Source organism: Carassius gibelio, chromosome A17, assembly GCF_023724105.1.
Source record: "Carassius gibelio isolate Cgi1373 ecotype wild population from Czech Republic chromosome A17, carGib1.2-hapl.c, whole genome shotgun sequence".
Lineage (NCBI taxonomy): Eukaryota > Metazoa > Chordata > Actinopteri > Cypriniformes > Cyprinidae > Carassius > Carassius gibelio.
The window spans coordinates 2873780-3139015 of NC_068387.1; the positions used below are offsets into that span (position 1 = coordinate 2873780).

The window sequence follows — 265236 nt, forward strand, 5'->3', positions numbered from 1 at the left end:
GCTTTTGATGAACTCTAAAAGCAAACATGACGATCCATCATAGATTAATAAGTGACGGTAAACAACACGCATATTTGTATAGAATTGAAATATCATCTGCTATACCAAGAGAACTTTTTCATGGGCAAGCATGAAAATCAAGTATTTGGTTATTATAGGAAACAAATTGAGATTATTTAGGGCTGCTAAATCTCAGACATTTGACAAGAGACACATTCATAGTCTCTGTTTTGGCTGCCTAAACAAATGTCATGCCAGATTATTTGCAAAGTTATGATCAGCTTTTTCCTGCATATAGGCCTAATTGTTATCCGTTGCATGTCGGCATGATTTTCTGTTGAACACAAACATTTCTCAGATGAATAATGATTGTAAAACATTAGAATCTTTTTCATAATGATCTCATGTTGTAGCTGATTCTACTTAACAACTGAAAATGTAAACAATTTAAATTAAACACTGTTGTCATAATGTTAATGACCATAAATAGATTAAAAAAGATTTATGACTGCTAATACATAAATTAAATGTAATGTTAGTAAGTATATTAGGTTACACAGTATCCTGTATGGTATTGGATTGTAAATATATTAGATTTAAGTATATTAGATTATATATATCCATGTATATATCTCAGTGATTGGTGTGTTGATGTAAACTGTGCCAAGGCTAAAAAAAGTTTGGTAAACACTGCTTTATTCAGTAGTGCAGTGTCATGTTTCCATATAACAGAAAGATTTTCAACATCACTAAGCATAAAACAAGTTAAAGCTTTGCTTATTGATGTGTATTAATGATATGGAGTCTAAGTGCTGGAAACAGTATGTCAAAAGAGCTTGAAATGTTGTTCAGTGTGACAGCAGTGTCCCGAGGCATTGCATGCTATTGGAAGCTCCATCAAAAAACTACTTTAAACAGCACTTTAACAGTTGTATTATAATTGTAATGCATGTCGTTTTTGTCAACATTTATTAATCTAGACTCGGACAGAATGGATTATTTGTACTTTTAATATTGATTTCCTCATTTAATTAATGAAATTATTGAAACTATGAGATGATGACCAATCACAGCATCTAAAATATGAACATTCTCCACAAATATTAACCCAAAATGTTAACTGCAATTTTGTACACAATGCAATGCATCCCTCCCCAAACTTACTTTTGGCTCTTGTGATGAATATCCAGGTAAAAGTTAATTCACAAACACCAAGCCTTTGATTTTCATGGGATGGAGAAGTCTTCTTCAGTTGTACATTGGTAGAGAACTCTTCATTTATTCAACCTAACCAAACACTATGACGTCATGATGCTCGTGATTGCAGTGGGAAATGCCACACTGGATGCATGAATTTGGATAAAAAGGATAAAGAACCTCATTATAAGCATCTGACAAAAGACTACAAAATGTTCCCTCATTTTTTCACGCAGCAGGGAGCCATGAGAAAACAGATGAGTCATTCATTCACTCAAATGTATTCTGATCAAAAACATCCAAATGCAAAGTAGCCACATGATAATAGCTTAAAATAATACTTTTAAAGTGTTATTATTTTAGATTAATTTAGAGTAAAATGATACAAATATATAAAACAATTATTCTGTATTATTTGTAATTTATTGATATGAGCTGACTGTCATGGGAGAGATGTGTAATAGTCATATGATATGTACTTTTTTTTTTAGGAGGTCACAGTCCCATGGTCAGTATTGTGGTTACTGAGATGCTCGTTTGGGGCAGATGATATCTTGATAGTTGGATTAACATGACATAATCTGAATGGACTGTTGTTCTAGATCAGGGTTGTCAAACTCAATTCCTGGATTATCAAAGGAAGTTGACTTCATGGAATTTATCTTGCCCTTGTGGAAACAAAGAATAGGATGATAGGAAAACAGTATTTACCCCACTTTGAGACTTCTCCTGTTGACCAGGAAAGAACAGGATTGTACTTGATGACCCAGGTTTACTCATTATAATGCAAGCAGTTGACTTTTCCAGAGCTGACGACGACAGCCTGTTTGTAACTGGATGGGTCCCGCACAAAAATGGATGGCTCCTTGGCCCAGTGGCTTACCAGTTATGGATTGCACTCGGTAGAAGGCTTTGTTGGACCTTTTTAAGATCCCATGCTGGCAGCAAAGCTCCATGGAGATATAATTGCTGGCTAACCCAGAGTCAATAAGGGATATGACTGCAACAGTTACAGTAAGAGCCACAGTGGTGGTAAGTGGAGGAGGGCAGGTAACATCACACCAATGGCTGTAGAGGTCAAACTGGAAACACAGCAATCATCTGGCAACACAATACAGTCGCTTGGTCAGCCAGCAATGCTGCTTGACCAGAGTGAAATGCATATTCCAGAGTCAAGTCAAAGAGAGCCAAAGCAGGACTTTATTCACAGAAAGACAACTCAAATTTCTCTTTAACAGATGAGGATGACACACAGGGGACAGTGGCCTGGTGAGTAGACAGGTAATGTAATCCACAGGACAGGGACAACAGAATTAGACAATGGAGTTGCTTGAGGAATGAAGGAGATTATAGGAATACAATGAAGAATAATCGCTGACGACTTATGAGCCAAACCACCAAGGTGAGCAGAGAGGGTAAGGAGTCTGGATCCAGATTCAAGGCCAGACAATGACTGTGTTTACACTTGCCATTAACATGAGACCTGTATCCGGATGTTGTCCATATACACATTGAAAAGACAAGTGTAAACACTTCTGATGGAAATGTTATCCGATCAGCGTGTCCTGGTCCAGAGTTAGTCAAGGACACATTGTGATGGAGTCTCAGTGTAATGTAAACACAATCCAGCCACTGTGTCTGCATTGGCAGGTCAACATCACACAAAATGCCGCCCCCTCTGTCATGAAACTGTCAGAAAAAAAATATGGAGAACACCCGTGTGGAGATTAGTGAGACTCCTGCACTTATATTTGATGTGTCAAATGTCCTGCAACTGAAAATACTTTTAAAAGAAAACCGACCACTTCAGGTTGACTTTGCTCCAGGCCATTCTCTGCAGACTTATTTAAATATTGCGTGGGAAAGACAGATCCAATCTGTAACGAGGAGTCAGAGGCGTTTGGATCCATGTGCAGAACTTTATTCAAAGAATGGTCAGACAGGCAGAGATCAGGAATGGCGTCAGGTATATTAGGGGTAACCAGAATCGAAAATAGAACCAAGCAGAGATCGGGGCAGGCAGCAGAGAATCAGAGTCGAAATACACAATCCAAGATCAGATATGGGAAAAACAAACACAAGGGAAAACACTCAGAAATGCTAGACAGGCTAAACATGACTTTGCAGTGAGTGAGAGTGATTGTGCTGCTTTTATGTGTGTGTAAATGAGGTACAGGTGTGGCAAGGAAATTGGCTGATGAATGAGGTGCAGGTGTGGCAAGGTGATTGTAATGCAGTGACTCATGGGGAATGTAGTTCGGGTGTGGTGCAACAGTATGAGAGGTGCTAGTGTCCAAGTGACATCTGGTGGTTGATGGGTGAAATGGTCCTGAGTGGAGTGCCCTCTACTGAAGTTCATGGTCACTCCATCTAATTATCGTGACCATAGCTGAGCAGATGAGACAGAAGCTCACCAGGGCGGAGCAGAAGACCACCACAGCCGAGCAGACGGGACAGAAGCCCACCAGGGCAAACTAGACGACCACCATAGCTGAGCAGATGAGACAGAAGCCCACCAGGGACGGAGCAGAGGACCAACACATCCGAGCAGAAGCCCACCAGGGCGGAGCAGAGGACCACCAAAGCGGAGTCGATGGCACAGGAAAGCAAGTCTGCTCAGGTGGGACTGAAACAAAGAACATAAACAGGTTAATAGCGGCCTCCGTGTCCATGATGAGATGGTAGCTGGCCTCTGTGGCTGTGACAGGGATGGCCTCCATGGCCATGACAGGACAGACAGTGACTTTGTGGATGTCTTGGTGGATGGCCTTCATGGCCATGACAGGATAGGATGAGAGTTCTGGAAGTTCGGCTGAGACGTGGCGAGGGTCTGGTAGACCTGTGGTGACTAGACTGGGTTCCTGAAGATCAACTGTGACTTGACTGGGTTCCTGAAGATCAGCTGTGACTTGACTGGGTTGCTGAAGATCAACTATGGTTTGATTTGTTTCATGAAGATCATTGGTGACTTGACTTGGCTCATGTAGATAAACTGTGACTTGACTTGGCTCATGAAGACTGAGTGTGACTTGACTTAACTCACGGAGGTTAATGGTGACTTGACTTGGCTCATGAAGATAGTTGGTGACTTGACTGTGCTCATGAAGATCGTTGGTGACTTGACTGTGCTCATGAGGATCAACTGTGACTTGACTTGGTTCCTGAAGATCAACTGTGGTTTGATTTGGTTCCTGAAGATCAACTGTGGTTTGATTTGGTTCATGAAGATAGTTGGTGACTTGACTTGGCTCATGAAGATCAACTTTGGTTTTACTTGACTTAGTTCAAGGAGGTTAATGGTGACTTGACCTGACTCTGGATGGTCAACAGTGACCTGACTAGACTCCGGGAAATCAACAGGGACCTGATCAACGGTGACCTGACTAGACTCATGAAGTTTAACTGTTGTTTCACTTGACTCTTGGGTGTTAGTAGTGACCTGACTTGACTCTGGAAAGTCGACGGGGACCTGACTTGACTCTGGAAAATCAACCGCTGGCTGGCGGCCATCGTGTGCAGCGGCGCTGGGCTTGCGGCCATCGTGTGCAGCGGCGCTGGGCTGGCGGCCATCGTGTGCAGCGGCGCTGGGCTGGCGGTCATTTTGTGTAGAGACTTTGGGGCTTCAATGCTGTCCTCCGCCTCTCCCACAGTGAAGGGAGAGTCACATAAAATCAGTGTATAGTCCATGATGTCCATTAATCTGCCATTAAAATCCCCTCCAGGTAACAATGATTTAGTTGGTTCATTGAGTTCAAAACGGAACATGTCCTTAAACAAAACTTCATCATAGTACTGTACTTGATATGATAGCTCACAGAACTGTTGAACATACTCTTCAGTATATAGGGCTCCTTGATGAAGGTGCAATAGCTGATCTACTGGGTCAACGATAGAGCGGGAGAGTTGGTATGCTGACCTTGAAGTGGGAACAGACATCTCAGTAATGAGAGTATACCGGCCTGCTGGATCCTGGTATGGTGAAGTCTTCTGTAACGAGGAGTCAGAGAATGGTCAGACAGGCAGAGATCAGGAATGGCATCAGGTATGTTAGGGGTAACCAGAATCGAAAACATAACCAAGCAGAGATCGGGGCAGGCAGCAGAGAACCAGAGTCAAAATACACAATCCAAGATCAGACGTGGGAAAAACAAACACAAGGAAAAACACTCAGAAATGCTAGACAGGCTAAACAAGACTGCGCAGTGAGTGAGAGTGATTGTGCTGCTTTCATGTGTGTGTAAATGAGGTTCAGGTGTGGCAAGGAAATTGGCTGATGAATGAGGTGCAGGTGTGGCAAGGTGATTGTGATGCAGTGACTCATGGGGAATGTAGTTCGGGTGTGGTGCAACAGTATGAGAGGTGCTAGTGTCCAAGTGACATCTGGTGGCTGATGGGTGGAATGGTCCTGAGTGGAGTGCCCTCTACTGAAGTTCACGGGCATTCCATCTAATGATCGTGACACAATCAGTTATCCATATAGAAAGGTCAGTTGATGTTGCCAAGTGTAAACGTGCTGTGTTCTGATGGACTGATCTAGCAGATCGGAGCACGATGATTGCATGTTAATGCCAAGTGTAAACCCAGCCCATGACACTGTACTGTTCATTTGTTCGCGTGCTTTTTATGTATCTTCATCCTCAGTGTGATCCACATTTCAAATTTAAATTAAAAGTAGACAGATAAAATATGAGGCAGCAGAAAGAAAATATCTGACTATGCAAATGAATCAACAGAATTTAGTCATTTTTCAGTTTCACAAAGTGCTCAAAAGAAAACAAGTTTAGTCATTAAATTATGTTGTGGGATAATTAAATATATTCTAAATAAACTACGAACATAAAATTATATAGATTTATTTTGTCCTCTCATTCTTTCTTGTAACTCTTCCCTCTCAGTCACAAACCTGACTGAATGGCTCATTATGCAGCTCATTATGCCAGCCTTTGTCTTCTCAGGTGTAAATCACAATAATATTCATGATAGTTGATGTCTACTCGCATATGACTTTCACAAACAAAAAGTGTCTTAGAAAATTTAAATCAATATATTGTTTTCTTTAAGTGAGTAAATAATATGATTTTCATATAATTTAGAAAGAAAAATTCTAGGCTACAAGCTCCAGTTCTCAAAAGTCCCAGGAACCAGTGTTCTTTACCAGTGAACCCTCCAGGGTCGAGTCAGGTGCCCATGGACCGTCCAGAGTCGAGTCAGGTGCTCTGTGACCCTCCAGAGTCAGGGCTAGTCACCGTTGACCTTCCAGAGTCTTGGGTTCAGATGGAGCATCTGGTAGCTGCTCCGTGGAGGAGGGGGTAATGTCACGCTCTCTGGTCTCTGTTTCCCTGGGTGTCCACTAGTGGTCTCACTTCCCCTTAGGCAACTCACCGTAGGCACTACAATTCCCACAAGACTTGTCCCTTCATCACAGTAATTGCACTCCTGTTAATTGCACCAGGTTTCTTCACTTATTATTCATTATCCTCCCTATATTTACCAGTCTTTTCGTGTTTGTCTTGATGGAGTCCTTTCCTTCCGTTTCCTTCCGTACCCAGCCTTCTCGTATTCCAAGTTCCTCGCATTCCTCTTTCCAGTTCCTCTTTCCATTCCTGTTCCCTTCCTGTCCCTTCCTGGTTTGTTTATTTGGACTGTTTCTGGCTTGTTGGATTTCGATTTGGATTACCCTAAATAAAAACATACTGCAATTGCATCTCTCTTTCCCTGTGTTTCACTGGGTCCCGATCGTCACAACTGTGAACTGTTTCAAAACAATTTAACATGAATATGCTAGAAACTTTTTACTTTTATTATGCCTCTGTGCATTTTTTGGCACATGTTGCAGCCATCAAAATCTAATTTTGTTTATATTTAGAAAATATATTTAAGTGGAATAAAACTTGACTGTGCAACATGTCTAAAAATATATAAAAGTTATTCTTACGTTTACAATATGAAAATCAGTAAAGCTTTCACAGCCCAAGCTGAAGGTCGATGTTTGTATAATTATATGAAAAGAATTTTCAATCAGACAACAGAAGTCATGTAGTAGATTGTGTTTAACAGGTTTTTCAGAAACATTTTGATTAACATTTGGAGGCCTTATCATTTATGTATCAAATGTGATACTGCAGAGTTTATAGCATTATAGAGCAAAGCATGGGAATGAATCTAATGCAAGTGAGTCAACAGCTGCAAGCATCTAAGGTACAGACAAGCCAACAGTGACTCACACAGTGTGTTTGTCTTTCGTACTTGTTGGTCTGAATTTTAATTTCCTCATAGTATCTTAAAGACAATGGAACAAGCATGAACATGTTTGACTCTAATATTAGGGGTGTAACAATTCACTCGTTTTCTCGATGCATCAATTACAAACCCTGTCGATTCATATGCATCGATCTTGAAACATGATTTTTGAATCGTGAATAGCCGATCTCGGACAGTAATCGATTCAGAATGCTACGAATTTAATGAATCGCGATTTCTATAGTGATTCAATGCTTTTAAAATGTATACACATCAAATTACTACACGCACAAATTCATGGAGACCTTGAAGAGTGTTCGTGAATCGTGCCTCTTATCTGCCCTTCATGCGCTCCACTGTTGTTTACACTGTCACAGGATTGCGCTTACGCTCCGTTCGTCTCTGACGCAGCTGACGTGTGATCTATAGGACTCGTGGCCAGTAATACTAACGTGAAGTAGTTTTACTTTTCTGTAGTTTGTCAATGGCTCTCTGCATCTTACCGACGGAGTTACCGGAGCCGTCGACAGCTGTATCTAGCTGTATCTGCATGGACGGAGCAAAAATGTAAGTGTCTAAATCATACGCACAGATCCATTGAATGATAAATGTTTTTAAACAATGCGGATGAACCGTATATACGAAGGAAACTGTTAAAATTAACCACAGAATTAACAACGACCCTGAAATAAGAGCGCGATATTTATCTGATAATCAGATGCATGAAGTAGCGTTTGTTTCATTAGCAAACAGAAATCTGGCGCGTTTTCTCTCAGAATCATTCGCTGATGGAGAGGAAAAGTTAAATTGAGATGAAGACGTTTTCACACTGAAAGAGAAGCGATCTCACTCTCATAGACGTGCCAGGCTACATCTGCAGCTAAACTGAATAAAAGCCCAAAATAAACCAAAAAACAATTTATGAATGATGCAGTGCTAATTGACATTTATTACAGTACAGAAACTATAAAGTATATTTTCTACCTTATTATGTGCAGAAAATTTAAATAATTGCTAATTAAATGTAGCCTAGTATATAAAACAATCATAAAATTGCCATTAGGAAAAAAAATATAAATTACAAATGATTGATTATTGTCCAGCAGTGTATTTGATTCATTACAGCTAATTAAAAGTAATTAAAAAAGAAGATAATTCCTTGTAAAAAATAAAAATAAAAATAATAATAATAATAATAATAATTATTATTATATAGGCTACATACATAAAATGATTGTATTTGACATTTCTGTCACTTCTGAAATTATGGCTACGCCCCTGGTATGACAAAATGTTAGCTTATACATAATCTTTAAGCTCTTTTTTAAAAATTGGCTTACATACATTTTTACATAAGCCATGACACATCATTAAACTTAGCATTTAACAATGGACAAAAGTTTTTTTTTTTTTTTTTAAACCTATGGTTCTCTAACAATAAATGCTACTTTAATTTGCCCCCTGACTTAGCATTTAAAGAATTTAGTAGAAGCATTTAAATAATCCCGTGAATGCACTTAAAGAATGCAGAATCGAATCATTATAATCGAATCGAATCGAATTTAATTGTGAATCGAATCGAATTGAAACGTTCTAAATTTGCAAAAATCGTTCTTGAATCGAATCGAAAACCTATGAATCTTAATCGAATCGAATCGCTGCCTTGCCAAAGATTCACAGCCCTATCTAATATGCATTAATGAATTTGGAGCTTCATATGTGATCAGAAAACATATGATTGCTGATTAAGTAACACAATTGCTAATGATTACCATCCATTTAAAATTGCTGATAATGCTGGATCCAGGTTGGATCCAACCTTTATTCCTCCATCCAAGCAATCATTAAACGCTTATCTTAACCCTAATGAGAAAAAGGAGACCAAAGATAGTTCAAGGCCAACCTCCAAGTCTCACTTCTGACATATGGACATCAGTGCATATGGATGCTTATGCATTTGGCATATACTTTTACCTGAAGCAACTTACATTGCATTCAATTTCAAAGTAGGCCTACACTTTTGATCAGTTCATGCATTCCCTGGGAACTGAACCCATGACCGGCCTTGCAACTCACTAATTGTTCTTGTGTGTGTACGTGTGTGTTTGGACTTTATTATATTCTAATGCTTGCATTGCAGGGCACATCCAATTCACTTTCTTGCATTTCTCTTTATTATGCATTGTTGAATAAATGTCCATTGGTACCTCAGTGCAAAGCTCAAATGTAAACTTGAATGCAAGTTGCTTTGGATAAATATCTCCCATATGTGCAAATTTAAAAGAATACAGCTGTGTGTTGTTCACAGAAGGTTAATTATAATGACAAATAAAGTGCTCTTTGCTATTCATTCATCCATCAAGTCCTCACCTGGCAGGATACCTGGTCATGTTTTTATTTATGTAATGTTTATAACAGGAAAATGATTTTTATTTATTTGTATTTTTTTGCTCTAGACCCAATTAACCCAAGGCTGGTGGCATGCATGAGATGCTTTTCAACCCTCTGAACACCAGATGGGACTGAAGTGCACCATTTTTGATAAGCTTTGAAGCTCAGATTCAAACAAATGTTATTCATTGCAAAATAGGTATGAATATTTCTGAGATTATGGAAGATACAGTTCTTAGATGAAGTTTGTTTGACAAATAAGTACATTAGTAAGATAAGATCACTAGCGTGGAGGTCTTCATGACTGGTACATTTCAAATTTGCACACATCATATCTGTACATCATAATTGTCTATATATAAATATTTGTAAAGTTATTCACAGTTTTTCAACCTATTTAACACTTGTTTACATTTCAAATTTGCACACATCACACCAAATTTTTTTTAATTTTTTTTACATTGCCTATTTTTTTTAATATATATTCTTCTCCTTCTTCTTATCTGTGATGAAGCCTTGGCTCATTACAGGAGTCATTTTTCCCCAGCAGAGAGAGAGAGAGAGAGAGAGAGAGAGAGAGAGAGACTGTGCTCCATCCTACTCTTGCAATCACAAATGTAATGTAATTTATCCCTCATCATTTTAAAAATGAGCAGATGACGAGCTGAGGCAGTGGTGGCTCTATGAAACTCAAGAGAGGGACAAAACAACAACAAAACACTTTCAAATAAAGTTACGTTTGTTAATAGTCAACAAGACATTCTATTAACTAGAAGTTACTTTGCAACTATGTGTCAGGCAGAACTCATTAATTTGAGAATTAATTCAGAAAAATATTGTTGTGTTTTTAATGTACATTAACAAAGATTACTGCAAACCCCTAATCATTTATACCTGAGAAGTATGTTTGTTTCTAATCTGCAAACTGCCTAGATTTATTTTTATGTTTTGACAGGAATCATCAAGGTCCAAGCACCAATGCTGATCCCCAAACATCAGAAATTCATATATGCTTAATCAGAATCAAAAACACAACCTAGTTTTAGACGATGTGTGTTTCAGTACCTATTGGACCATCCTGACAAATTTGGGGTCTTCACCTCTAGACTACCTCCATCTCCTAATAATAGGGAAATGTATTTATTTATTTTTAACAGACAAACTGGTTGTCAGTGTTGTGGAATTTTGGAATTTCCTTGGAATATTGCACTGGATATCTCAGCGGATTTGTAAATTAGTCAGAATGGTTGATGCCAGAATATTTAATTGGCTTACATCTTCCCAACACTTTTAAGAAATGTTCAAAATTATTTTTATAATTTCTTTATTTTGGTGTTGAATAATACAAGTATACACTTCTTACACTTCCTCATTAATTCGGTGTGACTTGGCAGGCCAATAGCATCACAAAGTCATTTGGACTGGAGTGAGTGTTATGGTACAATTGCTAACAGGGCCATATTTGACTTCTAAAGGATTCAAACTTGTATTTGATTTTCTCAGGAGACAAACTCTATCTTTGAGAACTCACACTCTCTCCAGTCAAAAATTACAATTATATAACTAAATGTTAACTAAAACATATTTTGGAAATAAAGCAGCTAATGTTTCATGGGGCGTTTTTTTTTTTTTTTTTGTTGAAAGGCATACGTTGCAGTGCAAACAGTCTTCGGTACAAAATACAATACAAAACATAAGAATCATTTTGACCACTTAAACATGTTCAGACTTGCAGAGCAGTGCATGGCAGGTGGTTTGGGGGAAGATCTTCGAGAGGTTGTTAGATCATTTAGGAAGGAAGGAAGGATGGTCACTTGGGAGTAAAAAAAAAAAAAGAACGCTGATATGGAGTAACATAACAGAGACAAAACAGTTGAATGCAGTCACACATGGTAAAACAAGTAAAATAACAGTCAGCTGCTCTCAAGCAGACAGTGATTGTGACTGATGACGTTTCTTCAGGAAACAGTGGGATGTTTGGAGAGGAGCAGCTCTCCAGCTCTGGATACTGCTTCCATTACAGAGAGACAAGATGAGTCAGACTCCAAAAAGACAAGACAACCAATCAAAACACGCTACAACTAAACGAACAAACCAAGAGAGTGACAGAGTTAGAAAAACTTCCCATCCAGCAAAACAAGTGTTGAAGAATTGAGGACCAGCTCCTGTTTAAATAATAATAATAATCCACTACTGGTCAAAAGTTTGGAAGAAGTACTTCATGTATTTGAGTGAAGTCTCCTCCACTCACCAAGGCTGCATTTATTTGGTCAAAATTAAAGTAAAAACAGTAATATTGTGGCATATTATTGCAATATTTTCTATTTTAATATTTAAAAAAAATATATTAAATTCTGTGATCAAAGCTGAATTTTCAGCATCATTACTCCAGTCTTCAGAGTCAATTGCATCGTCTGTAAATTTGTAACGCTAGGTAAGTGAGACAGGAGGCAAAAGCAAGTAACCAGAGTTTATTGTAAATGATGTGATGATGGAAGGTTGGAGAGTGACGCAGGGACCTTGATGGCAGCACAGACTGGTGAGTAGGTGAGTTGAGTGCGCAGGTAAAGACGACGGTGGTGAGGTGACGATAATCCGTGTGCAAAGGGAACAATCCAGAGCGAACCGAAACAGGAGACAAAGCAAGGCAGGAACATGAGAATAAGACATCTAACACGGAGGACCTCGAACAACGATCTGACAAACAAGAGACGAAAGACAGGGTGTTAAATAGGCAGTTGGAATGAGATGAACCTACCACTGACACCCACATTAAACAATCAACATGACGTAACATGAATACAGCTGGAGACGGTGCATTCATTACAAAATTTGCAACAAACAAATGTGCAGTTGTCCTGTTTTTGATTCATTGCCTACAAAACATTAACACTCGGAGAACAGTAAAAAATAAAATAAAAGAATAGTCAGAATATACAGTAGTTCTTCCAAATGGTATTCCCATAATCCACATATTACTATGCTGAAAATACTGAGTACAATAACTTAATTTAGTGCATACATTTCTGTCATGCATTTGGCATGACATTTTCTTTTTTCTTTTTTTTTGATGATGTAATTTACCTTTTAAATCTGAGATAAGTGGTGTATCTTTCACACTTCTGTTTGTGTAATGGCAATTTAAATTCAAATCTTTCCTTTCAGATTTTTTTTCTAAACAAACCAAACAAATGGGTGTCTTCTTGAACTCTGTAAAAAGATCATCTTATCTGGAAAACATGATTGTAATAGTCAACTTTTCATTTCTTTTTGCTAATTTTGGTGAAAGTTCACCACATGTAGTTAATAAGAGATCAGCTAGAGACTAGCGATTTCTCCTGGTTGGAGTTAGTATTATATCCTAATCTAAAAGAAATCATTCCATTCATTTTAAAACAGGGCAGTATTCAGCCCGTGGGCTGCTAGTTGGCTATCCCTGGTCCAGTGGATGTATATGTCACCAAGGACAGCAGCACGTCTAGCATCTTCTCTTCTTCCATTGTTGAACTCCAGATCCTTCAACCTGCACAGTTTTTTTTTTTTTTTTTTTTAAAGGGTGGGTTACTGTGTTAATTAAATGTTGTCAAACGACCCTTTCTGCATTATGGAGCACATGTAGATAAAGAAAGTCAATCATGGAAAGAAACATTGAAGACCAGCGTGAGACACTTGCCGTGTTAATATACTGTTGTCACATTTATGCACTGCACAATAGATGTAGAGAGCCATGCACAACAGTATTAGTAACCAGTATTAGAGGGATATTTTAGAAATACACGTTTTATTTATTTCAATAAAAGTGGATCATTTGGGAAAATTCTTGTTCATCCTAGCAGCATGCAACATCAAAAACACACACAGTGTCAATCAAATACTCTCAACTGCACTGTTTATATGTGATTATGACTCTGGAGCATGGAGTCAGATTTTGTATTATTTAAATTTCTGTGATAATGTATAGGTTTTCACTGATCTTTCTTAACAGCAGCATGTGAGATAGGAAGAGTCATGCACAACAGGGAACAGAGAATATGAAATATGTTTTTATAATATTAATTCCAACAATAGTTCACTATTATTGCATATATTTTTATAGAGATTACCTTCATGGGAAGACAGATACTGCACCTTGCTCATCCTTGCACACTGACTAAAGTTTCCATCAACTGCTGTTTTACAGCATGCCCTAATAACAGCAGTGGATTGCTCAGGTACAGGCAAATGAACACAGCAGCCTTGAGTTCATACAAACTGCAACTAAATATATATTTTTTACACTTCAGCTTTTCACTTTATATAAAGGCTGAAAGTTTGGATCAAAACGCAAGAGGGCAGCAGAGCATCACTTACTGCACTCATCTATGAAAAAGAAGTCATCTGAACTGCAACAGCTCCACAACTCAATTTAGTTTGAAATTAATTTTTAAATACTGTTAATAGCAGTACAAGTTCAACAACAAACACATATAAATCAATTAATCCATAAAGTCGCATGCTGCAATCATCACAAATTCATATTCAATATAATTAGGATGTGATAACTGAAGTAATAATTAATGAACAATAAGCGTTTTTGAGGTCACAGATTTCAATGCAAACTATTTATGTGGAACTCATGAGATCTTTTGTTCTACGATAAATTTATAAGATTGATTGACTTGAACTATTTAAGTGTGGGCCATTATAAACTCTGTGTAAACAGAATCTTGTGTTATCTGGCTTAATGTTTTATACTGTCATAAATTACCACAATGTATTTCATTCAGTTCATTAACCCGATGGTCTCTAGATTCAACTGATCTGTACTCATATGCTTATTCTCTGATGCCTTAAAGGGATAATTCACCCCAAAATGTACTTACCCTCATGCCATTCCTTAAGACTTGTTTTTAAATCTTCAGATTAACTTTTTTTTTTTTTTTTTTTTTTTAATGAAATTTGAGAGATTTCTGTCCCTTCATTGACAATCTATGCAACAATCTAAAAGTTCAGAAAAAGATTGTAAAATTAATCCATATGCATGGAATGCATATTTTCTAAAGAGACTTCATCAATATATATAATGAGCAGATTTAATAATAATCAAATGTAATTTAATAAAATGTCAAGAACGAAATAATCACTCCTGGAGGTAGTGGATCAATGAGAATTAATACTGTCCTATTTGTCAGACAACAAAATGGAACGGTTTACAAATGATTTCAGACAGCAGACTGAATACCTGCAGAAACAGAAGAGATATCAAAGGAACTTCAGCAAACTAAAGCAGAGCTGAGAAAAGTTCAATCAACTTTATGAAGACAACAAAACAATTAGTGGGCATGTGTTTGTGTCATATCAGGACACAACTCTGTATAATGACATGGGTATGACACAGATATTACAAGGAGAGGGTGACTTATGTGGACATAACCCATGTCCCCATTTTTCAAAACGCTTATAAATCATACAGAATTAGTTTTTTTGAGAAAGTAAAAATGCACAAAGTTTCCTGTGAGGGTTAGGGTTAGGTGTAGGGCCATAGAATATACAGTTTGTACAGTATAATAACCATACGCCTATGGGATGAACACACTTTTCACAAAAACAAACGTGTGTGTGTGTGTGTGTGTGTGTGTGTGTGTGTGTGTGTGTGAGAGAGAGAGAGAGAGAGAGAAACCTATACTTCTGTTGTCTGACTCATCATGCGGTCACCTACTGTTGTAATTTTTTTTCTTATTATTATTATTAAGGCACAGTGATCTTCTGATGGATTCAAAGGAAAGTCATTCTGACGATAGTGTAATGTTAGGTTACTGCACTTACAGGTTCATTACAGGTCCAAGCAGCCAAGGTGCTGGAGTTATAGGCTAGTATACACGGACTAGGATTCATTTAAAAAAAAAAAAAAAAAAAGAAAAGAAATATATATATATACACACAAAAAAGTATATTTTTTTCTTTTTTTTCTTTTTTTGAAAATGTATCCTAGTCCGTTTGTCTGATTTGTCTGATTTGCACAACAGATAATCCTGAAAAATGTGTTGCCCAGTATATTTTGTGGTATAGCCCATTAAACGAACTAGCCTATATGTCTTGCAAAGACATGGTACAAATCCCACTAGATGTGGTACAGATGAAAAACAGGAAAATCTGAGTAAACATGTCGAGTGAGGTGTTCGTGGACCCTCCTTAGTCAGGGTTAGTCACCATCGACCTTCCAGAGTCAGGGTTAGTTACCGTTGACCTTCCAGAGTCAGGGCTATTTCCTGTTGACCTTACAGAGTCGAGGCAAATTCCAGTTGACTGTCCAGAGTTGAGTCAGGCTCCTGTTGACCATCCAGAGTCGAGTCATGTTCCAGTTGATCCTCCTGAATCAAGTCAGATTCCTGTTGACCCTCCAAAGTCGAGTCAGGTGCCCATTGAATTTCCAGAGTTGAGTCAGGTTCCGGTTGACCCTCCAGAGTCGAGTCAGGTGCTCGTGGACCCTCCAAAGTCGAGTCAGGTGCTCATAGACCCTCCAGAGTCAGGGTTAGTCACCGTCAACCTTCCAGAATCAGGGTTAGTCACCGTCAACCTTCCAGAATCAGGGTTAGTCACCGTCGACCTTCCAGACTCAGGGTTAGTCACCGTCGACCTTCCAGAGTCAGGGTTAGTCACCGTTGACCTCCCAGAGTCAGGGTTAGTTCCTGTTGACCTTCCAGAGTCGAGTCAGGTGACCGTTGAATTTTCAGAGTTGAGTCAGGTTCTGGTTGACCCTCCAGACTCTAGTCAGGTGCTTGTGGACCCTCCAGACTCAGGGTTAGTAACCGTTGACTTTCTGGAGTCATGGTTAGTCACCATTGACCTTCCAGAATCAGGGATAGTCACCGTTGACCTTCCAGAGTCAGTACTAGTCACCATGGACTTTCCGGAGACAAGGCTAGTCACCGTTGACCTTTCAGAGTCAAGTCAAGTCACTGGTGATCTTCAAGGACAGAGTCAAGTCACTGGTGATCTTCAAGGACTGAGTCAAGTCACCGGGGATCTTCAAGGACTGAGTCAAGTCACCGGGGATCTTCAAGGACTGAGTCAAGTCACCAATGATCTTCAAGGACTGAGTCAAGTCACCGGGGATCTTCATGAACAAAGGCAAGTCACCATTGATCTTCATGAACAAAGGCAAGTCACCATTGATCTTCATGAACAAATGCAAGTCACCAATAATCTTCATGAGCAGAGTCAAGTCAGCACCGATCTTCTGGAATCCAGTATAAACACCTTGGGATTACCAGAGTTTCGTCCTCCCGTTGGTCCGGCCGCATGGATGTGGTGGTCTTCTGCTCCGCTCTGGGGGCTTTCTGCATCGACCACAAGAATGTGGTGGTCTTCTGCTCCGCCCTGGGGGGATTCTGCCCTGACCACCTGGTTGTGCTGGTCTTCTGCTCTGCCCTGGGGGGATTCCGCCCTGACCACCTGGTTGTGCTGGTCTTCTGCTCCGCCCTGGGGGGCATCCGTCCTGACCACACGGTTGTGGTGGTCTTCTGCTCCGCCCTGGGGGACTCCGGCCTCGACCACAAGGATGTGGTGGTATTCTGTTCCGCCCTGGGGGGCATCCGTCCCGACCACAAGGAGGTGGTGGTCTTCTGCTCCGCCCTGGGGGGCTTCCGCCCTGACCACACGGTTGTGGTGGTCTTCTGCTCCGCCCTGGTGGGCGTCACGTGATGTCCTTCGTGGACTTATGTTTTTGTGTTTTGTTTTTTCTGTCTGTTTCCTCCCATGGACCTGGCCCTCCGTCCCTCCCCCTGATCCTCCGACGGTCCACCACCCTCCTGTACTCCTTGTTTTGTGTTGCACTTCTCTTGTCTCTGTTTCCCCATTTTACCTGGTTGTCTTGTCTCTGTTTCCCCATTCTACCTGGTCCACTTGTCTCTGTTTTACCATGCTATCTGGCCCTCCGTCCCTCCCCCTAGTCCTCCGCCGCTCCACCTCCCTCCTAGTCTCTTTGTCTGTTTGGTTTTCCCTTGGTTTCGGGTGGAGCATCTGGCAGCTGCTCCGTGGAGGAGGGGGTAATGTCACGCTGTCTAGCCTCTGTTTCCCTGGGTGTCCACTAGTGGGCTCACTTCCCCTTAGGCACTTCACCACAGGCACTAGAATTCCTCTAGTCTTGTCCTGTCATCACAGTAATTGCACTCCAGTTAATTGCACCAGGTGCAGGCAATCTATTGTCATTAGCCACCTTATAAATACCAGTCTTACCCTGTTGTTTGGATGGAGTCCTTACCCTTCGTGTTACCAGTGTTCTCATCTCCCGAGATTTACCCTTGCCTTCTCATCCTCCGAGTTCTCGTTCCTTTCCTTCCTGTTCCATCTTTTGTTTTGTTTGTTCCTTGGACTGTTTATTTGGATACCATGATTTGTTTAATAAATCTTACCTGCTATTGGATCTCTCCCTCTCCCTGTGTCTCTCTGGTGCACGATCGTTACAGTAAGAACACTGCTAAAATAGTCCATGTGACCTCAGTGGTTCAACCGAAATTTTACAAACCTAACAAAATACTTTTTGTGCAGAAAGAACACATAAGCACTGCACCTTGTTTATGACCAGAGGAAATCAGGTGCATACGTTACATTACGCATTACTCTTGATAATGGCAGTAGATGGTAACTTTGGGGAGAAGAATTGTTGAATAAAGATGTTTTTTTTATTTTCTTTTATTTTTTATTTAGTTTGTTATTTTTAGTTATTTTTTTTAGTTTTGCATATACAAGTTACTTTCTTGATGCTAACAAGATGGCGCCAGTGCACTCGGTATGCCGTCTCTCTTGTGTGTTTCAGTCTGTAGTAACGTTACCTGAACTGTTTGTTCTCTGTGTGTTGTTGCACTGGTATCATGTAGACTCAGTGCTGACCTACGATCGCCAAGCCCTATTTAACATCAAATGTTGTATGGAAGCTGGTTACCTGAGAAACTGCCCAGTTCTCTACTGTCGCTCTCAATCCTCTTCCAATCATCCTGCGCCAGAGTGCGTTTACCAACTACTGTGCTGTGTTCCTCTTGTACGGAAACGCAGCAAAAAGAGAGGTTGTCAAGGCATGTGAGAATTAGACGGGCGATTGCTTCCACCTTACAATTCTCAACCTAGTTTTCCCTGGATACAACATATTTGGAGGGGCATAACCTTGCTCGACGCTCCTGGGATTATATATATGCTTTTCATCTTCCCGTTTTCGGTGATTCTTCTACCTCCACTTTGCGCGTTTACGACTTCGCCGGAGAGGAGTGGAACATTTAAATCTTCGCCAACTGGATTTTGTTCGACTGGACTGGAACCCAGAACTACAGTCTCATCTCAGCATGGCCCTAGTCAATGCTAGGTCCGTGTGCAACAAGACTTTTATTTTATTTTAAGTTGGATATACATTTCCTAAGACATGGGCTTCTGCTGGTGAGTCATCAGTTTTTGAAGAACAGTGTCTGCCGGACTGTTGTTTTATTAGTACACCACGATGTATTGGCAAGGGCGTTGCCATGGTTTTTACACAAACCCTTAACATACGTCCCGTTTCTGTCAGGACTTATGCATCATTTGAGTTACAATGTCTTGTGCTAGAGATTGATTCCACTGCAGTGTTCTGTGCGCTTATTTATAGGCCACCTAATTTTGACAGTACTTTTATACAAGATTTTTGTGAATTTGTAACTCATATCTTGCCATCATATGATCAGCTGTTATTATTGGGAGATTTTAATATACATGTGTGCTGCCCAGGTCGACCCTTGGTCAGTGAATTTGGTAATATTTTGGAATCTTTTGGTTTTATGCAACATATAATTGGAGCAACTCATGTTCATGGTCAAACTCTGGACCTTATTTTGACAAATGGTGTTGCTGTAGAAGATGTAAACATAGAAGATGTCTCCTTCTCTGATCACAGCCCTATTGATTTTAATGTCCATACTGAGAATTCTGCAGTTATGGAAAAACATCTGGGCTATTATGCTCACTGTATAAACTCATCTATTCCTCCTCAGTTTAGTGAACTCTATCATGCTAACGCTGCTGAAGGATCTATTTTGAATGCTGTTGAGTCTTCCATTGGGCCTGATGAACTGACTTCTCTTCTCTATACCAATTGTTCTAATATTTTAGATGTTATTGCACCTTTTAAGTTAAAGTCACCCAGGCAGAAATCTTATTACTGGCTGGACGACAATGCTCGATCTCTTAGGCGGGCATGTCGTCAAGCGGAGAGGAAATGGAAACAGGATTCGATAACTGTGTCTTGTGAGTTTTTCAAAGAATGTTTGTTAAACTTTCAGAAAGCTGCAAAATCAGCTAGGTCTAAGTATTTTTTTAGATTTGATTAATACACACTCTCATAGACCTAGAATTCTGTTTTCCACGATTAATTCAATAATTAATCCAGGTTGTCAGTTTCATGTGGAACCCTCAACTGAACATTATGAAATTTACAGTTTTTTTTTTCAGAAAAAGTGTTAGCTATTCACTCCTCTTTTACCTTGCAATCATCAGATCTGTCACTGTTTTCGCTGGCAGGTCCGGCTTCCTTTTCTTGTTTTCAAAATGTTTCTTTGAGGGAACTCTGTGATTTGGTCAATAAGATGAAGAAAACTCCCTCTTCACTTGATGTCATTCCTTCCGAGATTATTAAGGCCTCTTTTTCTGAAATTGGGACTTCCATTCAGTCATTGATTAACTAGTCTCTAAGTGCTGGGGTAGTCCCGAAATGTTTTAAGCATGCTGTAGTTCAACCTTTGCTTAAGAAACAGGGTTTGGAGGAAAATTGCCTTGATAATTATCGGCCTGTTTCTAAGCTTTCATTTTTATCAAAACTTTTAGAAAAAAGTTATATATTCACAATTGATTTCCTTTTTAAATGCAGCTAAATTAACAGAACCTCTCCAATCTGGTTTATCTGCCCATCACAGCACTGAGTCTGCTTTGCTTAAAGTATTCAATGACATTTTGCTTGCAGTGGATAGTGGTAAAAATTCAGTTCTGCGGCTTCTTGATCTTACAGCTGCTTTTGATACAGTTGACCATGATATTCTTCTCTGCCGGTTAGAAATTTTTTTTGGTATTAGGGGTATTGCTTTGCAGTGGTTTAATTCATATCTTAGAAACAGGTCCTTTTCTGTTGAGTTAGGTAAGTTTTCTTCATCTGTTGCTCCTATTATCTGTGGAGTGCCTCAAGGGTCCATTTTAGGGCCACTCCTTTTTAATTTATGTATGCGACCTCTGGGAGACATTATTAGGAGACACAATGTTTAATTTCATTTATATGCTGATGATTGAATGCATTTATATGCTGATGACCATTGAAAGCTGGTGATAACATTCAACCCTTATTGGCCTGCCTAGGAGATATCAAGAAATGGCTTTCCAATAGTTTTCTTAGACTTAATGAAAATAAAACGGAAGAAATTGTCTTTGGCCCCCCTAAGTTGAGAAGTGGTCTCATAAATGAGCTTGACAAGCATTTCCCCTCAGTCACCTCCCAGGTCAGAAATCTTGGTGTCATTCTGGACTCTGAACTTTGTTTAACTAAACAAATTAATACAGTTGTCAAGAACAGTTTTTATCAGTTACGGATCATCTCGAGATTTTGAACTTTTAATGACCTGGAGAAAGTCATTCATGCTTTTATTACCTCCCGCCTTGACTACTGTAAATCATTATATTTGGGTCTTCCTCAGTCTTCCATTGCACGCTTGAAGATGGTACACAATGCTGCTGCAAGGCTGTTGACCGGGGCAAAGAAAACAGATCACATTACAACAGTTTTAGCCTCTCTTCATCTGCTTCCTGTCTATTTTAGAATTCAGTTTAAAATTTTGTTGTTTGTTTTTAAAGCTCTTAATGGTCAAGCCCCATCTTATCTCTCTGATCATCTTATTCCTGTTTCATCCTCCAGATCTCTAAGATCTTCTGATAGAGCTCTTTTAGTTGTCCCTCATTCACGCTTAAAAACAAAGGGTGATAGGGCTTTTTCTATTGCGGCCCCTCGTCTCTGGAACCAACGTCCACTGGACATTCGCCTTGCACCATCTATCACAACTTTTAAAATGAAGTTGAAAACATATCTTTATTCCCAGGCATTTAAATTGGATTTTATCTATGTTCCATTGTTTTACTGTATAATCTGTTTTGTTCTGTTTATTTTATCTTTATCTTTGACTATGTTCAGCGCTTTGGTCAGCTTTGTTGTGATAAATGTACTATATAAATAAACTTTACTTACTCACTTGTATTATTATATTGATTTATGGCTGTCAGCTTAGCTGAAATGAATAGTTAACATTTACATACGACATTAAAGGTCCCCTTCTTCGTGATCCCATGTTTTAAACTTTAGTTAATGTTTAATGTTGTTGTTAGAGTATAAATAATATCTGTAAAATCCTAAAGCTCAAAGTTCAATACCAAGCGAGATATTTTATTTAACAGAATTCGCCTACATCGAACGACCAGTTTGGACTACATCCCTCTACTTCCTGCAGTAATGACGTCAATAAAACAGTTTTTTGACTAACCTACACCTACATGAATACACAAAAAGGGGGCGTGGCATTGTTGTGCTCCGACGGAGAATAGGAAGAGTTGCGTTTGTGTTTGTCACCATGTCGTTGAAACGTTGTTATTTTCATTTTGGAGTCCAATCATCTTTGTTTGGCTTTCCCAGGGACGCTGTACTTGGAGATTAATGGTTACAATTTACAATTTAACTCTGTTCCTGAAAATTATAATCCACATGTAAAACTATGTGCAGTACATTTTGCTGAGGACAGCTTCCTCAATCTCAATCAGTTTAATTCCGGATTCGCACAAAGATTATTCCTGAAAGATGGAGCAGTTCCCTCTTTTTCTGGAGAAGGCGTTGTTTATGGACCACAACTGGTAAGTGTATTTTATTATTTAATTTGGTGCGTTTAACAGTTTCTGTAACTTATTACACAAAGGTCAATGCTGTTTAGCTTTGTTAACTAGATGTTAGGGCTGTGTAAAAAAACAAATGCTATTTTCATGTGCATCTCGTCAGTAAAAACGCTCCTGTGATTAGTACATCTCCTGCACATGCTCCTGCCCACTTGCTTCTCAAAACAAGCCAATCACGCGTTTCCAGGAGGGCAGCGTACGCTCAGCTGCTGTCGAATCACAACACAGGAACCGCTGGCCCAATCAGAACTCGTTACATATTTCTGAAAGAGGGAGTTTATAGAACAAGAAAGACGTCAGCCCGTTTTTATGACAGTGAAAACAGCGGTATACAGATAAGTGAATTGTGTGAAAAATACAGTTTTTTTTACACGCGAAACATGAACATGTTATATTGCACACTGTTAACACAATCAAAGCTTCAAAAAAGCACGAAAAATGGGACCTTTAATTGGTAAAGCTTGTAATTTCTTAAGCATTTCTTCTTCTCTAACAGATTTCATTCATTCATAGAAGATGTCTAGTCAAGTCTGTGGCAACACCATTTTCTTTATTCAGAGTACGATGTATCAACATCCAGCATGACAAATATTGTACAAATTTCACGATTTAAAAATGAAAAATCACCGTAACTTGTGATCTCACACATTTATAGTAAAATGAAAACAAATTCATGCTGTATTGTACAAAAATAAATCAAACTCCAGTTCCACAGAGAGCACAATAGTTTATACAAAATCCTGTCTTCATTAATGATTAAACAAATCAACCTTGAAATGAAACATGTCAGATAAGTAAACTCATGAATTCACAATAATTCATATGAAAACTCGGCATTCGAATATGTGACTTCTTTCATTTTACTTTGAGTAATCAGTCACATACAGTATAAAAAAATAAATAAAAAAAGGTAATATGCACCGACAGTAAATGAGCAGCATGTTTGTGCTTTAATTCCCATTTCCATTGTACTGATGATGATAATCGATTCAAAAACTGATACTAGCATTTTCTCTATCGAAAGCATTACTATATTTGCAAAAAGCTGCAGATGTGATGCTGTGCATGATTTATGGAGCCCTTAAAAGGACTGATTAGTACAATGGACAAGATCCAGTGAAGTACAAGCACCTTTGCATTAGCTTCGTGTAAGGTATTAACAAGGCTGCTACAGCTAAAAGTACAATGGAAATGAGGGGTGCACGTGATGCCGCAACACCCCCGAACTCTACCGCTGACTTGAACAACCGATCCCATTGCATTGGGAGATTTTTTTTTTTTTTCTTAAAATGCTTTATTTCGATTGAGTACTCTTTAATGATTTTGTACAGTGATTAGACATAAAGTGCTGCTGGGGATTATTTTGTATGTTGTTGAACATACTCAGTGTACTAGCATTATTATTTAAATATTCACAATATTTCTCGTAAAGATATTGTCCACATTAATATTTCAAATCCCTGTAATCTCTCATCTCCTCACACCACTGAACGTCTGTCATCATGTCTTCCTCGTGCCAAAGAGACACTTGGAGATTGCACATCGACCCAAGGTGGGATAAGTGCAAATAGTCTTCTGGCACAAAGGTGGGGGTCAAAAACCCTGTAGGTCCCGTTTTCATTGTCTATATTCTTTACAGATGCCTTCTGCTTTAGTTTCCGTACTGTACAAACATCCAGCAGCACTGTATACAGGAACAAAATGAAACTCATAGAGCATTGGTCTCTAAACCTAATTTTCACCTTTCCGTCCCTTTAAAACATTTGTATTAAAAGATTTATATAAAAATCAATCATTTACATATAGTAAAAAGATTTTGTAGCTTCCACTGTTTATAAACATGAAATTGCATATACCCACCACATAGATTGCATCTCTTTTTTTTATACACATGGTTAAGTCATATATTGCTGTGACTGTTCCATTCTGGTTACTGCTATTTCAAGAAGAGACCAAATCATTCACGATGTGATGTTTAGAGCCGCTATTGTTGTTACAATGATGCAAATTAAACAACGAAGCTACAAATAATCAAAGCATTTCCTTTTGCAGTTTGAAGCAGTAAAAAAAGTCTCCACCATAAGCTTATTGACGTTTAAAATAAAACATTCACATACCACCCCCTCCACCTGCCCCAACCTTACACATACACTGAGTGCACAATTATTAGGCAAGTGATTATTTTGACCATATCATCATTTTATCCATGATTTCCAAGTCCAAGCGATATAAACTTGAATGTATATTTGTGTAACGAGGGAGGGTGTGGCCTAAGGAGATCAACACCCTATATCAAGGTGTGCATAATTATTAGGCAGATTCTTCTCCTCAGGAAAAATGGGCCAAAAAAGAGATTTAACTAAAACAGAAATGTTCAGTGGCCACCTTTTTCCAGTTCTTGACACTCTTTCAGCAAACGTCAACTTATGTTCAGTAGTGGGTGCATTACGGTTTCAAAATATACACTTAAAGGTGCATCACTGAGCAGCCAGAAGAATGAATCACATTACATCAGCCAATGTGAAGACGTACAAAATCTGAATACTTTCAAAATCTATTTTGCAGATCATTATTTTTTTTAAAGCAAGGCCAGAAAAATAAACCCAAAGAAAAACCATGTTTAGCCAGCATAACACTTAAAAAACAAAAAACTAAAAAAAAACATGATTTTAACACTGTTTGATAAACTACAACAGCAAAGCATGAGGCATCCCACTTGATTATTAGGATTATTTTTTTTCTGGAAGCTTCTTCTTTCCCCAGTATTCTTTCCATTTAGGAACGTTCTGAGGTGCTAGACTTGAATGCCTTGCACCGCTTGTTTGATATTTTCTAGCAGGGCCTTGTTCTCTGGACTCTGATAGTGATCTTGATTTGTGTAAATGTCCGTTAGTGTGGTCACATATGCGTCAAAGTTCTGTTCACTCATCGGCTCCTGTCAGATGAAATACAGTCGGGGTTATACACCTCTGAGAATTAAGTCATACATTATAATTCAGTTCCTGAATTACTGTTATTCCTGTATACAGTTCACATGATGCATAAGTGTAATCAGAATTTTAGAAGAGAGAATTAAAATGGACTGAAAAAAATAATAATAAATGGAACTGCTATACATGTAAATGCAGTTTACTATCTGTGTATTTGGCCAAAAACATATGGGCTATTTGCAGAAACGTTTGGTGATAATAATCAAGTCTGTTTTCATAGTTCACACTATTTTAAAGCATCATTATTGAATTTTTTTGCTGTAAATATTACAAGTAACATTAAAAGAATTAAAAGAAAATTTGGCCTTTTTTCAGTTCCCAGATTTATTTATTGATTTATTTATTATAAGGGGATGTAAGAACAATGTGGTGGACATTACTTTTGCTGCGAAATAAAAATTTGTTTTAAGATTTGATATCATAAAACAGCATATAACAGTATCAGGGACACCATAATAATAGCATCATTTGTGAAGTCTATGATGTAAATGTTTTTGTCACAAAACCTTTTTGTAACTGTGATTTGTGCAAATGCAAAATTGTAATTAAAAAAAAAAAAAAAAATTGAAATTCAACATCTGGTGTGTGAATTTAATTCAGTTTAAACTAACAGTTGTGAACTGAAAGGAAGCCAATTTTTTAATTATGAATTTTGCAAACCCTGATATGAATACTTCAAACAACTTGTTGCAGCCACAACAAAACTTTAATTAAAGCTGCAGTAGGTAACTTTTGTAAACATATTTTTTACATATTTGTTAAATCTGTCATTATGTCCTGACAGTAGAATATGAGACAGATAATCTGTGAAAAAAAATCAAGCTCCTCTGGCTCCTCCCAGTGTCCTATTGCCATTTGCAGAAACTCCATCGCTCCCGGTAAGAAACAACCAATCAGAGCTGCGGTCCGTTACTTTGTGTGTGTTTAGCCTGTCCTGAATCACTAGGGTGCACCTATAATAAGTGTTTATATTCGGACTATTTTAGATTGCTTCGGGGGTACCGCGGCGGAGTAACCCAGTACCTTTGTGATTCTTCATAGACATAAACAGAGAGAAGTAGTTCCGGCTACATTGTTCTTCCGCAAGACGCAAGCAGTTCTGTTTATTAACCGCTAGAGCGTCAAAAGTTACCAACTGCAGCTTTAAAATAAATACAATGTAGAAACATAAAACATCTGTGGCAAACATCATTTTTTTATTCAATTCAGTCTCAATGGAAATGGCTGGATTTGGTAGCATTCACTAATGGGGGAAAACAATGTGTGAAGAACTGAAGCTGAATGAATGGTTAATAAAAATTGGTTTAGTGAAAGTCAGTATTAAGCATGAACAACAAATATATTTAGGTGGATATAAATGAATGACAGAATAAATCAATAATGACTTCAAGCATGACTGACACCAACTGCGCTCAGCCACTTGAAGTGTTGACTGACATAAACGATATAGTATTCACAGCACACAAATATTCATATGTATGGAAAGGGTAAGGGTTAAACTGTGGTCTTACTCTCTGATGTAAACAGCTGTTATGTCTAACTGGAGTCTCTTTGTGAAGTGATTTCTAGAGGTAAAAACAAAAGTGTATTAGCTTACAGCAAATAACATTCTCAATTCATTCAAGACCTGGCCACTTCTGTCTGAACACCCAATCTAAGAACACATCTAGAAAAACTTTTACTAAGATAACTCGATGCGGGGTAAACCATCTTAAACCAGCTCAAGATAAAACCAGCCTGACCGGGAGATCAGCTAAAACTAGAAAACTTTTTTTTTAAAGCAGAGCTGGTAACATTTAAGAACCAAGAATTAAACTGACTCCTACAATTTTCCACCTATGGACTAGTTTGAAGCACAGACTTTTATGCAAAATGAGTTGAAAGTACCAAGAACTGCAGCCTAAATCCCAATAAAGTTACTTTCAACATCTCTTATTGAACAGAATAAAGTAATGCGCTCTTTGTCCACCACTTGTCCTCTGTTGTTGGGGTGGTGGCCCTTACCATATGAGGTAGCTGGATATTAGCTAAACTGTTTATCAGTGAATGGCTGAGGCTGGCCAGCTCATGCAGGAGAGATTCATTTTGAGGTTCAATCACCTTGTTTTCTTCCTCTAAAGACTTCAGATTAGACTCCATTGTGGTAATCTGTGGGACATGAATCAGCAGATGTGTTAAATCTGTTGCGTACATCTTCAGAGCAGAACACCATCAATTATTATCATGTTTGTTTTAACTGAGACTACGGTAAGTACCGTAGTTGTAGGGTTGATGTTTGAAATTGAATGATTTATTAATTGCAACACAGACATGAACGGACACCTGAGAACTGAAAAGACTGCAACTTAAATACAAAGCAAATGAGGGTAATAATAGTAAATACCTGTGCAGGTCGAATGAATCACCATGTCAACTGAATAATGACGGGAAAAATCAAACAAAGGAGCACAGGAACTAAATAATACAAATTAAAAGTCCATAAAACTGAATATATACAGTACAGACCAAAAGTCTGGAAACATTACTATTTTTAATGTTTTTGAAAGAAGTTTCTTCTGCTCATCAAGCCTGCATTTATTTGATCAAAAATACAGAATTTTTGTAATATTGTGATATATTATTACAATTTAAAATAATTGTTTTTAAATTTATTATACTTTAAATTATCATTTATTTCTGTGATGCCAAGCTGAATTTTTAGGATCATTATCACATGATCCTTTAGAAATCATTCTAATATGATGATTCATTATCAAAGCTGGAAACAGTTCTGCTGCTTAATATTTTTTTCAGAACATGTGACACTTTTGTAGGATACTTTGATGAATAATAAAAAAAAAAAAAAATTGGGGTCAGTATTTTTTCTTTCTTTCTTCTTTTTTAATAAAATCAATACTTTTATTCAGCAAGGATGTGTTAAATTGCTAAAAAGTGATAGTAAATAAAATATATTATTAGAATATATATTATTAGAATTTTTATTTTTATTTTTAATAAATGCAGTTCTTTTTAACCTTTTATTGATCAAATATATTAGACAGCAGAACTGTTTCCAACACTCATAATAAATCAGAATATTAGAATGATTTCTAAATGATCATGTGATTGACTGGATGTTACATGTGACACTGAAGGCTGGAGTAATGATGCTGAAAATTCAGCTTTGCATCACAGGAATATATATATATATATATATATTCAAATAGAAAACTATTATTTTAAGTTGTAATAATATTTCACAATATTACAGTTTTTTCTGTATTTTTGATTAAATAAATGCAGGCTTGATGAGCAGAAGAAACTTCTTTCAAAAACATTAAAAATAGTAATGTTTCCAAACCTTTGGTCTGTACTGTATATTACGTGACAAATATGCTGGTCTGCTGCTCATTTAATACTGGTGTACAATTACTGATTGATTGATGTCAATGTACGAAACCATTTGAAAACCATGCAAGTTTTTCTCTATTATTTGATTAACCCCAAACTTCTAAATAATAGTGTATGAACGACGCTATTGCAACCCTAGTGTGAAACAGCTGAAATGTTTTCAACATAATAATCAGAAATTTAGCAAATCATCATATTATTCTGATTTTTGAAGATCATGTGACACTGAAGACTGGAGGAATGATGCTGAAAATACAGCTGTGCATCACATAAATAAATTACATTAAGACATTTAAAAATAGAAAACAGTTATTTAGAATTTTAATCAAATGTACAATATTACAGTTTTAATTTTTTTATACACTGTACATGCAGCCTTGGTGAACATAAGAGACTTTTCAAAAACATGAAAAAACAAATTGTAATAATTCCAAACATTGATTTGATATAATGTGAAGTTAATACTCACATATGGAGTACAAAGCTCCTTCTATAAATCCTCTCACCTGTGTTCTAAGTTTGATCATATCCGCCTCCACCTGTGAATTTGATTCATTTAAATCTTTAATATCTTCATCCAGCTGTTTAACATCTGTGTCACAGTCTAATCCTAGAGTGAGGACAGACAAACACAATTTGTAGCACATAATAAGCAATCTCTTGTTTTTAGCATCATTACAGAGATGCAGAGACTGTCATCAGCTGCATTTTTGATTGCAAATTGTTGAATGTGTTGAACTGGTTTTGTTTTGAGCTCTACAGTGTAACGTGGGATTATTTTCTTTCTTTTACCATTGCTTGATTGCTGTTTTATTGTGAGCATCTCCACTCCTGATAGTCTGGCTTTCTTCATTGCTGCTGTGGCACGTGGACAACCGGAGAGACTGTAACAATAAGAGAGCATAAAATCTGGATTATTAACACTAAAAATAAAGTCTCATATAGTGTACCTTACCGTTTAAAGGTTTGGGATCAGTAATTATTATTATTATTATTTTAAATAAATTAATAATTGTTTTTCAGCAATAACACATTTAATTTTGACAGTAAAGACATTTATAATGTCAAAAAAAAAAAAAAAAAATTCATTTTCAAATACATGCTGTTCTATTGAACTATTCATTCATCAAATAATCCGGAACGAAAATGCATTACAAAAATATTAAGCTGCAAAAACAGTTTAATTTAATTTAAAACTGTGATAATATTTCACAATTTTACTGCTTTAACTGTATTAGTGATCTAATAAATGCAGCCTTGATGAGCATAAGAGACGTCTTTCAAAAACACTAAAATTAATAAAAAAATAAATTAAATGTATGCATTTAGCAGACGCTTTTATTCAAAGCGACTTACAGTGCATTCAGGCTAAAAATTGTGTTCCAAGGGAATCGAACCCCCAACCTTGCGCTTGATAGTACACTGCGATACCAATTGAGCTACAGGAACACTACTGCAAACACATACAAGCTTCATCACTGTGTCTGTGACGCAACCCTTTCATTCCTGAACTGATGGTAAAACTAAGGACATTATTAACCCTCTTTACATTTATTTGGAAAGATGAAGCTTGTGATTATGGAAAGGGGCGGTACATTTCTAACGAGTGCTTGCAGTGTTTGCCCAATCACAATGCACTGTGTCAGATGGCCAATCAGAGCAGACTGTGCTTGTCGGAAGGATGGACTTTGTAGAAAATTACGCGGGGCATAGAGGACCTACAATAATGTACAGTATTTGAAAAATAATGTTTTTTTTTTTTTAACATTAAAGCATGTCAACATATTCTGTTACACCAAATACACAAAATAATGATCTTTTAAATAGCATCATATGACCCCTTTAAAAAAAATATATTTTGTTTTGTTAAAGCGATGGAAATGTGTGTAGGAAGACTGATGAAAGTGTTTTGAAGAATGTTGGTATCCAAACGGTTTTAGATCCCTTTGACTTCAGTTATATAGTTTGTCTATACAATTGAATTCAATGGGAACCAATTTTTTTTTTTTAACCATTAGATGTTTCTTTTATTTTGGTCTGAAAAGATAAAGTGAGATCCTTGAGGCTAAATGTATGCCTGAGAATTCGGTCACAGTCAGACACCAGACACCCAAATGACATGACATTGATGCTTTTATTATTTAGCCTAATTTAATATTTTTTACTTAATATTTTTGAAGATTCCCAAGGGCTAACTGAGAAAAATCATTCAGTCTATAGCTATTATGACATCAAATAAATTAAAGAATAAGCCTTCTTAATAAAAGTTTGAGAGAGTCATTTTTACCTTCTGTGGGTCAGGAAACTGCCGCTGACGTGTCCAGAGCCGTCACAGCCTGGAGTGGGACACGTCATGCCATCCGTCTTCCCAGCCTTCCACGTGAACTGGGGGCCGTTGATAAAGCCATCCTTCTGTCGTTTGGCCGCTAGAGGGCAGCCAGACGCGCTGCGGTGCGACGCATATTTGCCCGTTATGTGACCCTGACCGTCACAACCAGGAACCGGACACCTGAAAATACAAATAAACTACTGTTTCACTGTACTGCGATCTCTTTCAGACAAATAACACTGCCTAGTGCCACCTAGTAGAAGCTGGCTTATAACTATAACGTTTTGCCTCCTTATATTTGTCTAGTAACTGGAAAACATCACTTTAGTGTCCTAAAAGAGCATTTTACATCTAACTAGTGCATTTTACTAGCACCCTGTGTATTTTATTACTTCCTGTTTTTATATTAATAGTTGTATGTTTATTAACTAACCTTAAGAAAGATTAGTAAATACTGTAAAAGAAAAAACAAAAAAGGATTATTCGGTGTTAGTTAATGGTAGTTAATGCATTAACTATTAAAACGTTATTGTAAAGTGTTACCTTATTCAATAATATTAATTTTAAACACTATATCTGCAATATTCACATCGAGGAAAGTAAATCATTATTGTTTGGAAGTGACTTCATAGAAGAGGTGGATGCAGATGAAGTTATCGGTGTTTAAAGGCAGTGAGATGGCACCTGATCGGCTCCTGGTCTTCCTTGTCCTCTTTATTGTGTATTATCTTTATTCCAGTCTTCCGAGCCCGTGGACATCCTGACAAACTGAGAAAAAAAAAACTGTTGTAACCTAAGTGTTAAAATGTAAAAATAAAGTACACTTCAAAATATTTCAAAAGAGTATTTATTATGAAAGTAAGATGCTTTAAAAGTGCATGTTATTTAAAACTGAATGCAAATTTATTATAGTTTAAATATATATTAAAAGCATTTAGCAAACTTTAGCATTTAGCAGTGCTTTTTGTCTTTTGAGATATGGACCAATGTATTGACAAATATTTATGTTTAACTAAAATATAATTTAATATAATTTCTATTAGAACTTGTATTTAAATATATTTGCAATTACACATGTTGTTAATGTCAAAGTTGTAATTTTGTACATTTAAAACATATTGACTATAAATGTAATCTTGACTAACACACTACAGTTAAAATTACAAACTCGATTCCAAAAAAATTGGGACACTGTACAAATTGTGAATAAAAACACAAAGCAATGATGTGGAAGTTTCAAATTTCTATATTGTATTCAGAACACAACATAAATGACATATCAAATGTTTAAACTGAGAAAATGTATATTTTTAATAAGTTGATTTTAAATTTCATGACATCAACACATCAAAAAAAAAAAAGTTGGGACATGGCCATGTTTACCACTGTGTGGCATCCTCTTGTCTTTTTATAACAGTCTGCAGTATGTGGTTTGGCATTGTCAATTTGGAAAATGCAAGGTCTTCCCTGAAAGAGACGACATCTGGATGAGAGCATATGTTGTTCTAGAACTTGGATATACCTTTCAGCATTGATGGTGCCTTTCCAGATGTGTAAGCTGCCCATGCCACACACACTCATGCAACCCCAAACCATCAGAGATGCAGGCTTCTGAACTGAGCGCTGATAACAACTTGGGTTGTCCTTGTCTTCTTTAGTCCGGATGACATGGCGTCCCAGTTTTCCAAAAAGAACTTCAAATTTTGATTCGTCTGACCACAGAACAGTTTTCCACTTTGCCACAGTCCATTTTAAATGAGTGTTGGCCCAGAGAAAACGCCTGCGCTTCTGGATCATGTTTAGATATGGATTCTTTTTTTACCAATAAGAGTTTTAGATTTTTGTTTTCTGGAAGTATTCCTGAGCCCATGTTGTGATTTCCATTACAGTAGCATTCCTGTATGTGATGCAGTGCAGTCTAAGGGCATGAAGATCACGGGCATCCAGTATGTTTTCCAGCCTCGACCCTTACGCAAAGAGATTGTTCCAGATTCTCTGAATCTTTGGATGATATTATGCACTGTAGATGATGATAACTTCAAACTCTTTGCAAATTTTCCCTGAAAAACTCCTTTTTGATATTGCTCCACAATTTTTCACCACAGCATTGGAGGAATTGGTGATCCTCTGCCCATCTTGACTTCTGAGAGACACTGCCACTCTGAGAGGCTCTTTTTATACCCAATAATGTTGTCAATTGACCTAATAAGTTGCAAATTGGTCCTCCAGCTGTTCTTTATATGTACATTTAACTTTTCCGGCCTCTTATTGCTACCTGTCCCAACTTTTATGGAATGTAGCCCGTAATACCAGTTTCGGCCATGGGAGGCGGTATGCGGGCAACATAACCACCAGCCAACCTGCAATACACTAATAACTCGCACGGCTTGTCGGCGTGCCTGAACCTGATGTCAATCATGTGGAAAGTACAGCCCACTACATCATTTCAGTTCAGGGAAGAGAGAGAAAGGATGACTGAAGCCCTTGGCAAGAGACCACCACCGCGCTCAGAATCACAAATCAAATCCGATAAGAAAAGGAGCTGAACCAGAGTAAACATCGGCACTGCTTTTAATCGCTGGAGACAACTGATGGACCTGAAAGAAATGAGGTTCGACCCCGAACTTGCAACATTTCTTTTGCATTGGTAAGTTAGATGCTGTTAGTATTTTGTTAGAAGTTTGTTTTATATGTTTGTGTATTTGTTTTCGGGAAGTTATAACATAGAAATGTATCGAAGGCTGTTCGATAAATGTGCTAATGTTAGCGATGGCTAACCGTAGCTGCGTTTGATAATTAGCTAGCTATAACTTAACGTTAACCATTTTATTATATTATAACTAACCTGCTCTGTCTAGTCTGTTGGTCTCCATGTCCTCTTTGCTTCGTGCTTTTTCTGTGCGTGAAAAAATTGATGTGTGGCGTGAAAGCGTGTGAAAAGAGTCAATTACGTGTGTCTCACGGTGAATGCTTGAGAGTTGGCACATTATTTCCCAAGCAGAATAAATGACAGGTTGATTATTGCTGTTTAGCGTTTGTATTAATCTATGATGTGTCCCTGTTTGCGTACAGGGACATAAAAAATTAATTAAAAGTGATACGTGGACCAAGGTGTCTGAGATTGTTCATTTTAAGTAAAGGATCCTAATATTTCGTCCACAACAATATTTAATGAGGTTAACTTATAGCTCCTTGTGGTTAGTCTGCATGAGATCAACAAGCTTGTTTGCTTTGCGGCCGCTTTGAATACAAAATAAGCATTCGATCTACGTTAGAGCGTCTGAGAGCTCACAAATCTTTCTGCAGCATCGTGAGCAGAGCGGCAAGAACGATTTTTGATGCTCTAGACACCGGCGGTGTGAACGCACAGTTAGGCTTCGGCTATGGCTGCAGTGTTGTTGTGAAAGTAGGGGCGGAGCATAGAGACTATGCCGTTTCTCGTTTGTTACTCTAGAGTAGACCAATTCACTTTATTGAGGCATACTGCCCCCATCTGGTATGGAATGTGGAGTATGACTTGATTTTTTTTGCCAAACATTACAGATGGCACCTTTAAGCACTACCACAGTTAGACCTCAGGAGTCAAGTCAAGTCACCGGTGATCTTCAAGGACAGAGTTAAGTCACCAGTGATCTTCATGGACAAAGTCAAGTCACCAATGATCTTCATGGGCAAAGTCAAGTCACCAATGATCTTCATGGGCAAAGTCAAGTCACCAATGATCTTCATGGGCAAAGTCAAGTCACCAGTGTGCTTCATGGGCAAGGTCAAGTCACCAATGATCTTCATGAGCAGAGTCAGATCACCAATGATCTTCATGAGCAGAGTCAAATCACCATTGATCTTCCTGAATCCAGTCTAAACTCTGCGGAACTACCAGAGCCTCTCCACGTCTCTGCTGAACTACCAAAGCCTCTCCACGTCTCTGCTGAACTAGCGCTCGACTGATCCTGTCGTGGCCACGGAGGCCACCCTTAACTTGTTCATGTTCTCTGTTTCAGACTTGCCTATCCAGACTTGCTTTCATGTATCATCGATCCCACTGTGGTGGTCCTCGGTGCCGCCCTGGTGGGCTCCTTTCTCAACCGCACGGATGTGGTGGTCTTCTGCGCCGCCCTGGTGGGCTTCTTTCTCAACCGCACGGATGTGGTGGTCTTCTGCGCTGCCCTGGTGGGCTTCTGTCTTGACCGCACGGTTGTGGTGTTTTTTTGCGCCGCCCTTGTGGGCTTCTGTTTGACCACACGGATGTGGTGGTCCTCTGTGCCGCCCTGGTGGGTTTCTGACTCACCCGCATGGCTCCAATTCCACCTTGCTCCACCCTGGTTTCCTGCCCTGTCGGATCGCCCCCTGGGCCACTGAACTTTCTGTTCTCCCCTGGACTTGTGTGTGTTTTTTTTTTTTTTTTGGCACTTCCTGTCTCTGTTACCCTCTATTACCTGGCACTCCGTCCATCCCCCTGGTCCTCCCCCTGGACCTCCCTCCTGGGTACCTTATTTTTGTTAACAGCACCCCATTTTTATCTGGCCCTCCGTCCCTCCCCCTGGTCCTCCGCCGCTCCACCTCCCTCCTGGTCTCTGTATTCCTTGGTCTCTTCTTGGGTTTGTGACAGTCCCAACTTTTTGGGAATCGGGTTTGTATAATCAAGTACTTTACAAATGATTTAATGTGTGAACACTCTTTAGTACGCTAATATTATTTGGCCTACTATTTCATTAATAGTAGTTTTTTTTTTTTTTTTTTTTTTTCTTGTTCCACGAGGATGTGTGCGCACATTACCTTCTGTGTGAAGCGTAGTTGCCAGTGATATGTCCCGAGCCATCACAGCCCGGGGTCGGGCACCTGGGACAGAAATACACTCTGTTACTGCCCAGCATGCAGAAAAGAACAGCCCTGATGTAACATTTCCAGCATCTTCAGAAAACTCTATAGTGACTCACACAACGGCCTTTCTACAAACTTTCTGCAAAGCTTATAGAAATGTAGGCCTAATGGTTAGAGAGTTGGATTAGATATTTTGGGGCAGCTGTGGCCTAATGGTTAGAGAGTTGTAACCCTGAAGGTCGCAGGTTTGAGACTCGTATAAAATAAAATAAATAAAATAAAAAGTGTCCAATAATCTGATACAAAACTGCTGTAAGCATCTTTTTAACTACTTTAATTATTTGACTAACATTCCTAGTCAACACATGAGATCATGCGATTATCACAGTGACATCACAGGATCCTCATACTATGATCCTCAGAGTGTGGGTAGTATGTGAGCTCATGGGGCATGTTTTGCCTTTATTATGATAGGAGAGTTAATTCCTCAAGCCGGGATTTGGACTTAATGTTTGTTGGCATGGCTATTGGTGATGACACAAATGTAAAGGTTTTAATAACATAGAATTTATCAGTGAATTGAAGAACGGGTCAACAAACTTCAGCTGTGCATCTTGCGTTATCAACCCGGATCTAAAACTTGATTCAGTTCGGTGACTTTCTATGTATGAACAGGCTTAAAGAACAATTAGTTCAGGGATCGAACATCACTATAGCGATTTACATTAGTGTCGGAGCCTTTCAAACCATGGAATTGCTGTTCTGTTCTGGAGCAATGTTGAGTGTTTTCTTTATTTTATATTCACATACGGTGATATGACATTATAATGCCAATATGCACTGTGGCCTGGCTCCATGTTAGCAATTTAGCCAGGTATACATGTTAGCGCGAACCAGTCATCCTGCCAGCTCAGCCAGGAACACACTACTACTGTAAGACTGATTATGAATGTAATTTGATACTTACAACTCACACCCAAATGCTTCAGAGCCAGTTAGCCTACGTTCAGTGAGTGTTTACAGTCAGCATTTAAAATCAAAAGTGTGTTCAGTTCAGTCTTACAATGTTTTAGCTAGTTGTTAAGAATGTCCCTGGCTTTAGGTTGCATATCAGTATTTATATTATTTGATATACTTCAGATCATTACTAGATTACATTACTAACTTGGGATCATACTGTATTTCAGTAACAATACAAGCATGTTTTGTGGAAGCATGGATGCATGATTTGTTTCATTTTTGTTTAACTAATAGTTATTTTCACCTGTAAGGATGTTAGCAACTGTTAAGAAAGTTAAGAACCAAAAAGGAATCACCAAAGCAACATTGGAAGCAGAATATATCTGTTAAATTGAAATGTTTGGCAAATGCCAACACCAAACTGAAAATAAAGCAAAAAAAAACAAGTAAACCGAATTGTAACTGAATACTTTGAAGCAAATAAAAGATGAAATTCTACATGTTTGTGATTATTATTTTAATTATATTTAAGTTTTAAATCACAGTTAACAGAATGTGTGAGGGATTTGGGTTTTTGGCCAGCTGTGTTTTTTTCCTTTTTGTGTGTCGTTTGTGAGTTGGCTATGCACTTTCTGCGGCTGATTGCTGAATCTGAATCACCTGCTGCCAGTCAACTCATCTGCCTCCAGTATTTAAACTCTGGGTCTTCAGTCATTTTCTTCCACATCGTTCAGTGTGCTGATGTGGTACTGTACTAAAACCTCTCAGTGTCTTTGGACCAGTTTTTGGGTCATGAGTTTGGGTCAATTCTGTTTTTCCCGTGCTTTAGGCCTCACTCCACCTGCATTCTGCCTACCATGCCCGTTCAACAAATTATTCTCTCTGCTCTACCAACATATCTCTGGCCTGTTCGGTTTCCAATAATTGTATTGCTTGACTTTTGTTAATAAATGTATTTATTTGCATCATTCTTAGTCTGTGTACTGTTTTTGGGTCCAAAGCTGTGTTTGGTTATGACAGAATGAGTTTAACACAATGATATGACAGTAGTGTGCAGTGACCTCACATTGACCGCAAAATATGGCCATCATAGATAACGTGATATATATATATATATATATATATATATATATATATATATATATATATATATACATATATATATAATGCTTGGCTAATTTCCCTATTGTTACATGATATTATCTATGATGACCATGGCGCTTTAGATCTGGAGGTGGATAACATTATGTTACAACAGTTTGATCCTTACTTGAGTTCTTGTGAGTTGGTGGCCATCATACTCCGAATGCTTTTATCTGCTAAAGGACAACCTGAAAGACTAAAAGATTGCATATGCAGATGTTAGTGAAACAAAACAGTGGTCAGACATGCTACTAATACTAAACAACAAACACACACACCGAGAGACAAAATCCACACAGAAAACACTGCATGCAATAAAGCGACGGTGCAAGTGAAGGGAATTTTTTTGCTCAATATTTTAACCCTCTGAATAGCAAAGTATAGTTTTCCCCCTTGAAATTAGCACTTATCCCTGGAGAAATATTCAAAGGGTTAACATGGAGAGGTAGTCTCTACAAACTGTCTAACAGCATAGTTGAAGTAAGCTGAAAACAATAACTGTATTGGACTGAATCCATCATCAGAGAATGGAGTCACACCTTGTATGTGAGGCGTAATGACCGGTTACGTGACCACTTCCATCACACCCTGGTGTTGGACATCTGTCTCCAGAAAAAATAGACAGAATGAAAGGCCAAAATCCAAAACATAATAAAGGAAACAAAATATTATATTACCAAATGTAAAAGGAAAAAGCCTGGTAAAAATGGCAACACTTCAATCGAGTCCCCCCATGAGCATCACAACACCTCTGTGTGCATTACAGGGGTTAGAAAAGAGCTCAAATGTTTTTATTAGGGCTGCAAATTTTACTTTTTTGATCAGATTAATTATACGATATGTTGATTAATTAGTTAAATCAGTTATAATGTTAAATTAGTTATAATGTGTCACGACTGGGATACAAGGATTCACGGAGAGAAAACCAATTGCGGGTACGTTTTTATTAAGGGGTAATCCAAAGAGAATTAACAGTCCAGGCATGAGTCGAAACCAAAAACATAAATCCAAACATAAACAAAACATGAACACAAGGCAAGGGCATGAACTGACGGGCATGAATTAAACAAGGACTCTGTGACACATACTAAGACAGACCGGGTTAAATACACAAGGAGAGACAAACGCTAATGGGAAATTGACTGAGTGTAATGATTGGTAACTAGTGACAGCTGGGTGCAATAATTAAGCAGAGAACGTGAAGAATGTGGTTCATAAAGTGACAGACACCTAGGGGAAGGAGGACATCTAGTGGATTCCCAGGGAACACAACCCAGACACTGTGGCAATACCCCCCCTCTACAGAGCGGCTCCCAGACGCTCCATGACAAGACACAAAACAGAGACCAGGAGGGAGGCGGACAGGTGGAGGCTCAGGGGGAGGGACGGAGGGCCAGAAAAGAAACATGGGGAACAGACACCAGAAGTGTAAACACAAAACAGGGAGACCAGGAGGGAGGTGGACCGGAGGAGGCTCAGGGGGAGGGACCGAGGGCCAGGCTAACAGAGTGGAACAGACAGAAAACACAACAGAAAACATAAAACACAAAACATAAGTCCATGAAGGACATCACGTGGCGCCCACCAGGGCGGAGCAGAAGACCACCACAACCGTGTGATCAGGGCCGAAGCCCCCCAGGGCGGAGCAGAAGACCACAACAACCGTGTGGTCAGGGCGGAGCAGAAGGCCACCACGTCCTTGTGGTAGAGGCAGGAGTACCGCTGGGTGGAGCAGAAGACCACCACAACCATGTGGTCAGGGCGGAAGCCCCCCAGGGCGGAGCAGAAGACCACCACAGCCATGTGGTCAGGATGAGAGCCCCCCAGAGCTGAGCAGAAGACCACCACCACCGTGTGGTCAGGACGAGGGCCCCCCAGGGTGGAGCAGAAGACCACCACAACCTTGTGATCAGGACAAGAGCCCCCAGGGCGGAGCAGACGTCCGTGCGGCCGGACCAACGGGACGATGAAACTCTGGTAATCCCCTGGTGTCTCTACTGGACTCGAGAAGATCGGTGCTGGCCTGACTCTGCTCGCGAAGATCATTGGTGACTTGCACTTGCTCATGAAAATCATTGGTGACTTGCATTTGTTTCTGAAGATCCCCGCAGACTGGACTCAGTCCTTGAAGATCACCGGCGACTTGACTCAGTCCTTGAAAATCACTAGTGACTTGACTCTGTCCTTGAAGATCACCAGTGACTTGACCCGACTCTGAAAGGTCAACGGTGACTAGCCCTGACTCTGGAGGGTCATCGGTGACTAGCCCTGACTCTGGAGGGTCATTGGTGACTAGCCTTTACTCTGGAGGGTCAATAGGAACCTGACTCGACTCTGGAGGGTCAATAGGAACCTGACTGGACTCTGGAGAGTTCACTGGAACCTGACTCGACTCTGGAGGGTTCACTGGAACCTGACTCGACTCTGGAGGGTCAACTGGAACCTGACTCGACTCTGGAGGGTCAACTGGAACCTGACTTGACATCGGAGAGTTCATTGGAACCTGACTCGACTCCGGAGAGTTCATTGGAACCTGACTCGACTCCGGAGGGTCAACTGGAACCTGACTTGACTCTGGAGAGTTCACTGGAAACTGACTCGACTCTGGAGAGTTCACTGGAACCTGACTTGACTCTGGAGGACCAACTGGAACCTGACTCGCCTCCGGAGGGTCAGCTGTGACTGTCATCCTGTGCAGCGGCGCTGGGCAAGCAGCCCTCTTGGACCATGACTCTGGACAGGCGGCCATCTTGAGCTGTGGTGCTGGATTGGCGGCCATCTTGGGCCATGACTCCGGACAGGCGGTCATCTTGGACCGTGGCTCTGGACCGGTGGCCAACTTGGACATTGGCGCTGGGCTGGCAGCCATCTTGTGCTGAGGCACTGGATTGGTGGCCATCTTGGGCCATGACTCTGGATGGGTGGCCATCTTGGACCGTGGCTCTGGATCAGTGGCCATCTTGGGCATTGGCGCTAGGTTAGCGGCCATCTTGTGCTGTGGTGCTGGGCTGGCGACCACCTGGTGTTGTGGCGCTGGGCTGGCGGCCATCTTGGGCTGTGGCGCTGGCTCAGCAGCCATGACGTGAACAGTCTTGGGAGTCTCTAGGATCTTTGACAGCATGGAGAAATAATTCAGCAATGTGTCAGCGGCCATCTTGGGCGTTGGCGCTGAGCTGGTGGCCATCTTGCACTGTGGCGCTGGACTGGTGACCACTTTGTGCTGTGGCGCTGTGCTGTCGTCCATCCTGCCTCGTGCGCTGGTCTAGCGGCCATCATGGGCAGTGGCGCCACCATGACGGACGTGCGCTGCTTCTCCCCTCTCCTTCCGCCATGGTGAGACGGTGCCTCTGATCCATCCCACACGAGCCCCGGGTCGAAGGGAGGCCATGGCTGAGGGCGATGCTGAGCCTCCTCTCGACCAAACCCACCTTGGCGACCTCCCCTGGTCCCCCGAAAAACCACCAGTCGAGTTCCCTCAAACCCATTCCTCCCCCGCTCTGTGGCTGGGGAGGAGACACAAGCAAACATACCGCTGGTTCTCCGTGTGACGGAGTCCTTCTTTCACGACCGGGATACAAGGATTCACGGAGAGAAAACCAATTGCGAGTACGTTTTTATTAAGGGCTAATCCAAAGAGTATAAACAGTCCAGGCATGAGTCGAAACCAAAAACATCAATCCAAACATAAACAAAACATGAACACAAGGCAAGGGCACGAACTGACGGACATGAATTAAACAAGGACTCCGTGACACATACTAAGACAGACCGGGTTGTAACAGTTCTGAGAAGCTGTTTCATGTCATATGCTGTAATGCTTCTCCCAACCTCAAGGGGGATCTAGGGAAGTTTCTGAAGGGAAGGCTATCCTTTTAAGAGAGACGAGTAAAACTGTTTGGTAGAGGTCAGTGTTGCCAGATTGGGCGGGGTCCCGGGGCTCCTTTTGGTCACGTCCGACCGGAAAAAAATGCATTGGGCGGGTCTTTAAAATTTGGGCTGGTTTTTGATACAACAGGCGGGTATTTATTTTTGACTATAAACAGTATTCTTTATTTTTATTTTTTTTAATGAAAACTAACTATAAAATAAATTATATAGCTAATGTAGGATGATGTTTAAATTAGGTATGGTTCAGGTTAGCCAATAAGGTTCAGGGGAATCCTGTCCAATCAGACTTCAAGCTTGATTGGCGGGTTGTTCTAGGCTAATTCGTTATAAGACTTCTTGTTCTGCCTGTTTCCAATGCCCATGTTGAGCGGGCATTTTCCCTCGTCTCGCTTTTAAAAGATGACACTAGGAATCGCACGGGACTACCTTTACTCTCCAGCATCATGGATGTGTGCACTGTCCTGGTCAGAAATGGGTTTACCTCGGCAACATTCAAACCTCCCAGGCAGTTGCTGGAGAGATTTGACTCAACGATCTACAAATCAAACTGGTTTTGACTGTACAAAGTTGGTCCTATCTTTAAATAGTTCTAGAATTGTTCTATAATAAAGACGTTTTCATCAGTTCTGCAGGGATTATCTACATTAAGTTCATATTAAAAGGTAAACGTGTTTATGCTATTAGCCTACAGTTTTATTTTGATGTACAATTCTGATGTTTGATCATTTCTGAAACATAATAGCTGATGACGATTCAGTGTATCATTCAGTCATTATTTTATTTAAAATTAAAAGAAGGAAAAAACGACAATTCATGTTGATTTGCCCAGTGGTCTATAAGTTAAATAATAATAATAATTTTAATAATGATAATATAAAAAAAAAATTAGTTGGTAATTAAGCACAAATTTGTAAGTTGCCTACTAATACAAAAAGAAAAGTAATGAAATGATTTGAGAATTGGCCTATTAGAAAAGAACTGTAGTTCTGACAATAGTAGCACAAGAACAATAAAAAACGATGTCCCCTTCTGAGGTTTCCAATGTAGACCTTGTGTTTTATTAAAATTATCATTTATATATAACATAAAAAAAAAATGCACTGGAGATACTTGGGGCAAGCCTCGTGCTCTCCAATGTGCGATTTGTTAGTCTGATTGTTTAATAAGAATTTTTTTTTATTCCAAAACAGTTTTAATAACAGTATGTATTTTGGGCTGGTATTTTTTTAAATGGGCGGGTTTTAAGCTGTAATTGGGCTGGAAATCTTTAGTCCAATCTGGCAACACTGGTAGAGGTACTGGCATGGCTTTGAGTGTTTGCTCAACTTGGTAATGCATGAGACCCTATTAGGAGGAACATTTTTTGGTTTTACAGCTCAGTGTAAGTTATGTATATATTTTGTAATTCTATGTTTGTTTTCTGTGTTCAATTGCGTATTTTCATTGTTGTTTTGCCTATTTGTTCAGAGGGTTTTCGGCCTCCTTTGATGAACAAGGACACTGCATCTGGACTATATGATCTATATACTACACCTTTGCTTATTTGGAGTGATGTTTGGTTATGGTTTGACACTGTATGTTGAACTTTTGTGGATTTCCAATTGAACTGTCGGATTGTGGTGAGATCCTCATTACCTACCTGACTATGTGGGATTTGTGAGAAATTGACTTTATTTATGATCGAACTCAACATGTGGTTGGGCTTAAAATGCTCTAACAAGATGTTTCTTTTCTTTGAATGTTGTGTTGATATTGGTGCTGTTATGGGTGATTGCTCTGTAATGCTTTAAATATATTCTTCTCTACTCTTGGATGAATGGATCCCCTTCCTTTTATATATGTGACAAAATAAGAGCGTTACAGGGTTAAATACACAAGGTGAGACAAACGCTAATGAGAAATTGACAGAGTGTAAAGATTGGTAACTAGTGACAGCTGGGTGCAATAATTAAGCAGAGAACGTGAGGAATGTGGTTCATAAAGTGACAGACACCGTGGGGAAGGAGGACATCTAGTGGATTCCCAGGGAACACAACCCAGACACTGTGACATAATGTTGCTTAAATGACTGCTAATTTAAGCTGAGAAACTCAAATCAGACTCTTTGATAACTGGCTATTTTTCCATTAAATACAAAGAATTATATCTTTATTGGTGCTTTCCGAGAACTGTTTTTTTTTTCTCATATGTGCCAGAGAATTAGACTTTTTCATACTTTGACCTCATACCCAATCATATTTTGTTTCATACAGTACTTTTAAAATTTGTTTACTGGTGCTTTGTAGCAAACAGACAAAAATGTAAATATTTTAAAACAAAAATGATCTTATAAATCTAATTCCAGAGGATCACTTGTATCATCATCATATACAGTATTGTCATATTGCACATCCATAAAACTTGATGGTAAAGTACTTGGTCATTATAAATAAAACATATCTACTTTCTGTACAGCCGCTTTGAAACTATGTGTATTGTGAAAATTGCTATAAAAATACATTTCACTTGATTTGATGCATTATTACTGTGAATACACTCCTTTTTAATTTGTTTTTCTTTAGATCATTAAACGAATCTGTTAAATTGACAGCCCTAAGTCGATTACCTTTCTGGTCCAGTAACAGTCTATGCATTGGTTGAACCTGAACTCTGATTGGCTGTTAATGCAAAGTGTTGCCCAGATAACTATGATGTCGTTTTTTATCATTTACACTTCTAGTTCATTGTTTCCAGTTTAGCTTCACTGTCTGCAAGAGTGTATGAGTCCTAAATCACATCACATCCTAGAGAGAAGCTGAGCCATGAACGGCTTGAATGAAATGATGTTTTTAATCCATAAAGCGTAAAAAAAGTAGTATATTGGGTTTCCTGACTCTACATTGATGTCAGATCATGTGGCATGCAGGAAGGAAGAGGAACAGGAAGAGACGGGTGGATGATTACATCATTCACTCGTGGTGCTTACGTTATCAGGTCCTTTTTGCTTTCTTTGCAAGGTGGGAATTTTGGTTTGGGAGTGGGAATGCCAACATCAGTAGTGTACGCGCTGTCCTCTAAAATGTCCTGGAAGGGATCCAGATCATCAGACTGTAACAAAGCCACAAAGACAGAAAAAGAAAGCTGTAAGTGTTAGTTGTTTTGCCACAATCTCTTTCATTAGAGAATCATTTTGAACTGCTTAGAGATTCAATATAATTTTTTAAAGGATTTTTTTAAGGATCTTTCAAACCATTTCAAGAACCTTTGACCTTTCTCCAGATGAGGGCCATTTAAAAGTACCAAGGTATGATTTACTACTCAGTGATGTTGTGAAATATTATATATATATATATATATAAAATAACTTTTTTTTTATTTGAATGTATTTTACAATGTATTTTATGTCTGTGATCAAAGCTGAATTTTCAGCATCATTACTCCAGTCTTCAGTGTCACATGATCTTCAAAAATCATTATAATATATATATATATATATATATATATATATATATATATATATATATATATATATATATATATATATATATATATATATAATTTTTTTTAATTATTATTAATTATTTGATTAATAGAATAAATAAAGTGCAACACAGAATTTATTTCAAACAGAAATCTTTTGTAACATTATAAATGTCTTTGCTGTCATTGTTTGATTAATTTAATGCATCCTTGTTGAATAAAAAAAAAAAAAAAAAAAATTGTATAACCCTTAAACTTTTTAAGAAAGTATGCAAAATGCAACAGATTACGCTATGACAAACACCATTCAGTTATAGAAACTGGTTTTCCATGAGAAATTAGTTTTTAATGTCCTAAATTTGGGATGTCTCGTCAAATAATGGACCCCAGCTGACGTTTCTCATCCAGTTCATTTGTCACAGTGGAAAAAGGGTGAAGGAGAGTGCTTTGCTCTGTGGGATTCAGTATTTCACACAGTCTGCTCTGTAATAAGGTGCACATTATGATGTAGGTCATCCTGGTATTTCATCCATAAAGAGAAATGTGCTCACTGCAGAAATAGCAGTGTGGTGGTATGCTATTCTGAACATAATTAGATGTGTTTGATAGCAGCTCTTTTTTCCACTTCCGCATTCACTGTCAAACATCAATGCATCCTCATATATTCCAGAAAAGAGGCACAGCAATAACCTGCAACAGGCCAAACGATCTGCTATAAGCTGAACGTGAACATTTTACAAATCAACAAAGAAACACATTTTCAAATTGATAAGACACTTGTCAATGTGCCATTGTGCCTGAAAAAAATACAAAATTAAAATATTAAAAAATATATATTTCTCCCAGTAAGCATCATGGTGGAGGAGCAAACTCACTATAATATTAGAAATACTATTGTTGCTGTGTCATAAAATATAGTTTTTTTCTTCTCAAATATGCCGTTTATTACTGTCATAATCATAATGCCTATTTGAACATTAGTGCTTTTGGAGATGTGAGTGTCTGAGAGCAGCCTCACCTCTGCTGGCTCTGATGTCTCTATAGAGGTTGAGATATCATTTGTTTGGGGGTAGATCTAATCGGCTCTTTTGTCTCATTAATCTATTATTGTTCCAGAGCAAATAGTTTACCATGTTAATCGGCTTCCAACCTTATGTTGTCATAGGCACACATGAAGCCCTTCACTGTAAAAATGCACAATTGTTCCCCACACCCAATTTGTATTCAGCATCCGTTGGGTGTTGAGAAGTGCACATCAATCGGTCCTCACAATTAAAACGGCAGAGGATGCGAGAATGAATCTGTTAGCTGTGCAGCATCAGTACCTGGGATGAAGATAAGAGGGAAACTGCAGGTGGAGACACAAATCAGAGTCCTGCCATACACTAGATGGCAGTGTGATAACATGACAAAATCTGTGTGTGTCAATGTCCTCTCCAGCTCTTTGTGATAACTTTCACATTTCAGGTTATGCAACAAGCTATTTTCAGCATCATAAATTACAAAAATTGCAAATTTGAAGAATACTAACTTCTTCTGCTCTTCTGAGAGATTTCAATCAGATGTTAGGATTAAAAGTATCGTCCTCTTTTGGTGAAACACAATTCAGCACCCCCCCCCCACCACCACTACCAGTGTGAGCTAGCTTATAAAGAAGATCCTAAGCTTGTCTCTGCTGATGTGGCTGAGGTGTGTGTGTAGGTCAGGTTTTGACACATTGTAGGCACCAATTTTCCCCACATGTAGCGTAAAATCTGAAATTATATTGTGTACGGAACAGCCAGCAATCCTCATGAGGAAAATTACTCAGTAAACATACAAATAAGGTCTTAATGAAGGTAAATGTCTGATCAAAATATCCTCAGTTACTTCTGTCCATATAATGAAAGTGAATGGGGACTAGGTATCAAAAATGTAATCCATAAAACATATGCACAAAATCCCAAGTAGATTTATGTGAAAAAGTCATTATTCACTAATAATACTCCCCTCGGTGAAGCTCTGAAATAGACTACAAAAGTGGTTAAAAACTACAAAAAGGTCAATGCCATTTGACTAATAATATAGTGGTTATGATGTTACTATTGTGTTTCATGTGGTTCCTGGGGTTCAATAAGTCGGTTCAATAAGTGAACAAAACTCATAAAAACTCCAAAACTCTTAACATACACACCACATCACATTTTAAATATTATATAATGAGATCACGTGTTTGTTTATATAGTATTATACCATGGCTTTGAATGTGGCTAAGCCAATAGTAATCAAGGACTGGAATTATCTTCATAATTAAGGTTTTTCTCTAAAAATTATAAGATTACTTGTTTGTTCACTTCCAAATTTTACTATAAAATGACCTGAAATGTCCCATTACATCTGCTAAGTTTTTGCCAAATATAGTAAGGAAACTTACTGTTAATTAAGGTAATAACCGTTAACAATGACTAAAACAATAAAAAGAGTTTTATTACATGAAATAAAATAAATGTTAACAGAAATAAAATCTAAAACCACCTACTTATTTTTGACTTTTATTTTTTCAGGTATTCGCCTGATGGGCACATGCAGGCCCGCCCTTTCTGATGACAGGCCGCCCCAGTTTATTAAAGGCTACAAATATAATACTTGTTAAATAATTATTGTTCAATCTATTTTAACGCAATTAGAGAACTATTATAACATCTTAAATAACTAAAATAACTAAAATGTGTTTTTGCATAATTCTTGATGAGTTTGTATGACAGCAGTGTTAGCCAATTGTTATCCAGGCCGTTTCAGGCATGTCGCGGGTAAATTATTGCAACAGTTGGACTGTAATTTGCAGCTGTATTAGAAAATAATATTGCAAAAATAATTATGCAAAGCAAAATTCTATAAAGTAAGACTGATCAGTTCCACACGTGAACAGGTTCATTCTGTGAAGCCGGGAAACATAGCCTGCTGTCAGGTCGATAATGAATGCCATTTGAGCTCAGTCAGTGTTTTCAGCCGGTGTTCAAAGTCGTTTTGTGTGTAGTGTCTAAAGAATATAAAAGCTGTTGCCAGTCATCCTAACAAAGATTAGCCTATTTTTATATTTTATTTTTATTATTATCATTATTTATTTATTTTTTATATAGGCTATATAAATTATTTGTGACTGACCACGGGGATTAACAGCACCAGTTTCCTAATTTGTAGGCCCATTAATAAAAAAAAAAAAAAAAAAAAAAAAAAAAACGAGGACTCCTGCAAAATAGAAATATCGAAACATAAAATATCTAATAGAAATAAATTGCACAACAGCAACATGAACTAATATAAAATATAAACGATTAACAGGTAGAACAAGAGTATGCAGAGTTTCTATTTAGGTTCTAACACATGCAGTGTTAAGCAATACAGTACTGAAATTTGTGTGCTCACGGATCCTCTCATTATAACACAGGAATTTTAGACAATATGAAATATTCCTTATGCATATATTTATTGTGTTATAACAGAGATTTGTGAGACTGTGATGAATTCAGAGATGTCTTTTAGAGATGATCATGTCACGCTGTCAGTCTCTGTTTTCCTGGGTGTTCCCTAGTGAGCTCACTTCTCCTTAGGCACTTCACCATAGCCACTTTAATTCCTCTAGTCTGGTCCTGTCTTCACAGTAATTGCACTCCAATTAAATCGCACAGGTGTTGTTAATCCTTTGTCATTGGTCTCCTTATATATAGCTGTCCTTCTCTGTTGTTTGTATGGAGTCCTTACCGTCTGTGTACCTATGTTCCCGTCTCCCGAGACTTCCCCTTACCTTCTCGTTCTTCCGAGTGTCCGTACCGTTTCATCCAGTTCCTTCTTTGTTTTGTTTGTTACCTTGGACTGTTTGTTTTCAATTTACCCTTTTTGTTAATAAACATACCTGCATTTGGATCTACCCTCTCCTTGTGTTTTCCCTAAACACACACCGTCACAGAAAGACTCCATCTGCCAAGATTCAGTGGTATGTCTTTTCGTGTCTCCTCCCCAACCAGCATGGTGGAGCGGAGGAATAAATATTTAAAATTGGCCTCTTTCCAGCAAGAGTGCAATGAAGTGGGTGCCTTGGCACTGGTGTTTTGGTCCCTGGCAGAGGGCATGGACTACAATGATGCGGCCCTTAAGGAGTATTTTAACTCTGGACTGGATGACCCGGTTCCTCAGGAGGAACTCGATCAACTGGACACATTTGGGTTCTGGGAGTTTGTGTGCTACCTGCAGCATCGGCTTCCGTGGGATACCCCAGCCACTCCTGTCTCTTCCAGTAGGATGGCCGCCAGTCCAAAGCCACTGCCCAAGATGGCCACCAGCCCAGTGCCACAGCACAAGATGGCCGTCAGCCCAGCGTCACAACACGTCATGGCTGCTGAGCCAGCGCCTCAGCACAAGATGGCCGCCAGCCCAGCGCCACAGCACAAGATGGCGGCCAGCCCAGCTCCTCAGCACAAGATGGCCGCCAGCTCAGAGCCACAGCACAAGATGGGCACCAGCCCAGCGCCACAGCACAAGATGGCGCTCCCGATACTGTTCCGGAGGCCGAAGCGGTGCCCGAGGCCGTTCCCGATGTGGTGACCGAGGCGGTGCCCGAGGCCGTTCCAGAGGCAGTGCCCGAAGCCGAGGCGCCTCACGTCTCCACAGGCAGTCCAGAATCAAGTCAGATTCCTGTTGACCTTCCCAAGTCAAGTCAGGTGCCCATTGACTTTCCAGAGTTGAGTCAGTTCTCGGTTGATCCTCCTGAGTTGAGTCAGGTGTTCATGGACCCTCCAGAGTCAGGGTTAGTCACCGTCGACCTTCCAGAGTCAGAGTTAGTTACCGTTGACCCTCTAGAGTCAGGGCTAGTTCCTGTTGACCATCCAGAGTCGAGTCATGTTCCAGTTGTTCCTCCTGAATCAAGTCAGTTTCCGGTTGACTCTCCAGAGTCGAGTCAGATGGTCATAGACCCTCCAGAGTCAGGGTTAGTCACCGTCGACCTTCCAGAGTCAGGGTTAGTTACCATTGACCCTCCAGAGTCAGGGCTAGTTCTTGTTGACCTTCCTGAGTCGAGTCAGGTTCCAGTGAGGTCTCCAGGGTCGAGACCGGTATCCAGTGAGCTCTCCAGGGTCGAGTCAGGTTCCAGTGAGCTCTCCAGGGTCGAGTCAGGATCCTGCGAACCTGCCAGAGTCGAGTCAGGTTCCAGCGAACCTTCCAGAGTCGAGTCAGGTTCCAGCTAACTTTCCAGAGTCAGGGCTAGTCACTGATGACCTTCCAGAGTCAGGACTAGGTACCATGGATTTTCCTGAGACAAGGTTAGTCACCTGTGATCTTCGTCCTCCCATTGGGCTGACCACAAAGACGTGGTGGTCTTCCGCACCGCCCTGGGGGACTCCAGCCTCGACCGCGAGGACGTGGTGGTCTTCCACTCCGCCCTGGGGGGGCTTCTGCCTTGACCACATGGGTGTGGTGGTCCTCGGTTCCGCCGGGTGGGCATCACTTGATGTCCTCCATGGACCCATGTTTTTGTGTTTTTGGTTTTCTTTTGTTTTTCTGTTTATCTCCTTCTTTGGACCTGGCCCTCCGTCCCTCACCTTTATCCTCCGCCGGTCCACCACCCTCCTGGACTCCTTGTGTTGTGTTACACTTCTCCTGTCTTTGTTTTCTGACCCTCTGTCCATCCCCCTAGTCCGCCGCCGCTCCACCTCGCTCCTACCTCTTTTTCTGTTGGGTTTTCCTGGGTTTCAGGTGGAGCATCTGGCAGCTGCTCCGTAGGGGAGGGGGTAATGTCACGCTGTCAGTCTCTGTTTTCCTGGGTGTTCCCTAGTGAGCTCACTTCTCCTTAGGCAGTTCACCATTGGCACTTTAGTTCCTCTAGTCTGGTCCTGTCTTCACAATAATTGCACTCCAATTAAATCACACAGGTGCTGACAATCCTTTGTCATTAGTCTCCTTATATATAGCTGTCCTTCTCTGTTGTTTGTATGGAGTCCTTACTGTCTGTGTACCTATGTTCTCATCTCCCGAGACTTCCCCTTACCTTCTCATTCTTCCGAGTGTCCCTACCGTTTCATCCGGTTCCTTGTTTTGTTTTGTTTGTTACCTTGGACTGTTTGTTTTTTTTGATTTACCCTTTTTGTTAATAATATTTGTTAATAATATTTATTGGGAGCGTGTATGCTAGGATTTCATAAATTTAATGGAGTAAAAAAGTAACATAACTAATAATCTTACTAATTACTTTTGAAATAAAGTAATCAGAACAGAAATGTTGTAATCAGTAATTTGATTATATTTCCGGACTATCTTGCCCAACACTGATTTTGACACTTAACCAGAGCCCCAAAGCCCCCCACCCTTCAGTTCTGTGGATTTGGGCTCTGACACAGCACACTTTTGCCTAGGCCCACCCAAAAATAAAATTCTGGCTACGCCACTGGGTCACATCCCACGGCTCCACTTCCTGCTGCCGCCCTGACTAAAGCTGCTACAATTAGACAGTGAGAATGAGAAACTGCTGGAACACTGGAACACCTCTGCAAAAAAATTATTTTCTTGCTCAATATTTGTGTCTTGTTTTCCAGTACAGCACACTAAACATTCATTCTTAAATCAAATTAAATCCGATAAGATATTAAGTCTTGTTTTCTGGATTTATTTATTTTTTATTATTTTTCTTTTCTAAATTTTTTTAATTCTTTTAGTTTCTTGATTTAAGAAAGTTTAGATATTTGTACTGGACCAAGGCAAAAATCCTTCATAAGAAAATCATTTCCTGCAGCATAACATTTGATTTTGTGGGCAATGTCCTGGTGCTATACTGAGTAACCATTTGATGGCCAATGTAAAATCAGAGTCCTGAAGCAAATACTGCTGAGAAGTCATGCTTAACAAGCGCTTCGGCTCCACTGTGAGACGAGGGACTGAATGAACACTGCACTGCTGAAAGAAATGTGTTGAGCAGAGATGGAGATGGAGAGGAAGCATCATCTGCTGAACCTTTGAAAGCAAGAGAAGAGCATTGCTGCAGGCAGCTCAGCCCATCCTCAACTGCAGAGAGAGCCATCAAGGCACCTCCATGTTTCACACTCATAACATATTATCAACTTTTCAATTTCTCCTATTTCATGCTGGATAAGTGTGTGCATAATATCAGGATATAGTTCCTATAACCCACACAAATAATATTAATTGTATGTTCAGCACTACTTTTTCTCAAATCTATTAGCAGGAGGTCTGATGTGCGGCAAAAACTCATTTTTTGTTTTGTTTTCTATTGTCTATTTAGGTTAAATATACAATATTATTTGTTTCACACAACTTGTCAGAAAGACAGGGTATTGAGGAAGTAATAAAGCATAACATTATGGAAACAAGGAGAAAAAAAAAAAAAAAACTCCCAGACTATGCTCCTTTCGGAGTGCAGTGTGAGAACAGGAAAAACACCTCAGCAACACAAGCACATAATCAATACAGCATAACCACATGACTTTGCAACAGGGGAGGGGAGTGGGGGGGTCGAGGTAATCCAGCGCAGTCATTCTCGGCGCTGGTCACAGACCCGCTTGTCAGACTGGCAGAAAGTGGCGAAGTAGGTTTGCTTGCTCTCTTCTAAGCAGCTTCTAAGGTCTGGTTGCCTTCATTGTATTTACAGTGGCACACCTGAACATCAAAGCTGGTAGCTGCGTAAGAACAGTTTCCCTTTGACCAGCTGCTCGTTGGCTTGTGCGGAACGAGATGTCCCACAAGTATGTGGACATTGAAGAAGGGTTCCTTGCTCCCACTGTTTAGTCTGCATTTGTGGGTTGGGCTGCCATCCTCCACCCCCACTTTACTAGGGGCAATAAGTGGATGGTTCCCCTTCTTTGGTTCCTTGGATTGAGCTCTTGTATAAGTCTCCTAGGTCAGGCTGCTCCCATCGTATCAGAGGGTTGTGAGTTAGGCACTTCACCTATAGCAGCCTCTTCATAAATGTAAACTGTCTGAGGATAGTTTCCCTTTGACGAGCTGCTCTTTGCCATGTTTCCCTTGTAATTTGAGTTTTTTTTTTTTAAGTTGACATTCTATGACATTCTATGTTGAGTTTCTGTTTAGGCTCCCTATTTGAGACATATTTTTCTCAAAGATGTACCAGCTGAGGCTGGTTTCCTTTGATAAGATCTTCCCCCTGAGTTGTGAGCTCTTTCCCTGCCTAATATTTCTGGTAGCAGGGTCAGGTAGTGGTCCCCCTGATATGTTAGTCTGCCTCCCCTGATCTCATGGTATTTTCAAGTAGGCGGTCCCCCACAATCCCACAAATGCTTTCAAATGTGTAACTTGCATTAGGGTTTCAAACAGATGGACATTGCCTTTAGGAACATGGGTTTGACGACAGTTGTTTCCAACTTGGCTGAATGGGATGCCCTTCTTTAAAACATTAGTGTTGGTTGAGTTTTCCATTTTCCCCAAGTTATTTAAGCAGTTATTTAAGTCTTGGCGTGACCCCCTTTTTTAATCGCTGTATGTTTGACACTATTTTTGTTGCTTTTTTTTTTGTTTTTAGGAGCTCAAAATTATAATATAATTACCCAATGATATTCCCTTTAGGGGTTCATGTTCCATATACACATCATTTTCTTTCCGAAAATGGGATGTGGTGGATTTGTGGGAGGTATTTGGGGAGGGGTGCGATGTCATGATGTCAATCAGCCATCGATGATGGATGATGCCATTGTCTAATGGCCCAACACAATCGTGCATGCAAAAGTTTTTTTGTAAATATTCTCAGGCTCTGAAACTGGCTCAAATTGATATGACAATATCGACACCATCCTTAACTTTACCAGAGGAGACAGAACTTGCTGCTTTGGCAAGGGTCTAAGCACTGCCAACACCATCTAACAGTTCAATCACAACTCACTGGGACAGCTAACCAATCACAACACATTTTGTTTTTCGTCAAAAACCGGAACTAATCGAGTCATTCGTGCCAGGCGTTTTTCGAACCACCAACCATGAGAACATGTTCTAGTACACCCCCAAAGCAAAATCAAGACTTTATAAAAGAGCTTAATAGGATCCCATTAAAAAAAAAAAAAATTATTGAAGGTTAAAAGTTGGGGTAAGCAATCTTTAAAAAACGCTTTTGAAAAGTGATTCGGACAGAGTAGCAAAACAAACTTGTAGCCAATCAGCAGTAAAGGGTGTGTCTACTCATGATGTGGAGGAGACAGCGTTCAGTGCACAGGACGGACATTAGCTGAGCCAAGCAACAGAAAGATGGCGCATAAAAAAACAAAAGAGGAAACATCTGTGGAACAAAAGAAGGCTTAAGGCAAGAAGTAGGACCTGTGTAAATATTGGATTAGCTTTCTATTGCTGGAGAGAACTCAAAGAGCGGAAGGCCTGCAATCAGATGCAGAGTTTGCTTTGTTTCTTCTCGATATGTGAGTAACACCTTGTCCATGCTGCAACAGGTAAAGTCTGTCTAGTGCACTGTATACGACAAAACAACAGCAGCAGTTTTCAGTTGGCGATTTGTTGTGTCGTGCCGTGCTGTATCTAGTGTAGAACATAGATATGTAAATATATCTATGGTGTAGACAGCATCACTGATTATAATGAGTTCTATAGTATTTTGTCGTGACATGCCACTCATGTCCGGTGTAGACATGGTGTAACATTGGTTTTGCTTTGTTTCACAGAACTTATCGTTGCCTGGGTTGCATACCTATGAGTGGGGCAGAGCTTTCAAAATAGGGGCAAGACCCTTTTGGGGCAGGGGCATGTTTGTTTTGGTGATTCCAAATGTCAACATTGGCTTCAAGAAATAGCTTACCCCACCTTTAATAAAAATATCTCCCTATTGTAACGCATATGCAGGTCATCGATTCATTGGTTAAATTCAGGCATATAACATGAAACCTTTTTCCACTAAATGCCTGGCCTGGCGCCAGCCTGGCTGGAGTTAAATTATTTACGACACCCGTGCGAGCCTCAAAGGAGACATGAAACCCCCAACCACATTCCAATACATACACAAAGACACCTTTCTTAGAAGTTCCTTACCTTTATCATTTTATTAATAATATGTATTTTGAATGTTTGTGTATTGCATAAAAAATGGTTAATCCTGTGTAAATGGTTATAATTTTACTAGCTTATAAGTTGGAAATGTATCTCCTCATTTTAACTTTCTCAAATAGAGTCATGTTTTCTGTAACCCCACTCCTGACCAGGTCGTAAAACTTTATGATCCCACTGGGAAACCGGACAGGAATGCTATCTCTTACAAAAAGAATGGTAAAATGGACTCAGACGTAGTCTAAAAGTATATAGTATTGTTTTTGTTGGTGCATTGAGATGTTTCCCATATAAATTGGGACTATCTGCAATTTATTAGCGTGTGTTAATCTTTAAATGTGTGTAATTCTGCATTTGAATGTAACTTCGTGTTTCTATCAGTTATATATGTACTGTATGTAATTGTCATGTTGTGACCCAACTATTCCCCTGTGTAAAAGGTGTGAAAAATGTATTAATCTGAAATTACGAACTTGCTAGAATATCACTGTGAACCATCTCAAGCCATAAGAGCTGACCGAACAAGGTCCGCCTTCTCTCTTCCTTCTCTCACACGCTACTAACCGGCTGCGACCCTTGTCGCTCCCGTTGGTGCCCTATCACCATCCCCCTCAGCACAGGGATTGAGAGGACAGCCATCCTCATGGCTCCTTCGGAAGCTTTCGTTTTCGTTGTTTTGTTTTCTTTTCTTTACTAAGTTTATTCAATTATTCGCCTCTCCACATGAGGAAGACGAATTCTGAAACACTGCCTTGTTAAACCTTTCAAATGCCGCGCGATTCCGCAGCAGCCCCGGGCCGGAAGACAGAACAAAGGCCCCGCTCACGCTGCTACAGCACACACACGCTGGTTTTAAAAGACCAGCGCACAAAGCGTCACAAAAAGACCACGCTCACGCACGCCGGACCATGCAAGTATCGTTTTCTATGGAGATTTAAATGCTGCTTAAAGTGTGTCTATGATCTGAGTCGTTATTGGCTTCCAAAAGTTTACTGTCTGTGATTTTCATACCTGAGCTCATTCTGTGATCTCATTCATTCTCTCTCTCTCTCTCTCTCTCTCTCTCTCCCTTATTTGGATTCCGTTATGTCTTGTAAAAAGTTTACTGTCTGTAGTGTCTTACGCGTATTTACTCTGTGTGATTTGTAGTTTGATGTATTATTAGTTCGATTATTAAGAACCCATATATTCATGATTGCCTTTGCCTCCACCCCGCTCACATTACGAGCCACTGAGATGTCTGATCTAGCTACAAGCTTTATTTTGAGAAACTAAATTTATCATAATGACAGGATAATGTTTTCATGGCCAGAGAAAATTTTTCCTTGAATTATAAGAAGTGATAACTTTATTGAAAATTGAGAAGTTAATCTTACGGCCGTTTGCTGGACAAACCACTGTTTGATTTGCAGTAATTTACAGTAAGAGATATCACTATAATTGATATGAAGAATGGAATATTGACATATTAATGAGTAAATTACAGTGCCCTGTAATGATTTATTGAAGAATGCAATTGAGCTATTTTTCATAATCAATAAAATTTAGTGTAACTGTCATATGAGATATATATTAATCATATTCCTGATTAATTATTCAAATTCCCTATATATCATTTGAGTTAATTATTATGTACAACCCAGTGCAGTTACACTATTAAAAATAATTATATTATATTATATTATATTATATTATATTATATTATATTATATTATATTATATTATATTATATTATATTGACATTAAATTGTTATTTCAAGTGTTGACATCGCAGATGAACTCTACTGCATGTTTGGTCTCCAGATGTGTACCTGTGTGCAGATCTCCAGGGGTTTCCCGCTTAGGCTCTGGGGCATCTCTCTGCAGCGGGTGGAGAGGTTGAGGATAGCGGTAGCAGCCATGTGCGCCGCCTCCATTTCGTGTGTGTAGTCGAAGCTGCTTTTGCTGCAGGTGCTGCTGGCGCTGCTCGCTCCTCCTCCTCCTCCTCCTCCACAGCTCAGGCTGCTGCTGCTGGGCCCGTAGCTACTGGTGGTGCTGCTTGCTGAACTGGAGCTCTTGCAGTAGCGCTTCACTGACAGGACACACAGAGCAGTGACATTAACATAAGCTCTATATGTGAAGATGTATGGAAAAACATAAAACACCTCTAGAATTGGTTAAAAGCCTGAGAAATTAAATGCTATACAATATTTGGCCGAGATACAACTATTTGAAAATCCGAAATCTGAGAGTTAAAAAAAATCTAAGTTTTGAGAAAATCGCCTTTTAAATTTAAAGCTGTCCAAAATAAGTTTTTAGCAATCCATATTACTATGAATGTAATGAATGTGAATGAACATGATCTTTACTTAATATCCTAATGATTTTTGGCAAGAAAGAAAAGTCTGTCTTTTTGATCCTATTACGATCATGGACTTTGTGTTCTTTTAGTTTTTCCTCATTTTGGTCATGTCTGTTTCTTGTTTGGTTAATTGATTAGTCCCCACCTGTTATCCATTCCCCAGATAACTTCCCTTGTGTTTAAAACCCTGTCTGTTTAGTTCCTCCCTGTCCGCGGGTATCAATGTAATGTCTGTTAATGTAATTGATGTTCATTAAACTTCTCTTTGATTTATTATCTTCCTCGTTTGTCTGATTCACACGCCTGCATACACGTTTTTTCTTTCCTTTTAGTTTTGTTTTTTCCCTCTCCGGGAATGGCTATCCCAGCTGTCCAGCTCCTATGCCTATGCATCGTGGGATTACTGGTGGAGATCGAGGACGTGGAGGGAAGCCCTGCCCACAGTCCTGCGACTGAGGGTAAGCTGCATCTGGTTTCTGGAAAATATATTGAGGAATTAATAGAAATTTTTCAAATTGACCTTATAGACTGGTTTGTGGAGGTTATTCCTGAGTCCCCTGCGTCTCTGCTGGTTCCGTCTAGCCCTGAATCTCCCATGTCTCCGCTGGTTCCGCCCAGCCTAAGTCCATCTGTGTTCCCTCCCAGCCTCCCTCTCCCGACTCCTCTCAAGCCAGCCAGTTCCTCAACCCCATCTCCGCGGGTGCCAGTCAGTCCCACAGCTCACCCTCAGTCAGCGCCATCTGGGCACAATGGTTCGCCGCAGGACTACCAGTCTCCAGCTCTACCTTGGCGTGAGGATTCCCTGTCTCCGCCTCCAGCCTCCGAGCCCTGGACTCCATCTCAGTCCTCCGACCCAGCGGCTCCACCTTGGCACCCAGCTCCCTCATCTTCACCGTGGCCCGTCATCCCACCAGCTCCACCAGGCTCCCTCGTCCCTCCGGCTCTGCCTTGGTCAGTCGTCAACCATCCGCCACCTCGGGACTCCACCCCTATGGCTTTGCCTCATCACTCCATCCCTCCGGCTCCACCTCCGTCCTCAGTCGTTCCAACTCTGCAGCGGGCTTCTGGAGCCCCGCCTTCACCTTGGTCGCCTGTGCCTTTAGCTCCATCTGGCTCCTCCTGCTCTGGGCTCCCCCCTGGTTCCTCCCTCCATCCACTCCACCCTGGCTCCATGCTCCATGCTCCCTAATTGCCTGCCCCTTGCCTGCCCCACGCCCGCCACCTGAACCCCCACCCTCCCTCTGCTGGACTGTCTCTTTCGGTGCGAGGAAGCACCGTTCCGGGAGGGGGCGAACTGTTACGATCATGGATTTTATGTTCCTTTAGTGTTTCCCCATTTTGGTCATGGCCCGTTTCTTGTTTGGTTAACTGAGTAATCCCCACCTGTTCTCCATTGCCCAGATTACCTCCCTTGTGTTTAAAACCCTGTCTGATTAGTTCCTCCCTGTCCGCGATAATCAATGTTACCTCTTTTAATATAATTGATGCTCATTAAACTCCTCTTTGATTTATTATCCTCCTCGTTCGTCTGATTCACACGCCTGCATACACAGTTTGTAACAGATCCTTACAATGTTTTTTTGGCTATGGCTACAAATATAACCCAGTGACTTGCTCCAGGTTCACACACATAAAATGCTTTTAGTTTTAGTTAACTATTACAACTCTCTCTCTATATATATACATATAAACAAGCCTATATTAAACTATGTAGACACTATATAGCCTACTGTATATTAGACATAATTGCCATGCTACAAATGAAACACAGCAATTAAAAAATAAATAGTAAAAATTCAGGAAATGATGATATAATAGCAATAAGCATTTTAAAATATTCACAAAATTATTCAGTATACTATGAAACATTTATGGCCAGGAAATAATTCCATCTAATTACAGTCCACTGTTTCAGCCGTTTAATAATTTTTTTTTTTGTTGCATGATTACTTCAGCAAATGCATTTTAATCTTATGTTTGCTTTTGTTAAAACACTATAAGTTAGGTTTAGGGTCGGGTTTAGTGTAAGGGGCGCATTTTTTTCATGCATGATGGATTAACCTTTTAGTGCCACTCAATGGAGATTTCATCTTCGAACAACCAATGTAGTAAAACATTGCCAGATTCACATTAATCTGTTTCTGATAAAACTGAACATGCTTTTAAGCACCACTCACGGGTCATTTCACTTTGAAAGTGGCCATTTTCCATAAACCCATAGAAATGGCTATTACTACTCAAAGCATGTCACACAACTGAGCAATAATTTGGTTCTCTTGTTTTCCAAATATGACAAACTCTTTTCTATCTGGCACCAATTGTAGCCTGACTAATTTCATGAACTGAAGTGATTTCATGACACAAAATGCAATTACTTGTCAAATAATTTCTTCAGTCCAAAAGTTTGTCAAGCCACACTTGGTGTCCCATTACCTGCAAGCAACTGACCCTAAACCTAAGTAAGTGCACGTTACTCGATGCATATTTGAGTAATTAAAATGTAAAAAGTACACCTTAAAATAAATCTAAACTTAAACCTAGCAGTAATAAAATGGCATAGGATTTTCTTTGAAACACTTAGAAAATGCTAGTATATTTCACAAATAATAATAATAATAATAATAATAATAATAATAATAAAAGTAATGGCAAGTAACACATTGAATTAAGCATGAAAATTTGAATTAGAAAGACTGAAACCATATTTTCTTGTAAAATGTACTCTGTTTTATCTTTTATTTATTTATTTAATTTTACAGTGTAGTCACCTTATATTACTCTGTACATTCTGGGCAAAACATATATAAACTCTCTATGTTAGATAGTGTCTTGTAGTTAAATCCCTTAAAAGAGCCTGAAGGCTTGTTTATTATAATGATTTGATTATTATAAGGGGATTTTAAATGACGGGGTGTTGGGATGTAGGTGAATAGAGACTCTGCAATTTGACAAAAGACACAATGAGCCAAAACCACCAGCTGGGCATCAAAGTGACATCTCCCACCGGGCATCCTGCTGCCATCGCTCTCTGTCTCTCTCTCTTCTGCATTCCTTTTACTCTATCTTCTCCCTCCAGTCTGGTCATTAAAGCATGGCTGGGGATCTCAGTCGTATGCACAGAATTGCAATTAGCAGCAGCCCCAAATCCAGACTGTGATTTGCCTAAACTGCCTGATTCATTATGCGTCTGCCTACAGATTATTTCCATACATTTCCATACCTCAGAAATACAGTGAAGGAAGATATTGGAGGCTTTTCTAACAGGGTTTAGTTCATTTCCAACTATTATAGCTTTCTTAGACCTTAACATTGTCAAATGTTCAGAGTCATAGTGATATATATAATAATGATCATACATCGGCCACAGAAAGTATATGAAAAATTAAGACTTATTCTTTGCTTTATTGGACAACATAACATCAAATCAAGCATTTGTTGAAAATAAATGTCATTGAAATTAAATGTAGCTTTCAATCACAAAACAACAACATCCAGCAAATAATGACATAGTCTGTAGTTTTATATATATATATATATATATATATATATACACTACAGTCTACAGGACTGCAGGACATATATATATATTCTGTATTATTTTATTACAGTTACGGTTTATTTTCATATTAGAATGACTTTTGAACGGTGGTGTATATTGATATATACACCACCATAGAGCCATAGAGCTTAGGTCTTACCATCATCAGTTTTGGCCAGTGTGTCCCGACTGTGGACTTTGGGTACAGTAGTGTGCCGTTTGCTGTAGATGTTGGTGTTGTCATAGCTGTTGTAGTCAAAGTTGGTTTTAGAGTATTTCTCTAACTCTTTGGCCAGGTTGGATCGTGGGGTTGAAGTGGGCACGTTGTTTTTATAGCCGTACTGTGGAATCTCCAGCTGTTTGACGAAGCACATGGGCCTTGGACAGATACATCCAGCGGTTTATATTGTATTGTATGAATGAATGCATACTAACCATTTCATGAGCTTTGCACAGAAAATTCAACACAAAATGTTTCCTATTTTTTAAATACCCAGTTTCTGGCTAAGAACCAAATTCACAGCTTGAAGCTTGACCTGGAGTGTCAACGTAAAGCAGTGAGGACCGTTTACCTGAGCACACGATCTGAACCCTGGTTGGATTTGCCTCCATCACATGACTGATGTTTCTCATGGGCTTTGGCCAGTTTCTCTGCAGCCGCTATTGGACAGCCCGATAGGCTGGATGAACAGAAAGAAACGTCAGGGACATATCTTAAAAAAGACATGACAATATGTGACATATCAAATGCAGATTCATCAGTCTTCATTTCTCAGACTCCTTCTGACTTCATACTGTATAAAAAAAGATTGTAAGAGAAGTAAAGTGACGTGACATTCAGCCAAGTATGGTGACCCATACTCAGAATTTGTGCTCTGCATTTAACCAATCCAAAGTGCACACACACAGCAGTAAACACACACATACTGTGAACACACACCCGGGGCAGTGGGAAGCCATTTATGCTGCGGCACCCGGGGAGCAGTTGGGGGTTCAGTGCCTTGCTCAAGGGCACCTAAATCATGTTATTGCCAGCCCAAGATTCAAACCCACAACCCTAGGGTTAGGAGTCAAACTCTCTAACCACTAGGCCACAACTTCCAACATAGTAGAATGCTGACCCGTAAAAAAAGAAAAATCACAAAAGTGAGATCTCTTAAATCTGAGTTTTTTTTTCTCATGCAAACCAACATTATGGATTAAATAATCCATAAAGATATGAAGAATTGACACTTGTGCATCACAACAACATCAAAAGTTGTGCATCCAATCCAATTTTCAATAGCAAATATATGCAAGAAAATATGACAAGACTACATCAACTGGGACCAGTTTCATTAGCTTTGCTTTTATGTTAAGTCTGACCAACTAGCAGTTATCCAAGGGGTAATCAGTCTTATTTTTAAGATTCATATTATAGACCAATCTACGTTTTTATGCAACCGACTTAAAGAATTAGATTACTAACACGTGAGACTAAGCATTATATGCAACCGGCCCCTGAGTTCTGACACAAAACCAGACACCAATGTTTGCTATTGTAAGATAGAGATTTCATTATGAAATTTATTATCCACACTAAAAATGACATAATAATTTGACAAAAAAATTATATTTACAATGACATTATATATAAAATGTAAATTTTCGTCTCAGAATATGCTGGCAAACAAACCCAAAATATGAAGTAAGATTTTTTTTTTGATGTTTGCTATTGTAAGATAGAGATTTCATTATGAAATTTATTATCCACACTAAAAATGACATAATAATTTGACAAAAAAATTATATTTACAATGACATTATATATATAATGTAAATTTACGTCTCAGAATATGCTGGCAAACAAACCCAAAATATGAAGTAAGATTTTTTTTCCCCTCTCAGTTTATAAAAATAAAAAAAGCAACCTGAGAGGCTCCTCTAGGTAGTGCTACTAACTCAGCACACAGAGATATGAAAGGTTTTAGTAGCTGAATATGTGTGTGTGTGTGTGTGTTTGTGTGTTTGTTCATGACATGAAGCGAGCTTCCAGATTTCTATTGGGCTGTAGGAAATGTAATTTCACTTTTGCAAGTACAAGCGAGGTGTGTGTGTGTGTGTGTGTGTGTGTGTTCAGGGTGGCTGCCGTCTGGAGCAGGCTGTCTCCCCTGGTGAGGTGTCAGTGAGGTGGTAATGGCTGATACTCTCTACAGAAGCTGCTGAGAGCATTACTGCAGCATCCTCTCCAAATAACTGCATGAACCATTTCATCAGCCCACTACAAGATACATGTAAAGCCTTCCACAGAAGAATTTGGTGTTTTAAAAGCTGAGTAATTGTGCATTTGTAGTACTCTACATTTTTTATCACTGTCAATCTATTCAGTAAATTAATGTAGCAGTTCAGTAAAGTAATGTAGCATTGACGTCTGATGCCACGGATTATCGATATTTTTCTTTCTTGTTTTCTTGACATTACGAAAGTTGTTTTCTGTAATCACAACGTAATATTTTCTCATGATAACAACATAATGTAAGTTGTTTTCTCATGATCATGACTTAATATTTTCTTGTGATCTCGACATAATAAAAGTTGTTTTCTCTTTATTACGACTTTTTTCATGATCTCTACCAAACAAAAGATTTATTACAAATTTTTTCATGATCTCTACCAAACGAAAGCTGTTTTCTCATGATCACGACTTAATATTTTCTTGTAATGTGCATCTTTTCCTTATTTTTTTTCTTTATTGTTAATCATTAAATGTATACTGACAGAGCGATTTATATGTAAAGTGTATAGGCTAATTTAATTCGGAAATCTAAAATCATGCCTAGGGCACCTACAGAGAGGCGTTGCTTTGACCATTTAAACATGTTAATGACACAAACAAAATATTTAGCACAGCCTACTGTCTCTGGAAAAAATATAAACAGTGAAAGATTAGCCTTTATTTATGCTGGAGCTGAACAATTAGTCTTATTGTCTTACTATACAAGCTTTATAGCAGAATTTGGATTTGTGTAACTTTTGAAGTTTGCATTACTGGCTCTTTTAGTTTCTTGTTTAACACTGTAAATGCTGCTTTAAAACAATCTTTATGAAGATTTATAAAGTTTATTAAGTGACTAGACTAAATTTACTGTAACGTCTCGGTTACGTACGTAACCCTCATTCCCTGATGGAGGGAATGGAGATGTTATGTCAAACGACATATGGGGTCTTACTTGGGAGGCCAATCATCTCTGAATTTTAAGAGAAAACGCCAATGAAAATTGGCTAGTGGATTAACATACCTGAGCCACTCCCCGTGCCAACGGGTATAAATAGGGTGACAGGTGCATCCACTCATTAGGTTTAATGCTGAGGAGCTGAGAACGTGTCCCGGCAACAGCGACCGGTTCAAGGTTGTGGCATGGGGACATAACGTCTCCGTTCCCTTCATCATGGAACGAGGGTTACGTACGTAACCGAGATGTTCCCTATCTGTCGGTCACTACGAGTTATGTCGAATGACATATGGGGTCCTATGGAAAACGTCACAACCTGAACATTGTCACAACCCTGTGGCGCTGCAATTGTCGACAAGCCCTGGCGTGCCACAAAAGCTACGCTTAAGGTCGTAACCTTCCCAAGGCCCCAGCGCAAATTCACTGACCTTGGTACTGAAGGGGCCAAAGGGTGAGTACATCGCTGCTGGAGAAGGCCACGCTGCTGTTCCGCCCACATAAAGTTAATGGAAGGGATTTCAACCTCCCGAGAAAGATTGCTTCAAATCTTCCCTATTTGCTCTTTCAGCTGGCAAGACAATGGGGAAGCGAGCCTTAGGAAAAGGTCGCTATGGAGACCACATCCTACCCGTAGGGAGGTGACATGTGGATACACTGATATGGACTGACCCAGGGGGCAGTACTACATATGGAAGGGGTCTCTGAGGCAGGTCCTACCTTGGAGTAGGGATGGAACGACTGCCAGAAAAGACTGACAGAACGGGTCTGTCAAGGGAAGACACGGGTTTGCCAAGAGTGGAAGAATACACATATGGGATTACTTGTAGGGAACCAAGCCATATGAACGACAGACCTGGCGACAGACTGCTCCACCAAGTTTGACTGCCGAGGGTGCTGGAGGATACTCGACCAGGGTACGCCAACTGGGGAACTCTACTGGGAGAAGAAAGGCGCTCACATCCCCGTGTTAGGGGGAATGGCGCAGCAAGCTTGACATCGAGCCAGCCCTTCCTCCACTCCACTTCAGAGCATAGGCCTGCCTCGTAGAGGGCTCTAGCCTGAGAGATAGTGTCAACCATGCCCGGTGGCAGATCACTAGATCACCCAATGGTGCCAAGCCCCTGAGAGAGGAGGTCCCTCCTCAGGGGAATGCGCCAGGGAGGGGCTGTCACGAGGAGCATGAGTTCCGAAAACCAGGTCCGGGTGGGCCAGTAAGGCGCAACCAACATGACCTGTTCCTCGTCCTCCCTGACCTTGGACAGTGTCTGTGCGAGCAGGCTCACTGGGGGAAACGCATACTTGCGTAAAGCCCGAGGCCAGCTGTGTGCCAGTGCATCTGTGCCCAGGGGGGCCTGGGACAGGGAATAGTACAGCTGGCAGTGGGAGGACTCGTGGGAAGCAAACAGGATTACCTGGGCTTCCCCGAATCGACTCCAGATCAGCTGGACCGTATGGGGATGGAGTCGCCATTCCCTGGGGAAAGTGAGCTGTCGTGAGAGCGCGTCGGCTGCACGATTGAGCTCCCCCGGGATGTGGATAGCGCGCAGCGACTTGAGCTGTGTCTGACTCCAGAGGAGGAGATGGCGGGCGAGTTAAGATATGCAACGTGATTGTAGACCGCCCTGTCGGTTGATGTACGAACAGCCACAGTGTTGTCTGTGCGGACCAACACGTGCTTGTCCAGCAACAGCGGACGAAACCGTCGTAAAGCTAGATGCACTGCCAGCAACTCCAGAGAGTTGATGTGCCAAAGCAGTCGAGGTCCTGTCCAGGACCCTGAAGCTGCCTGCCCGTTGCATGTCGCGCCCCAGCCCGAGTTGGAGGCATCTGTTGTGACAACAAAGTGCCGGGACACTTGTTCTCTGCACAGGGGAGAGCTTGAGCCAGTCATCGAGATAGTTGAGGATCCAGACGCCCACTTCCCAGAGTGGGGTAAGGGCGCCCTCCGTGAGCTTCGTGAAGACACGGGGGGACAGGGAGAGCCCGAAGGGGTGGACCTTGTACTGCCATGCCTGACCCTTGAATGCAAACCGCAGAGCGGTCTGTGGCGAGGGAGGATCGAGACATGAAAGTACGTGTCTTTCAGGTCGATCACTGCAAACCAGTCCTGGGGCTGAACGCAGTTGAGAATGCGTTTCTGCGTCAGCATCTTGAACGGGAGCTTAAGCTGGGCCCGATTCAAGACTCGCAGATCCAGGATAGGCCGAAGGCCACCGCTTTTTTTGGGTACGATGAAGTAAGGGCAGAAAAAACCCATCCTCATCTCGGCTGGAGGGACCGGCTCGATTGCATCCTTCACCAGCAGGACAGCAATCTCCTCGCGCAAGACAGAGGCATCCCGGACAGCCACCGAAGTCTCGAGGATGCCATTGAACTTCAGAGGTCGTCGGGCGAACTGAATCGCGTAACTGAGTCGGACCCTCTGAATGAGCCAGCGTGATGGGTTGGGCAGCACAAGCCACGCTCCCAAACTCCGTACAAGTGGCACCAAAGGGACAGTCGACAGTGGTGCAGCGATGGGGAGTTGTGTTGGATGGCCCAGAAGGCATCGTGTTCCAAGTCATCACAGCCACACTCCTCGTGTTCCCGGAGGAACTGGCCAGAGATGCGTGGAGAGGCGTTGCGTCTCCGAACCGTGACCTCTTGACCACTGGCGAAAGGGGGCGTCGTGGGTGAGAATGAGGAGGCAGTGCATCGCTCATCGTCAACCCGCGAGCCTTGCACCTCGGAGGAAAGGAAAATTTGCTCTTCTATGAAAAAGTGGGTGCCGCCAGCCATTGGACCACTCCGGGGGAAGGAGTGGCGCTGTCTTCGCCAGCTCCTGAAGAGCAGTTTCCCACATCTCCGAGTTGCCCGTGTCAGGGCCACTTAGTCGACTTCTTTGAGGACTTCGCAGCCGGGAGTGACACGGGGGGCCCCGGTCTCCTCCCCGGGGCTCGACGCGCCGGCCTCGAAGAACTCTGAGCACGGGGCGGAGCTGGTGTGGAGGATGCAGGGGGGCGCCCACGGCGACGAGCAGGCTGAGGCACTGCCTGCGACGGAATGGTGGCAACCGGAGGATCACGTCGTGGCGAGATGTGCTGTATGGCCTCAGTCTGCTGTTGTTCTGTCAGGAAGTACTGGGCACAGCCCCTGACAGCGTCGCCACACAAGACAGCCTGGGATATGGGAGCATCGAGAAAGTGCACTTGTCAATGTCTCTCATACAGACCAGGCTGAACCTGAAACGGCACTACTGGACCACCAGAGTGGACATCGCCTTCCCGAGGGACTGTGTTGTGACTTCCGTCACCCGGAAGGGGGAGGTCAGCCGCCATGCGCAGCTCCTGCATCAACCTCGGGTTGGTCCTACCCTCGTGCATTTGTTAAAGCCTTGGCTTGTTATGTTTGCAGGATAGCCATGGCATGTAAAGCAGAGACAGTTTGGCCCACAGCACTGTAAGCCTTGGTAGCGAGCGCAGCCAACAGCTTACAGGCCTTGGGTGAGAGGCGCGGACTATCCCTCCCAGTGGCGGCATTTTGCGGACACAAGTGCACCGCAATCGCACTCTCCTGCTGGGGAATGTCAACGCACCCCTAGCTGCCCCGCCATCGAGGGTAGTGAGGACGGAGGAACGAAATGAGCTGCTTCCGGCCGTGAAAGGGGCCATCCACGACTACATCACTTCCCCATGCACATCCGGGAAGAAAAGAACCAGAGTAAAACGCGGTTGTGAGTCACGCTCCACACCGAGAACCAATCAAACAGCCATGAGCACTCAGGGCTGGGCGGTGCATTCACCTCCATCCTGATGCACACAACTGCCCGGGCAAGCACGGCTGTCAACTCTGGGTCCAATTCGGCAGTGGCGACAACACCCGAGGGGGGCAGACCCGCCTAATCTTCATCCACAGAGGTCAACAGCCCATCCCCGATGCTGCAATCGACATCTGATCCCCGGCGGCAAACTGAATGACCCGTTGGGACTGCCATAAGACAGCCCAGCAAAATCACCCAGCAGCCGCAGAGGACAAACACTGCGGAAGGGGTAAGAGGTCCGTGGGGCGTGGCCCGGCGGAGAAGCTCTCACTGTCACCTTCAAATCTCCCAGAGCACTAGCCGGCGGTCCTCTGCTTGAGACAGAGAAACCGGAACGGGTAGTGACAGAGGGGTTTGCTCCCTTCCCTTTAAGAAAGGGGAGACGCGATCACAGCGTTGCCATGGTCACACACTCAGTGCGTGCATGAACCATCCACGAACGCGCCTTCAGCGTGCTGAATGCCCAGACATGGAAGACAACGAACGTGGCCGTTGTCAGAGAACAGGAAACGACCGCATTCAGAAGGACGCGGACGAAACAGAGTCTTGAAAAAAAAAATATATATACCCCAGATTGGGGAAGCTTGATGTAATGTGGCATTTAATACACTTCATTTTGTTGATAACAAAGGATGGAATATATTTACTTTCTCTTTGTATTTCATTATTATTATTTTATCCATGTGATACAAAACAATCCTATACAAATCAATGTGATAAACAACTTAGGTCAAAATTAATATAAAGTTATAAAGAATAGTCCAATTAGATTAGAAATTAGAAACCAAATGTGCAACTGAGAAATTTTCTGAAGAAAATTAAGTAAGCAACAATGTGATTTTTGACCCAGTAAGTAAAATGCTAAGAATGAACACAGAACAGGTTCTCTCATCAACACAAAGAGGAACTCACCTCCTGTGAGAGTTCCTGTTGCTGTTGACGTGACCCCGGCCCGTGCAGCCAGGCGTAGGGCACTTAAGAACATTTTCATACATTGCAAGAACTTGACAGCAGGTGAGAGAAATAGGGTGGAAGATTAGGAGTTAGAGGCCCACAGTTAGTCATCAGCATTAGTGTGAAACACTCGTTCATTATCGCCAGCATGCTCAGAACCAGAGACATCAAACAGCGACATGCAAAGAACTGCTAATGGAAGAACAGTGGCATGCACATGCACCATGCAGCGCGAGTCATAACATTCTATTCTATTCTATTCTATTCTATTCTATATATTTTTTAAGTAAAAAAGTCTATTGACTATTAGTACTTAAAAAAAACTATTAATTAGTAGTTTACTTAGAGTCTGCTTAAGTGTACTTCTATAGTCAAAAAATGGGATAGTAATTATACAGCTAATAATAGTGTGCTTTTATATTCATTAGTAGTTTAGTTCACAGTATTGAAATACAAAAGTAAAATTTAACCATAAACTACAGTACCTGTGTACTCAAAGTTTACCACCATTACATTGACATATAATTAAAAGTAGACTTATAAACTTAAAGAGTGGGCCAATTTAGTCACAAGATCTGTTAAAATAGTACACTTATAAGCATACTACTAGTATTTAAGTACACTTAAACTACACCTGGATGACATCCTCAAACTGCACTTACATTGACTTATTCAAATTAATTTGAAGTGTATTTCTTTATTGTAAGGTTCTAAAACTGACTGCTAATGAAAGCATATGAAACTCACAATATTTACAAATACTTAAATGTAGTTAGTAACAAGGCCAGAATTTATTATTTAAGTGTTTAAGCAATTTTTCACTTTATATATGTAATTCATTAAAAAAAAAGAAATTATATCACTTTATAATTTCTTTAATTTACTTTATAAATGATCATTATAACATTCTATAATGCTTACACACCATAAACTATTCTATTCTATTCTATTCTATTCTATTCTATTCTATTCTATTCTAGCCATACAGTCAAAGGTATATTTTAAGAATAAAAATTATGACCAAAATAGGAACCAAATAGTAAACCTAAAGTGCCAAAACAATAATAAAAAAATAAAATAAAATAAAATAATAATAAAAGTATAAGTATCAAAAAGTATCAAAACTTTTCAAAACTAGTTTACAAGTACACTATACAGCTAGCAAACTAACAGAATACATACACAGTAAGTTCACTTGTAGTTCTGTACACAAAGTTGACCACAGTTACACTTAAATTACTCTTAATAGTAAAGTGTTTTAAACTACAAATTGAGCAAAGAAGAACTGAAAAAGTACACATAAAATATATTACTAGTAGATACATTATTACCATATTTATTTTATAAAGTGCACTTGGAAAATACACTTGATCTTTGAATTTGAATCTTGAAGTCAAATCCGGGCATCACTTCATAATAATTTGTATTGAACTTAAACATTATGATATTCTATTCTATTCTATTCTATTCTATTCTATTCTATTCTATTCTATTCTATTTAACTGGATTCCCTGCTGCTAGCTTGAAGATGTTGTAAGTAAAATCTGATGCTTAGTTTAACACGTCAGTGCTGTGGATTGTGAGTGATGCAGAAAAACCATGACCCTGACTGCGTTCACATCAGTAGCTGAGGCCATCAGCTAACGTTAGCTCATGCATCCAGTCATCCGCAGTGAGGTGCTAGCACTTGTTTCAGCTCTGCATTTGTCTTTCATTTGCCTTAGACGCACGTTAACAATCAATGAGATCACCGCCCAAACACTGCCTCTCTCTGATCCCAAACACTGTTATTCATCTGTACAGGCCTTTGTCTCCTCTATCCATGACCAACTAAACTCTCTGCCGACAGCAATTAGGATACTGGAGTGGGGGCAGAGAGGGTGGGCCAGGGTGAGCAGACCAACACTCTTCCGGTGCTCATCTTCATCATTATCAGCTCCTTAATCCTTCACCCTCATCTTCAACATACTCTGACAATGTTCATTACCGCTACCTCCACTGACTGAGACACATGCCTTTGTGTGTCTGAATGCAATTACAATTTAGTTTAAGATTTATACTCGAACTGTATAAAGGTGAGTGGTTTTACTGAAGAACTGATGCATTCAGATTTTGTCATTCTCTTGACTATTGTCTTAAAATTGTCAAAAGTAACACTTCAAAGACAGTTCACCCAAAAAAATCACATTCTGTCATCAAGTTGTTCCAAACCTATACGAGTTTGTTTCTTCTGCTGAACACAAAATAAAATATTTTGAAGGTTGTTGGCAACCAATCTTTTTACAGTAGCAAATTACTTTCATAGTTATTATTATTATTATTATTATTATTATTATTATTAATTAAAATGCCCCCCCCCCATTCTATGGAAGTCAATGGCTACCATCAACTGTGCTCAAAAGAAAAAAAGAAACTCATACAGGTTTGAAAAATCATGTCAGATCATCAAATTATGACAGAATTTATATTTTTGGGTGAACTATCTCTTTTGTTCATTTTAATTGGCTTGTTTACTAAATGTAAAATGCCTCATTCAGCCAATAAATTCATTGAATCAACTAAAGATTTCTTGTTCAGCAAATTTTCAGTTAGTAACACAATAAACTGATCTGTCCTTTTAGTCGTTAAATATGGATATAGTTTTATAACACTTAATATGTGATATAAACACTGCTACTGTTGTTTCTATATTGTGTCCTATATCTGGCATATTTATTTTCAGTAATGTACATTAAAGTGTTTAATGTTATATTGTATTATTGTATTGTCGTGTGTTATCCTGATAATGTTTTGTCTTTGTGTTTATGACCCTGTGCATCGTCAGACCATTCCAGAAGAACTCTGATTCACCGTGTGGTTTCCTAATGTGCCACCTGTATTACAGTATTATGATCATGGTTATCAGTACAATTTAAGGTTACAAATGTGTTTAATAGTCCAGTAGATCAGTATAGTAATATTATATTACTGAAAGAATATACATACATGTTTGTAAATAATATCAGAAATATTTTTTTTTTTATATTAATAATGAAATAATAGTTCAAAGCCCCAACAATAATGACAGGACATGAACATAAGACAAAACATGGTTTTTAATATTTTAATATAACTTGAAGATGATAACAGGATTATAAAGAAAGAACAGCATCTTAGTGACTCAGAATAACGAACCGAACATTCAGTAAATGTGTGTCATATGTCACAGTCCACACTAAAGTGATGGCCATCTAAAAATGCCCTTGCTATGCCACTTCAGTGTCAGCTCACAAACTGTCTTGCCATCTGGACTCTTTAAAAGCAAATCTTATTGTTAACTAATTCCAGCCTGTAGTCAAAGCCATCAGTTAGTTTGACTGCCATCTGGTTAATTTGTGAATAAAACACACGCAATTTTTGCATGCATTTTAATGAATCGTATAAAAGAGGTTTGCTCAAGGTGAATGAGAGGAAATCTCATTCGTTCTTCCTGTCTGTAACTCTTTCATCAGATTACAATTATTACAGTTTATTCAACTGGATTTAATTGAGCATCTAAAACAAAATGAGAAATCTAACCAGCTTATTAAACTGGCCTCCATTAAGATAGCGTTGTAATTATCAACAGAAATAATAAATGCATTCATGCATGTCTGTGATATTGTGATGGGAGTTTTCTCATAAGCTGAAGGGTAGATGGGTCATTTCCACTATGCAGTACACTTTTATGTTCACAAAATATATAATTTTAACACATTCTGACCTAAATTATGTTCCAGGGACACCAAAATATGCTTTAAGTTCTTTAAATTTTAAATTATTTTCAACAAAAACAGTACATTTTGATATATATTTTTTAATTCATGTCCATTCCATTTTACAGTAAAAATGCTTGGCAAAAAATTCCATGTTTTTTTTTTTTTTTTTTTTTAATTTATTTATGTATTTACTTATTTATTTTATTTCATGCAAAATATTGTGGGGGACACAAAAGCAGACAGAAATGTCAAAAATTTTACAACCATCTCCAGTCCCCCCCATCCAAGCTTTTTTTTTTTTTTTTTTTTTTTTTTTTTTTTTTTTTTTTTTTGGAAGTAAGCTGAATTTTGAATATCACTGGCTATTGGAATGTGGTTAAAATACAATAAATAAACAAACAAACAAATACATAAAATTGTTTTCAGAAACACTGTCTTAAAGTACACAACATGTACATTTATAGAGCTGAAAAGGTATTGAATAGGAATGAGCAAATGTTTGTGTGTGTGCGTCTGTACCTACCTACCATATTTTGGGGACAAATTCTTACCCAGAAGTGAGCTAAACCTGACAAAATCTCCAAAAATATTCCCTTATTTGTAAAACTGGTATAAAAAGAAAGTAAAATTGTAAAAATGCAGAAAGTTTTCTGTAAGTGGTAGGTTTAGGTGTAAGGTTGGTGTAGGGCGATATAATATACCGTTTGTACATTATAAAACCATTACACCTATGGAATGTCCCAATTTAGATAGCTAAGTAAACATCTGTTTGTGTGTGTGTGTGTGTGTGTGTATTTTGTGTGTGTTGAGGAGGACGGCATGCAGAATGAACTGAAGACTGGGTCACACAGACAAACACATTCAGACACACGGTCAACCAATGATTATGAACTCTTTTCAGAAATGCCAGCTTGAAAAAATGAATGCAAGCACATGTGGCACTGAGGTTTAGAATTTTTGTGCTTACTTTCTGGTGGGACTCTGTCTTTATGAGGGCATCCAGACAGACTGCGATGGTGCGGGTACAAACCTGTCACATGACCTGTGCCGTCACAACCAGGCGTTGGACACCGGCTCTCCTTTTTCCCTGACCGTGAGGAATCTGAACACACAAACAAACACACAAATAGAACTGATCACTAATTAATTTGTTTATAGATAAATATGCAAGTGATCTGATAGACTTTGGTCCTCATTGCAGCTTATTCTGTCCAAGAACAAAATAACACTGACCGACGGGCAAAGCAGCAAAGCTGAGGATGAATAAACCTAAAATCACTTATATGATAATGATAGACTGATATTTTTATTAGTGCAAATGGACTATATAGTATTTATGAAGTATTTATTTTCGATCTTCCAAAAATACTAGGCATGTAAAATGTTTGATCAGAATATATTTGAGGATTGTTTACTCAGTTGTTTCCTTGATATGCCGTGTGCCTCAAGATTTAATTCCATAAACCTAGAAATGATTTGATCCTGGTATTCCCAGGGCATTTGGAACTTTGATATTTGTAATATCTGATATTTGATATTTAACTTTGATATAAAGTTCAAACTTTAATGTCTACTAAATTGAATGGAGTATTAATATAGAATTTACTATAAAAAAAATATATATATATATTACATGTTTATATATATATATACTTATATATATATATATATATATATATATATAAGTTTATTTATATGGCACATTTTGTACACAATGGTAATTCAAAGTGCTTTAAATAAAAGAAAGTAAAATAATAATGAAACAAAAATAACAATAACAAGAATATAACAAGCAATTTAAAAACGTTAAAAATTATTTACTTATTTAAAATTAATTTAAAACAGTTAGAAAATGATTTTACATAAAAAAATATAGTGCAATCAGTTTGGACATTGCATGGTGCTCATTCAATAATGGATTTTGGGTCTAGATTTAAATGCGACTAGTGTTTTAGCACATCTGATCTCTTCTCGAAGATGATTCCAGCTGTGGGCGGCATAGTAAATAAAGGCGGACTCCCCTTGTTTTGTGTGATCCCTTGGTATTTCTAACTGACTCGATCCTAGAGATCTGAGTGCTATGTTAGGTTTATATTCAGTGAGCATATCTGAAATATATTTTGGTCCTAGGTCATTTAGTGACTTACATACGAGTAAAAGTACTTTAAAATCAATCCTAAATATAACTGGAAGCCAGTGTAAGGACCTGAGGACTGGTGTGATATGCTCAGATGTTCTGGTTCTAGTCAGAATCCTGGCAGCAGCGTTCTGGATGAGCTGCAGCTGTCTAATGGTCTTTTTGGGAAGGCCAGTGAGGATCCCATTACAATAGTCCACCCTGCTGGTGATAAAGGCATGAACTAGTTTCCAAGTCTTGACAGGAAACAAAACATCTAATTCTTGCAATGTTTTTCAAATGATAGTATGCTGATTTAGTTACTGCTTTGACATGACTACTGAAACCAAGGTCTGTCTCCAGAATCACACCAAGATTCCTGACTTGATTTTTAGTTGTGTGACCCCTAGAGTTAAGGTATGCATTCACCTTGAACACTTCATCTTTGTTTCCAAATGCAATGACTTCAGTTTTTTCCTTATTTAACTGAAGAAAGTTCTGGCACATCCAACTTTTAATTTCATCAGTGCATTGGCAGAGTGAGTCAATGGGGCTGTAGTCATTTGGTGATAAGGCTAGGTAAATCTGGGTATCATCAGCAAAGTTGTGATAGGCAATTTGGTTCTTTCTCATTATTTGAATTAGTGGGAGCATATACAGGCTAAACAAGAGCGGTGCAAGAATTGAGCCTTGTGGGACTCCGCATGTCATGAGCCCCTTTCACACTGCACGTCGGACCCGCAATATTTCCGGATCATTGCCGGGTCGCCTTCTGTGTGAAAGCAACCACGTCCCGGAATTGATTACCGAATTAAACACGGGTCGGGGACCTAGTAACATTGGGGGGTTCGACCCGGGATGAGCGCTGTGTGAACAAAAGCCAGATCTAATTCCGTGTCGAAGTGATGACGCGCGCGACTCTTTTACCGGCTGTTTTGAAGGAAGATCAACATTCGCGACGAAAACATATGTGCAAACTGTAATGAAGCAGAGATCAGTTAGTTCCTCACTTTCCGCGCTGACGCCGAGATCGTTTCTTGCTTCAGTGAAAGTATAACGTGCCTAGCGTTGTCAACTCGTACATTACACGTCACGCGCTGATGTCACGTGTCGTTACGGGATCTTCAAGGGTTGTGTTTGAAAGCACGCACATATACCGGGTCATCACTGGCAGTGTGAAAGTGCCAAATCTAGCGACCAGGGAACAATTGCAGGAACACTTTGCCCCTGTATTTGCCGGAATGGCAGTGTGAAAGGGGCTATGGACGTCCACTTAGACTTATGCTCTCCTAGACTCACATAATAGCCTCTCCCTTCTAAGTATGACCTGAACCATTTGAGTACCATCCCACTGAGATCTAGTAATACCAGCACTGATATTTTGCCAGAGTCACAATTTAAGCGAATATCACTTATTATCCTAATGAGTGCTGTCTCTGTGTTGTGATGTGGTCGAAAACCAGATTGAAAATGGTCCAGGTATCCATTTGAGTTTAAGTATTTGTTCAGCTGATTAAAAACTACCTTTTCTATAATTTTGCCTAAAAGGAAGATTAGTTATTGGTCTAAAATTGCTCAAAATGGTGTTATCAAGATTGCTCTTTTTCAGGAGGGGCTTAACAACTGCAGTTTTTAAGGTGTTTGGAAATGTCCCAGAAAGAAGTGAGACGTTCACCTCTTCTAAAAGATTTGCTTCTAAGCAGTTAAGCACAATTTTGAAAAAAGATGTGGGAAGTGTGTCAAGACAGCAGGTTGATGATTTTAGGTGCTGCACTATGTCTTCCAGAATTTTCCTATCAATTGCTTCAAAAGTAGACATAGTATCTTTTTGATATTGTGGCCGAATCTGTCTGACCTCTGCATTACTTGAGGATGTGCTAATCGCCTTCCTGATATTGATGATCTTCTCAGAAAAGAAGGAAGCAAACTCATTGCATTTGCTGTCTGAGAGCATCTCACAGGGAATCTGACTTGTGGGGTTTGTCAGTCTCTCAACAGTGGCAAAAAGAGTACAAGTGTTATTTAAGTTACTGTTTATAAGGTTTGAGAATAAATTCTGTCTAACTGTAGCTAGTTTCACATTAAAAGCATGAAGGCTGTCTTTATAGATGCTACATCCGCTCTTCTTTTCTGCATTGTCTTTTCATAGTCTGAACCGCTGTTGATCTTCTCCAAACTGATTTCTGTCTGTTTTCTTACTGACTATTTTTGGAGCAATATCATCAATAACATTCTTAACTTTTGAGTTAAAGGAATCAAGAAGAATATCAACAGAGTCTGCAGAAATTCTTGGTGTTAAAAGATATAGCCTCCATAAACAGTACCCTATCAAGATAAATAAATTACATTTTAAAGTATTAATGAATTCATTATGAATTTGAATTGTAGTGTAATTTTGACCTTTTGTCCTTGTTAGTGTAAGTGTAATTTGTACAAGCAGTGTCTGTCCTGAACCTTGATCTGTATATTCAATGCAAAGCACATCTCTTCCAAATAGCTATCAAGAGCCATTGGCTATGTTTCAAATAGAGAGAGCACAGGACAGTGAGTGAGTGAGTGAGTATGCTACTGTTACCACCTGATTAAAATTTTAAGGATGGAGTAACTTGGGAACGGGCATCATGTTTCCTCCTTTCTCAAAGTTCGAAAGCTCGAAACAGACAGAAATAGCATGAGATCATATGAAAGATGTGGGCTCATTTTTGGTGAAATTGAAAATAGAATGCCAAAGTGCACACACACACAGAGCAGTGGGAAGCCATTTATGCTGCGGCACCCAGGGAGCAGTTGGGGGTTCAGTGCCTTGCTCAAGGGCACCTCAGTCATGGTATTGCCAGCCCGAGACTCAAACCCACAACCTTAGGGTTAGGAGTCAAACTCTCTAACCACTAGGCCACAACTTCCCTACTTCCTTAAAACAATAACTACTAAAGTTTTGCAACTGGTAACAAAGACACATATATCTTGGTACATATCATGAAATGTCCAGGTCAGATTCCAATGATCTTTATAATGGTGAATTCAGTAGTTTGGTGCTGTTTTACACATTAAGAAATAAATATGTGTTTTTGGGAAGAGTCATCTGAATGGTGTGCATAGAGTGTTTTAATTATATGGTGCGGGTCATATCAGAATTTGCATTGTCTACAATAGAGTAGGTGAATGTTAACAGAGTAATATATATGAATACACAATTCATAAAACTGTATACAAAAATCCCCATCTAGCAAAATACTGAAGTGAAAACATAATTATGTAAAATGTCAAAAAAGTTGTGCCTTTATGTACATTATTACAAACTGCACTTTTTATATTAGGTGTGATAAAAAAAATAGTCATGAAAGTGTCTCTCTTCTAGTATTTTATAACTTTATTTCATTTATATTGTATAATATAAAAATCAGTTTAGAAGTATTTAAAAAAATATATTTACTATTAAGATTTTAAGTACACAAAAAAGTAGAACACTTCAAGATTCTAAACATCTAATAAAGCCTGAATCCTCTATTTCGCAGCCATTCCAAAAAGAGAGAAAACAAGCAAGAGAGAAAGCGCAGCCGAGATGAGTAGAATACATATTAGAAAGTGCTGGTTATTGATTGTGGCTTCGGACAAGCCATGCTTTGCATAGCAAATGGCCCCCATTACCATAGCGTCTGTGGATAATTAATGTGCAGTCAGTGGTCCTGTCGTTTGTTATCGGTCATACTGATACTGTTCAATTTCCATCTCCGCCTCATGCCTACTTTAAGGAAGAGCTCCTTCCATAACTGTCAGGCCTTCACACTTTTATAAATCATAATGCCCCCTGGTTAGGCAGCGTCTGCCACTATCTCCGCCGCGGCAAGATGTTATCACGGTGTAATGACTGAGCGTCCCTCATTATTCTGCCATTAGAGAAATAGTGTCCGCCATGCATGCAGGCCAAACGTCCTTTCATGCGTACTGTCAGCCCTTCCTCATCTGGAGAACAGTGGATGAAAATTCTCATGGGTTTTTTGAGGGTTTGTTCACCCAAAAATGGCACTTCTGACATCCTTGGCCTCGTCACCATTTTTTGAAGGTCTTGTTATCAACAGCATTTGTACTCTTTCATAGAATTTATTATTATTATTATTTTTAAAAAACGTCCTGCTTCATATTCAATAAGTACTTTATTTCATTTGTTACTGTTTTACTGGGTCAGATATGAAAGATGCTGTACATAATTGTTATCATTTTTTTATGTACTAAAGCATAGAGACACCAAAATATGTTTTAAAATATTTAGGAAACATGCTCAGATCACATACTTGTTTCTCTGAGAACTGAGAATCAATAATGCCACAGCAAGTTATTCTACTTTGAAATTTGTGTTCTGGGTCGGAATGTCTGTTTTTGTTTTGGTTAGTGTGACTCCACCCACTGCCATTTTACCCAATAGTATTTCAACTCCTGGGGATGCCAGTTGTTGAAGAAAAGAGTGTATTGCAGCCATGGAGGCCAACAATTGAACTGGGTCAGAGACTGCAGATTCTAGCTGACATAAAATGCCCTGAAATCCATTGTAAAAGTTCTAGAAGAAACAACTCTCTCTCTCTCCCTTTTACAGGGAATTATGTCATATATATATTACCAAAAACTGCTTTGAACAATTCTCTTTAATAAATTATTATCATTTACTGATTTGCCACCACCTACTTTAGTCTAAATGTATCTTCTTTTTTTCAGTCATATTTATTTAAAATTGTACTGTATATTTTGTTGAATAAATATGGTAAAAAAAAGTATTTTTAAGTATTTTTAAGAAAGTTAATTTCAGCTTCCTATTGTTTTTATTTGTTTGCTTATTTAAACCAAAGGAAAATTCCTACACATAAAATTTACATCTGCAATGATGTTTTATTATTTTATCTAGGCATTTCTCAGGCGGTAATTATGGATTTTTCAGCTTAATTTGAGAAGTGCTGTTTTAGTCTTGGTCATGTCATGATTCTGCCCTCGTGTCCTTTTTTCCTAGTCTCGAGGCATGATCATGACAGACCCGTGTTTTGTGTACAAGCACATGGCCTTGTCTTTGTCCAGTAGATGTTGTCCAGTGTCCTGTGATTTCTCCTGTCATGTCCTCTGATGTTGTCAGTTGTCCAGAGACCACTCCCCACCCTACACCACCCAGACCTGCCCCGGATCCCTCGTCGTCAGCCTTCGTCCCGTCCTCCTAAAACTGGAAGCCGCTCCTTAAGGGAGGGGTTCTGTCATGATTCTGCTCTCGTGTCCTTGATTTTTTTCCTAGTCTTGAGGAAGGATCATGACAGACCCGTGTTTTGTGTACAAGCACATGGCCTTGTCTTTGGGCCATGTGATTGTGTTGTCTCGTTCCCTTGCCCCGCCCCCCTTGTTATCCTAGTTTTGTCGCTATTGCCTTACCTGTGTGTCTTGATTAGTCTTATTTATATCCCTTAGTGTGCTCTGTCTTGTGCGGTTCATTGTTTCTTCATGTTTCCTTGTGAGAGATTGTTATATTGTCACCCATTGAAGATACGTTGTCTAGCTTGTGAATGTTTATCTGTAGTTAGTGTTCTTGTGTTTAGAGTCTTTTTGTCAACTGTTAGTTCCTAGTCTTGTTAGATCATCTTGTCTTTGCCCTAGTCATTGTTTTCCCCCTCGTGGGTTTTGTTTTCCCCTTTTTGTCTGTAATAAACCCTCTATGTAGTGATTCCTGTCTGCGCTTGAGTTCGTCCTTACCCTCCACATAACAGGTCAACCTGCCTTGGTGTTGTCTTTTGGTTTCAAACATTCAAAGCCTTCGCCTTGTCTTAGTCTACTGGTCACTTATGTAACCTCCGTTTCCTGGAATGAGTGTTGCGCTAATTAGCCTATGGGTAAACTCCTCATAGCACGACAGCCTACACAGTGCAACTTCCCTGCGGAGGCAGATTCAATCTCCAAACTCCCCTCAGAAACTTAATTCTCTTGTCATTTCTGCTGATTGACTGGCCAGCCTTGAGAGAATGATTCGCCGTGATAGCTGCGACATATACTTTGAGAGTGGAAGGGGTGTGCCAACAGCTCCAGCATAAAAGTTAGCACGTAAGACAAGTCACAAGAGGACGAGTCTTCATTCTGTGCTGCACACCAGTCAGAAAAGACAGCCCATATAAGGGCATAGAGACTACTTGTAAACACAGCTCTAGCCTCCAAAATGGTATCAGCTACACTCGGGGGAGCTGCAAAGACTCCTGTCAAAAGGCCAAACATGAAGACTCCACAGCTCTGGCCAGCAGGTGCAAAATCATGCCCCTCACCTGCAAGAGGAGGTAATTCCTCTATGGTATCAGCCAGGGGGCTACCGATAACAGATGAATCAACTTTGGGGACTATGTCTGATTCCTCCAAAGTGGACTGAACATCTGTCTTTCCTGAAGCATCTGATGACCCAAGGATGCATGGCAACCATGGAAGGCATACAGGTGAGCACTGGGCCATTCATGGGCTAGGTCATCTTGATGCTTCGAAAAATAAATTGGGAAGTGAAAGTTGACTTCTGAGGAAAAGAGGTCCACATCTGCCCTCACAAAGACCAGACCAGACCAGACCAGACCTTTTGATCCATTTGGGGATGTAATCTCCATTCTCCTGGAGCTAAATTGCTCCTAGACATCATGTACTGTATGCTTCCTTTTGTTCAGTCTGCCAAGCACATGAACTGCTCTTAGTGAGACCCAGACCCAGTGCTCCCTGTTGGGAACAAGGAAGTATCGGCTGAAGAAGCCTTACTGATCCAAATTTGTCTAGTGGCAGTTCACCACATGGGGGCAGGGAACTGACATTCATAGTAATCTTCGAGGGAGTTCTGGCTTAAGCAAGAACTGACCCTCTCCTCTTCCTCTCTGCATTTTGAACAGGAAGGCAGGATGAGGGTCAGGGTCCAACATCACTCTGGAGGAGGGAACTTGGGAATGGGTAGCATTTCACTGTCCTGGAGCATTGCTGAAGCCCAGGCTCAGACTTAGACTGGGGCTGAGTTGGCTCCGGCTTGGCATGCTACTGAGCAACTTGTAACACACTGGAGTGCTTTGTCAGGAAGTGAAATATTGCCTGTGATGACTTTGCCACTGTAAACCACTGGGCAAACCCTTCCACAGTAGGGCCAAACAGTCCTTTTTGGAGAGACTGGCAAGTCTAGGAAGGCTACCTTGTCAGCATCCCTGATCTCCATTAGGCCAAAGGTTGGCCATGGGCTTACTGATCGCCTGCGCAGTGGCCTTATTAGTCCTCAGAGTCAAGTCAGTTGCAATATGCAGCTTTTTGAAGGTGTTAGAACTCTGGCTGGACTTGTTCATTAAGTGCTGAGCCAGCCTGGCCAGTCATTGAATAAGCCCTGTTCGCTAGGATTGCAGGGCTTAGATGGATGTGCATGTGAGGTATTAACATGCACTGAGTAGGGGGCACATCAAGTCCGCCTTCATGGAAGAAAGCGATCTGCGAGCAGATAAAGACTGAAACTCATGTTCTCACAGTTAGAGTTGCTGCCCAGACAGACAAAGCACTCACCATGCACATATACATTGTGCAGGTAACCTCAGGGAGCCACACTCATGGTGTGAAATTAGCAAAAATGCAACAGTGGAAATTTGCTCATAAAATATGTTCTTTTTAAAAGCTGGATGGTCACAAGGAAAGGTGTTGAGCTTCTTCCACTGCCGGTGGCTTTTTCTCATGGCGATAAGCAGAAGGCTGAGCTTATGTCCTCTCTTCACTTCAGTTTCTTGCTTGCATAGTCAACGAGGAGATGATCTTCATCATTAAATAAGAAAATTTTGACATAATGACGATCAGAGCTGACTTATATAGCAGTCAGCTCTGCCTTTTTTTTAGCTGATTGAAACGCCATTGTTTTGTGCGGCTACATGAATGTGATCAAATCAGGCTTCATTATCAGAGAAAACAGGAGTTTCCCCATATTGTGTTTAAATGCAACCATTCGTAAGAGAACTACATATAGAGACCATCACTGTCATCCTTTTGAATCAGAATTGTTATAATTAGTATAAATTCTTAATTATTATAAATTAACAATGAATTAACAATTTTCAATTGTATGCATTATGTTTATGAATAATTATCTTTGAAAACTGTTCTTTTATGCTTGTAAGTGTAACAAGTCTGGGTAACGTTTTCACTGTTTTAGGGAAAAAATAATCTGTCAATCTAGTTCATCTGTCCTTGGAGAAAAATAAATTAACCAGAAATCTCTCTGAAACCTCCTCTGAATATGCACCACTGACTCATTTCCCAGTATGTTTCTCCAGCGACAGAGCTATATTTCCTAGTAGTGCTCCTTTGCTGGGTTTATAAATAGGCAGCGGCAGACTGTGTCCCTAGGATAAGATTTCCTGTTCTCCCGGTCGTGTATATTGCCATTACTTATGCCTGACAAGCTTAGCCTGTGATGTGGCCATGCTAGCCTGTTTAAACAACATTAAGCCACTGCTGTTTGCACTGCAGGCATGGAGATGTTTGAAATAGCTTGTCCCAGGGTCAGAACGGGACCCCTCTCAGAGCAAAGGAACACAGAAGAGCACTGAACCTTTTCCACTTAAACTGACCTACTGTATCTACTCTGGGAATGGGACAGGAGTAGGGTGATATCTTTTTATTACTGAAGTAGTATATCACCCTAAAATGAAAAACATATTCAATGTCTTCTGAAGTCATATGATAACTTGTGTGAACAACAGTCTGAAAAACAGGTTGTTATAAACTGAAAATGTTGCCATTTTCTATATCTCTTAATTCTCATTTGGAAATAAATTACTTAGTGTATTTATGGTCATTTTGGAGTGTGTATGGGACAGTGCAGTGAATTGGACCAGAAAACAAAAGGGATAATGCAAGTGGAAACTGGTAGCATGTGGTATAAACCTGATGTAAATAAGAGATTCATTCTACAGTATAGACACCGTTGCTTTTAAAGGTGGTTTTGACAAGAGTGCTGTGGTAAATGAACTCACACTGAAATGATTGACAGCTTCAGTGATTTATAAAGGGAGCATTCTGTTTATAACACTTTGATAATTAATGTAAACATTTTATTTAATATACTACTAGCTACACAAAGATTTTTGTTTGTATTTAAATATGAGACTGACCAATAGCAATGGACAGGACAGAAAATTCTGATACTGTGTCTGATTTTACTGCTATTGAAATGGTATACGGGTTAGGTTAGGGACAAGTTTGTTGGTATGGTTAGGATTAGATTTAGGGGTAGGTTTATGGTTAGCCCACTTAAACTAAGCTGGGTTGAGCTGATCAGTACCTGGATGGGAGACATCCTGGGGAAAACTAGGTTGCTGCTGGAAGAGGTGTTAATGAGACCAGCAGGGGTTGCTCACCCATTGGTCTGTGTGCGTCCTAATGCCCCATTATAGTGATGGGGACACTATACTGTCAAAAAGCACTTTCCTTCTGATGAGACGTTAATCTGAGGTCCTGACTCTCTGTGGTCTTTAATCTCAGGATGCCTTTCGAATAGGGTAGAGGAGTGACCTCAGTATCCTGGCCAAATTTGCCCATTGCCCTCTAACCATCATGGCCTCCTAATCATCCCCATACACTGATTGGCTTCATCACTCTGTCTTCTCTCCACCAATAAGCTGATGAAGACTGATGAATTCATAAATAATTGCATGGGTGATTCAGTTGACAGAAATATGGAACAAACACACAGGCCTATGATAACTGCTGAAATGTTTGCGGGGCAAATCGGAGGTCAGTCTGAGAACTCATGGTACTCACAGTGTGTACAGCTGTACACCTGCAGGTTCCACAGACTCAGATGGTTGTCATGGTAATAAACACTGTAAACAGCAACCGTTCATGTGTCAGCACTTAATGCGCAACTCCTATATGTATTTTAGGGGGCCCCGCGGTCGCCTACCTTTGCCTAATGGGCAAGTCCGCCCTGATTGTAGTTAAAGACATGTAATATAAGGTTTTTTTGAGAGAGAAGGCAAATGCAAAAATATGCATGGAAAAATACAGAGATATAAATTTGCAGCCTTAATAAAGCAGAATAATGAAGGCATGTTGTCCCCAAATTCGCAAGACAAATCATTTCAAGAGCTAGTTGTGTGTTATGTAATATAAGATTACCTTTAAGGTAGTAGTGCTTCTTCAGGCCATCGTGGTGCATACGTCTCTTCCGCTCCTCTGTATAGCTGTGCCTCAAACCATGCTCATGCAAATGCAGTCTATCTCTCCTGACTGCTTCTGAAGCCATTTTTTCCCGCAAAGCTTTGGTCCGCTCCATTTCCAGTGCTATGGCCTTCTCCAGCAGTGACAGGTTGCCTTTGGTCATGTCAAAAACATCCTCTGAGCGGTCCGACGTGACGGAGGTGGTGTCTTCATCACAGTCCTGGAAGCTCTTGTGCTCTGTGGCACAGCTGGAGAAAGTTTTGGAGCATGGACTGAGCTGCTCCTCAAGCTTCATCAGGTTGACCATATCAGAGTAATTCCGCTCAAGGACATGGGACTCCTCGGGACTCTGACGCTGATGATGCTGTTGGGCTTCTTGATAAAGCTGTTGAGCCTCCTGGTAGGAATGCATATAATTAACTGACAAAACTTTAACTGACAATAAGATTTTTGTAGATTACTACTACTCTATCTGTTAAACAGTTAAAAAGTAACTACAGGCCACTTACACACTGCAGATAAATTTGGTTGTCAATTTTTAGTGCTGTAAGAATGATCTACACAGAAGTGGCAATAGAATTCCATAACTGTATTAGTGGAACCCAAAAATCAGAAACTCAGAGTTCCCAGTGGAAAAAGTGGAAACTGGAACACCTTCTCAAGTCAGAAACTCTGAATGAAACACAAGTAATATATTGTTTATTAGCACTTCTGTTTGTCTCAATAAAACCAGCAAAGTACTATGCAATCACTATTCATAATAACACGTTATTTCAATACGTCGGTGCAAAAGACAGCTTTTTATGTGTTCACAAAATGACTGGTATTGCTTTCAGTTGGACTTGACCATCTTGTGTACAGGAATGCAGTCAACTCTTGTGTGACGTCATTCCTAAATCCGATTTCCAAATTCTGGGGTAAATCGAAAGCAGTAAATTAAGGTAGTGGCAACCGCATTTACAAAAACTCCACACAATATGTACAGATCCAAACAGACTAACTAGTAAATACTACATGTATTTAAACAAGCATCAGAGATGTGACTCTGTTCTGTATGTGCATCGCAAAAAATAACAGAGAAAGAGATATGAGCCTTGACTCATTCATGTTGCCAGATCTTCTTACAAAAATAAGCAAATGAGAACAAGCCCATAATAAACCTAAATAAATGTACATGCTTTATATTGGAAATAAGCCCAGAAAAGTGAAATCCACACTTTCCCAGTTTAACAACACCATAGACTTGATTGCTTTATGAGCCATGATGCAGACATGGTTTTATGTTTACGCGGCGCGATATGCAACGCAATGTGTAACAACACAGTGTATTTAATTATAATCAGTAATTATGTTTCCACTGGATGCAACAAATGCCTCGTTGGTAATGGGTTTTATTGGTTTTGTTTTGTCTTGCTGGGAGACGGCATCACAGTATGGTAAGGGGCGTGAAGTGCACTCAAATTCTTGAATTGATTTTGATTGACAATCCTCATAAGGCTGCAGTTCTCTCGGTTGGTTGTGCATCTTTTTCTTCCACAATTTTTCCTTCCACTCAAATTTCTGTTAACATGCTTGGATACAGCACTCTGTGAATAGCCAGCTTCTTTAGCAATGAATGTTTGTGGCTCACCCTCCTTGTGAAGGGTGGAAATGATTGTCAACTGTCAGATTGTCACCAGTCTTCCCCATGATTGTGTGAACCAAACTGAGAGACCATTTAAAAGGCTCAGGAAACATTTGCATGTGTTTTGAGTTGATTAGCTGATTGGCATGTAACCATATTCTAATTTGTTGAGTGAATTGGTGTTTTTTTTTTTTTTTTTATGTGAGCCAAAATCATCACAATTAAAAGAACCAAAGACTTAAACTAATTCAGTCTGTGTGCACCGAGAAGCACTGTATGTATATATACAAAGACTAACTCATGTTGATGATCTCTGCTGGATAAAGCTATTCATTCTTTTTTCTGAGTAAATCCAAAACTCAAATCCTAATGTAATCCTCAGCGCATCTTCTTGGGATGAATTATGTCTTATTCCTCTCAGCACAAAGCAAACAGTAAAATAAAAAAAAATAAAAAACTTGAAGAACAGCCTTGCTGTTTTGTTTTCGGTGGTATGGGCATTTAAAGGGCACAAGCTTCATGTGACACATTTTAATATCTAAAGCGCGTTCAGCGAGTTGACATGGTTGCATTAGATATAATGAAGGGACACGTGAAAGACGGACATCGCTTTGTTTTCATATGGCTAATTTTATTACATAATATTTGTTTGCTTAGTTTAAAAGTAGACATGTCAAGCTTTCTATAGATATATCTATTCATTTAGTATTAGAGTTACAGTTCATTTTAATGACACATTTCTAAATGAAGATCACTGCAGACCAAGGCTGCAGATAGCACGTGTGTTTTCTGTATTTTATAAATGCACAAAGTTTTGTTGTTATAATGTGTGTATACAAATAAAAGTACACCCTTTACAGATTTGATTGATGTATTGCTCTTATCTGTACGATCAAAACTGCAAGTGTAATTTAAGTTATTTTTGTGGTTCTCAGGAGAAGATGCCTCAACACGCGTATATGCGTAAATCGACTCCAGAGGGTTAATGTTATTGACATAACCTACGTTCAGGGACGGACTGGGAGTAAAAACAGCTCTGGATTTTCTCCCAAATAAGCCCAATACCACAACAGAAAGTCACTAATATCTCACAATATTACAGCAATCCTATTGCATTTATAGCAAATATCATCACAAAACCCATGGTGACCATGCTGACAAACACAATGGAAACATATCAACATTTAACCATTAAAACCATTTAATAATGGTTTCCTGTAGTGTTTTTTTGGGACATATTACATTAGAATTTAGTCACTTTAACAAAAGCCATGCATAGGAGACCAATTAACAGTAGAGACCAACAGGCGCCATTACAGTTTCCATTAAAACCAATAACATTTTCATTATAACCAGTAAAACCAATAAATTTGTGTGATGCCTATTTTCTTTTTTCAACAAATGATTGAAATAAATGTATTATTGTATGGCCTAAAATACTTGAAATCTACATAAAAAGAGCAGAATGCAAAATATTTATGACAATGATAAACATAAACCTAGAATCTAGAAACCTGAAACAATAGAATTCTTTAATTTGAGTATTCAAATGTCTCTCTCTGCGTGTGTGTGTGTGTGTCATGTTAATCAGACTAATCTGATTAGCTTCTGGGGATAAAATAAATGTGTTTTGGTGGGATTCCCCTAGTAATATTATCATTTTCAGGGGCTAAATATCACAATATTGAGGTAGTTTTTCAACCCGCGGACATGAAAAACAACCCCCGGCAACAGTGATAAAGTCATGTGGATAATTCCGCAGGAAAACTGAGGACTTGGCAACACTGTTTCTTATCAGCAAAAATATATTGCATTAGCGCCCCATTTTGTCGGCCATCTACATTACTTAATCTGACACTTTTTCTTTAATGATGAACCAGCCAGGCTGACGAACATTGCCAGAACATTCACCAAAGGTCTGGAAACATTAATTTTTAGCTGAGTTAATGTGCATTGGCTATTGTTTAAAAAAAAAAAAAAAAAAAAAGCTAAACATATCCCTACCTGCTGGTTATTGTTGAACCGCTCCGTTGGCTTGGTCTCACTTAGCTTGCGCGCCAAGTCAAAGCACTGGTTGCGAAGACACTCCAAACTGCTCAAACAAACTTCCTCATCACTCTTCTCTGCCATCTGGTTATTACTGGTGGGTTTACCACAGTTACCACTGACTCCATTACCCACAGATCCATTTCCGTTGATGTATCCACAGTCCGTTTTCTCGCTCCCATCGTCCTGAAAAGGCTTTTCGTGGAGGTTTTCTGAGAGTGTGACTCCGTGACCCTGTGCCAGGAGCTTTAGAGAGTCCACAGTCTCCCTTACCACATCACTGTTGACATCTAGACTCAGTTCACCTTTCCTTGAGCCCTCCTCATACTCATCTTCTTCATCCTCTTCATCTTCTTCTTCCTCATCCTCTTCTGCGCTGTTTGAAGAGTTGCTGTTCATCTCAGACTCAGTCATGGCCCGGTAAGCGGCATCCTCTGCAATCTTGCCCAGGTTAAGCAGAGATTTGGCCACCAGTTCATCGTAGTTGTCATATTCATTGTTGTTGTTGTTGTTGTCTTTTTCCATGGAGGGGCTTGTCCTGCTGGAACTGCAGTTCATATGGTCACTCTCTGTGAACAACAAACAAATGTTGTTATACCAGCTGTAGCAGCTAAACAGATAAGTCTTGGTTCAATTGTGTTGTCCAAAAAAAAGTTTCATTCCACACCTAATCACTTATTTCAACCATCTTTGCATCATGGCCATAATCACCTCATGGCTCCAATATATACATTTTCCATTGTTTCTACTTTAAAGCTGGTGTCCAGTGAGTTATGTGTTTACGAACATCTGAACTCAACAAACTGAACAAAAATGAACGAGAGAAGATTTCCACGTCAAAGAAGAAGAAGCCCTAGAGCCACACCTATTTATTACATCATCACAACAGACCAATGGGGTTCAAATGCATTTCCCAGCCAGAGCAAACTTTTCCAGACATTTTGCTTCGACAAGATACTTTAAATTCCTAAAGCGAACTCCAAACAAACTTCATTTTGGCCTGATTTTATTCAAAATAACATCACACCTGTTAATTCTTTGAATTCATTTAAAGTATATCTTTAGACATTATTTCCCTAAATAATTAGAAATGGCCAAACTGGCCCGCACAATGTTTTGTTTTCTTGATGCTGGTCTGTTTGTTGTTAGGATGACAAAAAGTTAGATTTTTAGGTTCTTCACTTGTCTATATCAAACTATTTGAGATGATCAATCAAATCAAGGTGAGTTTACTGTTTATAGAAGTCAGCGCAATGCTTCAGCTTTAACAGTAAAAGAGTATAAGTAGTACAACAAATGAAGCTACACAATTATTATCTGACAAACTGTTAAACTATAGAAATGTTAAACTATAATTAAGCTATAATATAGGGATGCAAACTATTTTCTATATTTAGTTTTTTTCAAATTTGTCAAATATAGGCTAAATAATTTACTTAACGAATATAATTTATGACGGAATGTGACAAGACAACAAATATGTTGCCATTTTGTGTTTTTGACATATTAGGCATTTAAATAAGAGTGTGTGGAATTACAATTTGCAAGTAGTAAAAAAAAAAAATAATTCTAATTCTTTTACTCCTCTTCTTTTTCTTTATTCCATTAAATTTATTTAAATCCATTATTCTTATTACTGTAGTGAGGTAAATTTGTTCACTTCATTTCTTACTAAAGTTGACAGGTCTCTAGGAGAAACCACACAGAAAGAAGTCTCAAATACTCGACCCTTTGCAAAGACCCACCACCCTTTTCACACAGTGAAACATATATTGCAGAGCAAAGAGGACATTGACAATACGCCGACAGACAAGACAGAGCAGGTTACTTCTGGTAAGAAACAAAGTCTAGGGTAAAATGTTTTGTGGCACTTCAATGTGTCATTACAGATCACTGTAGAGCCTCAGTTCAAGCGACACATGAACCAATCATTTCTTTCTCTTTTTCTAGTTCTAGCACAACATAAAAATTAATGGACTTCATAAAGGAATCTTTCAACAGTGTAAATATGTCAAGACACACCATTTTTCAAGTTAAAGTCCACCAACATAAATCTATTATCCTGACTGGTTTGTTTGTTGGACAAAATGGCAGATTATGTGATGAGATTGGCCAGATCGCCTGTCAATCAAACTCCCGGTGAAGGATCAATTTCACAAATTTTTTTTTTTGCACTAAAAATCTTCTATCTGCACTATTTGTTCACTTTACTGGTTTGTACTCTATCTGCCATGTGCCTTGCGCTGCTTTATTTTACTTTATTTTTATTATATGTCTTTTTTTCATTCCCTTATATTATATTTTATATTTGATCTAGATTTTTAGGCTCTACTGTTAATGTTATCTGTATACACTGGGGGTCTGAGAGTAATGCAATTTCGATTCTCTGTATTTATGTACTGTACATGTAGAAGAATTGACAATAAATTGACAATAACTCTCAGTTGAGTGAATAACTCTCAGTTGCAAGAGCAGAATCCAAATCTTCAGTACTTATCCTGCTTGATCTGTCCGCTGCTTTTGACACAGTTAACCACCAGATCCTCCTATCAACCCTACTTGCAAATGGCATCTTAGGAACCACACTTCAATGGTTTGAGTCTTACCTATCAGATAGGTCCTTCAAAGTATCTTGGAAAGGTGAGGTGTCCAAGTCTCAACATCTAACTACTGGGGTGCCTCAGGGCTCAGTTCTTGGACCACTTCTCTTCTCTGTCTACATGGCATCATTAGGTTCTGTCTCTCAGAAACATGGCTTTTCATACCACTGCTATGCTGATGACACTCAACTCTACCTCTCATTCCATCCTGATGATCCGACGGTAGCTATTCGCATCTCAGCTTGTCTAACAGACATTTCTTCCTGGATGATGGACCATCACCTTTAACTCAACCTTTCCAAGACAGAACTGCTTGTGATTCCAGCAAAACCATCGTTCCATCACAATTTCACAAGTTAGGCACATCAACCATAACTCCTTCAAAAAGAGCTAGAAGCCTTGGAGTAATGATTGATGATCAGCTGACTTTCTTAGACCACATTGCTAAAACTGTCCGGTCCTGCAGATTTGCTTTATTCAACATCAAGAAGATCAAGCCCTTTCTTTCGGAACATGCTGCACAACTCCTTGATCAAGCTCTTGCTCTGTTCAGGCTGGACTATTGCTATGCTCTCTTGGGAGGTCTTCCAACCAATTCTATCAAACCTTTACAATTAATTCAGAAAGCGGCAGCAAGATAAATTTTTAATGAGCCAAAAATAATACACATCACACCTCTGTTCATCAATTTGCACTGGCTTCCAATAGCTGCTCGCATACAATTCAAGGCATTGATGTTTGCCTACAAAACTACCACTGGCTCTGCACCCATTTACCTAAATTTGTTACTTCAGACTTATGTGCCCTCTAGAAGCTTGCGTTCTGCAAGTGAACGTCGCTTGATTGTGCCATCCCAAAGAAGCACAAAGTCACTTTTAAATTAAATGTTCCTTTCTGGTGGAATGAACTCCCCAACTCAATCCGAGCAGCTGAGTCCTTAGCCATCTTCAAGAATCGGCTTAAAACACATCTGTTCCATCTTTATTTGACCCTCTAACTTTAACACTCACTATTATAATTCTATTCTTTAAAAAATCTAACTACCTTTCTAATCTTTTTGTATTCTATTTTCTTTTAATTTATTATGCAATTGTATATGTACCTGTATGTGTAAAGACCTCTTTAGCTTGCTTGCACTGTTCTTTTATTCTATCTGTTTTCTTTTTATTTATTATATTATTTAAAATGCTACTTGTACTGTGTTAACCTAACTGAGACTTGTTATAGCACTTATATATCATTGCTCTTTTTATTGTTTTTGATTGTTTCCACTGTCTTCATTTGTAAGTCGCTTTGGATAAAAGCATCTGCTAAATGAATAAATGTAAATGTAAATGTAAAGCAAACTTGACTTGACTTGACTTGAACATACACCAAAAATATGTGCCACTTTCACATCTCTTTTACAGCTAAAAATGCATTTGTTAGAGATGATGCATTTTACATTACCTCAATTGTTTTTCTTTTTTTTCGCAAAAAAAAAAAAAAAAAAAACTGTCAACAGATGAGCTAATATTAGTAATGCATATTAATTCCATCTAATTATTTTCACAATATTTAAGTGTGCTAATGTCATTAGCTTAGTTTCATGTTAGCAATAGAATGCTGGTCAAGTGCAAACTGTGCAGTGATTGGCTGGCTGTTAATGAAGCTGTGCCTGTGAAGAGCAAAATCAGTTCCTAATAAGGTTCTAATTCAATTAAAGCTGTCGACAATTGTTCATGCAGTCAGCTCATTAGGTTTTGAGACAAAGCCAATATCTTAGGTAAAAAAATGAAGCACAGAAATCAGGGTTAATGCCATTACTTGTGGGAGTTTGATAGTTAATTAGACTAGAAAGGCTCTGTCAGGTTTGATTTCAGAGCGTTGTCCTGCCATGTGCAGCTGGCTGAGTTGTCTGAAGTGGATGAGACATGTCTGAGACAAATCTCATGCCTACTCCCTGATTTAGCAGACATCCACAGATGACCAGAACTGACTCACCAAACCTGAAACAATTGGCAGGCAACAATGCTGTCCCATAAATCAAGTGACATGGATGCTTCAGGTCTAGATATACAAGAATGACTGTAATAATATACATAATAAACATTTTCTCAACAATATTGATTTTTTGATAATGACATTGGCTAGTTAGTTTAGTAGTTCCCTTAAACCATATAACAATGCAAATATCAAATCATTGTACACATGATAATGGGATTATTTGTAAATAATAAGAAGAATGATTATTATTACAACATGTGATTTATAACAAAGCACACAGAGTCATACTACCAGAATTTCCTTTTGAAATTAAAAATATTTACATTTACATTTTGATAATATTTTTATTTTAATATAATTGTTTAAGTATAATCTTTGTGTTGAAATTATACTTTTTAGCCTTGCATTTTTTTTTTATAAATGATTGAGAATATGAATTCTACATTTACTGTGATAGAGCTGAAAAATTGTATGGGCATGTTAGGATTAGTAGCAATTAATAATTTAAGAAACAATTTATTGTTCAAATTAATTAATGAAGAACAAATAATGTATTCTCCTAAATCAGTTTCCTTAAAGTTTTGTAAAGTTTTGCAACAATCGGACTGTTGGTAATATTTGAGGGCTTTGGTGCACTTCAAAGCTCACCTTCAGTAGCCTCTGTGTGTGTCGATGAACTGAGCAGCTCTGTTTTGAGACGGCTGTTTTTAGCCTGACACTGAAGGTCACAGCAAAATCATCCAACTGCACCTCAAATTACGGTGACCTTCTTCCAAATATGCCTAACTGCCAAATTACCTCCCCTACCCCTCTGGAGGCTGAAATACTTACTTCACATTCAGCTCTGGTTTTGTTTCTAAAGCCAAAAATAAAACATTCTGGTGCCAGATTAACCTTTTAAGGCCTACTTTATCATATTTGATATGCTAATTTCTAAGGCCTAAATAATCCACATGAATAATTACATCTGAAAAATGTATTGTGCATAATCTACTCCATGCCTTTTGTCGCCTGATTGATAGTTAATCCTTTTTGTTGTTTTTTTTGCAAGTAAATCGTTTTTTTGTTTAATTTAGATTACGCTTCATGTAAATCTTTACTGATTTTCAAAAAGTCAACTTTGAGACTTTTTGTAGAAAAATCTCAAATCATCAAATCTGATCATCAGTCTTTTGAGAACCTTTGTTTGTTCATCTCTCAATCATCACTGCATTATATATTTTGATCATTTAAATATCATCTTACTAAGACATATTATTGGAGATATAGAGGGATAACATATTTAAACTACCAGGCAAAGTTTTTTAAAACATTAATATTCTTAATGTTTTCTTAAAGAATTTGCTTCTGCTGACCAAGCCTGCGTTTATTTAATCAGAAACAAAAAAGTAACATTGTGAAATATTTTAACTGCTTTGTATTTGAATATATTTTCAAATGTAATTTATTTCTGTGATAAGTAACCTGTATTTTCAGCATCATTACTCCAGTCTTAAGTGACACATGATCTTCAGAAATCATTCTAATATTCTTTCGTGGATTTATTCAACTCACCTATTTCTTGAATTTGCTCCTCATCCTCTTGCACATCTTCCTCCACTTCATCCTCATCTTCATCATCCTCCCCTTCTCTTTCTTCTTCTTCTTCCTCATCTTCCTCCACCACGTCCTCTTCTTCCTGCTCCACCTCTTCCTCTTCTCCATTTATCACTTCTACCTCTTCCTCTTCATATTGGTCCTCATTGTCTGTATATTCCTCCTCCGCTTCCTCTTCTTTTTCCTCTTCCTCCTCCTCCTCCTCTTCCTCATCTTTTTCATCCATCTCCTCAATCTTGTTTGTATTATAGCATTTCTCCATTGACTGCTGGTCTACGACTGTTAGAAACACCTTCCTCTTGGGCGAGGGCTCCAGGGCATGACTCTCCAGGGGTTTTTTCTTCTTGGCGACAGGACAGCCGTACACACTGGACATGGAGAGATAAGAAAAAGGCAATTAACAAGCTGGCTTGTGATTTGCTGGGCTTTAACACAGTCCATTGTCCTCAAGACCAGGCTACATCATTTACGCCGCACAGGCTGAAGGAGTTGCGAATTGGGACAAATACAGCAGACTGCATGCCAAATCATTTATGGGTTACACTAGTGAAACAATCAATAGACCTTACTCAAGGTAGACGCCATTTTTAATTTGCAGTGAATGACAACAAGACCATAAGTCATATAAGTGTCATTTACGAGTCAATAATTTGATTTGGGGTCTGCTAGAACGCATTTAACATGATTTGTAATAAATACATTATTTTTCCTCATGCTGCAGAATCTTTTTTTTTTACCTTAAATGTTGTAATTCCTGTATCTTTAAATCCCAACTTTACAAAAACCCCAGTCTGCTCTGATTGGTCAGCTGTTGTGATTGGTCAAGAGCTAGTATTGGAAATGTAAAGCCCCTTAACATAAGTTTCAGCTCAGAGGCTTAATTGAGCAGCTGTAAACATTTTAATCTACTGCATATAGAGTCAGTATTGGAAGTACATACAGCAAACATGATCCTAGTGGCCTTACAGCCACAAATCACAAATGCCCTGGAAACTTTAATAGTCAAGTACTCTTTCTCTCTCTCTCTCTCTCTCTCTCTCTCACACACACAAACACACACACACAAAAACCTTGCAGCTGTGAGATTAAGAGGTGATTAATTGCATTTTATACCTCCAGCTAATATATATTTGATAGATCCTCTCAGCAGCAGGAGCAGGTGTATTGATCCAGTGTTCAGACCATCAGACATAAGTCCTTTTCATTTGACCCAAGGAGAGTGAGTAAAAAACAATTTCCTTTAAAGGTATAATTATCCTAAAAAATGAAAGTCCTGTCATTACTTATTCAACCTCATGTTGTTCCAAACCTGTATGAGTTGCTTTCTTCTGCTGAACACAAAAGAAAATATTTTGAAGAATGTTGGATGTTAATTTTTCAGGCAGTCTGTCCATTTTCCTATTTATATATGTATCTGTCCATCCATCCATCCATCCATCTATAAATCATCTTTCTCTCCATCCATCTAGTGGGAGTGAATAACCAGTGCTCTCTTCCACCCTCAATAGCAAGACTGAAGTGAGACTCTTGAGCAAGACACCGGACCCCCCACTGCTCCCTGGCCACCGCAGCAGTATGTCTGTCCACTGTGTTCACAACATGTGTGTGTGTGTGTCCACTACTGTGTGGGTGTGCACTTGGATGGGATAAATCTAGAGCACAAATTATGAGTATGTGTCACTATACTTGGCCACACGTCACTTTACTTCACTTCACTTCACTTCATCAGTCATATTTCTACCTATCCATCCATGAATCATCCATACCTCCATTCATAATTGTCCCATCTATTCATCAATCAATAATCTTTCAATCCATCTATCCATCATCAGTCAAATTTCTATTGATGCATTCAACATATATCCATCATCCATCCATCAATCCATCCATCCATTCATCTATCCATTCATCCATCTATCATCTTTCCATTTACCCATTTGTTCATCCATCTATCAGTCAGTCATCCTTCAATTCATACATCCATCAATCATCATCAGTCATTTTTCTATCCATCCATCCATCCATCGATCATCTTTCTTTCTATCAATCCATCAATCATCTTTCTATCCATCCATGCATCATATTTCTATCCATCAATCTTCCATTAATCAGTCATCTTTCTACCTCTCCATACATTAATCATCTATCCACCCATCCACCAGTCTATCCATCCATCCATCCATCCATCCATCATCTTTCTATGCATCCATCCACCCAATCAACTTTCTATCCTCCATCAATCATCTTTCCACCCATCCATGCATTATATTTATATCCATCATCTTTCCATCCATCAGTCATCTTTCCACCCATCCACCAGTCTATCCATCCATCACCTTTCTATTTATCCATCTATATGTCTACATATCTATGTACTGTATCTATAAGTCCATCCATAAAAAAACCTCTTCCAAAGCACCACCAATTCCACCACATGTATCTTGTCTCCCTACCACAGAAAGATGCACATTTCACCCAGCCTCGTCACACTGCCATGCAGCACAGCTCAGGTGCAGATTAACCAGTGTCCATCTGTCAGGTCTCTAGATGATTGGCAGGTTCAATCTCTCTAGAATGTAAGTTTGTTGGGCTGACCCTTCCAACAGGGCACTATTTAATCTGGGAGACCACGACTGGAAACTCATTGTAGGGCTGACAACACACAAGGCACCCTGGCTCTCCAGGGATGACTCCTCTGTGTCATCAATAATGCTTGTGACCAAACATCGCAAAAGCACATTAAAATGCCACTCATCCTGTCCGATGGCTTTCCAAATAAATCAGGCGCTGTTTCTCACAGGCCTGGTGTGAGCGGTCAGGCAGACAGCAATAGGGAAAGGTGGTGGCAGAGTGTGCTAGTGGTGTGACGGGTTATAACCTGTCTGTCTTATCACATTCATGTCAGTCATATAAGGGGGAATTTAGTCCTTGCTGCACACGCGGCCTTCAAAGATGCATTGAACGGTCTGAAAACTAAACGGACAAAGTTATAATGAATGTTGCATCAAGGTATTCATGATTTCTAACAAATGCAGTCAATGCAGTGGGATGACATGTGAGAAGGACAGAATCCTGTTTTATTTCTTATTACACGGCTGTCAGGAATACTTGACTCAATTCAATCCCATCATTCTGTGCTCAAATATGTAAGGCAAAATGTACAGTCAGCTGGTTACTATAGCAAAACAAACTCTGCTATGTTGCATCGACATCCTAAACACACTGTTGTTGTGAGAGTGAGATACATTGTAAGGACATGTTTTTGAGAATAAAAGTGCAAATGGTACTCACATAAAATTATTCTAGTCTATTCAAGTATGATACAGTCTTATAGTACAAAATTCAGGAAACGTCAACTTGTACATTTTATTTTAATATCAACAGCTTCTTATTGGGTAGAACTATATATTTTGTTCTCTCAAACAACCAGAGTTGGGTGAAGTTTTTGTCTGAGTCAACCCCTAATGATGATGTATAGTTTGTAGGGGTGTGAATCTTCAGATAGAAAGAGAATCTTTTCAATTCAATTGGTATAAAACTTTGTCTGTTGCACTAAAAAACAAGGTTTTTAATCAATTAAAAATCTGTTCAAAGATAGTAGGTCAGCCGCTTGAGAAGCTTTATGATTCATCCTAATATAAGAACATGCTTAGGCTGGCTAACAATATAGCCTCTAATCCTATGCATTTACTGCATAAAGACTTTGAACTATTACCGTCACAACGGAGGTATAGAGTTCCCAAATTTAACAAAGTGAAGCTGAAAAATTATTTTGTGCACCAGGCAGTCCTTGCACTGAACAAAAACACCTAATCAGAGATCAAGAGTATTGGGACGGTGTTGCAGATGTATAAATGTTGTATGAAATGTATAATTGAACTGCTGGAGTGAATGTCAATGTAGAATGTATGTTACATGTTGTAGTAAACATAAATACTGCTATGCAATAAAAATTTCAGACACAGTCTGACAATAAAGTATAAAGTAAAGTAAAGTAAATTCACAATTCGATTCAGGAACAATTTTTAAAATTCAATGATTCATTTTGATTCAGTGCAATTCACAACAAGATTTGATTCAGTTTGATTAATTATTCTAAGTCAATCTAAAAATTCAAATTTTAAGTAAATTCATAGACTTGTGTACAGTAAAAGATCATAATGTGGCTTGGGTAAGAAAAAGACAAGTAAAGATTGTTTATTGCACCAAGCAACCTGAAAATAAGCACATTAAAGGGTTAGTTCATCCAAAAATGAAAATGTTCAAAAAAAAAAAAATTCAACAAATTATCTTATGTCACATGGGCTACTTTAATTATGTTTTTCTTAACTTTCTGGACACGGACAGTATACCGTACACACAGTTTAAATGGAGGGACTGAGAGCTCTCGGACTAAATCTAAAATATCTTAAACTGTGTTCTGAAGATGAACGGAGGAGGTCTTAACGATTTGGAACGACATGAGTGAGTTATTAATTACATAATTTTCATTTTTGGATGAACTAACCCTTTAAATGCGTACATAAGGCTCTTTGAAATATAATAAGAGAATACAATGTGCATTATTCTACAACACACAGTTTAGTTTTTTAGTGGTGTAACATTTCAGTCATTTTCTCAGCGCAGTGATTACACCTTTAAGACTCCTTTGATTGATTCGCTGCTGAAGGGAAAGCTCCAAATGGAGATCACACAATATATAATAGTGAAAAGAGACACAGCGAGAACTGTACCTGAAGGACTCTAACTAACAAAGAGCTTCCTAAAGTCATATGCTTAGTAATTAAGCGCAGCTGGTCATTGGCATTACGTGCATAGCTCTGCGTGTCTGATGTGATGAGAATGGAGACAGGACATTAGAATGAGAGATTTGTGAAATGCGTGCATGTTCTGACTGCTGGTATAAAAGCATCTCTCGCTGTGCCACTACACTGCGATCTATATGCTCGAGCGGCAAGACTGCCGTCGCCATGGTGATCTCCGGCTCAAATCCAAGTGGGATTTGCCATCTTGGCAGGCAGACAACGAGGAAGCCAGCAGGAGTGATTGAAATACTGGAGGATGGAGAGAGGCAGAGAGGTACAGAGAACCATAACATTAGGTCTAACAAAACTCTGCTACAAAATGACTCAAACACAAAAGCCACAAGGAAGAGAAAGCTTTCTTGTACTGAGCATACATATCAGTGCTTCTCTACCATTAAAAAGGCTTTCAGAGAATGGTTAAGGTCAATGAAGGTTCTTTCAGCAACCAACCTGTCCGAATGCATCTAAAATCACTCTATCATACTTTCTTTGAACCGCAGCACATTGGCTATTCACAAAAAAAAAATAAAAAAAAATAAAAAAAAAATATATATCTGCATAAAGACTGCATAGAAAAGCTGAGGTTTTCAAAGAAAACTGAATTCTATTTAGTCTCATTTGGGTATCAGCTCTGGAAAACGGTTGCAACTGCACACTGGAAACATCTTTTGTGGTGTAATACATCAGTGTACATGTGGCCCCCAAAACCATTGTTAAAACACTTGTATTTATATTATGTGAGCACCAAGAGCGTTCATAACATGCGGTCCAATTTGAATCCACAAGGACTGCACAACAATCTCTTTTCAAAAGTGATTCACAGATCCCAATCAAACATTTTAAAATGTGATTATTTTTAAACATTTATTTTATTTATTATATATATATTTTTTTTTTTTTCATTAATCACGGTTTTTATTTATTTAAATCATGACAGCTTGCTTAATAGTCATGGCATGTTAATGGTTATGACAATATATTTGCTGCTGCTGCATAATACCATGACCGATTTAGACTGGTGGTGCTGGCGGAGACGGAGGGTTTCAGAGGAAATGTCGCACTGCAACCGAAATATCTGCTCACGGCAAACACTGAACAAGAATATTTAAATGTAGAATCTGCTGAGCCAAATCAACGTGTTCCTTGTAGTATATGACTTGATTGCTAGCAGATTGTATGTAAAGGACCTATCAGCTTGTGCTATTTAGAGTTTCATGACTGACCCAGATATTTAAATAAACACCAGCTCATGACAATTCTGCTCACTGGCCTTTCTAATTAAATTAACTGCTTATTTCGTACTCATTTTTAGCAATGATAATATTATATGTAAGTAAAAGTGTATTATTTAAAAGTATGCAGTCAAATTTGATACAAGTGGATTTATTTGCATTTATTTCCACATACACAAGGTGTAGGTGCCTCATGGCTGCTCAAAAAAAAAAAAAAAAAAAAAAAAAAAAAAAAATATATATATATATATATATATATATATATATATATATATATATATATATATATATATATATATATATATATATATTTGATCAAATAATTTCAGACTTGATGAGCAAAAGAGACTTCTTTCAGAAAACATAAAATAATAACAATGATGTGTCCAAACTTTTGACCCAGGTAAAAATATATTAAAACATTTTTACATTTTTAAGGTTAGGAGTCATGTTTGTTTCAAGTGCTGTTTATCGGGGGCCTCCAAATATACAGAACCAGTCCTGATCACTCTTTTAATTTTATTGTGTTTAAAATTATTTAATCCCAATGGATGGAAATTTCATAAACAAAAACAAATCTTAAATAGTTATAAATATTAACTATGGTTCATGAACCCCAGGAGTTCATCATTTGAAGAAAATCCATTAATATTGTGAAATATTATTACAATTAAAAATAATGGTTTTCTATTTTACTGTACATTATAATATAATTTATTTTCAGCATCATTCCTCCAGTCTTCAGTATCACATGATTTTCAGAAATCATTCTGATATGATGATTTATTATCAATGTTACAAACAGTTCTGCTACTTAAAATTGATTTTATAACCTGTGATACTTTTTTCAGGATTGTTTGATGATTAAAAAGTTGCCTAAACCTTTTATAACAATAAAAGTCTTTGCTATTTCTTTTTATTAATTTAATACATCCTTGCTGAATATTACTTTTGATTCTTTTCTGTATTTTTGATCAAATAAATGCAGGCTTGACGAGCATATGAGACTTCTTTCAAAAATATAAAAAAAATAGCATTGTGTCCTAACTTTTGAGAGGTACTGTATGTACATATTAATCACAGTTTATGTAAGGTCATCTCTTTTTTGTTTGTTGAAGATTTTATTATAGCCACATTATTATTATTATTATTATTATTATTATTATTATTATTAATAATAATAATAATAATAATAATAATAATAATATGCAGGAATTTGTTCTGTAATTTATTCACAGTTCCTGAAAACTACTTGAGTAAATTAATATTATATTACCCATTTATTCAGTATCGACTACAGATATTAATATGGATAATTTGATATTATGTATTGCATCTTAAATATGCAAGTTAGCCATATATTTTAACCATATTCATACTTTTTACCAGAATGAATGTAATAGTTTCCACAACATTCATGCATTATTCATTCATTCATTCATTAAGAAATCTTACCAATTTCATTTATGTATGACTGACAAATACGCATCGCATTAAGTTTACAAGCTTGTCTGTGTTAAAACTGTGTATTTCTTAATGGATGGAAATGTTATATGCAACATACATATGATGAAGCTCACTAGTTTTTTTTTTTTTTTAAAAAGAGCTAACACCAAAAGCGCAGAAAAACCTGGAATATACAACTACTATGAAGAATAGAAAGGTACAACGTGGCCTTCCCTTGAAAGTATGGAATATTTTGGCTTCATGTGAAGTGGACCCCCTTTACAGATATCTGACAATAGCACTTGATTAGACACCGCACACTGTCTATTGTTAGTAGACCTCCCTATGCAATTTGGGTTCCTCCATGCAGTCATTCAATCATATTAAGCCTCCATTAAATATGTAAATGTGGTTTGCAGTGGTGGGCTGTGATAGCACAGGAGGGTCTGTGAGTGATTAATGTACCTCAGTGCTGCTTGACTAGCTCTATTGATAGAGTGCTAAGACTGAGGGCTTGGGTGGCCATGAGCCAGCTCGTCAGTCCCAGCTTTCATTTGGAAGACCAGTCTCTCTTTTTCACTCTTATTCTGTCTTTCTGTCCCAGCTAGAAAGGTCCAGCGCCCAGCTATCATACCAGTTTGTCCGTCTGTCCACCTGAAATCCAGCCCTGCCAGCCTGGCCGCGTGCCAATGCTTTTAGCAATGCTATCTGTCAAGGTATGAATAATACAACCCTGAAACCGTCCGCGGAATCCAAATGAGGAGGAAAATGCTCCACTTCAGCTCCCCGACATGATTGAGCCAAGAAAATACAATTATTTCAGTCCATCTGCAGCAATGGAAATGAATGTATTCATGCTCTTTAGGAGAAAAGAGCAGTGATTGAATGAAGAGGGAAATAACAAAAAAGCAATACCTACAATTAAATAACAGGTCAAAAAGAATGACCTGCAATAAAACAACCACTAATGGTCATCAGAAAAACAATTAGCCAATAGACTTAAACTCAAACATCCCACATGAGCACCCAGAAAACAGGGCACATGCTGGGCCAAGGCACGGACTTTAATTCAGGGCTATTATAATTAACAAGCAAACAAATTAATATATAAGAAAAAAAGAAAACAGTTATACTTATGTTAACATAAAAAAAAAACATTTAGTTAAAAAAAAAAAAACAATTAGTTTAACTAAAATAACTAAAAACTGAAACTGAAAAAAGGTAAAATATATATAAACATTAAAAACAATAAAATAATAATAAAAAACACAACAAAACTACCAACACTTTAACAAAACTGTAAATGAAAGCTGAAAGTATAAATATAAACAATTATTTGAAATATTAATAAAAGCTAAAACTAAAACCATAAAAATTGTTAATTGAAATTGAAATAAAGGAGATAAAATGTATATTATTTCAGCTAGTTGCCAATTAAAAAATGGTTATAATATTCAATTAGTAAAACTTGATATACTAAAATAATAAAAAAATATAATAAAAAAGGGAAAACATATAGAGATATTAAACAAATAAAAAAATAACACAAACAATTTACTAAAATTTTAACAAAATTATAATGAAAATTATAATGAACTACCATTAACTGAAATTATAAGAAAAAGAAAGCTATAATATCTATAATGAAAAGCTATAATGAGTTTTAATTTCACAAATGGCAAGTATAACACCTGAAATAGTATGTTCTTGTAAAATGCACTCCAATAAACTTTGTTTACAAAAAAAAAATAAAAAATAAATAAATAAATAAATAAATAAGTTAAGGTTAATGGTCAGGTTCAGGGTTAGTACATTGTTATTACCCTATTAATGTAATAAGTTATAAAATTGCTTATTCACTATTTACATTGTTCTGAAAAGTTCTTTGCATACCATGGTGCTTTCTTGGTGGTACATGTCCAAAACACACGGTACTACCATTGCATTAAGTCCAAATATTAATTGCGACTGTTATACAGGATAAATGACCTTTCCAACAACAGTCAATACCTCGACCAATACAATCTGCACAGAAAGCTGTGTGTGCATAAGAAAGCTGATTTCTCCCACCCATATCTGCCTTACATCATTACAACAGCAACAGAGTATTTATGCAGTTATTCAGCTACGCACATTATTCAGCCCTAATCTGGTTTTGCTCTGCGTATCCATTTCACCAGCGCATTGCTGGCACACACTATATAAGCAATATCAATAATCTATTTACTGTTCCCATAATTACTTTGCGTTCAGGCAGTTCGGTTGAATATCAATCCATCATTGGCTAGTTTACGTACGAACAGCAGATGAACCATAAATGACAGTATAGTGGGATATTTGTAATATGGGGTGACACTCCGTTATTCAAAAAGCCACGGCTACATGAAAGATGTAAATGTAAAGATGTGATTGGTTTTGGTTTGGTAATAAAACACTAGGGCTCAGTTACAAAGCCTAGGGTGCTGCTCTGTTGTCTACATACACTGCTACCTTAAGGCATCAGCTCAAGTGCACTGGAACCTGAAATCGGTTCTAAAAGTACTCTTTTTAGTAAAAGTTTTTAATTTTTTTAATTTTATTTTTTTTGCATTGCATTGCATTGCATTGTTGCATCATCTTCCAAACATAAGGAAATGGCGTCATTATGAGTAATAGACAGATATATCAAGAAGGAAGAATTCACATCTTACTGCCCATGATGCCTTAATATGCTGTCTAGGTAGACATCTGTCTAGGGTTTGGAACAGCGCTTATATAAAGCAAAAAGGAGCCTGTAAAGTCGACTCTCAGCTGTCTGATAGAATGCCTAAAAAAAGAGGCAGGCTGTAAACTGTAGCTTCCTCATTAGCTCCAGCATCTTATTAACAAATAATTACAGTCGTGCTTTGTTTTTACCTCTCCCCACATTAGTTATTCAGCTTCCACAGATTTGCTCATGATTCTTTTATGGAGCATCTTGTGCAACCCAGACACTAAATGTCAGTCAAAACATTGATGTCACACGCTGCTGTAGCTATTTGCATGTGTGTGAGTGCATTAGCGCGAGGTCTCCATCAACGCTGAATAATGTGTGTCAGTCTTGTGTGTTGGTGTGTTGTCATCTTGCCGCATCTTCATCAAACAGTCCAGACAGAAGATTTGTGATTTCTGTCATTTCAACTGCTCAGTTCAAACCCTAAACCTAATCCCAATCCAATCCCTGTCCTTCTTCCATCAAAAATATAATTTATCAAGGTCACATTTCAACCCTCCCAAAATAGTGTGTCTGTCTATATTCTTTGTTTCTGCATTGTGACATTATGTTCATGACATTTAGGCAAACAAATTAATAAATTAATAATAATAATAATAAAATCAAATAAAAATACATACAGTTTTATTGCTTTATGGTACCAATGCAATGTTACAATGTTACAATGTAAGATTACAATGTTAATGTAAATATTTTAATAAGTGTGATACTATGTTTTAACTCTATTGCAGTATATATATATATATATATATATATATATATATATATATATATATATATAATGGTCATGACAATTAAGCAGTTTTCTCCTTCAAATACGTTTTTTTTTTAAACATAATGCATATTTTTTATAATTACTTCTATTTTTCAGTGTTTTAAACAGTAATTTTTACTATATTGTAGTAAAAAACTATTCATTTTTGCTTTACAGTAGCAATGCAATTTTACAATGCACAAAAGCTTATAATATATATATATATATATATATATATATATATATATATATATATATATATATATATATATATATATATAAAATCAAAATTTAATATTGTCTATTGATTTCAGCATGAAATATTACCTGGACACATTTCATGAAATTCACCCATAAGCTGTGTTGCTTCTACAGAATATACTTGCAGATGTGAATCTAGAAGGAAAGCAAACCATTTTACACACAATTACTGGAGACTTTTGTGTCGCCATGGTTACACAGCACCTGTATAATTGCATCTGTCTGATCTCATGAGGTACATGAGGTGGGTTTTGGGGTCGGGCCAGGCAGGAGGGTGTGACTAATCTCCCTCATGATGAGATGACTACCTGTTCCTGTCAGCACCCCCACCTCTCAGTTTAGATCGGTTCCTCGTTCATCTTCTCACGGAGCCAAAGGTCTGCTAGACGAGCCGTTTGTCTGCAGGCTCCTGTAATTCCACAGCCCCCTCAGACGGCTGCGCTGATGCCTGCTACAAGAGCGAAGCCGTGTCAGTCATTCAGCCGCGAGTAAACTGAGTGCGGGGGAACAGAAACGAGTAATCTTGAATCTGAGTAGGCGGTCTGAGAGTTTAGATCACTGCAAGCTTTTGTCAAATGTGTGTTACGGGTTTTAATGGCTCATTTTATAGCTGCTTGCCACCAGTGGAAGTATGGCACAAATGTCTAAGATATGAAATGTTAAACGTTAAAGGGGATCATTGTGTCGGTTGGTGCTCCCAAGTGAAGTCTAGTTCAGGAACGAACAACAGATTAACATGAAATCTTCGTTTTTGACAATCCCTTGAGGTAATAGTGTCACTGCTTTTAGTTAGCTACTCTCCAACAAAAAGACCTAAATCATAAATGCATAAGCAATACAGTATTAGGCTAATAACAATATTATTTTGGAGACTGGAATATTAGCCTACAAGTGGCTACTTCAATTAATAAGTTTGTGTGTGTGTAAGTTTTTATATTGGCCATAAAACAGAGGCGAATGGATTAATGGAGGGTGCGCACATTCAGTGAGTATGTGACTGAAGTCACGGATGAGGAGCACATTGTACACAAGCTTAAGCAAAGTGTCAAAAGGACTAATTAACATATTAATGATCCCACCTTAGCACTGCAGCTCCCGTTGGATAGTCAAAACACTTTGATAAGCATGCAAATGAGAAGCCACCAGCTCAAGAAGAAATTATCTGAAGCGTGAAAGAGAAAGATAGAGGAACAGAGAGAGAGAGAGAGAGAGAGAGAGAGAGAGAGAGAGAGAGAGAGAGAGAGAGGCTGATAGTAATGATTGAACCGTTGTTTTGTTTATCTTTAATTATCTGCTTTAAGCTGCTGGTGAAGGTGACATCAAAGAGAGGGAGCTGGTGCACAGTAATGCAATCTTCACCTACATCTTTCCCTACCTTTCATTCCCAGGCTTTCTTCTCCAAAATGCCAATCAATACAGCACAGAACCAGCTGTCCATCAAATGTCCAGTGACCATCAAACCAGCTGTCAGATGCTGAAGTCAGGTGTGATTCAGACAAGGGTCACTGAAGATCAGTTATGAAAATCCTGTTGATTCTTTACCTTTTCCTATAATTAAGAAATTTAGACACTAAAACTAAGAAAAGCTAAAAGTGAAAATATATTTTATTTATACAATGAAAGCTCTCTGCCATTATTTGTTGCATGCAGGTTTCCCGAATGTTTTTTAGTTACATTTTTAGGCCAAACATATAAAGCTGTCAGACAAAAATCCATCAACAGATGTCCATTCAGAGATGGAGACTGTTTGCTGGCCGTGTTTGCATTTGGCACAAAGACACAAATGCTCTTCTTAAAATGCTGGACAAGTATGTCATCCTTCCAGCTGGTAAATTATGAGCTTGAAAAGCATTTTGGACTATAAACATGTAAATAGGACTGAAATGCACAGAAATATGCTTACTAAAAAGTCCTTGTGAAATGTAATTTGTATCACTTAAAATTTATTTACTTGGAGAAACACACATTTACTGTATGAAATCATGAAATGCATCAGTATTTTATGAGCTCGTATTAATTGAGAAAATTAATGTTGGTCAATGTAATATTTCATAAACAAAACTTAAATTTGCTATAATAGAAAAGTCAAATTTTTACTTAAAATAATAATAATAATACAAAATTTAGCCAATGTTTAATGTAGTTTACTTAAAATAATTAAGGTCAGCTTTGAAAGTCTTTAATGATTATTGCAATGTAAAATATGCATTCTGTTCTCAATTAGGTACTAACAACAACCAAAAAAACTACACCATAAAAATGAACGAAACCCACAATAAAACTCTCTTTTAGACAAACTGAAATTAACAGATTTAAACAGGAAACCATGATTTTCGAGTAGCTTGATATAAAAATTCTATTTTTTTAATTTGCATTTAATGCATTTATGATTTGACAGATACATTTATACAAACCAACACACTGTAATTCAGTTCAGCTCAATTTAATTCAGTTGTATCAGTTCATGCATTCCCTGGGAATCAAACCCATGACCTTAGTCTCGCTAAAATCACCAAAGCTCAATTCACTTGAACTATGACAACCAGAACAAATGAACTGGTTAAAGAATTCAGAGTGTTCACAGTATAAAGAACAAAGTCATCCGAGTCATTTTGAAAGCATGTCTGCAAGAATGTCCTGGTCCAAATACTGAGGTTGAACCAGATTGTTTTTAGGATGCCAAGTGTGTGAAGAAGTTCTGATCCTATAAAAAAAAAACCACTCATGATTTATTGCAAAAAGATGCTGTCGACCTCAAGCCTTGTTTAGCTCTATAAACAAATAATAGTAGGCAATATGCACCCAGTATATTTGTTAATGTTAATGTATGATAACTAGAGGTGTAGAGTTCTCACACCATTTTGGGAAAATGCTGTAGAGTGTCACATTAGTCTAGAACGACCTTCAGGTTTGGAAGTGTGTATTGGAAATCGTTGTATTACTTGGCTCTGACAGAAATTAGCCATATGTCATTGTACAGACAAATAGTTGCAGCTTAGCAAAGTGACACTATATTATCATCACCCAAATGGATTTGACAGATGGAAGGAAAACGGCAGAACAGGAAAGCGTGATCACAACACTGCTTATTGGCAGCTATTATCCAGGTAAAGACCTCTTTGCCAGCCTGTGGGTTTATGTCTGTGTGTGTGTGTGTGTGTGTGTGTGATTCAATCTGTAAAAACACTGACCTGAACAGCTCTTGTATGGCTGGCTCCAGGGGAACTGTGAAGGAGCACAGAGAGAGAGAGACAGAAGACAGAGGATGTGGGAGGTCAGTTGAAAGGGCAGAGGAAGATTAGATTACCCCTCAAATAAAAGACCAGTCTGACCGTATCGCCACATTACATCTGTGTGTTATGTGTAAGTGATGGAAGGAGAATACCTTTTGAGCATGTGCGATGGTGCTTCTCATCTGCTACATCCACCTCCATCTGCAGAGAGCCACAAAAACAATACAAGTTTTTAATAAACACTTTTATTTGTAACATAAACCTATATTTATGACTGTTAAATGTTTTTATTTTAAAATACTAAAACGAATAGTTCTCCCAGAAATGAAAATTGCATCAGAAATGTAGCATTGCATCAGTGTCTCAGCACTGGATGCTCTGCGGTGAATGGGTGCCGTCAGAATGAGAGTCCCAACAGCTGATTAAAACATCACAATAATCCACAAATAATCCACAGCACTCCAGTCCAACAATTAACATCTTGTGACTTGAAAAGGTATGTGTTTGTACGAAACAAATTCAATAAGGTCGAACTTTTTTTAACTAAATTTTAACTTCAAACCATCAATTCCTGCCAAAATGTGAGTCCTCAGTCCATAATAATGTTTCCTCAAGTGAAAAAGTCTATTTGTTGTCTCTAACATCAATATCCACTCACACATTTATTTAGAGCTGTTTTAGACTGTTCTCGGCTTGTAAACGGTGCTTGATCTGTGCAGATTTCTATCTTAATTCAGACAAGACTGTTTCACTGGAGGAAGTGTTATTATGGATTACTTTGAAGTTAAAATTAAAATGTAAAATGCACACAAGACAATAACTGATGGACTGGAATGGTGTGGATTATTGTGATGTTTGGACTCTCATTCTGACGGCACCCATTCACTGTGCACATAGTGATGCAATGCTACATTTCTCCAAATCTGATGAAGAAACAAACTCATCTACATCCGAGATGGTCTGAGGGTACAGATTTTTTCTAAACATTTAAATTTGTGAGTGGACCATTCCTATAAAACGGGATACTCATGTCAATTTATTTAGCATTCCTTTTTTTGGTGAATGTGCAAAATTTCAGATTCAGTAGTTGCTGTATATAAATAACTACAAGAATAACAAAGCCCAGTAAATGGTAAAACTATTTACAAACCAGAGAATTTATGATTATGATAATACATTCTAATAAAATTATACTAAATACCAGTCTTCAACATCAAGAAGCAGAATGGACTATTTTTGTACATGTAAAATAATGGAAGCCTGAACTGTTCCATTTACAAATGGCTTACATTAAAGTAAGGTGGATAGCTTGATGTGCAAAATAAGTCATTTCAAATTTGTCTTCCTAAAAATTGTAACAGTGCTTTGCCCCAAAACATTGATCTGGGGGGTATTCCAGAAAGCAGGTTATGTGATGTACCCGGGTATGTTTAAGTGTAAGTAAGCGGATAACCTCAACTTTCGGTTCCAAATACGGAGGTCACTTTTCAGGGTATGTTATAAAGTTACACTCTCTCTGAACTTAACCTGCTCCGGAGCAGTATCTGTTCCAGGGACAGTTCACTTCAGCGAGCCTTCGGTGGGCGTGACAGATACCGCACAAGATTATAATATATATATATATATATATATGTGTGTGTGTGTGTGTATACCGTATTTTTCGGACTATAAGTCACACCTGAGTGAGTATAAGTCGCATCAGTCCAAAAATACGTCATGACGAGGAAAAAAACATATATGTCGCACTGAACTATAAGTCGCATTTATTTAGAACCAAGAACCAAGAGAAAACATTACCGTCTCCAGCCGCGAGAGGGCGCTCTGTGTTTGTGTGGCTGGAGACGGTAATGTTTTCTATTGGTTCATTTCTCTCGGTTCATGTCAAATTAATTTTGATAAATAAGTCGCACCTGACTATATGTATTTGATATGTTAATGAGGAAGCACTAATATAAGTAATAAATAAGGCAATATATTATTCTAATATGATTATTTCTTTTATTGGCATATATAAGAGTTATCTGTATAAAATATAAAACATTATGACAAGGTAATGTTTAACTTATACATATTTATTTACTTATTTTATTTATTACATTTTCTATTATCTCACAAATGGATCAGCATTTTCTATAATGTGTAAATTCTAAATCAAAATACATATCTGATATGACTTTATATATAATTAGCATAAAACAAACAATGTAATTCACACTCTCAAGGATACAATTTTAAATGAAAAAAAAAAAAAAAAATGCACAGTCATCAATAAGGTGGCGATATGCACTAAGCATATAAACAACTAATGAACAAAAGAAGAAAGAAACAGCTTGGCGCGCTTTTTCTTAGCGTCTGTTTCTATAGTGACTCGTCGATTCATCGCTCTGTTGAGAATGTCTTGAGTCTTAATCAGGAACATACTCTGAGTTGAATTAACTTACTCCTGGACACATTTTTGGAACAACATACCTCGAGTAAGCAAGGTTTGGGGTTAATTAACAGAGAGTTCAGGGTTTAGTTCACGGTAAGTTAACCCTGCTTTCTGAATACACACCTGTTTGTATGCAGATAAGCTCAAAACAGCAGCATTGGCTCAACCAATGGCATGAGTGAAGGGCGGGACTATCTGTTTGTCCAACCAATGGCAGATGAGGGACATGTTCAAGTCTGCTAGTAGCAGAAAATCCACAGTTAACTGTGACAGAAAAAAAAGTCAGATGTGTGAAGTGGTACCTGATGTAATTGCCGGTTTAATTGCTCTTTGGTTCAGACCTCTGTTTGCCCCACGGCCCTCTCTGTTAGACGACTGATAAGAGGTAACTACACCTCCTCCAATTTCATTTTCTGAAACATGAAAAAAAGATATAAACCTGTAACTATAGACATAAATAAGCTTGCAAATCACATTTACACTGGGAAGCATGCAGCGGCGTAGCAGTTTTAATATCTTCCACACATACATTTCTCACTCTCAGCTTCAAGTTAACCAAAATCAATGGTGAAATGTGACTTTTCTTTAGCTCGTTAGCTTTATTTCCCCATTCCATCTAGAATACGACAGATTCAGCTAATTCTGCCTTCGCCAGTTCTGTTTAAAGGAGGAATAAACCGCAGTTGAGACAGAGGAACTGCTTTTATTTCACATTCATTCTGCTTTTCCAGTCAAAATGATTATAGACCACATGTTCACAAATCACACACAGTTTCTGTCTTATGTTACATTTTCAATACCAGCAGGGATAGGCACATTAAATACACCTTCTTCATTGTGTTTGCTGCAAAACATGTCATTTGCCAGGTTGTGGAGCAGACAATATTATACTGACAGAGAAAATATTTTGAGGGAAGATGAGGAACTCAAACAGCTCTTGTCTGCTTGGCTGTGTGAAGATAGAAACTTGTGTGGTTGAAACTGGAGCAGGTACAAACAAATTTGGAGCAGTGGCGTTTGATTTTTTCGAGCCTCTGTTGTGCGGCTACATTCAGAGACACTAATTAAAACCAGTGAAGCAGGCGCTAACAAATGATGTGTTAGTGGTGCTGCCGTGGAGTGTGGTGGGACAATGAAGGGCCCCTCCGGGAGCCTGATAGCACGCTTAATATCAGAGCTGCAGGGCTCTCCGCCAGTGCTCCTCTGTCAAAGCTCTCTAAAAACACACACACACACACAGGATTTTATCTGAAAGAAATTAAGCTCTTGATTTAAATACATTTTTTTTTTCAAATAAAATAATTCATTACAGAAATCACATTTTTATTAAGATTTTATATTATTTGATCTACTGTATAATACAGTACAAATGGTAGTATTGTGAAATATTATTACAATTTAAAATAACTGTTTTTTACTATAATATATTTTAAGATGTAATCTATTCCTGTGATGTGCAGCTGAATTTTCAGCATCATTACTCCAGTCTTCAATATCACATTATCCTTCAGAAATCATTCTAATATTTTGCTCAAGAAACATTTCTGATTATTGTTAATGTTTAAAACAGCTGTGTTGCTTCATATTTTTGTGGAAACTGTGATACAATTTTCAGGATTTTATGATAAATGGAAAGTTTAAAAGAACACCATTTATTTGAAATCAAGCATTTAGTGTCACTTTTGATCATCTGAAAACACCCTTTAAAAAAACTGAATAAAACTAAACAATAAATAATAAACAAATTAGTCAAAAAAATAAATAAAATAAAATAAAACAATTCATATTAATAAGAAATCATGTTCCTCAATCATTTTGGCCTTATAATCGATTTTTTTCAAACCTAAACTGAGAGAATAACTGCACAATTTCTATGTTAAAAAACAAATGCCTTTAGGGATTCCAATTAGAATTTGTCTGAGCATTTTAAAATGAGATAATGAGACAAATGGCATTTAGCCCAGTGAGGTGTGGGGTCCACTAACTAATCCAAAGATTTGGCTAATGGGAAAATATCATTTGAGATCCATAGAATGCAAAAATTTTTGACCAGTTTCAGAATCAGGTTGATATCCATTTTAAGTAAACAAACCAGTAAAATGAATGTCTTTGAACTGGAAAAAAAGGGGTAGAAACAGTACTGCAGTTCTAGTGCTGATCAAGGAAACCAATGTCCTCTTAATCCAAAAGTTCCTAATTGGAATGAAGAAACATGATCAATTAACAACAGCAAAGATGAACTGGCCATAAAGACTTCACAGCAGACCACCAGCAAACACCAACACAACTGACAAATTAAGAGGAGATGATTATCTGTCAATAAGCTTTGGTTTTTGCTTATTATATTGCTTCAGAAGGCTTGAAACATACTGAGCTGATACCAGTATGTTGCTTTTTTGGAGCTTGACATCCATGGTCCCCTATCACTATGTGAATACAGTCTGAATATCTGCCAAACTTTGCCATTCCGGTTGGAATGACATGAGGGTAAATGTCAGAATTTCAGATGAGCTGTACAACTGTGAGCCCAAATTTGTTTCCCAAATTACAAATGCACTAAAACTATGCACTGTGTACTCTACTGTATTAAAAGATTATTTTGCGACTGTTAAGTGCATGAAGTGTCCAACATTTTACACTTTTTTTTTCTTCAGTTAAAGAAGTGCATATTTGACGTGCTTTTCTTTATGTGCTTACATTATTTCATGGATAATCAAGTAAACTTATGTTGCTTCAGTCCAGTAAGTGAAATATTAAAATATTACTAAAAATTAAACAGCACAAATTATGCCTTCTGACACATTCAGAGCCCAAATCCTTGCATGTTTTCACTCCCTCGTTCAAGTGTCCTAATACAGTGTTGGACAGCAATAGTATAAAATAATGGAAGCCACATAAACATGCCAAACTGCTGGCTAGAACTTGTTTTTTGTTTCATAATTTTTTTCTGTGATTATTTTGTGTACAGTATATGTCTTATTTAGACTGTCTGACCTGTTCATAACTGAACACGTTGATCACAACCGAATGAACAAAGACACACACACGATAACAAGCACACAGAGAAAGCACACATTTTATTCAGCAGTAAAATATTTAATGAAACTGCATTTGAGGGGTCTTATTTGTGAAGTCATCTGAGGTTCTTTGATGTGAACATGTGAGGAATAACACGTGAACAGGCTGTGTAGAGGTTGTCTTAATTAGAAGCTGGTTTTGAATATTATTTTGGGAATCCCTTTGCTGGAATGCATCTTAGGTTTGATTTTCGTCTAAAGTCCTAAAACAATGATTTAAATAGGATTCCCACAGTCATCACAGCTTGGAAAGTTCAGAGAATTTTAAAATGATGCATTCCAAACTTGGAAATGAACGAAATCTTAAAAATGTAATTTTGCAAAAATGCAAAAAATAAATAAATAAAATAAATCACACACACACACACACACAAAGAAAAAAGTTGCCAATCTCCATCGCAATTGCATCACATCCTGTTCTTGCAAATTGTTCCTAAATAGCATATATTATCAGCCACCTCAGCCAATCTTGTTCTGGATGTAAAGTACTATTAGTACTTTTTTTAAAAGACTGTACTGTGGTACTTTTCCCGAGAGCAGCGACGCATGTGCCATGCAATCTATAGGAGCCGTCATTCACTCACAGAGCAATTACCCAAACACTCACAATCGGCTGCACAATGCCGGGACGGCTGGAAAACTCAGGTGAAAGATGCCAGGCAGCAATCAGTGGGAGAGAGCGAGGCCATTTTCTTTCATTTGGCATCAAACGGCAGCACCAGGCCCTTAATTACACGCCAAGTGTCAGGCCAGGCAGCTGAATGCCTTATTATTCTGCTGAGCTGCATTCGATTCAGTTTTGTTCTGATAATCCTCAGAGAAAAGAGCAAAGGAGGCTTGAACCATAACAAAGAGAGAGTCATAACAGAGAGAGAGAGGCTTGACTGCGGTGAGGGTGATTTATGTATGCTAGTGAAACACACAGAGGGTCCGTCATACTCCCCTGAAATCAGCTCACGCTCAAACACAAAACCGGATCAGATGTAGAAGCCTCATACTGCTGTTATTTACTGCATTTCCTCAGCTACCATGGTAAAATACTTTTGGAAGGAATAGCTGCTAAGAACGTGAAACATAATATCAAGATTGTCCCAATTTTATATTCTATGAAAAAAAAAAAAAAACATTTATTTAAGTTGTGGTAACAGGTCCCCTGAATTTCTTCATAGATTTTAATTAAATTCGAGACAATCCTGATATAATGTTCCATGTTCTTAGCAGCTGTTCCTTCCAAAAGTTATTTACCATGATAGCTGAGGAAATGCAGTAACTAACATATGCATTATACATCTTGTTCAATATTAATCAGATGTACAGTATATTTGAGTTTAATGTCTTTAAATATAATATAAGATGGAAAAAAATATTCAAAAGCCTTTAGTGTCACGATCACCAGCTGGAGTGTCCTTGATAACTTCCCATAATCCTTTGCCTGGACTCATCAGCACTTATTGTTTGCACCTGTGTCTCGTTAACCCTGTCTGCTCAACCCATATGAGCCTGGTTCAGTTTGTCACTCATGGCGAAGACTTGCATGTGTTAAGTACAGCTTTTCTAAGCAATTATTTCTTGTTGTACTGTGTCTTGGTTTATTCTTTGTTTGTATTTCTATTTATTGTTTGGACTGTTTTGCTGTTATATGGCATTTGCTTGTGTTTAGATCATGATTGTGGATTATTCTTTGAATAAACACTGCATTTGTATCTTCAGCCTTCATGTCTCATGTTCATGGCAGTTCATGGCATTTAGTGAAAGACATTCAGGGGTGAAAATCATACAGTATATGATCCTTGCCTGAATAATTTCAAAGACAAAAGCAAACATCCAAAGATTTTCCATAGTTCACATTTATGTAGGTGCTAAATGAGCAGACATTTAGAGGCTGCTGCTACAGTGGCCTGAGTTTCCACAGACAGAGTTCATATCCCGCTGGCATCCTGCACATGTGGCTGACTCCATTAAACAGGCATTATTTAATGATTGGGATGTCATTGTAATGACAGCAATAATAATCCCTTGCGAAAGGAAACATATTTCCTTATCTATTAATGATCCATTTATTAAGTTATGTTACATTTATACATTAATGTAATTTTATTTTCAGTAATGCACTTCATTAAATATATATGCACATGTGTTAAATTATGCTACTGTGTGTATAAATATGTCTAAACATGTATGTACTATCACTCTCAAAAAAAGAAAAAAGCTGTCACTTTTGTACCTTATTTACCCCTAAAGGGTGCATAAGGGCCTTAAAGGTACATATTAGAACTTAAAGAGTACATATTAGTATCTAAATGGTACATAATACTACATCTTTAAATGGATACTGCTGGAGTGACATCTTTTGTATAGTTCTAGTTTGTATAGTGAGAGTATGTTTATATGCAATAGACGTACATTTATATTGGGATATACAGTATCTCCATATATCTTTATGTACATATATCATGAGCTGAACTCAAATATCTAAGAGTTTATCTATGTACACAAAAGGCCAGTTTCTCTCAAATATTGTTCACAAATCTGTCTAAATCTGTGTTAGTGAGCACTTCTGCTTTGCCGAGATAATCCAGCCACCTCATAGGTGTGGCATGTCAAGATGCTGATTTAAAAACTGGGATATTTTCAGCTTCCAGGAATTGTCTACACATCCTTGCAACCTGGGGCCATGCATTATCATGCTTCAGCATGAAGTGATGGTCGTGGATGGTTGGCACAACAATGGGCCTTAGAATCTCATCACAGTATCTCTGCATTCAAAATGGCATTAAAAAAATGCAAAAAAATGTGTTGAGCATAACATACGCCTGCCCATACCATAACCCCAAAGCCACCATGGGCCACTCGATCCACAGCACTGACATCAGCAAACCGCTCACCCAAACGACGCCATACACACTGTCAGCCATCTGCCCTGTACAGTGAAAACTGTGATTCATCCGTGAAGAGAACACCTCTACAAAGTGTCATACGCCATCGAATGTGAGCATTTGCCCACTCAAGTCAATTACAACAATGAACTGCAGTCAGGTCGAGACGAGATTGTTGCAGCCGCTGTCCGGGTTGCTGGTCTCAGATGATCTTGGAGGTGAAGATGCTGGATGTGGAGGTCCTGGGCTGATGTGGTTACAAGTGGTCTGCGGTTGTGAGGCCGGTTGGAAGTACTGCCAAATTCTCTGAAACGCCTTTGGAGACGGCTAACATTAGAAAAATGAACATTCAATTCACGGCGAAGAGTTCTGGTGGATATTCCTGCAGTCAGCAAGCAAATTGCACACTCCCTCAAAACTTGCAACATCTGTGGCATTGTGCTGTGTGAAAAAACTGCATATTTTAGAGTAGCATTTTATTGTGGACAACCTGAGGCACACCTGTGCAGTGAGTGACATGACATTCAGCCAGGTATGGTGACCCATACTCAGAATTCGTGCTCTGCATTTAACCCATCCAAAGTGCACACACACAGCAGTGAACACACAGCAGTGAACACAAACCCGGAGCAGTGGGCAGCCATTTATGCTGCGGCGCCCGGGGAGCAGTTTGGGGTTCAATGCCTTGCTCAAGGACACCTAAGTCGTGAAATTGCCAGCCCAAGATTCAAACCCACAACCCTAGAGTTAGGATTCAAACTCTCTAACCACTAGGCCACAACTTATCTCAGCAAAAGAGAAGCGCTCACTAACACAGATTTAGACAAATTTGTGAACAATATATGGAAATATATGGCAATATACTAGAAAAGATAATGCAATATATTTAATAATGCATTTTCATATATGGGAATCTACAGTTTATACAATTTATGCATGGACCATGTATTGCTGTATATTGATATTGATAACAATATATAATAATAAAGACCAAAACTGCACTGTATTTTAAATACATTTTACAAAATAGCTGTATTGAAGTACTCTGATTCATTCTTTTTCATGACATAAAGCTGAATAGATATTCCTAAATGTTTACCTCACTTTATTTTTTTAATAATTACACATTTCATACAGTATATGTAAATGTTAAAATCTTAGGATTTTTTTGGACAGTTGGATGTATTGTCATGATAAAAGAGGTTAATGGGTGGAAAATGAGATTTGATATTTATAATCTAATCGATTTAGTGGTTTGTGTACTATATAGTTTTCATACACTGGAGGAGGTGCGACAGGCAGCAATGTCCAGCAGTTAACATCTTCCTGTGCAATTACTGTATAATATAATAATATATTATATTATAATAATATAAATGTAAATTAAATTTAAAAAAATTACATTTATGCATTTAGCAGACGCTTTTATCCAAAGCGACTTTTTTCCAAAGCGACCTTGCGCTTGCTTGCTTGCTAACGCAGTGCTCTACCAGTTGAGCTACAGGAACACAATATAATAATATAATAATAATAATAAATATATAAATAAATAAATAATAATAATATAATAATATAAGTTGTAAATAGCAGTAGAAAAAATAAAGTGAAGTCAAAGTTTTTTTTTTTTTTTTTTTTCACAAAACACATTATTTCAAAGCAGCTTCACAGAAAACCATGCTTTTAATGTTTACAATATTGTTATGTCTTATGGATGATAAAATAATTACAATTTTGTGATGTCACAAGCAATTAAGCAGTTGGTTCTATTAAGTATTTGTCATCTTATGCATACTGTACTGTATTTGAATAAAGTCACTTTTACATTTCCAACTTTATATAAAGACCTGTGTGATAATATAGATACACACTGTGACAGAAAAACTGGACTGATACATTTAAATCTTACAGTACTTACAGCAGTTTTAATAATAACAAATAATAAATAAAATAATAAAAAATAAAAAAATAAAATTACCAGACTGCATATAGACATCAAATTATTATTTGGTTGAATACATTAAAATTAGCATTAGCTTAGTTCATATTTAACTGTATTCAATAAGAATAATAACTGTTATCAGTATACATAATGTAATGTCTCTATTGTATAGTGCGTCAGCTTTTAATGGCTGCAGATCTGTTAGAGTGCGTGTGCACACACAGCAGACTGGGCTCAGATGGGACGCAGACAGTTTGAAGTAAACAGATGGTGGTTTGGAGAGGCTTGGCGCCAGCAGCATTAGCCTCCTACACGGACGAGACACACATCCTCAGCCTTCACCTGAACTGACCCTCGGAAAGACGCGGCCTGCATGCAGTATGTTTCAAAAGCGGAGATTTCTCAAATGAAGCTTGAATCCACATTTTCAACTGAGATGAATAAGAAAGGAAGGCCAAGCATGCAATAAAGAAAACCTGTGTATGCAGCCTGTTTTACTTGATGGATTTCCAAGTGAAACAATATGAAATATATGGTTTCATCCATTGGGAATTGATTAGATCATCAAATGTAAGTGTTTTATTCCACAATAAAGAATGTGAGTTTGAGTCAGCACAATCATTTTTGAAGAGGATTTTTCATGGAGCCAGAATATCTAATGTATTGGGTAAGACTTTACAATAAGGTCCTATTAGTAATCCATTAAAAATACAAATACAATACATTTGTTACAATATTTAATATCTTTGTTACAATTGGTTAATAAAACTACAACTATTCATTGTTAGTTCATGTAAGCTCAGGTGTTAACATACAGATCTTTTGATTTTATGTTATTGAACTCATGTTAACAATTTAAGCCTTATTGTAAAGTATTACTGTTTATTGCCATTTTCTATTACACTAAAAGATTTTTAAAAGTCTCTTTTGCTCACCAAGGACTGTTAAAATATATTTTAAAATGTAATATATTCCTGTGATCAAAGCTGAATTTTGAATTTTTTTAGATTTTTTTTTTTGTTCAAAAAAATATCATGTTTTCAAAAATATTAAGCATGCATCCGCCCATGCAGTTGAAATCCCAGAGGCTTTGCCTGTTTGTTTGTTTGTTTTCATGAGTCAAAACCCAATCTTTGTTGTTGCTGCTGTGCCTTTAAGAAAATGTGTTAATGTATTGAGTATCTGACGTCATTTGAGGTTTTCAAAACAAGTCATTTCTGCAGCTTTTATCTCAAAAGATCAAAGAAAATGTGATTTCTCGTGTGACCCCTTTCAACATTTTTCCTGATATCTTCATATTGCAGTGAGACTGGCAGCATCCTACCCTTGCTCAACAGCATATTTAAATCTGTCTTCTCTCTGACTCTAGAGGGATGGACTCGACTGGATCAGCAGCCAGACACTCAGACGGTGGCAGTCCTGGATCACGTCTCTGTAGTTTTCTGTCTCCCCGGGGAGCCCGCGGCTCTCAAACACACACTCACAACACCTTATCTTCTCAGTGGTGCTATATTCATTAGAGCTGAAACCAGAGTGTTCTAGCTGTTCAACTGTAGAATGAACAAACAGCCCCACTTCTCTTTTCTTCATCTTTGTGTACTAAAACCAAAAAACTGCATATGCAAATTGAATTTACATCCACAACAACAAAGCTATAAATAAAACAAACCCGGGTTCATTGGAAATATGTGACTCTGGCTACATTTCTGCAACAAGTACAATGTTCCAGATACATTTTTTTTCACAATGCACATTTCAGGTGACATGCCACAGGTGCTAGAAGCGATATCATTTTTTTCTTCTTTGCAGATGAAGTTTATTAAACCAGACAGTGTCTTGAAAAAAAAAAAAAACATGCCCTTAAGGTGCATTTTTGCAAAATGATATTGCATTTCTAGCAAATTTCAAAGCAAAGTATATACTGAGCAACTGACATCTGAATGCTCTGCATTGAAAGTGTAATACTGTACCAGCTGCGCTATAGAGCATGTTTACTATGCCAGGAAAGTCAAATATATGGAGATGGTTATGTAATGCAAATGTCAAAATGTATTAGTTTACAAATCATATACCATGCTAGTGGTTTTTTTATGTTATCTACAATTAACTAAGCTAACTGACACATGTTAAACAGCCGAGCAGACCGCTTTCTCAAACACACTTAAAGATATTGAGGGTAAATAAAATCTTGAAAACCTGTTGTCAGAGATTTACCCATAGTCTCAAACAACAAACAGCACTATGAATGAAGAAATATGCACATACAATTTCTTAATTTTAGAAGGATTTTCATGAACCAAATTCTACATTTGTCATTCTGCAACAAAGTCCATAAATAAAAATGCAAGCAATAGCAGCTTCAAACAGACACATGATTCAAATGCACACAAGTATTACTGCATCAAATATTGTAGGTAGCAAGAGCAGCAGAAAACACTCAAGTCATGCTTGACAGCAACAGTGAAACAGGACGTATGAGTGTACACTGTGAAGGTAGCAGCCAAATGCCAAACGCATTCCTCTGTGTAATAACAGTCCAATGGAGCAGATGGCAGGTGTTGTCAGTGATGGTTGAGAGCATTGCCAACATTCTCTTCCCAACCACAGGTCAAGACCGAGCCACGGGAAAGAGTCTTTTGGCATGGCCTGTCTGGATGCTGATGCACACACTTTCAGAAATGATGGCAGCAACCACCACAGACATTATAGTGGCTTTTTCTCAAATTACACACTTGATGTAGAACACTTTTGTGTCATCATTTCAAAGCAACTCCACAGAAAGCCATAATGTTATCTCTATAATGTCTATGTGCTTTACTACAGAGCAAGTTCTAGGGATGTACAATATGACAATATGCAACAATGAGTGATCCTCTAGCACATATATCAGTACCACATGTCAGAGTGTTCAAGGCACTTTGAGAGATTTAAAAATTGGTCAGTTTTATCCTATTAGAGATTTAAATGTTGTTCTGTTTAAGAGATTCAAATGTTGGTCATCTTTGTTTTACAATCTTAAAAACAAAATGTTCCAAAATGACGTTTTTACCTTGATGCCATAGAAGAACAATTTGAAGTGCCTTATTTGCCCCACTATGTTCCATTGAGCAAAGCCTGTACCAAAATGTGGACTTGGAAGGTCTGAGGGGGCCAAGCTTCCACGTGCCTTTCAGTAGATGTCATTATTATTTGAAGTGTAAAGCAAAGGACTGTAACTGTACAAGACCTTCATGTACACCAACATTTTGACACTTTCAAGGTCTGCTGCCTTTTATGCCCTTTCTTTACCTATCCAGTTGGGATGGAGGAGTGAAGGTGTTAAAGAAAAAGGCAAAATACATAATTTCCATTATAATTAGCTTACTTATGCACAACTTCTACTGAGAAACAAAGCATAGTTACAGAGTAATTTCTGCAGGACTAGGCACATGTTGTACGGAGGCCAGGGGTGAATAATATTTCTGGAATGAAGCTGCATATTCTTTGACATGAGCCATCAGAAATATTTTACCTTTGGCCTTTGTTGGGGCTTTTTACTGACTGATTGTAGTCACCAGTTATTCAGGCCAGGAGCTGTGGGTTTAAAGTCTGTAACTGTGATGTAGCATTGAGAATGAAAGATGAGGTGTTGAGCTTGATCCCACATCTTTACTCTGAAAACACTGCCAGTAAATTGTATAATCTAGAAATAAAATATGGTATAGTATGCACGCTTTATGCTAATGCTGTGGCAGTGTTAACATCAGGAATTCAATGGCATGCATTTACCACTCAAGGTTTGTAGCTCTTCTAAACCTAATGCCTAATCCTCGCTGTAATCTTATGATTTGTATTCATCGGTGCATCTCATTTTACTGCCTCCTGCTCCATTTTCTCAATTTTCTGTGATCTCCAGTTACTTTTTTTGGACTCTTTTAGAGATCCCCATCACCTCATGGAAAAACATTAACATGGGTCATCAAGACATCACAAAGCAGAAAATGCCCCAGTTCGATCAGAATCCAATGAGATGAACAGTAAACACACAGAAGAAGCTGGTAGAAACACCAGAAAAATAAGGCCAACAAAACAAACACAATATCATCATTCTATATGAGTATAAAACCCTCTAGAGGATTTTCAACAAACACAATGTCCCCATATATTTCAAACCTTTCAGTGCATTAGACCTATTACACCCAGAGGATCTAACACCAAAACACAAAGCAATATTGTATATCAGTGCAATGAAGAATGTCCTGAAAAAAGCTACTGCTGCGTAAGCAAACTGAAGGTCAAAACCCTCAGGGCAGAATGCAGATGGTTCAAATGGGCATTGAAAGAGGAACGCTTGAGCTACTCTACCATCCCTTTAAGACCATAACATATTCATTATGTCTCTTATGGTCCCCGTTGTATGTACAAAGCAAATGGTCCTGCCCCTTTTATGATCTCTCATGAGTAGCTCAAAAGCAAAGCATGGTGGTGTGTTAACTGGAGTGAATCTGCCTTGAGCTTGTTAAGCTCTTATTGTTAGAGATATTGTTATCTTCTTGTTCATGTCATTGTGTCGCTTGCGTATCATGGATATGCTTCTTGAGCTGGATACTTTCTTTAGCACTAGGGATTGTACAAAACTCATCAACTAGCTAATAAACATGCTAGTGCAAAAGGGTATGAATTTAAAGGAGGATTTTTCATGCAAACAGTAATCCATGGTCTATCAAGTTACCTGTAAACTTAACCAAGACTAAATTGTACTAAATGAGCACTTTGTCAATTCTATTGAAACAGGTCTGGCTCATTGGCACTCTTCTGATCCCTCAGTTCACAAGCCATCTAATGCACACTGTATTGCATATTGCAATAGCTCGAGCTGGTAAAATTCATCCATCATTTCTATCTAAATTGCTTATTGTTACACAGCTCCTGGAACTGTTCTTAGATCAGTCCACAGAAAAACGAAGTTTAGTTACTGAGTTATAATTGTAGGGACGTTCCAAAAAAAAGTGAGCAACTGAATCTCTTAACGAAGGGACGCTGCACAGCGCAAATTCGTGAATTAATGTTCTGAAGTGAAGAAAACTTCAACAGATTTCCCCTGCTCAGGGAGTATGGAGCAATGAACACTGTGTAGGTATCATGTCAATGGGAACACAGTTCATGAACAGAGCTCACTTCTAATGAGCTGATTGTGTTAACAAAGAGAGACATGCAAAATATTTGGAGCTGGTGTACGCGAAGACTGGAATTGAGAATCCCTGTATTAGCGAAGGGAATATGCGATGGTCACTTCATGGAAGTGATATCTGTTTGTGATCATGTGATCTTCAGTTAGGAGCTCCTGCGATGCATTTTAAAGCAAAGTAGGGGTTGATTTCAACTTCACATACAAATATTAGTAGAATAGGCTGATTACATTTGTATTTGCAAAATATATCTGGCCTTCGAAGGGAGTAGGGCATAGGGATGCTCACTTCCGTTTGGAATTCGCCCTAAGACTGGAAAAATTATAGAAAGCTCAGAGGTGAACAAAGTTAAAGTGAAATTAACTAGAATGGAGGTGGATCTGGAATTTTGTGGGCAAGATGTCAGCATGAAGATTTTACAGTGAACTGAACAACAAAAAGCTGCTTGGTTTGAAAATGACTTCTGTGCGAGTTACACTTCATACATCGCTAGACTTTTGACAACAGACAAAGGACCTTTGCTGCTCATGAAATTTTGCTAATGTGATCACCGCTTAAGATTAACTGAACATTACAAATCCATTTGTCCTGTTGTCTGTAGTGCAAGCATGTGGAAATGTGGCGCACTACTCTTTAGAAGAGTGGTAATGGGTTGTGTTTTAAGCAATATAGAAATTCGTAATTAATTTAGCTTATTTCATATTTTTTGCTCTCAAAATAGTATGCTTATGTTGCATTCTGAGATGCTGAAAAGCACAGCACAATGTCAGAATGACAATTTAACCATTCTTTGAAAATATTACAACTAAAAATAAAATACATTAAATAAGAAAATCTAGACAATCTCACTAATCAACTAATCAGCTGCTAAATAACTAGTCAATCATGACTTAGTCCTGTTCAACATTGTCTTCAGTGTTTCTTAATTCATTGAATAACACAGCTGTCTCACTCTTAAGCATAGAATATTGTTGTCCTCAATTCCTCTGTTAAATTATTTGTTTTTTAGCTTAATTGTACTTTTTCTGCTTTGCCCACTCATTTATTATTATTATTTTTTTTAATCTCGCAAATCTCACTTTAATTAATTATTTAAAGGGTAACTTAACCCCTGGTCAGAGCCTGACTCCACCCACTGGCAATATTTGAAAAATGCTGAAAAGTTGGCATCACAGTGGAGATAGAGGGGACGAACCGAGGGTGGGGCTGAGCGAGTGGGGCGTTAACCTGAGACCTGCAGTGACAGATTGATTGACAGCTGCTGTCAAGAGTCGCTAATGGAGAGTGACTGTAGTGATGCAAGAAGCTTTGCAACAGAGCGTTCATTTGAAGTAGAGGACTTTTCTCCCCCACCTTCACCTGAAGTGGAGGATGTCGAGGTGTCTGTGGCCTGAGCCCTAACAATTCGAGCCGCTGGCTCAAACTGCGGTCTTAACTCCCGCACCGCATCGCTTTTCAGCGTGAGCTGTGTGGAGAAGCCCATTTCCACCTCCATTGCGTTGGAGAAGCAACCCCACGTAAAATGCAGTTTGCACACTCCAGCTCTAGGCCGGGAACTCACGGTCTTCCAGGCCAAGTGCATGCAACCACTGGCGCCTAATTTTAATGTCTGCTGGAAAACTATGCAGTCAGCAGTGCTGTCGCATCCAGCAACACTACACCTATGTACCATCCTGACCACTGTACTAAATACAGATAAATCTACGCTAACTTGAAGATATCCTAACTGATGCGATACTATGCTACTAACTAACTATGCTTCTAACAATACTAACGTTACACTAACAACTATGCTAATTAACTACATAGGCTACATGAAATAATCTAAATAACTATATAAATGCTATGATAAATAGATGCTATAATAGTCTATCCTGGTCATTTTCAATACCTACAATTCCAACTCCTGACTCACTACAGTGATTTTGACGGAATAAGATGGTTTTATACTGCCAAGGGCGTGGTAGCTCGCACCAAGGAGCCTGGTGAGCTGGAAACTGCTTACGTCACCTGCCACCGCAACATCCAATAGGAAAAATCAACTGCAGTAGCCACCGTTCAACCTGAAGAGGGCAGCACTCAGACGTTTTTACACCATATATTGTAGAATTAAAACACTTTATACTCAAATGTCAAAAAAGTTACTTGAATCAATGAACAGCACTAATAAAGGCCCATTCTTACAGATCATTAACTAAAAATAAAATTGGTTTAGGGTTTAGTTACTCTTTAATACATTTTTATTTCATGGTTTTCATACACAAGCTATAACAGAACTGCTCGATCCGGATGTAAAGTTCCTTTCTCTATTTTTGAGTGATGGAGTAAACTGCCTTGAGGATGACCACCTTGTCCCATCAAAACATCCTCTGCTCCTGTTACATCTCATCTCAGTCACACTAGTGTCTGCTACTGTCTCTTTTTCCAACCCCCCCCCCCCCCCCCCAACATACACTGTCATGCGAGTGCTGACATTTTTTCATATTATTTTTGTCATTGTACAGTTAAAAATATTCCTCACTAGTTCTTGTGTTCACTGCACTGATCTCTTCCTGTTCTGTTTTCTTTTTTTGTTGCTACTCACCATGAGGCTGTAGGAAAAGAAGAAATATCATTCATGTTTCCTTTCTCGTGTCAAAGAGCGGGGTTTATTTCTAGCCGTTGCTTGAACAAACAGCTCTTGTCAAAGACATTTTAATTGCTGCAGGAAAAAAGACTCGTGGAGTGCTGGGCCAGAGAGACATATGCACGTTGTATTGTATTTATTGAAAGGATACATTAAATTATGCTTTATGCAGAACAAAGCAAGACAAAATGGCAATGGTTCATATGTTGCTGCCATTCTCCAAGGACAGCACGTTTTCCATTTTAGCATAGGTTTAAAAAAAATCTACGGCATGTAATCTTTAAAATACGTCTCGAAATGTGACACTGAATGAAACAAACTGTGATTGGTTGTTTGACATCTCGATCAAACAGCCTCATTGGGTGGGCCTTGGCCAATGAAAGCTGCCATATATTCCTAACATTCAGCCATCAGTCTGAAGGTCTGGCTATGCAAGATTAGGTGCGTAACCACATTTTCATATTTCACGTTCATATTTTGTTCTTATTCTCCTTCTAATATTGATGTATCTGGACTATTTTAAACGAGGGAGCATGTTTATCTAAATAGAGCTCAACACTCAGTTCGATGTCAAAATGATTTGAAAACGAAGAAAATGATTCTCTGAAACGTAAGTGCAAACTTCTGGATGCGATTACTGTGGATACATGATCACTGTGTAAAAGTGGTCACATACTGGTTCTATGCACAAATACTAATTATTGAATTAAACACTGCATATCTGTAACTCTTAGTAAAATGGCACAACAACAACTGGATGAGCATTACAAACCCTTCAATGTGTTCTTATTTTAAATGGAGATGCAGCTCGGTTTCCCTTTGTTAAGAGGATTTCTACAGTAATAATTATACTGTATGTGCATGATGCTCAAAACACTGAAGAGTCAATTAGTTTTAAAGAAATCATGCTCTTCCACTGAGGTCTGGCTTTGTTTCACTGAAGCATCCTTCTTTTGCATGTACTGTACTATTAAAAGATGCAATCTGTGTCGCTCTTTGTTTGTTTGCTCTCTCTTGTCTGTTCACATGCTTTCTCCCTTTTCAAGGGTGACGCTGTTGTCACACTTTTGAAGTGTATCTCCTCGTCAAAAGTGTGACATTGACATGCTGCTGGTCAGATTCCCAAAACACACCCTTTAGTGGGCTGGCAGTGCAATATATCGTGCCTCAAAGGTAGGTGACTCTCCATTGGGAAGGAGTTAATTATCACATATGCACATCTGTCTTCCTCTTTATTTTCAGTCCAGTATTATCCTGGCAACCTCCAATTATGAAGCTTTAGGAAAAAAAAAAAAAAAAATCAGGGCATGCCTTTTGAGTTAGAGCCATATGAGGATAAACAAGGAGATTGCCACCGGCCCCATCATCTGAGAGAAGCGATACTCATGAGAGACTAAACATCATCAGTCTCAGGTTATACTGATACTCTCATTAAGAGGGAACAAAACAACATGACTGCTAATGTTAGGGTAATAACGCTGATATGTCTTTAGGAAATCCCTGAAGGTGAGTGTGATTAGTACTGAAACTAATGCAGTATGATCCATGCAGCGTTTGTTAGAGGGCGCTGACACATACTGTAGGCTTTCAGTGGGTCTCTTTGAGCTGCTGTCCAGGGTCCTGAAATCAACAATCACAACAGCAACTCAAATTATTGTGCCAGTTATATATATGTTTGTGTGTGTGTGTGTGTGTGTGTGTGTGTGTGTTTGTGTTTGTGTGTGTGTGTGTGTGTGTGTGTGTGTGTGTGTGTGTGTAACAGTTTGTATAGGGAACAATTCTCACTCAAACAACTAGTTGCTTATTAGCATACACATTATTAACAAACTGGCTGTTAATCAAAGCACATATTCTGCATAACCATATTTTACAACCTTAACATCTACCTTTAATTAATAAGCTGCAAATTAGGAATTGAATAGGCCAAGAGTTGTAGTTAATGATTTGTTAATTGCAATAATTGAACCTTAAAATAGAGTGTGATAAAATGTTTATTTAATGAAATATTTATCATTATGCAAATGTACATTTTTTCATTGCCTTCATGAAAATTAAAATTTAAAATTGTATGTGAAATCACTGTAAAAATAAAAATAAATAAAATACAGTCTTATCTGATGAGAATATGGAATATTGAAAGAACTTTAAAGTAAACACTTGGACATATATAAAAGGTTCTCAAAAGAAAACCCAAAAATTGTGTCAACATTTTCTCACACTCATGTCAAACCCATAAGACTGTTTCATCCTTAAAACTTAAATGAATAATTATTAATATTATTTCATAATTTCTGCCAATCCACTGAAAATCTTGAATCACTGAAATTTCACAAAAACCTTCAAAAAGGGCAAAAAAACAACAAACAACAACAAAAAACAAACAAACAGAAGCTCAATTATACTTGCTCAACATGCGAGTACAAACCTGATTGGTTTTCATGTGTAATGCACATTTGAACTTCAGTTTACTACAGTTTACCAGTTTATCAAGTGCTCTGTGTATGTGGGTTGATCAATGCTCATATATGAATAAAGCCTAAAGTAAATATGTTTAACATGTAAAGCGATTGTGTCTCTTCAGAAGACACATATTCAGAAGTACTTGAATTGTTCCATTCATATTGCAATTCAGGTACTTGTATGATTACTTTTATGATGTCCTTATGTCCTTTTTAAAGTTTGAAATACTTGGTTGCATGGACATAATAAGGGAGGGATTTTGAGTCAACTATCCCTTTAATAGTACAATAAGCCACATTTTATCAGCACATTTAGACAACTCTCTTGACTACGCCTGCTTATCTTGAATTAACCAAATTTAACCACTACAGCTTATTTTAGAAGGCTGTGTGGAAACGTTTTCTAGGACGGCAGCTGTCGATGTTTTGAAACAGAACTAATGTTGTCAATCACTGAGGATAAATGGCATCCTTTCTCTCTCCCTCCAGAATGACTGACAGAATAATATCACTTTGTCCAGTTTTTGCAATTCTTTAGACAGTTCTTTTTGAAACATTGTGTTATCATTAAAAACCAGAATAATGCTAGTAAAAGCACACATGCATTTTGAGTGTGAGGTTGTATACTAAGGAATATATTTGTGTCCTGTCCTCAAAACTGAACATATGCACTTATAGCCCGATCTCATTAATCTTCATATGTATTTTTACATAAAGTGTGATTCTATTGCATGTGCATGTGCATTTACTTATGTTTGCATAGACATAAATTACATAATGTTAAATAAGACTACACTTTAAAACGTAATTTCTGTTATTTTTATTTATCATGTGATATTTATTTAGTTTGCTATGGGACACTAAACATTATTATTATTATTATTATTATTATTATTATTATTATTTAAGTACTCCTATGCTGTGTCTGAAAACAGGGCCATAAAATAAAACAAAACCAAATAAAACAATATAAAACAAAAACACATCATACAATCACATAAATAATACATTTTAACACAAATTACTTGATAATTAATTAACCAATTTTATTATTTGTAACAAATCAGGGGTGCCTGACTCCTTACTTACAAGTCGGGACTAGTTTCTCAAAGTTACCTCACAACAAGTTGTGTCAGTTGACTGCAGGTAAATATCTTTTACTGACTGAGAAACCATTTTAAATGATTTAGTGAGAGAGCCATCCAAACGAATCAAACTGAATTACAAAGTCTGAGCATTTTGCTATTTGCCCAATTCACTGAAAAGAACTCACTGATCACTGATTTACCAAATTTTGCTTACATAGCCAACAAAATGCTCATGGGTGTGCCAAACAGTCTACAGCTGCAGTAACAAACAATGCATGCCCTCTAGAATAAACCTTGAGATGGCAATCAAATCGTGAGAGGAAGTGCAAGTGAGAGCGAGAAAGAGTGAGAGAGAGAGAGAGAGAGAGAGAGAGAGAGAGAGAGAGAGAGAAAGAGAGTGAGAGAGAGAGAGAGAGAGAAAGAGAAAGAGAGAGACTTCGAGCTGTCAGTTCTTATCTGTCTCAGACAGGAACACTCTGTGCGACAGGTGTTGCCCAGCAGTCACGCAACCAGAGCCCTACACCGTCCTGCCGTTTGACTGACGGCTAGAGTCAGCCAACACCAGCAGCACAGGGGGCGGGGCCACAGCAACCATCACCCCATCACAGCGGGAGCAGCCAGCCATGCTAATGCACGTGTGCAGGAGAGAGAACACATGACATGCCTCCACACTACAGAAACCATCTTTCATGACCTGCACATGAAACAAATCAGCTTCTCATACTTCACATTCTGAAAACAACATGATACTGGATGTCAATTTTATTTGTTTGACATTATATATTGGCAATGGCAAGAGCAATTTATTTATATAGCACTATTTACTACAACCAGAGTTGACCAATGTGCTTTACAACAGAATATCTAAAAACAGCAACAACAAAATGAAAAATAAAAGAAAACTATTAATTTTTACAAAGCAAGCATCCCCATTGATCATGTTTTAATAATTTGAACAAACTCTTCAACCCAAAATGAAAATTCTGTCATCATTTACTCACCCTCAAGTTGTTCAAAACTTCTTCAGCTGAATAGAAAAGTATAAATGTTTATGAATGTTGGTAACCAGTCGCTGGTAGCCACTGACTTCCATTGTATGAAAAAAATAAATAAATAAAAAAATACTATGGAAGTCAATGGCTACAAGCAACTGTTTAGTTACCAACATCTACAAAATGTCTTCCGTCTTGTTCAACAGAAGACATGGATTTAATATTTTACAATCAAATGTATATATATATTATAAAAAACGTGCATTCTCTGGGATCAAACCCTTGATGACATGATTTCAATGTTAACACAATGCTCTACCAACGGATACAAATCCCAAATTATTATTTTTTATTAACATTGTTTCAGTTATCATTCACACAGTTCAGCAGCAGGGTGATGGGTTGCCTTGCACAGATGTGGATCGGCGGTTTGCAAGCTTATGAATGTCAGAGATTTGGAGATGAAATCCCCTGATGTTGCCTGTTCTATAATCACAATGGAGTCTCAAACACATTCACATTGACTCTTTGAGATGATACAGCCTACAGCAGCATGGCATATATCCTGAGAGGATCTGCAGCACTCAGGCAGATGCATCCAGAGAGGGCCGCCTGCCAGGCATGACAGATTCTAGTGTCCTTCACGCTTAAAACAAACCAGTGAGCTGAACAACACCAACACCATCAGTAAAGAGCTAATGCACAGACATGGCCACAGTTATCACATATCAAACAAAACCTATTCAGAGATGACTGCGGTTCACTGAGGTGATATACATTTGTGTTTTAAAGATGCATGTCATGGGCTGCAAAGTGATTTCATGAGAATTCATATGTACATTTACTTACGTCTGCACAGACACTATAACATACAATACTGACGTATTGACGACACCTACGATGTAAATTATTTACATATGAACAACTTTACAGACTTACAAATGAATCCTTATGAATACTGAAATCTCGGCATTAACATTGTATTCAGTTGTCATATGAATGGCATTATGTTTTCAATTTCATTATTAAATGAAATTTACTCATGTACTTAATATGAAACGATAACATTTTGTTCGGTTCTGTGTGATTTCTGTTCTGTGTGAACCATAATTTGTTTGTCATGGGACACAAAAGACATTTTTTCTCCAACATGCTGTGACTGACAATAGAACCATAAAACAGAATACACCAAAAACCCCAACATAATTACAAAAGGAACCAATTTTATTTGTGTGCTGTAATGCATATCTTCAGACTACATGCAACTGCTTCACCTCCATTCTGAGCAGCGAAGATGCAATAAGATGCAATACCTGTTGACGCTCTCGTTGCAGATTCAAAAGATGCCGCTTCAAGAAATTCTATGACAGGTCGTACAGCAGGAAAATCGAATGCTCATTGGTTCTCACCTGCTTTATTACAGATTGCAACAGGCCATGTTTCTGGTGACGTGTGTTGGAATGAGAAATGTGTGCCTTCACAGAGTGGATCGGAATAAATACTCTGGATACTACATCATCGTTTGGCTTACTATTGGTGCCGCTTTTAAAAATTTTGCAAAAAATAAATGTGTTATTTCAGTTATCTGAAGATGTTTTCTTTATACTGTACGTAAGGGACAGGGAAATCTCTAGTGGGGTGAAATGTGGTGATGACTATAGGGGCCACCGGCGACCACCCGAGGCTAGCATGAAATACACTATGTACAGTTGATGGGTCACTAGCGGTGAGTGAAATCAAACTAACTTGAATGCAGTAGTCTATCAAGGGTGTTCAGGAAATCAACATACTTATGTGAATGGCTACATTGTTTGAAGCTACAAAACACATTATGAATAGTATCTTTAGATTCAAACATGAACATACACTTGAGATGTTACCAAATCTATTTTGCCAATGTTTTATCATTACAGATTAATCTGAGGGTGCTTTAAATGCAGATCCAGTCTGTATCCAGACTAGATGGTGGATCAGCACCTCGAGACGAGCTCTACAGCCCTGAATGTCAGCGGAAACCATGTCAGCTAGATGAGCCCTAGAGAGAGATCTCCTGTGAAGATCTCATCACCTTGATGACTATATATGAGCACAAGACCACAGGAACCAGACAAGTCCTCTCCACAATCTGACCTGTGTTGCAGCCTGGAATTAAAACAAACCATGCTGGTTTTGTCTGGTCAGAGGAGAACTGGCCCCCCAACTGAGACAGGTTTCTCCCAAGGTTTTTTCTCCGTTCTGTCACCAATGGAGTTTGGGTCACTTGCCACTGTCACCGTTGGCGTACTGTTACGTGCTGCGTTTGTTTTTTTTCTTGTGTCTATTTCTGTTCTCCACCTATCATTTCTGTCAGGTCTCCGCTGATTGGAAGAGGCGACTGCCAATCTTAATCAGTGACATTAATCAACTGACAGCCAATCAACTGCTGCCCTGCTGATTTAAAAGCCTCCCAGTTCACTCTGATCAGGAGCTCAGTGTGTGTGGTTTTGGAGTTTTGAGTTTGTTGTGAACTTTTGTTTCGCCTTTGTATATGATTTGTATTCGTGATTCTAGCATTTTCGTTCTTGATGATAACCCTAAGGCAAGGGCTGTTATGAGTTACTGTTCACTTTATCCTTTTGGGGACAAGGAACAGGGAAGCATGTCGTGCGACCTACATATCGCCCGTAGCTACGAATGTTAGAAACATTAGGTAAGCGGTGAGTGCCACTTTTGTTTTTTTGTTTATCAGTTAGTATAGTTTAGTCTGGGCGCCGGACGCGCTGAAGATTTCGGGTTTCATTTTCGCATTTTGTTTTGGTTAGTTAGTTTAGAGGGTTTGGGAATTTAGTTTACGGACTGTTTTGTTTTATTCCTTTCTTTAATTTGGCGCCACCTTTGTTCGTTGATCCCCATTGGGTCTTGTTGCTTATCTTTTTCTTCTTTCTATTTAACACTGTAAATAGTACACACGCCATTTTAATGGCTTCGGATTTCAGTAATAATAAATCACGTGAACTGCAATTGTGTTTGACCTGATCTTTTCTACTGCTCACTCCTAAGCAATATTCTCAATGTTACTTCCTATCTTAGATAACTAAAGGGTCGTAACATTTAATGGGGGCTCGTCCGGGATCATATAATTTCCCGTAAATAAATATTGCTGGAGTGGAAAGTGGAAAGACCATGTCTTTTTGGTAGCTGATTGTAGTAGGGCGTGGCTGATTGAACAGGTGGTAATATTTATCATTGCTTCGTGATGGCAGATTTCGATCTGGATAGTTTTGTTAAAGCGCCGTCTTTTGAACAGCTAGAGAAATGTAGGAAGGATGATCTATTGCTCATCGCTGCTCATTTCAAAATTGTGGTTACGAAGCAACAGCTTAAGAGAGAGGTGAAAAGTGCTGTGTTGCGAAGATTAGTGGAACTGGGTGTTTTGGTGTTGCCTGGAGTAGAGGAGGATTCTCTTGGTGCTGATGTTCACTCAAATGTGTCTGGTGATGAGGAGCATGGTGAAACTGCTGAGGTGGAGGGGTCTGAGACCAAAGCTGTTTTGCCGCCCTTTGAACCATTTTCTCCGACCTCTGTTAGGTCTGGAGGTGGTGCCCAGTTGAAGGTTCGCTTGGCGCGAGTCCAAATGGAAGCACACGAACGAGCAGAGAATCGTCGGACTGAGATGAATTTTCGCCTTGAAATTCGCAGGCTAGAAATTGAGGCTGAAACGCAGATTAAACTGCGTGAATTGGAATTAAATGCAACTAAAAGTGCAAATACCCCAGTTGTTCCACCAGTGCAATCTGCTAGCACTTCATCAGGGGCTGAATTGGCAGTAACCACCTTTGACGTAAGTAAACAGATTTCTCTCGTACCACAATTTCGAGAAGCAGAAGTCGATTCTTACTTTGGCGTGTTTGAACGAATTGCGTCTGCATTAAATTGGTCTAAGGAAGTTTGGCCTTTACTTTTGCAATGTAAGTTAACAGGCAAAGCTCAGGAGGTCTGTGCAACTCTATCCTTAGAGGATAGCTTGAATTATGATATCATGAAAGTTGCAATCTTGCGTGCCTATGAGTTAGTGCCAGAAGCATACAGACAACGGTTTAGGGGTCATAAAAAAACCCCTAGCCAATCGTTTGTTGAGTTCGCCAGAGAAAAAGGCGTTTTGTTTGATAAATGGTGTGCTTCGAGTAAGGTAACAGATTTTAAAACCTTGCGAGAGTTACTTCTTGTGGAGGAATTTAAAAACTGTGTTCCTGAACGTGTTGTTGTTTATTTAAACGAACAAAAAGTGAGTTCTTTATCTCAAGCGTCTGTCTGTGCTGATGAATTTGCGCTGACACACAAGAATGTTTTTACCACCGTCCGTTCTGATAAAACTGCATCTGTCCCTTTGGTTAATCAGTCACGATCTAAAACAACTTTTCCGAAACCAAAGGAAGACAGAGAATGTTTTTATTGTCATAAGTTTGGTCATTTAATTGCCGATTGTCATGTGTTGAAACGAAAGCAACAGAGTTCTGTGACAAAAAGCGTTGGTTTCGTGAGAGCTGTTAACGGTGATAATGTTGAGTGTGAGTATAAGCTAGATGCTAGCTATGAACCGTTCGTGACAGAAGGGTTAATTTCTATTATGGGTAAGTCTGCAGAACAGATCAAAATTAAGATACTCCGTGACACTGGCACTACCCAGTCTTTTGTAGTTGCAGGTGTACTGCCATTTTCTGAGCAAACCTTTTGTGGCAGTAATGTGTTGGTACAGGGAATCGAGATGGGTTGCGTTAAAGTTCCGTTACATCAGGTGCATTTGCAGTCTGATTTATGTACAGGATTGGTTAAAGTAGGTGTTCGCGAATGTTTGCCTGTGAAAGGGGTAGATTTTATTCTCGGCAATGATCTGGCTGGAGGAAAGGTTTTTCCTGTTTTGGAGGTTTTTGATAACCCTGTGATTGATCAGGCCGATGAGTTAACTGAAAGATACCCAGAAATCTTTCCGGTTTGTGCTGTTACCAGAGCTCAAGCTAAGAAAGAAGTGTTTGATTTGTCAAACTCTTTTATTGCACCTATATTTACCACCAACGTTTTACCATCAATCGAAGGTAAAGCTATTGACGAATCCTCTCCTGTCAGTTTGCACTGTCTAAAACTACCTGTGACACGTGAGAAAATAATTTCTGCACAAAAAGCTGATTCGACTTTACAAAAATGTTTCTCTGCAGTTGTTTCCCTGGAGGAAGCACAGAAAAGAAAATCTGCATATTTTGTTGACAAGGACTTATTAATGCGTAATTGGTGTCCTAATATAAAGGATGATTCTGAATGGAGCGTGGTGTATCAGGTTGTCGTTCCGTCGAATTACCGACAACATGTTTTATCACTAGCTCATGATCACGACTTGTCTGGACATCTTGGGATTACGAAAACGTATAATCGCATTTTGAGGCATTTCTTTTGGCCGCGGCTGAAAACTGATGTCGTTCATTTCTGTCGTACTTGTCACACTTGTCAGATCTCTGGAAAGCCGAATCAAGTAATTCCACCTGCGCCACTTATTCCTATTCCAGTGGTAGGAGAACCGTTTGAGCATGTTATTATTGATTGCGTAGGAACTTTACCTCGAACGAAAAATGGTAATCAGTTTCTCTTGACGATTATGTGTAGTGCTACGCGTTTCCCTGAAGCGATTCCATTGAGAAAGATTACAGCACCAGTGGTTATTAAAGCACTTGTGAAATTTTTCTCCACCTTTGGCTTGCCAAAGATTGTGCAAAGCGATCAAGGCAGTAATTTTCTATCAAAGCTTTTTTCACAAGTCATGACTACTTTGAATATTTCTCACAGGGTTGCGAGTGCCTACCATCCAGAGAGTCAAGGTGCTCTTGAACGTTTCCATCAAACCTTGAAGGCAATGCTTAAAAAGTATTGTTTGGATACGAGTAAAGATTGGGACGAAGGGGTACCATTAGTTCTATTTGCTGCTAGAGAGGCTGTGCAGGAAAGTCTTGGATTTAGTCCAGCCGAGCTTGTATTCGGACATGCTGTCCGAGGTCCTCTCAAGATGCTCAAGGAGAAAATTCTGTCCACTGAATTGAGTTCTAAGACGAACGTGTTGGATTATGTTAGTAAATTTCGTGAGCGCTTACATAAAGCATGTGCTGTGGCGAGAGAATCATTAGCTAGCGCACAAGAACATATGAAGCATCACTTTGATCGAAAATCCGTACAGCGCTATTTTCAAGAAGGAGATCAAGTGTTGGTTTTACTCCCTGTTATAGGCTCTTCCCTATCTGCACGATTCTCAGGTCCCTACAACGTTCTGAGGAAGTTGAGTGACACTGACTATGTCGTTTGTACGCCTGACAGAAAGAGAAAGTCTCGTGTGTGCCATGTGAATATGTTGAAGGCATATCACAAGAGAGAGTCACCTCATGTAGAAGTTCCAGCTGTTTCAACCTCTGTTCCAGATACTTTAGCTACCGTCTGTAGTGGAGTGTCTACTTCCTGTGCTGATGTTGAGGATGATGGTGTAGTGTTTCGTCATACCCATCAACAATGCGCTAGACTAAAGAATTCTGAGGTATTGAGTGAATTACCAGCTCACTTAAGTCACTTATCCGATGAACAACGAGATGACATTATGCATTTGATTAACAACTTCCCGAATCTGTTTAATGATGTTCCTTCCCGTACCACAGTTCTGGAGCATGATATTAATGTGGGGGATGCCACCCCATTAAAACAACATGCGTACCGGGTGAATGCAACCAAGAGAGCTGTCATGAGAGATGAGGTTGACTATTTGCTTAAGTATGGTTTTGCGAAATACAGTTATAGTCCTTGGAGTTCACCATGTTTATTAGTTCCAAAAAGTGACGGCACAGTTCGGTTTTGTACTGACTACCGAAAGGTTAATGCAGTTACAATTGCAGATTGCTTCCCATTGCCGCGCATGGAAGATTGCGTTGACAATCTTGGTACTGCTCGTTATGTCAGCAAGTTAGATCTTTTAAAGGGTTACTGGCAAGTGCCCCTTACTTCTCGTGCATCTGACATATCAGCGTTTGTGACTCCCGACAATTTCGCACAATATTCCGTTATGGCTTTTGGTATGCGCAATGCTCCTGCTACTTTTCAGCGGCTCATTAGCATCGTCCTTTCAGGTATTCCGAATTGCAATGCGTATTTAGATGATCTAGTTGTGTACTCTACAGACTGGTCAGAACATGTGTCACTGTTAAACACCGTATTCGAGCGCCTTGCTAAAGCATCACTGACCCTGAATTTGGCCAAATGTGAATTTGCTCAAGCGACTATCACATATCTCGGTAAGGAGGTTGGTCAAGGTCAAGTGCGTCCGATAGACGCGAAAGTAACTGCCATATCAGAGTTCCCCATTCCAACTACTCGACGAGAACTTCGTAGGTTTTTAGGTATGGCTGGTTACTACCGCAGTTTTTGTAAGAACTTTTCTGTCATTGCACAACCTCTGACATCTCTACTTAGCCCATCTTGTCAGTTTCGGTGGTCTGACGAATGCCAGTATGCATTTGTCTCGATTAAAGCTCTTTTGTGTAGCGCTCCTGTTTTGAGGGCACCTGACCTGTCTTCTGAGTTCAAGCTAGAGGTGGATGCTAGTGCGGTTGGCGCTGGAGCTGTACTCTTGCAGGAGGATGAAAATGGAGTTGATCATCCCGTTTGCTATTTTTCACGTAAGTTTAATAAGCATCAACTTAACTATTCAACAATTGAGAAGGAGGCATTAGCCTTGCTGATGGCACTTCAAAATTTTGATGTTTATGTTGGCTCTAGTTACTATCCCGTTACTGTGTTCACAGATCATAATCCGTTGGTTTTTCTATCACGCATGTACAATCAAAATCAACGTTTAATGCGTTGGTCTTTAATTGCACAAAACTACAATTTAGTGATTAAACATAAGAAAGGTGTGGAGAACGTGTTCGCAGATGCTCTTTCTAGAGGGTAATTGTAATATTCTACCATGAGACAAATATATGTAATTTCATGTAGTTTGTTTTTAAGGGTGGGAGTGTTACGTGCTGCGTTTGTTTTTTTTCTTGTGTCTATTTCTGTTCTCCACCTATCATTTCTGTCAGGTCTCCGCTGATTGGAAGAGGCGACTGCCAATCTTAATCAGTGACATTAATCAACTGACAGCCAATCAACTGCTGCCCTGCTGATTTAAAAGCCTCCCAGTTCACTCTGATCAGGAGCTCAGTGTGTGTGGTTTTGGAGTTTTGAGTTTGTTGTGAACTTTTGTTTCGCCTTTGTATATGATTTGTATTCGTGATTCTAGCATTTTCGTTCTTGATGATAACCCTAAGGCAAGGGCTGTTATGAGTTACTGTTCACTTTATCCTTTTGGGGACAAGGAACAGGGAAGCATGTCGTGCGACCTACATATCGCCCGTAGCTACGAATGTTAGAAACATTAGGTAAGCGGTGAGTGCCACTTTTGTTTTTTTGTTTATCAGTTAGTATAGTTTAGTCTGGGCGCCGGACGCGCTGAAGATTTCGGGTTTCATTTTCGCATTTTGTTTTGGTTAGTTAGTTTAGAGGGTTTGGGAATTTAGTTTACGGACTGTTTTGTTTTATTCCTTTCTTTAATTTGGCGCCACCTTTGTTCGTTGATCCCCATTGGGTCTTGTTGCTTATCTTTTTCTTCTTTCTATTTAACACTGTAAATAGTACACACGCCATTTTAATGGCTTCGGCTTTCAGTAATAATAAATCACGTGAACTGCAATTGTGTTTGACCTGATCTTTTCTACTGCTCACTCCTAAGCAATATTCTCAATGTTACTTCCTATCTTAGATAACTAAAGGGTCGTAACACGTACTTAGTTGGGAACACTCAATTTCTGGCAATAATGCAAGCTTGATTGCACAGACACTATTGGAAGAAAGCTGAACTGGATGATACATCACTGAATAATCAGTGAACTGACCTTAACTGAAAAATTTACTTTTGTTTGTAATCGTCTTCTAGCATTAATTATGAACTATTTTCCTGTTAAACACTGTAAAGCTGCTTTGATACAGTCTGTTTCTGTAGTGCTATTTAAATAAATAAAATGAAATAAAAATGTGTGAGAAAATGGATGTAATTTTTTTTAGCGGATAACAAGTTTAACATGTTGTTATATATTCAAATTGTATGATTCAGCATTAGTCAAAATGTACAAAAAATGCATATTTTGTGCTTGTTAACATTATATACTAATATCTTTGTATAAACAATGAGACCAGGCTCTTAAATTAGATTAATCCCATTAAACTTTTTGTTTTACAAAACATTTGTAACAAATGAATTACCTACTTGAGCATGATACATTTAAATTAGAAATCCATCTGTACTGGAATATCTTCACTTTATTTTTCAGAACAGTAGCTATTTATTTTCACCTTCACATTAATTAAAAAAAGTGATACATTGTGTTATCTATTCAAACTGCATTTTTACATTGATGTAAAAGGAAAATTAGGTTTCCAAGTTTATACCTGTTTTGTTGAGTTTGTCTAAAAGCAAATAATACTCCCCATACAGTAGAACATCAAAGTGTTGATGTGTAGTTTTTGTTAATTATTGTGGGTTTAGAAAATGTGTTCCATCCAAATAGTCCTACAGATATTCCCACATGTCCTGATTTTGCTGAGTTAGATGTGTTCCTAGGTCAACATATTTTGTTGACCCTGGAACAACATTTTCCTCCAAAAATGTATTCTTGACCTTATCCCTACACCTAAACCTAACCTTAACCATGAGTGATCCCTAAAATCAGAGGAAATGATAGATGAATGACACTGATGTACAAGCACCAAACACTGATTTTAAATATAAACTTCACAAAATCTATAAACTGGTTCTTCAAATCTGATTGGTTAATCACAATGTTGTTCCAGAGACAACAAAGATGTTGTCCCAGGAACAAGTCTCATTTGATAAAATCAGGTTCTGCCATGTCTTACTCCTACTCTATATTCTTATATATATATATATATATATATATATATATATATATATATATATATATATATATATATATATATATATATATACATATATATATATACATATACATATATATATATACATATACATATATATATATACATATATATATATATATATACATACATATATATATATATATATATATATATATATATATATATAAGAATATAGAGTAGGAGTAAGACAGCAGCCCTAATACTTTTGTTGGCAATAGCTGTATGAATTATTCATGCAGAGGAGCTGTTGACCATGAGCAAGAGAGAAAACATGGACATGAACATTTTTCAGGATGTGAAGCAGCTGTGTCACTGTAAATCTGGCTTTAGTCCATGCAGCAGCTTTTAATTACTTTAGAACTCAACCCAGAATATTTGTATAATGACTTAAAAAAGAGCTTCTTTTGTTCTGCATCCATCATGAAAATAATCAGGTAAGATGTATTAAAGTATTACTTTTACCCAGCAAGAATAAAACTGATGATACTGAAAAATCTGATTTGATCAGAGGAATAAGTTACATTTGAAAATATATTCACATAGAAAACAGCTATTTTAAATTCTAATAATATTTCACAATTTTACTGTCAAATAAATGCAGCCTTGGTGAGCAGAAGAGATTTTGTTCAAAAACATAAAAAATAAAATAAAAATAAAAATAAGCCAGCCACAAACTATTATATATATAACAGTACTGTAAATTACCTTGAAATACTATTTTGGTTATGCTTTCCCCACCTAGTTAGGATGATTAAGACTATGTGTGCCCATATAACTTTTTTAGTTAAACAGATTTTAGTTAAAATACTGAATGGTTTACGTAATGTGTGCAATGGCAGATTATAGCACAATATCAGATAAAAAGAAATACCTAAATGTTATGGAGTTTAATGATAACTAACTTTACAAAATCAGCAGAGATCAGCATTTTCTCATGATAGCATGTTGTGTAGTCGTAGAACCTAAATTGACTATTTACATTTTTTTTAAGGCTTTGATGTGTTCTACAAAAAGCTAGCCCCTTAAACAGTGCTGTTAGATTTCAAACATATATAGTTTGAATGCAATAAACTCACATATTAGCATTACTTGGGATGTCAAAAAAATAAAAAATAACAAAATAATAATTGACAAAATCCTTTCTAGTCTCAGAGCAATTTGTGAATCTGTGGCACTACAACAGTCTAAAACGTCCTGACGCAATTATCCACCTGCTTGTGTTACTCTCAGTGTACACTGCACTATTTCTCAGTGCCTTGTCTGGCCAAAAGAATGATCAGCCTGTTATGCAAGATGGAAATGCTTGCAGCACTTTTCTTACTGAGCTATTTTGGAGCTCCATACAGCAAGTGTTGGGCAGGGCTGTAAAAAATAGGTCAGAGCAAGACTCGGGCAGCACCTTCCTCTGCTTTCAAACAGACCGCACTAAACCAAGCAATGTTATTTGTGTTTTCTAATGCCTCATGCATGTTTTTATTGAACCAAAAATACCTTACAAATTAACATCTAGAGAAAATAGCTGAGTTTCCAGAAATATACCACTATAGTAGACCAACAGAATAAAGAAATATTGGCTAATTTGTAAATTATTATATAAATTGTAAATTGTCAGTGTTCAGTAAATCAAGAACAAACAATGGGCAGAGGTAGGTTCTGGAAGCAGGACAATTCTGGGGGTCTAACTTGCCTCTTCACAAAAATGCTAAACCTGCTTAATGGTGGTAAAGCTGAAGTCATGTGATATACTTTGTTTATAGCCAATGTTTAACGTTTGACTTCTTGTAATTAGTCTTCAAAATGAATAAAGTTGGTGTTAATTTGTGATGATTATCATGACGAACAAAACATGTAAGAACAACCCATTCTCACTCCAAAGGCGTCAAAAACCGAAGCATGGTCAAGTGCCCCTAGCGTCACTTTTATGACGCCAAATGTGCCTCTCGGCGTCGAATATCGAAGCACTACGACCTTCATTGCTTTCAATGGGAAACTTTTGGCGTCAGAATTCGACACGAGGACATGAGATGTTTATCGCTATGAAATCACGTGCAAGAAGTCTCATTCAGCCCACATCGCGATACTTGCTATCAGTTCCACAGTTTGGGTGAGTAGTCGTATATATACGCTCTTTTAATGCCTTTTATAAAATGTATTCTGTCTTATTTATTAATCAAATTAGTGCCATATGTTTAATCGCTGTATCATATCGGTCATCCGCGGCTGTCTTTGAGTTTCATTGCATTTAAATAAATGAACACAGCTGCTAATTAGTCTGATTAAACTCTATCTGTCACCTGACGTGCCATAGACCTTCGAACAGTTTTATATTATTATTAATTTCAGGATTAATGATGTAAGTTGTGTTTGTAGTAAAATCATGGTAATCACGACACTTACAATAGTAATAAATGAAATGTGAAGTTAAAACACAGTAAACAGGACATTAGTAACTGTAACTGTAGTTTTACTATGGTATATTAATAATCAATACAACAATACAATAATCACCAAACCAGCTATGTTTGTATCACTGTAATGTTAGTGTTTGTATGTGCTTTTATATGACAGATATCACAGTAATCATATGTTCTGTAGCATGCTTTTAATACCTTTTAATGTAAATCCCCCCCCCCCAAAAAAAAAATCAAATTAAAAATAAATAATAAAACGTATTTTTCCATTTTGCAGTTCATTCATATCAGTTTATATTTATATATATATTTATATATATTTATTATATCTAAATATTTTGCTCACAGATCATTATTAACATTCTTTATATAATTCAATTTTATTTACTCTCCCCATTTTATTTTTTTTATTTTTATTTTTAGCTGAAAAGACGTAAAGGCAGTCAGCCCAGTGGTGTTTCTGGAGAGGGATTCCTTCAGAAATGGAGAAGACAGAAAGCTGCGGAGGCAGATATATGCAGCAGTAAGTCTGTGATAGTTTGTCCCTTTTATCAAACATTCCTGCTGTTATAATTTGTACAGCATTTGTTGTTTCTTAAACTGTTGCACTGTCCAAATACCCATACTTGCCATCTTTGCACTTGACCACTTGATTACTTATTTGACGTCTTTCCTGTATTTGGCCTAGTGTTCGAGTGAGCATGATGACCACAAGTGTGTGTCGAACTTTTCATGACCTGATGACTGTGTTTCCCAATCCTGATCCTGGAGAACCCCAGCACTGCACGGTTTTGGTGTCTCTCTTATCTGCCTTGGAGACTTCACTGATGAGCTGATGAGTTGAATCAGGTGTGTTTGATCAGGGAGACATCTCAAATGTGCAGTGTTGGGCTTCTCCAGGACCAGGATTGGGAGCCACTGCCTTATGGGACACTTATGTGTTTACAGAGATTTTTAATATCTAATTATCAATATTTCACATACTGTACATTGGACAGCTTCCCATGACCTCTTGTGAGATCTCAGCAAAAAGTCTGACGATTTATTCCAAAACATGATGCATGATGGGATACACTAAGCTTTGTATAGTGCTCCGGAGCAGTATTGGAGAGGTTTAGTGTGTGTTAAGGACGCTGTGCTTTGGCATTATTAAGACCGGGGACAGTCTTGTTCACACACTGTCATGTACACACACTCTCAAGTGGCCAAGACTGCAAGTGTGGGTATCTGGACAGGGTCAAAGTCTTAAAAATGATCCCTAAACACATCACAGTCTTAATAATCCAGTTTAACACTTGTATGATATTGTACAAGCCCCAGGACGGTCTCATCTGACACTATCATAGAATTCATATGACTATAGCTTGCTATTAATTACTTGCTTTCAATAATGGATGCATTTAACATTTAATTATACAGCATCTTTACAGAGGCTGCTTTTATGGTCTAAACAAAACACAGTGTAATGTATAAGTTCAATGTAATTTAATATTTCCTTCCTTTCTGTCTTACAGGATTGTTTGAGGATAACGCTGTAGCTCCATCATGCACAAGGACTCACCTCGTTAACTCTTTATCCCCCGCACACACAGAAATGGTCCCTGGATCAGTGATTAGACTTTGCAGTGGTTTGATTTTTGCAGAAGATGTAACTTTGTTTTAATTATAAGCTCATAATGAATACATTACAGAACCAGTGATGAAAACAATAGTTAAAAATAGCGCTCCATATTAAAAATATATTGCACACTTGACATGCATGTCTTCATGGTGTTTTTTTGTGAGTTTACATTGTATTGTATAACATTTTGGTCACAACACTTTTTCCAGTGTTCTCTGAAAGACATACTGTATTTACTGTTTTGTTTTTTAATAAAAGCATTTTCATTTGCATACTGAAAATAGTTAATGTTTACAACATAACTGCCTTTTAATTCTTTATGGTGGCAAAAACGAGCTTGGTGACAGAGGATGCAGTGTAGTAATTTGGGCATGTTGTCTTTAAATGAGTTTGACATATCAATAAATAATGGAAGATCCTTACACAAATATGCATGTTTATTATGCTTTATGTATTTATTTGTTCATTCATTCATTTATAATTTCAGTTTTTATTCCTAGAGTTCAAATGGTAGAGAATGGTAAATCACAGAAACACAAATGTGAACAATTTTAACTTTAAAACACAATGTAATATACAATGTAAATTTTAGAAGCACGTCATTTGATTAGTAAATATATTTGTCTTTGGTCAAAAAAAAAATACAAATCTTAAAAATGTGTCATATTTATTATAGAGGAATCTGTCTGTTGGATACAACTGCGACTGCTGGGCATGTGCACATCAATATTGCCCAATGTTTGTCAAGCTGAACAACGGAGGAAGGTGAAGACGTTAATAAAACAGAATCTAATAAGTAGCAAGCTTAAACTATTGTTAACCGAATCTATCCTTTCAGCCGAAAAACGAAAGACGTCGGTCACACATGGATAAGGAAGTGTGACGCTGCTGCTCAGCTTTGATGTCATTGGCTATGAATTTTCAGGACAGTCTGTGGTTGGACTATCTTTTAACCCATATTAAACAGCGCATCATGTTAAAAAGTATGTTTTGCTGCTATCATCACATTAGTAATATATTAAGTCAACAATGAAGTGTTGCTATCTTGACAAAAATGACATCTTTAGCGAGATCCTAATCCTAACCCTAAGCATAACTTCAATGAACTACAAAAAACAGCCCCCTAGTGTTGCCTTTGCATAGATAGAACGACGGAGGCTTGTGGGTAATGTAGTTTAAAACTTTTTATTAACGAAACGAAATAAATTATTTATTTTAAGGAAAACTGGATATCTAAATATGTTTATTGTGCAAACCTCTATGATATATTTGAGAGGCAGGCTGAAATGTGGTATTTTACAGTGAGCAATATTTAAAATGCCTTTATGTCAGCTTTCCATTTATTTCTGAAAACTGAGCTCAACATTATTTTATCAGCATAGCATAAGTAATAATCCTGCCCATTTTCTCTTTGATATGTTAATTGGACTCTGATTTACAGCCATTTGAAAAGTACAGTTTTGGGCTCTTCCGGGGGGTGCTACTGGGCCCCTGGGGGTAGAAGGGCAGTAAAACCTACATATATGTATTCTCCTCATCATGGACAACAAACTGAGCTGAGTCACATTTATATCTGACAGTTTTCACAGTCCTCTGTTTTCTATTCTATTCATCATGGTTATTATACCTTTTGACAGGACATTGTGAGGCCATCTGATGAAACATTGAAAAATTAGAAAGAAATGATTTAATAATGAAAATAATAGATTATTTATTTGATTTTTGAAGTAAATGGCAAGAAATATAATGGATGAACCTGCAACAACTTGCCTTTATCTATTCCCCACCTGTAAAGCAATAATCAAGGACAATGTATACACATTGTGATACTTCACTATTACACAAGGACAAATTCATGCAGTGCTAAGAATATTAATATATATATATATATATATATATATATATATATATATATATATATATATATATATATATATATATATATATATATATAACTATTTAGCAAAAATCAGTGTAAAAATGTCCTCTCACCCCTGTATCTTGCTGCTCAGGTACTGGACATCAGTAATGTGTGTGCTCTTGGTTTTAATGCAGTACAAGATCCCATTGATCATTCCTGCTACATTCTCAGTTATCCCTCAAGTGTTTGTAACAATAAAGCCCATGGTACCATCTTGTAATGCAGAATAATTAATCTCGTAACTCCCTTTATTTCACTAAAAAATGTGCATATTTGTTACTAAAATATAAAAAAAAATTACTTTCTGGTGTACTGATGTCCCAGATGTTATTAATCCGATCAAAAATGTTTATGTCTTAAATAAAAAAATAATACCAATAATTAATATGTTGTTTTTCCAAGTCTAAAATAAACACATATGAGCCTACCTAGTAAAATTATGTATTTACCAAGAATCTTCAGAACACAATATTCACCATTTTCATTTTATTGAAGCATAGACTATAAAGTTGATAAAGTAGCATCAAGACAAATAAGATTCAATGAAAATAATTATCATCAAAAATACATTAACCTCATATATAAATCAGTTCACACAGAAGAGTGATGAAATGTCCTTAAAAGTCACACAGTCCCATCTAGTCAACTGTGATACAGATCATGTGATACATATAAGACATGTGATACTGTTCCAGAAAATAATAATTCCCATCATCACATCTAAACTGGTTTCATCTCCCCATCGTGTTCTTCTTCTCTCGTGTCTGGAAACAGTTTGTGGTTGATATCCAGCACTGATGTGGTGTAGCTTGTCCTCAGCCAGAGGATCTCTCAGTCCTAAGATCCCAGACCTGGTCAAAGTGAAACAAGCAATCCAGATGAAGTTGTTTAATGGACAGAGAGCTCATCTTATGTTCTGTGTGATTTTAGCAGTGTGAGCAACTATGACCCTTGTAGTACTGTACACTTACCATTCTTCAAGCTGCTTTAAGACCTTTTGAGAAGCTTTTTCTCTGAAGACAATTTACCACATCCTCTTCTTTCACTCCTTTCAAGAGCATCACTTGGTCAAAACCCCTCATTTGGCTGATGAGATCATCTGTACAAATTAAAATACTGCAATAAAAATTAAAGAATTAAGAAAAAGTTACAGAGGCAAAGGTCTTGCTCATGAGACTGCATTAGCATGTGTAGTTCTCAGAGACTCTAGAATTGATCTATTGTTGCAGTAAATGTGTTTTTTTCCTCTAGAATCTTTCTCCAAAGTTCCTGACTTCTCTCACAAATGTGTTTTAGTCGGTGCAGTGTAAGGCCTGGCTTCAAACCAATCAACTATCAATTCACAATTTATAACATAACATTTAGAAAACAATGAAATAATGTACATTGGTGTTTATATCAACTAAACCAATTTCATGATACTTGTCTACTCTTAAAACAGGTGGTGTGTTTTTAAAAACATAATATTAAAAATGTCCAGTCACACTTTGCTAACATGCTGTAATTGTAATAGTAAAAAAAGAAATCAAGGCTGACATGACCAGTTCTGTGAGAGATCATCATAAAATGTTGTATAACACAGCATTGCTTCAACACACACATACCAGAGGACTTCTGTTTGTTTGAGCACAAGATGGCCATCTTCATTCCTCATCCTGAGCAAATCATTTCCTTGGTCTTCCTTCTCTTCTGTGAAACAAGATAATCTCTACTTACTCTGTGTGCAATTAATATTGCTCATTAAACATAATTAAGTTAATTTAAAGTAAGATTCAGACCAGAGCATTTGAGGAGTAAATGTTGATTAAAAAAAAATATTCTAAACAAATGTACCTGGGAAGAGCTGATCATGGCAAGATTCGCTGAGACTCAGTAATAGCTCTTTTAGTTTTTAGGAAGGTTTGTGAGGGTTGGCTCTTGAGTGAGCTGTTGAGCTTGATATTTTAGACCTGAAAAAGAAGAACAGCATTAGGATTATCTGCAAAAAATCCTGTAAGACAGAAAGAAGGAAATATTATTAATTACGTGCAACTTGTACATTACACCTCTGTAAAGATGCTGTATAATTAAATGTTAAATGCATCCATTATTGAAAGCAAGTAATTAATAGCAAGCTATAGTCATATGAATTCTATGATAGTGTCAGATGAGACCGTCCTGGGGCTTGTACAATATCATACAAGTGTTAAACTGGATTATTAAGACTGTGATGTGTTTAGGGATCATTTTTAAGACTTTGACCCTGTCCAGATACCCACACTTGCAGTCTTGGCCACTTGAGAGTGTGTGTACATGACAGTGTGTGAACAAGACTGTCCCCGGTCTTAATAATGCCAAAGCACAGCGTCCTTAACACACACTAAACCTCTCCAATACTGCTCCGGAGCACTATACAAAGCTTAGTGTATCCCATCATGCATCATGTTTTGGAATAAATCGTCAGACTTTTTGCTGAGATCTCACAAGAGGTCATGGGAAGCTGTCCAATGTACAGTATGTGAAATATTGATAATTAGATATTAAAAATCTCTGTAAACACATAAGTGTCCCATAAGGCAGTGGCTCCCAATCCTGGTCCTGGAGAAGCCCAACACTGCACATTTGAGATGTCTCCCTGATCAAACACACCTGATTCAACTCATCAGCTCATCAGTGAAGACTCCAAGGCAGATAAGAGAGACGCCAAAACCGTGCAGTGCTGGGGTTCTCCAGGATCAGGATTGGGAAACACAGTCATCAGGTCATGAAAAGTTCGACACACACTTGTGGTCATCATGCTCACTCGAACACTAGGCCAAATACAGGAAAGACGTCAAATAAGTAATCAAGTGGTCAAGTGCAAAGATGGCAAGTATGGGTATTTGGACAGTGCAACAGTTTAAGAAACAACAAATGCTGTACAAATTATAACAGCAGGAATGTTTGATAAAAGAGACAAACTATCACAGACTTACTGCTGCATATATCTGCCTCCGCAGCTTTCTGTCTTCTCCATTTCTGAAGGAATCCCTCTCCAGAAACACCACTGGGCTGACTGCCTTTACGTCTTTTCAGCTAAAAATAAAAATAAAAAAAATAAAATGGGGAGAGTAAATAAAATTGAATTATATAAAGAATGTTAATAATGATCTGTGAGCAAAATATTTAGATATAATATTTAGATATAATATATATATATATATATATATATATATATATATATATATATATATATATATATATATAAACTGATATGAAAGAACTGCAAGATGGAAAAATGCATGTTTTATTATTTATTTTTAATTAGATTTTTTTTTTTTTTTGGATTTACATTAAAAGGTATTAAAAGCATGCTACAGAACATATGATTACTGTGATATCTGTCATATAAAAGCACATACAAACACTAACATTACAGTGATACAAACATAGCTGGTTTGGTGATTATTGTATTGTTGTATTGATTATTAATATACCATAGTAAAACTACAGTTACAGTTACTAATGTCCTGTTTACTGTGTTTTAACTTCACATTTCATTTATTACTATTGTAAGTGTCGTGATTACCATGATTTTACTACAAATACAACTTACATCATTAATCCTGAAATTAATAATAATATAAAACTGTTCGAAGGTCTATGGCACGTCAGGTGACAGATAGAGTTTAATCAGACTAATTAGCAGCTGTGTTCATTTATTTAAACGCAATGAAACTCAAAGACAGCCGCGGATGACCGATATAATACAGCGATTAAACATATGGCACTAATTTGATTAATAAATAAGACAGAATACATTTTATAAAAGGCATTAAAAGAGCGTATATACGACTACTCACCCAAACTGTGGAACTGATAGCAAGTATCGCGATGTGGGCTGAATGAGACTTCTTGAACGTGATTTCATAGCGATAAACATCTCATGTCCTCGTGTCGAATTCTGACGCCAAAAGTTTCCCATTGAAAGCAATGAAGGTCGTAGTGCTTCGATATTCGACGCCGAGAGGCACATTTGGCGTCATAAAAGTGACGCTAGGGGCGCTTGACCATGCTTCGGTTTTTGACGCCTTTGGAGTGAGAATGGGTTGGTAAGAATCAGAAACTTCTGTTGATCACACAGCTTGTTCTCTGCTATAATCCAAAAGCCAATGGAAATATAGTGAATCTTTGTCAAGGGAATCAGGGAGCTGCAAACTTATACCAGATTTGAAATCGTGCAGAATCCCCAGATCCAAAAACAAGTGAAGAAGATGCAGAAACAAGTGATAGAAGCATTGCTTATGCACATGCAAGTTAAAACGAACATCAAACATTAAACAGCATTTAAATCAAAACTTCCTAAAGTTACTAAATGAAATGTCAAACCCACGAAGAGGTATAGCACTGTGAAGCAATTTTGTGTAATGTTTTGATCATTGATCTGAATCTGATCTACAGTCTTTGACAAATATATGATTTCTTCAGGTTTTTGTTCAAAATGTTGCTTTTTTTATGAAACCTAACCACATTTAAGTGTCGATAAATGCATGAAGCTGGAATAATATGTTTAAAAGCAGAATCTCTGTTCTTCCTGATATATTGCATGTTCAGATATTCATACAAGATATCCTGGGGGCCATGAAAGTAATAAATACACAGAGTGGCAGCTTTACAGTATGTCTTTAAAATCATGATGAAACTAAATTAGGCTACTTGATTCAATCAGTCAGCTGTTAATTGTATGTATATTTGACCTGTAGAGCTATTTTTTTTTTTTTTTATCAACATTTAAGTCCTGATTTTGTATTCATTCAAGACTGTTGAATCATGTACAATTGTGGCCAAAATATCAGCCCCCTTGGTAAATATGATCAAAGAAGGCTGTGAAAATTCATCTGCATTGTTAATCCTTTTGATCCTTTATTTAAAAAAAAAAAAAAAAAACACAAAAAATGTATCCTTTCCTTGGACTATAAGAATTTAAAATGGGAGGGCACAATTTTGAGCACTCCAGCGTGATTATACACTTGAAATTATCCAGCCATGGCTACCTGTTTCACAGAAATATAAAGAGGGAAAACAAAGCCGAATTCCCTTAATCATCCATCACAATGAGAAAAACCAAAAAATATATATTTCTGATGTGAAGCAGTAGATAATTGAGCTTCACAAATTGGTGAAATGGCTTTAAGAAAAGAGCTAGAGCAGTGACAATTCCCATTTCCACCATCAGGACAATACTTAAGAATTTCCAACCAACAGAAAATGTTACAAATCTGCCTTGAAGAGGATGTGTATCTATATCGTCCTAATGTGCGGTGAGAAGGAGAGTTTATGTAGCTAAAGACTCTCCAAGGGTCACAGCTGGAGAATTGCAGAAAATAGTTGAGTCTCTGGTTCAGAAAACCTTTTAAAAAAATTGTCAAACAGAACCTACATCACCACATGTTGTTTGGGAGGGTTTCAAGACAAATTCTCCTAACTCATCCAAAAACAAACTAAAGCATATTCAGTTATCAGACACGACTGGAACTTCAAATAGGACTGGCTTCTATGGTGAGATGGAACTAAAAATTAGTTTTTTTGCAGCAAACACTCAAGTTGGGTTTTTGTAAAAACAGGGATAAAAAGTACCCTATGTGTACAATGAAATATATTGCAGTATTTTTGATGTTGTGGGCCTATATTTCTTCTGGAGGTCCTGGACATCTTGTTTAGATACATGGCATCATGGATTCTATTAAATACCAACAGATAAAAAATCAGTAAGTGACTGACTCTGTTAGAAATCCTATAATGGGCCATGTTTGGATCTTCCAATCATACAATAATCCAAACACAAACCTCGAAAACAACACAGAAATGTGTCACTGATCTCAAAACCAAGCTTCTGCTATAGCCATTCTAGTCCTCTGACCTGAACCCTACAGAAAATGACAGGAGTGAACTGAAGAACAGGACAACATGGAGCTGGGAATATAAAGGGTCTGGAGTGATTCTGGATGAAGGAATGGTCTCTGATCTCCTGTCAGGTGTTCTCTAACCTCATCAGGCATTATAGGAGAAAATATAGACCTGTTAAACTGGCGAATGGAGGTTCCAAAAAGTATTGAATAAAATGGGACCGTTAATTGTGGCCAATGTGTATTAGAGAAAAACATTTATTTCATAATATGAAAAAAAAAGATCAAAAGGATTAACAATGCAGATGAATTTTCACAGCCTTCTTTGATCATATTTACCAAGGGGGCTGATATTTTTTGCCATGACTGTACATTATGTTACTTGTAACCCAGAGGTTGTGGGTTTGAGTCTCGGTACCAGCAGGGATTGTTGGGTGGGAGGAGTTAATGGTGAGACCCTGAAGCAAAGCACTGAAGCAGCTACACATGACAATTAATACAACACCACTGAGTTTTTGTAATAGCTTCTGACTGTTATCCACTCTGCATTTTGATCAAATGATTAGGCAGAAATATATAATTAGTAACATTTGTGTAAATTATTACTGTTGCCAGAAAGTAATAAGTAAAGTAATTATAATACTAGTAACGAGTGTAACAATAAAAACTCCATAACTACGGGAAGAAGGAGGCGGGAACCGGCAGACAATCAAACTAAAACTTTAATAATTAAAAATAAACACAAAACACAAATAAAAACCAAAACATAAAATAAAGCCCAGGCCCGGTCCTCTCTCGTCCTTCGCTGTCGTTGCTACAGTTTTATATCCTTCCATCTCCTCCATGGGACTCGAGACCGGTGGGTCTCGCCCGTTCCCACGACTCTCGGCCCCGCCCAACTCGTCACAATGAGTAATATATTTTTGGAGTTACTTTTGTGTATGTATGTGTGTTCACTTAGATAGGTTAAATGCAGAGCACAAATTCCGAATATGGGACGCCATATTTGGCTACACATCACATCACTATTATGCTGTGATTGGCTGCATAACCACAGTGAATAACTGTGAATAAACTTAGGTTGTATTCAGCTACAAAGCATAAATCTGTGTTCTGAATTTAGGTGTTTTTCTGGGTGTTTCTAAAGTTCATATGTTACGGAGAAACATACATTATGTACAATATGTACAACATGACGTCAACCTTGCTATGATTAAGCCAAACGCTGGCGTCTTGTCTGTAGCCTAAATCATGCAACCAACTAAAACACAAAGACAGATTTTGTTGTGTTGGGTTTTTGATATTTATTTTAATTATAATTTGCACTGAAATCGAGTGATACTATCAGAATGCATTCAGTTATCTATTCAGATATTATGTTTGTGATTCTAGGGTTTAAAGCAATGCACTTGATGATTTGTTGTAATGATAATTGATGATGATAATTTGTAATGATAATTGGCTTCTGTAACCATGCATTTATAATCAGGCTTAATATCGTCAATAATTTGTAACCCCATTTGTTGACTACTAATCTATTATTTTTTTACTTTGTATTATTAATATTTTTATTTATTTTTTACGAAATTTAAAAGCATTGGGCCTTAATGATGGAAATAACGTATCATTATCATCCCCGATTACAATTTGCTCTGTGCATTTGATCAAAATCAAATCCAACAATTTGAGCATGAATGAGGTGAGAAAATCTGCTTTGAAACTACCTTGGAATCATGATTGTACTCTTACCTTCAGCTATTACACATTCAGTCCCAATGGCATCACTTGTCTTGATCAATTATCCATTAGACAGCGTAACATTTCCCCAATATAGCAGTCATGTGACTAGAAGACTTTACAGTGATCAAAACTGACAAATCTGATTTAAAGAGCAGCCATAATAAGAGTCCTGCACCCTCACCAATATGCTTGATGAATTATAGATGGCTGTTTTGTAATCATTTTACAATATCGCTCTGTTCTTAGCCATGTGTGGGGATGACTATTTTTTCCTCCATAATGTTTAATCTCAAATGCTACTCTCCATTGGCAGACATGCACTGAATGCCATTATCATTCAAAGGCTTGAACTAGCATTTCCAGGGATTATATGACTGCTTTTCCAATCTTACATCCACAAAGAATGGCACTGGCTGATGGATGGATGGATGGATGGGTTAGTTAAATGTTCACTTGAAAACATAGCTATCTATGTACATTATATCCAAAATATCTAACAAGAATATTTATGAAAGCTGTCACAGTGAGTCATGCCAGCAGGAAGGGAGTTGTTGACAGCATGACACCCTCATAGTGATATTCGTGGTCACATGATTTTTCACAGGAGTTCACGTGCTGCCAAAATCTTTATAGCTCAAACCCTGCACAAGTATCTCATTTAAACTGAGCCAAAGCCACATTTATATAGCTTGTGACATGTTCTATGACTTATGGGTATGACTGCCAACAAACTGTAAACAATCAGCTATTGCAAATGAGCTCATAGAATTGCTGTACATTAGAATAGTGAAAAAAAGGTTTTATGATTCCCTCTCACCATTAGATCATCAAGTGATAGAAGCAAACCTCAAAATGTGGCCACATATCATTATCAGCACCATCTTCACAATTGATAATCATTAACTTATTCTGACTAGCAGAATGTTTTTAATACAATTAAATGTATTCATTTAGTTGATGCTTTTCAGGGTTATGTATACATGGTAAAAAAAAACAAGCAATAAATCATATGGAGTCAAATAACATTCACAATACTACAGTTCACAAACATAGTAATAGTGTAAAACAATATAGTCAGTCTTATTTTGAATTATATTAGAACATGAATTTAAAATTAATGAGATTAGCCTATATGTTCATTCTGGAGTTTTGGTTTTAGTCATTAATAGGCAAAAAAAAAAAAAAAAAAGGACAAAAAAAAAAAAACTCTTTGTTAACAAATAGATTAAAAGACATTGATTTAAGTAGAATTTTTTTTTGTGGTCTATTTGTATGTATGTGGTGGCTGACAACGTATATTCTAGCGTTCTCAGACAAGAACAAGACATTTTTGATGGAAAGGTCACAACCCACACTGTACACAACCCAACTTGAATGAGAACCACACTTGAACCAGTGAAGCACTCTTCTGACCTCATTATCTCAGCTTCCCCTTATTCAAACAGCACAGGGTGGAGACTCTTTCCAAACACATTGTTATCAACAACATTGTTGTGAAAACTACCCCCTTTTTACTGAAGTACTCAACCCCAAAGACAAAGTCTCTCTAAATCTGACTGGGGTTCTTCTCTTTGGATGTATGTGAGTTTGGGCTACAAGTGGTGTTTTCTCTGAGCCCTGCTAACTATCACCCTGAGGCAAGTCTGGCAGCGAAGTCAACTGCTGGCCACTACTGGTTATATCAGCTGATTCATTTACCCCCCACAAACCCCTTGGAGTCTCAGCATTTTTTGAAGGATGTACTGTGTGGCCCTGCAGTGTTGTGGTACTCCGGTAAGTGGCTAGCCTATGCCTATACAGTACCACTTTGAGCTAGTGTTAATTTCGTCAGACAAGACGAGACGAAATATGTTTGTCAACGACCTTTTTTTTCATGACTAAGACGAGACGATGACAAGACTGCACCACTGTCCAAAAACGCTGACTAAGACTAAATTAACATGCATTATTGTTGACAAAAAAAGACAAGACGAAAATTTTTTGTATAAAATAAAAACTAAGATAAAATCTCTCTTCATTTTAGTCTACAATCATCTCTGCTTTTTCATCAGCTGTTACGCCTTTAAAATATTCAGTACGAGTTCGCGGCTTTGCGATGTTGCTCAAGTTGCAGATCTCATACTCCTGTTGCTGCCAGCCTGTGGCTGCAACACGAAACTGCTGAACACACAACACCCAAAGCGAACACGAGTGACAAGTGACGACGACATGCTAGGTTGAAGGACGAGGCTCGATATTTGTGTGTTATAGTTAGTAGCGGTCTGTTATCAAGAAATGAAATAGTGTGTGCATAGAAAGAATTTGTCCACATGCCGCTCAAAAATTTTTTAATAAATTAAAATAAATTCAAAAATCCTGAGCACAAGTCCCCTGTTTAGGCAGGCTTTTTGAGTTAAATAATATTTTGTGTCGCTGCGCAGGCTCTTTTATTGTACTTGACAGCTTATGTCCCAATGACCGGTCTTTGCATTACGATTAAAAGCACTTTTTTTACTGAAATGTGTATCAGTAATAATCTCAGTATTAATGTGTTAATTACAGTAAAAAAAAGAATTTTTTTTGACTAAAACTAGAGTAAAATTAAAAGACTTTTAGTCGACTAAAACTTGGCAAAAAAAAAAAGATATGTGAATGACTAAATATGACTAAAACTAACAAGGATATTTGGCACAAGACTAAGGATAAGACTTAATTAAAAATAGGTGACGAAATTAACACTACTTTGAGCCCTTGAGGATGTAACTGCACCCGATACACAACATCCCCCAACTTTTCGAATATTGGGCATGGACACACCTAGTGGCTGTACAGCTTCAGGCACCTCCCTCTCCTCCTTACTAAGCTGTAAACCCAAACTAGCTCTCCCACCACAAATTCCAAGCCATCCTGGAGCAATCTAGAATATTCAGGTCAGGCAGCAAAAGGTGGATCATCTGAGTGCCGACCAATGGCCAACTCGGGGATACAAATTTCCCTATCCAACATGAGCAGAGCCAGTGTGCATGAGGTAGATTTCCGAATTACACAGCGTCATGCCATTAAGACCAGAGGCAGATGTGAGTCCCAATCATGTTAATGAGTGGATGTTAAGATGGACAACTGCTCAGCTAGCATGCTGTTGAATCACTCAAACCTACTAAACATGCCTTCCACTAAGACACTGGCAACTGTCTGAGATTCCTGGTCAGCCAATGCAAAGACTTTATGCCATTTCTCCAAATAATCCAAATCGGTCACAATTTCCCCACTTGGTGCAAAAAAATGGCCCCATCCCCACCCACTGCATCTGCATAATGGCCAGACCCAGCATAGCTCTTGTAGTTCCCTACAGACCTATTCTTGCCCATCATTTCCATCTACCTTCCGACTAAGCTTCAACTCTATGGCTTTTCTGCACTCACAATACTTGCATTCCTGTATACTACATGCCCGTCTTGACATAGCATCTGCATTACCATCCCGTTCCCCTACACCATGTGTTACAGTGAACTCATAACTCTGCAATTCCTCAAGCCAATGAGCCACATGGTCATCTGATTCCTTGAATTTCATCAGCCACTGCAAGAAGGCATGGTCGGAGCATATAGTGAAATGCCGACTGCACAAATAGTACTTGAAATGTCTTATGACAAAGATTGCGGCCAGCAGCTCTTGCCATGGAACACTTTGCGGCAATCATTAAAAAGAATTACCATAGACCTAAAACACTTTTAACTATTTTTAACGCTGTTGTTAATCCAACTGTCCGTGAGTACCCAGATGTGTTAAAAACTATGTGTGATGACTTTCTTAGATATTTTATAAATAAAATCAGTGATATCAGGTAAGGGATAGTCCCACCCACGTTTGATCCTTCAATTTCTACTTTTTGTTCTGCTGAGTTGAACCAGTTTGAACCTATCTCTTTTATATATCTTCAAGAAATAGTGTGTCAATTAAAGCCGTCTGGCTTCTCTATTGATGCTCTTTCACCATATTTCTTCAAACAAGTTTTTGATGCTTTGGGTCCTTATTTTGTGACCGTGATAAATCAATGTTTGGAAAGTAGTATTGTACCTGATGTGTTAAAACATGCCACAGTTTATCCCTTGCTTAAGAGGCCGAACTTAGATCCTTCTGTTTTGGCCAACTATAGACACATTTCAAATTTGTCTTTTATTTCAAAGATATTAGAAAAAGTAGTTCTGCAACAACTACAAAGCTTTCTGGATGAAAATAATATCCTTGAAGTTTCTCAATCAGGTTTTAGAAAACACCACTTGACTGAGACTGCACTTCTGAAGGTTTTAAATGATATTTTATTAACTGGTGACTCTGGTGATCATGCTGTGCTAGTGCTCCTAGACTTGAGTGCTGCTTTTGACACTGTGGACCATGCCATCCTGCTAGCTCATTTGGAACACTGTGTAGGCATAAATAGAAGTGCTCTTGAATGGTTTAACTCTTATCTTTCAAATCGAAGTTTCAGAGTTAACATTGATGAACACTCTTCTGAGGTAGCTACTTTGTCGTGTGGTGTTCCCCAGGGCTCCATTTTAGCTCCTATTCTTTTTTCACTCTATATGCTCCCTTTGGGTGTTATTTTTAGAAAGCATGGCCTGTCATTTCATTTCTATGCAGACAATACTCAAATCTATTTGCCCTTAAAACAGAGTTCAATTGGTTTGGAAGCACTTATGTCTTGCCTGGCTGATGTGAAAGCCTGGTTGTCTTTACATTTTTTACATTTTAATGGGAGTAAAACAGAAATAATTGTGTTTGGTCTATCAAATTCTTTTACTGTGCCTAAAGTAACCCTAGGCGATAAATATGTATCTGTGAAGCCTTGGGTAAAAAATCTGGGTGTTATCTTCAATGATGATCTAAAGTTTGACAAACAGATGAATTCAGTGGTTAAATCATGTTCAATTCATCAATTCTTTCAGCTTCGACTACTAGCAAAAGTTAAACCCATTTTATCTATTAGAAATTTTGATCTAGATTTGACTACTGCAATTCGCTGTATCTAGGGATTAGTCAGTCAGCCCTATCTCACTTGCAGATAGTTAAAAATGCAGCTGCTAGGCTTTTAGCACGCTCCAAAAAATGGGAGCATATTACACCGGTTTTACGCTCTCTACACTGGCTACACGTGCGCTATCGAGTTAATTTTAAAATTCAACTTTTAGTGTTTAAATCATTAAATGGTCTTGCCCCTACTTATCTTTCTGAATTATTGACTGAACACCGACCCCTCGTCTCTCCGGTCATCCAACCAGATATTATTATGAATTCCCAAATCGAGGCTGAAATGTAGGGGTGACCGCACTTTCTCGGTAGCTACCCCTAGATTGTAGAATGCATTACCCCTTTGTATTAGATCTGCACCTTCACTATCTGTTTTTAAATCTATGTTTAAAACATACCATTTAAAAACTGAGAATTTTCTACTCTATTGTTTTATAGTATTATTATGTATTGTCTTATTGAAATGTTTTTATTTTTGTTGTTTAACACATTGGTCAATCAGTGGTTGTGTTTAATAGTGCTATATAATTAAAATTGACATTGACATTGACACAATACCAGTTTTCTGCCTTGCTGAGCACTTTACTGTAATAAGCCACTACCCTCCAACAGGCCAGACTTGGGAAAAGACTGCACCTATTCCATCCCCACTTGAGTGAGTGTCCGGAATGAAGGGCAGCTGGAGATCAAGGGGTGCCAGAATGGGCACATGTCCCAGGGTTTGTTTTAGAGCAGGGTTACTCAGTCTTGCCCTGGAGGGCCAATGCACTGCAGAGTTTACCTACAACCTTGATCAAACTTACCTACCTGTGAATTTATAATGATTCTGAAGACATTTTTAGCATGCTAAGGTGTTTCTGATTAGGGTTAGAGATAAACTCTGCAGGAAATTGAATATCATGGGCCATATTTGAGGATCTCAGTTTTAGCATATTAAAAGCATTTTGACAGCCCTCTGACCAAACAAGGCACTGATCCTTCTGCAGGAGCTTGTATAAGGGAGTTGCAATACAGGAAAAAGTCTGTACAAACTTCCTGCCAAACCTAGAAAGCTTTTCAACTCTTTTTGACTGTCCGGAGCAGGCCACTCCTGTACAGCTCTCACCTTTTCCTACGACATGCCAGTCCTCTTTCTACATATATGGTGCCCCAAGCAGTCTGCCTTTTTTTTGATGTAACACTGCTGTTGCGGAATGCCTTCCACTACCCTCTCCATTAAGTGTTCAAATGTGACTGGCACATTGCAAAGACCAAAACAGAGGACTTTAAATTTCCAGACCTCTCTACCCGTGCAGAAAGCAATCTTGGGTAGAGCTTCTGGTTTCAGCGGCACTTGTCAGTACCCACTCCTCAAGTACAGTGATGAAAACAAGTGAGCACCAGCCACAAGGTCCAATCATTTGTCTACATGTGGGAGAGGGTATGAGTCTTTCGATGTCACTGCGTTGAGCCTCCTGTAATCGACACAAAAGCACCACTCCTCCCCCTTCTTCAGGACCATAACTACTGGAGATTTCCAATAGTTGTTTGCTGCATCTTCAACAATGCCTGCTCTGCAGCCTCCTATCGTCCTAAGGGCATACATCTTGGCCACTGATATATGGGCACTACGTCCCCCATGTTGATATCGTGTTGAATCAGGGAAGTCTGACCCAGCTCCCCTTCATCACAGGCAAAATTTCACTAACAGCTCTCACAACTGTTTGAGTTGCTGCATGTCCAAGTTGCCGGAGCTCCTCTGCATTATCTCCTGCAGCTCCCTCATTATTTCCCCTTCTCTCCCAGAAGCATAACCAGAGTCAGCAGTGGCTCACATTGGATTCTCAGATAATTTCATTTCCCAAGCTTCCCTTAATCTAAGGCTAATAAATGTATTTCATGATACAGGTCATTATTTAATACAAAACCACATGTTTTTACTGTATATCTGTCAATCACTCTGATATTTAGTTAAAATGAATGCTGTCTGTCACTGTCTTTAAACAATTCTGTGAATGACTGTATGGTCATTCTTTATAAAGTAACAACAATGTCATTTGTAAAGAACAGTACTGTGCAAAAGTCTTAGGCAAATTAGTATTTTCCCCCCAGAAAAGGGTTTTAAGACAATTATTTATGTATTTTGCTCTAGTGTGTCAGTAGGAAATATCAGTTTACATTTCCTAACATTCATTTTGCCATTCATTTTAATAATAATCTAGTTAGATTTTTGAATACACGAGCATGAAGAAACAGATGAAACTGAGACAAACTATATAAATAACTGTCAGAAAACCATTCTTTGTGGTGAAAGTACTAATGTGCCTTAGACTTTTGCAAAGTATTGTATGTATAAAGCAAGTATAAGTAAATTAAGTATATTTAAATAAGTATAAATAAAGTTTGCATTCATACGTGTTAACTTAAGGGCTATATTTTTGCTGGAAGAAACTTTACAGTAGATGGGAAACCGTTTGCTCCATCGTGACGGTTGCAAAGGGGGAGCTCGCGAGCACACGTCTGAAAGCTAAAATCTGATGTTGGTTATCTGATGTTCTACGCGAACACCGTTCTAAGCTTAGAGCTTCTGAAAGGGTGTGGCGCAAGTCCAAAAATACTACTGACCTTATTGTATATCAGTCACTCCTATCTTCTTTCTCTGCTAATGTCTCCTCTGCTAAAATGACATACTACCATAACAAAATTAACAATTCATCTAACTCTTGCATGCTTTTTAAAACATTTTCCTCACTTCTTTGTCCTTCATGTCCCTCTCCTGCTTCATCTCTAATAGCTGACGACTTTGCAATGTTTTTCATTGATAAAATTAAACACATTAATGCACGATTTTCCACACCACAATCAGTCAAGCTCATATCACCAGCAAATTTACACTCATTTACATCCTTCTCTTCACTCTCTGAGGCAGAAGTCTCAAAACTCATCCTTTCTAATCTCTCTACTACTTGCCCACTTGATCCTATTCCATCTCATCTCCTGCAAGCCATTTCTCCTGCAGTTGTACCTGCACTCACTCACATCATCAACACTTCCCTCCACACTGGTGTTTTTCCCTCATCATTTAGACAGACACTTATAACTCCACTACTTAAGAAACCCAACCTCAACCCATCTATTTTAGAGAACTACAGACCAGTTTCCCTTCTTCATTTCATTGCAAAAACACTTGAACGAGCTGTGTTCAAACAAGTCTCTACATTTCTCACACACAACAATCTCCTTGACAGCAACCAATCTGGCTTCAGAAGTGAACATTCAACTGAGACGGCCTTGCTCTCAGTTGTTGAAGCTCTAAGACTGGCAAGAGCAGAATCCAAATCTTCAGTACTTATCCTGCTTGATCTGTCCGCTGCTTTTGACATGGTTAACCACCAGATCCTCCTATCAACGCTACTGGCGAAAGGCATCTCAGGAACCACACTTCAATGGTTTGAGTCTTACCTATCAGATAGGTCCTTCAAAGTATCTTGGAGAGGTGAGGTGTCCAAGTTTCAGCATCTAACTACTGGGATGCCTCAGGGCTAAGCTCTTGGACCACTTCTCTTCTCTGTCTACATGGCATCATTACGTTCTGTCATTCAGAAACATGGCTTTTCATACCACTGCTATGCTGATGACATCCTGATAAACCGATAGTAGCTATTCGCATCTCAGCTTGTCTAACAGACATTTCTTCCTGGATGATGGACCATCACCTTCAACTCAACCTTGCCAAGAAAGAACTGCTTGTGATTCCAGCAAACCCATCGTTCCATCACAATTTCACCATCAAGTTAGGCACATCAACCATAACTCCTTCAAAAACAGCTAGAAGCCTTGGAGTTATGATTGATGATCAGCTGACTTTCTCAGACCACATTGCTAAAACTGTCCGATCCTGCAGATTTGCTTTATTCAACATCAAGAAGATCAAGCCCTTTCTTTCGGAACATGCTGCACAACTCCTTGTTCAAGCTCTTGTTCTGTCCAGGCTGGACTATTGCAATGCCCTCTTGGCAGGTCTTCCAACCAATTCTATCAAATCTTTACAATTAATTCAGAACGAGGCAGCAAGGTTAATTTTTAATTAAACAAAAATAATACACATCACACCTCTGTTTATCAATTTGCACTGGCTTCCAATAGCTGCTCGCATAAATATATATATGTGTGTGTGTGTATGTGTAAAGACCTCTAACTAGCTTGCTCTATTCTTTTTTTTATTATTATTCTATCTGTTTTCTTTTTATTTATTATATTATTTAAAATCCCATGCTACGTGTACTGTGTTAACCTAACTGAGTCTTGTTATAGCACTTATATATCATTGTTTTTTTTTTTTTTTTTTTTTATTGCTTCCACTGTCTTCATCTGTAAGTTGCTTTGGATAAAAGCATCTGCTAAATTAATATATGTAAATGTAAATGTAAAATGACGAATGGTACATCCTACAGTCTCAAGGACTTAATAGACATGTGCAAGCAACATCCATAGTATGTCGGCAAGACTGCAAGTGCACATGAAGTGTGCCATTTGGGACAGGGCCTATGGCATAATTTTTTGCCGTGCACACCTTTGCACTCGTGCAGACACATAAATTCCCTTTCTAAGAAAGTTTGTTTACTCAGCCATATTTGCAACCCTCCAGGCAGCTCATCTAAGACCAAGTCCTGTATAAATGAATGGATGAATCCTGAAATCTCAAAAACTGGTCACTGCACTTATAATTAAATGACATATTTCAAATCAGCTGAAAAATCGAAAATGAACCGTCCCATTACTTTTGTTGCTTAAGCTCTAATTACATTTAAAAACATGTTTTCCATTTTGCTCCAGCTTTTGTCCATGCACAAAGATTGGCAAGTATTTGACAACACCAATCTCCTTTATGGTAAGTATACTATAAGTACATGTTAGTACATGTACTGTAAAATAAAGTGCAACCAATATTTCATATAATGTTAAAATTTTTTGATTATCATATAATAGAGCCATATCACACAGCTGCTTACAAACTGATTAAGGTAGGGCTGCATGATTAATCGTATTTTCGATATCCACCTTTCTCGATTAAAAATAATCATCACGGTATTGGCTGGCTCGTTATTTATCTGAAACGTGTTTTTAATTTGACATTTGCATTATTTTGCTTTGCTAACAAGTCTTCACTAGTGTTCATGCTTGTGGTTGCCGAGTTAGTTTAGCGATCTCTCCACAGCGATATTCTGCTTATTATTCCATGAAGTGTCATATAATGTGTGTTTTGTACTGTTTGTGTTTGTTACCAAATGTGCCATAATCAGACTTTCAGTGAGTTTCAATAATGGATCTATTGTGTTTGAGGAATAAAAGTTTTTACCAGTTTTCATGATGAAAATGGAATGGCATTGTTAGTTTTTAGTGTGTATTAACGATCTTTCAGCAAATTTACTGTGCGATCTGAGTGGCTTTTTCCCATTTGCGAACAAATTTTCACTTAGAAAATGGAATGTGATTGCACATGACAAAACACTAACCAAAACCATGAGTTTCATATTATCATAGTTGGTTAAATGAAGTCAGTGTATAGTCAGTGGAGGTTGGTTTAACTATCACTTAAACTTTAGCACTAAATTAAAATGGTCTGTACTAATACATTTATTTATTTTGATGATTCAGATAAAAATCAAATTGAATAATTTAGTGTCACAATTACTCAAATTTTGCTTAATTCCCATAGTCACTCAATGACACTGTCAGTATTGGTGGAGAATGGGTGATGAAGAAATGGCTGATGTTTATTTGGCATAAAGGCCACATCAGTAATTGCAAACATGATTTCTATGTGTGTCGTTCATCCATTCATTAATTCTCTGTGAGCACACCTTCCCCATCATAATCCATATCAAAACGTGATCTATATCTTAATAGCTCGGCCAACTAAAAATCCATTTTGACTTTGGTGCAAGGCTGTATAGGAGAGCATAGCATAACAAGTAGACAAGTGATTAATAACTGCGCTCACCTACTGGCACAACATGCACCAGTGGGCATTCATCTCACCGGGCCGCTCACCTGAGAGCACGACAATCATGAGTGTCAGGAACAAAGGGATTTGCATGAGTTATGTGCTCTGCAGGCATGTGACAGGACAGTGGCTGGGGACGAGCCACACTGCCTGCATTAGAGCCATTCAGTCATCACTGTTCGGCACCACATTCAGTGGAAGAGGTGGAAGATTGCTGCTGCTTTTCTTTGGGAACTCAAGCTTCCTTTGACTAGGCTTAGTCAAGCACTGCTTAAAGAGAGGATGCTTTCAGTGTATCCTGATGTTACACTCTTCTTTACAGCACTCTGAGAATTGTGTTTATGTTTGGCTCTGTGCTGGTGGATGTATGTCATTTGGTTTGATTTAACTTGACTGATTAGCTTGATGTCAACAGAGTTTTTGCTCAGTCATGCACTAAATACTGGGTTACACTTTATTTTGATGTTATTACAATGTAACTACACAAGTTTTAAAGATAATTGGAGTAGCCTAAATTTTACAATCTATCTATCTATCTATCTATCTATCTATCTATCTATCTATCTATCTATCTATCTATCTATCTATCTATCATTTCAGGATTGGGCTAAGATTACAATTTGATTTAGGGTTACATTTTTTGATAAATCAGTATGGCTGTGATTTGGCTGTAGGCAGCCAAAAGTTCAAAGGCAGCGCATTGATACATCATTAAAATTTAATTAAAATATAAAGTTATGAGATGTGGTCCTCCTCTGGAACAAATAATAGATTAATGAGACCAAAGAGACCGTTAGATTTACCCAAAATGGATTATAGCTCATGTTAAACGACTTCAGACATCAGAGCCAGCGATAAATTCCAGAAGATTTGGCTGAGGTAAGGCTGCTCTAGGTGGGTTCATGAGCATTAAAGGCGCCCTGACGCCCTGTAGCTCACATTTCCAAAAAAAGTCTAAACTAATTTTCAAATAGCCGTTATCTTTATTAACAAACTGCATATGTGAAGTCTAAACAAGTGCATTCTTACCTAAAAAAAAAAAAAAAAACCTCTTAAAGAGCAGGTCATATAGTATTTTAAAGTGTCCTAATATTGTGTTGTAGTCCCCTACAACAGGTTTAAATGCACCTAAGGTCAGAAAACACTGTAATTATCTCAGAATATACATTTAATATTAGAGTCATTAGCCAGTGATTCCAAAATGATTAGTTCCTGCTCCCGCACGTTCAAAGTCTAGTGTGACAAAGTTCAAGTTTAGTGAACTCTGACCTGCGAATTCACATTACGTGAAGATGTGTGACCAGAGGAAGTTCGATACGTCACTGCGTGACCTCTCTGTACAGAAATAAAAAAAATGGATGAAACGCTAATTTTAGCCATAGCACAGCATCCAATTTTATATAATACATCTTTAAAATATTAAAAAAATCTAATAAAAAAAGAAGCTGCATGGTTCGCGGTATCAATGGAAACAGGAATAGATGGTACATTTGAATGCGGACACATAATGTTTTACTGCTGAGTGTGTGTATATATATATATATATATATATATATATATATATATATATATATATATATATATATATATATATATATACACATACACACACATATATATATATATATATATATATATATATATATATATATATATATATATATATATATATATAGATAGATAGATAGATAGATAGATAGATAGATAGATAGATATAGAGAGTTTAATATAATGCTTTTGATGCCGTCGCAAAAGACACCGTTCAATCACAAAGTAACCTATGTTGTGATAACTGAGGGGAACCTTGGTGCCTTATGTTAAATCCTGCTCCCGCACGTTCAAAGTCAAGTGTGAACCGCCCCTTAAGACGCTTTACGTAATATGCTTTACCTGGAAACCTAAAGCTGCACTAGATATACAGTACATCACATTTTACCACAAAACAATATGATATTTTGAGCACTCAATTGGAAATACACACATAACGTATCAGTCGTACTACTTATAGGTTGTGGTTCAGAGAGCTTGTTAGTCCAAATTAAAAAGATTAGAAGACAACGAAGATAAAAGTCAAGATTAGAGAAGCAATCATTGATAAAATGACATGCATAAAACAAAAAGTTTGAATTGTATTTCTGTGGTATCCTTGAACACAGCGTTACCTCAACATCAAGTAAACACACTAATAGTGGAAGTGTCTGTGGGCAGGTCAGACTCTGTTCGTATTTGTGGGCAGGCAGGGATTATGCAAATGCATTACCAAGTGACGTATACCAGTAACAGGCATAAGATTTAAAAATATGATGACTCGTTAAGGCGATTCAGAACCGACTCTCTCTTTTGAGTGACAATATCTTTTTTTTATCATGCGCTTTTTTGATTAACAACTTTGCAGATTGTTTTCATTTAAGGATAGCTACCTTATAAACTGCAAAATAGATATTTTTCAAAAACCCATATGACCTGCTCTTTCAAACCAAAACAGTATTATTTATATAATAATAGTGCATTTGGGCGTCCACCGTGAAACTCGATGTGAGAATCGGTTGCTGTGACAATATTGGGTAAGTATCTCATGGGTGGAAAAACCTCTCAGACAATCAGATTTGAGGACCAGAAATAATATATAATATAATATAATATAATATAATATAATATAATATACAACACAAAGAATACAGTAAACTCAAAGTTGCATGTTAGTTTTCCAAACAATTCAGAAATGTTATGCCCGTTGAACTGAATTTTCATTGAGAAATGGATAAATAAAGAATAAAATGCTTCTAATATTCAGTATGTTTGTCAATGTCTTCACGTACATGTGAGAAAGCAATGTATGTTCCCATTATTTTGATATTAACATGACATTTACATTTAGCTGACGCTTTTATCCAAAGCAACTTACAACTGCTACATATGTCAGAGGTCGCACGCCTCTGGAGCAACTAGGGGTTAAGTGTCACATTGGTGTCTCACAGTGGATTCGAACCCAGGTCTCTCACACCAAAGGCATGTTTCTTATCCACTGCGCTAACACCACCCCATGTTGTTGCACACATTGTCACAGCGTAGAAAGTCTGAGTATAACATTATAGCTCATTAACACTAAACAAAGTGCACTCTGTCTCAGTACAGTGCAGTTGCTGGACTGAGTTACATTATGCAACATAAAAGAGTCTTTGACAACTGAAAGAAACGGTGACTATTTCTCATTTGCAGTTTCTTATGAATATCACGATCAACCAGTTATACTGATGTTATTTCAGAGATTGTTGACACATGATTAAGATGAACTAAAAGTATAAAACACAATAGTGTTACTCAGAATGTATTAGCTGTGATAGGGAAAGTTCATATTTAATGTGGGGAAAATTTTCTAAACAAATATGGGCACTAAACCATTTTCTCATGAAGGCACATCTATGTGTTCATCTTGAATACAGCTTATTTACAGTCATCTCAAGGAGACAGAAGTTTCCCGGCAGTGCACAGATATCTCTATAACCCTTTTAATAATGATGGTTTCAAATAGTCCAGCTTTTGTACAGTCCAACCCAGAACTATGTGCACCGTTGCGCCATGCTATTTCACACAACAAACCAAGCCCACAGAAGCTTCCAGAGAACAAGCCCAACAGCTCGTGACCTGAGAGACATGTTTACATCTCACAACATCCACATTAGCATGGACTCTTTGAGCAGCATGCCAACACAAAGTATATGGCTACTTGCAGTACATTCTTGCTGTACACAAGTGCCTGATACACAACAAACGAGTGTGCATTGGGAAAAAATTGTTGAAAATGTGGTAGGATCACAGAAAACCAAACTATAGATGCAAGAATAATCTTCTGAACAACTGAACTTCACTCACTGAACATGCTCATTTAGTCATCCAACCATATTTTCACAGCAAAAAAAAAAAAAAGGGTTTTAGTATTTTTGTCTTGACTTGCACTTCCATGAAAAGCAAATTGACTTAAGATATTAAGTCTTGCTTTTTATCCAAAATAAATTTCAAAATGAAGATATTATGCTTAAAACAAGAAAAAAATAACCTTCAATGGGGTGGGGAAAATAAAACTTTATTCAAACGGGGAAAAAGATTAGTTTTCTTAGTCTATTGGCAGTTTTTATTTATTTTTCCTTCTCATGTAAATGCATCTTGATTTAAGAATGTTTATTTCTACTGGAAAAAAAGAAAAATAGTGAGCAATCATTTTTATTACACTGTAAAAAATAATAATAATAATAATAATAATAACAATAATAAAAAAAAAGTGTCCAGTGGAAAAAAAAAAATGCTTAAATTTTTTAAGCAACTAGTTTGTTAAAAGTAACATTATGTAATGACTAGATCAATCTGATTACAACAGGTCACTGTCACAAAGCTCAATTCTAAGAGTCAGGGTAACAGCTGCACTGTAACTACTAATAAAACACTGTACAAGTCTTCAATCAGGGCAATGTCTGCAAAGCGACCCAGCCAGAAATTAAAACACGAGCGACCCACCAGTCTGGAAATGTTGTGTCCTCTCAAACTTTCCAATCACGGCTGATAGTATTTTCCAGCGTCCTTCCTTTTGCGCACTTTATCTCCTGTTCACTCGCGCTGGAAAGTTCCTCTCACCTCCCGTATGCGTATCATTCTTCACGAGTTGAATGAAGACAGAGGACGAGGAGAGACGCGGAGACAGCCGAAGGAAGAGAGAAGATAACGGCTGAAGGTTGAAGGCAGGCAACCAATTGGCCTGGAGATCGGAGAGAGAGAGAGAGAGAGAGCAGGGCATGGGGAAGCACCAATGAGGCGGAGCAAAACGAATGCGAGGACGCGGCTGCAACAGAGAAAAAGAGAGAGAGGGAGAGAGAGAGAGAGAGAGAGAGAGAGAGAGAGAGAGAGAGAGAGAGAGAGGCAGAGGCAGAGCTGAGATGTGAAGCGCTTACCCTCAGCGTGATGCCTGCATCCTCGCTTTAGCGCCCAGACCTCCACCCACCCATCCGCTAAGACAATAAAGCATCGGGTCTCCTGATGCCACGGCACATGCACATGTGTGCGCGCGGTGTGGTTGTGCGATTTGCCTTCCCTGTATTATGGACTAAATTTGCTCCATCTCTCTCTCTCTCTGTGTGTGGCGTGTTCGCGTGTGTAGCTGCAGACTGTCGCTCGCAGCATCACTGCCTCCCATAGGCCTCGCAGTCGCGTGTTTGTGTGTGCTCGTGCTGTATTTATTTGGGCTAGTTTCAGGGAATATCATGCATACGTCCATCATTAGCCTGCAGAAGAGAGAGGGACCCATTAATGTCGTCCTCACTCAGAGTCAGGGCTGTGAGCGCTGGCAGAGCACCAGCAGCGTGGAGCGGTAAGATGACTGTAAGAGAAGCAGCCAGCTCACACACACACACACACACACACACCGCCAGCCAAGAGATCTGCCTCCTTCCAGACAGAAGCGATGCTATCCATATATCTGCTCCACACACATCCACATAGTCTATGCGTGGGGCTGGTAAGTGAGCTGTTTTATGAATATTTTGATAACGACCCCTTCCCATTAAGTTTTTAAAACATTCTTTCTGAACGTTCAAAAATTCAAATTTTCAACGTTTGTAACAGACTTATAGCTAAAACGTTAATTGAAAGATCTTTATAATTTTGCAGATATCATGGGAAAGTTTATTTTTGAATGTTCTCTGAATGTTTTATAACAAGCTAGCAGTAATGTATAAAACCGGTTACGAATGTCCAAATACGAATGTTTCAGAAAAAAGTTCCATAAATGGTGTTAAATAATTTTTTTGCTAACGTTTTGGGAACGTAATTCAAATAATAAAAAAAATAATAATAATAAAAAATAAATAAACTTTCCATTAAGTGGGATAACGTTTATGTCGTAAGAATTTTTTGATAATGTTTCCATTATGAAAATATTCTTTCCAGAAGTTCTCTGAACATTAATGAAACAATCTTTAAAATTTTGCAAACACTGAATGTTATTTTAGATTTTTCTCTTAATATTTTGTAACAAGTAGCTAGTAGTATGAAAATGTTTAAAAAAAGAAATAATTAGTCGAAGACAAAAGGCAGGGCTGGAGCCTACCCCCTGCATGGACAGGGCCAACCTGGTTTTGGTGGAGAGGATGGAGGGGAACGACAGATAAGGAAGGGTGAGTCGAGAGCTTATACAGTATATCCCTCATGTCAAGGGATGATTGGGTAAATCTAATTGTAATGTGTGACGTAGCATCAAGTCTTCCTAACAGAATTCGCGCTAAAGCTTCCATTTCTTTACAAATTTTTGAATTTAGTTTTTAGTTAAAAATTACAAAATTATATTTCAGTCAGGACAACTTTGTCAAAGTATATTTATTACAATTATATAGCATACAGTTAGTGTTGGTGTTATAGTTCTGTTCTTGGCAAAACTCTCTACGCTTGTCCATGCAGTCATGCTTAGAGCAGGGAGAGCAGCAAGTCAAACCCCTCTGTGGTACAGAACAGATCCAGTATATGCACACATTTACAATTTACATGAGTTGTAGAAAATACAAAATGCATGATAGAGAATGCTTGCAATATAGTGAACTGTATGCAAGAGAGAGAGAAAAAAGTAAATTAAAGGTTCAGTTAGGTGGAGTTGAGGTTGCAGGAGGGAGTTGTTGTGCGAGCAGTGAGGCATTAGAAGAGATGCTGGAGAATGGGAATTTAAATGAACCTCTGTGTCAAAACTGAATTGGTACACGTCGGAAACAGCTGACTATCAGCTGATGCGAGCTTGACTGACATGGCCTGCCTGAACTAACGTGATGCTTGATGTTTGGGTGATAATATGTCATGTCAACATGTGATTTTTATAAGCATTATGAGCGGTAAAATGTAGCTGATGTGTGCCATTTGTCTGCATGGCAAAAAAGAATTAAAAAAAAAAAGCTTATAATGAATACTGCATGTATATTCAAATATATATTCACTAGTTTATGTGCCCATATATTCTTGGCATAAGTGGTAAACAGATTTGTCTTGCTGTCTGCTATAGAGGGGCTCAGAGAGGGTATTCTACTCAAGCTCCGATTGCCCCCTTATAACAAGCAAAATTGTACAACAAAGGAGGAGCAGGGGATGAGGAGGGATGCCGAAAGAAATAACAACGGGAAGAGATAAGTTGCTGGTTTTATACCTTGGTATTAATTGGAAGATTAAATGGGCGTACTCCTCCCAAAATTCAGATTAATAACTTAGTAATAACTTAATAACTTACTAATATAAAGATGCTTTCTGTGCAACCGGACATAAGAAACTTTATTTTAATTCATAGTTTTACTTTTATTCAGCAAGGACACATACGATTGATGAAAAGTGAAAGACTTTTTTGCGTTGTTACATAAAAGTTATATTTTATATATGTATTTAAACTTTCTATTTATCAAAGAATCCAAAAAAAAATATTAAAAAATCCACAAAAATACTTTTTTCATCATTGATAATAATCAGAAATGTTTCTTGAGCAGCAAATCATTTAGAATGATTATGAAGGATCATATGACACTGTAATGGTGCTGAAAATACAGTATTTCACAATATTACTGTTTTTTCTGTATTTAGGTCAAATAAATGCAGCTTGCTTTGTATTTTCATGCTTACAAGATCCATAATGTCAGTTTCCATTGGAATTAGTTGTTGCTTTGAGGTTATTGTGTGCACTATAATCAGCCATCTATATACAGTAGAATGTTCCAAATCACTCAGACATTCCATTTCAGCATTTGTTTCATTAGTTTTAATTATGTGGTTAAATTGCCATTCTGTTGTCAGCTCAGTTGTCATTTGCTTTAAGTTATGTGTTTCATTCATTGTAAGTTCATTATAAAATAATTCAACTTAAGAATTAATTTTTCTTCTGACAATCTGGTTCATTTATCTTTAATCCACAGATGCTGAAAAAATAAAATTATTTAATGACATTAGAAGATGTACATGATATCTGTGAACACATGACATCAAACAACTGACAGGGAAGTGATTAAAGATAAAGTGCTTGGTTTTGCATGAGATGGAGTGATTGTGTGTGGATGTGATCACTGGGCTGTTCATCATCCTGACACTTAGTTGTGTGGTAACTGTGACAAACGCATGCCGTATCTCTGCCTCAACCAGAAAACAGTTAACATTCCACTCATACTGACACAAGAACACCTTCACAGCAGTATCTGTTTTTTATTTTGAAATAAAAAGATAAAATTTGACCCGTGGGGTAAGAAGGGCCACCAAAAATTGGTAGATAAGTCTTTGAGTAGCATGTTGTTACTAGTGTTACTATTTAAATTATCAGTTATTGTTATTAATGGGGTTATTAGTCAGTATTTCCATGAATTTCATGTACATTTCAGACATTTTCACGTTTCATTAATACATATGGGTTAATTGAGTGCACCCATTCAATTAAATTCGTAGCGTTGTTATTAATTTACAAGTGAGCAGAAAAAAAATGGCTTGGCTTAACATAAATGAGAACATTAACAAGAAACATGAAACTCACCAAGAGCATTTACAGAGAACAACACATGACAAACTAACAACAGCATAAATACTTAGACAAGGGGAACACATGACTATCAAAACCAATGAACAACCAGAACACATAACCACATGATGTGACAATGCACCAATGAGAACATGACACATATGGCAAAGGGAACAAAATAGGTATGTTCGACTTCAAGTGGCGCTGTGCAAACAGACCAGTGTATGGCATCAAAATACTGTGAGAGCTATAATAGAGTAAACGACTCTGCTTGCTTTTTGCTAGGTTTTCTTTTGTCTAAAAAATGTTTACACGTTCAAAAATAAATAAGACCTCACGTTTTGTCAGTCATTTACACACTGTCTCTAAAACTAAAACTTCATAAAAAATATTCAGACCAGGTTCAATTTTCATAATTATGTCAAATGTGTTTTTGACATAATCTTTTGTATACTCGACAGCTTAAGTGCAATAATATGTGAAAGAAAACATTATTTACTTTACATAGTGATTCGCTATCTTATAGCCAGCATACTGCGCATTTGCTTCAGATGTGTGCGCTTAGAAAACCATATATCAGAAGTTTGAACAGAAGAGTATGACCGTGATAGACATCATATTCAAGACCAAACAGATGTTTCATTTTGGCTGAGTATCTGATGCAGGGTTGGCAGGTTTTCAAAAGAAAACCCACCCAATCACCTCTCAAAATTAACCCAATTGCATTTTGAGGGGGTCATTAGTAAAAAAAAAAAAAACATGTTCCAGGGGGTAAAATACATGTTTTTTTGGCGGTGTTCCCCTGCTAAGATTTACATTCCATTCCAGGGGATAAATATCATATTATTGGAATCGCTTCAACCCGTGGACATGAAAAAAAAAAAAAAAAACTGACTTGGAAACACTGATCTGAGGCACCAGCTATAAATGCACAGCCATTTTCTGAAAAAGTGGGCAGGTGCAAAAGCTCATTTGCATTTAAAGATAAATACACAAAATGGCATGTTTTGCTTCTGTATTTTTTTTTTTTTTTTTTTACATCGAATAATAAAATATCTGTGGGGTATTTTGAGCTGAAATGTAACATTCTAGGGACACCTGAGACTAATATTATATCTTGTAAAATTGAGCATAACTGGTCCCCTTAAAAAAAAAATGGCCAAAACATTAGCGAAAAAATGCATCTTTAATTTTAATTTAATTGTTTACTGGTTAAATCTGGCTATGGTGGTGCCTTTCTTATGATATCCTTTTGCGTTAGTGGACTGACACCAAAGGTTTCTCGTGGATTGCTCGTGGAGTGGACAGCGCCTGGTGCTGAAAGCTGCAACCTCAGAGCTGTGATGTTAATGGGTAAGACAGTGAGAGGGGGAGCCCTGTGGTATATAAAAACTAAAAATAAATCAGCCCACATTCATCAATATTGAGCAAAAATATCAGAAACATAGCTGGAAATTGAGATTGTTTGAGAAATACAGCAGATTAATGTAAATGGGTTGTGTTTTGAAGGAGTGGGGCATTCTGGCTTTGATATGAGGGGGCTGTACAGCTACAGCACACATGTATTTTAGGAACTAGGTCAGGTTTTATAGCCCGCCACACAACAGACAGCAAGCAAAAATAGACATTTAGTTCACATGACATTTGTGCCACTTACAGCTGAAGATTAGTAAATCACACATTACCATATTCAGAACATAAATTTACCATAGCAAAGACGATTAAATCATTTCATGCTCAGTAACTGGGGAAGGCAAAGTATTAAAACAACAAGCAGGTCATCTCAAGACTGGCAATCGAAGACCTGAATAATTTCAGCTTCTGTTCGACAGGAGGGTGTGTGAGAATTTGCTTCAGCATACTATTGTGGGTTTGAATGAATAATACAAATGTATTACAATTCCAATATGCTTTTTGTGCAAGCATGGCTGATTTCATGCACATAGGAACGAGAATCAAACACTCTCGCTGTAGTGTTTTACTAGTGAAATGCAATGGGGGTCCCCGTTTAGCCCTCTTGCTAATCGCTGTTGGATGCTGGAATGATAAAGCATGCAGACTGTTCCAAAGCACAGCGACTACAGTCAACTTACCAAAATAAACATCTGTGCTAATAATGTTTCACACTCGTACTCATTCAACCCCCTAAACACACACATACACACACAACCTCTCTGTCTCTCTCCTTTGCTGCCTCCAAACCCATGGCATATGACCTTCTGTTAAATAGATAAAGAATGTGCTTATCAGTCATGCAAATGAGGCTGAATTCATTTTGCACAACAGATGGTCTCATAGATAATGATGATGGAGGAGAGAAAATTAAATGTCTCTTGTGCAGTGGTCATGGCAACGGAGCTTAGAGTAATATCAGTAACAAGAATGGCGCATAAAAAGGTTGTCAGTCCTGTGAATCAATGTCTAAGCCAGGGAAACCCTTGCAAGTTTGCCACTGGTCATTCTAATGCTTCTTTTTAAGTCAAAATATACAGCATCTAACTAGTCTAGTGCTGCTGGTCAATATCATGGGAATCATTTTTATTATTGATATTCATCATATTCTATGGAACTTCCATGTTGATTGGAAATAATGATAATATCTTGGGTCAAGCATTAAGAGATAAAAACTGAATTGTATATACTGAAGAGCTTACTGAACAAAGCTGGTTTTAAACAGTCCAATCAGGACATGTGTCCAGAAATAACCTGTTCACATATTTAACGCAATCAGACAAATGGCAAACACAAATTGGACTAATTGCAAAATTCACAAAGCTGGTTTGAATCATTGAACCTGTTCAAATGTTCCACTGGTTCAACCTATGAAATATGCCTGAAATATACCTGTTCATCCTGGATTTTTTACATTTCAGCCAGAGCCATCCGATATCTTCCCAGTTTTTTTTTTTTGATGCCTTTTGTTTGAATAAGGTCATCATTCGTGAAATATGGCGGTCAAGCCTATATAAATGTAAATATGCTATATAAATTTAATTTATTTTTAAATAATCTCTACTTTAAGTTATGCTTACTTATTCACAAAAAAGTTCAATTTAATAAACAAAATATTAGTTAAATTTACTCAAAAAGGAAGACTTGTTACATCAACTTGAAATAATTAAGTTACCTTTTCTAAAACTTTGAGTATACACTACTTAATCTATTTAATTAATTTGAAAGTTTGGGTTTAGAGTGTGATTGTGCATTTAACGTGGTACTATATTTAATGTTTAAATTAAAATACAATTCCATTTTAAGTGGAATAGGCTATGTTTGATAGAATGCAAATATTTAATTATTTTTTGTGCTTTTGTTTTTGTTCCTTCATGGAAACTTGGCTACTTATGGCATTCATAATCCATTTTACTGCCATAACATGACATTTTTTTGAGTGAAAAAGTTTAAATGTGAACAAAAGCAGAGTGAGACCTTATTTTAGGCAATTTGATGAAATTATTATATTAAAGGCTTTTTTTTTTGTCTTCTTTAGAATAATGTGTACACTTTAATATATAATTAAAGTGATTAATATATCATAAAAAAAAACTAATACTACATTGGCTGAGTAATAAATTCATAATGATGAAAATAAAATTTTAAAGTTTCTATTGTCTTACTTTAGTGATGACCGCCATACATCAGTGTGTATTTAAGTATATGAATTTGTGAACTTGGTGAATAATCAACTCATTTAAAGTGTTAGTTCACCCAAAAAAGGAAACCAGGCTGCATTTTACATCCTAGGTGTATATTACTTTCTTTTTTCAGACCAATCCAGTTGGAGAATTGCCTTTGATCTTTCAAACTCTACCATTTTAGTCAGCGGCTTGTAACGCTTCTTCTCGGATAACTCGTTAAATGCATTAAGTGAAAGAGAAAACGCAGAGTTGGTGTTCCACACATTTAATGGCTGGTACACGGCAACGCACTCCTCTCATACATGAGAGATTAACTCTTTCTTGGCGTTACAAATAAAGTAAAGAGAAAAATAACAACGAGAAGGCAGAGCGTACTTATCATCCATGGGGGTCCTCATTAAACACACATATAGTCCTTCTGCGTCATCACCACATAGCGTGCGTTACAAGTCAAGTGATTAGTCTCTTAAAGGGCACACCGCACTATAATGTGATACATGCAAAATACATAGTTTTGGCCGTTACAGATTCCCCACCGGAAAGAAAAAGGCTGTCCCCAGCCGTACACAACATAAGGACAACGGTAAAATTCAACTCCATACATGGAAACTTGGAAATCCAACAACCCAAAACATATTTTACATACAGAAGGCAATAACTGGCATACACGTCAGTACAGCTTCACATTATACAGTATGCTTTTCAACGGCATATCACATAAAAAAAATAAATGTTTGTGTAACCAACCCAAATGTGTAAAACAATTTACTTGTTTTTCCTCAACACAACACATGAAACTATAACAATTAGAACAATGCTTTCTAGAGTCCCACTGCTACGCAAGGAAAGTAAAGTGTATTAGTAACTTTTAATACAGGAGAAATTCAAACAAGCAAACACATTACTACTTCAGATCCAATCTGTCAGTATGATACTCGTTAGTCCATCTATTGTCTGACCACCCTGAGGTGATTCTAGGTGCCAGTCTAGGTCTGAGATTGTAGCGATGACCTTCAAGATCAATGTCAAAGTCAGGAAGATGTGTATGTTGTGAAGATGTGTTAGCATCAACGTCTGCATTACGAGGACAACTGCTCATGTTATGCTTGGTCACGTCATGTGAATTGTCAATAGGATCGTCACAATTAACATCAGCCTCATTAGGCAGAGAAAAGCAAGCGTCTTGAGGTTGGTCTGCACCCCTCTGTGTTACCAGCAACGTGTCCCCCAACCCCTCATCTGGTGTTTCAGACTCATCCTGAGACCCATTTGGTGTATGGCTGCTGCATGCGTTCCAAGTGTGGAAAGGCTGCATATTGACCACATGATAGACACCAGCATCCTGTCCTGTGTCCAACTTCGCAAGTCTGTAATTCACATCAGACAAAACTTGAGTGACACGGTATGGACCAGAGTACAAGGGTGCCAGTTTTGCTGTAAAATTGGCCAGAGCATCTGATTTAGGGTGGGTTTTCACTCTGACAAGATCACCAATGGCATAAAAAACAGAGCGACGTCTTTTGTCATAATGCTGCTTCCTTTTGTTGTGACTGGTTTCCAGGGCTGCCCTAGCATGGTCATGTGCCTCTTGCAATGTCAAACGTAAGCTCTCAGGATAAGGAATTTCAGGTTCCTCTATTCCATCCCAGACAGGCTGAGTCACCAGGTCCAATAAAGTGTTCAACTCCCTCCCATACAACATCATGGACGGGGTTTGACCTGTACTCTCATGCGGTGCTGTTCGTAGTGCAAAGCAAATTTGTGGAATATATCGGTCCCAGGTTGTATGTTTATCATCCACATATGCTCGAATTGCTTTCTTGAGAGTCCGGTTCACCCTCTCTGTGGCATTTGTCTGTGGGTGATATGCCGTTGTGAGGCGATGTTCTGTTCCCAGAAGAGTGAGCACCCGTTCAAAAAGGTCGCTCATGAAAGGGGAACCTCTGTCTGAAATTAGATATGTGGGGGCCCCATGACGGGAAAACACTTCACTTAGCAGTTTATTTGCTGCCACCTGAGCAGTAGCTTCTCTCACTGCCACGATCTCGACCCACTTTGAAAAATAATCGACAAAAACCAAAATGTAAGAATTTCCACTGGGAGTACGCGGCAAAGGGCCAACGAAATCCACCCCAACATACTCCCAAGGTTTTTGGGGACGAATTGGGACCATTAGACCAGCAGGTTTTCTCTGACTTGGTTTAGTCAGTTGGCAAACCGTGCAAGAGGTTACATATTTCTTCACCTCAGATGCCATTTTAGGCCAGAAAAACCTGTGTTTCAGTCGGGCCAAGGTCTTGGTTATCCCTAAGTGACCCGCAGTTGGGTGATCGTGGTAGTATCTCAGCAAAGTACTTCTGAGAGAAGCAGGAGCATACAGCTTTAAAGATTTCAAGGGGTGGATGCCGCAAGCAGGTTTGGGATCTTGGAAGTACAACAGGCCATCCTGAATGGAATACTGAGAGCAATCATCCATCTCACTCTCCTGTTGTAATGCGGCCTCCATTTTACGGAGGAGATCACCTGTGATTGGATCATCAAGCTGTAATTGTCTGACATGAGAGCGGTCCGTAAGTGTCACTGAAGGTAGCGTACGGAGATCAAGACCACCAATCACAGCGTAGTCAGGAAGAAGGTCCATTGGTGGCACATCATCTGCTAGAGGATTCCTTGACAGCGCATCAGGGACTTTGTTTCGAGATCCAGGCTTGTGGACAACATCGAAATCGAAGTCCTGAAGGCGGAGAGACCAACGAGCAAGGCGGCCAGTGGGGTTGGGACGGGACATCAACCACCTGAGCCCGCTGTGGTCAGTGAAGACTGTGACATGGAGACCCTCAATGTAAGGCCTAAAGTGCTCAAGGGCCCAAATGACGGCCAGACATTCCTTCTCGGGCGTTGAATAAGGTTTCTCCGATTTATGCAGGGCACGACTAGCATACGCCACAGCAACTTCCCTGCCATGCAGATCTCTCTGCATCAGTGCAGCTCCTAGTCCCGCATCACAGGCATCGGCATGAACAAAGAAAGGTAGAGAGAAGTCAGGAAAACTTAGCACTGGTGCCGAAGTTAATTTTTGTTTCAGAAGGTCCATGGCGTCTTGGCATGCAGAGTCCCACACAAAAGGAGCATCATTTTTAGTGAGCGCAAACAGTGGTTCAGCGTGGTGGGCGTAGTCCTGTATGAACCGTCGGTAATAGCCTGATAGGCCCAAAAACTGCCTCACTTGCTTCACATTGACAGGGGTTTTAAAGTCCATAACAGCCTTCACTTTGGCCTGGTCCGGCAGGATGCCACTCGGACAGACGCGGTACCCCAAAAAGGTGAGCTCTCTGCGACAAAACTGGCATTTGACCAGTTTAATGGTCAACCCGGCAGACTTGAGCCGTGAAAGGACTTCCCTGAGGTCATTGAGATGTTGCTTGAAAGTGGGCGAAGCCACAACAATGTCATCCAAGTAGACTGCACAGCACCTATAAATAAGACCAGCCAAGACACTGTTCATTAGTCTTTGAAAGGTCGCTGGTGCATTGCACAGACCAAATGGAAGCACACGGAACTGAAATAGCCCACAATGTGAAGCAAAAGCAGTCTTAGATTTAGAGTCTTCTGCCATGGAGACCTGCCAGTATCCCCGAGCAAGGTCGATCGTGGTCAAAAATTTTCCTCTAGAAAGGAAGTCTAAGGACTCATCAACTCTTGGTAATGGATAAGAGTCCTTCACAGTAAGCTGGTTCAACCCACGATAGTCCACACAAAATCGTGGTTCACCACAAGGTTTCTGAACAATCACCACGGGGGCTGCCCAAGGACCTGTTGCCGGTTCAATGATGCCATCGTTCAACATTTTTCCTATTTGATCCTCAATCAAACGCTTTTTAGCTGGGGAGGTTCGATAAGGGGGAAGGTGGACTGGCTTGGCGTTCCCCGTGTCAATGGAGTGCTCAATTAGTGATGTGCGACCCAGATGACCGTCAAAGAGATCAGAAAAACTTTCAAGTAGCCCTGACAGTTGTTCCTTCTCAGCATTACTCAGACATGCTTCTTCAACCTTTTCTCGAAGTGCGAAAGATAGGACTTCCATAAATAACAAACTGCTTTCTGACTCCTGCACTTCCCTGCCTTCCATCTCCTCTATTAATAAAGGATCGTTGCCTATGACAACAGTTCTGGATGGGATGTGAATGGTGATGGAGGCACGCAACATGAAGTCCATCCCCAAGACCAAGGTTGAGGGTAAGCGTGGGACAATGGCAAACCTGTGATAAAAACGCTGTCCCATGAAGCCAAAAGCCAACCATGTCAGCCCTAAGGGTTGGCATGCCCCACCATCTGCTAGTTGGATTGGGGGAGCAGACCATGGTTTAATGTTAACCTTCAGTTTGGCATGATTCTGAACAATGTCCGCTTGCACCGCAGAAAGTGATGCGCCTGTGTCAAGTGTAGCATCTAACACCTGGCCATGTAGGTTAATCTTGACTCTAAATGGAGTGTTCCAAAAGGAAGGTGATGTGGGATCTTCCACATGGCAAAGGACAGGATGTTCTGGAACAGCAGCATTAGACGGTTGAGGCGAAATTATCTTCTGGAGGGAGGATTGCCTCTGCGAATCATCCTCCCCCCTTTGGAGTTTCCCTTGTGCCTTACAAATGAGCTTCCTTCCCCTGCATTGCTACTTTCAGGGTCGTTTGTAACTCTTGCATCAAGAGCATGTTCCGAATGAGCATTAGGGGACTCACTTTGTTGTGAGCCATTTCCAGAAAGTGAGTTGCAGTCTGGACATGTTCGAGAAGTGAAGCCAGGGCGTGAGCACTTGTAACAGTAGGTTTCTTTGACAAATTTAGCTTTATTCTGCATTGCAGGCAATGAACATTTACTTGGTCCCAGGACCACATGGAGCTCGTGAGCCCTCAGCAGAAGATCCATACCAGAGGAAACAGAAGTTCCATAGAGAGCCACTCTATACTTTTCAAGAGCATGTTTACAAATAAGGTCGATTTGTTCTTGCTCCGGCGGAGGAGTTTTCAGTTTTCTGAATTCACTTAGCATGTGAGCCACAAAAGTAGGAAGGGGCTCTTCAGGGCTTTGCATACGGTCCAAGATACCTCTCATTATTTGTTCCTGGCTGTCAGAAGGAAGAAAGACTTTCCTGAAGAAATCACAGAACTGGGCCCATGTAACGACATGTGCGTCAAGGACTGAAAACCATTTCTTTGGCTCTTTTGCTAAAAACCGTGGCAGCTCGAGAAGAATCTGAGCATCGGTTAAATCAAGGGAGGTTCTGTACACATTGACCGATTGTAGCCAATCCTCAGGGCTAACGTGTCCGTCTCCCGCAAACACAGGTGGTTCAAGCCTTGACTGGTACAGAACAGATGCGAGGATTCTACTAGTATTACTCACATCAGAAGAATTGGGCTGTGGTGAGAAAGTCGTGTTTGCGTGAGAAAAGTTATTGGTGGTGGTACTTTGTAATGGCATTCGGTCTGGAGGAATATGGATGTGTGGCGTAGAGCTGGCCATAGGAGGGAGCTGCACATGTGGTGCTGAAGGGTTGTTGACATCAGGAGGACCAAAACGTCTTAATATACTCTGCTGCAACTGGAGAGAATCGTTGAGGCACTGTTGCAACACAGATACTTCAGCTTGTAAGAGCTCCACTTGAGTCTCCAGGCTCACACGCTTAGGTAACTTTGGTCTCTGTCTGGGGGCAGAATCTGGTAATGTGTAAGTCAAGTCAGTGTTAAAGTCTGGGTGATAAGCCATATCAGCTAATGTGCATTTACATAACCAGCAATCTAGAAATTGTAAAAATTCTAAATGTAACCCAGAAAAATACAACCCGTTATTAAAATGCACACACCATCAATAAAATCTTCAAAAAAAATTCAACAATTCCTTTGAGTTAGTTATAGTCTATTTTGCAAGAGCTTAGTATTTTTCGTAACAGAATAGGCCCAGAGCAAAAGAATATATGTTGCTTTAAATTGAATGAAATGTTACTTGACCATGGAAAAATGTCCGGAGTTTGAAACTATTCCTCAGTCCAGCATAAGTAAATACAGTTCACGATGAAGAAAAACTGTTCCAACAGGTGTATTGTTTCCTCAAAATGTTCAAAACGAAATTCCAATGCACAACAAAAATAAACCACAAGTAGTCTTTGAAAAGAAAAATCTCTGCTGTTCGCTTGTGCAGTCAAATTCAACGTGCACACACACACAAAAATCCTTGCTGAAATATCCCAAAAAGATTATATACAAAAAAAAATATCAGTCTGTGCTTGGAAAACAGGCAGGGAAAATTTTTAAATTAGATCACTCCCTCAAAAGAAAAAATAATCCTTTGTTCCAACTGAACTATTTCGTTCAAAAAAACATCACCACCAGCTTGTAAACAATATCAAAATGTTCAATAAAGCACAAAGTCCAAATGTTGCAGATTAATCCGCTGTCAACAAAACTGCGTCATCCACTCACGCAGAAATACAGGTGTTCCTTCCTTGCGCACATGGCAACCAGATTTAGCAAGCTAATCTCACCAGCTTCCAGGATGCCGATTGAACACTCTCACGGCTCCCCAACTCCCGTACTAGTTTTAGGGTTTCATCGCCGTAGGTCCCACACAGATGACGGATCCAGCTTCAGTTGTTCGGGCGCCAATTGTAACGCTTCTTCTCGGATAACTCGTTAAATGCATTAAGTGAAAGAGAAAACGCAGAGTTGGTGTTCCACACATTTAATGGCTGGTACACGGCAACGCACTCCTCTCATACATGAGAGATTAACTCTTTCTTGGCGTTACAAATAAAGTAAAGAGAAAAATAACAACGAGAAGGCAGAGCGTACTTATCATCCATGGGGGTCCTCATTAAACACACATATAGTCCTTCTGCGTCATCACCACATAGCGTGCGTTACAAGTCAAGTGATTAGTCTCTTAAAGGGCACACCGCACTATAATGTGATACATGCAAAATACATAGTTTTGGCCGTTACAGGCTGCTGCCTTGCTTACCAAAAGACTTAACCCTTGTGCATTGTTCAAATTCACTACTCTTCCGTTATGTTCGGGATGAAAACATCCACTACATTCAACTGCTGTAAAATGTATCAGATAATTTATTTTTTTATTTTTTTAGCATAAATCTATTAATCAGCCTCTGCCTTTTTCAAAACTACCAAATGTTTTTTTTTTTTTTTTTTTAAATCCAAGATTTTAACTCTTTAATTGCCAAGTTCATAAATGATATCACTGATTTTGAAAAAAAAAAAAAAAAAAATATATATATATATATATATATATATATATATCTCAAAATGACTTATTTTCAATATAAAAGTAATTGTGGATGGATTTTATTTTTTTAAGACTAGTAACAAGATTGGCTTTGATGCATTTTTAGTTTTTGTGCAGCATTAAATATTTCTCCCTCATTTGTTGTTCCTCGCTGTTTTTGCCCCATTGACTTCCATTATAACAAAAATTTTGGATTGCAAAGCCACGACACCATAAAATCATGCATTCTTAATGGTTGGTGGTTTTTCCTGTTGGAAAGAGGTAAAAAAATATATTTTTACGGTTGATCATGAGGTGGGACCATTAACCCTTTAGATAGGCCCGTGCAAAAAAGCTTAGTTTCTGACTTGTATATGGAGCCATATGGGGTATAACAGCATATTATATTGTGTGTGTGTGTGTGTGTGTGTGTGTGTGTGTGTGTGTGTGTGCGTGCGTGTGTGTGTGAGAGAGAGAGAAGGACCTTTATGCACTTACCTTGATGTATTTGAGAAAATCAAAATGTTATTTATGCACCTGCTGGCTTTTAATGGTGGTGACAAGTACAAACTAAAAATAAAACAAGGTACGTGGATTTAAACACGTGCATGCTATCCTGCTGGTCATTTGATGGTGAGAAGAGAATCAGAATCAGAATCAGAATGAGCCTTATGTGAATGGGGAGAGGGGGGATGCAGGAGATGTGAATGGTGAGAGCGCTTGATTGGAGGGGTGTTCAGGGCGGGTTCCAGGAGTTGTGAGTGGTGTGAACGGTTGTTTGGAGAGGCATTCAGGGTTGGTTGCAGGAGTTGTGAATGGTGAGAGCGGTTGATTGGAGAAGTGATCAGGATGGTTTGCAGGAGTTGTGAGTGGTGTGAACAGTTGTTTGGAGAGGCATTCAGGGCTGTTTGCAGGAGTTGTGAATGGTGTGAATGGTTTTGTGGGGAGGCGTTCAGGGCAGGTGATGGGTGTTCTTTCACACCTGCAGTAAAACTCGTTCAGATCGTCTGCCAGTCGTTGATTCTCCACAGTGCTGGGGGGTGGTGTCTTGTAATTGGTGATCTTCTTTAGACTTTTCCATACTGATGCGGAATAATTCAGAATAATTCCTCTTTGCCACTTTGATCTCTTTTTCCAGTATGTATTTAGCCTGTTTATACAGGACATTGCCCCCCTTCACGTAAGCATCTTCTTTGGCCTGACGGAGCTGTCTGAGTTTTGCAGTGAACCATGGTTTGTCATTGTTGTAATTTAGCTGAGTCTTTGTATGAATACACATATCCTCACAGAAAGTGATATATGAGGTTACGGTCTCTGTGAGTCCATCCAGATCGGTGGCAGCAGGTTCAAAAACACTCCAATCAGTGAGGTCAAAACAAGATTGTAAATCCTGCTCTGCTTCATTAGTACATCTTTTTACAGTCCTTAATACAGGTTTAGCTGATTTTAGTTTCTGCCTGTAGGACGGTATAAGATGAACCAGAAGGTGATCAGAACGTCCCAAAGCTGCTCGTGGAACAGAGTGAAATGCATCCTTTATTGTGGTGTAACAGTGATCCAATATATCTCTTGTGGGACAAGTCACATGCTGTCTGTATTTTGACAGTTCACGGCAGAGGTTGGCTTTATTAAAGTCCCCGAGAATGACTAAAACAGAGTCCGGGTGTTGTTGTTCTGTCTCTGTGATCTGATCAGCGAGTTTCTGTAAAGCTGAGCTCATGTGCGCTTGCGGAGGAATGTAAACACTGACCAGAATGAACGAGTGAAACTCCCGCGGCGAATAGAACGGCTTGCAGTTAATGAAGAGTGTTTCGAGATTTGAGCAGCATGTCTTTTTTAACACAGTTACATCTGTACACCACCGTTCATTGATGTAAAAGCATGTCCCGCCGCCGCACAATTTCCCCGTTGATTCTGCATCGCAGTCCGGTCTGAACAGCTGAAAGTCTGGCAGATGGAGCGGGCTGTCCTGTATGGTGTCATTCAGCCAAGTTTCCGTGAAACACAGAGCAGCAGAGTGAGAGAAATCCTTATTTGTCTGAGAGAGCAGAAGCAGTTCGTCCGTTTTGTTAGGTAGAGAGCGGAGATTTGCCAGATGGATGCTAGGCAACGGTGTTCGAAATTTGCGTTTTCTGAGTCTCACGAGCGCGCCAGCTCTTTTTCCCCGTCTGCGTGTCCTCTTGAAGCGTGTGATCAGCGCAGCCGCTCGCCGACAAGAATGTCCAGCAATACATCAGAATAGTTGAAAACCGGTGATATATCTGGAGATGTGTGTTGCCGAATGTCCAGCAATTCGTCCCTGGTGAAACTGATTGCAGGAATATAACTAAAGACAGGACAAACTAACAAAAACACAAAAACAACTGCAGAGCACGTCACGGAGGCAGCCATCCTGTATCGGCGCCAGCCGATAATAGAGCAGCAAGCAACATGAGAAAGGGCTTGACTTGTATCGTAGTTTTAGAAATGATTATGATTAACAGATTGAGAGTCATCAACTCGATCTATGGAAACAATACTGGAGCACTCTGGGGAAAAAACAGAGAACTCAGTCTCATATGAGAAGCCCAAGACCGGTTGCCCACTGAAGCTAAGCAGGGCTGAGCCTTGTCAGTACCTGGATGGGATACCTCCTGAGAAAACTAGGTTGCGGCTGGAAGAGGTGCTAGTGAGGCCAGAAGGGGGTGCTCACCCTGTGGTCTGTGTGGTCCTAGAGCCCCAGTGTAGTGATGGGGAGACTATACTGTCAACAAGCACCGTCCTTCGGATGAGACGTTAAACCGAGGTCCTGATTTTCTGTGGTCATTAAAAATCGGAAAGACTAGAGGTGTGACCTCGGCATAAATTCACCTTTTGGCCTCTGACCATCATGGCCTCCTAACAATCCCCATATCTGCTGATTGGCTTCATCACTCTGTCTCCTCTGTCAGAAGCTCTCCACCAGTAAGCTGGTGTGTGGTGGGCGTTCTGGCGCACTATGGCTGCCGTCGCATCATCCAGGTGGATGCTACACACTGGTGGTGGATGAGGAGATACCCCCTGACTATGTAAGCGCTTTGAGTGCCTAGAAGAGCACTATATAAATGTAATGAATTATTATTATTATTAAGATAGATTTAAGTGATTTTTACAATTTGATTATGGATATTTTTCTTACAAACACGCCTTGATTAGCTACAGAAGGCCATTGTTCACCCCCTGGAGCCGTGTGAGACACTTTTTTTTTTTCATGATATGATATTTTTTATATAACTCCAACTGGATTCTTCTGAAAGAAGAAAGTCATATACTCTAGGATGCCTCAGGGCTGAGTAAAACACAGCATAATTAAAAATTTTGGGTGAACTAAACCTTTAAGTTCATTAGCAAAAAGTAGCAGTCAAGTTAATTCCATTCTTCAATAAATATAATTATATATAGTAAGTCATATATATGACAGAAAACTACAGTCATATGTAACTTATTTTTGTAATTTGTTTTTAGGTGTTGCTTATGGGTTGTTTGGTGGTCCACCTTTTTTCTCCTAAAAAGACCAAGAACCACTGCATTGAGGCAACTGAAATATCTATGCTTAATTCCCCAAAACATTCATCAACCCCCTCAATTTTTCCTTTCAGACATAGAATCGATGTAATAAGCAAGGCCTTGCTGCCCCCTACCTGCTCATGCGCTTCCTGTTGTGGCCATTCCTCAAAGCACTTCCTGTAAGATGAGTCAGCGATTTGCTGATGAGGCTGATGGAGTGACACATGTGTCTGCCAGTCTGGCTGCTTACGTTAGCTCCTATCCTCTGCTCAACCATACCATCAGACACTGGCACAGAGCGCCGATGAAGGATGGAAGAACTGATTTACTCTGAGGTGTAAATGACAGTCAGGGAAATGAGGAAATACAAATGGTTTAGAAAGTGATGAAAGAAACAGTCAAAAATAGTACAGATACATACTACACAAGGACACACTGGAGGAAAAGGCAAAGAAAGTTGAAAGAAATATGCAGAATGTGAAAAAAAAAAACAGATGGGAAAAAAATTCAACATAACAATCCTAATAATATTCAATGGTTTTCAGGTGGCCTTCACAAACAGTATACACCATCTAGTTCATAATCTCTCATAATCTCTCAAAAGTAAGTATTGATGTCGGTAAACATATCAGTGCCAAAAGAATGACAAGTCGTTGTGTCATTGATCACGAAAAAGACCAAAATGCTCACCCATGTTGTCAATATAACAACGTAATGTGTCATTATTTCCTGATGGAAATTATGGCTTCAGATTTTGTTGACATAGATTGAAAATGAACTAATAAACTTTTCCTGTATTGTATATCAATAGTGCAAAATCTACACATTATTGTATATGGTATATATAGTATACAAACAGTCTATATATATAGAGAGAGAGAGAGAGAGAGAGAGAGAAAAGAGAGTCTAGTGTATATATATATAGCGTTGTTAGACAAACTATTTAATCACATATTTTTCTTGAAATCCCACCTAACATTAAAGTTTTTAAATATACTTTTATATTGCAATAATTTTATATTGAATCTTCAAATTAATATAGAAACTACACAAAGAAAGTTTATTTTTAATGTTTTAATGTTAATGTTTGATAGCATCTTTTTTTTTTTTTGACTGAAGGTGAATATCACTGATACAAACACTATTGATGTCTCTATAAAAATGTTTTGTCTTTTTTGTAATATTTAACAATTGACTATAGCCATTCAGCATTACAGTATAATTGAGAGCTATCAATTTTAACATTTATTAGACTTTAAAAATAACAACTTCTAATTTAAGTGAACTTGAACAATCTTCACATGAACCCATTATAATAAATGTCATTTCTACCTGTGCCCTTCAGCAAGTGGGTAATTTACAGAAATTGAATTAAGTTATCAAAAGCTAAATTCTAAATTAAGTATAGATTAATATTTAAAGTTACAAAAGTTTCTCATTTTTGATTTCTTCTTGATCAACAGACATCACAGCAGATGTGTTATTAGGTTATTTTTTGCTGTTTTAAGAGCTGCAACGGCTGAACATGATGTAGATGTGACACACATCATATTTTCTCATAACTCTTTACCTTTCTGACTCACTTCAGGTCTTATGAGCTGACGAGTTGAATTGGGTTTGTTAGATGAGGGAGACAATGCTGGGGTGCTTTAAGACATTTTGATGCAAGACATTTTAAAAACCACTGCATATCAGATCATTTTTTTCAAAGGCAGGTTAGGTGATTTGGTAAAAAAAAAATGTTCTTTTGCTGGTAGAAAGTCTCTTCAGATCCCAAAGGCATTTACTACGTTAAGTGGTTTAAATGTATTTATAGTGGGTTTAGAAAATAATCAACCCTCTTAGCAGATTTTCCTCAATATTTTTTTCAACAGTTTTTTGTTCCGTCCATTTTTCCATCTATCCTGGCAAAGCACACCAATCCCTACTGCAGAGAACATCTCAGGTTACGTATGTATTACGTATATAGACTCTCTCTCTCTCTCTCTCTCTCTCTCTCTGTGCGCATGTGTGGGTGTTTGTTGAGCGGAGCGAGTAGTGTGTGCGCGCATGCGTCAGGTGGGCGTGAAGCGTGGACGGAGAGCGTTTGACTGAAGTGCGAAGTTCCTCCTTTTCTATCTTTGTTAAATGTGTTAATATTTGCGTTGTGTCTTTAGGTAATAGTAGCAAGAAGGAAGTTGTTGGTTAAAGGACTTTTACTCCCAGTCTATGTATTGGGAGTATGGCGGCTCCAAGTGCGGGGAGTTTAGATTTTCTAATGAGGCTTCATGGAGACTTCCGGGTTGGACATCGTCAAGATGGCAGCATAGAGCTGGTGCTCCCGAATAAAATAGTCTAGAAAGCTCCCTATACTCTTTAAATCACGATTTAAGTAATATATAACGTAAGAATACAAAGGGAGTAAGATGGAAACTAGGTGTAAAACGAAGAAAGTATCAAAATCTACTGAGATATACGACGACAACCCCGCGCCCTCACCTCCCAGCACACAGATAAGCAGCCACGAGGAAGACCCAGTGATACCCGCCGCAGAGACCGTCGACCTGAGCCTCATTCTTAGGGAGTTAAGAGATTTTCGTCGAGATAATAAAACCCAGCTTGAGGACATTAAAGCAGAAATTTCGAATACCAATGCTAGACTAGAAGAGGCGGAAGGCCGAATTGTGACGGCTGAAGAAAGGATTCAAAATGCGGAAGAGGTACTCACTGCCATGCTGAAGATGCACAGCAAAATGGAAGAGAAACTCGTGGACATAGAGGGTCGTTCAAGACGTAATAACGTTAGAATATATGGCGTGCCGGAAGGTGCCGAAAAGGATTCTCCGACAATGACTGTGTTTCTGGAAAAACTCCTGAGAGAAAACTTACATTTACCAGGGGACGCACCGTTTCAGATTGAACGAGCCCACAGATCGCTCGGAAAGCAGCCGCCAGCAGACGCACAACCGCGATCAATTGTGGTTAAATTCCTAAGTTTTACAATGAAAGAACAGATCGTTCGTCAGGCATGGCAAATGAGAGGATTTTCCTGGCAGGGAAAGCAGATTAACCTTGACAACGATTACGCTCCTCAAGTACTCCAGATGCGTAGAGAGTACGCAGAGATACGCAAAGTCCTGAAGGACAGTGGAGTGAAATTTAGAACTCTGTTTCCCGCTCGTTTGATGGTGATGTATGAGGATGGAACGAAAACATATAACACAGTGGAGGAAGCAACGCAAGATATGGCAAAGCGAGGACTTCCAGTGCAGCCTATCAGTCAACCGGGCACCCTGATGGAACAGATCCAACGGATGACCTGGCAGAGAGGCGGCCGAAGCAAGGGTATCCGCGATCTTCAACAGAGGAGAGGCCCAACATTCAGGGAGAAGTTGCAGACTTTCCGAAGAAAAGACGCGAGTTCCTAATCTCGATAATCTCTGCCCGGTCAGGATTCCCGGCTTTTTTATAGCTTATCAAGAGGAAAGAGAGATGGGGAGCCGGCATTTTGAGAATTTTTTTTTTTCTAATTTTTTTTTTTTTTTACAACCTAGTCAATTTAGCGCAGTTTTGAATATTCGGGACATGCAGTATTAGCTCAAATGACTTTAATCGAATCTGCTATCTACAAGGGCCCCTTCTACAAGTCTATGAAGAGGGGCTTTCCCTTGCAGCCTACTAGTGATGGCTCGTCAGAAGTCGAGGTAACGACTTCAATTATGGAAGTTCACTTTGTTTCTTATCTATGGTTAATTAAGAATTTAGTTTTTGGTTTTGTTAATTTGTTTCAGTTTACGTTAGTTCTATCAAAGGGGATGCTGTATGTTAAGATACACTTTGCCACTACTATTCCATGAAAATTGTTTCTTTTAATGTCAACGGCGTACTCAATCCTGTTAAGAGAGGAAAGATTTTCTCCAAACTAAAGAAGGCAAGAGCAGAGGTAGTGTTTTTACAGGAAACTCATTTAAATGATGTTGAACATCTTAAGTTAATCAAAATGGGCTTTAAAGAGGTATATTTTGCATCCTATAAATCAGTACGAAAAAGAGGAGTGGCCATACTCATATCTAAAAAACTGAACTATGAACATATTTCAGAAATGAGAGATAAGGAAGGAAGATTTGTACTGATAACAGGTAAAATAGAGGGAAGGTTAGTAAGTTTTTTGAATGTCTATGCCCCTCCAAGTTCAGAGTGGAATTTCTATCGTGAAGTGTTTGATTTAATAGTTACTAAAGTCCAAGGAATTTTAATATGTGGAGGTGACTTTAACTTTCGCCTAAACCCGGGTCTGGATTGCTCTAGAAATACTATGGAATTAAAACCACTGATTAAAAAGGTGAATGGCATGTTAAAAGAGATAGGTATAGTAGATGTGTGGAGGGAACTGAATCCAAAAACTCGTGACTATTCTCACTATTCTCATCCTCATATGACATATTCTAGAATAGATTACTTCTTTACTTTTAAAAAGGATCTTCATTTGGTCCACCACTGCGAATTAGGTACCATAGATATTTCTGATCATAGTCCCATTTACATGTCGATGTGTTTAGAAAGGAAACCTAGATCCACAGTTTGGAGAATGAATTCTGATATTTTAAACAACTCCCAAACCAAATTAAATTTAGAAAACGAGATTAGATCATATTTGGAAATAAACGAGGCTTCATGGAATAAAAGTGGATACTACCGCGAGCATAGAACAATGCGCTTTAGCGGTAGGGGCAGTAGTTGGTAGTGAAAATGTTCTATCAGCGTCAAGGATGAATAATGCCGTCGTTTTGTTTGTTAGGACAGTTGAGTTAGTGAACTTGCTAACAGAGAGTGGTATTGAGATTGATGGCATTTTAATTTCAGTGCTCCCTTTTTCTACCCCTTTAAAGAAGGTGACGTTGTCTAACGTACCGCCTTTTATCAAGAATGAGACTTTAGCAGGAATGCTTTCTAGGTATGGAAAATTGATTTCTCCCTTGAAGATGATTCCGATTAGTAGCAAGTCCATCAGTTGAAACATGTAATGTCTTTCAGGCGTTTTACATACATGATTCTGAAGGACAATGTTGATGAACTTGACTTGACTCTTAATTTCCGTCATGATGATGTTAGTTATGTCATTTATGCCACAAAAAATGTAATTAGATGTTTCGGCTGTGGGGAAAATGGTCATCTTATCCGTGCATGTCCAAAGAAAGGAAATTATAAAAATTAATTGATTGTTGTCACTGGGAATGTACAGAATGATGTTACAGCTGAGGTGCCGGGTCCAAATAAGGCTTCTGAAAATGTGCAGAATGACGTTACAGCAGGTGCTGCTGAGATGCCAGGTCCGAGTAAGGCATTTGTGGAAAATTTGGTAGAAAGTACAGAAGAAACTGAAAAAGATGACTTTGCTCCAAATGATAATGAAGAGATTAGAAGCTCTTCTGAAGTGGAACAGGTAGCAGAAGAAGAATTAGGTAAGTCAGATGATAGTAATGGTGAAAATGAGGAAATGGTATTAGAGGAAGAAAATTCTGATGTTGAGGTTCCAGTGTTGAATGATGATGGATGTTTCTTTAAAACTCCACAAAAAAGGAAGCTGGTAGAATGTCAAAAACAAGTTAAAAGAAAATAATGTTTTGGTCCAAGTCAGATGGACACAGATAGTGAAAGCGACATTTCAGAGTGCAGCTTCAGTGCCAATCTCCCATTGGGTGGTTTTTCCAGTCGAAATTACACTGTTGACGACATTAAGTCTTTTTTGATAACAACGAAGAACTTGAGGAAGGTGAAAATAGAAGAGTACTTTCCAGATATAATGCAATTCATTGACAAAGTGAAGACTTTCAGAAGGGAAAATTGTTTTACTGATCAGGAAGTGTACCGTGTGAAGAAAATTCTTACAAAGTTAAAGTCAGAGGGTTTTAAAGAAAACAGTTAAAAATGGGTAGTTTGGTACATCTTCTTTCTTTTTGTCTTTTCTGGTTTTCTCCTTTATTTTCTATGGGGGATATAGGCTTCGCTTCTTTAAATATAAATGGAGCAAGAGACATAAAGAAGAGAGTTTAGGCTTTTGAATTGATTAAATATAAGAATATTGATGTGCTGTTTCTGCAAGAGACACATAGTGATATAGAAAATACTGCAGAGTGGATAAGAGACTTTAATGGGTTGGCAATTTTAAGTCATTATACCTCGCTTAGTGGTGGTGTTGCCATGTTATTTTCAAGAAATTTTATTCCACATTCTTATAATGTTGAGGAAGTTATTAAAGGAAGATTGTTGAAGATCAATGCTTATTTTGAAAACAGCTCTTTTGTATTTGTTTGTGTTTATGCCCCAACTAATGCTTTAGATATCTTTTTTTTTTTTTTTTTATACTTTGAATAAAGTTCTGAGTGATTGTAACAATGACGATTTTTTAATATTAGGAGGAGACTTTAAAGGTGCCATGTGCAAAAATTGAGGTAAAAATATCCAAAAAATTACCTACACGCATCAAAATAATGAGAAGAAATAAGGGCGATGATGACATTAAAAAAATGGCAAGTTATAGTGCTGCTGAGATATCAACCTTAATTAGCATTAGCATTACTAGCCCCGGTCCGACAGGTTTCGTAATACCAGTTTCGGCCATGGGAGGCAGTATGCGGGCAACATAACCACCAGCCAACCTGCAAAACACGAATAACTTGTACGGCTTGTGGGCGTGCCTGAACCTGATGTCAATCATGTGGAAAGCACAGCCCACTACTTCATTTCAGTTCAGGGAAGAGAGCGGAAGGATGACTGAAGCCCTTGGCAAGATACCACCACCCGCGTTTGGAATCACAAATCAAATCCGATAAGAAAAGGAGCCGAACCAGCGTAAACATTGGCACTGCTTTCAATCGCTGGAGACAACTGATGGACCTGAAAGAAATGAGGTTCGACTCCGAACTTGCAACATTTCTTTTGGATTGGTAAATTAGATGCTGTTAGTATTTTGCTAGAAGTTTGTTTTATATGCTTGTGTATTTTTTTTTCGAGAAGTTATAACATGTTTGATAAACGTGCTAATGCTAGCGATGGCTAACCGTAGCTGCGTTTGATGATTAGCTAGCTATAACTTACCCATTTTTTTATATCATAACTAACCTACTCTGTCTAGTCTGTTGGTCTCCGTTTCCTCTTTGCTTCATGGTTTTTCTGTGCGTGAAAAAATTTATGTGTGGCATGAAAGCGTGTGAAAAGAGTGCGTGTGTCTCACGGTGAATGCTTGAGAGTTGGCAGCTCTGGTTACGTTGGTTGGCGCTAGCTTGGTCAACATCAGCTGTCTGGTGTTGACCAATGATGTTGACAGAATGCTGTCTGTAAAATTAATTTAATTCAAATAATGTGTATATACAACTCAAAATGTAATATGAACGAAACGAATAGGAACATATTCACTGGTAAAGGTGAAGGGGAGTAGCTTGAAGATGTCATGTTTCAAAATCACTTGACATCACCCTACGTTCCTCTGGAGGCAAAACGTCCTCTTAGGATTCGGCTATGGCTGTAGGGTTGTTGTGAAGGTAGGGGCGGAGCATAGAGACTATGCTGTTTCTCGTTTGTTACTCTAGAGTAGACCAATTCACTTTATTGAGGCATACTGCCCCATCTGGTATGGAATGTGGAGTATGACTTGATTTTTTTGCCAGACATGACAGATGGCACCTTTAATTGAAATCGAATAGCATTATTGAAAAATCGAATAGCATTATTGATGTTTGGAGGAATTTTAATGGCACACAGAGACAATATACTTGGGCTCATGCTCATAATAATCAGTTATCGTTGGCAAGGCTTGGTAGGTTTTATGCATTTAAACATCAGTTAAGCATGTTTAGAGAATGCATCATAACTCCAGTATGTTTTTCTGATCATTGTTTGATTAATTGTGTTATGACAAATAATTATTTAAAGGTAAAAAGTGCATATTGTCATTTTAATAATAGTCTGTTGTGTGATTCCTTCTTTAGAGAAGTTTTTAAAGAATTTTGGATAAATGTTAAGACTACAAAATCAACTTTTTCTGTCATTGCAACAGTGGTGGGATTTTGTAAAGGTGCAAATTAAGCAGTTAAGTCAACAATATACTCAAAATGCCACAAAGGGAATTAAAGAGTCCATGAGTGTTTTGGAAGAAGATTTTTGTTCCAATATTTGCGAAAGATGGTAATATTATGGAAAATGTTAAGAAGAAAAAGATTTTATTAGCTGAGTTGCTGGGTTTGACAACACAAAGTATTATAATTAGATCACGGTATCAGAAAGTTGAGTTAATGGATGCTCCTTCATAATTAATTTTTTTTAATCTGGAAAAAAAGAATGGTCAGAAAAAACGTATTCATGCTTTGCGGTCTGAAAATGGGCTTTTATTGACTAATCCTGTAGATATCCGGAAAAGAGCTGTACAGTTCTATAAGGAGTTGTATAAAAGTGAAATTTTAGGAATAAACAATGATTATCTTTTTTTTTTTTTTTTTAATTTACCACAGATAGATGAAGATGTTAATAATGAAATTAGTAAAACTTTAAGTTTAGAAAAATCAAAAATGCATTGAAGAAGATGGAAAATGGTAAAACACCAGGAATAGATGGTATAACGGTTGAATTTTATAAAGCCTTTTGGTCAGAGGTAGGCCCAGAATTAGTAGCAGTTTTTAACGAGAGTCTGAAAAATGAACTTTTGCCACAGAGCTGCCGCAGGGCAGTTATAACGTTGTTACCAAGAAAAGGAGATCTTAATGAAATTGGCAACTGGAGGCCTGTAAGCTTGTTGTGTAACGACTATAAATTACTTTCTAAAACTCTTGCAATTAGATTGGGTAAGGTTATGGAACATGTGATTCATCCCGATCAATCTTATTGTGTACCAGGTATGAGAATTTCTGACAATATTTATTTTATTAGAGACATTCTCGATAGTTGTAAATATTTTGATTTAGATTTTGGGCTTATATCGATTGACCAAGAGAAGGCTTTTGATAGAGTCGAACATTCATATCTGTGGAGTTTTTGAAAGCCTTTGGATTAAATTCTGGTTTTATTTCAATGATAAAAACTTTATATAGTGAAGTTGAGAGTGTTTTAAAATTGAATGGTGACTTATGCTCTCCTTTTAGAGTGTACAGGGGTGTCAGACAAGGTTGTGCATTGTCAGGAATGTTATATTCCTTTGCATTAGAACCCTTGTTAAATAAAATGAGATCTGATGTGTGTGGAGTACATACACCTAACTGTGGTCACAATTTCAAGTTATCAGCCTATGCTGACGATGTGATAGTTTTAATCAGTGGAACCAGTGATGTCAATGTATTCCTAAAGATTTTAGAAGCTTTTAAAACTCTTTCTTCTGCCAAGGTTAACTGGAAAAAAAGTGAAGCCATTTTAGTTGGAAAATGGTCAAAAGGGCAACCAAAGCTTCCTGATGGTCTGAAGTGTACTAGGGATGGTTTTAAATATTTAGGAGTGTTTTTAGGAAATGAGAATTTTAACAAAAATAATTTTGAAGGCATTGTTGAGAAAATTAAAGGAAGACTGGATAAGTGAAAATTTTTACTTCCTAAAATGTCCTATAAGGGTCGTGTTTTGATTGTTAATAATTTAGTAGCTTCTGCACTGTGGCACCGGTCAGCCTGTATAGATCCACCAGCTGATGTATTAGCAAAAATCCAGTCAATCTTAATTGACTTTTTCTGGGATAAGTTGCATTGGGTACAGAAAAGTGTCTTGTACCTGTCAAAAGAAGGAGGACTTTTAACTAATAAATTTACAGAGCAGAAAAGCTGCTTTTTGTCTTCAGTATATACAAAGACTTTTATTATTTCCTATGGAGTCAAGTTGGGTGAGTACTGCCTGTGCAATTCTCCGGAATATTGAAGGTTTAGGACTGGACAAAGCATCGGAGAATGTAATGGTATGCTGTTAGGCTGTGAAGATTTAATAATTGTGGGTACAGAAATTACATCTGGCAAGTGTTTATATAAAAATGTGTAAACGTTTTAAATAAAAAAAAAATGTGAATAATAAGTCTGACACACCTTGGAGAGATATACTTGAGCTTAATGTAGATGAAAAACCAAGTCACCTTTGGTTAAGAAAACTGGGGATTTGCAATGGAGAATATTGCATGGCGCCATTGCTGTAAATGCTTTTGTTTCTTTGTTTAATTCAGTAGGTACTGATTGTTGCCCTTTTTGTTTACAAAGAGAAACTCTTTTCCATGCATTTATGTATTGTGAAAGGTTGAAACCCCTTTTTGATATGTTGGAGATACTTTTTAAATCTTTCAATGTAATTTTTTCAATGAAATTGTTTATTTGTGGTTTTAAGTATGTCAGTAGCAAGCTTCAGAAGTATCAGTTGATGAATTTCTTGTTGGGACAAGCAAAGATAGCAATTTATGTCACTAGAAAAGAGAAAATTGACGTGAACATCAACAAATGTCTAGGAACTGTTTTCTTTAAACTTGTAAAATCTAGGATTTGATTGATTTCTATAATTCTATTATCATAAATTTATGCATGATCTTTTAATGTTTGAAATGATCTGGGCCCGGTTTCCCGATAACGCTCACTCTTAGCATGCTAAAAAGACCTTGAAAGATATATCTTACCAAAGTTGTTTATGTTCCAAAGTGTGTTCCCTGAAGTGTCACTTAGGAAGCTTCTTAGCACGCTGCCTCTTACGTCCGACGTAACAAGAGCGCTGTCCAAAGTGAGGGTGCTGAATTAGTTGGCATCGATTGCTCATGAATCGATTTTCCACTTCACGCGATGGTGCAATACAGCGTTAAGAAAGACAACACGCTCTATGCAAATGAAATATTCCTCAAATTATTAAAGTAACATTTATTTTAACATATTTTAACTTATCAGTAGAATATAGACTATAAATTAAATTATCAAATTGTCAGTAGGCTAATATGTTCACACGATATGTTGTGACGGATAGACGAACCGGGTATCCCTCGCTAATCATCCATCCCGTTGTTGTGCCACTCGTGCCGCTTCTTCGCATGGGTTTAACGACTAAAAAATATGTGATACACTTTTATATTAATGGTAAGGTACTTTACAATCAGAATTGATTGGCAAGCAGCTGTAGTTACTTCTGTTTAATGTGGTATTGATTGCCATTGGTTAATGTTTTCAATAAAAAGCAACCTATCTACAATGAACAGAGAGAGACAGAGTTAGATACAAAATATGCTGGGGAAGCAACGTAAAAAGGGGCACCAAGCCTTTCGTCAGAGGAACTTGAAGTTTTGCTGGACATTGCCACCAGATCGGAGATCACACACCCCTATGGTCCACTATAACCTGCACGTTTATGGCCACGTCTCCCTTTCGCGATATGTACGCCTGATCAAACACTGATGGATTGGCGATAGTGATAAGTGTGCCATCCACCAGGATGTAATCCCCGGCATGGCGCAGAAGGGCGTTGGTGACAGTGTGGACGCACCTCCACACCGAGGTCTTGCATAGACTGTAGCCCTCTCCCACGACCTCAATGAATCTCTCTGTAGCAAAAAAAAAAAGTAGCGCTGGGCGTCAGGGCTTAAAGCAAAGTTTCACCGCATTAGCCTGGCAAGCGCAGGTCTGAGAAGGTCCAGCAGCTCCATTATGAGCTGTCTTGGGAGGCAAAATTTTTTTTAATATAGCCTCGTCAGGAAAAATGTCAAAAGGGCTTAAGTTTTGCCGAATAAAAAAAATTGACATGGACTAAACGGCTCCGCGTCCAGCTCCGTCTTTGATTATCGGGTGCACAATGACACGTTCACTACCATAGTCAATATAGTTGGTCGCTTACTGGAACCCACCATGCCATATATAGATCTTAGCCATTTAGAGACAAATTGTTTGCCAGATTTTAATTATCCAAAAATTGATTGTCAATTTGCGGTAACACTTATAATAAGGTTGGAACTTATAATAATATGGAATAAGGTTCCATTAGTTAATGTTAGTTAACTACTTTCGTTAACATGAACTAAGCAAGAACAATCCTTCTACAGCATTTATAAGTCTTAGTTCATGTTAATTTCATCATTTACTAATGCATTATTTAAATCAAAAGTTGCTTGTTAACATTAGTTAATGCACTGTGAATTACCATCAACTAACAATGAATAACTGTATTTTCATTAACTAACATTAACGAAGATGAATAAATACAGTAATAAATGTATTATTCATTGTTTGTTAATGTTAATTAATACATTAACTAACATTAACTAATGGAACCTTATTCTAAAGTGTTACCCAATTTGCTTTAATTACATTACGAAAAAGCCTAGGCTAACTACCACCACATAAAGTCAACTTCATAAATAGGCCTGTATCCATTGCGAGCATAATTTATTATGAGTCTTAAAAAATTATATAAAATCATTTTTGAGCCATAACTTTGTCAACATACCATAGTTTGACTTGTACTTCTCTGCGCTGATTTCTAAAGACTCCTGTACAGTAGTGTTTTAAGCTCAAACAACGCTAAGAGAGAGCTTACGAATGGTCCAGACCAAACTTACGAAAGCATGACTTACAGAAGATATACTTAGCGTACGAACGTGTCGGCAATCGTGCCATAAGGTTAAGAGAGAGGTTAAGGAATAGGTTAAGAACTACTTAGCGATAAGAACGTTTTGGGGAACCGGGCCCTGGTGTCTAAATGGGGTTCTTTGTAATATTGTTGAAAAAGAGCTTGTTTTCTCTTTCTGTTAAGGTAGTTTCTTTTGGCTGTATTTTGAATTGTAATTAAATGGAATTTGAAAATCAAAAGAAAAAAAAAAATCTCTCTCTCTCTATATATAGACTGTTTTTATACTATATATACCACATACAATAATGTGTAAATTTGCACTTTTGATATATAATACAGGAAAATCATGGTTCCCTAAGAAGGGAACAAGACACTGTGTCCTCTAGCGGTCGCTATGAATAGAATCAAATATAAACTTTATTGTCATTATAATAATACAATTACATTTGTTTGGTAACTCTCAAAGACCAACAGCATTATAGCATTATTGTGCATAACAATACAGTGCATAGAGAAGGCTGTGTTTGTGCACGTAAAGGAATGATGTGTGATACAGGCAATGGCTCTTGGAAAAAAAAAGCTGTTCGTCAGTTTGTTTGTGCATGTTCTGATTACCCTGTATCTCTTTCCCGATGGAAGGGGCTCAAACAGTCTGTGGCCTGGATTAGTTGAATCCTTGATGATATGTCTAGTCTTATTATAAAGGCGACTAGCATTAATGATGTCTAGGTTGGGGAGCTTGGTTTCCACAGTTCTCTGCACAGTCTTAACTATCCTGGCAAGATCTCTTCGATTCTGTGTAGTGCAGCTGGTATACCACCCCATATTACAGTGGCAGATAATGCTTTCTATTGTGCTTCTGTAAATACTCACTAAGACCTGATAAGGTACTTTAGCTTTCTTAAGCTTTCTCAGGAAAAAAGCCTCTGCTGAGCTTTCTACACTAGATAGTGAGTGTTAACAGTCCATGTTAGATTGTTTGTGAAATTCAGACCCAGAAATTTGATGTTATTTACCTTTTCAAGTTCCTCGCCGTGTATGTAGAGCGGGGAAGCACCGTTTTTCCTGTAATCTACAATGAACTCCATTGTTTTTGTGGAGTTCAGGACTAGGTCATTATCTGAACACCACTTGACCAGATGTCGAACCTCTTCATTATAGTGTGTTTCGTCATTTCCTGATATCAACCCCACTACAGTGGTGTCATTGGCAAGCTTCACTATAGAACTAGAGGAGTAGATGGGTGTACAGTCATGTGTGAATAAAGTTAAAAGTGCTGGACTGAGGACACAACCCTGTGGTGCGAGTAGATGAGTAGCAGAGTAGATGAAAAATGATCACCCACCCTGACATTCTATGCTCTGTTTGTGAGAAAGACTAGAATTCATGAACAGAGTGTGATGGTTAATCCCAGGTTGCTAAGCTTGTTCACATGTTTATGAGACACTACTGTATTAAACATGGAACTAAAGTCCACAAATGACATCCTAACATATGTGTCAGAATGCTCCAGATGGGACCGCTTGTATGAAATGTGATTGAGATTGCGTTCTCCATTGATCTGTTCCTACAGTTAACAAACTGATGGCTATCCAGATCAGTGGGGATACTGGCTATGATATGAGATAAGACTAGCCTTTCAAAGCACTTCATAATAATTGGTGTCAGGGCAATTGGGACAATAATCATTGAGACATCTGACTGCTTGCTTTTTGGGTACAGGGACAATAGTGGTAGCTTTAAGACACATGCGTCCGCCTTCAGCTTTTCGAGGGAACATTGGGGAATGCCTTCAGCCTTTTGAGGGAACATTAGCCGTGTTTCCTCTTTCGGGTCAAAAGTGGGTGCGCTAGGGCATGCCAGGGCCAGTCACGTTTCCACTGTCACTTCCAGGGTTTGATCGTGCCTCGCCGCAAATATAATAAAAATATAATAAAGTTAATTTGTTCTGGAGCTTTTATAAATATATAGAAATTATCATTCTTTCTAAATGTAATGTATATATGCTACTGTGACTACAAATAAACAGAAACAGACACAGACTCAACTGAATAAGCAGGCTATGTTCATAATGCTTAATTTCTGTGTGAATAATTTTCAATCCTGGTAAATTAATTCATTATGATCAGTGTATCACTGAATTAAAATTATAGTAAAACCTCCGGTCTTCAAGATCTCCACCCAGAACGGCTCCGCTCCCCTCCGCGAGACGGGATGCGACTCTGTGATCATCAGAGACTCCATCGTCCGGCACGTCCGTGCTATGTTAGCCGTGTAGTGTCGTCTGAAGAATCACACTCAGTCAGGGGTTTTTCTCTCAAAAGAAAATACTTTATTTCAAGGAAAATAAAGTCAAGAGTCCTTGCAAGGAGATCTCCCGAATGCTAGGTGGTATCTCTTTATATACAGTTTTCCTGTTTCTAACAGGGCGTATTCTTTTCTCTATAGTTTTCCTTATGTTTACATTTTAGTTATTCCCTAGAGAATTGAGACCTATTCGTAAAGAAAAACCCATTGTATGTATTTTCCAGATGTTTCCTATCTGGGGTCAGGATGTTTTTTCTGCAGACAGGCACATTCTTTTCACACACAAGCTATATGATTATAATGGAATCAGACATATATACATAGATGTGACTAGATTTAACGTGATTATACTTGACTGATACAAATCTTATTAATTAAAATCTTCCACAGCCGAAGGTAAAGTTCACACTTATTGTTTCCCTGGTGCTCGTGTTCTCGATGTTTCTGCGCAGATACCTGCGATCCTGAAGGCAGACGAGAGCCCCAGAGCGATCGTGGTTCACGCCGGGGTTAACGACACAGACGGAGATGCTGATGAGGGACTTCAGGAGCCTGATCGAGACCGTTCGCAGCATGACGCCCGCGGTGACAATCATTGTGTCGGGACCACTGCCCACTCATCGACGAGGTCACGAAAGTTTCAGTAGACTTGTTGCTTTAATGAGTGAATCATTGATTCAACCGATTCGTTCAAATGGCTGATTCATTCAATAAATGAAGCAAGTAACAGTCTTTATAAATGGCTCACTGAATCATTGACACGTTCAAAAATGTTGAATGATTTAGTAACAAAAGACTGTGTTGTGTTGCTCTGAGATGCACGACTGTTCTGTTATGGCTTTGTGTGTGCTGTTGCGCTTATAGGGTTGATTTCTCCGCGAGTCAGACTGGCTGCACGAGCCTCAACTGACATGACCTTGATAGGCTACTGTCAATACATTATCTGTCATTAGTCACCGTTTAAACTGAAAGTAATAAAATCAGAATCATTCTCACCAAAGTTTTGGTGTGGCCCTAGTTATTGTTTGTTATTAAAATTTTGACATCTGACGTCACAAGTGTCTGGCTCGGCGGAGATCCTCAGCTCTGACACTGTATGCAGCTAGGATTGTCGGTCATGGCGGGCTCTGGCTCTCCATCAGCGGTGGGCTCAGGCAACACAGAGGTAAATCCAACATGGAAAACAGGTGGAAGACACACATACTGATTTGGTAGACCCAACCAACACAGACTGAACAGACCAGGACCTTAATATATAAAACAATTGGGGAAACACAGGTGAGAGGAATGACTAAATTGACGGGGACACGGAACACATGGGGAAGAAACTAGACAGACCTGAAATAAAATTAACCAAACACGGGAGACAGATACTGGGTCACTGGGGCAAATCATCAAAATAAATCAAAAGATCAAGCACAGTCTAGCCATTGAGACCGGCAGACACAAAAAGAGCTGGTTACCCCAAGAGCAAAGAGTGTGATCGAGATGGAGACAGTGACACACGTCCTACTTCGCAGCCACAAATTTAAATCAATAAGAGAACTATACTTGAACAAATTCAGAAACATTGGAAAGAACTTTACAGCTATGATTGAAGAGGAACAAATATAGTACTAGGGTATAGTATAGTACGAGGGACAGACAGCAGCACTGGCTGCGAGATATGTGTGGATGTGCCACAGCTTGAGAGACAGATGGTGAATGTGTGTAGTGTGTGTGTATTGTATCTGTCCTCATTTGTGTTCTCTACTGTCTGCCACAGTGACCCTCAGCATGTGTATGTTTACATGTTAGACACTGTGGTACCAAATGTTCACACGTTCTAATTTGTTACACTGTTCATTTAAGTTTCAATTGTTATAACGTGTTCTTATATTATTCCACTCACAGTATATTCCAAGATATATATATATATATATATATATATATATATATATATATATATATATATATGGTTATGCCAATAACGCGATTTTGAATTTGAATTTAGACAGCAAACAGACATACATACTATCAGATAGATAGATAGATAGATAGATAGATAGATAGATAGATAGATAGATAGATAGATAGATGGCTACAACAATTGCAGTTATCATATACAGCACAAACTACATTCCTGTGATAGAACATGGTCTGTAAGATGGTGGTCTCTCTCTCTCTCTCTCTCTCTCTCTTTCTCTCTCTCTCTCTCTCTCTTTCTTTCTCTCCTATCCAGTGCCAGCTATTATATTCCATACATCAACAGTGGGATGTGAGATGTGAGAAACAGCAGCTCCCAGATGGTCACGATTAAGGCTTTTGTGTCCTACTTTAACCGCTCCTGTAAATAATGCATTAAATCTTCAACTGAGGGGTAAATATAGAGAGGGGTAAATACCCATAATGCCGAGCTCCCGTTAGAATAATTTAATAATGCATGTTTATGAATTGCACCACACTGGTTGTGTTTGTCATTAATTGTGTGCAACCAGTGAAGAATTTATTTTAAAATGTTCTCTGCAGTTCACTTATAATGTTAGTCTAGTCTAAGCCTCAGGCATCATGCCCACAGACCGTTGGCTAAACGCCTGATGCATATGGGACACATAAGTGGAAACACTTCAGGAGTGTCGAAGTCGTCATAGGATTGGTTGAATTCTACAGGATTTCCGTGAGACATGTGTCTCGTTCTTTAACCTTCCACCTGGAAACAAAGATAACATGGCATCAAACCCTCAGATGAAAGCCATTGTGTTTACAACTGCTATGACGAGTGCTTATCAGGATCAACTAAACACTGGATTTTAAAAAGTATGTGAAATATTTAAAGTTCGCAACATAGAATCTTGAAAAATGTATTTGCGACACAACGCAGCAGCGGTTGCGTCCGATGCATATGATAGGATCACAAGGCAATACAAAGACTATTTTTCACAGCAGTGTCTTGTAATCTTGTAATGTCATCTGTAATGTTCTGTTGATGGTATTATTCTGTGTTTGCATCTTTCTAGTGTTCCTTTTCTTCCTACTACAAGCACGAATCAGCGAGCAGGGCTAAAGAGGCAGTGATGTAGAAGCACACATTGATCTTCTCCTGTAGAGGTGGTGCTTAGCCACACTTTTATGTCATAAAGTGGATCATTCCAAAACGAGTCATTTTCTGAGCTTGGTTTCAATAAGAACTGTTTTTAAACTAATGAGAAAGTGTGAACTTTGAAACTTAGATTAAGTTTTTATAGTACACTAATCTGTTATAAGTAAAAAATATCAAGATACATTTGATTTCTCATTTCATGCCCGCTGTAAATTACTATTTATAGCATGTACAAACTCTTTTAGTTCTGTCTGCACCATCAATCTGTGCCATATTCAAATGTATTTCTTTATTCCATTTTTAATCATGTTTGTTTGGTGACATCAGACTCCATGCATCAGATATGACAGATGCTGCAGTTCACGCTGGCTCCGGTGGATGGAGTGCTTAAGTAATCTCAAAAGTGCAGTGATTCAGTGCACTTTAAATCTTTTAGCTTAATTGCAGATAGGTGAGCATCAGAGGGAGGAGAAGATTCAACATTCCTCAACACTGGCTATTAGCCATGGGGGAGACGAGGGGGATGTCTTCCCAAGCTTTTTTTTCTTTTTCTTTTTGGATTCTGGATTCTTTGTTGAACATTTAGTTGAAAATATACCTGTACTGACCACATACTTTTGTTTCTGCAAGACCTAATGCTTTGTAAATCTGGCTGATAATCCTTCTAAACATCAAGCAAGTTGATAAATCAGAAGACTTCAGAAAATCAGTAATATAGTATGTATAGAAAGATTGTATAAATCAAATCTATCTGTTTTACATTCCCATGTTCTTTGGTTGGCCGGTGTTTGTTTGTTTGCTCTGATGCAGCTGGGTAAACAAACTGCATTTTGCCTGCTCTCAGCTTCGTCCAATTAAAGCGTTTTATCAGCCAGAACAGGAAAATGGATGGTTGCAGTAGAGGGGTGTAACAGCTAGGCTTTTCCATGCACACAGACACTTTCATCTTATGAAAGCCTGGTTTCTCCCAAGGTTTTTTTCTCCATTCTGTCACCGATGGAGTTTCGGTTCCTTGCCGCAGTCGCCTCTGGCTTGCTTAGTTGGGGTCACTTCATCTACAGCGATATCGTTGACTTGATTGCAAATTAAAACAGACACTATTTCAACTGAACAGAGATGACATCAATGAATTCAATGATGAACTGCCTTTAACTATCATTTTGCATTATTGAGACACTGTTTTCCAAATGAATGTTGTTCAGTGCTTTGGCGCAATGTATTTTGTTTAAAGCACTATATAAATAAAGGTGATTGATTGATTGATTGAAGGACTGCATTTCTACCCACACTAACATTCAGAACATGATTTCAGTAAAAACGATAATCAGTCCTAGTCGACCCCTGATATATGTGCTGTGGGCTGATGTTGTCACTCAATAGTAGGTGACCCAGAACCCCCAGTGTGTCCTTAAAGTGTTGGCAGCGCTGGGACGTGAGGTGCGCCTTACTGACCCCTGCCTCACAGCATGTCGCAGCATCTGCTGAAAGCAGCCCTCTAATGAACCCACAGCTCCACACACACACACACTCACACTCACAAGGGCAGGCAAAGGTAGGCCAGCATCTTCCAGAGCCTCTCATTTACTTCCAGCCAAGGTACTGCCCGTCCTGGAAAAAAAAACTCCTCATGGAGAGAGCTCACACTGCACAGCAAAAACAAATGATGGGATTTGGCAGGAAATACAAAGTCTGTTGACCACACCATCGCAAAATGTAACTATATTATCACCTAGTTCTTTATTAAAGTGGATATGCAACTATGCCCAACTTTAAATGCACAGAGACACATATAGTGATACATACTATTCAGCAAAACTCGGCTGCCTGATTATTGATATTATTACAAAAAATCACTATATATCCCTCTGGGGTTCTTCGGTCATTTTTGACCCGAAGGTCCTGAGTGTGACTCCTAAACGAAGAACCCCAGAGGGATATACAATTTGATATATTTTCTATACATACATAGAGTATACTCACGTTAAGTGAAAATCTTAACGTCAATTTACTGTATATAATCGCAACATATAATCTATATAATCGTGGATATATCCACATTAGTACTCGCATAGGGAGAAACAAACAACAAATCTCAACTCCCAGATATTTTTTCATCACAAAATGTACCTATATTATCACCCAGCTTTTCATAGAATGTTGGATATGTTCAATTTTTTTTTTTTTCACATACATACATATTATATAATTAGGATGATATATATATACTTAGGACGATATATATACTTAACTACAAATCTTGGCTGCTTGGATTTTTTATTATTTATTTATTTTGGTCACAAAATACTACATTATTGCACAGCTCTAAAGTTCCATATAACATAGAAAATGTTTGTATGTATCATCACAAAATTTATTTATATTGTAATTCAGCTCCATTCAAATAAATGCAACTATAAGTCATGAATATATTAAAGGGGCCATGATTTAAATTTTCCTTGATTTTTTACATATAACAGCTCACTGTAATATAAAAATATCTTTTAAGTTTCAGAACTCAAAACCTTGTTATTCTAGAAACAGCTTATATTAAAGCCAATCTGCCAAAATGATGAACTCCATGTATCTAACCTTTTAGATTTTTTTTTTTTTTTTTTGCCACAACCAATGATATATACAATGTGTAATACCGTAAATGCATAATAACATAAACAGATTTATATAGTGTCTTTGGTTAAAAACTAATATAATACAACTTCCTCAGAAATACATAAAGAATACATATAAAATCAGGTTATTAATTACCAGGCTGTAGTGTCTTTGGTATTTGAGAGGTGCAGGTTAATTGTTTTCTGATTCGGGATCAGACTGTAACTCAAACATGTAAAGTATGAATGTATTTCACTGGCTGCCATTTCTCAGAAAATTACTTATTAAATTATGCTTTTTGATGTAAAAATCTCATTAACATTAAGTGGACCTCAGAGAACAATATATATTTTTAAAAAGGCAGTTCATAATCCATTTAGATATTATAAACGTTACATCATGATTTTCTGTAAAGCTGCTTTGAAACAATTTGAAACAATTATTGAAAGGCGCTATATAAAAACACATGATATGAAACTGAGAATCTAGAACTAAAAAACATAATAATAATTAATCATTTGGTATAATCTTTGAAATCTTTTCATGATCCAGCTCTTATAATTACTATGATTATGATGGTGGTAATTATGATAATGATGAAAATGAAGATGATGGTTAAGATGAAAATCGATGATGACAAAAGATGGTTATTTCTTTTTTGAAAGGAGGTGATAATTTACTCAAAAATCTAACATGCTCAAAGCTGTTCTTTATTCTAATTTTAGTTAACAATAAAAAATTAAAATAAAAAACTGAGGTGATCAGACTGTTGATAACAAAAGATGGATTATACGTCACTAAAACTTAATGGTTGTCTTCGTCAATATACAACTGTTATCCAACAATGCTAAGCTATGGCTGGCTATGCCTTCTTTTTTGACATAACAGTTACTTTACATTACACCTTTTTAACATTATTGTAAGCATTTAGAGTGTTGTGTGCCAAATAATGATGGGTTTTGTTTGTCAGCGTGGGTAAGCTTAGTGTTGTGTCCTTTTTAGTGTTATTTTAAGGACTACTTCTTTACAGTCACAATTGTTGGAATAACAAGTTCAGTGAACATTATCTAGTTTGGCAGATAAAATTGTCTTGCTTTAAACTCCTGTTCAAATTAAATGACTTCTGAATGTGCAAAGAAACTGTGTGTATTGTACTGGCTAAAAAACAAATAACCCTAATAATTTTGTGAAGTGACTAACATGTATAGCACCTATACTCCAATGCAACACTTGGAATGCTACTGGACCAGTTCTTCAGAACAAAAGTGGCATTTGGTGAAGTTTCGGCGGGAGGATTATTAATCACTAGGTGAACTATGTGCTTGTCACAGATAGCTTTGCTGTGCGGCCTTCTAGACAGCTCATCTGCATCCTGATTTCGTTTTCCGACTCTATACTGGAGTTGGAAGTCAAACGTTGATAGGGCAGCTAACCATCTGTAGCTTGTGGCATCAAGCTTAGAGGAGGTAAGGATATACTGTATGTTAATGGATTACTCTCTGTGACAACAATGAATAGGCTCCCATAGAAGTAATCCTGTAATTTTTCTGTAATAGCCCATTTAAGAGCGAGAAACTCTTATCTCTTAAATAATTAGGAATTGTTGCCACTTGAGAGCCTGTATCTAATAGATAGCTGCAAACTTTACCACTGACAATCACATGTGCGGTGCAGTTGGCTCCAATCAATCCCTTTGGCAGGGTCACTGACTGTTTTCTGGAGTAGGAATGCATGTAAGAGGAGCAATGTTTCTTCTTGGGACACTTTGCTTGTGTCTCAGTTCCTGTTTGTCCCCCAACCAGAACTGGAACAAGTTTAAATGATCAGGCTCTAAAGCACCATTCTTGATGTCCCATGCTAGCTGCTTTTCTCTTAACCTCACTTTTTGAAGCTACCAGAGAGGGGTTTTGCTCACGGTCACACTGTGGTTTGATGTGCCATTTTCTCCACACCTGAAGCAATACCAAGGTCTGGGTCTATTACGTTTGTTGTTATTTGCATCTCGACTGTGTGATTCTGATGCAGACTTTGCAATGCCATTTGCCATTGGAAATAAACACCTTGATAATGGGATGACACTTTCTGCTTTCAGGCACTGAAATAATGCTTCATCAGGATACTTTGGAAGTCTGTTTCTTTTCTGCTTTGTGGAGTAACAAGAGAAGTTCTGCAAAGGTAGCTGGGTTTTGCTTCTTTTGTTCTAGCTACAGTTCAGATATTAAGATGTTTTCCCAATAACCTCTACTTAAAGGGGTCATGACATGGTTTTTTTTATTTTATTATTATGGTCCCCTAGGTGCAATTATAGTATTACTATAGTTAAAAAAATAAATAAAAAAAAACTTTTAAAATGTAGTGAATTATGACATTTTCCCACCCTGTTTCTCATCCTTTGATTCAAACAGTCTGTTTTGGGTTGTTTCCCCTTTAAGAGTTCAGTGTTAACGCCCACTGTTATGATTGGCTAACGACATTTGACGGAACATTTGCGGATTGAGCGTAACTATTAAGTAGCGAGTGATGCATTCGAAGCGACGGCTCTTGCAATGATAAAACCTTATATGTTTGAGCCGGAATCAGATGAGGAATCGGAGGAAAATGAACCATCACCACAACAGTGAAGACTGGATCAGCCCGTGTCCACATGGAAAGTGAAACTATTTTGAATTAATAAAAAAATTGTAACCCGAGACACTTGAAAACGGATTATTGTTGCATAATTATTCTATAGTTTAATATGCTAACAGTTCAACATTATTTACCTAATTTCAATGAAATGATAGGGTGTACCGCGGACAAAAATGCATGCACAGGCCATATTTGAAGATGCAGCATTGATAAGGCAACATTTTTAATCTTCTATTACATGTAGGCCTACTAGAAAGGCGACGTATTTTCAAGATTCTCTCATACAAATAAACTGCATCCATTTTTCCCTGACGTCAGGATCTTTCGGCAGCGTATTCAAAGATGTTGTTTGTCCACAGCCAGGAACAGCACATCTGCGTGGCATTGTAATTTTCCTGTACACAGACCCACTCGCTGTCCGTCGACTGAACACTTGTGAGGCGCGCAGCGTGACAATGATCCGATATGAGCGTAGTTGTCTTGTGCTGGAGGCGGTCATATGCAAATGGTTGGAACGTCACTTCGCACCGTGACGTCACTTCTTACCACGGATCCGGAACGAGCTGTATTTAGAGCTTGATTAAATAAATGGCTCATTTATAATGGGGAGGACGTCTTAAGCTATGAAACTTGCAGGACGTTTTAATGGTACAAAGACCTCTTATATTCCAAAAGATCAAGGCAAATTTGGTTTCTCATTTCATGACCCCTTTAATGGTTTCAAAAGTTGTTGATCAAGATCACTTGCAGACATACCTCCCTTCTGAAGGTGGTGTTTAGCATCACTTGCAGTCTTTTTAAGATAAGTTGAAGGCTCCTCACCATTATCTTGTATAGTATTCAGGTTCCTTGCCCAGAATACCTAGGAATCATCTCAAACTTCAATAGTACCAAAAGCAGAATCTAGAATCTCCAAGTACATGCCAGGAGGAGAATCAGGTGCTTCACTATGTTGATGGCAGGCGATGAAAGGCTTTCAAGGAGTTTGCAAGAACAGTTCACTTCATTGTTGGGAATCTGAAATCATAGCAGAATCTTTGTTTTTTTAATATGTGTTCAACAATCAGTCTCTGTACTTCAGGCGGATTGACGCCAGAAAGTTGAAATGCATGATTTGTTTTTAGGTGTCTTTAGTGGAGACCAGCTACATCCCTAATGAAAGTTTGTCTCGTGGACTGTGCTGGGAAGATGGCTAACCTGGGTGACAGCTCCTGGATTGTGCCGTTCTGAATTATTAGCTAAGTTTGGTCTGTTTTCATTATTATGGGTTTCTGTGTTTTAAAGATCAAGAGCTTAACTGATGAAAGAGAGTTCTTCTCTGAGGGCAGCTGCTAAATCTATTTTAACTCAAAAAGATAGGCATGTATGACTGCCTTACTGACAGGTCTATAGGTGCTGGCTAAGGACCAAATGTGGCAAGTAATGTTATTTTGGGACTTAATGTGGAATTTGTTAAACCTGTATGGCAATATGGATGAAAGGGACTGCACAGCTGTGCCATATGCATATTCTACTATGACTTGCTTGTCTGTCTCTGACTCAGTGGAATCTACTGGGATTATCCTATGAATAGACGCATACTATTTCATATACGTCTTCAATAGTTTCTGGGCTGGTTATTCTGCTGATTATACCATATTTTCAGGGCTATAAGTCGCACTTTTTTTTCACAGTTTGGCTGGTCCTGCAACTTATAGTCAGGTGCGACTTATTTATTAAAATTAATTTGACATGAACCAATAGAAAATGAACTAAGAGAAATTAACCGAGAAAACATTACCGTCTACAGTCACGAGAGGGCGCTCTATGTTGCTCAGTTCTCCTGTAGCCTACACTGAAAACATAGAGCGCCCCCTCGTGGTTGTAGACGGTAATGTTTTCTCTTGGTTCTTGGTTCTTGGTTCTAAATAAATGTGACTTATAGTGCAGTGTGACTTATATATGTTTTTTTCCTCATCACGATGTATTTTTGGACTGATACGACTTATACTCAGGGGCAACTTATAATCCGAAAAATACGTTAATAGAATTGGGGGGGGGGGTGGTTACACAGCTCGTCTGAATTACTTCCATTATGAATTAGCTTAAATGCTGTTATCTGGTCTCTGATTGCTAGCTTTATACCTGTTTTTCCATTATGAATTAGCTAAAATGCTGTTATCTGGTCTCTGATTGCTAGCTTTATACCTGTTTTGGCCACTCCTGGCTGGCTTGCCAAATTTTGTAGTACCTGAGTACTCCAATGCAACACTTAAGCTACTGTACCAATTTTAGGTTCTCAAGGAGTGAAATAAATGAATACAAAATTTGTCCGGAGACCAGATTTAAGTAACAAAAACCTGAGTTTCACTATAAGACAGAAAAAATACAGAACAATGAATAAATTGAAGGATAATCACACGGATAATAAAAGGTAAGTAATAAAAGTTATTTATTGTTACCTATTTATTTTTAGAAAGTAGTAGTTAATTTAATGTAGTGTATCCATTTGATTTTGATCATTTATTGAAGTTAGTTAGTATTAATAAATATTAATTATCTGGTTAAACCAACTTACGATTTGCTATTTTTCTTTGCATTAACTCTTTTTTTTCTCCTTAACAAAATACAATAAAAATATGGCAGTTGAATTCAGTTCTGTTCATTCATATAAGTCAAAACTCAAAACACCAAAACTGTTGTTTCTCACTCAAATACATTTCCTTTTGGTCCCTGACCAGATAAGCATTATCTTCCTCCTCTTTTATGAGTTAAAATCAAGTAATTACTTAGTTTACTTGTTGATCTTTTTTATTCTTCAGCTGTGTCTCACTCTCAGTTTTCTGCCGTTACATTCTGCATAGCTCAACGTTTGATGTGCACACGAGCAGTGTTGGGTATAGTTACTTTGGAAAGTAGTTAGTTAGGTTACAACGTTACCATCAATTAAAAGTAATCAGTTATGATACAGCGTTACCTATTCATAAAAGTAACGCGTTAGAGTACTCATGCGTTACCAAAAATTAAAAGCAGTTCGCAGCGGCTCACACATGACAGACACAGCCACCGGCCCCTTTAAATGCACCTAAAAGTTGTGACTCCCGACAATGAATAATGTCAGTCATCCGACTTAATTAACACTGCAGGATAACAATAACAGGAAAGACAGTCAGCAATAGGCTATTCCACATGGCGTTTTATTTATTTATTATCACAGAACATATTATTAATCAAAATTCGCACCTACCCAGCCCGGGTAGCCTAGGCTACTGTATATTATGAGCACCACAAGATAACTCCTGATTTTTCTTTAACTTTAAATAATGCAGTTATCAAAGTACAAGTTTGCTTACTTGTAAACACAACCTTAAACAGGCTTGCAGATTTAAATCCATTTAGAAATGATGAACAACCAGCCAGCCAACGATCTAACAGAAATTAACAGCTGCCTGTCAAACAAAAATGATAACAAACCGACCAAATTAAATCCTTCACTGCCACACAGGCAAATGACAAATCGCTTAATAGCCGAACTAATTATTATTAAAGTGTCACTCACAGAGTGTGCATTTTACCGTTATGTTCTTTTCTTTTTCGTTGACAAATTGAAAATAATGTGCGTACTTCCATAAACCAAACGCTGTCCTCTCTGCCATCTAGACGGGAGTTCGAGAAAAAAAAAAAAAAAACACACACACAGGGTCAGGCGCAGGGCACAGACGTATCACAGCCATTGACTTTACGATCACAGAGCTTCGGCTCCGCTGATACATCCGCAGGTGGCACAGTAGACCTAGGCCTATTGGGATTGTCCTTTCCTTAAAATAACGGATTACTTTTTAAAAAAAATAACGAAGTTACTGATTACTTCCGCACAAAACTAACGCGTTAAGTTACACATTTCAGGAAAAAAGTAATTAGAGTACTCTAACGCGTTACTTTGTAACGCGTTACTCACAACACTGCACGCGAGTAACTCTCCTAAAGGGGAAGCATCAATACAATTCCTGTGGGTGTATTTTTATTCAAATTCCCTTTAAATACTTATTAAATTTAATGTTCTATACATTTATTTAGCTATGAAATATTATATTTATCATTGTGTTATTTTATATTAGGAATCAGTACAGCTATGTATTCATTTATGTTTTTTTTAAACCCTATTTTAATGTGGGTTACATGTGGATAAAAGTGTTTTCCTTAATATATTCTTGTAGTAGTTTGCTGTGGAAGATGGGACTGAGAAGTAGTAATGGGAAGTTCTGATAATTTTACCTGAGTCTCATTCAGCAAAATGAACAAATCTTTTTTTATTTTTTGAGTCATTAAAATGTCACGTGTTACTTCCCTAACATGTCTACTAGTACTTACGCAAACGTTGATCACACTACAAACAATACAAATCTATAATGCTATAAGAAACAGAAAATATTAATTAATTGTTTAGTCAATGATTAGCTCTTTTCACCTCTTATCTGACAAGTCTTTGGGTTTGAGTCATTCTTTCATCATGTGACAGCCCCATAAGCTTTAACCTTTGCAGTCTGAGCTTGAAAAAGAATTGATTAGTGTAACACAGTTTGTAAGTCGGGAAGAAGAAGTCGGGAAGAAGAAGTGGCTCGATGGCACCGCGGATTCACCATAGCAGCGAGGGATCATCGGCAGTGTGTCCCTCCTTCCTCCAGGGTTTCGGCACCAATATAATGCAGTTTGTAAGGATTCACCACAGCAGCGAGGGATCATCGGCAGCGTGTCCCTCCTTCCTCCAGGGTTTCGGCACCAATGTAATGCAGTTTGTAAGTCGGGAAGAAGGAGACAGGAACCAGCAAACATTTAAATCAAACTTTAATAATAAAATAAACACAAAACTGCATGACAGCCCCTCGCAGACGACTGCTGTGCCCAAACAAAACCAAACCACAAAATAAAACCCAGGCCTTGTCCTCTCTCGTTCTTTCTCAACCATAACATCCTCTTGAATCGACCCAAATGTGTGGTAGGGATTCAAGGAATGTCATCGACCCATTACTAAAATGACATGCATGTATACAGGGTTGTAAAGAGTAGCTTCTTCCACCTCAGATCTGTCGCAAAAGTAAAAACATTTCTCTCTCGAAAAGATCTCAAAATTGTCGTCTATGCATTAATCTCTTACAGGCTGGACTATTATAACTCTCTCTATGTCGGGCATCCTCAAACCACTCTTGGCTCTTATCTTGGCTTCAAATGGTTCAGAATGTGGCAGCCAGCTTGTTGACAGGAACAAAAAATAGGGAGCATATTACTCCTGTTCCTGCTTCATTGCACTGGCTCCCTATCAAATTCACAGTTGATTTTAAGATCCTTCTTTTTGTATTCAAGGCATTGCAAAAGTCAGCACTGGATTATATCTGTGATCTTAGCCAGCCGTATAAAACCTCTAGGTCAGTGGTTGCCAACCTTTTTCAACTCGTGGCCCACACAACCAAACACATGTTTGCACGGCCCACTGCAAAAAAATAAAATAAAATAATGTTGGGTTAATAACTTAGTATTCAGAAGCTAGATGGTTAACTGTATTTATTGGATGAACGGGCTGTGCAATATGAAAAAAAAAAAAAAGGTTAGAATGTACTCCGTCTGCAGTATGTGTTTGCCATTCAGAAGCAGCAGTAAAAGCGCGTTATTGTAAAGCGAAAACAAATAAAAATAATGCACGAGCGTGAATCTCTTTGCTCGCACGTGGATTTCCTTTGCTGTCACAAAACCAGCGTTAAACGTGTCTCCTCTCACTCAAACTGCGTCCTGTGCACTCACAACTCTCTCTTTTTGTTTTGTTTTGTCTATATGTTGTTGTTTTTTTTATGATGTTTTTTTTTTAGTTCTACATGTTACGTTTTCACATGTAATATTATATATAAAAACACACAGACACAATTGACTAGGTGTCCACTCAATTCCTGCTGTCATTTTTGATTCTCTCTGAGCTCCTGTACTATCTGCTCTCTCCATCTCTACCTCCATCTAAGGTCTTTAAAATTTAATTATATCAGCAGTGACCCTTTGAACTTTTGCATCTAATGCAATGCTGCAGTTCCTTTCCTCCTCCCATGCTACTCCGATGTGCTCCTGCTATAGCTCAGCATGCTGGCTTACCCATCAGCCCATGCTGCTGCACATCACCATCCCAAAACCATCTACACACTCTCAGAAAACAGACATCCACAGAGAAACACAATCTAAACTGCCCTGAATATTGAGTAAGTTTGCCCTTATAATCATCATATATTCTAATGTAAATAGCTGCATGATAGATTTGATTAAGTGTGTTTTCACAGCACAGCACATAAATGCACAGCACATTTGTTGTTGCATATGGTATATTACATTGTATATTATGTAAGGTCAGTTACACAGCACAAATAATCCGGTTAATTAAGATATTGATGAGTGAAAAAAAAAAAAAAAACAGCAAAAAATGTTATTTTAAAATATTATTACAATTTAAAATAGCTATTTTCAGTGTGAATGTTTTAAAATATAATTGATTTCTGTGACCAAAGCTGAATTTTAGCATCATTACTCCAGTCTGTAGTGTCACATGATCCTTGTGTAGTGGATCCTTGTGTAATTTTTTTTATACATATTTGATACATTATATTTTCAGGATTATTTGAATATAAAGTTCAAAAGAACATTATTTAAAAAAATAATATAACATTTTAAATCTTTACTGCCACTTTTTGATTTTTTTTAGCTCATAATAAAACATAAATAATGTGTCTACCCTTAATTAACAAACCAAAATTGATTCTATGCAACATTAGAATCATATAGCTTGCTTTGTAAACTAAACTTTTGAATGTGTCCATTAGTGTCCATTACGAAATGTGTTAATTAATGTGGTACATAGTATTGGATGGCTACTGAAATGTTGAGTTTTTCACTTTAAACCACACAGAGTAACTTCCACAGCAAATATATCAGCACCCTGCTAATGTGCATGATAATCAAATAAATTAGCAAGCATTAAAAATAAAGCATGATACAGGGAGTATAACATACCCATGCGCAAACCTCACGCATGTTGCACCTTATGGTCAGCTACACGAACGCATGCACACACAATGACAGGGGTGTTAACCTTTCTTTTTTTCCTTTAATTAAAGCATGCTGTAAATCTGATATTTCCACGGCTCTGAGTGGGCGGCTCAATCAGATTTCTTTGTCTCTCACGTAATTATCACTCTCTATAATGAGAACGCAGCACAAGTCCACAACCAGCAGGATGAAAGAGAAACTGTACAAATAGTAAAGGACAGATAAGAAGAAAGAAAGAAAGAAAGAAAGATGCAGGCTGAAGGAAAAGAAGATCTGGTTATTAGCACCTTGAAGAAACAAGCCTGCATGCCAAGTCCTGTAGAAATGCAGAGAGCAATGTAGACGGGAATATGAAAGAAACAATACACAGGGTGATAGATGGCACAATTTGGAGGAGGAGAGAGCCGGAGAGTCTTATAAGCAGCAGGAGTCTCGATTGAGACAGAATGGCCCTTTAGACTTCTGTAATAACGTGTAGATTCATCCTGATTAGTTTGTCTTGTACTCTGTTATCAAATCGCTTCTGCTCTTTGTCTACATGAGCTACCAGCTGTCCCCTCCGGCTGAAAGATAGATAACTTACATTCTCCTTATGAAAGAAATATCACTCACATACATTTTTAGTGTTGGGAATGTTATTCTAAGGGACACCAGAAGATGAAGGTTCACTCTTGAAAATAAAGGCTCCCAAAGGGGTTTTGTAGAGATGCCATTAAAGAACCATTTTTGGTTGCCCAAAGAACAGTTCAGTGACAGCTCCTAAAAGAACCTAGTATAAAGAAACTTTGAACAATTCAAAGAACACTTTTCTAAGGCAAGCCGTTCTAACATTTAATTTATAAAATGTACCGTATCTATTTTCATGCTACTACACTCTAATTACAACAATTTCTGGGTTATTTGCCATCCCAGCTCTGGGTAAATATTGGACAAAACACATGCTGGGTTATTTTGACCCAGCTGGTTGGGTTAAATGTTCTTACCCAACATGATGGGTTGTTTTATTTAACTCAATAATTGTTTAAAATTACAATATTGCTGGCTTAAAATGGATTGGAAATTAAAAATCACATACAGAATTACTGTAACAGCAAGTAACAGTAATAATCAAAAGTTGAACATTCATTGCTAAGCTTGGACACTCATGGAAAAAAATAAGACAAAATGAATTTTTTTGGATGAATATATATTACAATATTACATACATTCAAATTTGTTTAAGTTTAACATTTAATTTCAAGTGTATTAATACATTCTCTGTTATCGCTTTAAAAAACAGACTAAAAGTTAATCATGAGTGGATATATCGTGGAAACCAATTTATTTGCTATGTTCAGTTACGTAAAATAGTGCTAGACATAGCATAATTGCTTTCTACATTGATTTGTATGAAATAGCCTAACCTAAAATAAGGACTTGTGCATCGATGTGAACGCCAGCAAGCAGGAATAATGCTCAGAATGCTTGTGGAATAAACCTCTCCGATGACATTCATCGCCATGGATTGATTTTATCAGGTTACAAGAAAAGGTAGGATATGGATTTAAATGCGAACTGTTAGTAGGCTACTGATTTTATGATCCTACCTGTCCTCCAACCAATACGCTTGTATAGGTTGTTTGTCCAAATCCCTGAAAAACGACCCATCAGAGTGTATACTAAAATTGCGCCCCTATCGGCAAAAGGTAGTTTTCACATTAATGTTTTGAACTCTTTTATTTGCACTCTGATTTGCCATTTGTGTAGCTCAGTTTGTAGATTATTGTGTTTTACCTTGATATATAATCATGCTATCATGGGTTCGATCCCAGAGAACGGACGCGCACGTAAAATGTATATGCTCAGTAAATCATAATTTATCATGATTTCTGTGAGGGGTAGGTTTAAGGGTGGGGTTAGGTGATGAAGCCACCTAGTAAAATATGTACAAATTACTGTGAGATTGTTGTAAAAAGTCCACTCATTGCATTTAAATAAATGTGCGTTTTGATTGGTAATGACGTTATACGTCATTTTATGACGACAGACGCAACGCGATACTGTCATTATTTTTACGCCCGCTAGAGGCCACTTAACTTTAAAACGTAAATATAGGTCGTAATAAGGTGCTTTCACAAAAAAAACTATATGGTCGTTTTTTGTTGGAAGACAGGCTTGACTGATCATGCTCGCTATGGTATTTAAGTTCACACACATTCAACTAGAAAAAATATATATATATTTAAAGGTTATTTACAATTATTTATTGCTGCCAAAGTATCTAGTCTTTACAGTGCTTTGTTATATGTATATGTTTGGTAGATCGCGATCTAATTCGTTTGTCTAAACCATAATTAAAATGCGGCAGAACACAGTATAACTCCAAGCCGGCACCGTAACTCAATTTGAGCATTCCAAACAAAGTGAAAGAGTGGTAACTGGTGTTATACAGTAATCTGCCTTGGTTTCTCTGGGGATTTTCGAAGTTAAGGTTGAGACAACCAATTATTTTCTCTGAAAAACAACTAAACTGACTTAAGATACTCATACACATGATAAAGGATGTATAGTCATAACACAAGACACTTAGGCCTGGTTTCACAGACAGGGGTTAGACGTAAGCAGGATTGGGTCATAGTTCCATTAGGACATTTAAGTTAATGTTCCTTTTATAAATGTGTCTTTGAAAAAAAAAAAACACCTTACTTGCATTTTTAAACTAAATAAAGGCACTGATATATTTTCAGTCAGAGCAAGTTTATTTCAGTTGAAGCAGCTGTTACGGCCAGCTCGTAACCGCAACAAAGATGGGACAGCCACACCACTAAATTAACATTTATTACAAAATCTAGGGGTTTACACAATACAAAATGCCGACAATGATCAATCCCAAAGCAAGGCAACCCAAGGGCAGCCGGAGATGATGTCAACTCTCCATGCCCCCTTCATTGCACAAAACCACTATATTTATCTCCACCTTCTAATGGGAGTCAGGGGTCCTGTATCTCTGCAGCCGCCTACAACACAAGGAAAAACAAAAACCAACAAATACCAAGAAAGCAACACACCCATACCCATAACAACTCTCCCCTTAAGAGAGAGGATCCTTACAAGAGGACCTCTAAAATGTGAAAATTAGGTATTCGTTAGGTTACGAAAGATCTAAACATAACCACTAAACCCAAAATTATAATCCACAGTAAACCCAGTATGGTCCTTTAACCTGATACCCTTCTGCAAATTGAACCAGCAACTCCCGGCGCCTAGGAAAAGCCATGGTCAAAATGAGAGAAGACAGAAAGAAGAAACAAAACATCTGAATTAGCTGCAACGAATCTCACACGGGGCACGAGATAAGGCATCAGCCAGTACATTCTCCACAACCCTTATGTGTCAAATGTCCAAAGGATAGGTTCGTAGAAAGAGAAACCATCGATTAAGACGCTGGTTTGGGCTCTGCAAAAAGTGAGTGGATTGTGGTCTGAGTATACCTGTAAAAAAGCCCATGTTCAGTTTGTGTTCTTTTATTATAAGGGTGTAAGGTATTTCAAGTCTCTCTCCCTGTTATTTTTCCGAGTTGCTGGCGAAGTCTGACTCCCCAACCACTTCCAAGCTGCTGCCCATCCCTCTCAAGCCACCAGCCCAATCCACAGAGTTGTTAACGATCCCCAAGCTAAGACCTGTATCCTCCGGCGCCCCAGTGGTTCCTCCTGAGCTGTCTCAAGTCCCCTCAGAATACGCAGACCTCTGTGAAGTTTTCAGCAAGACCCGCGCCGCTTCACTGCCACCCCACAGACCATATGACTGTGCAATAGATCTGCTACCAGGTACCTGCCCTCCTCGAGGGAGACTTTATTCCCTCTCTGCCCCAGAAAGAGCTGCCATGGAAGAATATATCAGTGATGCACTTAACAATGGATTTATCCGTCCATCTACATCACCGGCAGGGGCTGGATTTTTCTTTGTGGGGAAAAAGGATGGTGGTCTTCGGCCGTGCATTGACTACCGGGGCCTTAATCGCATCACAGTTAGGAACCGTTATCCACTGCCACTAATGACCACGGCCTTTGAACTCCTTCAAGGGGCAACCATTTTCACTAAATTGGATCTTCGGAATGCCTACCACCTTGTAAGGATACGAGAAGGAGATGAATGGAAGACTGCTTTTAACACACCTAAAGGACACTATGAGTATCAGGTAATGCCCTTTGGACTAGTCAATGCTCCAGCAGTTTTTCAGGCACTTATTAATGATGTGCTACGGGATATGCTTGACAAGTTTGTGTTTGTATATCTTGATGATATTCTCATCTTCTCTCGTTCCCATCAAGAATATGTTCAACATGTCCGTACTGTCCTGTCCCGACTGCTGAAGAATGGACTCTTTGTCAAGTTGGAGAATTTCATGTCCCCACTGTATCTTTCCTTGGTTTTATAGTCTCTAGTGGCAAGGTCCAGATGGATCCCGGCAAGATCCAGGCAGTTCTTAATTGGCCCCAACCATGCTCCGCCAAGGAGGTCCAACGCTTTTTGAGATTTGCCAATTTTTACCGGAGATTTATTAGGAACTTTAGTGCTATTGCCGAACCCCTGACCGCTCTTACCAAGAAGACATCAAGCCCTTTTAAGTGGACTGAGAGGGCAGATCAGGCATTCAACCGACTCAAGCAGCTCTTCACGTCTGCACCCATTCTGACTCTCCCAGATCCTGAGTTGCCATTTGTTGTCGAGGTGGATGCTTCAGACGTTGGGGTAGGAGCTGTTCTGTCACAGAGGACTAGAAATGACCACAAACTTCACCCTTGTGCTTACTTCTCACGACGACTCTCCCCAGCCGAGAAGAATTATGACATTGGTAACCGGGAACTGTTGGCAGTAAAGCTGGCACTTGAGGAGTGGAAACAGTGGCTGGAGGGGGCCAAGCACCCATTCCTTATCTGGACAGACCACAGAAACCTCACCTACATCCGTGAGGCCAAGAGGTTAACTTCACGTCAGGCTCGTTGGGCCCTCTTCTTTAATCGTTTTGATTTTACCCTCTTATATCGCCCAGGTTCTAAGATCTCAAAGCCTGATGCCGTCTCAAGACAATTCGATCCACCAGAAGTGGAGGGCGAACCCGAGCCTATCCTACCCAGCTCCAGAGTGGTTGCATCTATTCAGTGGGGAGTTTAGACAGCAATTAAGAGGGCCCAACAGCAAGATCCTGACCCAGGTAATGGCCCACCCGGGCGCCTTTTTGTACCTGATACTGTGCATTCTGATGTGTTACAGTGGGGCCATGCTTCTCTTTCTTCGGGCCATCCTGGGAGCACAAGGACATTGAAACTCATCCAGAGAAGGTTTTGGTGGCCCAACATGCAACGAGGCTTTTGTTGCTGCATGTGCTGTGTGTGCCCAGAACAAGGAACCCAGAAGCCACCCTCATGGCCTGTTGCACCCACTACCCATCCCTAGACGCCCCTGGTCCCACATATCTTTGGACTTTGTAACTGGTCTACCCAAGTCTCAAGGTAACTCTGTAATTCTGGTGGTGGTAGACCGATTTTCTAAAGCCTGTCACCTAATACCATTACCCAAGATTCCCACAGCAGGCCAGACTGCGGAATTGTTGATGCAACATGTTTTCAGAATCCATGGCTTTCCCCAAGATATGGTGTCTGACCGGGATCACAATTCACCTCCCGATTCTGGAGGTCTTTCCGTAACCTCATTGGGGCATCCATTAGCCTGTCCTCTGGATTTCACCCCCAATCAAATGGACAGACTGAGAGGGTCAACCAGGAGATCGAGAAGACTCTTAGATGCCTGGTGTCTGACAATCAGACCGCCTGGAGCTCTCAGTAGATCTGGGCTGAGTTTCCACACAACACTTTACACCACTCTTCCTTAGGCATGTCCCCTTTTGAATGTCAGTTTGGTTTCACCCCCCTCTGTTCCCTGAACCAGATCCCGAGGTCCTTGTACCAGCTGCGGCTCAACTCCAGAGGTGTCGAAGGGCGTGGAGGAGAGCACGAGCAGCCCTATTAAGAGCCACTCGACAACAGCAGAGGCATGCTAACCAGCACCGTAGAATTGGACCATCCTTCAGGCCAGGACAGAGAGTGTGGCTATCCACTAGGGATTTACCTCTGCATGTTGAGTCTCGGAAATTAGCGCCTCGCTTTATTGGGCCCTTCAAGATCCTCAAGAGGATCAACCCAGTGTCCTACCGACTCCTCCTACCCAAGTCCATGCGCATTCACCCTACCTTTCACATCTCCCGTTTAAAACCTGTAATCTATTCTCCTTTGTCCCCATCTAGGAAACCCCCTCCACTTCCTCGCATCATTGGGGGTCAGCCGGCCTATACCGTGAGTCGACTGTTGGACTCTCGCCAGGTCCGTGGGAAGACCCAGTATCTTGTGGACTGGGAGGGTTATGGCCCAGAGGAGCGGTCCTGGGTGCCAGCCCGAGATATCCTCGATCCAGATCTCATCAGGGTGTTCCGCCGTCATAGTCAACACCGCTAAGGGAACGTCAGGAGCCGTTCGTGGAGGAGGGGCTCCTGTAAGGCTCCAGCCTCTAGTTGCTGCCCATGTAATGACTCTCCCAACCATTAGTTGGTGCTGTCACTCATGAGGTGTAATGACTCTCCCATCCACTAGGTGGCCCAGCCATTGTAGAACTCTCTGGGTCATCACTAATTAGGAATTGATTTCTACCACTTGCTGGTCATTATCTTGTTGGTGTTTTGCCTATTTAAGTGTGCCTCTTCCTTAGACTTGTGTTCAATCTTGAGCTAACCTATCGTGTGTAATCCTTGCCTAAAAATGTCAAGTTTGTTAAACTTCTGGTTTTGTTACTGTTCTTCTTTTGTTTTGTATTTTCACTGAGGAAGCACGGCTTCTCTTATGTTGTTCTTTGGGAACTTGGAGCCTACAGTAAAACCCTTTTGTTTGATTGACAAAGCCTGCTTGTTATCCTTCTGCTCTTGGGTCCAACGGATATCTATCACTCACCATTGCCCAGTGGTAAACAGGGAGCTCAGTTGACTAGAAGACCTGAGTTCGATTCCAGCTTCAGACACCCATTACAAAGGGCTGTACAGCTGTTATGTTGGTCATTGAATTTAATTGAGTGGGCGTGGCATGTTTGGTGATCGCGAGAGAGCGGATCAGGTTTCAATGCGCGAATAGCAGAGTGAAAGCATGGGTCCTGCAGTCTTCCCTGTAAGCGGCAAATAATGCAAATTAAGGTCTCTTTCTGTAGCGATTTCACTTTGTAAACTGCAAGGAGAATATTTATGATCTCGATTAGCATTGGATGATGCTTAATCAGGGTTTGACTTGGGACTCTTGGGGGGTCCCCAGAAATTTAATTAATTAGCAAACAAATGTATGATCAAAAAAGAGAGAGGTAATTGAAGCCCTCGCCCTGCTGCAAATATCTACTTACATCCCCAACCCACCCATAAAGACACAGAGTAAAATGAAATTCTGAAAAACTATCTAATCACTTCTTCTTGCTTTACTCCTTCCAATACTTCCCGAAAACAATTTCACCTGATGATTTGAGTAGCTCTTTTTGTAAAGTTCTATAGGATGATGGGAGTAATTTTGTAGGGCAGGCCTAGTGCCGCTGCATAGAAAATAATAAACAAAATACAAGCATATATAAATGCAATAGAACAAAAATACATGTGAAATAAAGCAGTGCTTTTGGTTTTTCAGGTAAATTAACTGTATTAAGTTACAGAAATTGAATAATCAAATGTAAAATAACACTTCATTCAATGTATACATTAAATAAGATTCATATAATTAATACAGTTCATCTTTAGCTACAAAAGTGTATTTTCTCTTTCTCTTTTTTCGTTTGATTAACTTTGGTGACACAAACAGCAGCAGGTATATTGGGTTGCTGTCCCTTTAAGACAAATGCATGTATCTAATACCGGTAATGACATGCATCCGTTTTCTTTCTCTGGCTGAGTTTACGGGGAAACTCGTTGAGACGGGCACTTTGACTTATTTTTTCGAACACATGGTTATTTTTTGTTTGTTTTTTTAACCGATAAGAAAGACAAGGGAATTCTGTGTTTGTTCACAAACTTCTGTCTGCGACTGCGTGGCTCTGTGCGCCGACAGACCAGTCTACACTTGGATGTTTAACATAAATATATAGCCTACAGATACAGCAAAGACAACGTCGGCAGTATTGATGGCAAAATAGGCTACAGCATATTTCGTTCTGTATTGACAGGAAGTTTTTTAAAGCAGAATTTGATGAGTATTTGATGCAGTTGCAGATAAGGGATGGGCGATACCACATTTTTTCCATACGATACCGATACTTTTTGTTACAATTTTAACTATACCAATACCGATACCAATACCGATACTGCTTATATATATATATATATATATATATATATATATATATATATATAAATTTGCAGTTACCATGGCTACAAGAACAATGATTTGTGGTGTTATTGTTAAAACCATGGGTAATTGTCGTAAGGGAACCTGAAAAAAATTAAAATAAATTGTGTTTCAGCCCATATGAAAAAGTAGCACAAATTACATATGATTTACAGTTTATTTTAATAAATATCAAACATTCAATTCAATTGTGCATTATAGCTGACACCTACATGAACAATTACAGTTGTTTTTATGACTGTAAGTCATTCTCCTCAAATGCTACTGACGTTAGAAAAGTGTATACCAATATCGCATGTAACTTTAGATATGGTACCTAAATTTGAGACTCTCGAACATCCAACGTTAAGCCAACTTCATTTTTTCATAGTTTTCTTTTCTCTGCGCCGGATTGGTGATGTCCTTTACCCAGGCATAGATGTCCATCCATCAATTATGAAAACTCGAGCGCGGATGGGAGAATGGAGGATTTGGAGCCCTATGCAGACTGCGTATTCTGCGTATAGGGAGTGGCGGTACTGCTGTCATCTTTCGTGCAAGTCCTGACCGTGCATTTCGTGTTGTGATGGTGAATGGCTTATTGCACTGCGTGCAGCCGCATATCAATCGGTGTTAACGTCATACCACCGCGACCGCGAGACCATTTCTTTTTAGATCATACACACACCGTCCCGATTGGCCTGCACACACTGCTTAAAACATTTAGTTATAAAGAAATGATAAATATAATTAAGCATCGATACTTTGCAGAAAATATCGATACCACAATAGAAGCTTCTGAGTATCGATATATCGATACTGCAGCATCGATGTGCACATCCCTATTGCAGATACCATAGAGAGTGAAAGAAACACTAGGCGGGAGGCGCCAAAAAGCGTGCTGTATTTGCATCCCTGATATCTGCAATTTCCCCCAACAGCCATGTCATCACATAAGCATAATTTACTTTTGAAAAAAGTCGGTGATCTTTCCTTTTCCTATTTTCCTCTCCATATGCAGGATTCCAAATTAAGAAAAATAATATTAGCTTCCTAGATTGCTTACCAAGCTCTCATGTGCATTCACGCTCAAATCACATTCACTTTAATCAACTCACAGACTTTAATTAATTCCTGGTTATCTTTCGTAATCACTGACTGGACGAGTAACGTTAAGTTGTTAAGATAGCTTTGAATAACTAGTCTAGCTGCTCATTCTGCTGTTAGCTGGCAGATCATTTGGCTTCATACACATAAGTTACAGCTAGCAAGAAACGTTGACAAACTTTACTCTTCTACATTACACTGGGTATCTCTAGTTAATGCAACTTTTGATATGGATACTTGAACTCCTAATATTTTACTATAAGCAATTATGGAGATATAAACACAATCAAAGCACTTACAGGATTTTCATTCAGGATTTCACTCTTTTTGATGTCTCTTTTTGCTGCGTTCGGCTAATAGCTTCACCGATTGCTGCCTCGCGCTAAGAAATCAATTAATTATCTTTATAAATACAAAACGTCACGAAAACCTATAATTTTCACAATCATTTTTAATGTTAAAATATATTTGTCGGGGACCCCCCAAAATAACGTAGTCATCTTAAAAAGCACAATCAACCTCTAGAACATCATTTTAAACGTCAACTCTTTTCAAACTTCTCACATTTAATGACTTTCCCCTCTACCTACACAAAACACTACCTCAACCCTAAGCTTCAACCTTGCTTCCACCAAGAGCTAAGTGATTTTAAGCACTCCAATACCGTCAGTACAGACTACTCTCGGTTAAACCAGAGAGAGACTGGTACAGCGGCAGTGCCCTCAGCCCAGCGTCAGCACATTAAACAACAAACTAAAATAATAAAGGGTCAGCGCAAGCGTTGCTTCAGCCTAACAAGGGAAAAGCCACCAATATGAAAAGACAAATTTGATCCTCGCTATAATCACAAGCAACTTTAACAGAGATTACCAAACAACGTACATATACCACCCAAAAAGTTATCATAAACAACCTTTATACATGTACGTCGACAACCGGTCTCAACTGCCTTGATCAGTCAAACAAACAAATGCCAAACGGGAGTAAAACATACATCTACCTCTGCAGCATTTCAATATTGCATTACAAATGTAGGTTAGGTGAAAATCAAACTCACCTATCTCAGTTTCCTCTCATGTAAATGAGTGGCAAACAATTGCGATGAACAATCGACAAAGAGCAGTGACTAACCAACTTACACATCGATCTGTCCGCACACTCTCCTGCAAACAACTGAACTACTGAACATACCAACAATTATTGTTTCTAATTACCAAACGCATATCACGGACGAGCACCAAATTTTTTATGGCCAGCTCGTAACCGCAACAAAGATGGGACAGCCACACCTCTGAATTAATATAATTAATATTTATTACAAAATCTAGGGGTTTACACATTAAAAAAATGCAGACAACGATCGATCCCAAAGCAAGGCAACCCGAGGCCAGCCGGAGATGATGAAATCATCTCCGTGCCTCCCTCATTGCATGAAACCACGATATTTATCTCCACCTCCTAATGGGAGTCAGATGTCCTGTATCTCTGCAGCCGCCTACAACACAAGGAAAAACAAAACCAACAAATACCAAGAAAGCAACACACCCATACCCATAACACAGCTCAGACTTAGATTATAGTCTGGCAGTAGGCTAAAGCCTCGTCTGTAAAACCTAGGGATAATATAGCAGTTATGAATAGTTTAATTATATTTATTACCAATGTTCCCTTTAAGCTGAGCACATGCACAGCCACGCACCTCCTATGTCACGAATGCGCAGAATAAATAATATGCCGTGCAAAGGACAGACGCAAAGATTAGTTGGGGAAAGGTTGAATTGTAGTAAATATAAAATACATGTTTGGTGCAAACCGCTACAGAGTTGGTATTGCTATAGAGTGAGAAGCAGTGAATGCAGTTTACAGGTTTCATTAAGAGAATGATGTGTGAATGAGTCACTGTAGAAATCGGATAATGGTTGCAGACGAAATAGCTCAACACAAGATCCAATGCAAACACAAAGAATTGTGAAATAAAACGTCATCATGGTTTAAAGAAGAGTAGCTTGATTAATTGGTAGATAGCGGATTATGAGCACAAAACGGTATCAAAACTCCGGGACATTTAGAGTCGCACACAGGTGTAGTGTGCAACTCTACTGCATGGGGATTCACATTCAAGTTTTATTTTCAATATTTTTTTTTTTTTTTACATTATATTATATAATTGACCTAAAAAAGGGGATTTATGAGCAATAACTGATTTTTTTTTTTTTTTTCATATTAGCTATATTATATTATTATAATGAATTAAACTATTATGTGTGAGGGAATTTTTCAAAGAGTTTTTTTTAAATAACATTTCTTGTAAGTAACAGCACTGTAAAAACTGTATGCATCATTCAGTTACATCAAGGGTCAAATCAAATATAACAGCACATTAAAGTTAAAAGTTACACACATTTTTGTGTGTGTGCTGTACAGGTCTGGTATTCCTTGGTATTCTTTATATATGAAGATATTCTTTTGCTCAGGTGAGCGAAATGTCTGCCCAACAGAGAAAAAAACATCAGAGGGAACATGGTTTGTTACTAGTAAGATTTTTAAAAAAAGATGCTATAGTGTCAAATAAATAAGTATTAGTAAATGGCATGGCAATGAACAGTTCGGAGAAACAAATAGTTGCTGGATTTACCAGTTTGTGAGATTTTGAGCATTATATATTTGAAAGATTTCCAGTAGTTGAGTTTTGAAACACACTGTTGCAACAACAGGATATGAAGATATCCTGGAGTAGCTACAGCAGTAATCCACAAGGCTTCTAGGGTTATATCCCATTATCTCATAAGCCAGACACTTAACCATTTGCATAAAGTCTGGCACATATTGTGCAAACTTTGTTCCCTTGCATCTAGAAGTAATAACCACTGAAATATTTCAGTGACTCACTCAATTATGCAGATGCACTCAAATGATTTGCTGGTAAACATATATATATATATATATATATATATATACAGTGGGGATCAAAAGTTTGGGCACCCCTTGCAGAATCTGTGAAAATATGAGTAATTTTCAAAAAATAAGAGAGATCATATTAAATGCATGTTATTTTTTATTTAGTACTGTCCTGAGTAGGATATTATACATAAAAGATATTAACATTTAGTCCACAAGACAAAAAAATTGCTGAAATTATTAAAATAACCCCACTCAAAAGTTTGGGAACCCTTGGTTCTTAATACTGTGTTCTGTTACCTGATGATCCTCGACTGTCTTTCTGTTTTGTGATGGTTGTGCATGAGTCCCTTGTTTGTTCTGAACAGTTAAACTGAGCAGCGTTCTTCAGAAAAATCTTTAAAGTCCTGCAGATTCTTCAGTTTTCCAGCATCTTTGCATATTTGAACCCTTTCCAGCAGTGACTGTATGATTTTGAGATACATCTTTTCACACTAAGGACAATTGAGGGATTAAACACAACTATTTAAAAAGATTCAAACATTCACTGATGCTCCAGAAGGAAACAATATGCATTAAGAGCTGGCGGGTGAAAACTTTTGGAATTAAAAAAAGGTAAATTGTACTTAATTTGTGTACCGGGAAACATACAAGTATCTTCTGTTGCTTACGAAGGGCAGAACTAAATGGAAAAAAATATATATTTCAACAAAATAAGAAAAATTTGGCCATCTTCATCGTGTTCAAAAGTTTTCACCCCCCAGTTCTTAACATGCATTTGTAAATAAGGTGCAGGTGTGGCAAGGTGATAGTGCTGCAGAGGCTCATGGGAGATGTAGTTTGGGTGTGGTGAAACAGATGAGATGTGCTAGTGTCCAAGTGATATGGTGACCTCTGGTGGTTGATAGGTGGAATGGTCCTGAGTGGAGTGCCCTCTACTGAAGTTCGTGGACACTCTAGCTAAAGATCATGACAAATGGTGCGATACGGCCGGCTCCGTCTCGATATGGTGCTGAATCAGGTTTGTACGGCCTGGTAGGGGCGAGAAGACTTCGGCAAATTCTGCCTGTAATTTTGTTAGATCAGTGAGTTGGGAGGGCGAGAGGTGATCTCCCCCTGAGCAGAGCCATATAGAGAGAGAGTTGCGACAACGGAAGTTCGAAATGTTTGGATGTCACATGATTCGTGTAGACTTCAAATAGTTCCAGGAAGTGCGTTGGCGGCCATTCAAACTGATAGAGTAGAGTGACAGAACTGCGATTTCTGGTAATAAGGAGTCAATAAATGCATTTATTTTATATATTTATACAACACACTGACATATGTATGTAGCATGAGTATGTAGTTACAGCGATGTTGTTTTTAAAATATCAAATCGGGTAATATTTGATGATTAGTGTTCAATTACCGTTATTTTAAAAACGTATTTCAGGCTAACATTAAGTTTTATAAACACGGGTTCCTGTTGCCTTTTTACGTTACATATTGTCAATTTTTTTCACTGATCTAATGTTAACTCATGTCATATTGATGACTTTCAGGTAGTACAGAGACAGGCTGGTGACAGGTGATTTTCAGCTCGCACCGCACTATGGGTCAATTAACTGTTAGCAGCAGTAATTAGCATGTTAAATAAATGTAAAATGAAGCTTACTGTTTATAATTCTTACAATTACATATAGTAATATAATACAATACTTATTCATGTACACAATATATTCAGGTTTAAAACAACTTAAGCATACTCGTATATAAACATGTACACTGCCATTCAAAATTCAGGTTGGCATCACAGGAGTATATTACATTTTAAAATAGAAAACAGTTATTTTAAATTGTAATTATACAATTAACTATTTACAGCAATTCATGAATACATTTCTAATAAATTTAATAGCATGACAAGCATTTTGTATGTGTCCTTTCTTTAATGTTGTCCTTGCATAGTCTCCACTGTGGTTTACTGTGCTGCATGGGGATGCTCCACTCAGTCAGAGAAAGGTGTGCGAATGTATGGCTTCCCCGCTGACATAGAGAGGAGAAAATAATGGTTGGCTCAAGTCAGCAGGAGCAATCTAAATACAAATAAAAATTACAACAACAAAAAATTGTTAGGTAATTATACTTACATTTATTAGCACTTTTTTTACATTGACAATGTTTTACTAGAAATAAGGAACAAGCAAAGCCTTGCAAAACCCAGGGAGCTGAGACTCATGGTGAGACATTGCAGGGAGTCATCAGTGTTACCTATAACTGTGCATTTAACCACCATGTGATATGTACTGTATGTGGGTAGACAAAAAAAAGGTGTGTGTGGAAACTAAACTGAAGTCAGTATGCAGACAAATTGCGGCAAAGCAATTTGTCATGACCAAAAAATTCAAGAGTAGGCTGAGGTCAGATGCTATTCCCACAATCTTTGTACATCGTCCTGTGGTCAAAAAGAGGAGGGCCCTGCTCCACGATGCACCCCTAGACCTGTGAACATACAAGAAATGGCTGCTGATTACAGCTATGTAATTTCAGGTGATTCATATATAATAAGTACAAACTCGTACTAGTTGAAGTAAAGTTATGTGATATTTTCAATATTTAAAATTAGCAAAACCATGTATTCTACCTCTATCAGTTTCAAAGGTTGAGGAACAAAGAACGAGGACACTCAGAGAAGGGAAAGTGAGAGTGAAGAAAAAGGACATGGCTAGAGAGGAGAGACAGGGACAGGTGACACTGTCCAGTCAGCCAGCAGCAGTCAGCATTCCAGTGAACCATCAGCCAGTTACCTGGGTCTATTAAAAAAATGTAAGAGACAAGAAAAAAAACAACAACAACAACAACAACAAAAAAAAAAAACAATGCAAAGGCAGCACTAAGAAAAATAATGAAAATTCAGCTATCAAAAAAAAAAAAGGTCCCCTCAGCTCTCCTGACCTGCATCCTCACTGATGATCCATCCCAGAACAGTTCAGTGGCACCACTAATCCTCCACCCACCAGCACCCACAGAATATTACAGTATGTTACTTTTATACACTAACAAGTTTAAGTATATAATACAGTATTATTATATAATATAGACAGGTAATAGTAAATGAATCACAATGACTAAAAACACTCCACCCATGTTTTTGCAAACTCAATTCACTCTAAATGTATATCAATAGGGTGCATTTTATTGTTAAGTAATTTAATACGTGTAATAAGGAACAAACTTTATAACCTCATTTTTACCACTTCCACTCACCGCTGTCACACGTTATATTGAACTAACGTAATAGGCTATGTTACCTTAGCTAACTTTCCCCACCCTGCAAAAAAAACATGTTTATACTCCTTTTCTTCTAATTGCAAACACGATGGATGAAACTGAATTATGAGAACAGATTTTACAATTATTAGGGTGTTCGTTACTAACTTTATTCAGCTCCAATCCTAGTCTAATCTGTTAGTTATCTGATAACAAACCTTAAATCTACTCATTTAATGAGTGATAATCTACTATAAGGTTTTAATTTGCAATTTATTGTTATTAAGATGTACTGATAATATTCAATCTTATTATTTAAACATCTTACCTGTTAAAAGTGCGTCGTGAACGGGTTGTTCTGCTGCATCTCTACGGCGCGGCATCGGTTTGCTGCTACTTCCGGGAACTATTTAGAGGCTCCACGAGCCGCCATTGCTGTAAAAAAAGCGTTCCATTGCAGTCAATGGAGTTGTCGCAACTCTCACTCTATATGGCTCTGCCCCTGAGGCCAGGGCGAGGGATTGTGGTTTGACATTCGCCTGGTCCGAGATCATCCTCCCTGCCAATCACCGTTTCCAACATCACTGATTCTGCCTCATTCCATTTTTTTAAGAGGTTTTGGTGATAGATCTGACACGTCCCGTTCCTATTGGACCGTATTACTTCATAACCAAGATCTCCGACTTGTCGTGCGACCGCAAACGGTCCCTGCCACTTAGCCATTAACTTAGAGCTCGACGTTGGGAGTAATACAAGTACTTTCTCTCCCGGTGCAAATTTGCATAATCTAGTTCACCTGTTATAACTGGCTCTGGTGGTCCTGAGTTTGTAACAAATTCTCCATTGATAGCCACCCCAAAGTGTGGAGTTTTGTTTTGTTTTTTGCTCTGAGATGGCCCCTCCTCCCAAGTTTCTCTCAGTACATCCTGTCTAATGGTCTTTTTGGGAAGGCCAGTGAGGATCCCATTACAATAGTCCACCCTGCTGGTGATAAAGGCATGAACTAGTTTCCAAGTCTTGACTGGAAACAAAACATCTAATTCTTGCAATGTTTTTTTTTAAATGATAGTATGCTGATTTAGTTACTGCTTTGACATGACTACTGAAACTAAGGTCTGTCTCCAGAATCACACCAAGATTCCTGACTTGATTTTTAGTTGTTTGGCCCCTGGAGTCAAGGTATGCATTCACCTTTAGAACTTCATCTTTGTTTCCAAATGCAATGACTTCAGTTTTTTCTCTTGTTTAACTGAAGAAAGTTCTGGCACATTCAACTATTAATTTCATCAATGCATTGGCAGAGGGAGTCAATGGGGCTGTAGACATTTGGTGATAAGGCTAGGTAAATCTGGGTATCATCAGCATAGTTGTGATAGGTAATTTGCTTCTTTCTCATTATTTGACTTAGTGGAATCAATAATGCAGACTAAACAAGAGCGGTGCAAGAATTGAGCCTTGTGGGACTCCACATGTCATGGACGTCCATTTAGATTTATGCTCTCCTAGACTCACATAATAGCCTCTCCCTTCTAAGTATGACCTGAACCATTTGAGTACCATCCCAGAAAGCCCAACCCAGTTTTCCAGTCTCTGTAGAAGTATGTTATGATTGACAGTGTCAAACGCAGCACTGAGATCTAGCAATACCAGCACCGATATTTTGCCAGAGTCACAATTTAATCAAATATAATTTAATATCTTAATGAGTGCTGTCTCTGTGCTGTGATGCAGTCGAGAAAGTCCCAGAAAGAAGTGAGGCATTCACCACTTCTAAAAGATCTGCTTCTAAGCAGTTAAGCACACTTTTGAGAAAAGATGTGGGAAGTGTGTCAAGACAGCAGATTGACGATTTTAGGTGCTGCACTATGTCTTTCAGAATTTTGCTATCAATTGTTTCAAAAATAGACATAGTATCTTTTTGATACTGTGGCCGAATCTGTCTGACTTCTGCATTACTTGAGGATGTGCTAATCGCCTTCCTGATATTGATGATCTTCTCAGAAAAGAAGGAAGCAAACACATTGCATTTGCTGTCTGATAGCATTTCACTGGGAATCTGACTTGGGGGTTTGTCAGTCTCTCAACAGTGGCAAAAAGAGTACAAGTTTTGTTTAAGTTACTGTTTATAAGGTTTGAGAAGAAATTCTGTCTAGCTGTGGCTAGTTTCACATTAAAAGCATGAAGGCTGTCTTTATAGATGCTATGTGAATTTCAAGTTTCGTCTTCCACCACATCCGCTCAGCTTTTCTGCATTGTCTTTTCATAGTCTGAACTGCTGTTGATCTTCTCCAAACTGATTTCTCTCTGTTTGTTTTTTTACTGACTATTATTGGAGCAATATCATCAATAACATTCTCAACTTCTGAGTTGAAGGAATCAAGGAGAACATCAACAGAGTCTGCAGAAATGCTTGGTGTTAAAGATATAGCCTCAATAAATAGTACACTTGTGTTCTTGTTAATGCATCTCCTTCTGACAGAGACAGATCTAGATTCAGTAGTAGAAGAGATCAATATATCAAAGAAAATACAGAAGTGATCAGATAGTGCTACGTCCTTAGTAATAATGATGAAATGAAATGTTTGATGAAATGTTTAGACCCCTACTGGATTAGAGTGTGTCCACCTTTTGTATGTGGGTCCATGCACATGCTGAATCAGGTCAAAAGTGTTTAAAAACGTTATCGTTTCTTTTGTAATTTTGTTTTCTGCATTGTCTATGTGAATATTACAACCCCCTGCAATTTCAAAAAAGTCAAACTCTGAGGAAATCATTGATAACATTTCTGTGACCTCTTCAACAAATGCTGGAGAGTGTTTTGGAGACCTGTAAATAATAATAAACAAAATGCGTGGAGCACCTTTCAGCACAATCCCTAAATATTCCAAAGACAAGTACTGGCCAAATGACACTTGCTTGTATTGATAGACATCTTTAAATAGAGCAGCTACACCTCCACCTCTCTTAACAGTCCTGCAGACACTCATGTAAGTGAAGTTAGGAGGGGCTGCTTCATTTAAGACTGTTGCACTGCAGCTGTCTTCTAGCCATGTTTCATTTAGAAACTTATCCAGATTGTTTGTGGTTATAAAGTCATTGATTAGAAATGATTTTTTAGTGAACAACTTTTAGTGTTTAAAAGTGCTAACTTGATGGCAGTGCTGTGTGTCTTTACATCAATCTTAGTTTGATGCATAATAGGCTGCAGATTAGATGAGTTTGCCCTTCGGCTTGGGAAGTGATAAAACTGAAATAGAAAAAGCTGCAGGTACACTGGGTTCCTGCTTGTTCTGTAAACATTTGTGAATGTTGGTGCTATTATAGCGGAGACACGACACATATCACTGAGTGCTGCTATCAGCTGTTTTTGGATCACCTTTAGCAGAAAGAGGGTTTGGGCCCTGGTGTTGTGGCAGTGGTCGGAGAGCTCTCATACGAACAGGGCCCACAGCCTAGCACCAAGTTTGTTTGGGTGGAGGCCATCCAGTTTAAACAGCTATCTAAGGCCCCAGAAAAGATTGAAGTTGTCGATGAAATTCACTCCTTTTATACTGCAAGATCTTTGTAGCCATGTGTTCAGTCCAAGCATCCATGTAAACATATTTGTTACCCTTGCTGGGAGTGGTCCACTGATGAATGACTGAACTTTGAGTCTTGAAAGTGTTTCAAAGAGTTCACTGAAGTCCTTCTTAAGGAGTTCTGACTGCTCTTTCCGAATATCATTCTTTCCCACATGGATGATGATTAGATTTTGCAGTCTTGTGCTTCATCAGAATGTTCTTAAGTTCCTTGTTCACATCAGAGACTGTTGTTTGAGGAAGGCTACTAATGTTTCTGATAACAGAGTCACCTACTATCAGAGTCCTGGGCTCAGCTGCGCTCTGAGCTGAATGCGGCTGTCTGCTCGTCCTTGAGCGCCAGTAAGTAGTGGCGTTAGCTGCTGGCTGATCCGATCCATGTTTAATCACATTTGGGGGTTCCTCACCCGCATTCATAAATGCTTGAAATCGGTTCTCAAGATCTACAGGGGGAGTTAGAATACCGGTATTTGCAAGCCTTGTCATAGTTTAATCTGGGGTAGAGGGAGCTATGGCAGCAATACATAAAACTCGTGACAATCTGATATCTTGTGTTCCTTTGGGTTTCGCTCCCTGTTTGTGCCATCGATTAGTGTGGCGATCAGTTTCGGCTTGTTCCTCTACACTTGGTATAAGCTGTTGAGATTCAGAAGATTCATGGGACTCACTGGCTGTATGCTGAGGGGGTCCATGAGGACGGTCAAAAATTTTAGACATAAATGGTTTTAGAAAGATTTGAAATGGGCCTATAATTTGCCAGTTTACTAGGATCTAGTTGTAGTTTCTTAATAAGAGTCTTAATAACCGCCAGCAATGGTTTTGGGACGTGACCTAAAGATAACGACGAGTTAATAATGTTGAGCAGCGTTTTTTCTGCTACAGGTAACAACTCTTTCAGTAATTTGGTGGGTACAGGATCTAATAAACATGTTGTTGGTTTAGATACAGTGATAAGTTTATTTAGCTCTTCCTGTCCTATAGTTGTAAAGCGCTGCAGTTTATCTTTGGGTGTGATGGATGAAACTGAAGTATTAAACGCTGTAGAATCTACATTTATTATTGTATTTAATAATAATAATAATAAGTTTATTTTATATAGCGCCTTTCTCAGACCCAAGGTCGCTTTACATAGAAATAGAATAACAAACATAATAACAGAATAAACAGATTAACATTACATAGGAAACATAAGAATTAGTAATACAAACAGTAATACAACAAAACATACAGTAAATGGATTATAAATTGTATGAGGAGAAGTGATCATTAAACAGAAATGTCTTGAGATGCGTTTTGAAGAAAGGAAGAGATGAACAGTTACGAAGAGGTTGTGGGAGGGAGTTCCAGAGTTTTGGGGCCAGGGCACTGAAAGACCTACCACCCACGGTGGAAAGTCTAGTGCGGGGAATAACAAGAAGGTTTTGGTCGGAGGATCGGAGTGAACGGGAGGGGGTGTATGTAATCAGGAGGTCACAGATGTATGGAGGAGCGAGGTTATGGAGAGCTTTGAAGGTGAGTAGTAGTACTTTGTATTTAATCCGGGACGGGACTGGTAGCCAGTGGAGTTGATGGAGAATGGGGGTGATGTGAGCAGATCGTTTTGTATGTGTAAGGAGCCTGGCTGCCGAGTTTTGAATGTATTGCAATCTTTGAAGGGATTTGGTGGGTAGACCAAGGAAAAGTGAGTTACAATAATCTAAGCGGGACATGATGAAGGAGTTAACCAAAGTCTCTGCATCACTAATAGAAAGGAAAGGTCGGAGGCGGGCAATGTTACGGAGGTGAAAGAAGGCAGTTTTAGTGAGTGATTTGATATGATGATCAAAACTGAGAGTGGAGTCGAATGTAATGCCAAGGTTTTTGACAACCGGGGTGGGGTGAACGGGTGAATCATCAATATTAAGAGTAAAAGTGTACGGTTTGGAGAGCATGCTTTTGGGGCCAATCAGCAGAATTTCAGTTTTATCCGTGTTGAGTTTGAGAAAATTGTTTTCCATCCATGTTTTTAAGTCAGAAAGGCAGTCAGTGATTTGTGATTTTATCTATTTTATCAGTGAAGAAATTAATGAATCATTACTATTAAACGTTGATGGAATATTAGAATCAGCTGGCATCTGGTTACTCGTTAATCTAGCTACTGTGCTAAATAAAAACCTTGGATTGTTTTGATTACTTTCAATGAGTTTGTGGATATGCTCGGCTCAACTCAAGCACAACAAACTGCTACTGGAGTACTGCTGAAAATATACAAGAATATATTATGCAGATCACAGCTATTAAATGGACAGTTCACCCAAAAAAATAAATAAAAATAAATAAAAAAATAACATTCTACCATTATTTACTCCAAAATTGACACTGCAAAAAGAGGGGTTCATTCCTAAATCTGTAAGATATCCGACAGAAGACAACGAGTTCAATTGTCTAAGGTCTATAAAGTTGTGGATGAAAATTTATGTTTTTTTAAATAAATAAATACAAATAAACTATAACACACGTATAACTCCACTACTTAAGAAACCCAACCTCAACCCATCTCTTTTAGAGAACTACAGACCAGTTTCCCTTCTTCCTTTTATTGCAAAAACACTTGAACGAGCTGTGTTCAAACAAGTCTCTACATTTCTCACACACAACAATCTCCTTGACAGCAACCAATCTGGCTTCAGAAGTGGACATTTAACTGAGACGGCCTTGCTCTCAGTTGTTGAAGCTCTAAGACTGGCAAGAGCAGAATCCAAATCTTCAGTACTTCTTACTTGATCTGTCCGCTGCTTTTGACACGGTTAACCACCAGATCCTCCTATCATCGCTACTGGCGAAAGGCATCTCAGGAACAACACTTCAAGGTTTGAGTCTTACCTATCAGATAGGTCCTTCAAAGTATCTTGGAGTGGTGAGGTGTCCAAGTCTCAACATCTAACTACTGGGGTGCCTCAGGGCTCAGTTCTTGGACCACTTCTCTTCTCTGTCTACATGGCATCATTAGGTTCTGTCATTCAAAAACATGGCTTTTCAAGTTTTTTTTTTCAGACCACATTGCTAAAACTGTCCGATCCTGCAGATTTGCTTTATTCAACATCAAGAAGATCAAGCCCTTTCTTTTGGAACATGCTGCACAACTCCTTGTTCAAGCTCTTGTTCTGTCCAGGCTGGACTATTGCAATGCCATCTTGGCAGGTCTTCCAGCCAATTCTATCAAACCTTTACAATTAATTCAGAACGCGGCAGCAAGATAAATTTTAATAAGACAAAAATAATTCACGTCACACCTCTGTTTATCAATTTGCACTGGCTTCCAATAGCTGCTCGCATACAATTCAAGGCATTAATGTTTGCCTACAAAACTACCACTGGCTCTGCACCCATTTACCTAAATTCGTTACTTCAGACTTATGTGCCCTCTAGAAGCTTGCGTTCTGCAAGTGAACGTCGCTTGATTGTGCCATCCCAAAGAAGCACAAAGTCACTTTTACGGACTTTTAAATTAAATGTTCCTTTCTGGTGGAATGAACTCCCCAACTCAATCCGAGCAGCTGAGTCCTTAGCCATCTTCAAGAATCGGCTTAAAACACATCTCTTCCATCTTTATTTGACCTTCTAACTTTAACACTCACTATTCTAATTCTATTCTTTAAAAAATCTAACTACATTTCTAATCTTTTTGTATTCTATTTTCTTTTCATTTATTATGCAATTTTATATGTATGTGTGTGTGTATGTGTAAAGACCTCTAACTAGCTTGCTCTATTCTTTTTTTTTTAATCTATCTATTTTCTTTTTATTTATTATATTAGTTAAAAGTCCATCCTACGTGTACTCTGTTTTAACCTAACTGAGACTTGTTATAGCACTTATATATCATTGCTCTTTTTGTTGTTTTTGTTTTGTTGTCTGCTAAATGAATAAATGTAAATGTAAATAAATAAATAAATAAACATTTATCAACTCAAAATGACAAACCTGTATGACTTTCTTATTCTTCAGATTACATATATAGAACCATATATATTTTTTATAATATACAGAATGCTTTTTCCCATGCAATTTCAGTTAATATGGGCTTTTGAGCTTTAAACGTCTAAATCTCACAACATACAAGTTACAATGGCTGATGTTTTCAAGGTGAAAGAGGATTTCATGGAATTTTATAAAAAGGCCTACTTGTTCGAACCAGAATACTCTAATAAATATGACCAAGAATGCACGTGAGCTGATGCTGTATGTATACAGAAGAGAGTAAAAAATCTGTAATCTTATTTCTTACACCATTCCTAATTTTTTATTTTTCTTAGTCATCTCTCTCAGTACATGTGCAGGGTCATGATGCGTATATATTTATTTACATCTCATGTCTTACAACAGGCGCGCTGGAAGCTGTTTCATGCGGGGGGGGGGGGGGCTGAGGGCTGGGTTGGAAAATATGTGACGTCATTATGTTGTGACTGACGACATGAAATTTCTCTACTAGTCTGGCGTGATTGTTACTGTTTTATACACAAAAATTGTACTTGTACTTTGATGTTTAATAAAAAAAAAAAAAAAAAAAAAAAATCTCTGTACTGTTTAGGCTATGTGTTGTAGCCGTTAAAGAAAACACATTTGGTTTCATATCTGTTTAAATATTATAGGCTAATGTAATTTTCTTATTTATTTAATCAATGTTTATTATGAAAGTGAGCATGCAGCATAAGAAAGATATGATACATCATGCGCAATAGCCTATGAGATGTGGAGTGGGTAAGACATGATTTTGACCACTTTATTGAGTTTTGTTTTGTAGAAAGACTCTGTTTAAAGGATTTTCGTTTTGTATAAATTGTATCTTAATTTTGATCAATATTTTATCAACCCATTGCCTTTATTTAATAAACAAGCAAATATATTAGCAGACAATGTAATAAGGTGCCGGCACATCACTTGTATTGCACGTGAACTGGAGGGCGCAGAAACTCAGCTTGTGCCTCACAGACAGTTTTGAGAAATATAGGCTATCTATTATAGAAAGCTTAAAAATGTCTACTTTTAAACGAAAATATTCAAAACGAAAAGAAATAGGCTACTCTCTGAATATGTAGGCCTAATCCATATGAAATGTGCATATCTCTGGCGTTCATGGCGAGTCTGCATCGTCTTTGCAGCGACACAGAAAACACAATTTTATTAATAAACAATTAAATGTCTCCTTGCTATTTTTGACAAATTCATAATCATTTCTTTAGCCGGTTCTTTGTGGAAAAATTATGCATGCGGTCGTGCGCTTGAGAGCAGCTAGTAAACGCCCATTATTCTGATCGGAACAAAGCATGACAAATTCTACATTTATTTCATTTTCTCCATAGAAATGAGAGGCCAAGTCACAAGTCAAATAATTTTTTTATTTACAATAATAGTGATTGTCGGAAGAGATGGCTTCCCTTGGCCACCTGGCCACTCAGAAAACGCCACTGAGAACGGGGATGGTCATTTCTGAAAAAAAAAAAAAAAAAACATGAAAAGAACAAAACAAACAAACAAACAAAAAAAAACAATTAAGTATATATGTCATATATATTCACTAAATAATTATTCACTATTATTTAGTGATGTGCTGCCTTATGCTAGCCTAGGCCTCTTCAGCCATAGGACTACGGTGAATAGGCAACAGCATACAGAAATAAATAATGCTAAAATGCTCGGCGGCAGTATAAGGGATTTAAAACCATTTCTTACCTCGATTTAAAGTGCACCAAACATGGCCTTGCGTTCAGGTGTGTTGCTGATGAAGCTCCGAACAAGAGATGGTATATCCAGCCTGTCCAGAATGTCACTATGTATGTGCATTAGCGCCAGATGTGTCAACCTCTTCTGGCTTGTGGTACTTCGGGTCCAGGTTTTCAGGTGTCTGAGAGCTGAGAATGATCTTTCTGATGGAGCAGCTGACACAGGTAGACATAAACAAAGCTCAATGAATGCCTCAACTTCTTTAAATAGCTCTCTAGTTTGGGGGTGCAATGATGAAATGAATTCAGCAAGCTCTTTCACTGCAGTGAACCGTCTCTCCTTAGTTAGGTCACCAAGTAGAGTTAGTTGCATTTGTAGACGTGATCGATCAAACTTTTCCGGGAGTTGCATTTCTTCATTTAGACCAGACAGGTTTTGGTTGGCAGCTTCGATAAGAGTCGTTTCTCTTTGTGCAGCCACTTTAATTTCACTTTGGTCAAATCTTCTTTTAAGCTCAGTTTGGATTAAGTCTACTGCTTCAAAGAACTGACGTCGCCACTGTGCTTCTCCAGATTTGCACACCAGAGCCTCTGGTTCTGAAGTGTTGCGGATGCGAGCTGGGGTTTTGCTCAATCTGGGGGGATTTGGCATTTTCAAATTGTTGCATCTTGCAGCGGTGTTAACCTTATCCATCAGCTCTTTGAAAGAGTCATCCCCCCGAAGTCTCTGCATATGTTGCTTGAGGACTGTGACACACTCAAGGGCTGCGCGTGGAGTTGATGTTTCACTCTGCAGACTTCGGGCCACTGCCTCAGATGGCTCAAAAAGTGCCTGGCTGCACACTAATCCAAAATATGTCCTTGCTTGTTTAGCTTGTGTGCACAATCCGGATATCTTAGACCGAATCTCAGCCCTAACTGACTTGTCTCGCTCCAGAGTCTTTAGGGTCTCCAGTAGTGTAGCATATGCAGAGATGACTCTTGAAATCGCAGTGCTGCGGATGCACCATCGGGTTGGGCAAAGCCCCAGAAGATTGCACACCACATCTTCAGAGCCAAACAGAGACCTGAACAACTGTTTACGTTTGGCTGATTCTGAAATGACAACAGACACTCCCTGAACAAAATTCAACGTGTCTGCAATGAGTCTCACTTCCCTTGCTACCTCTTGCAGAACGAGGTCCAAAGCATGGTTACTGCAATGCACATATAGGGACACTGGACACTCTGCTTTTAGCTTCGCCTGAACACCATTTATATGGCCAGACATGTTGGATGCGCCATCAAAACAATATCCTGCCAAACGTTCCAGAGGTATGTTTAAACTGATAAATATGTCCTTGATGCATGAAAACAATGTTTCTGCAGATGAGTCACTGGCGTTATAAAATCCAAGAAAGACGTTTTGTGCCCTTAAATCTGAATCCACAAACTGCAAACAACATGAAAATTGCTCGTTCGCGCTGATATCGGTTGTTCCGTCTGCTGTGAGTCCAAAGAAAGAACAGTGGCTGATTTGAGACATGATTTCACGTTGTATGGCATGAGCAAACATCCCGAGAATTTCGTTTTGAATTGTATCGGACATCCAATTGTCTCTGCGTAACATCCATTCTCTTTCTTTTGGGAGAGCGTGTGTCCTCTCCAACATTAACTGCCAGAGGACTCCATCTCGGTGAACGTGCCCTCTAAGTGGCAACCCTTCGCGGCCCAGGAGCTTGATTGAGCGGAAGAAAAGCTCCAGCACAGCCCTACCCGTTGCCTGGTCTCGAGCGGCAATATCCGAGATCACAGCGTTGATTGGTGTTAATTTTAAGGATTCCAAAGCACGTACTGAATCCGAGTGCAATTCGGATAACTCATGATGTGCAAATTTTTCACGTGCTTTCTTCCAGTTACAATATCCACCACCAGCCTTTACGAAGGAGCTTTGATTGTCGTTGGTGAGGCGCAGTAATCCTTTATCCGTCGCTTTAGCACATATAAAACAAATCACAGAGTCCGATTCTCTAATATAATGCAGCCATTTCCATTTGTCAAACCATCCACATTGAAATGAACGCTCGAACGTTTCCCCACCAAATCTCCTGCCTGGAAATTTAATCCGGGGTTGGTAGGGCTTGTCAGCTTCCATGGCAGCCATCCGATCATGTGTCCCGACCTCAGCAGAATCCATGTTAACGTCCAGCTCACAAACCTCGCTGCTCGCGGATGATGACATAGGCCTACTAACAGCACTAGTCTGACCCGAGTTTGTGTCAGTGTCAGTCATTGGCGAGGGTTCAGTCGCCGTTTCATCAACGTTATTGTTGACATCCTTTGTTTGAGAAGAATTCCCATCACTATTTTTACTTTTCTTTACTGTGTTACCCGAAAAAAAAGTCCGAAATACATTTTTCCTGCTTATTGCTAGCCATGACCAAACAAGTGTGAGGTAGGCTAATGGAAGCATTCCTGAGGCTAGGTTAGTCTTTTATCAACGAAATATTAAAATAATTAATCATTAGTTTATATCTTATACACTATATCTTAATCCCACATTAAACACATTGTTATGTCTGTTTTTTTTTTTTTTTACATTTTTAAGTACAATATTAGGTTAGTAGCAGGGGGGGCTGATGCTATGACGGGGGGGGGGGGGGGTGGCTGCAGCCCCCGCAGCACCCCCCTTCCCGCGCCATTGTCTTACAATCTGTTCAGTGACTAAATATTTACTACATATTAATATTTACTTGGCATATTTGACCGCTTTTTTTTTTTTTATTTTTTTTTTTTTAGATATTTTGTCAAAAGAATAGTTTTTTATTGGTAATACATTGCCATAAAGATATGTTCATCCTGGTTTGACATGCCAATGAACACACACACACACACACACACACACACACACACAAGTAATGTCTTTCAAACGTGCATAATTTAGTTCAGTGTTATGAAAGCAGCTTTTCAGAGTGATGTGAGTGTTTTCTGAGTCTTTTCACTGATGTCCAAAAAGCCATTTACAGAGCGCTGCTACTTGCTACTGATGCGAAAACATAAAGCAAGACAGTACTGTATATGTCAAAGATCTGAAAAATTATTCAATTAAGCCTCCTGCTTCAAAGTGCATGGTTGGGAGAGAAATACAAATGGCTTTCACCCACAAACATTTGCATGAATATTACATGATTTCCTGTTTATTTATGTGGAATTAACAAAAATGGTTTTGGTTGCTCGTGTGCGGCTTACATTATCCTGCCTTCATTTTGCATACTTACGGATCTCCTATTAAAATTCATATGAATCCTATTCAGTTATCTTAGCTTAGCTTAAGCTCATTTACCTGATAGAACCCATCATAAAACGTATTAATCCAAGTCCTGTTAATCCATTGCTTATGCCATGTGCTAAATTGTGGCTCACATGCATATAGAAAAGCCAGCAATATGCGGATATATTCTCAGGGATGAAGAGACACTGAATTTATGCAAAGCATGTTGTTGTTTAGGACACACCAGATTAGATGAGTGCACTTGCTTTGAAAGCTGGCAAGAGTCTTTTTTGCAGGGATGTAACCCTTTTATTAGCAGTTAACCAGACTGCTGGACAACTGCTGAAACTGTACTGCATAATTATGCTGCCTCATTTTGGCCAGTTTTTAAAGTTAGGCTCACATTTAATTTTGGTCGTTTAGCCAAATTTTATAGAGGAAATCCTGTTTTTCCAATGGGAATCCAAGAGATCATTTTTGCATGTAGAAGAAAAAGTTCCCCTTGCAGATTTCACTCATTTGATCACTGTTGTTTCGTCTTTTTCTTCCTTTTGGCGTCACTAGCGTCCTCTTTCTCTCGTGTTGATTTGTATTGTTCTCTTTGTTTGTTTGTTTTCTGAGTTGTAAATATTTGTATATATTGGTTGAATCTTTAATGATTTATATTCTTTTTGGTAGTTATTTGGATTTTCACGTTGTACAATAAATCACATTTGTTGGCAACTGGTGTCTCTGCATTGTCTCTTGCTGCCTCCATCAGTTTTACAGGTTTACCACAAAATTTTTGAATGTTACTCCTTTTACCCCTAGACCATTTTTAGAGGGTCGTAAAATTTAATGGGGTCTCGTCCAAGATCAATTAATCCCAAAAGAGTATGCTAATTGTGGTAACTTTGGAAATGTGTTGGTGGTGTAAGGTCCAGACACTCGGCCCAAGGAAGGTATCCAGTGCTGGGTGAAGGTTTCCTGCGTGTTCTGTCTTTCAGCGCGTAAAGTTATTCAGTTTAGGTTAAACTCAAATCTGACTCCATTTTATTATTTAATCTGACTCCATTTTAGTATGACCTCGAATTTAGGTTGAAATGCAAATTGGTTGTATGCCTTTTTAATTAATATTCTTCTGACATTTGATTATTCTAGTTAACTCTATTTTTATATTAACTCATTCATTCGGGTGCTCATGTTGCTAACAAGGATACAACGTAATCTACTAGTCAATAATTACAGAGTAAGACAGAATAGAATCAAAATGTAACAATTTATTTACAGTCAGGTAGATATGTATTTTGCCAATTACATATCCAATTGAAACACATCAAATCATATCAATATAAAACATCAAATTCTCAAAGATGAATCTACAAGTAAAATATGCATACCTGACCTTAGAAAATACATAGTATGAAGTGAAGAGACACACAACACACTATGGGCTTTCTGGCTACAGAAATCGCCCTGATCCTTTTGCTGCAATCCTTTAAATACCTCAGACCAAGACAAACATCCCCCGAGATGAAGACAGAAACTAACAATTGGAATTTGCATTACCTCAGGTCCCAAGCCTGGGTGGTTTTACAACTCAATGGGAACAGGGGGTAATTTACATGGAGGGCCCCAGGAAAGGACACTCCATCACAGTAATCAAGATATCTCTTGACTCTTCAGATCTGTATTATCTTCTAATCTACTTTTGTAAGATTGAGACCATTGTACCAGTTGCACTGAGACATTTCCAATGATACTAGACATGAGTGTTAGTTCACTTGCATTGACATTTTCATGTAATCATTTTGAGCAGACTGAGTAGTAGGAAGAATGGGTAAAGGGATTTAAAATGAAACAAATGGCCAGAAGGGGAGGAGGTCTCCTGCTCCTCCACTCTGTGGGGTGTCTCGAAGATGCTTGTGTATGTTTGTATTGTCTGTTTCTCAGGAGATCAAAGTATCTCAGGTTCTTTCGTCCTTACAGTTCCTCCGTTTGACCCCCAATGGGTCACATTCAGATGAATCCAATGGGGTCACTGTTAAATGATTGTTTATCTTCGAGATCATATCTCAAATTGTCTTTGTGATGTTAGCAGCTTTAGAAACCTTCTGAGGGCTGTATTCATCTGCAGAACACTCAGTCTCAGCATGTGTGTGTCGCTTGAGTTTGGCAGGTGGATGAATGTCTCCAGGGTTTCTACCTGTGGTTGAGCTCAGCATGTGAGCAAAGTTCAGTGGGTCAATCTGAGCCTTTACGACTTGTTCAGTTTACGTGTCATTCCTTTGTGGAGAAACCTCTGCTCCTTATGGCACCTTCTCTAGGACGGTAGTCTGACCCATCTTCGTGAATCCTCTCACCTCCAGCGGTGCAGTTTTTTTTTTTAAGCAGACTTCAGTAGGTGAAGGTGTTCTCCTTGCTTACACACTGATTTGTGTGGGACACCTGAAAAGCATCTTAGTGGCCATTCAATGACTGAATTCTGATCAGCTTAATGTCATCACCCATGGAGTAAGAAAGAAAAGTCATAAGTTAATATAAGAGCAATAAAACAAAAAAGAAACCTGATGAATTCATGTCAGCTAGTGCAAGTGGTACATCTGATGTTAAAAGTGGTCCCATGTAAACATACATTTTGGTATGAATGTCTCAAAGGAAATGCAGCAAGAGGTCAGTATAATTTGAGCATTAATTTAGAGGTATGCAAACAATAAACAAGTCATATAATGAAAATAAGAACATTCAATCACAATTATGAAGGTATATACAATAATCACACTGTTAATTCAGGAATTTTCTATTGAAAGTCACTTTAGAAGATGTAAGGTTTTTAAGAAGTGACTTAGAAACTCGATTAAAACATTTTTCTACAATGTAAATCCTAAATTCCTTGCAACGTGTGTGTGTGTGTGTGTGTGTGTGTGTGTGTGTGTGTGTGTGTGTGTGTGAGAGAGAGAGAGAGAGAGAGAATGGGTATCTGATATAAAGGTTAAGTCACAGTTGATGGTTTGGTAAAGTTTAAAATTTTATGATTGATTGATAGAGAGTGCAGGCACTTCATATCTGATCATTTTAATAATGCTTATTGTCATTAGTGATGTGTTGGGAAACCAGGGGCCCTCTGGCTTGTCAACCATCCTAATAACAATCAGAAAGATTCAATATTTTAAATTGTAAAGGCTTGTTTGCCTCTGTGTTCAAAAATTTTGCACCATCAATCTGTGACTTGTTGTGCAAATGTGTGTTACAGTGTTGTTCCATGAGTTTTTTTAGACAGTTGCAGATAGTAGATATGTTGTATCTTTTGGGAATGTAATCAATTCTATTGTCCTGTGTGTGTGAGGCTATGTGGTTCTGTCAGTGTGATGATGGACAATAGATCTTTAGTGGAGTACCACGTTTGTGATCTAAGCCATCATTGTCTACTGATTGTAGTGTGCAGACTGGATAGTCTAGATGAGGTGATGATGCAATGGGTGAGATGTGTGTTCTATGGTCATGTCTGTGAGATGAATGGAGTCTAATCTATAGCAATCCGTGTTGCAAAAATTTAGTTCCGGTTCTAATCCGGGAGGCCATGTGGATATTTGTGTGGTGATGTTCTCCTGTGAGGTGTGAATGGCCCCTTCAAGTGTCTTCACATTCATCTCCCGCATTTCAGGTTATGTAACAATTCTGTTGTCCTGGCTTGGTGCAGAGGGGACAAGACACCCTCCTGGTATCTGTCCTCCAAAGAATTGCAGTGGTCAACCTGAGACAGAAACAGATACAGAGATAACCACAGTTAATTTTGAACTTGTCATCAGTTTCATGTTCAGGCATGTGGAATTATTTTAACTACATTCATCCTCATGTACTGCAGTTTTAATCCAGATGTCACAAACGGAGTTCGGTTGGTCAGATCTGAATTACTGCTACTGTTTCAGTGCAGTCTGAGTGTGTAACACCTGATGCTGCTCTTGCAGTCTAGCCCTCACAGTCTGCTGTGTCATGAGCATTAGAGACCCCAGTTCTACTGGGGACATTTTCTAGATTAATTGGTGTTTTTATCACCCATGTCATCATGAATTCCAATGGACCAGTGTCCATGGCTTTAGTTGCTGTTGCTCTCATTACAGTCAGATCTGTGGGCAGAAATGTGTTCACCTGTTTTGGTGTTGTCTGTTTGACAATTGTTGTTTTATGGTGTTGTTCACACATGCAGATCTCTGTGGCACATAAAAACTTCTTGTATTTTACACCCCCCTCTCATTATTTTTCACGTCAATTTAAAAGATTAAAAGATCAAATGGTGTTTTGTGGCTGTATATGACTGTGGCTTTGTGTAAATGCTGTCATGCTCCAAACAAAGGAAAGGAAGTTTTACAATTGTTATGTAAATTTGGTCCTGTTGCTGTAACAGATAATAGCCTCTAAGAGCGAGTGTGAGGTGAGATCTGGCTCAAAATACTTCCATAAAATGTTTTTATTATTACAAGATTAGTAACAAAATCAGAGTTTCCATTTCCAAATAATGTTAGCCATTCTCTCTGATCAGATCAAATTTTTAGTTGGTGCTCCTCAGTGAAGGATGACTTGGTTTGCTATCGCTTGTGCCACACTATTGAAATGAAATCACACTTCCTCCCTTTTGGCACTGTGAAGCAAATCAATCTGCCACACGGTTTAAGTTCTCACATGTCACACTGTGGCCACATGGCTATTCTATGCTCCTCTACATGGTTTAACTGCAGCTATACAGAAAATAGCAGAGTGTACCACTCAGGAGACAAACAAATTCAACACAGACACACATGCAACTTGAAATTGCGATGCAATTCCAGTATTAAAGTTATTCCAATTTTACACAAGACACATGGTCTAGAATGCATGTAGCATCTACAACCTTAAACCTAAGTGTTTACACACTTACAGTAAAGCAGTCATGTGTTTTTTTAAGAATAAACTAAACTAAGCTATGTGTACATTTAGTAGCACCAACAACTATAATGTGTTTTCTATGCTCACAATGTTCAGCACAATTATAAATTTGAAAATGCAAGCAGGATTATTGAAATTTGGATGTTTCCATATTAAACTCATTGCTATTAAACTGCTAACCCACTAGTAAGTGAAGTCAGTAGCTGAAGGCCTTGCATAATCAATGCAGTCAACTCACTAATATGTGTTACCAGAGGTAGACTTGTTACATGTCAACCCCTGATCTTTTCCTTTAGAAAGTGATATCTTACTTTTCAGAAAATAAGGTGGAGGTCTACCCCTTCCCAGTGACCAGCATTTTTCCTCTGTATGGCCTATTTTCTGACAGGAAGAACAAAACCTGCTATCTTTGCCACAGGTTTGTTTGCTGTGTTCTCCTGAAGTTTGAGGATTTTCATGAATCTCTAATGCTTTCTTTACACCTTGCGCTCTGGTCCACGACTCTGCGCTATTATGGTGCTGCATCTCCTTAAGAACTGAAATCGGCACACTATCTTGAGCAGTGGCACAGGCTTCCTCTGAACTAAAAGTTCTAGATTCATCACAGCAAGTCACCTCCTCCAAGAAGTGGACATGCTTTTCAGTCCCACTGCTTTTAGAATAATTCCCTTCTGTCATCCAATGTGCAGATGCAATACTGTGGGGCTTTGATTTCCATCTGTTTTCTATCCTTGAACCCCAATCTACAATCGCTCTGAATGTGTTTTTGGCTGAATCTGCTCCGTTTAACAATGCATTTTGGACTGGAGTGCCAGCATTGTTCTTTATGAGTTGTAACAATGGTTCGTGATCACGGCTTGCATTTTCTAGACCGGAATATTCTTTGTATGTCGTCCACAGACGTTCAGCGAATGTTTCAAACGGTTCATTGCTTTCCTGCTTAATTTGTAGTATCCTGCTCCAATCCGCGCTCGTTGGACCCCTTATATCTAGCAATGCCTGTTTTAATCGTTCAAAGATACTTTCGTCAGTTTCGTTATTGTTTCGCTTGATTATGTCTCCAGATTTCATTTGAGGGGTTAATTTAGATCGGAGCTCTTCAGGAATGGTTAAGAGTGCGATTTGCCATACATCCCTAGTTTCCAATTTATACACTGTGGCTTGTAGCATCAGTGTTTCCCAATAGGGTTGGAATGGCCCTCTTCTGGGCATCATTCCCACGATCTGTTTGTGTGTTGTACACTCTTCGCATGTTAATGGGCGGCTAATCGTGGTTATTTCATCATTTGTATTTGTTATGGTTTTGAGTACAGCAATTTTAACTGATTTGGAGGGTTTTTCGCTGGATTTTGCTCTGGTTTTAATCGGACTTCGCTGATTTTGTTCTCTGTGTCTCTGAACGGGATCTCGGTTTCTCTGAGAATCTAATGCGGCAACATCATCATCATCACTATCGCTGTTTCTATCATAATCAAAGGTTTCATCCAGTGCCGCTTGCTTAACTGCAGCCACTGGGAAGCCTGCATTATCACAGCAGTCTTCAAGAGCTGATATGTAATTGTTGCCGTTTTGGAGTTTGTTTTGAAGTTCTTCGATTTTTCTAGACATCATCTCACTCTGTCTTGCCCAACCTTGTCTTTCGAAAGTAAATGCCTCGACCTGTGCTCTTAACTTTTGCAATTCTTCAGAGCGCGCCTTTTCAATTTCTTTTATGCTTGTTATCGCGCGTTCGTTTTCAGCTATTGTCTCTAGGTCATTTTTGCGAAGAAGGTAGATGATGGCAGTCGGGATTTTTTTATATTTCGCTTTAGACGTCAATTTTTTGCCCTCGGCCAAAAACCAGGATATTATTTCATTGTTCTTCCATTTAAGGTTGAATCCTTTATCGTTTAAACGAAGAAGAGTGTCTTTTATTTGCAGGGCTTGAATTTCCATGATCTCCTGATCTACACTGTCGCTGTATTGTCCCTGAAAAGCCATGTTTCCCCAGTTAATTCTCCCCCCACCGGATTTCTACGGTCTCCGGTCTAACAATGGGTATGTCGACCCGTTCTAAAAATGTGTCTATATGTGAGGTGCAAAAAACTTTCCCTCAACACTTCTAATAGGAAAAAGGAACGAACTTACCACAGCAGTTGTAGACAGGGAAGAAGGAGCTCAAACCTCATATTCTCTGTGAGAATCAATCTGAATTTCGCGCTGGAAAGACGTCACTCGCCTAAGTAGGGAGATCACGGAGGCTGGTCACCACTGTAAGGTCCAGACACTCGGCCCAAGGAAGGTATCCAGTGCTGGGTGAAGGTTTCCTGCGTGTTCTGTCTTTCAGCGCGTAAAGTTATTCAGTTTAGGTTAAACTCAAATCTGACTCCATTTTATTATTTAATCTGACTCCATTTTAGTATGACCTCGAATTTAGGTTGAAATGCAAATTGGTTGTATGCCTTTTTAATTAATATTCTTCTGACATTTGATTATTCTAGTTAACTCTATTTTTATATTAACTCATTCATTCGGGTGCTCATGTTGCTAACAAGGATACAACGTAATCTACTAGTCAATAATTACAGAGTAAGACAGAATAGAATCAAAATGTAACAATTTATTTACAGTCAGGTAGATATGTATTTTGCCAATTACATATCCAATTGAAACACATCAAATCATATCAATATAAAACATCAAATTCTCAAAGATGAATCTACAAGTAAAATATGCATACCTGACCTTAGAAAATACATAGTATGAAGTGAAGAGACACACAACACACTATGGGCTTTCTGGCTACAGAAATCGCCCTGATCCTTTTGCTGCAATCCTTTAAATACCTCAGACCAAGACAAACATCCCCCGAGATGAAGACAGAAACTAACAATTGGAATTTGCATTACCTCAGGTCCCAAGCCTGGGTGGTTTTACAACTCAATGGGAACAGGGGGTAATTTACATGGAGGGCCCCAGGAAAGGACACTCCATCACAGTAATCAAGATATCTCTTGACTCTTCAGATCTGTATTATCTTCTAATCTACTTTTGTAAGATTGAGACCATTGTACCAGTTGCACTGAGACATTTCCAATGATACTAGACATGAGTGTTAGTTCACTTGCATTGACATTTTCATGTAATCATTTTGAGCAGACTGAGTAGTAGGAAGAATGGGTAAAGGGATTTAAAATGAAACAAATGGCCAGAAGGGGAGGAGGTCTCCTGCTCCTCCACTCTGTGGGGTGTCTCGAAGATGCTTGTGTATGTTTGTATTGTCTGTTTCTCAGGAGATCAAAGTATCTCAGGTTCTTTCGTCCTTACAGTGGCAAAGCAATGGACATTGCATTGTTTTTACTGCGACAGTATAGGATTTTCTCATGCGGTGTAGTAGTGTAATGCTTATTGGTTGGTTATTAATTATGGAAGTGTTTAAGTTTTAAGAATTCGTTACCAGTCCATCTGTACAGCAAATTAATTCATGCAGGAAGCAGGATTTATTGCAGATTCCGAACCATGTTGTGAGTAAACAGTCTCTTAAAAATGAAATAAAACTAATACTGATCTTGCATTTGAATGAGTTGCAGGTGTTGCCTATGTCAAACGTTGGGGGCAGTGAAACGGGTGGAGATGTTAATGTGGATGGCATGGCTCTGGCGCAGTTCAGTTCAGGTGGAGGAGGACAAGCGTAGTGGTGGAGCTGATGCTGACGTGGAGGCAGAGGTCAAAACCAAGGGCGGCTTACCACCGTTTGAGCAGTTTTCACCCAGTTCTGTTAATTCACGGGAAGGATCGCGACTGAAGGTCCGCCTTGCCCGTTTGCATTATGAAGCGCAAGAGAAAGCCCAGGTACGCCAAGCAGAACTGAATTTGCAGTTGAAAGTACGCAAACTGGAAATTTAGGCTGAGACGCAGGTGAAGCTGTGGCAGCTTGAGCTAGGTGCATCAAACATTGCTACTGGCTCAGCTGTACAGCCAGTCCCAGCTCAAATCTCTTCCACTCCTCCATGGGTTGGTTTAGCCCCAGATGCTTTTGATGTAGCTAAACACATTGCACTTGTTCCTCAATTTAGAGAAACAGAAGTAGATAACTTACTTCTGTGCGTTTGAACGCATCGCAACTTCTCTTCATTGGCCTAAGGAGGTATGGTCTTTGCTTTTACAATATAGACTGTTTGGTAAAGTGCAAGAAGTTTTGTTCTACGTTATCGTTAGAAGACAGTCTGAAATATGAGTCTGTGAAGTTCGCTATCCTGCAAGCATATGAGTTGGTTCCGCAAGATTATAGGCAACGTTTTAGGAAACACAAAAATTTGTGGAATTTTTTTGTCCTACACAAACATTTGTGGAATTTGCTAGGGAGAAGGGAGTGTTGTTTGATAAATGGTGCGCTGCCAGTAAAGTGAGTGATTTTGATTCCTTATGAGAGTTGATATTGCTAGAGGAGTTTAAGGGATGCTTATCTGAATGCGTAGTAGTATACCTTAGTGAACAGAAGGTGACTATTCTGTCACATGCAGCTGTACTTGCAGATAAGTTTATTTTAACCCACATGTAATGTATTTGCCTCTGCACGTCCTGAAAAGGTTAGATTGACAGTTCGCAATCTCAGACATCATGTTCAAGATTTATTCCACCTCACAATAAAGAGGAGCGTGAATGTTTTTATTCTCACAAAAAAAGGGCACGTGATCGCAGATTGCTTGCCATTGAAGCGCAAGCAGCAACCACAACCACAACCAAAGAGTGTGGAGTTTTGTGAAAGCTTTAAAATCTGCAGTCACTGTGCATACTGAGGAAAGAATTTATGAGAGTTATCGGCCCTTGTGTCAAAAGGGTTAATATCATTGAGTGGAATAAGAGAGGACCAGGAAGAAGTAAGAATACTCAGGGACACTGGTGCCATGCAATCAATTCCCGCTTGATCATGTGCACTTACAAAGCAAGTTGTGTACTGGTTTCGTGAGAGTTGTTGTGTGTCATTCACTTCCTGTGAAGGGTGTTGATTTTATCCTTGGAAATGACCTGGCTGGTGGAAATGTAATGCCTGTTATTGAAGTTGTTGATGAACCAAATATGTTTTGTGAGTTAGAGGTACTGTCTGAAACTTACACTGATGTTTTCCCAGCCTGCGCTGTCATGCATGCTCAGTCGCGCAGAGTAGGTGATGTAGTTGATCTAATTCCTTCATGTTTCCACTGTTGTCAGGTGACACATCACTGTATATGAATCTTGAAAATAAAAATGGTTCAAAGACAGAAAATAAAGGTGTAATTGTGTCTGATGCAGATACTCAAATTACCAGTCTCAACTAAGAAAATTGCTACGCAGAAGGAGGATTAAACTCTTGTGACTTCTTTAAAATTCTGCTCTTTCCCTTGATGGGACTAAGGATAATAAATTAGCTTATTTTATCGACAATGACTTATTGATGAGAAAGTGGTGTTCTTATGTTGACAAGAATTCAGACTGGAATGTTGTTTATCTAATTGTTGTCCCGTTTTTCCTATCGTCAACATGTCTTGTGCTTGGCTCATTATCCCCAGCTTGGTGGTCATGTAGGAGTAACAAAGACCTATAATAGGATTTTGAGCCATTTTTTTTTTTTTTATTGGCCAGGATTAAAAAAAGATGTCACTCATTATTGTCGTACTGTCGTACTAGCTGTCAGATTGTCAGGAAACAGAGAATTCCACCCACTCCTTTGTCTCCTATACCTGCGATTGGAGAACCGTTTCAACATGTGATGATAGACTGCGTTAGTCCATTACCTAAGGCTAAGTCTGGTAACCAATTATAATTAACCATGATGTGTGTGGCTACCAGATTCCCTGAGGTGATTCCACTACGAAAAATCACTGTGCCTGTCATCATAAAAGCATTGGTGAAATTATTTTCCGCGTTTGGACTTCCAAAAGTAGTGCAAACCGATCAAGGTACAAACTTTTATCAAAACTTTTTAAACAAGTACTCGAATCACTGGCGAGTCTCAAGTGCATACGATTCGAAGAGCCAGGGTGCACTTGAGCGTTTTCACCAAACTCTTAGATCAATGCTTAAGAAATATTGCCAGGACACTGCTAAAGACTGGGATGAGGGGGTTCCCTTAGTTTTATTTGCTGTCAGAGAGACCAGTCAAGAATCTCTTGGTTTTAGCCTAGCCGAACTCGGACACCAAGTTAAAGGTCTATTCAAAATTCTTAAAGAACAGACAGGGAATTTTAGAGCCTAAGTTGAGTTCATAACTAATGTATTGGATTTTGTATGCACATTTCGAGATCACACAGATGGTGTGGTGTTTTGACAGGCTTTTAAACAGGGTACAAGGTTATCAAATTCAGAGATTTCAGAAGATCTACACTCTTATCTTGATCATTTGACTATGGATCAGAGGATAGACATTGTAACATTACTTTCTGATTTCAAATGTCTGTTTGGTGATGTTCCTACACAAACAAATATTCTGAAACATGATATTAAGGCGAATGGAGCTCGTCCTATTAAGCAACATTCTTATCGGGTAAACTCCGTAAAAAGATCTGTTATGCATCAAGAGGAAGCGTATTTGCAGGAAAATGATTTAGCCAAGCCCAGTTGCAGTCTCTGCAGCTCTCCGTGCCTGCTTGTACCCAAACCCGATGGCACCTTTAGATTCTGCACTGATTACTGTAAGGTACATGCTGTGACTGTATAAGACAGTTATCCATTACCTCAAATGGATGATAGTATAGACAACATTGGTTCTGCACATTTCGTTACAAAGCTTGATATGCTGAAAGGATATTGGCAAGTTCCACTTACCCAACAAGCTTCGGAGATTTCAGCCTTTGTAACCCCAGATAACTTCCTCCAGTATATGGCAATGGCTTTCAGGCTTAGAAATGCCCCAGCAACATTCCAGCGCCTGGTTGATATCGTTTTACATGATTTACACAACGCATATCTTGATGATCTGGTGTTGCATTAGTTGAGTTGGACAGAACACATTGGTCTGTTGAGAACAGTGTTTGAACGACTGGTTAAAGCAAATTTAACGCTTAACCTAGCAAAATGTGAATTTGGCAAAGCAACGGTCACTTACCTTGGTAAGGAGGTTGGTCAAGGCCAAGTACAACCAGTAGAGGCCAAGGTCACGGCAATAACTGAATTTCCGGTTCCTACTACCCGTAGAGAGTCGCGGAGGTTCTTGGGTATGGCAGGCTATTATCGTAGCTTCTGTAAGAATTTCTTTACTGTCGTGAGTCCTCTTCCTCTTACTCAGCCCATCTAAATCTTATGAGTGGTCTGCTGAGAGTTAGCATGCTTTTGATTCAGTCAAAATTTTGATGTGTAATCCACCAGTTTTAATGGCACCTGACTGTACTCGAGTTTTTAAATTGGAGGTTGATGCAAGCGCCGTGGGTGCTGGTGCTGTCCTTATTCAGGAGGATGAGAATGGGATAGAACATCCTATTAGTTATTTTTCTCGTAAATTTAATAAACATCACCTGAATTACTCAACAATTGAAAAAGAAGCTCTTGCTTTATTGTTCGTGTTACAACACTTTGAAGTCTACCTTGGTTCCAGTAGTCTTCCGATTGTTGGTTATACAGTTCACAAGCCTCTTGTGTTTTTAACTCGAATGTCCAACCACAATCAGCGTTTAATGCGCTGGGCTCTTATTTTCCAGAGCTACAATTTATAAATCAGACATAAGAAGGGTTAAGAGAATGTCTTTGCCGATGCTCTCTCTCGCATAGTTGGTATGGTGTTTATTTTTACAAACGAGTTTGTTCTTAAGGGTGGGAGTGTTACGTCCATAAATATTCCTGTGAGTGCCTGCTCTCTTTCGCTCTCTTTCTCTCCTTAACTGTCAATCTCTTAGGCTTCCTCCCTTGTCTGCTGATTGACTCTGGAAGCTGTCCGTCTTCATTCCCATTAAATGTTACGACCCTCTTAAAATGGTCTAGGGTGTAAGGGAAACGGGTAAATTTAGCTCAAAGGGAATCATTTAAGATTTTAAAGGAAATTTGAACAGAATCGCTGTTTCACGGCTGATCACTGAGATGCCCTGCGATTCACTGAACGAGACGCTTAACATCAAATCTGTGCTGGATATTAATGTCCAAAGTATAGTGAAAACACTATCAATTAGCACAGTATCAAGATCGGCAGTTTAAGACATTAACTTGTAAGCACAAAACACAAGATACTTCTCCTTTCAATATGAATAAGGCTTTATTAGATAAATCTAAGACATATAAACTAATTTAACACATAAGCACACGCACTCACACATTCACACAAATTACAGGACAATAGAACGTTAGGGAAGAATGAGTTTAAGAGAATGAAAATGTGAAGTCCCAAGTTTACAGCAATATGTGAAATTGCATGAACAGCCATCAATCACTTAATTAACCCTCGCATTGAGTTCCTCAATGAGGTTAAAATTATATTAGATACAGCAGTACAAATGAGGTACTACTTGCTTCTCCTGTGTAAAGTTGTTGTTGAAAGGGGGTTTCCCGATGTCGCTGATTGGCTGGAAGTTTAGTAGTCGTTGAAGTGATGTTTTAGGAAGCCCATGGTTGGGCATTGGATGGTTGAAGTTGCAAGGGCACTCGAGGTCAGACTCGGAGACAGCGTTACAAAACTTAACTCAGAACACGAAACTCTCAAACGAAAAAGAAGTAAAGTTTGACGAGACTAGGTGATGTTTCTTCTCATCATGGCTAAGTAGCTGCAGGCGTGCAGGCCGAAGCACGCTGCAACCATGCTCAAAAGAACAGTGATGACTAAAAGCATGGCTAAAAGCTAAAACTAAGAAGCAAAGCTAAAAGCAGGCATGACTAATAGCAGAAGCAAAGCTAAAAACTAAAAGCAAACTTTTATGGGGTCATAAGTATTTAAACTGGCCTGTTGGCCACACCTCAAATGTTGTCTTGACCAATCAGATATTGTCTTGGCTCGGGGGTATCATAAATCATAATTTATCTTATCAAGCACGTGGTCTGAATTTTCCCACTCTTGCAGTGTCTAGTTTTGGACATGATTCAGTCTGGTTCTGGTAGATGGGGGAAAGTCAATCCAAGGATCTTGTGTAGTACTCTCATGGGTTTACACCTGATGCAACCGGCGTTGCATCTCAATTACTTGCCCCAAATTTGACAATCTCTTCTCTGAATTGAAATTGTTCTAATGGTGATAATGTCGAAAGCTGTTCTGTGAAAGAGTTGGTTGGTTAACTTGTTTCTGACTTGTAGCACTAGGACTGATTTATGACCTCCTGTTGCCTTCCTGAGGTAAACCTGTAAAACTGATGGAGGCAGCAAGAGACAATGCAGAGACACCAGTTGCCAAAAAAGTGTGACTTATTTTACAATGTGAAAATCCAAATAACTACCAAAAAGAATATAAATCATTAAGGAGACAACCAATATATACACACACACACAAATATTCCGAAAACAAACAAGAGAAAGGAAGACGCTAGTGACGCCGAAAGAAAGAAACAAAACAAAATCACTAACTTATTTTAAACCTCTAACCTAACTAAAGAAAAGCAAATATTCAGTGCCAAGCACCATATACTTCCCTATCCTTAACTAATAAAAACCAAACATACAGGGGGTGGCGTTCACCTCTTACCTAGGGTTTCTAAACAGATAGAGTTATCTAATTGTTGCACAATGGAAGTCGCACGACATCTTTCCTATCCACCTTCCTCTTGGGTAAAGAGTCAACGTCCTAGAGCCTAAGCTCAGCAAAGCTCAAAGAGTAACGCCATCTAAGTCACAAAGTGACAAAAACAAACAAAATGGCAAATCAATAGGTAAGGTTCAAAAGATCATGTCAAAAACAAACTAACTGAAATTCGGCATAAACAAAGAAACAAATCAAATCAAAAAGCAAGTAACATAACAGCAAAAACCCAGGAAGCAAAAGAGGTCTCCAGTTCAAGTCCTTGCACTTCCTTTTATCTGCTGGTGGAAACTTTACTGGCACTGGATAGGCTGGTGTCACATTGATTAATGAAGACGGACAGCTTCCAGAGCCAATCAGCAGACAAGGGAGGCGGCCTAAGAGATTGACAGTTTAGGAGAGAAAGAAAGCGAGAGAGAGCAGGCACTCACAGGAATATTTATGGACGTAACAATCACACAAATTCTCCACACTGACCTACAGAAAGTGACTTTAGGAGCTGTGCTTCATGCAACCTATATATAAGAGTCACGTGAAAAGGAAACCTAATTGAACTACATGATTTTCTGTATCAGGATATTCTAAAAAATCATCTGGGCTGCGTTCAGCCCCGACAAAACGTTGCACAGCATTTTTTTAACAGAAACGGTGATGCGTTGAACACTGTTCTGATGACGCAAGAGTTACAACTATGGCAGCTGAGAAGGCCATTCTTTGTGTTCTTTGTGAAGAATTTTCGGAGCCATCTATTTAGCCTCACATACTGACTTTATTTGTAGTTCATACTGTTTTAATACCCTGTATTTTCTTTTTCATTTTTGGGAAAAACACTTAATTACTATTGTTTATTTCTATACCAAATGTCATACACTAAAATATAAACAACTGCATCATCATGTTGATATCCTATATTTTTACAATAAAACTTACGACAAACATGTCTTCTAATATTCTCAGTTGTTGCGTAGACCGAGCTGCAACAGACACATTTGTACATTATTTTCCTTGAAGCAATTGTGCGAGTTCACTTTAATACCGCGTGCTTTATATAGCTACATGTTGCTGCTGATTGGACTGCAGTTCTGACACACCCACCAAACAAGAGAAAACACATCTCAAACCCCGTTGCACGCCGTTTCCAGGAAGCATGACGTTCAACTTGGAAACCGTAGCAGAAGTTGCGCACCATTTTGAACTTGAACATGCTCCTGGTCATTGGCAGGTCTTAAAATTTGGAAAATAAAACCTTAATGAACAACAACACATGACATCACCCAGTGCCATTATTTATTTTAACAAAATCTCGAACAAAATTGAAAAGCCATGGGGGACAAACTAAGGAGACCCTTACTGTTAACATGAATTAGGAGGCTGTGTAACAGTCAGGCACTTCTAATCAAATACCATTGATTGACTGATAATCAGCAAGTGTGAGCAGCTTTATAAAAGCTGAAGTTTTGGCAGTTTGCTAGTCTGGAGCCTTCAGGTGTGTGTTAACACTATGCCAAAGAGGAAAGAAATCAACAATGATCTTAGAGAAGCAACAGTTGCTGACATCAATATGGGAAGAGTAATATGGCCATTTCCAAACAATTTGAATAAATTTCCAAACATTCCACAGTGAGGAAGATTACTCACAAGAGGAAGACATTCAAGACAGACACCAATCTTCCTAAGAGTGGATTTCCCATTAAATTCACCACATGATTAGACTGTTCTATGCTGTGAGAAACTGCAGATAATCCAAGAACCCAACCTTAAACTTAACCAATAGTGTTAACGAATGCAAAAGTGATATAAAAATGCATTCATTGATGTGACTGTGCTATTTTGTCTTATACACAGGTTTGAGCTGTTTTGTCAAACCATAGTTTCATGGTATCCTTTACTGAGCACTTATCCTCTAATATTCAGCTTTGTATCACATGAGCTACTGACCAAACCTCCTGTTTTAAAGAACCATACATACAAAGCTCTATATGTGACATAAAAGTATGTTTTCAAATCACAGCATGTTAAAACTATTTTGAGGTCATAACACACTATTGTACAAAGAACTGTGTGACAATTAGTCTTCCTTAATCAAAACACTGGTACTGTAAATCATACTTTGTCAAAAATAATATTCGAAAAA

The 265236-nt window shown here is 38.5% G+C and overlaps 1 protein-coding gene across 4 annotated transcripts; it reads right to left on the minus strand.

Moving 5' to 3' along the window:
* Positions 1–23280: 23280 nt before the first annotated feature.
* LOC128031376 (myelin transcription factor 1-like protein) lies at positions 23281–172463 on the minus strand. Of its 4 annotated transcripts, XR_008188083.1 has the most exons (24): positions 172133–172463; positions 171702–171939; positions 112715–112825; positions 110134–110182; positions 109940–109973; positions 95457–95866; positions 89275–89885; positions 85605–86043; positions 74319–74453; positions 69573–69663; positions 62222–62329; positions 61810–62027; positions 57582–57841; positions 45236–45357; positions 38510–38578; positions 36235–36297; positions 32143–32226; positions 31417–31638; positions 29922–30013; positions 29636–29739; positions 28123–28152; positions 27840–27887; positions 27251–27304; positions 25645–25684 (listed from the first exon to the last, which is right to left on the minus strand). XR_008188083.1 is itself a non-coding variant. In XM_052619593.1 (23 exons), exons 4-23 carry the CDS (start codon positions 110180–110182, stop codon positions 25544–25546), a joined length of 3354 nt encoding a protein of 1117 aa, XP_052475553.1. In that variant the 5' UTR covers positions 112715–112825; positions 171702–171939; positions 172133–172462; the 3' UTR covers positions 23281–25543. The 4 variants fall into 4 exon arrangements, 3 of the variants coding, with proteins under 3 accessions (XP_052475553.1, XP_052475554.1, XP_052475555.1); XM_052619593.1 differs by lacking the exon at positions 28123–28152 and having other exon boundaries at positions 23281–25684; positions 172133–172462; XM_052619594.1 differs by lacking the exons at positions 28123–28152; positions 172133–172463 and having other exon boundaries at positions 23281–25684; positions 171702–171969.
* Positions 172464–265236: the final 92773 nt, after the last annotated feature.

Bases quoted from the DNA above. Each gene is read 5' to 3' on its own strand.
- LOC128031376 (XM_052619593.1), bottom strand. From the start codon at position 110,182: ATGGAGGTGGATGTAGCAGATGAGAAGCACCATCGCACATGCTCAAAA. The intron at 86,044-89,274 runs GTAGGGATATGT...CATTCCTACCAG, and splicing joins GGTTCAACAATAACCAGCAG to GAGGCTCAACAGCTTTATCA. The intron at 38,579-45,235 runs GTAAGCACCACG...GCAATCTTTTAG, and splicing joins AGCAAAAAGGACCTGATAAC to TCTTTCAGGTTGTCCTTTAG.